General features: G+C 44.3%; 2 protein-coding genes across 2 annotated transcripts; both read right to left on the minus strand.

Moving 5' to 3' along the window:
• Positions 1-80,888: 80,888 nt before the first annotated feature.
• On the minus strand, positions 80,889-101,216 carry LOC136619338 (putative uncharacterized protein DDB_G0286901). The gene is made up of 20 exons (XM_066594400.1): positions 100,952-101,216; positions 100,522-100,558; positions 99,786-99,848; positions 98,854-98,936; positions 96,367-96,435; positions 94,618-94,910; positions 94,468-94,534; positions 92,019-92,081; positions 91,829-91,881; positions 91,289-91,395; positions 91,089-91,171; positions 88,475-88,491; positions 87,623-87,639; positions 85,561-85,721; positions 84,916-84,987; positions 83,033-83,071; positions 82,697-82,975; positions 82,475-82,588; positions 81,820-81,891; positions 80,889-81,283 (listed from the first exon to the last, which is right to left on the minus strand). Exons 1-20 carry the CDS (start codon positions 101,214-101,216, stop codon positions 80,889-80,891), a joined length of 2,349 nt encoding a protein of 782 aa, XP_066450497.1.
• Positions 101,217-135,743: 34,527 nt separating this feature from the next.
• Positions 135,744-214,207, minus strand: LOC136619492 (uncharacterized protein DDB_G0283357-like). The gene is made up of 29 exons (XM_066594414.1): positions 213,949-214,207; positions 213,434-213,505; positions 211,333-211,395; positions 210,847-210,906; positions 208,093-208,109; positions 207,040-207,056; positions 204,711-204,850; positions 203,467-203,505; positions 202,961-203,074; positions 202,641-202,700; positions 202,321-202,380; positions 201,985-202,056; positions 201,056-201,446; positions 185,002-185,183; positions 150,182-150,244; positions 149,459-149,554; positions 149,213-149,356; positions 144,191-144,628; positions 143,595-143,666; positions 142,887-143,117; positions 142,339-142,410; positions 139,833-139,895; positions 139,009-139,062; positions 138,891-138,944; positions 138,774-138,826; positions 137,835-137,863; positions 137,237-137,355; positions 136,689-136,761; positions 135,744-135,969 (listed from the first exon to the last, which is right to left on the minus strand). Exons 1-29 carry the CDS (start codon positions 214,205-214,207, stop codon positions 135,744-135,746), a joined length of 3,333 nt encoding a protein of 1,110 aa, XP_066450511.1.
• Positions 214,208-288,358: the final 74,151 nt, after the last annotated feature.

Raw genomic sequence — 288,358 nt, forward strand, 5'->3', positions numbered from 1 at the left:
GCCTCTGCCCCCTACAACTACTGGGTGTCGAAGCTGGACACGTGGCCTGAACTCGCGCTGTATGCCCTGGAGGTGCTTGCTTGTCCTGCGGCTAGCGTCTTGTCAGAGAGGGTGTTTAGTGCGGCTGGGGGAATCATCACGGATAAGCGTACCTGCCTGTCAACCGACAGTGCCGACAGGCTTACGCTCATCAAGATGAACAAAGCCTGGATTTCCCCAGACTTCACTTCTTCACCAGCGGACAGCAGCGATACCTAAGCAATACGTAGGCTGCACCCGCGGATGGAAGCATCGTTCTCTATCACCATCAAAAACGGGGACCTTTTTGCTTCATCAATCTGTGTATAATATTCCTCCTGCTCCTCCTCCTGAAACCTCACATAATCACGCCGAACGGGCAATTTTTCTTAGGCCCACAAGGCTCAGTCATATAATTTTTGTAAACAATTTTTATACGTTTCAATGCTCATTAAAGCGTTGAAACTTTCACCTCAACCAATTTTTATTTTAACTGGGCTGCCTCCAGGCCTAGTTACCAATTAAGCCACATTAACCAAAGCGATTAATGGGTTTCACCTGCCCTCTTGGTTGGCCATTTTTCTGAGGTACATTAGTACTGTTGGTACACCAATTTTTGGGGGCCCTCCCCTACAGTGTAATCCAATTAATTTTTAGCCCACCTGCATTACAGCTGACGTTACATCAGCTGTGTTGGGCACTGCAATGGGATATAATTATGTACCGCCGGTGGGTTCCAGGGAGCCACCTATGCCGTGGGTCCACACGGAGTTGTAACTGCATGTGTCCACTTCTAAAGAACCCCAGTCTGACTGGGGCATGCAGTGTGGGCCGAAGCCCACCTGCATTAACCACGACATTACCTCAGCTGTGATGGGCAATGCAATGGGATATATTTATGTACCGCCGGTGGCTTCCTGGCACCCACCCATGCTGTCGGTCCACACGGAGTTGTAACTGCATGTGTCCACTTCTAAAGAACCCCAGTCTGACTGGGGCATGCAGTGTGGGCCGAAGCCCACCTGCATTAAGCACGACATTACCTCAGCTGTGATGGGAAATGCAATGGGATATATTTATGTACCGCCGGTGGCTTCCTGGCACCCACCCATGCTGTCGGTCCACACGGAGTTGTAACTGCATGTGTCCACTTCTAAAGAACCCCAGTCTGACTGGGGCATGCAGTGTGGGCCGAAGCCCACCTGCATTTAATCGGACGTTACCTCAGCTGTGATGGGCACTGCAATGGGATACATTAATGTACAGCCGGTGGGTTCCAGGGAGCCACCCATGCTGTGGGTGCACACGGAATTCCCATTGCGGAGTTGTACCTGCCTGTGACTATTTATAAAAAAACGCGGTCTGACTGGGGCATGCAGACACCTTGACAGAATGAATAGTGTGTGGCACATAGGTTCCCCATTGCTATGCCCACGTGTGCAGCTCCAGATGGAGGTGGCACAGGATTGGATTTCTCATTGCTTCTGTACAGCATTGTGGGCTATCGCCCCGCCCCTTTTAAAGAGGGTCGCTGCCTAGCCGTGCCAACCCTCTGCAGTGTGTGCTTGCGGTTCCTCCTCATGGCAGACGCACTTATAAATAGACATGAGGGTGGTGTGGCATGAGGGCAGCAGAAGGCTGAGCAGGGACAGTTTGGTGTGCGCTGTGGACACTGGGTCGTGCGGGGGGGGGGGGGGGTTGGGCAGCATGTAACCCAGGAGAAGTGGCAGCGGAGTGTCATGCAGGCAGTGATTGTGCTTTGTTGGAGGTAGTGTAGTGCTTAGCTAAGGTATGCATTGCTAATGAGGGCTTTTCAGAAGTAAAAGTTGTTGGGGGGGGCCACTCTTGCCGGTATTGTGGCTTAATAGTGGGACCTGGGAACTTGAGATGCAGCCCAACATGTAGCCCCTCGCCTGCCCTATCCGTTGCTGTGTCGTTCCCATCACTTTCTTGAATTGCCCAGATTTTCACAAATGGAAACCTTAGCGAGCATCGGCGATATACAAAAATGCTCAAGTCGCCCATTGACTTCAATGGGGTTCGTTACTCGAAACAAACCCTCGAGCATCGCGATAATTTCGTCCCGAGTGACGAACACCCGAGCATTTTGGTGCTCGCTCATCTCTATTTATTATTCTTGACTGCCCTGTCTATGTATGTACATTATTATTAACACCATTATAGTACATCCGGGTATAAACTGCGCTCACTGCCTCAAATAGAGTTGTGTGCAGCAGGAGCACATACTGTATACTCTGTATACTCTCATCATCGATGCTGGACTCCGCCTTTCTAGAGATTATTTGGGGTCTGTCTGGTGTCCTATTCTTTTTAATATGTTCCTAAGTAATATAGGAGAAAGAAGTTCATACATGACCCTAGTCACTGACTGGTATCAGTGGTACTGATATACTGAAAGCACCCCAAACATTAGTGAGGAGATAGATGCCGACAGCATAGATATGAAGCTAAAACATTACACTACAGCTCCCCGACATGTCATATATGCACCAGTGCACATGGTCTTATTGGTTTCTATGGCTCACTGTACACAAGCCATTGTGTTGGAGGCAGTGGAATGAGCGCTTATATAAGCTTCGGCCTACAATTGTCTTTTTCCCTCATCTACGCACATTTGTGTTCACCTCAACCAAGCAGCCAAAGTTTACCCATACATTCCAGCGATTTGCAAGGCCTACCATTATGGCAGACCACCAGCCTACTGCATCTAGTGGCTGCGGTTCAGTACAAACAAGAGGTCTTCGAGCACTCCTGGATTTCCCATTAAGTGGTATAAAACACCATGAAATTCTTGGCCTCTAGGCTTCCTATACTTTACAAGTCTATCCTTTGGGAGGACATCATGCCGGACACCCTGCGAGAGGTTCTGATAGTCCCAATTCCAAAACCTGGAAAGGACCTGAAAGACTGTAGTTCCTATCATTCCATTTCCCTTCTTAATAACATTAAATTCCTTACCAAAACACTAGTAATTCATATCAATTTCATCCTTAAAGACATTATGCATGCTGACCAATTAGTCGTTATGCCTGGAAAGAGTGCGGATAGGAACCTTACATCTCTTTTACCAATCTTACAAATCTGCATCCAATAGTGGGAATTGGATTCCTGTATTTATTGACCAAGATAAAGCCTTTCCTTCAGTGAAGTGGAGGTAGACAATGTGCGGAATGCCTTCACAACTTGTTAACTACATCTCCCGGAATGTGGCTGCACACACACCAGATGTTTTCTATTTTCAAATAACATCGCCAACAGTGGAAGGTCCAAAGGTGATGCAATGTCCTGTACTGTTTGGCTGTTCAGGCCCATCACCATACCCAGTTGGAAAAAAAGTCAACTCTACACCTGGTGACATTCTGATGGCTTCTGTACTGGGATACACCTGTGTGATGTTCTACTTTATACCTAATGCTCACACTTTCGATTTGCCTATTCCCTTTCGTCTGACAGCAAAGAATTGGTTGGTATCCCAAATCTTTTGTCAACACAGTGTAGTTTGCAAAGCTGGAAAAAGGCATACATTCATCCATTTTAGCCTATTATTCTGCAGTATTGATCCAGAGTACGGTGTATGCGCTCCAAAGAGGGGTAGTTTGTCTTAAGCTCCAAGGGATGCTATGATAGGCTGTGGTAACAAGATGAGTAATGACTACATTTTATCTTGCCAGAGCTTTGGGTTTGGGTTAGTTTTCATGAAATGGCTTCAGATGTTCTATAGCTTCGCAGTGGCTAGTGGCAGAACTAATACTCATATCTCTGCGTGGTTCTCTCCGACAGAGGTATGTGACAGGGCGGTCCCCACCTCTGGCCCTTTTTGTTCTAGTTATTGAGCCTCTCACAATCCAAGTGCGTAAGTCCTCTGCAATTGTAATATACCAGCTAACTGCTACTTTAGGTATTACCAACTATAGCTTGCTGTTAGAGCCTAGTTCAATGCCCTGACAATCTTCCTTGATTCTTCTGGAGGCTTTGGCTTAAATGTACAACTTTTCTAACTGTACAACTTTCCTAACTACGTTCTAGTTTTTATACTCACTTAACATGCTAGATATCCCAGATGTGGACTGTGATGGGAGTGGGGATATCCTGGCTGGCCCTCTACTGGTCAGTGTTAGGCCATTGTCACATAGACATCTTTGTATGCGCAATGCACAGAGAATAGAATCCTTTGATTTCATTGGGTTTGTTCAAATGCGCAAGTTTTAGCGTGCACATTTCAGTCACAGGAAAAAAGATAGAACATGCTCTATCATACTGTGTATTTGTGCACCAAAGGTCCCCATAGAAGTCAATGGGGGTTGCGCAAGTGTGCGTGCAACATGCAGGGAGATGGATGAAACATTGCGTAATTCCGCTGGAAGAAGAACCATCTGGAACTCATTAGCTGAATCTCCTTATTTCAACCAGTGTGTGTAAAATGTGCCAACATGCGTGGGAAAAAAGCTTTCTTCATAGCGCAAAAAAGTTGCCCTAAGGCGTGCGCAATTGTGCATACACCCATGTGAAGCCGGCCTTAAGGATAAGGTTAATTTTATACCTAGAATTTACTATCTCCCGTCTAGATTACATACTCTGGGTCTGTCCGCTTCAGCGACTTGTTCATGATGTGTAACTAATGCAGCCCGTGTTCTGGGAGTATAACAACCAGTAGGAATACTGACGGGATGTTCTTTGAATTCATGGAGTCTCACTTAGGCCTCATGTCCACGGGCAAAATATGATTTTAAATCCGCAGCGGATCACCCGCATGCGGATCCGCATCCGATAGGGATGCATTGACCACCCGCGGGTAGATAAATACCCGCGGATGGTCAATAAAAGTGAATTAAAAAAAATATGGAGCATGAAAAAAAATGGACATGCTCCATTTTCATGCGGGTCTCCCAGGGGATGGCTCCAGCAGGCTTCTATTGAAGCCTATGGAAGCCGTCCGGATCCGCGGGAGACCTAAAATAATAATAACTTACCAGCAGCGGACCGGGCAGGTCTTCTCGTCTTCACGGCCGGATCTTCTTTCTTTGGCCGGCGGATGTGCTTGGCACGCCGGCAGCGTGCCGCGCGCATGCGCCGGGCACATCCGCCAGGCCGAAGAAAGAAGATCCGGACGTGAAGAAGAGAAGACCTGCCCGGTCCGCTGCGGGTAAGTTTATTCTTATTTTCAGCGCTCATGTCCGCAGGGCTGGAGGGACCCGCTATGGATTCTCCATGGAGAATCGTAGCGGGCCTGATTTTCTCCGTGGACATGAGGCCTTAGGGCCACCGTGGATCATGCATCCCAAGGTTTGTCTTTTCGGGCTTGTGGATGATATCTTGTTGATTATGGCGACCCGCACCTTATATAAGCTTTTTTTTTTAGGCCAAAAAAGTAATTTTACTCAATTGGAAGCATCCTAAGGGGCCGGAGCTGCATAGATCTGGGTGGGTCTGCCTAGACGAATTTAATAAAACCTAGGGATTTGGGTAACTTGCCCCTCAGCTGCAGTAGCGATTGCTGTGTAATTCTCTCCCTCTCCTCAGGGGTGTAGGACTCCCCGCTCTATGGGGTCCTGTTCTTCCTGTCCTCAGGGGTGTAGGACGCCCTGCTCTATGGGGTCCTGTTCTTCTTGTCCTCAAGGGTGTAGGACGCCTCGCTCTATGGGGTCCTGTTTTTCCTGTCCTCAGGGGTGTAGGATGCCCGGCTCTATGGGGTCCTGTTCTTCCTGTCCTCAGGGGTGTAGGATGCCCCGCTCTATGGGGCCCTGTTCTTCCTCTCCTCAGGGGTGTAGGACCCCCCGCTCTATGGGGTCCTGTTCTTCCTGTCCTCAGGGTTGTAGGACGCCCCGCTCTATGGGGTCCTGTTCTTCCTGTCTTGTTGGTCCTGCTGAGTGGACTTATTATATTTTCGCCCCCTCCCCTGTTTATCTCTGGTTCCCCAGTTGGAATCTATCTTCCTTGGTTTTAGTATACAGTTGTAAAAGTCTTAAGGACCCAGCGATTTTCACCATTGCATTGTAAGAGCCATGACTCGTTGACTGAGTCGTACAAGAGCTTGGTTTTTGGAATGAGGTGTATTTTTAATGGCAGCACTCTGGGGGTACATATAATGTAATCTATGTCCAGAAAACCCACCACTTTTTTTACAGCATTCACCATTCGGTAAAAATAACATGATAGCTTTCTTATGTTTGTACAATTTTTCTTAAGTTTTTTTTACTACTTTTGCACAATAAAAACACATTTTTTAAACATAAACAATTGATTCTGCATCGCTAAGACCCTTGAAATCCTTATTTTTCCAGGAATTGAGCTATATGAGGTCTTGTATTTTGCAGGAAGAGTTGTAGTTTTTATTGGTACTATTTTGAAGTACATGTGACTTGGATTGCTTTTTATAACTTTTTTTTTGGCGCTCACCAAGCTTATGTGATGCATTCTACTATGACAGCAGCGTATTACTGGAGGCAGGGTTTAATACGCCGAGTTACACGGTAAACGTGGAGGCCTTTGTCAAGCTTCCGGCTGCCATGGGAACACATTGGTATCTTGCAATCCCATTCCATGGTGTCGATGGGTGACAGAAGGAGCCCCCTCCACCTTTCATCTGCTTACATGCTGCAGTTGCTTTTGATTGTGGCATGTAAGGGGTTAAACTGCCTGGATCTGAGGTTTCTCCATTCCTACTGGTTAGAGTAGGAGCCCGGCAACTCAGTCAAGCCCCAGCTTTAAAAATAAACATGCATGTTGAGGTTTAAGGCCCTTTACTGGGGTCACACTGTTGTTGCCGCTGTTGGTGTTGTTGCCACCGCTGTTGTTTCCACGGCTGACACTGTTGTTGTCGCCGCTGTTGTTTCCACGGCTTACGCTGTTTTTGCCACCGCTGTTGGCGTTGTTGCCGCCGCTGTTCTTTCTACGGATGACGCTGTTGTTGCCGCTACTGTCGCTGTTGTTTCCACAGCTGACACTGTTTTTGCTGCCGCTGTTATTTCCATGGCTGACGCTGTTGTTGCCGCTGCTGTCGGTTTTGTGCCGCCGCTGTCGTTTTCACAGCTGACTCTGTTGTTGCCACTGCTGTTCTTTCCATGGCTGACACCATTTTTGACGTTGGTGTTGTTGCCGCTGCTGTTGTTTCCACAGCTGACACTGTTGTTTCTGCCAATGTTACTGTTGTTTCCACAGCTGTCACTGTTGTTGTCGCTGCTGCTGTTTCCATGGCTGACACTGCTGTTGCTGCTGCTGTTAGTTTTGTTGTCACCACTGTTGTTTTCATTGCTGACGCTGTTGTAAGCCGCCGTTGTCGGTATTTTTCCCACCACTGTCGTTGTTGCTTCCACGGCTGACACTGTTGTTTTCAACAGCAATCAAAGCAAAACTGTATAATCTATAGCGATGATCTGTGTGTATACTGCGTAGAGATGATACACATAATGTACAGGAACTAATAGATGGGAGAAGACTTTACCTTTACAGTATGGTTTTCGGATGGTTTTCAGGTTACGACCTGAGAAAAACAAGAATGATATATTCTTTACAAGTGCAAACAGAAATCAAAGCAAAACTCTTCCGCAGGATCCGCCGCAGCATCCGCATTGGGATCACGGGGGATTTACAGGGCAATATCTGTCATTTTAAAAAATTCTCTCTCCGTTTTCACAGTTAGGATAATTTTTAAGCACAAAGAAAATTCCTTTAAAGTTAATTCTTTAGTGACCAATCACATAAACGTGCATCAATGATCTGTAGGGTGAGTATGGAACAAGCTCGGTAGTCATGCTTGCTTCATACTGGGCTGCTACCAGCTAATTCCTACAGCTGACATCTGCTGACTATAGCCACAATCAGAGCTGGCTCTCATCATGGCCATTTATCTACTTAGATCCTGCAGTCTATATAATCTCTCTATATAAGCTCTAGCGCTGGTATAACTGCGTCCCTTCTCTACCTAACATGCGTCTATAGAAGAGTTCCCCTATAAGACACAGCCCGTCACTACTGCCCAGATTTATACTGTGTAGATGGTTGCTATGAGAATTCGCTAGGTGTCACCCCATAAGATCACCCCTTACAGCCTTTGTTAGCATCTCCCATGACACTTCTGAAAATAAGAAGAGATGTTTACGGTTTAGTTTTAAAACATGCTTTTTTATGGTAGAGGGTCCTTCTAAAAAGAGTTTCCTGTCCTGTTTTTCCTCTGATGACCTATCCTCCGATAGGCCATCATTAGTTGATGGACAGGGATTCGCTGCTCAGATACCCCATCCATCAGCTGATTGTCTGGCCCACTGCAGTGACAGCGGCATCAGCAGACATTGGAGGAAGTGGGAGCGCCGGCTTTACAACCCATGAAATAACTACTTACTTTTACTTTTGGCTTTCCGCATCCAAGGATACCTCTCCTCGGGTCATCCAGCAGCACTGCTGACAGATGTGGAAAGGAGAAGTCATTTATACAGTGTTGGATATTAAATGGTACTGGTGAAAAATACAACAATACGGTTATGGTTTTTGAAAATGGGGATGGAAAAATAAAAGTTTATGTTTCCATGACTGACAATGCTGTTGCCGCTTTTGGTGTTGTTACCACCACTGTTGTTTCCACGGCTGACGCTGTTGTTGCAGCCACTGTCACTGTTGTTTCCACGGCTGACTCTGTTGTTGGCGCCGCTGTTAGTTTTGTTGTCGCCACTGTTGTTTCCATGGCTCATGCTGTTGTTCCGGCTGTTGTTGGTATTGCTGACAGTTCTGGAAAGGAGCAGTCATTTATACAGTTAACCTGTAAGACATGTTTTATCTGTGGGGGTTCTTAGTCAGTCAGTATATGTGTATAATCTATAGGTGATCTGTGTGGATACTGTGTAGAGATGATACACATAACATCCAGGATCTAATAGATGGGAGAAGACCTTACCTTCACAGTACGGTTTCCATATGGTTATTCTGTTATGACCTGAGAAAAGCAAGAATGATATATTCTTTAGAAGTGCAAACAGAAATCAAAGCAAAACTCTCCTGCAGGATCCGCCGCAGCAGCCGCACTGGGATCGCGGGGATTTACAGGACAATATGTGTGTTTTTTTTTTAAATTCTCTCCCCTTTTTCACTGTTAGAATAATTTTTAAGCACACAGAGAATCCCCTTAAAGTTAACCCTTTAATGACCAATCACATAATCGTGCGTCTGTAGGGTGAGTATGGAACAAGCTCGGTAGCCATGCTTGCTTCATACCTGGCTGCTACCAGTTTAAGTGGAACCAGCTGTAAGTCACTTTAACCAGACTCACAGTTCAACACATTGTAACCGTTCTGAATACTTTTGTAATACACTTCATAACACTCAGTAACACGGACTGTGAAATCTGGGAACGCTGTATCGGCTTGCCAGTCTTTTCATTATCAAATCCCGTTCTCTAAATTGCTCAGATTAACGCAACCTTCTGGAACATCAATGGTTCTAGTGACACACTCTCAGATTTACCGCCCATACGGGATTCAACAGACACTTTGTATTCTTAATCTCTTTGTGTTTGCTGTCTCTTTACCTACTCATCCGGGCTGGTACACGCTCTCTACAGATCACATCAATCAGCACTCAGTGTCTGTACAGGTTAAGGCTCCGCATCTACAGCAGCTCATTAAAGCATCCGCGGGGGCCACAACAAAACTCTTTTCCATCCGCACGCTCACACACAGTCCCCAGTTATACAGTAAGGGCTCTTTCACATGAACATAAGTATGCAGTGTATTACACAGTGAATAAAACAGTGATTTCAGTGGGTTAATTCCCGTGTGTGTATTTCAGTCACGTATGAAAAAACTAAGCATTTCTTATTTTAGTGTATATTATGTACCAAAATAACCCATATTAAACTGGAATCACTGGGAACAGTCTTTAAGGGTTTTTTTTACATGCACAATACGCAGAAAGTATGCATATTTCAGTCACATAAATACGCTACATATTTACGCAACTGAAATACATATATGCCCATGTGAATGAGCCCTAACCCATAGACGTCCTCACGCTTTCCTAGTACACAAATGCATCTATGTCAGTAAGTCACATACAGTTATATACATGGGTAGATTCCCACATCTCCCCTTACAGTCTCTTATGTCTGCATCCTGTTAAATAAGTCTATATCCTCTATGGACAGACATATATATTACCTTCAGGATATGTAGTCGGGTGGTGGGCAGCAGGTCTTCTGCAGCTATATCTCCTGTAAGAAACAAGAACATACTGACTTCAATCACAAAGCACAGAGCAAACCAATATATAGAGGGGCGTCTCAAAAGTAAGGAAACACCCAGAGAAAATGAAAATGGTTTAGCGGATGATAATCCAACTCTAGACACAAACTGTAGAGGAAGGGAGGAACCCGCTAGGCCATGTAACCTAAGTATTGCAGGATATTCTACATGCAATCAAATGATCACTAATTCAAGTCCCCTATTAGGACTTGAATTGAAAAAAAAATCGAAATCAAAATTAGTTTAATAACCTTTTGTTGAAGTGAATGGAAGATGAACTGCAATTCCAAAAACAACCCACAAAGAATGGTGGCGCTGTTTTTAGAAAAAAAAACACCATGTTTTTCTAGCCCTGGACAACCCTAATACCCCCATTATGTCAATATATTGAGGTTGTCTGTATCTTTTATAAATTGGGCAATCGTTTCCTACAGTTATAAGTAATGACATAAAATAGAGGAATAAATAGTAATAGTATTGACCAAAGTACATAAAACAGGTTTTGCACCAGCAGCAGCAATAACTTCCCACACTGGGTCAGGCTGTTGTATGCAATAGGCAGTCAAGGAGTTTCAAACCGCACACTCCACAGAAGGTCCATATAGAAAAATTGTAGAACTGGCAGCATATGGGGATGCAGTAGAAAAGAATAATTTATTCTCCCTCACAACAGACAGCGAAGGTTCGGCCTGACAGCCTTCCTCATGCTTCCCTTGGATACAAGGCAGACTGCGTCGGGAGTGTACTAGTGGGGAACCAACTTGTGAAAAATTCGGTTTGGTGCAAATTAATGTGAACTGATCCACAAATTCACCAAAACCCCTAAAACTGCTGTATAACACTGTCTGAGGGCAGTGATAAAATAATGTTACATTACCAGGTAACGGGCAAGAAGTTGTCATGTTAAAAAAAACGCAATTATCAATCTAAAAATTAGATCTGTGCTCTGTAGTATCTCCATTGTATAAGAGACGGAATCATGGATAGTGGGATCATTTATCCCAGCCCTGCTTTATGATGAGAGCTTAAAGCTGTTGTAAAGTGTTAAAGAGATAAAGTTTGAATAACAATGATATGGGGTAAAAGAAAAAACTACTAAAAAAGAATAGAGTCTTGTGAGGAAACAAAACTAAGTGACTAAAAAAAGAATAAAGAGAAGGGCTCACCTGTCGTGGACAGCTATCCTGTGGGGAGGGGAAGCCACCACACCTGTAGTCCTGGTAAGCCGGACACTTCTTCTGCACCAGATGCCTCCATGGGACAGGAAGAGTTCAAAATCCAAGGCAGGGAATCAGGACAAAGACAACTATAGTTTAAAGAAAAAACAACAAGCGCTCATCAGTTAATGTAGGGACAAATTGGTAATATTCATTAGCGAGAAGAGAGGAGTCTGATTTGGGATCTAGAACCCTCCTCTTGTCGTACATCAAGATGCAATGTAGACACATATTAATAGAAAGCAGGTTTTTTAATGACAAAAAGGCAAACAAAAGAACTTCACAATTTTGCAACGCGTTTCGGTGCCCATATAGCAACTTTATCAAGCATGACTTAACAGACTTATATCACTGAATATATAACAAGTTCTAAAATATTGACAGGAAGTAAGATGGTGGGAGAGGAAGCGCGTTTTAGCTCCAAGGCTATCTTAGTTTGCGTTCTGTAGTCAGCTGGAGATGCCATAACTCAGGCAGGAGACGGGAGTGGAGCAGAGGAGGGAGGCCTTGTGTCACCGGGACGCGGCGCACAGTAAGACCTCTCAGATCATTGCACAGAGGACAACGGAGGAGCGTGCACCGTAGTGGCGAGAGGCAGGAGGTCTCTGTCACATCACCAGTAAGCGACACGCGTGTCCATCTACCGGGCCGTTACACAGATCATGGGTGTGTGCAAATTTATTACTTGTAGTCGTTGAAAAGTGGAACAGTGTGTCCGCCACGTATAGCCTTGCTGCAGCAGTGGCATGAGAACTTGGTCATCCTGGGCTTCTGGTATGGACAATATCCACAAATAAACAATTGGTGAAAAATTGTGAATTCTCTATGTGTCACCTCACAAGATCACCCCTTACGGGCTTTGTTGGGATTTTGTGGCAGCCAATTAATGAGCTGTTCCAGGAGGTCCAGCATCTCCCGTTACACTTCTGGAAGTAAGAAGGGAGGTATACAGTTTAGTTTTAAGACTTGCTTTCTTATGGTAGAGGGTCCTTCTAAAAAGGGTTTCCTGTCCTGTTTTTCCACTGATGACCTATCCTCCGATAGGCCATCAGTATTTGATGGACAGGGATTTGTTGCTCACAAACCCCATCCATTACCTGATCGTCTGGCCCACTGCAGTAACAGCGGCATCAGCGGACATTGGAGGAAGTAGGAGCGCCGGCTTCACAACCCATGAAATAACTACCTACTTTTACTTTTGTCTTTCTGCATCCAAGGATACCTCTCCTCTGGATCATCCGGCAGCACTGCTGACAGTTCTGGAAAAAAGTAGTTGGAAAATAAGGTTATGGTTTTTGAAAGTGGGGATGGAAAAATGAAAGTTTATGCTTCCATAGCTGACACTGTTGTTGCCGCTTTTGGTGTTGCTACCACCGCAGTTGTTTCCACGGCTGACGTTGTTACCACCATTGTCACTGTTGTTTCCACAGCTGACACTGTTGTTGGCACCGCTGTTACTGTTGTTGCCGCCACTATTGTTTCCCCAGCTGCCGCTGTTGGTGTTGTTGCCACTGCTATTGTTTTCAACAGAAATCTCCCGCAGGATCCGTCGCAGCATCCGCACTGGGATCACGGGGGATTTATAGGGCAATATCCATTATTTTTTAAAATTCTCTCTCCTTTTTCACAGTTAGGATAATTTTTAAGCACACAGAAAATCCCTTTAAAGTTAACCCTTGAATGACCAATCACATAAACGTATGTCATTGATCTGTAGGGCGAGTATGGAACAAGCTCGGTAGTCATGCTTGCTTCATACCTGGCTGCTACCAGCTAATTCCTACAGCTGACATCTGCTGACTATAGCCACAATCAGAGCTGGCTCCCATCCTGGCCATTTATCTACTTAGATGCCGCAGCCTATATAATCTCTCTTTATAAACTCTAGCGCTGGTATAACTGTGTCCCTTCTCTAACTAACATGAGTCTATAGAAGAGTTCCCCTATAAGACACAGCCCGTCACTACTGCCCAGTTTTATACTGTGTAGATGGCCACTATGAGAATTCTCTAGGTGTCACCTCATAAGATCACCCCTTACGGCCTTTGTTGGGATTTTGTGGCAGCCAATTAATGTGCTGTTCCAGGAGGTTCAGCATCTCCCGCGACACTTCTGAAAATAAGAAGAAATGTATACAGTTTAGTTTTAAGACTTGCTTTCTTATGGTAGAGGGACCTTCTAAAAAGAGTTTACTGTCCTGTTTTTCCTCTGATGACCTATCCTCCGTTAGGCCATCAGTATTTGATGGACAGGGGCCCGCTGCTCAGAAACCCCATCCATCAGCTGATCATCTGGCCCACTGCAGTGACAGCGAGCGGCATCAGCAGACATTGTAGGAAGTGGGAGCGCCGGCTTCACAACCCATGAAATAACTACCTACTTTTACTTTTGGCTTTCCGCATCCAAGGATACCTCTCCTCAGGGTCATCCGGCGGCACTGCTGACAGTTCTGGAAAAGAGAAGTCATTTATACAGTTTTGAATGTTAAATGGTACTGATGAAAAATACAACTGCATAAACAGCCCCCATGTAGCTTCACGTAGTCTGAAAAATGAGTTTATGTCTTTTGAAAGTCGGAATGAAAAAATAAAAGTTTATGTTTCCATGGCTGACACTATTGTTGCCGCTTTTTGTGTTGTTACCACCGCTGTTGTTTCCACGGCTGACGTTGTTGTTGCCGCCACTGTCACTGTTGTCTCCACAGCTGACACTTGTTGCTGTTGTTGTCGCCGCTGTTAGTTTTGTTGTTGCCACTGATGTTTCTATCGCTGATGCTGTTGTTGCTGCCGCTGTTGTATTCAACAGAAATCTCCTGCAGGGTCCGTTGCAGCATCAGCCCTGGGATCGCGGGGGATTAACAGGGCAATATCCGTTATTTTTTTAAATTCTCTCTCCTTTTTCACAGTTAGGATAATTTTTAACCCTTTCCAGTCCAATGTCGGGCCTGCCCCGACATCATCATTTTCCTCCACAGCTCCGATGTCGGGGCAGGCCCGACACTGCAGTGCAGGAGTGGATCTGCACCCGATCGTCAGGCACATCGGGTGCAGATGCACTCCTTTACTGGTCGTCATCGAGGACCCCCGAGGAGAAGGCAGAAAGGGTTTTTAACCCTTTCTGCCTTCTCCTTTACACATTACATAGCGCTCAATTAGCGCTATGCAATGCATAGATTCCGGCCGGCGATCATGTGACCGCCGGTGTTACCTGACCTCCGGCGGTCACATGAACGCCGAGCCGGGAGCCTGCACCGTGCAAGGACCTGCTTACCTGACCGGCGTCTTGCGCATTCTCCTATTGTCTCCCGCCCCTGCGATCATGTGACCGCCAGGTGTCACCTGACTCCAGCGGTCACATGATCGCCGAGCCGGGAGGCAGAAGGAGAATGCACAAGACGCCGGTCAGGTAAGCAGGTCCCTCCCTGCACCCTCCTGAACTCTGTCAGATCAGGAGGGTGCAGGGAAAATGTATTTTTTCTCACCCATTCTCCCAGCTCCAATTTATTTGGAGCTGGGGAGAATGGGTGAGAAAAAATAAATGGATTGGAAAGGGTTAAGCACACAGAAAATCCCTTTAAAGTTAACCCTTAAATTACCAATCACATAAACGTGTGTCATTGATCTGTAGGCTGAGATTACATGGTTTTATACTGTGTAGATGGCCACAATGAGAAGTCTCTAGGTGTCACCGCATAAGATCACTACTTACGGCTTTTGATGGGATTTTCTGGCAGCCAATTAATGAGCTGTTCCAGCAGGTCCAGCATCTCCCGCGACACTTCTGGAAATAAGAAGAGATTTATACATTTAGTTTTAAGACTTGCTTTCTCATGGTAGAGGATCCTTCTAAAAAGAGTTTACTGTCCTGTTTTTCCACTGATGACCTATCCTCTGATAGGCCATCAGTATTTGATGGACGGGGTCCGCTGCTCAGAAACCTAATTCATCAGCTCATCGTCTGGCCCACTTAAGTGACATAGGAATCAGCGGACATTGGAGGAAGTGGGAGCGCCGGCTTCACAACCCATGAAATAAGTACCTACTTTTACTTTTGGCTTTCCGCATCCAAGGATACCTCTCCTCGGGTCATCCGGCAGCACTGCTGACAGTTCTGGAAAAGAGAAGTCATTTATACACTATTGAATATTAAATGGTACAATTGAAAAATACAACAATAGCGTTATGTTTTTTGAAAATGGGGATGGAAAAATAAAACTTTGTTTCCATGGCTGACACTGTTGTTGCAGCCACCGTCACTGTTGTTTCCACAGCTGATACTGTTGTTGTCGCCGCTGTTAGTTTTGTTGTCGCCACTGTGGTTTCCATAGCTGACACTTTTGTTGGCGCTGCTGTTAGTTTTGTTGTCGGCACTGTTGTTTCCATGGCTGATGCTGTTGTTGCCGCTGTTGTCGGTATTGTTGCCGCTACTGTCACTGTTGTTTTCACGGCTGACACAGTTGTTGCTGCCACTGTTAGTGTTGTTGCCGCTGACGTTAGTGTTGTTGCTGCCGCTATTGTTGGTGTTCTAGCAACGCACTCTCAGATTTACCGCCCATATGGGATGCAGCAGACACTTTGTATTCCTAATCTCTTTGTGTTTGCCATCTCTTTACCTACTCATCCGGGCTGGTACACGCTCTCTACAGATCACACCGATCTGCACTCCGTGTCTCTACAGGTTAAGGCTCCGTATCTACAGCAGCTCATTAAAGCATCCACGGGGGCCACAACAGAAACTCTTTTCCATCCGTACGCTCACATACAGTCTCCAGTTATACAGTAAGGGCTCTTTCACATAAACATAAATATACAGCGTATTACACAGTAAATAAAACTGTGATTTCAATGAGTTGATTCCAGTGTGCGTATTTCAGTCACGTAAGAAAAATCGAAGCATGCCTTATTTTAGTGTATATTATGTACAAAAATAACCCATATTAAACTGAAAACACTGGGATCAGTCTTTCAGGGTTTTTTTTCTGTGCGCATACACTACATATTTACGCAACTGAAATACATATATGCCCATGTGAATGATCCCTAACCCATAGACGTCCTCATGCTTTCCTAGTACACAAATGCATCTATGTCAGTAAGTCACATTATATACTGGATTAGATTCCCACATTTCCCCTTACAGTCTCTTCTGTCCGCATCCTCTTATATAAGTCTATATCCTCCATGGACAGTCATGCTATATTACCTTCAGGATATGTAGTCAGGGTAGTGGGTAGCAGGTCTTCTGTAGCTATATCTCCTGTTAGGCCCCATGTCCGAGGGCTGTTGCGGAATATCGCCAGCGATATTCTGCCGCGGGGGAGGAGGAGGCCGCTATCAGTTCTTTGCGGTGAGTCTATCTGATAGATACATAGGCTCGCCGTGGAGAATCGGGGCACGCAGCGATTTAGATCCCGAGAGCGGAGAATCGCTATGATTCTTCACTCGTGGATGCCACTGCTGCGCTTTCCATAGCAATGCTATGAAAAAGTGTACACTGCGTTACCAGCGGCTGGTTATCACTGCGGGTAACACAATGAACAATCGCCCATGGACAGGCAGCCTAAGAAACAAGAACATAATCACTTCAATCACAAAGCACGGAGCAAACCAATATATACAGTGAGGTCTCAAAGTAAGGAAACACCCAGAGAAAATGAAAATGGTTTAGCGGATGATGATCCAACCTTAGACACAAACTGTAGAGGACAGGAGGAACCCGTTAGGCCATGTAACCTAAGTATTGCAGTATATTCTACATGCAATCAGACGATCATTAATTCAAGTCACCTGCTAGGACAAAAAAAGTTAAATAAAAGTTAGTTTAATAACCTTTTGTTGAAGTGAATGGAAACTGAACTGCAATTCCAGAAACAACCCACAAAGAAGGGTGGCACTGTGTTTGAAAAAAAACACGTTTTTTTTAACCCTCGACAACCCCATTAACCCCATTATGTCAACATATTGAGCTTGTCTATATCTTTAATAAATTGGGGAACGGTTTCCTACAGTTATAAGTAATGACATAAAATAGAGGAATAAATAGTAGTAGTAACAATGTCATTATACACTTATCATTCATACTGGGAAGAGTCAGAATAATAACAGTCCTAATTCTGACCTCCGGTCCAGATGTTCCTATAGGGAGACCATGGCATTAACTAGTTTCATATATTATCTACATTTGGGCTTCAATCCAAACCCGAGATTTATAGGATGCTTCTCTTATTACAGGAAGACTAGCCAATTCTAACTAATTTACTGTTAATGGCGCGGACTGCGGCGGCGCTCACTAGTGGGGAGACAACTTTTGAAAGAATCGGTTTGGTCCAAATTAAATTGAGCTTAACCATAAATTCAACAAAACCCCTGAGGCTGCCTTTCCATGGGTGAGTTTGCATTGCGAGATGACACACTTTCCATAGGCTTACTATGGAAAGCACAGCCCAACGTCCAGGAGCGGAGTATCATAGCGATTCTCCGCTGGCGAAATTCAAATCGCGGCATGCCGTGATTTGCCGCGATTCTCCGCAGTGAGCCTATCTATTATATAGATATATTATATTCCGTCACGGCCGTGGACAGGGGGCCTAAAACTGCTGTATAACACTGTCTAAGGGCAGCGATGAAATAATGTAATATTACCAGGTAACGGTCAAGAAGTCGCCGTGTCCAAAAAAACGATCAACAAGAAAATAAACGCTGTGCTTCGTAGTATCTCCATTGTAGCAGGAATAGTCAGCAAAATAACAGTCTTAATTCTGACCTCCGGTCCAGATGTTCCTATGGGGAGAACAAGGCATTCATTAGTGTCATACATCATCTATGTTTGGGCTCCAATCTGAACCAGAGATTTATAAGGCGTATTTCCTATTACAGGAAGACTAGCGGATACTAACTAACTAATCTCCTGTAAATGGCGCAGACTGTGGCGGCGCTCACTAGTGAGGAGACAACTTGTGAAAAATCAGTTCGGTCCAAATTAATTTGAACTGAACCATAAGTTCACCAAACCCCCTAAAACTGCTGTATAACACTGTCTAAGGGCAACGATGAAATAATGTAATTTACCAGGTAACGAGTGAGAGGTCGCCATGTCCAAAAAAATCACAAACACAATTCAAACCATAAGAGCTGTGCTCCGCAGTATCTCCATTGTAGCAGGAATAGTTAGAATAATAACGGTCCTAATTCTGACCTCCGGTCCAGATGTTCCTGTGGGGAGAACATGGCACTCATTAGCTTCATATATCATCTACATGTGGGCTCCAATCCCAACCCGAGATTCATAGGGTGTATCACTAGTGGGAAGCCAACTTTTGAATATGTAGATAAAGAGCAAAGTTCTTCTCATTTCTCCAGTTTTGACAGTCAGGTTCTCTCCAAGGGTCACTATGTTCTTATCTGACAATCCTGTAAACATAAAGAAATATACAGGTTATCATCATGTTAATCACATTAACCCCTTCTACCTCTTTAGTGTATGTGTATGTCTCAGAGGTGTGGGGTGGATACAAAGTGGGTCCGGGAGCCAAGCCCGCTGCATACCCGGAGGGTGACGGCTGTTCTGACATTTGACATCCGCCGCTAAAGGTCACAGTTGGAGCTGATTCTGATAGCAGCTATTTGACATCTTACATGCACTGTCTAACCTGACGGCGGCATGTAAACTGTCAGCATTGGGGGGGCTCTCCCTCCGACTCACCATCTAAGCCACCATGCGATTGTGGTGAGTCAGTGTTTGCCATGGCAGCCCTGGGTATAGTAAAGACTCTCAGGGCTGCCATGTATTTAAAAGGGTATTTTAAATTAGAATCAATAGATGATCGTTGGGACCAGCCATTCAAATTCCAATCAATCAGATGATTTCCGATGTGGTCAGCGCAGGAAGCAAAATGTGCCGACCATAGCGCAGCGACCCGGGTTGGAAATGCAGATGCAGCTCCTATTGAATACATTGGCAGAGACCAGCATACAACATCAAGTCCCCTATCATTTCACTGAGATATATATTAGATAGTAGGAGACTGTTTGTACCTTCAGCATCCGCTGGTCCAGGCGGTGTCTCGGGTGCTCCGTTATCCTCATTGGGTGCTGTTGCTTCAGCAAGCAAGAGAGAAAGAAAAAGAGAACATTATTCTTCCTGCTGCTGGAGACGTCTAGAAATGTATATGATTGGACAGAATGGAACAGAGAGATGAGAACTAAGTGATATGAGGATGAGATAAGTAACATTACCAGGTAAAGGCCGAGAAGTCGCCGTGTCCAAAAAAACACAAGTACAACCCAAAATATAAGAGCTGTGCTCTGTAAAGTCAACATTGTAGAAGAGGCAGAATCACGGAGAGCGTGATCACTTATCCCAAACTGCTTTATGATGATAACTTACAGCTGCCGTAAAGTGTTAAAGAGATAAAGCTTGACTAACAATATTATAGGGAAAAAGACAAGAAACACTAATCAGAAGAATAGCGCCTTGTGAGGAAACAAAAATAAGTGACTGAAAAAGAATAAGGAAAGGACTTACCTGGCGTGGACAGCTAGCCCGAGGGGAGGGGAGGCCGCCACACCTGTAGTCCTGGTAAGCCGGACACTTCTTCTGCACCAGATGCATCCATGGGACAGGAAGGCTCCAAAAGCCAAGGGATTTAGGACAAAGGATGAGAAGTCGCCGTATTCAAAAAGATAGCAAATCCAATCAAAAATATAAGACCTATGTTCAGTAAAGTCAACATTGTAGAAGAGGCAGAATCACGGAGAGCGTGATCACTTATCCCAGCCCTGATTTATGAGGTTATCGCCCTAATCATGCTGCCATTTTTTGATATGGCTGCACAAGAAGAATCGCTCATGTGAATTAACCCATTGTAAATAATGGGTTATTGCAACACATAAAATCTGTGTTTCCCGCAATCACAGAATGTGCGTGTTTTTTTCTTGTCCGTGTAAATATAGGCTTAGTGCTGAAACAGATGAATGCGTTTGCACATGTTTTTGGGCGCATGAAATCATGCCTGTAAAATGTGACAAAGCGAAGCCATTCATTTCAATGGGTTCGTTCTCCTGAGCGTATTTCTCATGCTCAGGACCTGCCCTATCTTTCTGCATATTATGCAGAAAGCTGCTATAGAAGTCAATGGCAGGTTTAAAATACCCAATGGGATGGGTGCGGCGTGGTGGGCAAGGCAGGGAGAAGAAAACAGCTGGCCCTTGTTAGGCTTTAAAAAGTATCACACGCGTGTGAACTGGCATTGCGTGGACAAAAATTACATTACTACGCGCCGCCACGCACGTATCAGCCTGAGTATTGCCATTCCACAACCTTGTTCATGTGCAAATACGCCCTGGCGGACATATTTGCGCACACGCTTGTCTGTCAAAGCCCTAGGTCAGCTTTACTTTGGAACCACTCTTGTTGACCCTGTACAAGCAATAGACAGTTCACACTTATAGGGTAAGGTCAGGCGTTCCCAAATGTGAGCTGTAACTTCCTGGGGATCACAAGAGGATTTGGGCCTTACAGGCAACTGCGATTTTGCTCAGTGAAAAACTGACTGATTTCTTACAAGGGTTTGCGCATTTTGCATCAGTTTTTGTATTTATTTATTTATTTTTTTAAATGTGCACAAGTGAATACACGCATTGGGGAAAATGTATTAAGACCCGCATTTTACACGCTGGTCTTCATAGGATTTCACCTCGGTGCACCACACATCTAATATATGCGCATGCCTCTTCATATATTTGGCGCATCTTGGCAGCTCCGTACATCTACAGTGATATGTACATGAGGTCCGGCCTCACATACACTTCTGGTATAATTCATGACAGTTTGTGGCATAAATTATAAATAAATGTGTCGGTCTGGGGTGACCACGCCTCCTCCTGACAAACCCTGCCTACTTTTTAGAAAAGCATCAAGAAAAGCGCAACAAGTTGCACATTTTTGTGTTAATCCCCTCCTTAAAAATAATGCGCAACTATTTTACACCGGAAACTTGGCGTGTTTGTTTTTTTTCCTACAGCGTTTGCCACATGGGATGATAATTTTGTAGAGACTGTAAGAATCAATTATACCAAATGTATGTAATATCCAGGATCTAATAGATGGGAGAAGACGTTACCTTCACGGAACGGTTTTCGGATGGTTTTCATGTTACGACTTGAGAAAAACAAGAATGACATATTCTTTAGAAGTGCAAAGAGAAATCCAAGCAAAACTCTCCCGCGGGATCCACCGCAGCATCCGCACTGGGATCGCGGGGGATTTACAGGGCAATATCCGTTATTTTTTAAAATATTATCACATTTTTCACTGTTAGGATCATTTTTAAGCACCCAGAAAATCCCTTTAACGTTAACCCTTTAATGACCAATAAACATACGTCATTGGTCTGTAATGAGAGTATGGAACAAGCTCAATATCCATGCTTGCTTCATACCTGGCTGCTACCAGCTGCTTCCTAAGGCCTCATGTCCACGGGGAAAATCAGATCCGCTGCAGATTCTACATGGAGAATCTGCAGCGGGTCCCTCCTGCCCCGCGGACATGAGCGCTGAAAATAGAAATTTAAAAGCATTTACCTTTCCGTAGCGGGCGGCGAAGGTCAGCTGTTCCTCACGGCCGGATCTTCATTTTCGGCCGGCGGATGAATTCCTGACGCCGGCGGCACGTCGCCGGCACGTCGTCGACGTGCCGTGCGCATGCGCCGGGCACATCCGCCGAGCCGAAGCAAGGGAGATGCGGCCGTGAGGAAGAGCAGAGCTTCGCGGCCCGCTGCGGGTGAGTAAATGCTTTTAATTCCTATTTTAGGTCTCCCGCGGATCCGGACGGCTTCCATAGGCTTCAATAGAAGCCCGCGGGAGCCGTCCCCGCGGGAGACCCGCATGAAAATGGAGCATGGTCCAGATTTTTTCATGCTCCATTTTTTTTTAAATGCCTTTTATTGACGATCCGCGGGTATTTATCTACCCGCGGGTGGTCAATGCATCCCTATGGGATGCGGATCCGCGCGCGGGAGATCCGCTGCGGATTTTAAATCACATTTTGCCCGTGGACATGAGCCCTAAGGCTGGATTCAGACGAACGTATATTGGCTGGGTTTTCACGCCGAGCCGATATACGTTGTCTCTCTCTAGAGGAGTGGATCCTGGAAGAGCCAGGAGCAGTGCTCTGAGCTCCCGCCCCCTCTCTGCCCCTCTGCACTATTTGCAATGAGGAGAGGTGGGACAGGGGCGGGGCTAATTTGTGGCCCTTAGCCCCACCTCCTTTCATTGCAAATAGTGCAGAGGGGTGGAGAGGAGGCAGAGAGGGGGCAGGAGCACAGTTTCTGCTCCTGGCTCTTTCATCCTCCCCCCCCCTGCAGATGAGGACACCGTATATCGGCTCGGCGTGAAAACCGAGCCGATATACGGTCGTCTGAATCCACCCTAAAGCTGACATAGGAGTCAGCTCCAATTGTGGCCTATCATGGCCATTTATCTACTTAGATTCTGCAACCTATATAATCTCTCTATATAAACTCTAGCGCTGGTATAACTGCCTCCCTTATCTAACTGACATGCGTCTATGGAAGTGTTCCCTTATAAGACACAGCCCGTCACTACTGCACAGTTTTATACTGTGCGGATGGCCGCTATGAGAATTATTTGTGTGTCACCCCAAAAGATAACCCCTTACGGCCAATTAATGTGCTGTTCCAGGTCATCCAGCATCTCCTGTGACAGTTCTGGAAATAAGAAGAGATGTATACAGTTTAGTTTTAAGACGTGCTTTCTTATGGTAGAGGGTCCTTCTAAAAAGGGTCTTCTGTCTTGTTTTTCAACTGATGACCTATCCTCTGATAGGCCATCATTAATTGATGGACAGGGGTCCGCTGTTTAGAAACCCTCCAATGTCCACTGATGCCGCTGTAACTGCAGTGGGCCAGACGATCAGCTGATGGATGGGAAGGGTTAGCCCTGGCAAAAGTGATATATTTTTTTAGGCGATGTATGTTGGCTGTCTTTTCTGCAATATGCAAAATTTAATAGAATGACAGTAAATTTACAAAATACTGCAATACCTAAATATTGCAATATATTCTACATGCGATCAGATGATCACTAATTCTGGTCCCCTATTAGGACAAAAATAAACTGAATCAGTTTAATAATGTTTTTTTTTAAGTGAATGGAAACTGAACTACAATTCCAGAAACAACCCACAAAGAAGGGTGGCGCTGTGTTTAGAAGCAAGCAACCAGGATTTTCTACCCTTGGACATCCCCATTAAACCCATCATGTCAACATATTGAGCTTGTCTGTATCTTTTATAACTTAAAAAACAGTTTCGGTTATAAGTAATGACATCAATTAGAGGAATAAATAGTAACAACGTCATTATACGCTTACCATTTATAGTAGTTGAGATGTTCCTATGTGAAGAACAGGACATCCATTAGTTTTATACATCATCTACATTTGGACTCCAATCCTAGCCCTAGATTTATAGGATGCATTTTTTTGTACAGGAAAACTAACAGATTCTAACTAACTAATCTCATGTAAATGGCGCGGACTGCGGCGGCGCTCAGTAGTGGGGAACCAACTTTTGAAAAATTTTGTTTGGTCCAAATTAATTTAATCTGAACCACAAGTTCACCAAAACCCCTAAAAATGGGTGTATAACACTGTTTAAGGGTGGCTTTACATGAGCGTATCGCAAATATGGTCACCACAGCGCTGCATTTTTGAGCATAAATGAGGTTTGAAGAGGACCATAATCAGCATGTTGCGCACATGTCTACACCCATTACTATAATTGTTGCGCATGCAAGGCCAGTTCGCACGCACGTGACACACCCTTTCCGTGGAGTTTATTGGCTATTTCAGCGTGTTGCGCACATGTCTACACCCATTACTATAATTGTTGCGCATGAAAGGCCAGTTCGCACGCATGTGACACACCCTTTCCGTGGAGTTTATTGGCTATTTCAGCCTAAGGGCAACCTCACATGAGAGTATGTGAAAAAACACTCGCCAAGCATCGAGGATTTTCATCATGAGCGATACACTTTTCCAAATATGTTTTCATTAAGTTTGGTATGAGATACTTTGTCAAATGCTTTACTAAAGCCAAGATATAATATGTCTACCATATTATACAGATCAACCCAGTCGGTTATTCTGTCATAGAAGAAAATTAGATTCGTCTGCCATGACTTGTTTGTTACAAACCCATGCTGGCTCTGTTTAATTACTCCATTTTCATCCAAGTACTTGAATACATGCTGTTTAATAATTTGTTCAAAGATCATTCTTAGTATAGAAGTCAGGCTCACAGGTCTGTAGTTTCATGGATCCACCTTCTTCTCTTTTTTGAAGAGAGGGACAACATTTGCCCTTTTCCAATCTTCTGGGACTTCTCCTGTTCTCTAGGAACTTTCAAAGATTACGGAGAATGGTTCAGCAATTACCTCCGCTGCTTCCTTTAGTATCCTAGGATGTAATCCATCTGGACCTTGAGACTTGAATTCATTTAAGTTAGCTATGTGGTCCCTCGACATCTCTCTGCTTATAGATAGCCTGCATTCTTGTATTCCTCCAACAGCACATGAAAAAAACAGATACAAAGTAGGAATTTAAAAGCACGGCCTTCTCAACATCATTTTTAACCAATTGACCATTTCAATCCTGTAAACATCTTATAGAATCTTTGAATTTTCTTTTGCTTTTGACATACCCCCCAAATCTTTTATTGCTTTTGGCCTCTATTGCAAGCCTCAATTCATTATTAGCGTTAGCTTTTCTGACACTTGCCCTACAGTTTCTGCAGACTTCTTTAGATATGCCCCCCCCCCCTTTCCCTTTGATACACACGTTAAAAAGGAAAAAAATATATGTTTTAAGTTTTGTGTTCATCCATCCTGGTCTCTTTAAATGCTTCCCATTCTTCCTTCTTTTAGGGATTGTTAACCGTTGTGCTTTAAGAATCTCATTTGGTATGTGAGGAGAGGGCTGTCTGGATGTCGAAAAATAGAATTTAACAGCGAACAGCGTGGCTGGTTACATGATAATGGTTATACTGATATGGGCAATAAGATGAGAAAAGTATCTGAGGAAGTGACCAGGAGGGGATACAAGGAGTATGAACTAAATGGATGTTTTATGTATGAATGCTTCAAGGACCACAGACTTAGTGACACAAATGGGCGAGACATATGACTGACTTATGACCGAGATCACCAAATAAAAGCTCCCAAGAGTAAAGAAGGTAGTGTTCCACCCATTCGCCGGCATGGACATGTGGCAGATGTGATGAACAGAATGCTTGGTGGCAAAAGATCTCTGTGGATTGTGGTGGAACTTACTTCATCGTAGAAGCTGATCAGATTGGTCTGACATGATCAACCCCTCATGAACCCATGCTTATGAGGAGTTAAACTGTTGTTTTCCTTGAGGTATTCTAGGATGGTGTCTCTCAGAAACCCCTCAAATATGTTTCCAACTGAAGTGAGACTTACCAGCCTGTAGTTACCAGGCTCTCTTCTTGACCCCTTTTTGTATATTGGAACCACATTGGCAATACGCCAATCCAGTGGTACAACCCCGGTCTTAATAGTGTCCCTAAACATAAGAAATAGCAGTCTGTCTATCACTTAGTTCCCTTAGGACCCTCTGGTGTATTCTGGCGATTTCTCGATTTTAATCTTTTTTTACCGACTCTGCACTTCCTCCTGAGTTAGGCAGGTGATATTTAGCAGGGGGGGGGGGGGGTTCGTTTTATCCCTTGGCATCTTGTGACATTTCTTTTTCCTTCGTGAACACGCTTGAGAAAAAAACTATTTAATAGATTTGTCTTTCCCCCATCATCTTCTATGATTTCTCCTACATTACTTGATAGAGGGCCAGTGCTTTCAGTGAAAATCATTTTACCATTTATATAATTGAAGAATAGTTTAGGTTTATTTTTGCTCTCTTTGGCAATCACTCTCTCTGCCTCCTCCTTGGCTGTTTAGATCTTTTCCTTCCATAACTTGTTTTTTCCCTTTATGTTTTTAGCGCTTCTTCACTGCCTTCCTCTTTTAATAATTTAAACGCTTTCTTTTTTTTTTTTGCTTATTGCCCCTCTTACAGTCTTGTTGACCCACACTGGTTTCCTTCTATTTATAGTTTTTTTTAACTTTTAAAGGGTATGAACTGCTCACATGAGCTAATTAGGATGTCTTAAGCTTCTCCCCTTTGTCCCAATTAATGTTGCTCATAGAAGTTCTGAGCTGATCAAAGTTTTGCTTTACTAAAGTTTAGTTTTTTTGTCGGTCCCTGATAAGGCTTCCTATTGAAAGACAAGTGGAAATAAATTATATTGTGATCACTATTTCCCAAGTGTTTCTCAACCTGCACCCCTGTGATTCCGGTGGGTTAATTAATAAGTCTACGATGGCCCTCCCTCTAGTTGGCTCCTGTAGACTAACAGTCAGCACTGAGAATTTAATAAAGGTTCCTGTTACTTGTCAAAATGTGTCCTTCATCACAAAAGTGTAAGCGGGTCAGCGCTTGGATATATAATATGCACACTTTTGTGTAAGAGCAGGAAAGAGACTTACCTGGAGCGTAATGGGGTTCCTATTGTAGGACGCCACCCACTAGCACCCTGAAGTCCTGGTTCGCGTTGATAATTATTATCCGGTTTCGCATACAACACCTTAAATCACATGATATTTCCATCCCAGTGATGAATAAATGCACCAGATTTAAGAGAATGGTCTGACACTTTATTGGGAGGTGTGGGCACTGGTATGGGTGTATTACATTCCATTGACAGTAATGAAGAACAAGGTATCTCATGCAGGTGAGGACTTGTCACAATTAATTCATCTACAGGCACAATGGATGCCATCCCTGTTTTTGCCCCGACACCTGATGTTGGGATATGATAAAGATATAATTACAATATGATATATTTTGAAATGTTAATGAATTTATTCAATGTACTCAATGTAGTTTACAATATCTATATATGCTTCATGAAAGGGATAAAATGCATTGAGGTCTGATGACAAATAATGAGCGATTACGGAGAAACATTTTTCGGAACATAATACCTGCTGCCGTCTGGATAGCCAGAGGGTTCCATGTCAAGAAACATTCTGCACCGGACAATTCAGCTTCTTTACAGTGAAGGTTTTTGATCTTACGTGTCAGTTTGTGGTACTACCTGTCATTTTCGGCCCACTTTTATATCACTATTAGAGATGAGTGAGCACCAAAATGCTCGGGTGCTCGTTACTCGGGACGAAATTATCGCGATGCTCGAGGGTTCGTTTCGAGTAACGAACCCCATTGAAGTCAATGGGCGACCCTAGCATTTTTGCATATCGCCGATGCTCGCTAAGGTTTCCATTTGTGAAAATCTGGACAATTCAAGAAAGTGATGGGAACGACACAGCAACGGATAGGGCAGGCGAGGGGCTACATGTTGGGCTGCATCTCAAGTTCCCAGGTCCCACTATTAAGCCACAATAGCGGAAAGAGTGGGCCCCCCCCCAACAACTTTAACATCTGAAAAGCCCTCATTAGCAATGCATACCTTAGCTAAGCACCACACTACCTCCAACAAAGCACAATCACTGCCTGCATGACACTCCGCTGCCACTTCTCCTGGGTTACATGCTGCCCAACCCCCCCCCCCCCTCACGACCCAGTGTCCACAGCGCACACCAAATTGTCCCTGCGCAGCCTTCAGCTGCACTCATGCCACGCCACACTCATGTCTATTTATAAGTGCGTCTGCCATGAGGAGGAACCGCAGGCACACACTGCAGAGGGTTGGCACGGCTAGGCAGCGACCCTCTTTAAAAGGGGCGGGGCGATAGCCCACAATGCTGTACAGAAGCAATGAGAAATATAATCCTGTGCCACCGCCATCAGGAGCTGCACATGTGGGCATAGCAATGGGGAACCTATGTGCCACACACTATTCATTCTGTCAAGGTGTCTGCATGCCCCAGTCAGACTGCGTTTTTTTATCAATAGTCACAGTCAACTCCGCAATGGGAATTCCGTGTGCACCCACAGCATGGGTGGCTCCCTGGAACCCACCGGCTGTACATTAATGTATCCCATTGCAGTGCCCATCACAGCTGAGGTAATGTCATGTTTAATGCAAGTGGGCTTTGGCCCACACTGCATGCCCCAGTCAGACTGGGGTTCTTTAGAAGTGGACACATGCAGTTACAACTCCGTGTGGACCCACGGCATGGGTGGCTCCCTGGAACCCACCGGCGGTACATAAATATATCCCATTGCAGTGCCCAACACAGCTGATGTAACGTCAGCTGTAATGCAGGTGGGCTAAAAATTAATTGGATTACACTGTAGGTGAGGGCCCCAAAAAATTGGTGTACGAACAGTACTAATGTACCTCAGAAAAATTGCCCATGCCCAACCAAGAGGGCAGGTGAAACCCATTAATCGCTTTGGTTAATGTGGCTTAATTGGTAACTAGGCCTGGAGGCAGCCCAGTTAAAATAAAAATTGGTTCAGGTGCAAGTTTCAACGCTTTAATGAGCATTGAAACGTATAAAAATTGTTTACAAAAATTATATGACTGAGCCTTGTGGGCCTAAGAAAAATTGCCCGTTCGGCGTGATTATGTGAGGTTTCAGGAGGAGGAGGAGGAATATTATACACAGATTGATGAAGCAAAAATGTCCCCGTTTTTGATGGTGATAGAGAACGATGCTTCCATCCGCGGGTGCAGCCTACCTATTGCTTAGGTATCGCTGCTGTCCGCTGGTGAAGAAGTGAAGTCTGGGGAAATCCAGGCTTTGTTCATCTTGATGAGTGTAAGCCTGTCGGCACTGTCGGTTGGCAGGCGGGTACGCTTATCCGTGATGATTCCCCCAGCCGCACTAAACACCCTCTCTGACAAGACGCTAGCCGCAGGACAAGCAAGCACCTCCAGGGCATACAGCACGAGTTCAGGCCACGTGTCCAGCTTCGACACCCAGTAGTTGTAGGGGGCAGAGGCGTCACCGAGGACGGTCGTGCGATCGGCTACGTACTCCCTCACCATCCTTTTACAGTGCTCCCACCAACTCAGCCTTGACTGGGGAGCGGTGACACAGTCTTGCTGGGGAGCCAGAAAGCTGGCAAAGGCCTTGGAGAATGTTCCCCTGCCTGCGCTGTACATGCTGCCTGATCTCTGCGACTCCCCTGCTACCTAGCCCTCAGAACTGCGCCTTCTGCCACTAGCACTGTCGGATGGGAAGTTTACCATCAGTTTGTCCACCAGCGCCCTGTGGTATAGCATTATTCTGGAACCCCTTTCCTCTTCGGGAATGAGAGTGGAAAGGTTCTCCTTATACCGTGGGTCGAGCAGTGTGTACACCCAGTAATCCGTAGTGGCCAGAATGCGTGTAACGCGAGGGTCACGAGAAAGGCATCTTAACATGAAGTCAGCCATGTGTGCCAGGGTACCTGTACGCAACACATGGCTGTCCTCACTAGGAAGATCCTCCTCCTCCGTCTCCTCCTCCTCCTCAACGCGCTGAGATATATACATGAGGGTGCTCTGACTATCCAGCGACATACTGTCTTCCCACGCCTCCGTTTCCGAGTGCAAAGCGTCTGCCTTTATGCTTTGCAGAGAACTTCTCAAGAGGCATAGCAGAGGAATGGTGACACTAATGATTGCAGCATCGCCGCTCACCATCTGGGTAGACTCCTCAAAGTTTCCAAGGACCTGGCAGATGTCTGCCATCCAGGCCCACTCTTCTGTAAAGAATTGAGGAGGCTGACTCCCACTGCGCCGCCCATGTTGGAGTTGGTATTCCACAATAGCTCTACGCTGCTCATAGAGCCTGGCCAACATGTGGAGCGTAGAGTTCCACCGTGTGGGCACGTCGCACAGCAATCGGTGCACTGGCAGATTAAACCGATGTTGCAGGGTCCGCAGGGTGGCAGCGTCCGTCTTGGAGTTGCGGAAATGTGCGCTGACTCGGCGCACCTTTCCGAGCAGGTATGACAAGTGTGGGTAGCTTTTCAGAAAGCGCTGAACCACCAAATTAAAGACATGGGCCAGGCATGGCACGTGCGTGAGGCTGCCAAGCTGCAGAGCCTCCACCAGGTTACGGCTATTGTCACACACGACCATGCCCGGTTGGAGGCTCAGCGGCGCAAGCCAGCGGTCGGTCTGCTCTGTCAGACCCTGCAGCAGTTCGTGGGCCGTGTGCCTCTTCTCTCCTAAGCTGAGTAGTTTCAGCACGCCCTGCTGACGCTTGCCCGCCGCTGTGCTGCCGTGCCGCGCGACACCAACTGCTGGCGACGTGCTGCTGCTGACACATCTTGATTGCGAGACAGAGGTTGCGTAGGAGGAGGGTGGTTTAGTGGAGGAAGCATACACCGCCGCAGATACCAGCACCGAGCTGGGGCCCGCAATTCTGGGGGGTGGGTAGGACGTGAGCGGTCCCAGGCTCTGACTCTGTCCCAGCCTCCACTAAATTCACCCAATGTGCCGTCAGGGAGATGTAGTGGCCCTGCCCGCCTGTGCTTGTCCACGTGTCTGTTGTTAAGTAGACCTTGGCAGTAACCGCGTTGGTGAGGGCGCGTACAATGTTGCGGGAGACGTGGTCGTGCAGGGCTGGGACGGCACATCGGGAAAAGTAGTGGCAACTGGGAACTGAGTAGCGCGGGGCCGCCGCCGCATCATGCTTTTGAAAGCCTCCGTTTCCACAAGCCTATACGGCAGCATCTCCAGGCTGATCAATTTGGCAATGTGCACGTTTAACGCTTGAGCGTGCGGGTGCGTGGTGGCGTACTTGCGCTTGCGCTCAAACAGTGGCGCTAGCGACGTCTGGACGCTGCGCTGAGAGACATTGCTGAATGGGGCAGAGGACAGTGGAGGTGAGGGTGTGGGTGCAGGCCAGGAGACGGTAGTGCCTGTGTCCTCAGAGGGGGGTTGGATCTCAGTGGCAGGTTGGGGCACAGGGGGAGAGGCAGTGGTGCAAACCGGAGGCGGTGAACGGCCTTCGTCCCACCTTGTGGGGTGCTTGGCCATCATATGCCTGCGCATGCTGGTGGTGGTGGCTCCCCAGCTGATCTTGGCGCGACAAAGGTTGCACACCACTGTTCATCGGTCGTCAGGCGTCTCTGTGAAAAACTGCCACACCGTAGAGCACCTTGACCTCTGCAGGGTGGCATGGCGCAAGGGGGCGCTTTGGGAAACAGTTGGTGGATTATTCGGTCTGGCCCTGCCTCTACCCCTGGCCACCGCACTGGCTCGGCCTGTGCCCACACCCTGACTTGGGCCTCCGCGTCCTCGCCCGCGTCCACGTCCTCTAGGCCTACCCCTACCCCTCAGCATGGTGTATTACCAGTAGTGCAGAAACAGAACGCTGTAATTAAATGTGCCGCTTATTGGCCTGTGGTTGGAGGCTGACTTCGCTTACGGAACGCCAGGAAATAATTTTGCGCAAGCCTGCTGTAACACTTAGCTGGCTGCGTATGAATTAGGAGGACAACTACACCCAGCACAGACCCAGAACACTGAGGACAGTCACAGGCAGCCCAAATAGATTTTTTTTCCCCAAATGTTTTTGCAAAGGCCCACTGCCTATATTCAATAAATATGTCTTCTGTCCCTGCGTCACCACTACTGGCCCTGGAGTATGTAAAATAACTGCAGAGTGTTGCACTGTGGACTGGAATACAGCGGTGATTTAACAGCCAACACAGAGCCAGGAAATAATTTTGCGCAAGCCTGCTTTAACACTTAGCTGGCTGCGTATGAATTAGGAGGACAACTACACCCAGCACAGACCCAGTACACTGAGGACAGTCACAGGCAGCCCAAATAGATTTTTTTCCACAAATGTTTTTGGAAAGGCCCACTGCCTATATACACTGTATATGTCTTCTGTCCCTGCGTCACCACTACTGGCCCTGGAGTATGTAAAATAACTGCAGACTGTTGCACTGTGGACTGGAATGTCATGTAACAGCCAACACAGAGCCAGGAAATAATTTTGCGCAAGCCTGCTGTAACACTTAGCTGGCTGCGTATGAATTAGGAGGACAACTACACCCAGCACAGACCCAGTACACTGAGGACAGTCACAGGCAGCCCAAATAGATTTTTTTTCCCAAATGTTTTTGGAAAGGCCCACTGCCTATATTCAATAAATATATGTCTTCTGTCCCTGCCTCACAATATATGTCTTCTGTCCCTGCCTCACAATATATGTCTTCTGTCCCTGCCTCACAATATATGTCTTCTGTCCCTTCCTCACCACCACTACTGGCCTGGAGTATGTATAATTACTGCAGGGCGCAATGCTCTGCACGGCCAATATACAAAAAAAAAAAAAGTGCAACACTGCAAAAAGCAGCCTCCACAGTACTGCACACGGTTAGATGTGGCCCTAAGAAGGACCGTTGGGGTTCTTGAAGCCAAAAATACTCCTAACACTCTCCCTATAGCAGCTCCGACACCAGCAGCACTGTCCCTGATCTCTGTCAGAACAAATCTGTGGCGAGCCGCGGGAGGGGCCGATTTTTATACTCGGGTGACACCTGATCTCGCCAGCCACTCACTGCAGGGGGGTGGTATAGGGCTTGAACGTCGCAGGGGGAAGTTGTAATGCCTTCCCTGTCTTTCTATTGGCCAGAAAAGCGCGCTAACGTCTCAGAGATGAAAGTGAAAGTAACCCGAACATCGCGTGGTACTCGCCTCTAGTAATGAGCATCTCGAACACGCTAATACTTGAACGAGTATCAAGCTCGGACGAGTACGTTCGCTCATCTCTAATAATTACCCATCCAGAAATACTTTGAGATCAAAAAGTTTAACAGTCTGATAATTCAAAAGAATGTTTGAGAAAATATAGAGAAGGGAATTACCATTCGTGAATCTGGGGCCTCCAGCAGATACCTCCATCTACTATAAATTACGCCATTTTAATTACACTAAATGACACAAGCCCCTAAAGGAATATCTCCCACTGAACACTTGTATTAGAAGGAGCTAAACTTTGTTTTTATACATATAAGAAGTAGTAAATTTCATGGTTTTACTTAGCATCCATCATTGAAGTTATCCTCCTATCTACTCTGGCCTTCTTTTGTCTTATTAGACTCTACGTTCACTGTTCCTGCCTTTAATAACATCATCAATCCACTATCATGTAAATTGAGATTTGTAAATCAGTCCCACTTGAGTTGAAAATTAATCAAAGATTATGCTAATTATTATTTTTTTTTTGCTTAAAATTGTGTGTAAAAAGTTCGATGGGTCTCAATATTTTAGAAAATCTTTGATTAAAGGAGATGTCCCGCGCCGAAACGGGTTTTTTTTTTTTTAAACCCCCCCCCCCGTTCGGCGCGAGACAACCCCGATGCAGGGGTTAAAAAAACCACCCGCACAGCGCTTACCTGAATCCCGGCGGTCCGGCGTCTTCATACTCACCTGCTGAAGATGGCCGCCGGGATCCTCTGTCTTCATGGACCGCAGGGCTTCTGTGCGGTCCATTGCCGATTCCAGCCTCCTGATTGGCTGGAATCGGCACGTGACGGGGCGGAGCTACACGGAGCTACACGGAGCCCCATAGAGAAGAGGAGAAGACCCGGACTGCGCAAGCGCGGCTAATTTGGCCATCAGAGGGCGAAAATTAGTCGGCACCATGGAGACGAGGACGCTAGCAACGGAGCAGGTAAGTATAAAACTTTTTATAACTTCTGTATGGCTCATAATTAATGCACAATGTATATTACAAAGTGCATTATTATGGCCATACAGAAGTGTATAGACCCACTTGCTGCCTCGGGACATCTCCTTTAAGAAGACGCCTGATCCCTGCAGCACCTCTTCTGACGGTGACTAGTCCTCCCCACCCCACCCCATGCTACCCCTCTGTTTCCTGCGGCATTGATGACGTCAACAACCAAGACCAGCAAAATTTGGGAAGTAGCCTAAAGCCTGTTTTGACCTCTCTAGGACAGCCTCTTAATGCCATCAATACTCCGGCCACTAGGGAATAGTCATGTAGTGCAAACAATATTTATTACAAAGACATATTATTTCTTCTCTAAAAGGAGAGGCACAATAGTTCTTACACAAGTTATATAGTATATTGCTCCTCAGGGTGATGTTTTAGTACAATCCTTTCCATCTGCTACAATACACTCAGATACCTAGCCAACTTCTGTCCCCCAATCCCTCAGACACATTACCCACCACCCAGGGACCATCCAAATGAATTTGGCTTTCTAACTGTTGCAGTTTCATGCTTGGTCATAGTTGGTCCTTGACTCAACTCTACTGCACAATGGCTCAGAGACCACCGATGGCTCAGACACCAGCTGAATGGCTCAGAGATGAAAGTGAAAGTAACTCGAACATCGCGTGGTACTCGTCACGAGTAACGAGCATCTCGAACACGCTAATACTCGAACGAGTATCAAGCTCGGACAAGTACGTTCGCTCATCTCTAATCATTATCAATATTGCTTGCCAAGTTTGAGGGTACACTGATAGATAGCGATAACCACACTCACAATGATGTAAATTGTGGAAGGACTTTGGCTGGTTTGGTGCGTGGAGGGAGTACAGCAATATACGTACCTTGCTTATTACAGCAGGCGGTAAACATGTGTGACTGGACGGTATCGCCACCTACTTCTGTTACGTTTACAGAGATCGGTCCACAGTACATCTGTATGGTACCTTACCAAGAAAGAACCGCACAAATGTATAATTTAACCCTTCCATGTAGAGGCTGCCTCTGGAACGTATCCTTAATGCATTGGTTTAACCCCCCTTGTTCCACCTCCTCCCTTTGTACCTTCTGTATCACCCCCAACCCCTTTGTTTCCAAATAGTTGAATACCACATGTAACGTTTGTAATTTCTGTAATGTTCGTATTGCATGTCTTCCCCATGTACCACAAAAGCGCTGCGGAATACATTAGCACTATACAAATAATTATACTTATTATTATTATTATATAACTTTTTGCCAGATGGTAAACAATCCACAACACTATATTGGCACCCAATATACTAACAATATCTCTAGCACGTGTTGTCCGTTTAATAAAGGACACTGAGCACCTGAAGAGGCATCTCGGAGTCATAAACAGTTCTATGATTGACGTGGAAAAACAAACCATAACATCAAATAGCTCATTAACAATAGCCACTAAGATACAAGAGGATCAGGTGGCCGCTGGTATGACATATTCACTGGTTGGTCGACTACGGCTACATGCGCTTTACATTGGTTTTTGCATCCCATGTTGGTTGTACTTATACTTTGTACTACCATGTTTCCCTAAAAATAAGACATAGCATGATTTTCCAGAATGTTTGTGGATGCAAAATGATTTTTCAGGCTTTTTGAGGATGCTTGATACATACGCCCTGCTCCAAAATTAAGCCCTGCTAACAGTTAATTAAAAAACTCAATTTAAATAGTGTCCAGGCAGCTATACATATAAAAAAGTTAAACCTTTTTGAACAAAAATTAATATAAGGGAAACACGGTAGTGATCTCCAACTGGAGTCCCTTCAGCTATTCTCTAACTACAACTCCCAGCATGCCCTGTTTAAGGAGCTATCCCTCCCTTTTCAGGAAAGTGGCATATAACAGTGCATATAACAATAAAATGCGGCGCTTCCATCAGATTTTGCACTTTTTTTTTTTTTACAACAAAGAGGTACGATGAATCTCCCTGCAGTTCCATCCTGGTTTCCATCTCTGCGCGTTTCTGCATAAAAGATGGAAACCTGAAACAGAGCCGCCGCTGAAGAGAAAATCACGTTGAGAAAGCAGCCATGGGGACATATACCATGTATCCCCGCCACTGGGTGGTAACAATTATCATGTGTATACACACAGGGCTGGGGATATACAGTATAATATGTGCATACACCCAGCGGTGGGGATATACAGTATAATATGTGTATACACAGCGGTGGAGATATACAGTATAATATGTGCATACACCCAGCGGTGGGGATATACAGTATACTATGTGTATACACAGCGGTGGGGATATACAGTATAATATGTGTATACACAGCAATGGGGATATACGGTATAATATGCGCATACACCCAGCGGTGTGGATATATAGTATACTATGTGTATACACAGCGGTGGGGATGTACAGTATAATATGTGTATACACAGCAATGGGGATATACGGTATAATATGCGCATACACCCAGCGGTGGGGATATATAGTATACTATGTGTATACACACCCAGCGGTGGGGATATACGGTATTATATGTGTATACACACAGTGGTGGGGGTATACGCTAAAATATGTGTATACATCCAGCATTGGGGATATATGGTATATGTGTATACACACAGGGCAAGGGACAAGATAGACTGATAAATTACATGTCGCTTCTCTCTGTCTACTTGTCTATCTATGGCTCTGCAATACGCAGACAAATAAGACAATCAAGAAGAGGCGCTTAAGACGTTTATGTTCAGCTCTTTCTATGAAAAACAGCACTTGCGCCTCATTTATCAAAACAGTCTCTAACAGTAAACCTCTCTCCGTTGCCCGTAGCAACCAATCACTGCGCAGCTTTCATTTCTTATACTGCTGAGGTAAAATAGAGCTGCGCTGTGATTGGTTGCTATGGGCAACGGAGACAATTTTACTGTTAGACAGTGATGATTAATCTGTCCCCCTGTTATCTGTAGTAATGAATCTCAGTACGGCTCACAGTTTAACCACTTCAGTACATCCGGACGACTATAAACATCCTGCAGTCTTGAAGTGTGTATGGAGACGGTTTGGAAGCCGTGTCCGCTGTATACTCGGCAGCTATCAGACACAGCCGCTTTTAATGGCCGCGATTACAGTTAGCTCTGATGGCGGCAGATAAATGTTTAGATGCCACTGTCAAAATTGAAAATGTACGAATCCTGGAAGATGGGGACGAAAAAGCAAAAATATAAAAGTGATGCTTCCCCGGCCCCGAGGGTCATTCACACGGGCGTATGCGTAAAACACTGTGTAAACATTGCAGCGTATGAATTGCGTATTGTTCAACTATCCCTGCGTATGATCGCGGATACGGTTTTTTTGCATGCCGATACCTGCATATGTACTGTGTATGTGACACGCGCAAAAAAAAAATGCAAGCAGGGAAGACGGCCTGGAGTGATATTCTTCCTGGTTATGTTTAAATTCATTAGCTTGTTTCCAGCAACATGTGTAATACACGACAAAATAGAGCATGCTGCGATTTTCCTTACGCACGTAACATACGCAATGACCATATGCAAGTCATACTTTCATTGAGCCTATTACCGCGCATTACGCACGCAATATAAGCTGTATTTTGCACTGCCTTGTGGTATCTGGCGGTGTTATTTTGCTCTGCCTTGTGGTATCTGGCAGTGTTATTTTGCTCTGCCTTGTGGTATCTGGCGGTGTTATTTTGCACTGCCTTGTGGTACATGGCGGTGTTATTTTGCGCTGCCTTGTGGTATCTGGCGGTGATATTTTGCACTGCCTTGTGGTACGTAGCAGTGTTATTTTGCGCTGCCTTGTGGTATCTGGCGGTGTTATTTTGCACTGCCTTGTGGTACGTAGCAGTGTTATTTTGCTCTGCCTTGTGGTATCTGGCGGTGTTATTTTGCACTGCCTTGTGGTACGTAGCAGTGTTATTTTGCGCTGCCTTGTGGTATCTGGCGGTGATATTTTGCGCTGCCTTGCTGTATCTGGCAGTGTTATTTTGCGCTGCCTTGTAGTACGTGATACAGCCAGGGGCCAGCAGTATGTGCGCTGCATGGTGACATTTGTTTGGCTCTGCTGGGGGTAATATGGCTGCCATATGGTGATATTTGGCGCTGTGTGGCAGTACTTGCTCCCCGGTGAGGTCCTGTGTCACCAAGGATTGGCTGCTGAGACCCATATAGACAATATTCTGCAGTATGGAGGGGATACTATTGTATGTGGGCTGCTGGGGCCGGTGGGCTGCTGTATAACCCCGGCCCTGATCCTCCATCTTCTTCCCTCACGCTGGGACTGCGGCCCCTCAGTGTGTATACTGTATATACGCTCTCACAGCGAGAGGGGAGGAGTCTATATACACAGCGGGGCTGAGGGGCGCAGCGTGAGGGAAGAAGTCAGTCAGACGGAGGATGGCGTTCTACTGTATGACTGAGGAGGTGGGGGAGCAGGCAATGGTGGATTATAATAGGGGTGACGGCCCCCGGCTCCAGCCCCCGGCCACCAATACTGCCCCTATTATAACCCACTCTTCCCTCCCACAGACAGCTGAGCCCCGCCGCCCCTGAAGCTTCAGCTCCATCTAGAATGGAGTTTCTTCACTCTAGACATGTCACTAATAAGCTGACTAGAATGGAGCTGCTGGAGGTTGTGAAGCCCCGCCCTATCCTGTGATGTCACACCTGCCAGGAGCAACTACACTCTAGCCTCCACCCTGTGGGGGGAGTCCTTCTTCTCACCCCACAGACCCCAGCTGAGGCGGCAGCACTTGAAGGGCCCCTCTTACACCTGCCCCTTAGTTGTCTGCCATCAGCTGGGAGAAGCCCTATCAGATCAGGTCATAGTAAAGGCGGCCATGAGTAACTGCAGGAGAGAATCCTGGACTTGTCACTCGAAGAGATAGTTGATTCCTCGCCCTCATCACTAGCGCACATTCACACCACCATATTTACCCCATGTGTTACGCAGTAAATAGAGCCCATTGATGTAAATGGGTTCTTTCACATATGTGTATTTCTCACGTGACTTTCTGTCAAGTGAAAACATACGCGGCACGTTCTGTTTTTGTGCGCATTACACACCAAAATAGGCCATAGAAGTGAATGGGCCAGCGCAAAAATGCAGCGGTGTATTTGCACATTTAGGTCCCTCTGCGTGCCTAAATACTCTGCGTAATTACACGCACTAAGGGCTCCTCAAGACGAGTGTTTTTGCGCACGGTTTTGCATGCGCAAAATGGCCGACACAAACCGCAGACAATAGAACCCGTTGTTTTTAATGGCCTGCCTCCCATTCTGCCTTTTTGCTCTCAATTTTCTCATGTGAAAACATACCTGCATGCTCTATATTTGCGCACCCAAGGTACCACAGGAGTCTAAGGGGTGTGCAGATGCGCCCCCTGTCCACACAAAATAGCCCACTGAACTGCGCAATTTCAAATCACAGCACAGCGCAAAAAAGTACAGTAAACAGTGCTGCTAGTGATAGCGCTCCCTTCACAGCGCAATCACGTCGCACTCACAAGCGTATATACGCCTACACTCATCAGTGTTTTCTGCCCAGATAATACGCTGAGTATTACACAATGGAAATACGTATACGGCCGTGTGACCGAGCCCTTATACAAAGTTCCCTATATCCTTCCGTAAACACACGTTACTCCGTCCTTCCGTGTAAACGCAGTGACTGAACAACACGCCATAATTCCTTCATCGTCCCGTTTCTGCAGGTTTAACAATCCAGCGATGATCAGCCGATGTAAACAGGGTCACCAATGAACGACGACCTGCTTACTGTGAATGGAGACGGGCGGCCGGAGCGATCTCCTGCGCACTTTACCTCCATTCGCTGAGTGATCATCGTCCGTTTGTGAAACCTAAATCCTGATTGGAGCATTTAAATGGCGCTGTCAGAATTGACAGTGGCAATTGAAGGGTTAACAGCCACAATTGGCATGAATGTTGATCATTGCTGTTGCCAGCGGAGGACAACTATCAAATATGGCTGACATCCACTCGGCTTCTGAGCCCGCTGCATACAGACACCTGATATGTGCCACGTCAGAAAAGAGTTAATATATCTTTATACTACGAGGGACCCAGCTGTATATCATCTGTAGGCGGTATTTGATGGCTGATTTTCACTGGTAGCAGCGATATTGAGCTAAAGCTACATGGCAACTCTTGGCCACAACCGCGGTTACATGACCAAAAAAAAAAAGCAAATTGTAGCCGCGCGTCCTCACACAGTTACTGAAATAGATGCTTCATGGTGCAACTCGCAAGTTTTCGCAACTTACAGGTCATAAAAAATCCACCAAGGTTGGAGGTAACTGGTGAGTTGCACCGTGACCCCATTGATCAGCGAGAGAGCGAGACCGCAGGGCAGCACCGCAATCTATAGTCGGTAAAATGCCGGACAGCTGAGCCGGAACCGAAAGGACCCCATTATAGTCAATGAGTCCAACCGGCACTGTTCGATTCAGTCATAAGATGGATCCGATCCACCAGGGATTCCCCTTCACCGCTCCCCGAACAGAACCCCTGCCGCTGGTGTGAAACCCCCCAATACTATCTGCACTAACCCAGATTTATGAATATTACCCACTGCAAGCGATAATATAACAGCCATATACAGGTCACATGGTACAATACGGTATATATTCCTTCTGAAAGTGGTTGTCACATCTCTGCTAAGGATTCCGTTAGGCTGGGTTCTCACATGTCGGATTCCCGGCTGAAATCTCGCGGTTTGGCTGCAGCGAAAAACCACAAGATTTCTGCCGGGAAAAGCGATGCTTCAAAACCTGCGGCACTTAGCCGTGGGTTTTGAAGCGGTCTGGCCGCTCGCTCTTCTGCTGCGGCCGGCGTTCCCATAGAGGAGAGCGCGGGCGCAGCGGAAGAAGAAAAAAAATTTACATGCTGCGGTCGGGGAATCCGCTTCGCTGCGCCAGCTTCTGAGAAATCTCGTCCACATGGCTGTATAATCCCGGGATTAGCGGCCGCAGGCAGATTTGCCGTGGTGAAATTCGGGACGGAATTTTCGCGGCAAATCCGCCCAGTGTGAACCCAGCCTTATGGGAGCAGGAAAACGAGATTCCCAGGATGAATAGATCCGTCTCATAATAGAACCAAATGCTGAATGGATCCCATTGCCTACAGTGGGTCGTTCGGTTCCTGCACTTGTCCAGCCTCCTGCATGCACAACCTTTTTCATCTGGCATCTCATGCTGTATCTGTACTGGAGGAGACACTGATGCAGATATGAATACGGCCTTAGTTTACTTTTTAGCCATAAGTTTGAAATGCAAGGTTTTTTACAAAGCCACCTCATTCTTTATTTTGGATGAATTAGAACAATATAACAACGGTTACACAGGGGGGCATTGAGGCACTTTTATTAAGACTGTCATTTCATATGCAGCCTTAGTAATGTGCCTGCTGGAGTAAGAGGTTAGAAATTTATCAAGAGGCACATCTTATGATAAATCTATGCCAGCAATGGGCTCAACAGTCCGTGACAAGCGACTCAAGCACTGAAGCCTTGGCATTAGTACAATGTCCTCCGGACAGACTATTTCTCCTGCAGCAGGCCTGCTGACTCCTCCTGGTCCTGATGGTGTGCACACCCAAACTCTTGGATGAGGCTTAGCCTCACTTATGGTTCGTTGTGCAGGCGTTGTCACTTCAACCGACTCTCAACAATATGTCTGCATGCTACAAGTTAGGGAAGCTGCTCTCCACTCCTTTCTCAGGCTTCTTGTTGGGTCCTCCATTTGTCCTGGATAATTAGGACCCCTCTTTCTCTCTCCTCCAGCAGCGCTGGCGACAGTTCTCCAGACCTTTTCTAGCAGCAGTTGGCACTTCTGCAGCTCACTACACAGAAGTAATTGCCTTTTTTATGTGAAGGTATCAACCAATCACAGCCAGTACAATGAGCATGCTCAGTTCCATTGTGCAAAATTTTGTACAAATTTTGTTACATGGCGCTTTTGGTGCAATACTTAGTGTATTCTTCCATTTGATCTCCATGACAACCTTAACTGCTTCGGGTGAATCCTTTATGATTCCACCCCTTCAACTTGTGCAAAAAGTTGCAACTTTTTTAGGCCTGAAATCTGGGCCAAGCGTCTTTGTTCATATGTGTACCATCAGGGGTCACAACTGTGACCCGGGCCCCTGCTCTGAGAGGGCGCAGTGGCCCCCCGCTATATATAGACTGCACATTGAGTGTTTTACCAGCCGGTCACATTGCTGGTCGCTTGTTGTGGGAAGAAGAAAGTGTAGGAGAAGGGGTCAGAGGGAGGCAGGCATTGTGTACAGAGCGAAGCCAGATAATGACATCATCATCCTGCTCCTGCTCTAGAGTTTGTGCTGCCTGCTCTCCTCAAACCAGGGCTGTCTGCTGGTCCGTTTCCGTAGCTTGGATACAAGATATTATTCAGGCAGGCATATAGGCTCCAGTACCCTATTGTCCCACCTTTAGCTTGCAGCCAAGATGTGATAAAGTTAGGCATGGAGGCTCTAGTACCCTGTTGTAACACTTCCAGCTTGGATAGAAGATGTGATGTGTGGATATGGAGGTTCTAGTAGCCAGTGGTACCGCCTCTAGCTCTGATACAAGATGTGATACGGGTGGGCATGGAGGCTCTAGTACTCTGTTGTACTGCCTCTAACTTGGATACAAGATGTTATGCACATGGGCAGGGAGGCTCCAGTACCCTGTTGTATCGCATCTAGCTTGGAAACAAGATGCAAAATATGGAGGCTGTAGTATCCTGCTGTAACGTCTCTAGCTTGGATACAAGATATGATACACGTGGGCATGGAGGCTTTAGTACCCTGTTGGGCTATCTAGCTTTGATAGAAGAAATCATACAGAAGGGCATGGAGGCTTAAGTACTTTGTTATATTGCATCTAGATTGGATACAAGATGAAATACGTGTGGACATGGAGGCTCTAGTAGCCAGTTGTACCGCCTTTAGCTTGGATACAAGATGTGATACGGGCAGGCAAGGAGGCTCTAGTACCCTATTGTACTGTCTCTAACTTAGATACAAGATGTGATATGTGTGAGCATGAAGGGTCTAGTACTCTGTTGTACCGCCTCTGGCTTTGATAAAAGATGTGATACGTGTGGACATGGAGACTTTTGTACCCGATTATACCACCTCTAGCTTGGATAAATCATTTAATATGTGTGGACATTGTAGTCAGTTGTATGGCCTCTAGATTGGATAGAATATATAATACGTGCGGGCATTGAGGCTCTAATACCCTGTTGTACCGCCTCTAGATTGGATACAAGATGTGATACATGTGGACATGGAGGCTCTCGTAGCCAATTGTCCCACCTCTCGCTTGGATACAAGATATGATATGTGCTGGCATGGAGGCTCTAGTAACCTGTTATACCACCTCTAGCTTAGATACAAGATGTGATACATGTGGATATGTAGGCTCTAGACCAGTTGTACTGCCTCTAGCTTGAATACAAGATGTGATACGTGTCGACATTGAGGCTGCAGTACCCTGTTACACCGACTTTAGCTTGGAAACAAGATTTGATACAGGCAGCATGGAGGCTTTAGTAATGTGTGGTACCACTTCTAAGTTGGATACAAGATGTGATATGGGCGGGCATTGAGGCTCTAGTTCCCTGTTGTACCGCCTCTAGCTTGGATATAAAATGTGATACAGGCAGGCATGGAGGTATGCAGGCTCCGTCTGGTATCTTGCGGCATATCACTCCACATTTTTTTAACTGAGCCTCTAGATCGTCCAAACTCGTTGGTAATGTAATGGCGGCTTCCTGTGACCCCCCTGTTGTGTAAGGCTGAGCTGTATCCTGCTTGAAAATGTACAGGAGATGTATAATTTATACCAGCTATATATATATATATATATATATATATATATATATATATATATATATATATATATATTCTCTATATATTTGTCAATGTTTGTCTGTTGGCTCATCACGCACAAACTGTATGACCGATTGACATGCCATTTTGCACATAGTAAAATCTCAACCTGGAGAAGGTTATAGGCTAAAAAAATTGAAATGTTGTCTTGGCAGCCTTATTTGTCTTATTTGTCTTTGCGTGAAATTTAATACAGCAACCCCCAAATTTACTTTCACCCATGGATTCTACAGACTCGATTTAGTATCCTAGTTATTTCCAACAAGCGACGGCGGATTTTGGTCGATGTTTAAAGTCCAAGGGCAGATTTATCATTGTGTTGGTTCACCACTACCTGAATCATATGAGGAACACAAGTTCATGCAGATCTACTTTATGGGGGGCGAACAGCAGCGAGCCGACCGACGCTGCAAGAACATCCCAGCAACTAGCGAAAATATTGTCTTATCGCTGCAGCGGAATATCAGCTATGTTCGCAGTTTTAAATCAGCGATACAGCGAATGCCCCGTGATGCATTAAAAGTAGTTATTCGGGCAGACAAAACATTAACATAGCATTAATCAGCATCGGTGTTCTTCCACGTATTTATGCCTACGTTCTGATATCTTTTTTTACTTAGAATGTCACATTTTGTATTGTCCATGTTCTGTATTGGGTACCCGGGCTACTACCCTGTTTCCCTGAAAATAAGACATACCCTAAAAATAAGACATAGCATGATTTTCTAGAATTTTTGAGGATGCTAAATGATTTTTCAGGCTTTTTGAGGATGCTTGAAATATAAGTCCTACTCCAAAATTAAGCCCTGCTAACAGTTAATTAAAAAAGTCAATTTAAATAGTGTCCAGGCAGCTATACATGTAAAAAGTTAAACCTTTTTGAACAAAAATTAATATAAGACACTGTCTTATTTTCGGGGAAACACGGTATCAGTATAATGTAGCTGACAAATGTGTGTTTTAGTCCCACTAACAACAGTTATATTTGACTTTATTATTCTTTACTGCCCCGTGCATGTATGTATTTGGAATCTTATGCTTTATTAAAACCTTACCAAACTCTTATAAATAACAGACACCAATATTGGATAAAAAGGCCGCAGTGTTTATTTACCGAGGTTACAAATAATAACCAATAATAACCATAACACTTTCTGTAAGCTTGTGTCTCTTAGGGCTCCGACCCATTCGCGTTTTTTTAATGCTGCAATATCGCAGCATGTTTTAACATGATTGTCAAAGGGTCTTTCTAATGTTAAAAACTATAGATGAGCGAGCATTGCCTTTAGCGAGTATCTCCCCCGCTCCAGACTGAAGGTTCGGGTGCCGGCAGCGGGCACGGAGCTGCGGGGGAGAGCGGGGCGGAACGAAGGGGAGATCTCTCTCTCCCTCCTGCTGACAGCCGCTACTCACCGCTCCCCCGCGCCGGCACCCGAACCTTCAGTCTCCAGCGGGGAGATACTCGCTAAAGGCAATGCTCGCTCATCCTTATTAAAAACGCATCACACAAAAATTGCAAAGCACGAACTTGTGATACGTTTTTGACTTAGAAAATCCCATTGACATTCACTAAAAAAATGCAGCGATATCGCAGCGTTAAAAAACCCAAGTGGGTAGGAGCCCTTACAGACACGAGTTTACCTAATGCAGACGACAACCCCCAAATCCAAAGCAACTAAATTAGGGAGGGAGGGATGTAGTTTCCTTTTAAGATGATGATGGCCCACATCTCTGCACCTCCATATCTCACTGCTGCTTCTAACAGCCAGTACCTCTAGACCAATCACCAGCCACTGTCAGGCCACCTGACTCTGCCTGACAACCACAGGCATTTCCCGCCATTTTTCTACAGCCAATCATTAGCTGCTGCCAACCACTCCATCACTGGGCAGAACTCTGCCATCTCATCTGACCCAGTAATGACCTTTGTAACATATCATGGTTAACCAGAAAACCTCCTCCATAGAAGGTGACATATCATCCATCCATCATGTACATAAAGCTCCCAGATCCCATGAGGCTCCATAGAGGGTGATATATCATCCATCCATCATGTACATAAAGCTCCCAGATCCCATGAGGCTCCATAGAGAGTGATATATCATCCATCCATCATGTACATAAAGCTCCCAGATCCCATGAGGCTCCATAGAGGGTGACATATCATCCACCCATCATGTACATAAAGCTCCCAGATCCCATGAGGCTCCATAGAAGGTGATATATCATCCATCCATCATGTACATAAAGCTCCCAGATCCCATGAGGCTCCATAGAGGGTGATATATCATCCATCCATCATGTACATAAAGCTCCCAGATCCCATGAGGCTCCATAGAGAGTGACATATCATCCATCCATCATGTACATAAAGCTCCCAGATCCCATGAGGCTTCATAGAAGGTGACATATCATCCATCCATCATGTACATAAAGCTCCCAGATCCCATGAGGCTCCATAGAGGGTGACATATCATCCATCCATCATGTACATAAAGCTCCCAGATCCCATGAGGCTCCATAGAGGGTGATATATCATCCATCCATCATGTACATAAAGCTCCCAGATCCCATGAGGCTCCATAGAGAGTGATATATCATCCATCCATCATGTACATAAAGCTCCCAGATCCCATGAGGCTCCATAGAGAGTGACATATCATCCATCCATCATGTACATAAAGCTCCCAGATCCCACGAGGCTCCATAGAGGGTGACATATCATCCATCCATCATGTACATAAAGCTCCCAGATCCCATGAGGCTCCATAGAGGGTGACATATCATCCATCCATCATGTACATAAAGCTCCCAGATCCCATGAGGCTCCATAGAGGGTGATATATCATCCATCCATTATGTACATAAAGCTCCCAGATCCCATGAGGCTCCATAGAGAGTGATATATCATCCATCCATCATGTACATAAAGCTCCCAGATCCCATGAGGCTCCATAGAGGGTGACATATCATCCATCCATCATGTACATAAAGCTCCCAGATCTCATGAGGCTCCATAGAGGGTGACATATCATCCATCCATCATGTACATAAAGCTCCCAGATCTCATGAGGCTCCATAGAGGGTGACATATCATCCATCCATCCATCATGTACATAAAGATCCCAGATCCCATGAGGCTCCATAGAGGGTGGCATATCATCCATCCATCATGTACATAAAGCTCCCAGATCTCATGAGGCTCCATAGAAGGTGACATATCATCCATCCATCATGTACATAAAGCTCCCAGATCCCATGAGGCTTTCCCTCCTAACTGTCCCTCAAGCCTTACATTATTATTAACACAATTAAAGTACATCCGGATATAAACTGCCTCCAATAGAGTTGTGTGTAGCAGGAGCACATGTGTGGCCACATCTGTATAAACTCATCATCGATGCTGGACTCCCCCTTTCTAGAGATTATTTAGGGTCTGTCCGGGGTCCTATTCTTTTTAATATGTTCCTAAGTAATATAGGAGAAAGGAGTTCATACATGACCCTAGTCACTGACTGGTATCAGTGGTACTAATATACTGAAAGCACCCCAATCATTAGTGAGGAGATAGATGCCTGCAGCATGGATCTGAAGCTATCATATCACACTAGAGCTCCAACATGTCATATCTGCACTAGTCACTGACTGGTATCAGTGGTACTAATATACTGAAAGCATTCCAATTATTAGTGAGGAGATAGATGCCTGCAGCATGGATCTGAACCTAAAATATTACACTAGAAACCCTGACATGTCATATATGCTTTAGTCACTGACTGGTATCAGTGGTACTAATATACTCAAAGCACCCCAATCATGAGTGAGGAGATAGATGCCTGCAGCATGGATCTAAAGCTATCAAATCACACTGGAGCTCCCCGACAAGACATATCTGCACTAGTCACTGACTGGTATCAGTGGTACTGATATACTGAAAGCACCCCAATCATTAGTGAGGAGACAGATGCCTACAGCATGGATCTGAACCTAAAATATTACACTAGAGCCCCCGACATGTAATATATGCATCAGTCACTGACTGGTATCAGTGGTACTAATATACTGAAAGCACCCCAATCATTAGTGAGGAGATAGAGGCCTGCAGCATGGATCTGAAGCTATCACATCACACAAGAGCTCCAACATGTCATATCTGCTCTAGTCACTGACTGGTATTAGTGGTACTAATATACTGAAAGCACCCCAATCATTAGTGAGGAGATAGAGGCCTGCAGCATGGATCTGAACCTAAAATATGACACTAGAACCCCGACATGTCATATATGCACTAGTCACTGACTGGTATCAGTGGTACTGATATACTGAAAGCACCCCAATCAGTAGTGAGGAGATAGATGCCTACAGCATAGATCTGAACCTAAAATATTACACTAGAACCCCAGACATGTCATATCTGCACTAGTCACTGACTGGTATCAGTGGTACTAATATACTGAAAGCACCCCAATCATTAGTGAGGAGATAGAGGCCTGCAGCATGGATCTGAACCTAAAATATGACACTAGAACCCCGACATGTCATATATGCACTAGTCACTGACTGGTATCAGTAGTACTGATATACTGAAAGTACCCCAATCAGTAGTGAGGAGATAGATGCCTGCAGCATGGATCTGAAGCTATCAAATCACACTGGAGCTCCCCGACATGTCATATATTCACTAGTCACTGACTGGTATCAGTGGTACTAATATACTGAAAGCACCCCAATCATTAGTGAGGAGATAGATACCTGCAGCATGGATCTGAAGCTATCAAATCACACTGGAGCTCCAACATGTCATATCTGCACTAGTCACTGACTGGTATCAGTGGTACTAATATACTGAAAGCACCCCAATCATTAGTGAGGAGATAGAGGCCTGCAGCATGGATCTGAACCTAAAATATGACACTAGAACCCCGACATGTCATATATGCACTAGTCACTGACTGGTATCAGTGGTACTGATATACTGAAAGCACCCCAATCAGTAGTGAGGAGATAGATGCCTGCAGCATGGATCTGAAGCTATCAAATCACACTGGAGCTCCCCGACATGTCATATATTCACTAGTCACTGACTGGTATCAGTGCTACTAATATACTGAAAGCACCCCAATCATTAGTGAGGAGATAGATACCTGCAGCATGGATCTGAAGCTATCAAATCACACTGGAGCTCCAACATGTCATATATGCACTAGTCACTGACTGGTATCAGTGGTACTGATATACTGAAAGCACCCCAATCATTAGTGAGGAGATAGATGCCTGCAGCATAGATCTGAACCTAAAATATTACACTAGAAGCCCGGACATGTCATATATGCACTAGTCACTGACTGGTATCAGTGGTACTAATATACTGAAAGCACCCCAATCAGTAGTGAGGAGATAGATACCTGCAGCATGGATCTGAAGCTATCAAATCACACTGGAGCTCCAACATGTCACATATGCACTAGTCACTGACTGGTATCAGTGGTACTAATATACTGAAAGCACCCCAATCATTAGTGAGGCGACAGATGCCTGCAGCATGGATCTGAACCTAAAATATTACACTAGAACCCCCGACATGTCATATATGCACTAGTCACTGACTGGTATCAGTGGTACTAATATGCTGAAAGCACCCCAAACATTAGTGAGGAGATAGATGCCTGCAGCATGGATCTGAAGCTATCAAATCACACTGGAGCTCCAACATGTCATATCTGCACTAGTCAATGACTGGTATCAGTGGTACTGATATACTGAAAGCACCCCAATCATTAGTGAGGAGATAGATGCCTACAGCATAGATCTGAAGCTAAAATATTACACTAGAATTCCCGACATGTCATATCTGCACTAGTCACTGACTGGTATCAGTGGTACTGATAAAGTGAAAGCATTCCAATCATTAGTGAGGAGATAGATGCCTACAGCATGGATCTGAAGCTATCAAATCACACTAGAGCTCCAACATGTCATATCTGCACTAATCACTGACTGGTATCAGTGGTACTAATATACTGAAAGCATTCCAATTATTAGTGAGGAGATAGATGCCTGCCGCATGGATCTGAACCTAAAACATCACAGTAGAGCTCCAACATGTCATATATGTACTAGTCACTGACTTGTATCAGTGGTACTAATATACTGAAAGCACCCCAATCATTAATGAGGTGATAGATGCCTGCAGCATGGATCTGAAGCTATCAAATCACACTGGAGCTCCAACATGTCATATATGCACTAGTCACTGACTGGTATCAGTGGTACTGATATACTGAAAGCACCCCAATCATTAGTGAGGCGACAGATGCCTGCAGCATGGATCTGAACCTAAAATATTACACTAGAACCCCCGACATGTCATATATGCACTAGTCACTGACTGGTATCAGTGGTACTAATATACTGAAAGCACCCCAATCATTAGTGAGGAGATAGATGCCTACAGCATAGATCTGAAGCTATCACATCACACTGGAGCTCCAACATGTCATATCTGCACTAGTCACTGACTGGTATCAGTGGTACTGATATACTGAAAGCACCCCAATCATTAGTGAGGAGATAGATGCCTGCAGCATGGATCTGAAGCTATCACATCACACTGAAGCTCCCCGACAAGTCATAAATGCACTAGTCACTGACTGGTATCAGTGGTACTAATATACTGAAAGCACCCCAAACATTAGTGAGGAGATAGATGCCTACAGCATAGATCTGAACCTAAAATATTACACTAGAACCCCCGACATGTCATATCTGCACTAGTCACTGACTGGTATCAGTGGTACTGATATACTGAAAGCATTCGAATCATTAGTGAGGAGATAGATGCCTACAGCATGGATCTGAAGCTATCAAATCACACTGGAGCTCCAACATGTCATATATACATTAGTCACTGACTGGTATCAGTGGTACTAATATAATGAAAGCACCCCAATCATTAGTGAGGAGATAGATGCCTGCAGCATGGATCTGAAGCTATCTCGTCAAACTGGAGCTCCCCAACAAGTCATATATGACTCTAGTCACTGACTGGTATCAGTGATACTGATATACTGAAAGCACCCCAATCATTAGTGAGGAGATAGATGCCTACAGCATAGATCTGAAGCTATCACATCACACTGGAGCTCCAACATGTCATATCTGCACTAGTCACTGACTGGTATCAGTGGTACTAATATACTGAAAGCACCCCAATCATTAGTGAGGAGATAGCTTCAGATCCATGATGTAGGCATCTATCACATCACACTGAAGCTGCCCGACAAGTCATATCTGCACTAGTCACTGACTGGTCTTAGTGGTACTAATATACTGAAAGCATTCCAATCATTAGTGAGGAGATAGATGCCTACAGCATGGATCTGAACCTAAAACATTACACTACAGCTCCCCGACATGTTATACACTCAATTTACACTAGAGCCCCCTAGCATTGAACCCTCTGTGGTGACATGTCTGCACATCAGCAGGGGGGGCCCCGTCAGTTCTCTGCGGTGAGCCTATCTGGCATGCCGCGATTTAGATCCTGCGAGTGGAGAAACGCTATGATTCTCCGCTCATGGACGCCACGGCTACGCTTTCCATAGCAACGCTATGGAAAGTGTTTATTGCGTTACCCGCGGCCGGTTATTGCAATGAACAATCACCCGTGGACAAGCAGCGTTAGGCCAAATGCACATGGGCGGAAATTCCGCAGTGGGATTTCCCGCAGAATTTCCGCCTGTGCACGCTGCCAAAGGATTGCATTAGATAAAGCGATCCTATGCAGTCGGCCGTGAGTTGTCCGCGTGAAAAGGCAGAGGCGCCAACAGAAATGGCACGGCTGACGCACCGGCTTCGCTCCGTGCATGCACCGGTAGCCGGCACATAGCAGAGCGGGGAGACGCCGGGAGCAGCGGGATCCCACCCGCCCGTCTGCAGGAGGCCTTAATTTGGGAACAAAGGAATATATTTGGAGCGCTCATTTGCGCTAACACCGGCATTGCAGTGAGCCTCCATCTGTAAGTCACAGTCGACCACTGCTGCGTGTGATGTGGGCTCAGCTCATGGAGTACATTTTTTTGTGGCATAATTAATGACATTTTATGTAAAACTCAAAATCTGTTTGTTTGTGTCGTGTACAAATCCAGAGTTCTGATCCGATTTGAGTAAAGTTTTGCATGAGCGTTCTTCAGCCCCAGGCGACAAATACTGGCGTAGCTAAAAATGAAAAACCGACAGACTTCCCCTGTAATTCTTGTATCCAACAGAAACCAATCACAGCTCACCTTTCATGTCTAATACTGCTGAGGTAAAATGAAAGCTGCGCTGTGATTGGCTGCTATGGGCAACACAAACTTTCTTTTGGACAGCTCCCATAACAGTGCGGTGCTGGGCTCATTTTCGTGGCTTAGTTCGTATATTCCAGGACTGTTATCCATAAAATTGCTCTGCAGCATGCGGGTTAATCTCCTAGTTATACACTAATGGGTTGGGCCGGGGCCGCCACACCCCGTAAGAGAAGCTATCCCCCCCCATTTCAGGAAAGAGCCATATAACAATGTACATGACAAAAAAATAGAATTAAAAAATAAAATGCCAAATTTTCGCACAAGCATCAAATTTTCAACTTTTTTCTTTTTACAACAAAGAGGTACGATGAATCCCCCTGCAGTTCCATCCTGGTTTCCGTCTCTGCGCGTTTCTGCATAAAAGATGGAAACCTGAGACAGAGCCACCGCTGAAGAGAAAATCATGTTGAGAAAGTAGCCATGGGGACATATATCATGTATCCCCGCCACCGGGTGATAATTATCATGTGTATACACACAGGCCTGGGGATATACAGTATAATATGTGCATACACACAGCGGTGGGGATATATAGTATACTATGTGTATACACAGCGGTGGGGATATACAGTATAATATGTGCATACACAGCAGTGGGGATATACAGTATACTATGTGTATACACAGCGGTGCGTATATACGGTATAATATATGTATACACAACGGTGGGGATATATGGTATAAAATGTGCATACACACGGAGGTGAGGATATATAGTGTAATATGCGCATACACCCAGCGGTGGGGGTATACAGTATACTATGTGTATACACAGCGTTGGGGATATACAGTATACTATGTGTATACACCCAGCGGTGGGGATATATAGTATACTATGTGTATACACAGCAGTGGGGATATACAGTATAATATGCGCATACACCAAGCGGTGAGGATACACGGTATAAAATGTGCATACACACGGAGTTGGGGATATACGGTGTTAGCGTTAAATTCGCTATTATAGATATACCATGTGTTCCAAATTAAATAATATGTGTACAGGCCTGGAGAGCCTTTCAAAGATCACAAGCCTACATCATGTGTTCCCCAAAGAGTCTGTCTTTATTATGCGCGCGTAAAACCTTAAATAAAGTTTCAACACAGGAAGTCAGGCAATTTAGCAGTTACAGTGAGCTTATAGGCCATTTCTCAGAGGAAAGTATTTGTGAGGTAGCTTGTGATGTCATCCATCTGGGAGGAACTTCAGTGAGCACGCTCAGTTCATTCTTGAATTTGGCTTCATGAGAGAAGCATCCTGTTTCTCCTCTCTGCTGTCCAAGACAAAGCACTCCTAAAAAGGTTTGGCCAGTTAGAACTGGTTTTACCAGTTCTTGAGCTCCTCCAATTCTTGTGGAGGTGGGGGGGGGGGTGATGTTCCCTTCCTCCAGAAGTTCAGACCATTATAGACAAAATACAGTATATTCACAGTTGATAACAGCAAATACATACAAAATGGTGAACATATAGGATATCTCCCACAATTCCCTCCTTTGTTGTGCGTATTTTCATTCTCCTGGATAGTTTTTCCTTCCTATTTGTGTTCTCGGGCCTTTCCCTACCGCCTACAGGGAACCCTAGCTGTCACCTTCCTTATCCCTGCCTACTGCTGGGTGATATCCAGGATAAGGAAAATACCTCACAACACGTTACAGTTTCCCAACGGTATTCTAGGTAGATGGCTCCTGAAAGATTGATCTTTATTTCACGTTTTCTGCATAAGCCACCTTGTTCATAGTTTAGATGACATACAACATGTTGAATGTGACTGGCTTTCCAAGTGTAATCTCAGGTTATATTGTTTGTTACATGTTAACATTGGTCTGATTACACAATATGGCTGAAACATTGGTACACTTACTGCTACCTTATTGTATCTGTTGACATTTTTGTACTATTGCGGATTTTCTTAAACAGCGACATTTTCACACTATGCCAGATTATCACAAGAAATTCTTCAAATATGAGTTTATCACAATTTTCCTTTTAAAACAAACTAGTATATTACTCTCTGCGTAATCCTGTTCACAGCGCCATTTATGTATTGCTGCAAGGAGCAAGACTTAGTTCAAATTACGCTTTTAAGAGAGTAAGACACTATAAAAGGTTTAACAATAAGAATTTATTAAAACCAAATGATAATTGAGCATAGTGGTGACTAATTGTCCTACGTTTGTAAACTATTGGATCTATATACAAAGGATAATATCTATATACAAAACATAACGGTTGCAGATGTCACATCACAAAGTATAAAGATAGCAAGTTACATTATTACCTAAAAGATTACAGATCACATATTACCATCACCAAAGGTTCCCTCACTTCTAGGGGTTCAGCAGATGACATACTCATCTACTACTCAAAGCTTCTCATCCTTCCATCAAAAATTCCAAGAGCTTCTCCTCCTAGATTCCAACAGCTACTACCCCTCCTAACTCTCTCCTGTCCTTTTATACTAGTATAACTTGCTGAGCCATAGGCCATATTCTCCAAGCTTTGCAAACCAAGATGTTATCAGTCTGAGACCCCCCCACCATCTGAAGGAGCCAGTTTCATTGATCAAAGGTTCAGAATCAGCAACTCAATTCCCTAGACAATGATGATAGTATCACAGGATTAACAAGACAACAGATTCCTGGCCATACAATGTATATGGACAGAGCTCAAACAAACCTATACAAATGGAACTGTAGTTAATGCAGTTAGCATTGTTCTGTCACATTTCACAGTTACATCAAAGCTTCCTACACCAAACAGGTTTGAAGTCCACGTGAATGTTCATAGCTATTCGTATGTAAGATACAAAAATGGAGAATAAAAGGAAAATACAAAATGGAGGATGAAGGACAAAATGGAGGGCTTCAAATAGCCAATTATATTTGTACCACAATCCACCCTTTGGCTATTTGTAGCCATCATACAACTATTTCATAATATGATCAAGATACATAAAATTAGCATACAGTTTAGGGCTGGAATATATACTTTGACATATCATGGTTTGATCTTCAAGTTCTATTAATCAACTTCTGAAATATATTACATAAACAACCAAATATCTGTTCCCTATATATATCCATTTGCTATCAACATAAAACCAATCTTGTCAAATCTGGGCTCGAGAAAATAACGAAAAACAAAAAATTCAAAAACCGTTAGATGTTGAATACAAATGTCTCTTCCTGTAAAATTGTTTCTTCTTCTCTTGATCTTCTTTAGATCCCAAACCTATAGGATCTCCGATGCAGGGAAGCAGGGGGATTATTGTGCCCTCACTGCTTTCCCTGGTTAGCCAAAGAACAGACCCTAAGTAGGAATCTGTCCCGCCCATTACATTGGTATCAAACAATCTTCTCCATTCTCCATATCCAGAAGTATCCACAGCTGACTATAGAGCCCCTTTATTCCAATGTAGCAGATGCCTCTGTACAGCATTTTGTTGCCCAAGGTTTTCAGGGAGGAGCTGTGATGCTTCACCCTCCTTTGACGTCATCTGCTGGCGGTTATTATGCAGAGTATGAGGATCACCCCAGTGGCAATTTAGCAGCATGTTAAGAAAATTGTAGATCAATGTATCAGTTAATTATTCTATATTGCATTGTAGAGCATGATACTGGTATAAGTAGTGAAAGGGTTAAATATAACCCTTCTTTAGGCCTCCATGTCTTCTCAGGAAAGATGATAGTCTACTAGAACCCCCATGTATGCATATCTATAGACAGGAAGCTATACACTACAGGGGGTAAGTCTGTAAAGTATTACATGCATTCCTTTCTCCTGAATTCATAATGGTCTCATTGTATGTAATAGATACACCCTAGAAGGTGTAACTTATGTTAATCATTTTTTGTCTTAGCCAATTATAAATCTTATTCATCTTGAAGGTATATACTTTTTGCTATGATGTCATTTAGGGTATATATGCTTTGTCCACCTCAGAATAAAGCAGAAAATCACTTGATACCACAAAAGTTGGTTTGATTTGAATTTCTCCTGGGCCCAGACTTCTGCACGGGATCTGGGATCGTCTTCTCTTTGATAAACACATAAATTCTCCTTACATTTTTGGTCCTTCGAGCCGGAATCACTCACTGCAGAGGGAGAGGACAGCCTGGCTGTGAAAAGGTGGGTCTGAAGTACTCTCCGATCAGTAAAAGACCTCCGTCTTGCTTAGACGTAATTAGAGGCCAGTCGGGCATCCTGTCTGAAACAGTGACGTTTTTCAGAACTAGCCGGAGAATTTAGAAGCCTCCCAGATAACGTGTAGTAAGTATAACAATGGTTAAACTTCTCTTCTCTCTTCTTCTTCTTCTGTATACTTTAGTGTTAGTAGAATTTACAATGTGTATTGTAAATGAGAGGCAATCATAGACGAAGGGACAATAGCAGTAGTCTATGTGAAATGTGTAAGGTAAATGAGAAGTATAGACGAATGGGTTGCCAAAGGGGCAATAGCAGTAGTCTATGTGAGACCATAGCCATTGTGAGAAGGCTACAGGAAAGAATTAACTCCGTGCGACACGTAAAAAGTGGTTAGATGACGTCATGGGACACAGGGGTGTCCAGGAACTTTACTTCTTATCTTTCTATTACTTTCTCTTTGATATTATGTTATAGAGTAATTAAGAATATAAAGAGGGCGGCCGCCTACTAACATAATGTACTATTTGTATTGTTGTCTTATATTGCATGAAGCGAATGTGTGAGGAGGAGATGGTAGATCCCTTCTATAGTATAATCAGAAAGGAATAGGAGGTTATATAATGAGGTACATGGTTACCCTGAGGATGGGATCCTTGCAGGATGTTTTGCAATATGCAAAACATGCAGAAAAGTGTTACAAAGAAAAGGGTGAGAAAGTGAGGTTTTTTATATGGGGAGAAGAATATGATATGATGGTTCAAGAAAGTCAGAGAGGTTATTGGATAGCAAGAGGATGTGAAAGTAGAGACAGAGGAAGAAGCAGATGTGGGATGCAGCTCGGGGATTTAAATGTGTGTTGGAATTATGGGAAGTCTAGTGATTTTGTCTGAGAGTGCCCTGAGAAACAATGTTCTCAGCCACCTTGGGGAAAAATGACTAGGAGGGGTCGATGTACAACACTTGGAGGATCTCATGGCAATTTCCACTGCCTGAGATAGCTCTCCAGGTGAATGGGCGGATGATTACTTTCCTGGTGGGCTCAGGAGCGACCAGGACATTAATACATCCCAATATGTAGCCAATGTTAAATGTAGTAATAGTCATATCCTGGTCAGAGGGGTTAATGGCCGGACCCACAGGGAATCCCTCTCTGAACCAGTTATAACAGACCTAGAGACAAATAAGCCTGTGAAATGTCAGATTATGTAGTCTTGAATATGTCCAGTAAATGTGTTGTAATGAGATATTATGATAAAATTAGGTATACCTTCACCAGAGTACCTCAGGGCTGCTGTGAACCTCCAACAATGTTCTCCCAGGCTATGTCAGCACACTTAGCCCAGTTCCAGCCTCTTAGAGGTAGTCAGCTACTACTGTATGTTGGTAGCCAGCAGCAGACAGTGGAGAGAATTGTGGAGGGACACAGTCGCACTTTTGAGGTTTATTTATGAGCAAGGCCATAAAGTAAACAGGTAGAAACTCCAATACGGTCAGCAAACGGTTAAATATTTGGGGTATAACCTGTCAGATGAAGGTAGGCAAGCAACTCTGGAGGTCCCAAAACTATGAGCAAATGATGTCCTCTTTGGGAATGACAATGTTACGTGTGCTGCTGGAATTTGTTGTTCTATTGTGTTTCCAGCAGCACAGCACTCACAGGGTTAATGATTGAGCTGGCTGGGTGTGGTACTGTCTGCTAGCCAATCCCCTGGTCAGTCACTGCATGGCCCCTCAGGCGAGCAGTCATGAATGCTTGTCTGGTGAGGTTTGCAGTGTGATCAGGTTCATGTCCGTTTGTACGTTTATATTCTGTCAGTTTTGTGTTAGCTTGCTGTGTGTCCTGCTATCTGTGTCCTGTCCTGTTGCAGCGTGCGGTGTGAACGCTGTCTGGTTCTGCTAGACTCCTGGTTAGTGTAGGGACTAGCAGTATAACCAGGAGCTATGAAGTGGCCTGCTAGCTTTCAACATCTTGTACAACATGTCAACTAATACCTGGTATTTATATTCAGCTTCCAATCTGTTACTAGTGGTTGTATGTTGTATGCAGTGTATTCTGGGTCTGTCATGTGGCATGTGAATGCATGCTGTTCTGGTGTGTGGCTCCTAGGATCAGCTAGGGCCCAGATCCGAAGACCGCTGGGCTGCCCTTATTAGGGCAATGTCCCCGCTTAGGTAGGGCCACTGTCATCCTCCCTTGTAGCACAGGGTCAGTTGCCTGAAACCGGTGTGAGTCCCGTGTGACCCTGATAGTACCAGTGTGTGTCCCCTTTGGTCATGATCATGTGGGTTCCGTGCTTTGCCTGCCCACACGATCGTAACAGACAAACTTCTGCAGCTCCTGGATCCCAAATTCTGCATCTCTGACAGCGCTTCTTACCAGACTCATCTGTGATGAACCTCTGGCTGCAGCTGATAAGATCCAGTGGGATGGATCCTCTGAAGAAGCCTTTGTTACATTAAAACAGACTCTGGTGGGCACATCTGTCTTGGGCCTCCCAAATTACAGCAAGCCCTTTGTGCTAACTGTTGACTCAGGAGAAGGATATATCACCTCTGTGTTAACTCAGGAACACGGTGGGAAGCAGACTAGATCCAGTGGCCGAGCGCTCCCAGCCTGTGTACAAGTGGTAGTCAGACCTTCTGCCACTATAGTGCTGTCCCCCCACACACTGAGTACCGCACGCAGTTAGTTATACTCATATCTTAGTCCTTCTAGACATCCCCCTGCATGACACTACTGCTCACAGCCACACCTGACAACCTCGGGATGTACTACGCTCCATCCATTTACCTTACTGCCTATTTCTTCAGACGGTCCTCCATACAACTGTCTAGGAGAGATGGCACATGAGGTGTTACTCAGACCAGATCTGCAGGAGGTATCTCTTGTGGATGCTGAATACACTCTTTGTAGATGGGCTGTACATCTCCGTTAAAAAAAAAAAAAAAAAAAAGCTATCTTACCTAAATTGTTCTTCAGATGTGCAGCAGTTTTGAGCCATGGCCTGTGTCATGTCTCAACAGGGGGGTGGTAGCACTCATATGGACAGTGTTCACAGCCTAGGGGTTTACAAATTACTCTAAAAAAAAAATTTTTTGTCTTGTATTATTTGTGCTAAACAATGCAGAAGGGAGTATAAGACCAGGAGGGGGCGCCGTCCTACACATGGGGGATGCTGGGAGAGCTCTGGGTGTAACTTCTATAGAAGGAGTGACGAGTGCCATACTGGTAGATCTGCTCCCTGACCTATTGACTGCAATCCCTGCTAGCCATCATAAACCGCTCCTGCAGTCACACCGTTTCTGCCGTCACACGGCTAAATGTCTGACCATTTGTCTATGTGTATAGCATCCCTCACTCTCCACCCCGCCATACCGCGCACATCTCCACCCCGCCATACCGTGCACATCTCCAGCCCTTTACCTTCTGTATCACCCCATTACCTGTAGTGTGTAAGCTCGTTGGAGCAGGACCCTCACCCCTATTGTTCGCATCGCCTGATTACTATGTAACCGTGGTTCTGTGATGTTTGTCCTTCTGTCTTTCTGTATTCCCCCTGTCTATGTAAGCGCTGCGGGATATGTTGGCGCTATACACAAAGATTATTATAGATGTGTGTCAGATGAGGGACTTGTTGGCATTGCACACAAAGGGGTAAGGCGTGGCTAGATGCTTGCCTGGCTTGATAGTACTCCTAGTCAGGCCACGTCCCTGGCGGCCATCTTAGTGCTAGTCATGGCCTGCGGCCATTTTAGTATCTGCTGTAAGACCTTCAGCCGCCGCCCAGGTGCCATCTTGGCTCCTTACATCCCATAGCTGTACCTTCTACCTGGCATCCCAATGCTTGCACTAGTAGTACACAACACCAGTGATTAGAGCCTTCTCTGAATTGCATAGGAATAGTCAGCAGCCTCCATCACTGTCTTCTGTGTGTTGATGATATGTTGTCTACCTTATTAAGTGTGTGCTATAAGATAGGGTCAGTATGATACTGCGGGATATTTAGTCATAGCAGAGGAATATGTAAGGTCTCCTTCAGATAAGTGTCAGGTAGTGAGGGGACAGGTTGCTATGGGTGACGGTGTTGCTGACAAGGACCAGGGATAGTAGGCAGCAGGACAGAAGGGATGATTACATGATGCAGACAGTCCTGGGATCACACAGTGAGGGAATGGAAGTTTACAGTAGTATTAGATGAAGATGACAACGGCCTGAGTGCTGCTCTGTGCGGTGGGGTCAGCTCACAAATGGTTAAATCGTCTGTTACATGGGAATGCTTGTTTCACCCTCACCCCCACCTTTCAGCTTTAGAGTTCAGTGAGAAAAAGGGAGGGGGGAGTGTGACTGACTAGCCATGCTCTGCTTGCTTGATATGAATAGACCTGTAATGAAGATGATCAGGAATGAAGTTTAGTATAAACCTGTGTGAATAGGGAACATACATTCTTGCTGTTATTTGTGTACATGTCCGTTCTGTGATTGGTTTGCAGTGATTTTGATTGTTAAATGGTGTTTTCAATGTGATAATGTCATGTAAGATATAATAATAATGAAGTTGTTGATAATGTGAGAGCTGAGTGTCCCTATTAAGGGGAGGATATCACAAGGATGCTGCAGTTATCTGTAGGAGTCCAGCCACAGCTAAAGCTTTGTTCATCTTACTCCATCACCTCTCCCTGATAAGAGAAATTCCTGAGGGGGGTTGTTAAGGTTGGAGGATCAAGCGACTGCAGATGATTGGAGTAGTAGTAGTTGTGTGAATCTTAATGTTATGCAGTAAATATTGTGTATAGAGAATGTTAATAATTATATGAAATAGGAAGACTTGACCCCACGATAGATAAAAGTTAATGACAAGTCCTCACGCTGTGATGAACGTAAAATGTGTGATTAAGCTTCTTCACTGTACCTACCCCCACAGATAAGTGATCCATGTTATACATTGAGTTTGCTGCTTCCACCTGTGAGCAGGGACCAAATACCTGCTGTTGCCTCTGATCCTGGGGTCATGCTTGCTTCGCGCTACCTGGTAATGGGACCAAGGCAGACTACAGGAGACTGCCTGAGGGATGCTGTGCGGAGAGGAGAACCGTAAGGGCACGCTGTCTCTGGGATATGCCCTGAGTTACAGAGAGCACGTGCAGACGTGTGGTGGTTGTGTGGGGACAGGCGTTTAAAACAGGTGCCAGGTACAGCCCATAACGGGATTGTGCTTGGTACAACTGATAATGCCTGTGTACCTCATGGCCTCCGAGGGCAACAGCAAGGGCCGTGTCTGGAGAACTAGGAACACCTCTCCCAAAGGTTCCTCTGACCCATCGGGGTCCCAAGGGGGGTACCGGACGAGTATGGGACGAGAAATCGGATAGCTGCAGGGGGTTTTGAGTCTCTTCTCGTATGGTGGGTAACAGTGAATAAAGATGTAGACTGGATTAATTACACATACTATAACCAACAGAGATTTGTTAATTGTACAAGAGATGCAATCAAGGGCCTAGAGGAACAACTAGGACCTACCTCACTCATTGCATGGCAAAATAGAATGGCTCTTGATATGTTACTAGCAGAAAAAGGAGGAGTTTGTAAAATGATTGGAGGATATTGTTGTACTATCATTCCTAATAACACTGCACCAGATGATACCTGAGCACTGGAAGGGTTAAATGCATAATAAAATGAACTAGCTGATAACTCTGGAATAGACGATCCATTCACAGACTGGTTGGAAAACTTGTTCGGACACTGGTCACAAGTCATATACTCCACATTAGTCTGTGTCAGTATTTGCCTCCATTCTAGTACTCTGCGGTTGCTGCTGTATCCGAGGACTGTTACAAAACCTTATTATTAACACTTCCATCACCAAAACTATGTTCCAAAATATACAAGATGACGAAGAACAAGATGGCTTACTGGGTCAGGTGACCACCTCTGTCTGACAAGTGATGGGTAAAAGTTCTACGAAGAAAGCGCTATTTTACTTTGATGATTTTGAAGTGTGACATTTTGATTCCAGTGTGTCCTGATTGTACCGGAGGATCGCTCTAATAACTGATGGACACTTCGATAAGTAAGATTTTATATCATGATGGACAATCATTTATATATGAAGAAAGGAGCATCAATCTCATAATAAATCAAGGCCAAGCTTCTCTTGGAGGCGGGCCTAATTGTGGGTACAATTGGTGGAATGACTTTATATATATATATATATATATATATATCAATGTAATGCTTTTATATGAAATAATTATATACTTAGTCTTGAAGTGTGAACCCAGGCGTCCTGGTAATAAAGCTTCGGGCCTCAGCCAGGGGGTCTGTGGTAGAGTCATTATATATGTGTATTTACTATTATACTGTGTTGATGTATTGATCTAAAGTGGGGAATGTTAAGAAAATTGTAGATCAATGTATCAGTTAATTATTCTATATTGCATTGTAGAGCATGATACTGGTATAAGTAGTGAAAGGGTTAAATATAACCCTTCTTTAGGCCTCCATGTAGAGATGAGCGAACATGTCCGTTACGGACACATCCGCACCCGGACACCGGCTTTGCCGAACACTGCAGTGTTCGCGCGTAAAGGTCCGGGTGCCGCCGGGGAGATGCGCGGCGGCGCGGGCGGCAGTAGCGGGGAACAGGGGGGAGCCCTCTCTCTCTCCCTCTCCCCCCCACTCCCCGCCGCACCCCCCCCCCCGCGCTGCCACGGCGGCCCCCGAACTTTTTTCGCCCGAACACTGAAGTGTTCGCAAAGTTCGGTGTTCGGGCGAAAAAGGGGCGGGGCCGAACGTGTTCGCTCATCTCTACCTCCATGTCTTCTCAGGAAAGATGATAGTCTACTAGACCCCCCATGTATGCATATCTATAGACAGGAAGCTATACACTACAGGGGGTAGGTCTGTAAAGTATTACATGCATTCCTTTCTCATGAATTCATAATGGTCTCATTGTATGTAATAGATACACCCTAGAAGGTGTAACTTATGTTAATCATTTTTTGTCTTAGCCAATTATAAATCTTATTCATCTTGAAGGTATATACTTTTTGCTATGATGTCATTTAGGGTATATATGCTTTGTCCACCTCAGAATAAAGCAGAAAATCACTTGATACCACAAAAGATGGTTTGATTTGAATTTCTCCTGGGCCCAGACTTCTGCACGGGATCTGGGATCGTCTTCTCTTTGATAAACACATAAATTCTCCTTACACAGCAGTCGGGCACACTTGTCAGTTCTTCAGGCTCAGTTGAATAGTCATAGCGTGTGGATAGGTGCAGCATGCACTTAGAGAAGATGAAATTTCAAATCACACTTAGAAAGTTCCAATGTCCTGGTGGAAATAACTCAGTTCATAAATTTTCTCAGTCCCAAATAAATTTGATGCAGAATAAATCAGTCCATGGCAAATCAAACAAAACAAAAACAAAATCACAATCTGGGGTCTTGTGTGCTTTTCTTCACCCCTTCAAAACAAAAATCTGTAGTTCAAATTTATCCATCCAACAATCTCTGCCCAGAGAGACTTGATAAGTTTTCTGCTGTAGCAAATGAATATTTTTAATATTCCTAATCTTCCTACATTACGGCACAAATACCTTCTACATACAGTAGACATATAACTCAAGAATTCTTACTATGTAAACAAACAATATAATATCAAACATTGCAAATCAATCAAGTTTTCAATACAATAATCTTAGATTTATCAATATCATCATCAGTGCAGTTACTTATTTTTCACGTTATCAAACACTGCGGACCAAGTTAAGCAAATTTTATAACGCAACATTCCTAGATTTGTCATGATCATCTTCATTGGTAGTTACATATTTACCACATCCCTTATGAGGAAGAAGAGAAATGACAGCCCAATGACCGCAGGGGTCCTACATATGACAAAGGATTATGGGCCACATTTGTCTCCTTCCTTGATTATCTTTATTCAATGTCTGACATGAACCCAAATTAGCTTTTCTTGAGGTTTCACTGTGACCGTAGTGGTTAACAGCACTTGAAAGGATTCTTTGCATTTTGATCTGGAAACACGGAGAATACACATTTATGAGTGACAGATGATATAACTCCTGATATAAGGCACTCACATGGGAGGTAAGGCCCTCCTTTTTGGCCTGGAATAGGCATAGGCCTAATACAGCAGCATTACCAAACAAAACCTTCATAGGGACTCAACTTAGTCTTATATTTAGGCGTGGTTCTAACCAAGTAGATGACTAATAAAATGTTTACCTTTATTATTTATTATTACTTCTGGTGTACCTAAATATTTAAAATTACTTTCATAAAACATATTTTTAGGTCATATTTTAAGCGTGTTAAAATTATTTTTATTTTATTTATTTTTATTTCTCAAGCCACGCCTCCAAATAACATGAAAAGAGGTCTATGCAAACCAACAACTCCAAACACCTACCTGTGGTAGCTGTATGCTATCATCCTGCAGTCACTGATATTTGGAAGTCTGGCTCGCACCGAGAAGGTACCTTGACCAATTGGCCTGGATTGTAACGGGCTCATATCGTGCATCCCGTGTACAAACCCTATTGCAGCAGTGTTGAACCCTGGGGTAAGCCAAGCAGAAGACACTATACCACACGTTACCTCCTTAGATGAATGGGTTAGCTCATAGATCAGGTGTGACATCATGGAGTACAGCATGCAGGGGAGGCACAGGCATTTACCTTTCTGCCAGACCCCAGTAGCATTCCGTTCGCTTTTCCACTCCTCCTTTTTCTTCTTTTGAGGCCTGTTCCTGTAATTCAAGCAACAGAGAAATATCTACACCTGTTTCAGGTGCAAGCAGGTTACCAGCCGTTACCTCATTCAAGGGAAGTCAGGCTGCTGCGGTGCCTGCTCTCTGGTTCCTTCCAGCCTCAGTGGTTGTCTCTTTGGCATAAGCCTGGACTCTGATGATAAGTCACCTGTGCGGAAAGAGCTAAAACCTTGTAGAACAAAGACACTGCTTCTGCGTTCTGGATTGGCTTACTCAAGGACCCCATGAAACTTCCACTGTGCCACAAAGGATGTGAAATCGTGTACGATTCCCAATGTGTACCTTAAGTCGGTGCAGACACAAACAGTCTTACCTGCAGCCAGCTTACATATTTCAGTGAGCGCCATCACCTCTATTTCCTGAGTAACTGAGTCTCTCAGGGGGAAAAGAGTGGTTTTTGTACAATTACCTCTTTCTGTCGGTTACCATTGCATAGCCTGTTTTGCTTGTCCATTTCACTGATATTTGGAACCATCTATGTGTAAAACTCAAGATTTACATTAATCATGGCAGTTACAACATTATTGTTAGGACACCCAGTTTTCTGTTTTCATTAATCTTCCGACAATCATACAATCATGTGCTTGCTATTGAATGTCATGGTCTGCGCCTGCTGCCCCTCCTCTCAACCTTCTGAATTCAGTAAAAGATATGAAACAGCATTTGGAACTATACCCCTCTTGATTGCGATATGTGAGGGTGCTAGCAGGGCAGTCTCATACATAGCCTGGAAGCTGAAAGATGTTTAGTTTGCACTCTATACAGTATTTTATGACCCCTTGAGGAAGCATGACATTAAGGGGCCCCACACCATCTCTGGTACCTGTACGAAAACATACTGCAAACAGGAGATGAAATATTGTTATTACAATCTGCAACCATAACAACTGCACCAATGATGGTTAACTACTGGTTTACTAAGGGACTCGTATCCCTAATACCATTCGGGATATACTCAATTACTAGCATCAAAAATGTACTTATTTTTCAAATGTAACTATTTTAACGTAAAATACTGTTGTTAACTGAAAATGAGATACTCTCTAAAATAGAACTTTTGTTATTAATTTGACTAAAGTACTTATCAGGTGTCTCAAGTACACAATTATCTCATTTTCGTATCTTAATTCAATGATATTCAATATAAATACAACTCAATATTTTTAAATTCTTCACATACTCCAAGAACCTATATGTATATATATGTATATATATATTGTGACAATCCTGGACTATTATCTCACACAACTACCCTCAGGAATAAAATTAGATGCCCCTCCTTTGGTCACCTACATTTGTTCAAGTGAGAGACTTAACATGGAGTCTAAGAGTGACCTTCCCTCTATACATTACCACAATATACATATATATATACCAACATCCACTTAAATGGAGACACACTTCTCTCCTAGGCTGGTCTGTGTGGAGGGTGGAGCAAAAACCTCTTCCTATTGTTCTTACTTCCCATCTCCTTACATCACCTAGCTCCACCCCCTGTGGTCTGGCTCAGCATTTGGTCTTACTTGCCTCATTTTATTTCTAGCCACCGAACAGTATATACCATATAACACAATCTAACTCTCATACGGGCCCTTCATTTATACACACAAATTCACACTCACTGGGGTTTTCACTCACTCATATATACAGACTGATAAGTATCTCATGTGAAGTAGAAACTGGGATTGTATTTACTGTTCATAGAACTTCCCATATTGAACAAAGTATATATATAAGAAAACTCTTATGTACCGCGGTTTTTACATATTTTGTTCAGAATAGGCTATCCAATGACAAACACAATACAACTTATGCCCATTTCCACCCACATGCTTATATTCACCACTCCAGATAGCAGCCATTATCACCGTTCATTGTTAAACCTTCTACCTTTCCTTAACTCATTGACTTGCTTTTTTCCTTCACCCATTTTTGTGTGTCCAGTTATGTTTTTACAAACAAAACATCATCTCATTGAATTTGCTTGCGAGTCTTTGATTTTTCTCACACCTCACGACGCAGGTTTGGTTTATCTCACTAATAAGCACTTACAGTTTCGACCCTGCTCTTTTATGTCGTAATTAGAAAAATCCTATTATTTTTGAGATTCTCTCATCCCACAACTCGTAGCACAAACTTTTACTTTTGGCACTAGTCCTCAAAAAATTTGTTGGGCCCACTACAATTGGATAGGTATCTCGGCCGGCTCACTCTTCCATCAGACAGGCCTCTCTGCTGTCTGGTATCAATTACTCCAAGCCAAAATCCTTTGAGTTGATGTATGCCAACATGGCAAATGCAAGCACTCCATGTGCACCCCTCCCCCCACATAACAAAGGGAGACCTCTTCAGCCACATGTTGCACAATGGACACTCTCTGACCGCATGGACACACGACTCTGTTTTTAATCACTACTATAACCTTCAGCTAAAATTGCTTATATCAACTTTCCTTTTTGCTTTCTTTTAACAAGTTATACTACACATTCTTTGTTCCTTATTAACCTGCACAGTCTGTTCACACCATTCACGACTACAGAGAATATATAAACCCCCATAGCTCACACCTTCTTTCACTCAGGACATTTTCTTCACAGACAACATAAAAACAACACAGTATATCTATTTCATAGTTCTTTTGATACAGACTTATCATATTTCAACTCACCCGGCCTGGGGCGGATCATAGCAGAGAGGGAGAGATGGGACAGGTACAAGAATAACTTATTACCTTGTTTGAGCTCATTATCTGTCCGTCTCTGCTTCGAAGTCCCCTTGTGTCCGGATAACGATGAAATATCTTCATATCTCTGTATCTTCATTATCTCAGCAGTGCCTCCAAATTTGTTAGCGTTAAATTCGCTATTATAGATATACCATGTGTTCCAAATTAAATAATATGTGTACGGGCCTGGAGAGCCTTTCAAAGATCACAAGCCTACATCATGTGTTCCCCAAAGAGTCTGTCTTTATTATGCGCGCGTAAAACCTTAAATAAAGTTTCAACACAGGAAGTCAGGCAATTTAGCAGTTACAGTGAGCTTATAGGCCATTTCTCAGAGGAAAGTATTTGTGAGGTAGCTTGTGATGTCATCCATCTGGGAGGAACTTCAGTGAGCACGCTCAGTTCATTCTTGAATTTGGCTTCATGAGAGAAGCATCCTGTTTCTCCTCTCTGCTGTCCAAGACAAAGCACTCCTAAAAAGGTTTGGCCAGTTAGAACTGGTTTTACCAGTTCTTGAGCTCCTCCAATTCTTCTGGGGGGAGGTGATGTTCCCTTCCTCCAGAAGTTCAGACCATTATAGACAAAATACAGTATATTCACAGTTGATAACAGCAAATACATACAAAATGGTGAACATATAGGATATCTCCCACAACGGTATTATATGTGTATACACACAGTGGTGGGGGTATACACTAAAATATGTGTATACATCCAGCAATGGGGATGTATACACCATTTCTTGGTCTCCAAGAAAAACAGCACTTGCGCCTCATTTATCAAAACAGTCTCTAACAGTAAACCTCTCTCCGTTGCTCGTAGCAACCAATCACTGCGCAGCTTTCATTTCTTATACTGCTGAGGTAAAATAGAGCTGCGCTGTGATTGGTTGCTATGGGCAACGGAGACAATTTTACTGTTAGACAGTGATGATGCTGGGGCCGGTGGGCCGCTGTATAACCCCGCCCCTGATCCTCCATCTTCTCCCCTCACGCTTGGACTGCGGCCCCTCAGAGTGTATATACTGTGTATACATTCTCACAGCGAGAGGGGCGGAGTCTATATACACAGCGGGGCTGATGGGCGCAGCGTGAGGGAAGAAGTCAGTCAGACGGAGGATGGCGTTCTACTGTTTGACTGAGGAGGTGGGGAAGCAAGAAATGGCGGATTATAATAGGGGTGACGGCCCCCGGCTCCAGCCCACGGCCACCAATACTGGCCCTATTATAACCCGCTCTTCCCTCCCACAGACAGCTGAGCCCCCGCCGCCCCTGAAGCTTCAGCTCCATCTAGAATGGAGTTTCTCCTCACAGGCCTCTCTTTAGCCACTACACTCTGGGTAGCCCCGCCCATCCTGTGATGTCACACCTGCCAGGAGCAACTACACTCTAGCCTCCTCCCTGGAGGCGGAGTCCTTCTTCCCACCCCACAGGCCCCAGCTGAGGCAGCAGCACTTGAAGGGCCTCACGTCTCCCTCCCTCTTAGTTGTCCGCCATCAGCTGGGAGAAGCCCTATCAGATCAGGTCGTAGTAAAGGCGGCCATGAGTAACTGCAGGAGAGAATCCTAGACTAGTCATCCGTAGAGATAGCTGCTTCCTTGCCCTCATCTTAGGTCATCACTATTAGCGCACATTCACCCCACCGTATTTACCACATGTGTTACACAGTCAATGGAACGCATTGATTTGAATAGGTTAATTCACATATGTGTATTTCTCACGTGACTTTCCATCGCGTGAAAACATACGCGGCACGTTCTATTTTTGTGCGAATTACACACCGAAAGAGGCCATAGAAGCATGCGCAAAATGTCCGACACAAACCGCAGACAATAGAAGCCATTGTTTTTAATGGCCTGCCTCCCATTCTGCCTTTTTGCTCTTAATCTTCACATGTAAAAAAACATACCTGCATGTTCTATATTTGCGCACCCAAGGTACCATAGGAGTCTAAGGGGTGTGCAGATGCGCCCCATGTCCACACAAAATAGCCCACTGAACTGCGCAATTTCAAATCACAGCACGGGACAGCGCAAAATAGTACAATAAACCGCTGCTACGTGCGTGAAAGCATGTGATAGCGCTCCCTTCACAGCGCAATCACGTCGCACTCACAAGCGTATATACGCCTACACTCATTAGTGTTTTCTGCCCAGATAATACGCTGAGTATTACACAACGGAAATACGTATACAGCCGTGTGACCGAGCCCTTATTCAAAGTCCCCTATATCCTTCCGTAAACACACGTTACTCCGTCCTTCCGTGTAAACGCAGTGACTGAACAACACGCCATAATTCCTTCATCGTTACATTTCTGCAGGTTTAACAATCCAGTGACGATCGGCCGATGTAAACAGGGTCGCGAATGAACGACGACCTGCTTACTGTGAATGGAGGCGGGCGGCCGGAGCGATCTCCTGCGCACTTTACCTCCATTCGCTGAGTGATCATCGTCCGTTTGGGAAATTTAAATCCTGATCGGGGCATTCAAATGCCGCTGTGGTAATTGAAGGGTTAACAGCCACAATTGGCATGAATGTTAATCATTGCTGTTGCCAGCAGAGGATAGTTGTCAAAGATGGCTGAGATCCACTCGGCTTCTGAGCCTGCTGCATACAGACACCTGATATGTCCCACGTCAGGAAAGAGTTAATATATCTTTATACTATGAGGGACCCAGCTGTATATCATCTGTAGGCGATATTTGATGGCTGATTTTCACTGGTAGCAGAGATATTGAGCTAAAGCTACATGGCAGCTCTTGGCCTCAATTGAGGTCACATGACCAAAAATCACGTTGTAGGCCCTAGTCCTCACACGGTCACTGAAATAGATGCTTCACGGTGCAACTTGCAAGTTGTCGCAACCCGCAGGTCACAAGTAAAATCCACCAGGGTTGGAGGTAACTGGTGAGTTGCATCGTGACCCCATTGATCAGTGAGAGGGCGAGACCGCAGGGCAGCACCGCAATCTATAGTCGGTAAAATGCCGGACAGCTGAGCCGGAACCGAACGGATCCCATTATAGTCAATGGAGTCCGTCCGGCGCTGTTCAGTTCAGTCATACGATGGATCTGATCAGCCAGCGGATTCCCCTTCACCGCTCCCCGAACAGAACCCCCACCGCTGGTGTGAAACCCCCCAATACTATCTTCACTAACCCAGATTTATGAATAATACCCACTGCAAGCGATAATATAACAGCCATTAAACGATACTAAGCAAACGTTAGTCCTATAACACTGAGATACAGGTCACATGGTACAATATACAGTCCTTCTGAAAGTGGTTGTCACTTCACGACTATTACGACGACTTAACCAAACATGGTGTCTCTACCCCAAGGGCTTGTACCCCAGTTCATATACTGTGAGCGCTGTTTCTTTAATTACTGATTGCTGCAGCGTCTCTCTATATAACAGTGTGATTTATCTCGTCTCTATTACTATGCAGACTTATTACTCGTCTCAGGGGCGCCCACTTACAGTCTGTCGCTTGGAATGGGAATAGTCATGGGTTTCCCTTTGTCGGTGTCTGGTAGCTCAGTCCTATAAAGTGAGGTCCTCTTGTAACATCTACAGTCTCTGCCCTTTCTGCAGAAGGTGGCCCCCTCACTGTCCCGCACCACTGGAGGCTCAACACAGCATCTGATGCCCATCTCTCCCGGGAACTGGGTTCGGCCTCCTGCTGGCAATTGGGCCTTTACTACTTCACATGTGCTGCTGCAGTCTCTTATAAAAGGGTTCTGACACAGCCTTTTATAATGTTCTGGTCCCAAGATGAGTGCCCGCTCTTCGTTCAACCTCTCCAAAGATGGCCACTGCCCCACTTCCTTTTTAAGGCAAAGCTACAGTCTCCATATAATTGTAATAGTTCCACTGATTTCTATTAATAACAGTAATTGGAGCGCCAACTGTAATGCAGTCTGTCAATTACCTTTAATGAGGCTTAATATTTGGGACATTCGTTCTCAGAACCATAGTGGCCACTGGCAAGCTCAGTAATGCGGTGAGGGCTACTACCATCTCCTTACATTCACACCAAGCCGTTCTACTGAGGCCAGCCTCACTTATGGTTTGTTGTTTGGGACATGCTAGTGGACCAGGCTTGTCCTGGTTCAGGAGTACAGCTCTATAATGGCTCTCCTCAGTCTTTGTTACAGTCCAGACTGCAACATGGCTGAGCTCTCTCTCTTGGATCCAGGCAATAGACACAGCAGGCTTTTTAGCCCCTCTCTGGTTCAGGCTCCGTTCAGTGATATAACATGTAATACTGTATCACTGAAGAAAGGCATCCAGGCCCCTCTTACTCTCCTCTAGTGAGTTTACCATCACCACATCCTGAGGCAGAGAGTTTCATTGCCTCACTACTCTTACAGTAAAGAACCCCCTTCTATGTCAGAGTGGAAACCTTTTTCCCTCTAGATGTTAGACTAAATTCACATCTGCGCTAGGGATTCCGTATGGGAGCAGGAAAACGTGATCCTCAGGATGAACAGATCCATCTCATAATGGAACCAAATGGTGAATGGATCCTATTGACTATAATGGGTCCGTCTGGTTCCTGCACTTGTCCAGCCTCCTGCATGCACAACTTTTTCATCTGGCATCTCATGCTGTATCTCTACTAGAGGAGCCACTGATGCAGATGTGAATAGAGCCTTAGTTTACTTTTTAGCCATAAATATGAAATGTGACTTTTTTTAACAAGCCCCTCCATTCTTTGTTAGATGAATTATTACAATATAACAACCGTTACATGGGGGGGGGGGGGGCATAGAGGCGCTTTCATTAAGACCGTCATTTCATATGCAGCCTTAGGGCTTTTACCCACTAGCGTTTTTTTTTTAATGCTGTGATATCGCTGCGTTTCTTTCAATAGGACTTTCTAATGTTAAAATCGCATCTCACAAATATCGCAAAAGCACAAACTTGCGATTTTTGTGCGATGTGATTTTAACATTAGAAAGTCCTATTTAAAAAAAATAGCGATATTGCAGCATTAAAAAAACGCTAGTGGGTAAAAGCCCTTAGTAATGTGCCTGCTGGAGTAAGATGTGAGACATGTATTAAGAGGCACATACATCTTATACTAAATTTACGCCAGCAATGGGCTGAACAGTCCGTGGCAAGAAGCTCAAGCACTGGAGCCTTGACATTAGTGTAATGTCCTCAGGACAGGCTATTTCTCCTGCAGCAGGCCTGCTGATTCCCCCTGGTCCTGACGGTGTTCACACCTAAAGTCTTGGATGAGGCTAGCCTCACTCATGAGGTCACAAAGAGTTGGAAGCAACTGAACGAAGCATATACAGAATGCACATTGAGTGCATTACCAGCTAATCACACTGTCGGCGGCCTGTTGTCGGAGGAAGATAGAGGAGGAGAAGGGGTCAGAGGGAAGGCAGGCGTAGTGTATGGAGAAGGCCGGATAATGACGTCATCATCCTGCTCCTGCTCCCGGGTCTGCACTCCCTGCTCTCCACACACTGCAGCTGTCTGCTGGTTCGTTTCCCAAGTCACAGCTGCTATTTCAGGTGTGCTGGTCCCATGTGACTGTCCTAGTGTGACTGCCCTATGTTTATGTTGTGAGGGAAAAAAAGTCACCCATTCCCCATGGCTAATATTCAGAGAGTTGTAGTTTTACTACAGGTAATCTCGTACACACACACTTAGCTCTGCTACACTCTGCTGCACACACTCAACTTGGATGCAAGATGTGATACAGGGGGGCATGGAGGCTCTAGTACTCTGTTGTATCACCTCTAGCTTGGATACAAGATGTGATACGGGCGGGCATGGCGCAACAGCCGCGCCAAAGTGAGGGAGACCACGAGGTTTTGCAAAAGGGTTGTCACGGATGGCTCTATGTTCTCACCTGATAGTGGCGCTAAAAGTGCTCTGGTCGGGGGTTTTGCAGCGACCCAGGGGACGTACTGTGGTACTGTTAGCAGGAAGGCCTGTTTTTGTCACGTGTGACACCAGCACTTCAATTGGACCCTTTGGATGGAATGCCAATTAAATAATTGAGACAAATCCAATAGTTTGGGATAATAATTTGGGAGTACACGGATTTACTTAGGATGATATTTTGCAAAACAGTTGAATACACAATTTTCCACAACGGTACTTGAAATGGTACAAGAAGGTGCAGCAGTATGCAGTAGATTAAACACGGTGTAAAACACAGCAATATTGTCTTGCTTAAGATCTGACCTCAACGCTCTCTCCTTACTTTTACTTGAAACTTATTCTGCAGGACAATTTTTCCCCCCCAGTTATTCTCACTGAAGGGATGATTAGAATTTAGTGAAGTGTAGGTGAAACAGAGTTTAAAGTGGCTGAGAGACTAATCCTGGCTTTGAGTTTACCGGGTAGTTTTAGACTCACTGTTTAGTGGAAGACCAACCTCGGAAAGGCGCTTCTCCTCTCTACTCTGAAACCTCAAGGGACCGGAATAAAACCTTGCTCGACCCTGGGAAAACAATGTGCTATAACTGTCTGCTCTTGCTTGTACGCGTGCCTCCTCCTCTCTCCGACACGACCTGACTGCAACCTCTCTTCTCTCCCTCCTGGCTGAGTCTGCCTAACTGCTCACCGACTCCTTTTATTACCTCTCTTTTTTTTCCTGCACTTTCTCGACTCCTCCCTTCTTGCATAGGGACTTGTGTTGTTGCTTTCCCACCCTTGGACTTTGCACCAGTGAGATTATAGCTGACTATCAGCCAATAGGACACCAGCTGACATCACAGCTAAGCTCTAAGCCATGGATGTCACATAGAGAGGTGGGACAGGGCAAGTGTTGGTGTGAGTGTTCTGTAGGAGCCACTACGCCACTACAATGGAGGCTCCAGTACCCCTTTGAATCACATCGAGCTTGGATACAAGATGTGAAACAGGTGGGCATGCAGGCTCTAGCACCCTGTTGTATCGCCCCTAACTTGGATAAAAGATGTGATATGGGTGGGCATGGAAGCTCTAGTACCCTGTTGTACCACTTCTAGCTCTGATACAACATGTAATACGGGTGAGCATGGAGGATCTAGTACCCTGTCGTACTACCTCTAGCTTGGATGCAAGATGTGATAAAGTTGGGCATTGACGATCTTGTATCCTGCTGTACCATTTCTAGCTTTGATACAAGATGTGATAGGGGCAGCATGGAGGCTCCAGTAGTCTGTTGTACCACCTCTAGCTTGGATACAAGATGTGATACTGGTGGGCATGGAGACTGTAGTACCTTGCTGTATCGCCTCTAGCTTGGATACAAAATGTGATACGAGTGGGCATGGAGGCTCCAGTGCCCTGTTGTGTACAGGATGTGATACATGTAGGTTTTGAGGCTCCAGTACCCTTTTGTACCGCATCTAGCTTGGATACAAGATGTTATACAGGCGGGCATGGAGGCTATAGTACCCTATTATACTGCCTCTAGCTTGGATATAAGATGTAATATGGGCTGCATGGAGGCTGCAGTACTCAGCTGTACCACCTCTAGCTTGGATACAAGATGTGATACTGGTGGGCATGGAGACTGTAGTACCTTGCTGTATCGCCTCTAGCTTGGATACAAAATGTGATACGAGTGGGCATGGAGGCTCCAGTGCCCTGTTGTGTACAGGATGTGATACATGTAGGTTTTGAGGCTCCAGTACCCTTTTGTACCGCATCTAGCTTGGATACAAGATGTTATACAGGCGGGCATGGAGGCTATAGTACCCTATTATACTGCCTCTAGCTTGGATATAAGATGTAATATGGGCTGCATGGAGGCTGCAGTACTCAGCTGTACCACCTCTAGCTTGGATACAAGATGTGATACTGGTGGGCATGGAGACTGTAGTACCTTGCTGTATCGCCTCTAGCTTGGATACAAAATGTGATACGAGTGGGCATGGAGGCTCCAGTGCTCTGTTGTGTACAGGATGTGATACATGTAGGTTTTGAGGCTCCAGTACCCTTTTGTACCGCATCTAGCTTGGATACAAGATGTTATACAGGCGGGCATGGAGGCTATAGTACCCTATTATACTGCCTCTAGCTTGGATATAAGATGTAATATGGGCTGCATGGAGGCTGCAGTACTCAGCTGTACTGCCTCTGGCATGGATACAAGATGTCATACGGATGAGCATGGAGGCTCTAGTCCCCTATTGCACTGCCTCTAGCTTGGATTCAAGATGTGATACTGGTGGGCATGGAGGCTCCAGTACCCTGTTGTATTGCATCTAGCTTGGATAGAAGATGAGATATCAGTGGACCTGGAGGCTCTAGTACCCTGCTGTATCGCCTCTAACTTGAATACAACATGTGATAAAGTTTGCATAGAGCCTCTATTACCCTGCTGTACTGCCTTACTTATGTCACGGCAAACCATACAGCGGATATTCTGATGTCCTTTAAGGAAATACATACATAAAGAAGTGCAAATACGGTATGTACATTATTATTAACAACATTAAAGTACATGCGGGTATAAACTGCCTCCAATAGAGTTGTGTGTAGCAGGAGCGCATGTGTGGCCACATCTGTATAATCTCATTATCAATGCTGGAATCCTCCCTTTCTAGAGATTAGTTGGGGTCTGTCCGGGGTCCTATTCTTTTTAATATGTTCCTAAGTAATATAGGAGAAAGGAGTTCATATATGCACCAGTTACTGACTGGTATCAGTGGTACTAATATACTGAAAGCACCCCAATCAGTACTGAAGAGACAGATGCCAACAGCATAGATATGAAGCTAAAACATTACACTACAGTTCCCCGACATGTCATATATGCACCAGTGCACATGGTCTTATTGGTTTCTATGGCTCACTGTACACAAGCCATTGGGTTGGAGTCAGTGGAATGAGCGCTTATATAAGCTTCGGCCTACAATTGTCTTTTTCCCCATCTCCGCACATTTGTGTTCACCTCAACCAAGCCATCGAAGTTTACCAATAAATTCTAGCAATTTGTAAGGCCTACCACTATGGCGGACCACCAGCCTACTGCATCTAGTGGCTGCGGTTCAGTACAAACAAGAGATCTTCGAGCACTGCTGGATTTCCCATTGAGTGGTATAAAACACCATGAAATTCTTGGCCTCTAGGCTTCCTATACTTTACAATTCTATCCTTTGGGAGGACATCATGCCGGACACCCTGCGAGAGGTTCTGATAGTCCCAATTCCCAAACCTGGGAAGGACCTGAAAGACTGTGGTTCCTATCATTCCATTTCTCTTCTTAATAACATTAAATTCCTTACCAAAACACTAGTAATTCATATCAATTTTATCCTTAAAGACGTTATACATGCTGACTAATTAGTCGTTATGCCTGGAAAGAGTGCGGATAGGAACCTTACATCTCTTTTACCAATCTCACAAATCTGCATCCAATAGTGGGTATTGGATTCCTGTATTTATTGACCAAGAAAAAGCCTTTGGTTCAGTCAAGTGGAGGTAGACAATGTGTGGAATACCTTCACAACTTGTTAACTACATCTCCCGGAATGTGGCTGCACACACCAGATGTTTTCTATTTCCAAATAACATCGCCAACAGTGGAAGGTCCAAAGTGCTGCAATGTCCTGCACTGATTGGCTGTTCAGGCCCATCACCATACCCGGTTGGAAAAAAAGTCAACTCTACACTTGGTGACATTCTGATGGCTTCTGTACTGGGATACACCTGTGTGATGTTCTACTTTATACCTAATGCTCACACTTTCAATTTGCCTATCCTCTTTCGTCTGACAGCAAAGAATTGGTCGGTATCCCAATTCTTTTGTCAACACAGTGTAGTTTGCAAAGCTGGAAAAAGACATACATTCATCCATTTTAGCCTATTATTCTGCAGCATTGATCCAGAGTACGGTGTATGCGCTCCAAAGAGGGGTAGTTTGTCTTAAGCTCCAAGAGATGCTATGATAGGCTGTGGTAACAAGATGAGTAATGACTACATTTTATCTTGCCAGAGCTTTGGGTTTGGGTTAGTTTTCATGAAATGGCTGCAGATGTTCTATAGCTCCCCAGCGGCTAGTGGCAGAACTAATACTCATATCTCTGCGTGGTTCTCTCCGACAGAGGTATGTGACTCGGTGGTCCCAACCTCTGGCCCTTTTTGTTCTAGTTATTGAACCTCTCACAATCCAAGTGCGTAAGTCCTCTGCAATTGTAATATACCAGCTAACTGCTACTTTAGGTATAACCAACTATAGCTTGCTGTTAAAGCCTAGTTCAATGCCCTGACAATCTTCCTTGACTCTTCTGGAGGCTTTGGCTTACATGTACAACTTTCCTAACTACGTTCTAATTTTTATATTCATTTAACATGCTAGATATCCCAGATGTGGACTGTGATGAGAGCGGGGATATCCTGGCTGGCCCTCGCCATCTACTGGTCAGTGTTAGGCCGTTGTCACATAGACATCTTTGTATGCGCAATGCACAGAGAATAGAACCCTTTGATTTCATTGGGTTTGTTCACATGCACAAGTTTTAGCGTGCACATTTCGGTTACACAAAAAAAGATAGAACATGCTCTATCATACTGTGTATTTGTGCACCAAAGGTCCCCATAGAAGTCAATGGGGGTTGCGCAAGTGTGCGTGCAACATGCAGGGAGATGCATGAAACATTGCGTAATTCCGCTGGAATAAGAACCATCTGGAACTCATTAGCTGAATCACCTATTTCAACCAGTGTGTGTAAAATGTGCCAACATGCGCGGGAAAAAAGCTTTCTTCATAGCGCAAAAAAGTTGCCCTAAGGCGTGCGCAATTGTGCATACGCCCATGTGAAGCCGGCCTTAACGATAAGATTAATTTTATACCTAGAATTACTATCTCCCGTCTAGATTACATACTCCGGGTCTGTCCGCTTCAGCGACTTGTTCATGATGTGTAACTAATGCAGCCCGTGTTCTGGGAGTATAACAACTAGTAGGACTACTGACGGGATGCATAGGGATGCATTGACCACCCGCGGGTAGATAAATACCCGCGGATGGTCAATAAAAGGGAATTTAAAAAAATATGGAGCATGAAAAAAAATGGACATGCTCCATTTTCATGCGGGTCTCCCAGGGGATGGCTCCAGCAGGCTTCTATTGAAGCCTATGGAAGCCGTCCGGATCCGCGGGAGATCTAAAATAAGAATAACTTACCCACAGCGGACCGGGCAGGTCTTCTCTTCTTCACGGCCGGATCTTCTTTCTTCGGCCTTGTGGATGTGCCCGGCGCATGCGCGCGGCGCGCTGCCGGCGTGCCGAGCACATCCGCCGGCCGAAGAAAGAAGATCCGGACGTGAAGAAGAGAAGACCTGCCCGGTCCGCTGCGGGTAAGTTTATTCTTATTTTCTGCGCTCATGTCCGCGGGGCAGGAGGGACACGCTATGGATTCTCCATGGAGAATCCGTAGCGGGCCTGATTTTCCCCGTGGACATGAGGCCTTAGGGCCACCGTGGATCATGCATCCCAAGGTTTGTCTTTTCGGGCTTGTGGATGATATCTTGTTGATTATGGCGACTCGCACCTTATATAAGCTTTTTTTTAGGCCAAAAAAGTTATTTTACTCAATTGGAAGCATCCTAAGGGGCCGGAGCTGCATAGATCTGGATGGGTCTGCCTAGACAAATTTAATAAAACCTAGGGATTTGGGTAACTTGCCCCTCAGCTGCAGTAGCGATGGCTGCGTAATTCTCTCCCTCTCCTCAGGGGTGTAGGACGCCCGGCTCTATGGAGTTCTGTTCTTCCTGTCTTGTTGGTCCTGCTGAGTGGACTTATTGTATATTCGCCCCCTCCCCTCTTTATCTCTGGCTCCCCAGTTGGAATCTTTCTTCCTTGGTTTTAGTATGCAGTTGTAAAAGTCTTAAGGACCCAGCGATTTTCACCATTGCATTGTAAGAGCCATGACTCGTTGACTGAGTCGTACGAGGGCTTGGTTTTTGGGATGAGGTGTATTTTTAATGGCAGAACTCTGGGGGTAGATATAATGTAATCTATGTCCAGAAAACCCACCACTTGTTTTACAGCATTCACCATTCGGTAAAAATAACATGATAGCTTTCTTTTGTTTGTACAATTTATTTAAAATTTTTTCCTACTTTTGCACAATAAAAACACATTTTTTAAAGATAATTGATTCTGCATCGCTAAGACCCATGACATCTTTATTTTTCCAGGAATCGAGCTATATGAGATCTTGTATTTTGCAGGAAGATTTGTAGTTTTTATTGGTACTATTTTGAAGTACATGTGACTTGGATTGCTTTTTATTAGGGTTTTTTTGGCGCTCACCAAGCTTATGTGATGCATTATACTATGACAACAGCGTATTACTGGAGGCAGGGTTTAATACGCCGAGTTACACGGTAAACGTGGAGGCCTTTGTCAATCTTCCGGCTGCCATGGGAACACATTGGTATCTTGCAATCCCATTCCATGGTGTCGATTGGTGACAGAAGGAGCCCCCTCCACCTTTCATCTGCTTACATGCTGCAGTTACTTTTGATTGTGGCATGTAAGGGGTTAAACTGCCAAGATCTGAGGTTTCTCCATTCCTACTGGTTAGAGTAGGAGCCGGCCACTCAGTCAAGCCCCAGCTTTAAAAGTAAACATGCATGTTGAGGTTTAAGGCCCTTTACTGGGGTCACACTGTTGTTGCCGCTGTTGGTATTGTTGCCACCGCTGTTGTTTCCACGGCTGACACTGTTGTTGTCACCGCTGTTGTTTCCACGGCTTACACTGTTTTTGCCACCGCTGTTGGCGTTGTTGCCGCCGCTGTTCTTTCTACGGATGATGCTGTTGTTTCCACAGCTGACACTGTTTTTGCCGCCGCTGCTATTTCCACGGCTGACGCTGTTGTTGCCGCCGCTGTCGGTTTTGTGCCGCCGCTGTCGTTTTCACGGCTGACACTGTTGTTGCCGCTGCTGTTCTTTCTATGGCTGACACCATTTTTGACGTTGGTGTTGTTGCCGCTGCTGTTGTTTCCACAGCTGACACTGTTGTTGCCACCGCTGTTGTTTCCACGGCTGACACTGTTATTTCTGCCAATGTCACTGTTGTTTCCACAGCTGTCACTGTTGTTGTTGCTGCCTTCAAGGAACGGCTTCCTGATGTTCATTCTGCTACGACCTGAGACAAACAAGAATGATATATTCTTTAGAAGTGCAAACAGAAATCAAAGCAAAACTCTTCCCCAGCATCCGCACTGGGATCGCGGGGGATTTACAGGGCGATATCTGTCATTTTTAAAAATTCTCTCTCCTTTTTCACAGTTAGGATAATTTTTAAGCACAAAGAAAATTCCTTTAAAGTTAATTCTTTAGTGACCAATCACATAAACGTGCATCAATGATCTGTAGGGTGAGTATGGAACAAGCTTGGTAGTCATGCTTGCTTCATACTTGGCTGCTACTAGCTAATTCCTATGGCTGACATCTGCTGACTATAGCCACAATCAGTGCTGGCTCCTATCATGGCCATTTATCTACTTAGATGCCGCAGCCTATATAATCTCTCTATATAAGCTCTAGCGCTGGTATAACTCCGTCCCTTCTCTAACTAACATGCGTCTATAGAAGTATTCACTAATAAGACATAGCCCGTCACTACTGTGTAGATGGTTGCTATGAGAATTCTCTAGGTGTCACCCCATAAGATCCCCTTACGGCCTTTGTTGGGATTTTCTGTCAGCCAATTAATGAGCTGTTCTAGGAGGTCCAGCATCTCCTGCGACACTTCTGAAAATAAGAAGAGATGTATACAGCTTAGTTTTAAGACTTGCTTTCTTATGGTAAAGGGTCTTTCTAAAAAGAGTTTCCTGTCCTGTTTTTCCTCTGATGACCTATCCTCCGATAGGCCATCAGTATTTGATGGACAGGGGTCTGCTGCTCAGAAACCCCATCCATCAGCTGATCATCTGGCCCACTGCAGTGACAGCGACATCAGCAGACATTGCATGAAGTGGGAGCGCCGGCTTCACAACCCATGAAATAACTACCTACTTTTACTCCTGGCTTTCCGCATCCAAGGATACCTCTCCTCGGGTCATCCGGCGGTGCTGCTGACAGATGTGGAAAGGAGAAGTCATTTATACAGTGTTGAATGTTAAATAATGTTAGGATAATTTTTAATCACAAAGAAAATCCCTTTAAATTAACCCTTAAATGACCAATCACATAAATGTATTTGATGGACAGGGGTCCGCTGCTCAGAAACCCCATTCATCAGCTGATCGTCTGGCCCACTGCAGTGACAACGGCATCAGCGGACATTGCATGAAGTAGGAGCGCCAGATTCACAACCCATGAAATAACTACTTACTTTTACTTTTGGCTTTCCGCATCCAAGGATACTTCTCCTCGGGGTCATCCGGCGGCACTGCTGACAGATTTGGAAAGGAGAAGTCATTTATACAGTGTTGAGTGTTAAATGGTACTGTTGAAAAATACAACTGCAAAAACAGCCCCATGTAGCTTCACATAGTCGGAAAAATAAGGCTATGTTTTTTGAAAGTAGGGATGGAAAAATGAAAGTTTATGCTACCATGGCTGACACGGTTGTTGCCGCTTTTTGTGTTGTTACCACCGCTGTTGTTTCCACGGCTGACGTTGTTGCTGCCACTGTTAGTGTTGTTTGCACAGCTGTCACTGTTGTAGCCGTCGGTGTTGGTTTTGTTGTCACCACTGTTGTTTCCACGGCTGACGCTGTTGTATCCGCGGCTGTTAGTTTTGTTATCACCACTGTTGTTTCTACTGCTGACGCTGTAGTTTTCAACAGAAATCAAACCAAAACTGTATAATCTATAGGTGATCTGTGTGTATACTGTGTAGAGATGATACACATAATATACAGGAACTAATAGATGGGAGAAGACTTTACCTTCAGAGTACGGTTTTCGGATGGTTTTCATGTTACGACCTGAGAAAAACAAGAATGATATATTCTTTAGAAGTGCAAATAGAAATCAAAGCAAAACTCTTCCGCAGGATCCGTCGCAGCATCCGCACTGGGATCGCGGGGATTTACAGGGCAATATCTGTCATTTTTAAAAATTCTCTCTCCTTTTTCACAGTTAGGATAATTTTTAAGCACAAAGAAAATCCCTTTAACCCCTTCATGACAAGGCCTATTTTGGCGTTGAGGACCAAGCGATTTTTTGGTATTTTTCCATCTCCATTTTTCAAAAGCCATAACTTTTTTATTTTTCCGTGGACGCGGCCGTATAAGGGCTTGTTTTTTGCGTGGCGAACTGTAGTTTTTATCGATGCCAATTTTGGTTATATAGACTATATTGTAAATTTTTTTTTTTTTTTTTAATGATAGCAGAGAGAGAAAACGCATCAATTCTGCCATAGATTTTTTTATTTTTTTTTTACACTGTTAATCATGTAGCATAAATGAGACTTTCCATTTTTTCTGCAGCCCGGTACGGTTACAACGATACCAAAATTCTAACATTTTTTTTAGGTTTTCCCACTTTTCTGCAATAAAAACCCTTTTTTTTGGAAATCTTTTTTCTATTCTAAATTGCTGCATTCAAAGTCACGTAACTTTTTTATTTTTTGATGTACAGAGCTCTATGAGGGCTTATTTTTTGCGAGACGAGCTGTAGATTTTATTGGTACCATACAACTTTTTTGATCACTTTTATTGCGTTTTTAGTGAGGCAAAATGCTAAAAATGAGCATTTTGCCTCAGTTTTTTAGCTTTTTTTTTAGTGTTTTTTTCGGTGCACAGTCAAAAGCATGTGCAACTTATTGTACGCATCGTTACGGACGCGACAATACCAAATATGTGGGGTTTTATTTTTTTTTTACCTTTTTTTATGCTAATCTGAGAAAAAGCATAAAAAATGGTTTTTTTACTCTTTTTTTTACATTTTTTTTAATTCATTTTTTAAATCTTTCTTTTTTTTATACTGTTTGTGTCCCTCTGAGGGACTTTAATCACTGCCCTGATGATCGCTGTCATAAGGCATGGCAGAGCTACTGCTCTCCCATGCCTTATCGCTCATACAGCGATCTCAGGCATAGGCAATACAGGACGCCAGTGTCTGGCGTCCTGTTGCCATGGTGACAGGCCGGGCTCTCGCGATGACATCGCGAGTTCCGACCGGAGACACAGAGGGAGCTGCGCTCCCGCTGTGAACTCTTCCCCTGCCGCGATCTACTTAGATCGCGGCAGGGAAGGGGTTAAAAGTGGCGGGCGCATCTCCGATGTCCCCCCGCTGCTGCAGCGAGACGCCGGCTGTGACTGACAGCCAGCTCCCGCTGTGGGATAGCGCTGGATCACATATGATCCAGCGCTATCTCCAGGACGTAAGTTTACGCCCTGTTGCGGGAAGTACCCCGCTCCCAGGACGTAAACTTACGCCCTGCAGCGGGAATGGGTTAAAGTTAATTCTTTAGTGACCAATCACATAAACGTACATCATTGATCTGTAGGGTATGGAACAAGCTTGGTATCCATGCTTGCTTCATACTTAGCTGCTACTAGCTAATTCCTACAGCTGACATCTGCTGACTATAGCCACAATCAGTGCTGGCTCCTATCATGACCATTTATCTACTTAGATACTGCAGCCTATATAATCTCTCTATATATACTCTAGCGCTGGTATAACTGCGTTCCTTCTCTAACTAACATGCGTCTATAGAAGAGTTGCCCTATAAGACACAGCCCGTCACTACTGCCCAGTTTATACTATGTAGATGGCCGCTATGAGAATTATCTGTGTGTCACCCCATAAAATCACTACTTACGGCCTTTGTTGGGATTCTCTGGCAGCCAATTAGGGTGTTGTTCCAGGAAGTCCAGCATCTCCTGTGACAGCTCTGGAAATAAGAAGAGATTTATACAGATTAGTTTTAAAACATGCTTTCTTATGGAGGAGGGTCTCTAGATGGCCGCTATAAGAATTATCTTTATCACCCCATAAGATCACCCCTTACGGCCTTTGTTGGGATTCTTATGGTAGAGGGTCCTTCTAAAAAGAGTTTCCTGTCCTGTTTTTCCACTGATGACCTATCCTCCGATAGGCCATCATTAGTTGATGGACAGTGGTCCGCTGCTCAGAAACCCCATCCATCAGCTAATCGCCTGGCCCACTGCAGTGACAGCAGCATCAGCGGACATTGGAGGAAGTGGGAGCACCGGATTCACAACCCATGAAATAACTACCTACTTTTACTTTTGGCTTTCCGCATCCAAGGATACCTCTCCTCGGGGTCATCCAGCAGCGCTGCTGACAGTTCTGGAAAAGAGAAGTCATTTATACAGTGTTGAATGTTAAATGGTACTGGTGAAAAATAAAACAATAGGGTTATGGTTTTTGAAAATGGGGATGAAAAAATAAAAGTTTATGTTTCCATGGCTGACAATGCTGTTGCCGCTTTTGGTGTTGTTACCACCGCTGTTGTTTCCACGGCTGACACTGTTGTTGCAGCCACTGTCACTGTTGTTTCCACAGTTGACACTGTTGTTGGCGCCGCTGTTAGTTTCGTTGTCGCCACTGTTGTTTCCATGGCTGATGCTGTTGTTGCGGCTGTTGTCGGTATTGCTGACAGTTCTGGAAAGGAGAAGTCATTTATACAGTTTACCTTTAAGACATGTTTTATCTGTGGGGGTTCTTAGTCAGTCACTATATGTGTATAATCTATAGGTGATCTGTGTGTATACTGTGTAGATATAATACACATAATATGCAGGATTTATTAGATGGGAGAAGACCTTACCTTCACAGTACGGTTTCCAGATGGTTATTCTGCTCTGACCTGAGAAAAACAAGAATGATATATTCTTTAGAAGTGCAAACAGAAATCAAAGCAAAACTCTCCCACAGGATCCGCTGCAGCATCCGCACTGGGATCGCGGGGATTTACAGGACAATATGTGTGTTTTTTTTTTTATTCTCTCTCCTTTTTCACTGTTAGAATAATTTTTAAGCATACAGAAAATCCCTTTAAAGTTAACCCTTTAATGACCAGTCACATAAACGTGCACGACTGTAGGGTGAGTATGGAACAAGCTCGGTAGCCATGCTTCCTTCATACCTGGCTGCTACCAGTTTAAGTGGAACCAGCTGTAAGTCACTTTATCAGACTCACAGTTCAACTCTCAGATTTACCGCCCATACGGGATTCAACAGACACTTTGTATTCCTAATCTCTTTGTGTTTGCTGTCCCTTTACCTACTCATCCGGGCTGGTACACGCTCTCTACAGATCACACCGATCAGCACTCAGTGTCTCTACAGGTTAAGGCTCCGCATCCACAGCAGCTCATTAAAGAGTCCGCAGGGGCCACAACAAAACTCTTTTCCATCCGCACGCTCACACACAGTCCCCAGTTATACAGTGAGGGCTCTTTCATATGGACATAAATATACAGCGTATTACACAGTGAATAAAACAGTGATTTCAGTGGATTTATTCCCGTGTGCGTATTTCAGTTGTGTAAGAAAAAACTAAGCATTTCTTATTTTAGTGTATATTATGTACCAAAATAACCCATATTAAACTGAAATCACTGGGAACAGTCTTTCAGGGTTTTTTTTGTGCACAATAAGCAGAAAGTATGCATATTTCAGTCACATAAATACGCTGCATATTTACGTAACTGAAATACATATATGCCCATGTGAATGAGCCCTAACCCGTAGACGTCCTCACGCTTTCCTAGTACACAAATGCATCTATGTCAGTAAGTCACATACAGTTATATACCTGGGTAGATTCCCACATCTTCCCTTACAGTCTCTTATGTCTGCATCCTGTTATATACGTCTATATCCTCTATGGACAGACATGCTATATTACCTTCAGGATATGTAGTCGGGTGGTCGGCAGCAGCTTAATAACCTTTTGTTGAAGTGAAGGGAAGATGAACTGCAATTCCAAAAACAGCACACAAAGAATGGTGGCGCTGTTTTTGGGGAAAAAAAACACCATGTTTTTCTAGCCCTGGACAACCCTAATACCCCCATTATGTCAATATATTGAGGTTGTCTGTATCTTTTATAAATTGGGGAACAGTTTCCTACAGTTATAAGTAATGACATAAACTACAGGAATAAATAGTAATAGTAATGGCCAAAGTACATATAACAGGTTTTGCACCAGCAGCACTAAACTTCCCACACTGGGTCAGGCCATTGTATGCAATAGCTAGTCAAGGTGTTTCAAACTGCACACTCCATAGAAAGTCCATATAGAAAAATTGTAGAACTGGCAGCATATGGGGATGCAGTAAAAATTAGTAATTTATTCTCCCATCACAACAGACAAGCATGAGGAAGGCTGTCAGGCCGAACCTTCGCTGTCTGTTGTGATGGGAGAATAAATTACTCTTTTCTACTACATCCCCATATGCTGCCAGTTCTACATTTTTTCTAGTTATAGTAGTGACATCATTATACACTTACCGTTTATACTAGGAATAGTCTAAATAATAACGGATCCTAATTCTGACCTCCGGTCTAGATGTTCCTATGGGGAGAAAATGGCATTCATTAGTTTCATACATCATCTACTTTTGGGCTCCAATCCCAACCCGAGATTTATAGGGCGTATCTCCTATTACAAGAAGACTAGCGAATTCTAACTAATATCCTGTAAATGGCGCGGACTGCGGCGGTGCTCACTAGTGGGGAGACAACTTGTGAAAAATCAGTTTGGTGCAAATTAATTTGAACTGAACCACAAGTTCACCAAAACCCCTAAAACTGCTGTATAACACTGTCTAAGAGTGGTGATAAAATAATGTAACATTACCAGGTAACAGGCGAGAAGCTGCCGTGTCCAAAAAAAAAGAATCAAGAAAATAGACGCTGTGCTCCGCAGTATCTCCATTGTAGCAGGAATAGTCAGGATAATAACGGTCCTAATTCTGATCTCCGGTCCAGATGTTCCTATGGGGAGAACAAGGCATTCTTTAGCTTCATATCATCTACATTTGGGCTCTAATCATAACCCGAGATTTATAGGGCGTATCTCCTATTACAGGAAGACTAGAAGATTCTAACTAAATAATCTCCTGTAAATGGTGCGAACTGCGGCGGCGCTCAGTAGTGGGGAGACAACTTGTGAAAAACCAGTTTGGTCCAAATTAATTTGAACTGAACCACAAATTCACCAAAACCCGTAAAACTGCTGTATAATACTGTCTAAGGGCAGCCATCAAATAATGTAACTTACCAGGTAACGGACAAGTAGTCATGATGTTGAAAAAAGCCACAAATACAGTCTAAACCATAAGAGCTGTGCTCCGTAGTATCTCCATTGTAGCAGGAATAGTCAGAATAATAACGGTCCTAATTCTGACCTCCGGTCCAGATGTTCCTAAGGGGAGAACAAGGCATTCATTAGCTTCATATATCATCTACATTTGGGCTGCAATCCCAACCCGAGATTTAGAGGGTGCATCTCTTATAAGTGTCGCCTCACACTTTAGTATGTGAAAAGATGCTTGTCAAGTGCCACGCAGTTACATCATTAACGACACGCTTTTGCGTTAGTTTTTACACATATTATCGTACAATCTGTGCTCGCTTAGCCATGTTACATGGGTGCAGGAATATAACCCCTTCCCGCTATAGGACGTACAGTTTTTGGCTGGGCCCAGGAGGTGGCCACCACTGGGACTTCCTCCTCTTTACCTTAGTAGGCTGCATAAATTTATTGAAAATTAAACTATTGTCTAAATTTGTGTATGTCAGCTATAACTCCCCAAAATTGCCCTAGTTTCCCCCAAAGTTTCTGATACTCTCCACCTAATAGTACTAGTACGCAGCATGTTATGTAGAGGCTGCCTTCCAAGCTTTAAATTAGAAGCCCTTTGCCTTCCGATTGATTGGTGGGTGGGCGGGGGTGCCCTTCTTTAGCTAGCCAATTGGTTTATTCAGGCTGGTGGTTGTCCTCATCTAATTACAATCAAGCAGTGGGCTTGGATCAGAGGGCTGGTACTGAGGGGCCGTATTTCCATGGGGATTGTTTTGCCACCCCTATGATGCTGAGCCTTAAAGTGTGGCATTCTGTCCCGAGGAGGCGGCTAAATGTCCCCTGAATACTTCCCTGTGGGGTAATCCACATTTGCCCCATCTGCACCACTTTACTGAATCCTCATTCTGAGGGCTTTATGCAGTGACCATCCTTACTGATATAGTAAGTGAGGGCAGCTTTTTAGTTCATGCAGTTTAATGTTACTATACCCGCTAACTGCTACTTTAGGTATGCCAACTACGGCTTGCTGTTAGAGCCTGGTACAATGGCCTGACATTCTCACGTTCCTTGATTCTTCTGGAGGCTTTGGCTTAAATGTGTAACTTTTGGAACTACATTCTAGTTTTTATACTCATTTAACACGCTAGATATCCTACATGTGGACGGTGATAAGAGTGGGGATATCCTGGCTGGCCATAGCTCTCTACTGGTCAGTGTTAGGCCGTCATCACATGGACGCATAGAGAATAGAACCCATTGATTTCATTGGGCTTGTTCACATGCGCATATTTTGGTGTGCGTATTTTGGTCGCACAAAAAGACGCTAGAACATGCTTTACCTTTCTGTGTCCCCATTAGAGATGAGTGAGCGTACTAACTAAGGCAAATTACTTGAGCGAGTATTGCCCTTTTCGAGTCTCAAAAGATTTGGGGGCCAGCAGGGGGGCGGGGGAGAGCGGGGAGGAACGGGGGGGAGATCTCTCTCTCACTCTCTCCTTCCCACCCCCCCATGCTCACTCCCGCAACTCACCGCTCACCCACACCGGCCGCCGAATCTTTTGAGACGAGCAGGCATGTACTCGAAAATGGCAATACTCGCTCGAGTATTTTGCCTTAACCAGTATGCTCGCTCATCTCTAGTCCCCATAGAAGTCAATGGGGGTTTGGAGTAAGAACAACTGCGAACAGGCTTTTTTGTATTCAGCTCTCAGGACTGGATTGCTGACCAATAGCAGGGCAGTGCTTAGCAGGACATACACAAGAAGAAAGTACGGAGCAGGGAATTGTGATAAATGTAGGTTCAAGCTGCATATCCGCAGGGATGCGGCGGCCATCTTGAAAAATAGCGATGTGGAGAAGTATCAGAAATGAGGAATAACATAAGATGGCAATGTTGCCCAATTTATACACACAACCAGCTGTGCATAAACATCTGGAATTTTTGAAGATTCACAACCAAAATACTACTTTAAAAAAAAAAAACTTTATTAAACGTAATCAATAGCAAATAAAAAAAATAGTAAAAGTTTACTTTTACCTGTTGATGTATCAAAATTAAATTAATTAAAACTAAGTATTGCCGCATCTGTAAAAGTCCGATTTAACTTAAAAAAAAAACACATTTATCCCACATCGTGAAGGCCATCAAAAATTATAGATATATTTATATTTATATATATATATATATATATATATATATATATATATATATATATATATATATATATATATATATATATATATATATATATATTCACACAATGCCAATACTGTGCTTTTTTTGGTCAATCCATCTCTACAAACAATTAAATAAAAAGTGACCAAAAATTCACAGCACAAAAAATAGAAATTTGATATCGCCGTCATCATACTGACCCACAAAATACAGACAACACATCATTCCTGCTGCACGCTGAGGGCCATAAAAACGACCCCTCCTCCCAAAGGTTATAAGATTTCCTAGCTTCCATTTCATCCCACTTGATTTTAAAAGTTTTCTGATACATTATACAATACTGTATATTAAATGGCACCACTGAAAATACAACTTGTCCCACAAAGACCGCCCTCATGTAGCCGTCGCCGGAAAAATAGAAAAAGTTATGATTTTTTGAAAGTAAGGATGGAAATATGAAAACAAAAGTGAGAAAGGGTTGTGGCAGGAAGGGGTTAAGTAGTGTTTTCTCCATATGTAACCCAATCAAATAACTACTTACGTTTACTGATTATATCATGGATCCAAGGATACCTTTCCTCGGGGTCATCCTGGGGCGCTGGGACAATGTCATCATTCACATTGCTGGCACAAAATAAAAATCACTGCTTTAACAAGAGAATGAATAACATTATAGTAAATGACGCACAACATTGTTTCTCTGGTGAGAGTCTCTACCAGATTGATGTGCCACACACTTACCTTCCTATTAGAAAAACTGAAGTTGAAGCCAAGATGGTGGTATTCAAAATGGCCGTCATGCTGATGACATGGCCTAACAGGCTTCTTCTTTCCTCCACAACTTGTATCTAAAATTGGATGATAATCCGCCAAACCATTTTCCTTTTATATGGGCGTTTCCTCTTGTGGGTCAGTCCAATGCTAAAGGGATGAGGGTCATCAACATGACTCTGCTGACGCCAACTACTCCATGTTAGAGTTCATACCTTTAAATACCTTCAGGGTATGTTAGTGTTATTGTAGGCGATGTTTTTCCTATCACGCTGGCCGACTTTTCTGCAATATGCAAAATTCATAATAATTTAATTGAAAGGCAAAACAGAGATTTTCTATCAACAGCAGATTTCAGTCAGCGGAAACACAATAGACATTGGTAGCTTCCATGGGGTAAATTTTTTTTCTATTCTTTGGATAAATTAACCCCTTCTGGCAGCCACCATACATGTGAGGTGGAGGCGGTGTGTCACCGTATGGTGAAAAACAATCGAGTCTGCTAAATACGTGGCTGTCTTTGATAGCTGCCACCTGGCCGCAGTGTCCAGGATCAAAGAGAACTGAGATACCGGACATTTAATCATTTTATCATATAATTACCCTGACAGAAGAGACCCCCCCATCATCCCCTCTGGCCTGCCATGGATTTCTTATAGAGGAATAAATAGCAATAGTAACAACGTCATTATACACTTACCATTTCTACTGGGAAGGGTCAGAATAATAACCGGTCTCAGATGGACCTCCGGTCCAGATGTTCCTATGGGGAGAATAACATTGATTAGTTTTATACATTTCCTACAACTGGGATTCAATCCTAACCCTAGATTTGTAGGGCACATCTCTTAGAACAGGAAAGCTAGAACAAAACAAAAAACTAACAGGAACTTTTATTATCATGATAATATGTAATGAGATATCGTGACTCTGTAGTCACCATTAAGGGGTTAACCTCCCTCTGGTTTACAGGAAAATTGTAGAAATCAGAGAAATATAAGGTGGACATTATATGTAGATAAAGAGGAAAGTTCTTCTCATCTCTCCAGTTTTGGCTGTCAGTTTCTCTCCGGGGGTCACGGTGTTCTCATCTGACAGCCCTGTAAATAACATAGAAATACACAGGTTATCAGCATGCTTATAGCATTAACCCCTTCTATCTCCGTGGCATACATGTAGGTCACTGAGGTGTGGGTTGGATACAAGGCGGACTGCGGCGGCGCTCACTAGTGGGGAACCAACTTGTGAAAAATTTGTTTTGGTCCAAATTAATTTGAACTGAACCACAAGTTCACCAAAACCCCTAAAACTGCTGTATAATACTGTCTGAGGGCAGAGATGAAATAATGTTACATTACCAGGTAACAGGCAAGATGTTGTCATGTTAAAAAAAACGCAATTATCATCCTAAAAATCAGATCTGTGCTCTGTAGTATCTCCATTGTAGAAGAGACGGAATCATGGATAGTGGGATAATTTATCCCAGCCCTGCATTATGATGAGAGCTTAAAGTTGTTGTAAAGTGTTAAAGAGATAAAGTTTGATTAACAATGATATGGGGTAAAAGAAAAAAAACTACTAAAAAAGAATAGAGTCTTGTGAGGAAACAAAAAGAAGTGACTAAAAAAAGAATAAAGAGAAGGGCTCACCTGGCGTGGACAGCTAGCCTGTGGGGAGGGGAGGCCACCACACCTGTAGTCCTGGTAAGCCGGACACTTCTTCTGCACCAGATGCATCCATGGGACAGGAAGACTCCAAAATCCAAGGCAGGGAATCAGGACAAAGACAACTATAGTTTAAAGAAAAAACAACAAGCGCTCATCAGTTAATGCAGGAAAAAAATTGGTAATACTCATTAGCGAGAAGAGAGGGGTTCTTATGTGGGAATTAGAACCCTCCTCTTCTTGTACATCAAGATGCAATGTAGACACATATTAATAGAAAGCAGGTTTTTTAATGATAAAAAGGTAAACAAAAGAACTTCACAATTTTGCAACGCGTTTCGGTGCCCATATAGCAACTTTATCAAGCATGACTTAACAGACCAATATCACTGAATATATAACAAGTTCTAAAATATTAACAGGAAGTAAGATGGTGGGAGAGGAAGAGCGTTTTAGCTCCAAGGCTACCTTAGTTTGCGTTCCGTAGTCAGCTGGAGATGCAAGGGACGCCATATCTCAGGCAGGAGACGGGAGTGGAGCAGGGGAGGGAGGCCTTGTGTCACCGGGACGCAGCGCACAGTAAGATCTCTCAGATCATTGCACAGAGGATGATGGAGGAGCGTGCACCATAGTGGCGAGAGGCAGGAGGTCTCTGTCACATCACCAGTAAGCGACACGCGTGTCCATCTACCGGGCCGTTACACAGATCATGGGTGTGAGCACCACCGTAGCAGGGGGCAGGGAAAGCTGATGCCCTCCCCCATCGTGACAACGTGCCCACAACTGAACAAGGAAAACATTATTAACCCTAAATCACTAAACATATTTTCAAGTTACCCTTTCACTACATATTAGTCTCACAGACTAACAAAATTAAACGTTAATATTTTATTTATCATATTTATTAGTGAAAAAGTAACTTATATGAAAGGAGATTTATTAAATGTAACTAAAAACTATTAAACTAAATAAATGTATTACTTACAGTCGTTGAAAAGTGGAGCAGTGTGTCCGCCATGTATAGCCTTGCTGCAGCAGTGGCATGAGAACTTGGTCATCCTGGGCTTCTGGTATGGACAATATCCACAAATAAACAATTGGTGAAAAAGTGTGAATTCTCTATGTGTCACCTCACAAGATCACTCCTTTTGGGCTTTGTTGGGATTTTGTGGCAGCCAATTAATGAGCTGTTCTAGGAGGTCCAGCATCTCCCGTGACACTTCTGGAAATAAGAAGAGAGGTATAAGATTAGTTTTAAGACTTGCTTTCTTATGCTAGAAGGTCCTTCTAAAAAGAGTTTCCTGTCCTGTTTTTCCACTAATGACCTATCCTCCGATAGGCCATCAGTATTTGATGGACAGGGGTCCGCTGCTCAGAAACCCCATCCATTAGCTAATCGTCTGGCCCACTGCAGTGACAGCGGCATCAGCGAACATTGGAGGAAGTAGGAGCGCCGGCTTCACAACCCATGAAATAACTACCTACTTTTATTGTGGCTTTCCACATCCAAGGATACCTCTCCTCGGGTCATCCGGCAGCACTGCTGACAGTTCTGGAAAAGAGTAGTTGGAAAATAAAGTTATGGTTTTTGAAAGTGGGGATGGAAAAATGAAAGTTTATGCTTCCATAGCTGACACTGTTGTTGCCGCTTTTGGTGTTGCTACCACCGCTGTTGTTTCCACGGCTGACGTTGTTACCACTATTGTCACTGTTGTTTCCACAGCTGACACTGTTGTTGCCGCCGCTGTTGGTGTTCTTGTCACCACTGTTGTTTCCACGGCTGACACTGTTGTTGGCGCCACAGTTAGTGTTTTTGCCGCCACTATTGTTTCCACAGCTGCCGCTACTGTTGCTGCCGCTGTTGGTGTTGTTGCCACTACTGTTGTTTTCAACAGAAATCTCCCGCAGGATCTGCCGCAGCATCCGCACTGGGATCGCGGGGGATTTACTGGGCAATATCCGTTATTTTTTAAAATTCTCTCTCCTTTTTCACAGTTAAGATTATTTTAAAATTTTAAAATCCCTTTAAAGTTAACCCTTAAATTACCAATCACATAAACGTATGTCATTGAGCTGTAGGGTGAGTATGGAACAAGCTCGGTAGTCATGCTTGCTTTATACCTGGCTGCTACCAGCTAATTCCTATAGCTGACATCTGCTGACTATAGCCACAATCAGAGCTGGCTCCCATCATGGCCATTTATCTACTTAGATGCTGCAGTCTATATAATCTCTCTATATAAGCTCTAGCGCTGGTATAACTGCTTCCCTTCTCTAACTAACATGCGTCTATAGAAGTGTTCCCCTATACGACACAGCCCGTCACTACTGCCCAGTTTTATACTGTGTAGATGGCCGCTATGAGAATTCTCTATGTGTTCCCTCACAAGATTACCCCTTATGCCCTTGGTTGGGATTTTCTGTCAGCCAATTAATGAGCTGTTCTAGGAGGTCCAGCATCTCCCGCGACACCTATGGAAATAAGAAGAGAGGTATACAGTTTGGTTTTAAGACTTACTTTCTTATGGTAGAGGGTCCTTCTAAAAAGAGTTTCCTGTCCTGTTTTTCCACTGATGACCTATCCTCCAATAGGCCATCAGTATTTGATGGACAGGTATTCGCTGCTCATAAACCCCATCCATTAGCTAATCGTCTGGCCCACTGCAGTGACAGCGGCATCAGAGGACATTGGTTGAAGTGGGAGCGCCGGCTTTACAACCCATGAAATAACTACCGTATATACCGGCGTATAAGACGACTTTTGAACCCCGAAAAATCTGCTCTGAAGTCGGGGGTCGTCTTATACGCCGGTAATACCAAAAAAAAAGTGTAAAAAAAAATCATTACTCACCTCCCCCGGCGTTCTGTCGCGCTCCGGCAGGATGTCGCTCGCTCCTCGTCCCCGGCGCAGCATTGCTTTCTGAATGCGGGACTTGGAATCCCCGCCTCCAGAAAGCTAATACACACGCCGTCAGCCAGTTACAGCCATTCAATGACAGCATTGAATGGCTGTGATTGGCTGAAGGCGCACGTGGCTTCAGCCAATCACACCCATTCAATGATGTCATTGAATAGTGTGATTGGCTGAAGCCACGTGCGCCTTCAGCCAATCACAGCCATTCAATGCTGTCATTGAATGGCTGTAACTGGCTGACGGCGTGTGTATTAGCTTTCTGGAGGCGGGGATTCCAAGCCCCGCATTCAGAAAGCAATGCTGCGCCGGGGACGAGGAGCGAGCGACATCCTGCCGGAGCGCGACAGGACGCCGGGGGAGGTGAGTAATGATTTTTTTTTTTTACACTATATTACCGGCGTATAAGGTGAAAGTTGGGGGGTCGTCTTATACGCCCCGTCACCTTATACGCCGGTATATACAGTACCTACTTTTACTTTTGGCTTTCCGCATCCAAGGATACCTCTCCCCGGGGTCATCCGGCGGCGCTGCTGACATTTCTGGAAAAGAGAGGTAATTTATACAGTGTTGAATATTAAATGGTACTGGTGAAAAATACAACTGCAAAAACAGCCCCCATGTAGCTTCACGTAGTCAGAAAATAAGGTTATGGTTTTTGAAAGTGGGGATGGAAAAATGAAAGTTAATGTTTCCATGGCTGACACTATTGTTGCCGCTTTTTGTGTTGTTACCACCGCTGTTGTTTCCACGGCTGACGTTGTTGTTGCAGCCACTGTCCCTGTTGTTTCCACAGCTGATACTGTTGTTGCTGCCGCTGTTGTTGTCGCCACTGTTGTTTCCACAGCTGACACTGTTGTTGCTGCCGCTGTTGTTGTCGCCACTGTTGTTTCCACAGCTGACACTGTTGTTGTCGCCACTGTTGTTTCCACAGCTGACACTGTTGTTGCTGCCGCTGTTTTTGTCGCTGCTGTTGTTTCCACAGCTGACACTCTTGTTGTCCTCATCTAATTACAATCAAGCAGTGGGCTTGGATCAGAGGGCTGGTACTGAGGGGCCGTATTTCCATGGGGATTGTTTTGCCACCCCTATGATGGTGAGCCTTAAAGTGTGGCATTCTGTCCCGAGGAGGCGGCTAAATGTCCCCTGAATACTTCCCTGTGGGGTAATCCACATTTTCCCCATCTGCACCACTTTACTGAATCCTCATTCTAAGGGCTTTATGGAGTGACCATCCTTACTGATATAGTAAGTGAGGGCAGCTTTTTAGTTCATGCAGTTTAATGTTACTATACCCGCTAACTGCTACTTTAGGTATGCTAACTATGGCTTAGTGTTAGAGCCTGGTACAATGGCCTGACATTCTCACGTTCCTTGATTCTTCTGGAGGCTTTGGCTTAAATGTGTAACTTTTGGAACTACCTTCTAGTTTTTAGACTAATTTAACATGCTATATATCCCAGATGTGGACTGTGATGAGAGTGGGGATATCCTGGCTGGCCATAGCTCTCTACTGGTCAGTGTTAGGCCGTCATCACATGGACGCACAGAGAATAGAACCCATTGATTTCATTAGGTTTGTTCACATGCGCAAATTTTGGTCGCACAAAAAGAAGCTAGAACATGCTTTACCTTTCTGTGTCCCCATTAGAGATGAGTGAGCGTACTAACTAAGGCAAATTACTTGAGCGAGTATTGCCCTTTTCGAGTCTCAAAAGATTTGGGGGCCAGCAGGGGGGCGGCGGAGAGTGGGGAGGAACGGGGGGGGGGGGATCTCTCTCTCACTCTCTCCTTCCCACCCCCCCATGCTCACTCCCACAACTCACCGCTCACCCACACCGGCCGCCGAATCTTTTGAGACGAGCAGGCATGTACTCGAAAATGGCAATACTCGCTCGAGTATTTTGCCTTAACCAGTATGCTCGCTCATCTCTAGTCCCCATAGAAGTCAATGGGGGTTCGGAGTAAGAACAACTGCGAACAGGCTTTTTTGTATTCAGCTCTCAGGACTGGATTGCTGACCAATAGCAGGGCAGTGCTTAGCAGGACATACACAAGAAGAAAGTACGGAGCAGGGAATTGTGATAAATGTAGGTTCAAGCTGCATATCCGCAGGGATGCGGCGGCCATCTTGAAAAATAGCGATGTGGAGAAGTATAAGAAATGAGGAATAGCATAAGATGGCAATGTTGCCCAATTTATACACACAACCAGCTGTGCATAAACATCTGGAATTTTTGAAGATTCACAACCAAAATACTACTTTAAAAAAAAAAACTTTATTAAACGTAATCAATAGCAAATAAAAAAAATAGTAAAAGTTTACTTTTACCTGTTGATGTATCAAAATTAAATTAATTAAAACTAAGTATTGCCGCATCTGTAAAAGTCCGATTTAACTTAAAAAAAAACAAAAAGAAACACATTTATCCCACATCGTGAAGGCCATCAAAAATTATATATATATTTATATTTATATATATATATATATATTCACACAATGCCAATATTGTGCTTTTTTTGGTCAATCCGTCTCTACAAACAATTAAATAAAAAGTGACCAAAGATTCACAGCACAAAAAATATAAATTTGATATCGCCGTCATCATACTGACCCACAAAATACAGACAACACATCATTCCTGTTGCACGCTGAGGGCCATGAAAACGACCCCTCCTCCCAAAAGTTATAAGATTTCCTAGTTTTCATTTCATCCCACTAAAAAGATTTTAAAAGTTTTCTGATACATTATACAGTGCTGTATATTAAATGGCACCACTGAAAATACAACTTGTCCCACAAAGACAGCCCTCATGTAGCCGTCGCCGGAAAAATAGAAAAAGTTATGATTTTTTGAAAGTGAGGATGGAAATATGAAAAAAAAAGTGAGAAAGGGTTGTGGCAGGAAGGGGTTAAGTAGTGTTTTCTCCATATGTAACCGAATCAAATAACTACTTACTTTTACTGATTATATCATGGATCCAAGGATACCTTTCCTCGGGGTCATCCTGGGGCGCTGGGACAAGGTCATCATTCACATTGCTGGTACAAAATAAAAATCACTGCTTTAACAAGAGGATGAATAACAATATAGGAAATGACGTACAACATTGTTTCTCTGGTGAGAGTCTCTACTAGATTGATGTGTCACACACTTACCTTCCTATTAGAAAAACTGAAGTTGAAGCCAAGATGGTGGTATTCAAAATGGCCTTCATGCTCATGACATGGCCTAACAGGCTTCTTCTTTCCTCCACAACTTGTATCTAAAATTGGATGATAATCCGCCAAACCATTTTCCTTTTATATGGGCGTTTCCTCTTGTGGGTCAGTCCAACGCTAAAGGGATGAGGGTCATCAAAATGACTCTGCTGACGCCAACTACTCCATGTTAGAGCTCCTACCTTTAAATACCTTCAGGGTATGCTGGTGTTATTGTAGGCAATGTCTTTATTATCACGCTGGCCGACTTTTCTGCAATATGCAAAATTCATAATAAATTAATTGAAAGGCAAAACAGAGATTTTCTATCAACAGCAGATTTCAGTCATCAGGAAACACAATAGACATTGGTAGCTTCCATGGGGTAAATTTTTTTTCTAGTCTTTGGATAAATTAACCGCTTCCTGGCAGCCACCATACATGTGAGGTGGAGGCGGTGTGTCACCGTATAGTGAAAAAAAATCGAGTCTGCTAAATACGTGGTTGTCTTTGATAGCTGCCACCTGGCCGCAGTGTCCAGGAACAGAGAGAACTGAGATACTGGACAATTAATCATTTTATCATATAATTACCCTGTCAGAAGAGACCCCCCCATCATCCCCTCTGGCGTGCCATGGATTTGTTATAGAGGAATAAATAGTAATAGTAACAACGTCATTATACACTTACCATTCATACTGGGAAGGGTCAGAATAATAACCGTTCTCAGATGGACCTCCGCTCCAGATGTTCCTATGGGGAGAATAACATTAGTTTTATACATTACCTACAACTGGGATCCAATCCAAACCCTAGATTTGTAGGGCGCATCTCTTAGAACAGGAAAACTAGAACAAAAAACTAACAAGAACTTTTATTATCATGATTATATGTAATGAGATATTGTGACTCTGTAGTCACCATTAAGGGGTTAACCTCCCTCTAGTTTACAGGTAAATGGTAGAAATCAGAGAAATAGAAGGTGGACATTATATGTAGATAAAGAGGAAAGTTCTTCTCATCTCTCCAGTTTTGACTGTCAGTTTCTCTCCGGGGGTCACGGTGTTCTCATCTGACAGCCCTGTAAATAACATATAAATACACAGGTTATCAGCATGCTTATAGCATTAACCCCTTCTATCTCTGTGGGATACATGTAGGTGACTGAGGTGTGGGTTGGATACAAGGCGGACTGCGGCGGCGCTCACTAGTGGGGAACCAACTTGTGAAAAATTCAGTTTGGTCCAAATTAATTTGAACTGAACCACAAGTTCACCAAAACCCCTAAAACTGCTGTATAACACTGTCTGAGGGCAGCGATGAAATAATGTTACATTACCAGGTAACGGGCAAGAAGTTGTCATGTTAAAAAAAAGAGCAATTATCCTAAAAATCAGATCTGTGCTCCGTAGTATACCAAGGATACCTCTCCTCGGGGTCATCCGGCGGCGCTGCTGACAGTTCTGGAAAAGAGAAGTCATTTATACAGTGTTGAATAATAAATGGTACTGGTGAAAAATACAACTACAAAAACAGCCCCCATGTAGCTTCACGTCGTCAGAAAATAAGGTTATGGTTTTTGAAAGTGGGGATGGAAAAATGAAAGTTAATGTTTCCATGGCTGACACTATTGTTGCCGCTTTTTGTGTTGTTACCACCGCTGTTTCCACGGCTGACGTTGTTGTTGCAGCCACTGTCCCTGTTGTTTCCACAGCTGATACTGTTGTTGCTGCCGCTGTTGTTGTCGCCACTGTTGTTTCCACAGCTGACACTGTTGTTGTCGCCACTGTTGTTTCCACAGCTGACACTGTTGTTGTCGCCACTGTTGTTTCCACAGCTGACACTGTTGTTGCTACCGCTGTTTTTGTCGCCGCTGTTGTTTCCACAGCTGACACTCTTGTTAGCGCCGCTTTTAGTTTTGTTGTCGGCACTGATGTTTCTATGGCTGACGCTGTTGTTGCCACGGTTGTTGGTATTGTGGCCGCCACTGTCGCTGTTGTTTTCACGGCTGACACTTTTGTTGCCGCCGCTGTTGTTTCCACTACTGCTGCTATTGTTGCTGTTGGTGTTATTGCCACTGCTGTTGTTTTCAACAGAAATCTCCCACAGGATCCGTCGCATCATCCGCACTGGGATTGCGGGGGATTTACAGGGCAATATCCTTTATTATTTTTTAAGATTCTCTCTGCTTTTTCACAGTTAGGGCGCCCACCCACTGGCGATTTTTTTTTCTTTGCGTTTTGCGTGTTTTCTGCAGAGCAATTAGAATTGAATGTACTCCTGTCCACTGGCGTTTTGCGTTGCGTTGCGTTTTTTAACATAGGAACTGTCAGTTGCATATGTGTCCTTATTTTTCTCCTAATGCACCCATGAAAGTCAATGGAAATTAATGGAAAAGCCGCGAAAACGCCGCGAAAACGCGGCAAAAATTTTCACGCACGAAAATCGCAAACGCCAGTGGGTGGGCGCCCTCAAGATAACTTTTAAGCACACAGAAAATCCCTTAAAAGTTAACCCTTAAATAACCAATCACATAAAGGTGTGTCATTGATCTGTAGGGTTAGATTACATTGTTTTATACTGTGTAGATGGCCACTATGAGAAGTCTTAAGGTGTCACCCCATAAGATCACTACTTAAGGCTTTTAATTGGATTTTCTGGCAGCCAATTAGGGTGCTGTTCTAGGAAGTCCAGCATCTCCAGTGACACTTCTGGAAATAAGAAGAGATGTATACAGTTTAGTTTTAAGACATGCTTTCTTATAGTAGAGGGACCTTCTATAAAGAGTTTCCTGCCCTGTTTTTCCACTGATGACCTATACTCCGATAGGTCATCAGTATTTGATGGACGGGGTCCGCTGCTCAGAAACCCCTTTCATCAGCTGATCGTCTGGCCCACTGCAGTGACAGCAACATCAGCGGACATTGGGGGAAGTAGGAGCGCCGGCTTCACAACCCATGAAATAACTACCTACTTTTACTTTTGGCTTTCCGCATCCAAGGATACCTCTCCTCGGGTCATCCGGCGGTGCTGTTGACAGATGTGGAAAAGAGAGGTAATTTATACAGTGTTGAATATTAAATGGTACTGGTGAAAAATACAACAATAAGGTTATGGTTTTTGAAAGTGGGGATGGAAAAATAAAAGTTTATGTTTCCATGACTGACACTGCTGTTGCCACTTTTGGTGTTGTTACCACCGCTGTTGTTTCCACGCTGACACTGTTGTTGGTTAGTTGTTACTTTTGTTGCCGCCACTGTCACTGTTGTTTCCACAGCTGACACTGTTGTTGGCGCCGCTGGTAGGTTTGTTGGCGCCACTGTTGTTTCCATGGCTAATGCTTTTGTTGCCGCTGTTGTCGGTATTGTTGCCACTACTGTCACTGTTTTCACGGCTGACACTGTTGTTGCTGCCACTGTTAGTGTTGTTGCCGCCGACCTTAGTGTTGTTGCTGCTGCTATTGTTGGTGTTGCTGCGAATGCCGTTGTTTTCAAAAGAAATCTCCAACAGGATCCGCCGCAGCATGCGCACTGGGATCGCGGGGGATTTACAGGGCAATATCCGTTTTTTTTTTTTAATTCTCTATCCTTTTTCAGTTAGGATAATTTTTAGGCACACAGAGAATCCCCTTAAAGTTAACCCTTTAATGACCTTTAACCCTCTAATGTTGCGGCTGTTGTCGGTATTGCTGACAGTTCTGGAAAGGAGCAGTCATTTATACAGTTAACCTGTAAGACATGTTTTATCTGTGGGGGTTCTTAGTCAGTCAGCATATGTGTATAATCTATAGGTGATCTGTGTGTATACTGTGCAGAGATGATACCCATAATATGCAGGATTTATTAGATGGGAGAATATTTTACCTTCACAGTACGGTTTCCAGATGGTTATTCTGTTATGACCTGAGAAAAGCAAGAATGATATATTCTTTAGAAGTGCAAACAGAAATCAAAGCAAAACTCTCCCGCAGGATCCGCCGCAGCATCCGCACTGGATTTACAGGACAATATGTGTGTGTTTTTTTTAATTCTCTCCCCTTTTTCACTGTTAGCATAATTTTTAAGCACACAGAAAATCCCTTTAAAGTTAACCCTTTAATGACCAATCACATAAACGTGCGACTGTAGGGTGAGTATGGAACAAGCTCGGTAGCCATGCTTGTTTCATACCTGGCTGCTATCAGTTTAAGTGGAACCAGCTGTAAGTCACTTTAACCAGACTCACAGTTCAACACATTGTAACCGTTCTGAATACTTTGGTAATACATTTCATAACACTCAGTAACACGGACTGTGATATCTGGGAACGCTGTATCGGCTAACCAGTCTTTTCATTATCAAATCCGTTCTCTAAACTGCTCAGATTAACACAACCTTCTGGAACATCAATGGTTCTAGCGACACACTCTCAGATTTACCGCCCATACGGGATTCAACAGACACTTTGTATTCCTAATCTCTTTGTGTTTGCTGTCCCTTTACCTACTCATCCGGGCTGGTACACGCTCTCTACAGATCACACCGATCAGCACTCAGTGTCTGTACAGGTTAAGGCTCCGTACCTACAGCAGCTCATTAAAGCGTCCGCAGGGGCCACAACAAAACTCTTTTCCATCCGTACGCTCACATACAGTCCCCAGTTATACAGTAAGGGCTCTTTCACATAAATATACAGCGTATTACACAATAAATAAAAGTGTGATTTCAATGGGTTAATTCCAGTGTGCGTATTTCAGTCACGTAAGAAAAAACGTAGCATTTCTTATTTTAGTGTATAATATGTACCAAAATAACGCATATTAAACTGAAATCATTGGGAACAGTCTTTCAGGTTTTTTTTCTGTGCGCATACACTACATATTTACACAACTGAAATACATATATGCCCATGTGAATGAGCCCTAACCCATAGACGTCCTCATGCTTTCCTAGTACACAAATGCATCTATATCAGTAAGTCACATTATATACTGGATTAGATTCCCACATCTCCCCTTACAGTCTTTTACATCTGCATCCTGTTATATAAGTCTATATTACCTTCAGGATATGTAGTCAGGGTAGTGGGTAGCAGGTCTTCTGTAGCTATATCTCCTGTTAGGCCCCCTGTCCACGGCTGTTGCCGAATATTGCCAGCGATATTCTGCCGTGGGGGAGGAGGGGGGCTGCTGTCAGTTCTTTGCGGTGAGTCTATCTGATAGATACATAGGCTCGGCGCGGAGAATCGGGGCACGCAGCGATTTAGATCCCGCGAGCGGAGAATCGCTATGATTCTTCACTCGTGGATGCCACTGCTGCGCTTTCCATAGCAATGCTATGAAAAAGTGTACACTGCGTTACCAGCGGCTGGTTATCACCGCGGGTAACACAATGAAAAATCGCCCATGGACAGGCAGCCTAAGAAACAAGAACATAATCACTTCAATCACAAAGCAAACCAATATATACAGTGGGGTCTCAAAGTAAGGAAACACCCAGAGAAAATGAAAATGGTTTAGCGGATGATGATCCAACTTTAGACACAAACTGTAGAGGAAGCGAGGAACCCTCTAGGCCATGTAACCTAAGTATTGCAGTATATTCTACATGCAATCAGACGATCACTAATTCGGGTCACCTGCTAGGACAAAAAAAGTAAAATAAAAGTCAGTTTAATAACCTTTTGTTGAAGTGAATGGAAACTGAGCTGCAATTCCAGAAACAACCCACAAAGAAGGGTGGCGCTGTGTTTGAAAAAAAACACGTTTTTTAACCCTGGACAACCCCATTAACCCCATCATGTCAACATATTGAGCTTGTCTATATCTTTAATAAATTGGGGAATGGTTTCCTACAGTTATAAGTAATGACATAAAATAGAGGAATAAATAGTGTCTCTACAGGTTAAGGCTCCGCATCTACAGCAGCTCATTAAAGCGTCCGCAGGGGCCACAACAAAACTCTTTTCCATCCGCACGCTCACACAGTCCCCGGTTGTACAGTGAGGGCTCTTTCACATGAACATAAGTATGCAGCATATTACACAGTGAATAAAACAGTGATTTCAGTGGGTTTATTCCCGTGTGCGTATTTCAGTCACGTAAGAAAAATCGAAGCATTTCTTATTTTAGTGTATATTATGTACCAAAATAACCCATATTAAACTGAAATCACTGGGAATATTCTTTCAGGGTTTTTTTTAACATGCACAATACGCAGAAAATATGCACATTTCAGTCACATAACTACGCTACCTATTTACACAACTGAAATACATATATGCCCATGTGAATGAGCCCTAACCCATAGACGTCCTCACGCTTTCCTAGTACACAAATGCATCTATGTCAGTAAGTCACATTATATACATTAGGTTAGATTCCCACATTTCCCCTTACAGTCTCTTCTGTCCGCATCCTGTTATATAAGTCTATATCCTCCATGGACAGTCATGCTATATTACCTTCAGGATATGTAGTCAGGGTGGTGGGCAGCAGGTCTTCTGTAGCTATATCTCCTGTAAGGCCCCCTGTCCATGGCCGTTGCGGAATATCGCCAGCGATATTCTGCCGCGGGGGAGGAGCGTGACCGCTATCAGTTCTTTGCGGTGAGTCTATCTGATAGATAAGCTCACAGCAGAGAATCGCGGCACACCGCAATTTAGATCCCGCGAGCGGAGAATCGCTATGATTCTCCTCTCGTGGATGCCACTGCTGAACTTTCCATAGCAATGCTATGAAAAAGCGCTCACTGCGTTACCAGCGGCTGGTTATCACCGCGGGTAACACAATGAACAATCGCCCATGGACAGGCAGCCTAAGAAACAAGAACATAATCACTTCAATCACAAAGCAAACCAATATATACAGGGGGTTTCAAAAGTAAGGAAACACCCAGAGAAAATTAAAATGGTTTAGCGGATGATGATCCAACTTTAGACACAAACTGTAGAGGAAGGGACCCGTTAGGCCATGTAACCTAAGTATTGCAGTATATTCTACATGCAATCAGACGATCACTAATTCAAGTCACCTATTAGCACAAAAAAAAGTAAAATAAAAGTCAGTTTAATAACCTTTTGTTGAAGTGAATGGAAACTGAGCTGCAATTCCAGAAACAACCCACAAAGAAGGGTGGCGCTGTGTTTGAAAAAAACAACACGTTTTTCTAACCCTGGACAACCCCATTAACCCTTATTATGTCAACATATTGGGCTTGTCTGTATCTTTAATAAATTGGGGAACAGTTTCCTACAGTTATAAGTAATGACATAAAATAGAGGAATAAATAGTAGTAGTAACAATGTCGTTATACACTTATCATTCATACTGGGAAGAGTCAGAATAATAACAGTCCTAATTCTGACCTCCGGTCCAGATGTTCCTATAGGGAGACCATGGCATTAACTAGTTTCATATATTATCTACATTTGGGCTCCAATCCAAACCCGAGATTTATAGGATGCTTCTCTTATTACAGGAAGACTAGCCAATTCTAACTAATTTCCTGTTAATGGCGCGGACAGCGGTGGCGCTCACTAGTGGGGAGACAACTTGTGAAAAATCAGTTTGGTCCAAATTAAATTGAACTGAACCACAAGTTCAACAAAACCCCTGAGGCTGCCTTTCCACGGGCGAGTTTGTATTGCGAGATGACACGCTTTCCATAGGCTTACTATGGAAAGCACAGCCCAACGTCCAGGAGCGGAGTTAATAGCGATTCTCCGCTGGCAAAATTCAAATCACTGCATGTCGTGATTTGCCGCGATTCTCCGCAGTGAGCCTATCTATTATATAGGCTCACCGCGGAGACCCGTCAGTGCTTCGCCCTCCTCCCTGTGGTGGAATATCGCTAGCGATATCTGGTCACGGCCGTGGACAAGGGGCCTAAAACTGCTGTATAACAATGTCTAAGGGCAGCAATGAAATATTACCAGGTAAAGGTCAAGAAGTCGCCGTGTCCAAAAAAACGATCAACAAGAAAATAAACGCTGTGCTTCGTAGTATCTCCATTGTAGCAGGAATAGTCAGGAAAATAACAGTCCTAATTCTGACCTCCGGTCCAGATGTTCCTATGGGGAGAACAAGGCACTCATTAGTTTCTTACATCATCTATGTTTGGGCTCCAATCTGAACCCGAGATTTATAGGGCATATTTCCTATTACAGGAAGACTAGCGGATCCTAACTAAATAATCTCAGTAAATGGCGCGGACAGCGGGGGCGCTCACTAGTGGGGAACCAACTTGTGAAAAATCAGTTTGGTCCAAATTAATTTGAACTGAACCACAAGTTCACCAAAACCCCTAAAACTGCTGTATAATACTGTTTAAGGACAGCGATGAAATAATGTAACTTACTACATAAAGGTCAAGAAGTCGCCATGTCCTAAAAAAACACAAATGCAATCTAAACCATAAGAGCTGTGCTCTGTAATATCTCCATTGTAGCAGGAATAGTCAGGATAATAACAGTCCTAATTCTGACCTCCGATCCAGATGTTCCTATGGGGAGAACATGGCATTCATTAGCTTCATACATCATCTATGTTTGGGCTCCAATCTGAACCAGAGATTTATAGGGCGTATTTCCTATTACAGGAAGACTAGCGGATCCTAACTAAATAATCTCCTGTAAATGGCGCAGACTGCGGCGGCGCTCACTAGTGGGGAACCAACTTGTGAAAGATCAGTTCGGTCCAAATTAATTTGAACTGAACCATAAGTTCACCAAACCCCCTAAAACTGCTGTATAACACTGTCTAAGGGCAACGATGAAATAATGTAATTTACCAGGTAACGAGTGAGAGGTCGCCATGTCCAAAAAAACCACAAACACAATCCAAACCATAAGAGCTGTGCTCCGTAGTATCTCCATTGTAGCAGGAATAGTCAGAATAATAACGGTCCTAATTCTGACCTCCGGTCCAGATGTTCCTATGGGGAGAACAAGGCACTCATTAGTGTCATACATCATCTACATGTGGGCTCCAATCCAAACCCGAGATTCATAGGGTGCATCACTAGTGGGAAGCCAACTTTTGAATATGTAGATAAAGAGCAAAGTTCTTCTCATTTCTCCAGTTTTGACCGTCAGGTTCTCCCCAGGGGGTCACTATGTTCTTATCTGACAATCCTGTAAACATAAAGAAATATACAGGTTATCATCATGTTAATCACATTAACCCCTTCTACCTCTTTAGCGTATCTGTATGTCTCAGAGGTGTGGGGTGGATACAAAGTGGGTCCGGGAGCCAAGCTAGCTGCATACCTGGAGGGTGACGGCTGTTCTGACAGTTGACATCCGCCGCTAAAGGTCACAGTTGGAGCTAATTCTGATAGCAGCTATTTGACATCTTACATGCACTGTCTAACGTGACGGCGGCATGTAAACTGTCAGCATTGGGGGGGCTCTCCCTCCGACTCACCATCTAAGCCACCATGCGATTGCCATGAGTCAGTGTTTGCCATGGCAGCCCTGGGTCTAGTAAAGACTCTCAGGGCTGCCATGTATTTAAAATGGTATTTTAAATTGACAAGCCATCAATAAATGATCGTTGGGACCAGCCATTCAAATTCCAAACAATCAGATGATTTCCGATGTGGTCAGCGCAGGAAGCAAAATGTACCGACCATGGCGCAGCGACCTGGGTTGGAAATGCAGATGCAGCTCCTATTGAATACAATGGCAGAGACCAGCATACAACATCAAGTCCCCTCATTTCACTGAGATATATATTAGATAGTAGGAGACTGTTTTTACCTTCAGCATCCGCTGGTCCAGGCGGTGTCTCGGGTGCTCCGTTATCCTCATTGGGTGCTGCTGCTTCAGCAAGCAAGAGAGAAAGAAAAAGAGAACATTATTATTCCTGCTACTAGAGACGTCTAGAAATGTATATGATTGGACAGAATGGAACAGAGAGATGAGAACTAAGTGATATGAGGATGAGATAAGTAACATTACCAGGTAAAGGCCGAGAAGTCGCCGTGTCCAAAAAAACACAAGTACAACCCGAAATATAAGAGCTGTGCTCTGTAAAGTCAACATTGTAGAAGAGGCAGAATCACGGAGAGCGTGATCACTTATCCCAAACTGCTTATGATGATTACCTAACCCCTTAGTGACCAAGCCTGTTTGCGCCTTAGTGACGGAGCCAAATTTTGGAAATCTGACGTGTGTCACTTAACATATCATAACTCCATAAAGGCTTTGCATATCCAAGTTATTCTGACATTGTTTTTTTCACCATATGTTGTACTTCATTTAGGTTGTAAAAATAGACCGATAGAACCTGTGTATATTTATTAAAAGTGCCAATATTGGGAAAAAGAATTAAAAAATTGACATTTTTTCACATTTTCAACTGTAATATCTCAAATATCTGCAAACATACTGTACAAATTTTTGCTAAGATACATATTTCCATCTGTTCACTTTATTCTGAATGCACATTTGAAAAACTTTCTTTTTTTTTAAACCATTTAGAAGTTGTACAAATTTAACATTAATTATCAACATTTTGAGGAACACTTTGTTTTCCAGCACTAAGCCAAGATTGCAAAGGCTCATAGGTTCAGAATTATAGATAACCCCACAAATGACCCCATTTTAAAAACTACACCCCTTAGTGTATTCACTGAGGGGGGTCATGAGTATTTTGTCCCCACAGTTTCTTTTCAGGAATTAATGCAATTTAGAGTAGAAAAAATTAAATTTCATATTTTTGCAAATACATAATTTTAAAGACAGGATTTTTTCTATAGTGCACATGAAAATGAGGATTTACACCTCAAAATGCATACCCCTGTTTGTCCTGTGTTCAGAAACATACCCATTGTGGCCCTATTCTTCTGTCCGTATGTACAACGGGGCCAAAACCGAAAGGAGCAGCCGGTGGCTTTCAGATCAGACATTTTGCTTGAAGGCGTTTTAGGCCCCATTGCTCACTTGTAGACCCCTTGAGCGGCCAAAATGTGGAGGACGCCCACAAATGACCTCATTTTGGAAACTATACCTCTTAGCGCATTAATCTAGGGGTGTACTGCGTATTTTGACCCAACAGTTTTTGAATGAATCAAAGCAAAGCAGAAGTAAAAAATTGTACGGGTAGAAATTTAAAAAATTATGATTTTAGTTTTTTTTTAATCAATTATGTGATTTCAAAAACAATTTTTATTGGACAGCAGACATATGAATGGAGGCTTTCACCCAAAAATGGATACCCGCGTTTGTCCGGTGTTCAGAAACATACCCATTGTGGCCCTAATCTTCTGTCCGTATGCACAACGGGGCCCTATCTGAAAGTAGCAGCGGGTGGTTTTCAGAACAGACATTTTGCTTGAAGGTGATTTAGGCCCCATTGCCCACTTGTAGAGCCCTTGAGCGATAGAGAACCCCCACAAATGACCCTATTTTAAAAACTAGACCCCTTAACGCATTCATCTAGGGGTGTACTGCGTATTTTGATTCCACCATTTTTAAATGAATCGAAGCAAAGCAGAAGAAAAAAGTTACGATTTTTGTTTTTTTGGCAATTACGTCATTTTAAAAATAGGTTTTTTTGTACAGCATACATAAGAATAAAGACTTTCACCCCAAAATGTATACCCCCATTTGTCCCGTGTTCAGAAACATACCCATTGTGGCCCTAATCTTCTATCTGGATGCACAACAGGGCCCAAACTGAACGGAGCATCAAACTTTAACTGTCTTTTAACTTTTACGTGATCGCCATTATCCATTGGATAATGGTGATCACATGACCGAAGACCGCTCACCGTGGCCCCCATGACATCTCTAAGCTCTTGGCTACCTTTAGTAGCCAGGAGCAAGGAGATTTTAAATTTCCTCTTGCCCTCCCCAGCTTCTGTGCCTGTGTCCACCATTTTGGCTACAGGTGCATGCGCTAAAACTGGGGAAAGGTCCGCAGATAAGGATCCCATCAGGGGACATTGCCAATGGACTTATTTAAGTAATTTCACCTCCCCTCACGGATCCGATCCGTGACGGGAGGTGAAAATTGAGCTTTTTTTACTTTTACGTGATCGCCGTTATCCATTGGATAACGGTGATCACATGACTGGGAAACGCGTACCATGGCACCCCATGAAATCTCCAGGCTCTTGGCTACATTTAGTAGCCAGGTGCAGGGAGATTTTAAATTACCCCGTCAATCTGCGACTTTTGTGCCTCCGTTCGCCATTTTGGCGATGGACGTGTGCAATCAAAAATATAATTAACAACTGTGTTCAGTAAAGTCAACATTGTAGAAGAGGCAGAATCACGGAGAGCGTGATCACTTATCCCAGCCCTGATTTATGAGGTTATCGCCCTAATCATGCTGTGATTTTTTGATATGGCTGCACAAGAAAAATCGCTCATGTGAATTAACCCATTGTAAGTAATGGGTTATTATAACACATACATCCTGTGTGTCCCGCAATCACAGAATTGGCGTGGTTTTTCTTGTCTGTGAAAATACAGGTTTAGAGCTGAAACAGATGAATGCGTTTGCACATGTTTTTGCGCGCATGAAATCACGGCTGTAAAATGTGACAAAGCGAAGCCATTCATTTCAATGGGTTCGTTCTCCTGAGCGTATTTCTCATGCTCAGGACCTGCCCTATCTTCGTGCATATTATGCAGAAAGCTGCTATAGAAGTCAATGGCAGGTTTAAAAAACCCAAGGGGAAGGGTGCGGCTTGGCGGGCGACGCAGGGAGAAGAAGACAGCTGGTCCTTATTAGGCTTTAAATAGTATCACACGCGTGTGAACTGGCATTGCGAGAACAAAAATTAAATTACTACGCGCCGATACGCACGTATCAGCCTGAGTATTGCCATCTCACAACTTTCTTCATGTGTAAATACGCCCCCGGCGGACATATTTGCGCACACGCTTGTCTGTCAAAGCCCTAGGTCAGCGTTACTTTGGAACCACTCTTGTTGACCCTGTACAAGCAATAGTTCACATTTATAAGTTAAAACAGCAGGGGTTCCCAAATGTGAGCTGTGACTTCATGGGGATCACAAGAGGATTTGGGCCTTACAGGCAACTGCGATTTCACGGTAAATTGTGATTTTGCGCGACCGCGATTTTAACATTACAAGTCCCATAGACCCCTGCAGAAAAAAAAATGCTGCGAATTTCGCAGGGAAAAAAAAACTCCAGTGGGTAGTCACCCTTAAAGCTGACATAGGAGTCAGCTCCAATTGTGGCCTATCATGGCCATTTAACTACTTAGATCCTGCAACCTATATAATATCTCTATATAAACTCTAGCGCTGGTATAACTGCCTCCCTTATCTAACTGACATGCGTCTATAGAAGAGTTCCCCTATAAGACATAGCCCGTCACTACTGCCCAGTTTTATACTGTGTGGATGGCCGCTATGAGAATTATCTGTGTGTCACCCCATAAGATAACCCCTTACAGCCAATTAAGGTGCTGTTCCAGGTCATCCAGCATCTCCTGTGACAGTTCTGGAAATAAGAAGAGATGTATACAGTTTAGTTTTAAGATGTGCTTTCTTATGGTAGAGGTTCTGTAGATGGCCGCTATGAGAGTTCTCTATGTGTCACCCTACAAGATAACCCCTTATAGCGTTTGATGGGTTTTTCGGCAGCCAATTAAGGTGCTCTTCCAGGTAATTCAGCTCCTCCCATGACAGTTCCGTAAATAGAGATTCATACGGTTTAGTTTCAAGACATGCTTTCTTATGGTAGAGGGTCCTTCTAAAAAGGGTCTCCTGTCTTGTTTTTCAACTGATGACCTATCCTCCGATAGGCCATCATTAATTGATGGACAGGGGTCCGCTATTTAGAAACCCTCCAATGTCCACTGATGCCGCTGTGACTGCAGTGGGCCAAACGATCAGCTGATGGATGGGAAGGGGTAGTCCTGGCAAAAGTGATATACTTTTTTAGGCGATGTATGTTGGCTGTCTTTTCTGCAATATGCAAAATTTAATAGAATGACAGTAAATTTACAACATACTGCAATACCTAAGTATTGCAGTATATTCTACATGCGATCAGATGATCACTAATTCTGGTCCCCTATTAGGACAACAATAAACTGAATCAGTTTAATAATGTTTTTTTTTAAGTGAATGGAAACTGAACTACAATTCCAGAAACAACCCACAAAGAAGGGTGGCGCTGTGTTTAGAAGCAAGCAACCATGATTTTCTACCCTTGGACATCCCCATTAAACCCATCATGTCAACATATTGAGCTTGTCTGTATCTTTTATAACTTAAAAAACAGTTTCAGTTATAAATAATGACATCAAATAGAGGAATAAATAGTAACAACGTCATTATACGCTCACCATTTATAGTAGTTGAGATGTTCCTATGTGAAGAACAGGACATTCATTAGTTTTATACATCATCTACATTTGGACTCCAATCTTAGCCCTAGATTTATAGGATGTATCCTTTAGTACAGGAAAACTAACAGATTCTAACTAACTAATCTCATGGAAATGGCGCGGACTGTGGCGGAGCTCAGTAGTGGGGAACCAACTTTTGAAAAATTTGGTTTGGTCCAAATTAATTTAATCTGAACCACAAGTTCACCAAAACCCCTAAAAATGGGTGTATAACACTGTTTAAGGGTGGCTTTACATGAGCGTATCCGCAAATATGCTCACCACAGCGCTGCATTTTTGAGCATGAATGAGGTTTGAAGAGGACCATAATCAGCGTGTTGCGCACATGTCTACACCCATTACTATAATTGTTGCGCATGAAAGGCCAGTTCACACGCACGTGACACTCCCTTTCTGTGGAGTTTATTGGCTATTGCAGCCTAAGGGCAACCTCACATGAGATTATGTGAAAAAACACTCGCCAAGCACCACACATTTTCATCATGAACGATACACTTTTCCAAATATGTTTTCATTAAGTTTGGTATGAGATACTTTGTCAAATGCTTTACTAAAGCCAAGATATAGTATATCTACCATATTATACAGATCAACCCAGTCGGTTATTCTGTCATAGAAGAAAATTAGATTAGTCTTGCATGACTTGTTTGTTACAAACCTATGCTGGCTCTAGTTAATTACTCCTTTTTTTCCAAGTACTTGAATACATGCTGTTTAATAATTTGTTCAAAGATCTTTCCCAGTATAGAAGTCAGGCTCACAGGCCTGTAGTTTCATGGATCCACCTTCTTCCCTTTTTTGAAGAGAGGGACAACATTTGCCATTTTCCAATCTTCTGGGACTTCTCCTGTTCTCTAGGAACTTTCAAAGATTACGGAGAATGGTTCAGCAATTACCTCCGCTGCTTCCTTTAGTATCCTAGGATGTAATTCATCTGGACATTGAAACTTGAATTCATTTAAGTTAGCTATGTGTTCCCTCACCATCTCTCTGCTTATAGATAGCCTGCATTCTTGCATTCCTCCGAAAGCATAGGGAAGAAAACAGATACAAAGTAGGAATTTAAAAGCTCGGCCTTCTAAACATCATTTTTAACCAATTGACCATTTTAATCCTGTAAACATCTTATAGTATCTTTGAATTTTTTTTTGCTTTTGACATACCCCCAAAATCCTTTATTGCTTTTGGCCTCTATTGCAAGCCTTAATTCATTATTAGCTTTTCTGACACTTGCCCTACAGTTTCTGCAGACTTCTTTAGATTGGTCCCCCCATTTCCCTTTGATACACACGTTAAAAAGGAAAAAAATATATGTGTTAAGTTTTGTGTTCAACCATCCTGGTCTCTTTAAATGCTTCCCATTCTTCCTTCTTTTGGGGATTGTTAACCGTTGTGCTTTAAGAATCTCATTTGGTATGTGAGGAGAGAGAGGGCTGTCTGGATGTCGAAAAATAGAATGAATTTAACAGCGAACAGCGCGGCTGGTTACGTTATAATCGTTATACTGATATGGGCAATAAGATGGGAAAAGTGTCTGAGGAAGTGATCAGGAGGGGAAAAAAGGAGTATGAACTAAATGGATGTTTTATGTATGAATGCTTCAAGGACCACAGACTTAGTGACACAAATGGGCGAGACATCCAAATGACTTATGACCGAGATCACCAAATAAAGGCTCCCAAGATTAACCCCTTAAGAACATGGCCTATTTTGGGCTTAAGGACGCAACAATTTTTGGCGGATTTTCTTCTCCGTTTATCAAAAGCCATAACTTTTTTATTTTTCCGTCGACGCGGCCATAAAAGAGCTTGTTTTTTGCGTGGCGAACTGTAGTTTTTATCGGCGTCATTTTTGGGTACATTAACTATATTGTAAAACTTTTATTTTTTTTTTATGATAGCAGGGAGAGAAAACGCATCAATTCTGCCATAGATTTTTTTTTTTTTTTTTTTTTACAGCGTTAATCATGCAGCATAAATGAGACATTCCATTTTTTCTGCGGACCGGTACGGTTACAACGATACCAAAATTCTAACATTTTTTTTATTTTTTTCCACTTTTCTGCAATAAAACCCCTTTTTTTGGAAATCTTTTTTTTTTTCTAAATCGCTGCATTCAAAGTCCTGTAACTTTTTTATTTTTTGATGTGCGGAGCTCTGTGAGGGCTTATTTTTTGCAAGACGAGCTGTAGTTTGTACTGGTACCATTTCGGGGTACATACGGCTTTTTTGATCACTTTTATTGCATTTTTAGCGAGGCAAAATGCTAAAAATTAGCATTTTGCCTGTTTTTTTGCGGTTTTTTTTTTTCCGTGCAGTCAAAAGCATGTGCATCTTATTGTACGTGTCGTTACGGACGCGACAATACCAAGTATGTGGGGTTTTATTTTTTTTTTATGCTAATCTGAGAATAAGCATAAAAATTTTTATTAATTTATTTTTTTTACATTTTTTTTCCTTTTTTTAATCTTTGTTTTTTTTACAACATTTGTGTCCCCCTGGGGGACTTTGACCACTGCCCTGATGATCGCTGTCATGCCTTATCGCTTATACAGCGATCTCAGGCACTGGTAACACAGGACGCCAGTATCTGGCATCCTGTTACCATGGCGGCAGGCCAGGCTCTCGCAATAACATCGCGTGAGCCGGCTGGAGACACAGAGGGAGCGCGCTCAACAGGTAGAGCTGCTGCCTGGAGGACATGAGCTCCTGGGTTCAAATCCTAGCAGATAACATTTTCCCCTATGAAATCAGAGATGACTTTATCACCTGAACTGGAGTGGATGGCAATCCCAATGGCACTCCAATAACCATGCCTCTAGCTACAGATATTGACTAGGGTCACAAAACTGTCTACCCCACAGAAAGGATTCTAACACGATTCCTAGTCAGTGACACTGCATCGGTAAACCTGCTTGGGGTCGATGAGCTACAAGCCTTGTAAACCACTATCCACTTCTCACCCAACGTTACTGTTACCCTTGGCTCTGAGGTGGATGAACAGTTAATCTGCTTGTTACATGTTTTTTTTTTCTTTGAAACAGCAAACAAGTGCACGTTCTCTGCAGATATAGCCCAGCTTAGTCAGGTTCCACAGACACTATGGGCAACTAGCAGGGCAGATATTGGGAAGCTTCTGGTCCATCCTATCTTAGTCAAGGTGAATGAAGGGCTGTGCTTTCTTCACACCTTAGTACCACTTGAGGCCTGCACAATAGGTAGCCATTGGAATAACACTTCACATCTTATTACAGGCCAGAGCCATAAAAGAAACCACTTGTTGTAACACTCCACTGTATCCAATGATAAAAAATGGAGAAAAAGGCCATCCCCACCTTCAACAAATTGATAGCACCCACTGTTCCAAATCCTCACACCTTACTGGCTCAATAGCCCCCGAATGCCACTCATTTCATGGTTGTGGATCTGGTTATTGCTTATTTTGGCATTGCCCTGTAGAAATCATGTCATTACTTGTTTGCCACCACCTTTAAGGGGAAACAATATACCTGTGTGGTCCTCCCACAGGGTGCACAAAATTCTCCCACACAGAATTAAACTACTCTAGCCTCCATCCTCCAAAATTGGATCCCTCTAGATCCTCCCATGGTGCTCCTGCAGTACATAGAAGAGCTACTTCTCTGCTCTCCTTGCGCCTGGCTCTTGCCCCCCCCCCCCCCCCCTGCAGATGAGGACGACGTATATCGGCTTGGCGTGAAAACCGAGCCGATATAAGTTCGTGGGAATGCAGCCCAAGTAAAATATAGGCAATATAGCATACAAACGCGTTCTATATCTCTAGCACAATATATATAGATGCAATAGAAATAAATATATTGTTATCCTAATAATCCCAGTAACCCTGTAAGTCTTGTTGAATGAGCACGAAGGCAGATTTTCGCATTCAGTACCTTAAATCACATGATATTTCCATCCCAGTGATGAATAAATGCACCAGAATTAACAGAGAATGGTCTGACACTTTATTGGGAGGAGTGGGCACCGGTATGGGTGTATTACATTCCATTGACAGTAATGAAGAACAAGGTAGCACATGCAGGTGAGGATGTGTCACAATTAATTCATCTACAGGCACAATGGATGCCATCCCTATTTTTGCCCCGACACCTGATGTTGGGATACGATGAAGATGTACTTACGTTATTCAACCTAAGCTTTACAATATGATATATTTTGAAATGTTAATGAATTTATTCAATGTAGTCAATGTAGTTTACAATATCCATATATGCTTCATGAAAGGGATAAAATGCATTGAGGTCTGATGACAGATAATGAGCGATTACGGAGAAACATTTTTCGGAACATAATACCTGCTGACGTCTGGATAGCCAGTGGGTTCCATGTCAAGAAACATTCAGCACCGGACAATTCAGCTTCTTTACAGTGAAGGTTTTTGATCTCACGTGTCAGTTTGTGGTACTGCCTGTCATTTTCGGCCCACCTTTATATCACTATCAATATTGCTTGCCAAGTTTGAGGGTACACTGATAGATAGCGATAACCACACTCACAATGATGTAAATTGTGGAAGGACTTTGGCTGGTTTGGTGCGTGGGGGGAGTACAGCAGTATACGTACCTTGCCTATTACAGCACTCGGTAAGCATGTGTGACTGGACGGTATCGCCACCTACTTCTGTTATGTTTACAGAGATCGGTCCACAGTACATCTGTATGGTAACTTACCAAGAAAGAACCGCACAAATGTATAATTTAACCCTTGCATGTTGAGGCTGCCTCTGGAACGTATCCTTAATGCATTAGTTTAACCCCCCTTGTTCCACCTCCTGCCTTTGTACCTTCTGTATCACCCCCAACCCCTTTGTATAGTATAATATGTGCATACACCCAGCGGTGGGGATATACGGTATAATGTGTATACACAGCGGTGGGTATATACGGTATAAAATGTGCATACACACGGAGGTCGGGATATATAGTATTATATGTGTATACACAGCGGTGGGTATATACGGTATAAAATGTGCATACACACAGATGTGGGAATATACGGTATTATATGTGTATACACACAGGGCAAGCGACAAGATAGACAGACTGATAAATTACATGCCGCATCTCTCTGTCTACTTGTATATTTATGGCTCTGCAATGCGCAGATGGATCAGACAATCACAGAGAAGAGGCGCTTAAGACGTTTATGTTCAGCTCTCTTTATGAAAAACTGGACTTGTGCCTCATTTATCAAAACCGTCTCTAACAGTAAACCTCTGTTGCCCGTAGCAACCAATCACTGCGCAGCTTTCATTTCTTATACTCCTGAGGTAAAATAAAGCTGTGATTGGTTGCTATGGGTAACGGAGACCATTTTACTGTTAGACAGTGATGATAAATCTGTCCCCCTGTTATCTGTGGTAATGAGTCTCAGTACGGCTCGCAGTTTAACCACTCAGGACCGCCAGACGACTATAAACATCCTGCAGTCTTGAAGTGTGTATGGAGACGGTTTGGAAGCCGCGTCCGCTGTATACTCGGCAGCTATCAGACACAACCGCTTGTGACGGCCGCGATTACAGTTAGCTCTGATGGCGGTAGATAAATGTTTAGATGCCACCGTCATAATTGAAAATGTACAAATCCTGGAAGATGGGGACAAACAAAAGCGAAAATATAAAAGTGATAATTCCCCGGCCCCGAGGGTCATTCACACGGGCGTATGCGTAAAACACTGTGTAAACATCGCAGCGTATGAATTGCGTATTGTTCAACTATCCCTGCGTATGATCGCGGATACGGTTTATTTTTCATGCCTATACCGGCATGTGTACTGCGTATGTCACACGAGCAAAAAAAAAAAAAAATGCAAGCAGGGAAGACGGCCTGGAATAATATTCTTCCCGGTTATGTTTAAATTCATTAGCTTGTTTCCAGCAAAATACGTAATACACGACAAAATAGAGCATGCTGCGATTTTTCTTACGCACGTAACATACGCAATGACCGTATGCAAGTCATACTTTCATTGAGCCTATAACCGCGCATTACGCACGCAATATAAGCTGTATTTTGCACTGCCTTGTGGTATCTGGCAGAGTTATTTTGCGCTGCCTTGTGGTATCTGGCGGTGTTATTTTGTGCTACCTTGTGGTATCTGGCGCTTGTATGTTGCGCTGTCTTGTGTTATCTGGCGGTGTTATTTTGTGCTGCCTTGTAGTACGTGGTGGTGTTATATTGTGCTGCCTTGTGATACGTGGGGGTGTTATATTGCGCTGCCTTGTGGTACGTGGCGGTGTTATTTTGCGCTGCCTTGTGGTATCAGGCAGTATTATTTTGCGCTGCCTTGTGGTACGTGATGCAGCCTGGGGCCAGTAGTATGTGCGCTGCATGGTGACATTTGTTTGGCTCTGCTGGGGGTAATATGGCTGCCATATGGTGATATTTGGCGCTGTGTGGCAGTACTTGCTCCCCGGTGAGGTCCTGTGTCACCAAGGATTGGCTGCTGAGACCCGCATGGACAATATTCTGCAGTATGGAGGGGATACTATTGTATGTGGGCTGCTGGGGCCGGTGGGCCGCTGTATAACCCCGGCCCTGATCCTCCATCTTCTTCCCTCACACTGGGACTGCGGCCCCTCAGTGTGTATATACTGTATATACGTTCTCACAGCGAGAGGGGCGGAGTCTATATACACAGCGGGGCTGAGGGGCGCAGCATGAGGGAAGAAGTTAGTTAGATGGAGGATGGCGTTCTACTGTATGACTGAGGAGGTGGGGTAGCAGGCAATGGTGGATTCTAATAGGGGTGACGGCCCCCGGCTCCAGCCCATGGCCACCAATACTGGCCCTATTATAACCCGCTCTTCCCTCCCACAGACAGCTGAGCCCCCGCCGCCCCTGAAGCTTCAGCTCCATCTAGAATGGAGTTTCTTCACTCTAGACACATCACTAATAAGCTGACTAGAATGGAGCTGCTGGAGGCTGTGAAGCCCCGCCCATCCTGTGATGTCACACCTGCCAGGAGCAACTACACTCTAGCCTCCTCCCTGGGGGCGGAGTCCTTCTTCTCACCCCACAGGCCCCAGCTGAGGCGGCAGCACTTGAAGGGCCCCTTTTCCACCTGCCCGTTAGGGCTTCTCCCAGCTGATGGCGGACAACTATCAGATCAGGTCATAGTAAAGGCGGCCATAAGTATCTGCAGGAGAGGATCCTGGACTCGTCATTCGAAGAGATAGCCGCTTCCTCGCCCTCATCACTAGCGCACATTCACATCACCGTATTTACCCCACGTGTTACACAGTGAATAGAGCCCATTGATGTCAATGGGTTCTTTCACATATGTGTATTTCTCACGTGACTTTCCATCGAGTGAAAACATACGCGGCATGTTCTATTTTTGTGCAAATTACACACCAAAATAGGCCATAGAAGTGAATGGGCCAGCGCAAAAATACAGCGATATATTTGCGCATCAAAACAATGGGCCCCTCTGCGTGCCTAAATACACTGCGTAATTACACGCACTAAGGGCTCCTCAAGACGAGTGTTTTTGCATACGGTTCAGCATGCGCAAAATGGCCGACACAAACCGCAGACAGTAGAACCCATTGTTTTTAATGGCCTGCCTCCCATTCTGCCTTTTTGCACTCAATCTTCACATGTGAAAACATACCTGCATGCTCTATATTTGCGCCCCCAAGGTACCATAGGAGTCTAAGGGGTTGTGCAGATGCGCCCCCTGTCCACACAAAATAGCCCACTGAACTGCGCAATTTCAAATCACAGCACAGCGCAAGATAGTACAGTAAACAGAGCTGCTAGTGATAGCGTTCCCTTCACAGCGCAATCACATCGCACTCACAAGCGTATATATGTCTACACTCATCAGTGTTTTCTGCCCAGATAATACGCTGAGTATTACACAATGGAAATACGTATACGGCCGTGTGACCGAGCCCTTAGTCAAAGTCCCCTATATCCTTCCGTAAACACACGTTACTCCGTCCTTCCGTGTAAACGCAGTGACTGAACAACACGCCATAATTCCTTCATCGTTCCGTTTCTGCAGGTTTAACAATCCAGTGATGATCGGCCGATGTAAACAGGGTCACCAATGAACGACAACCTGCTTACTGTGAATGGAGGCGGGCGGCCGGAGCGATCTCCTGCGCACTTCACCTCCATTCGCTGAGTGATCATCGTCCGTTTGGGAAATTTAAATCCTGATTGGAGCATTCAAATGTTGCTGTCAGAATTGACATTGGCAATTGAAGGGTTAACAGCCACAATTGGCATGAATGTTAATCATTGCTGTTGTCAGCGGAGGACAGCTATCAAATATGGCTGAGATCCACTCGGCTTCTGAGCCTGCTGCATACAGACACCTGATATGTGCCACGTCAGGAAAGAGTTAATATAGCTTTTATACTACGGCGGATACAGCTGTATATCATCTGTAGGCGGTATTTGATGGATGATTTTCACTGCTAGCAGAGATATAGAGCTAAAGCTACATGGCAGCTCTTGGCCACAACCGCGGTCACATGACCCAAAAAAAAATATTTATAGCCGCGCGTCCTCACACGGTCACCGAAATAGATGCTTCAAGGTGCAACTCGCAAGTTGTCACAACCCGCAGGTTATAAAAAATCCACCAAGGTTGGAGGTAACTGGTGAGTTGCACTGTGACCCCATTGATCAGCAAGAGGGCGAGACCGCAGGGCAGCACCGCAATCTATAGCTGAAACCGAACGGATCCCATTGTAATCAATGGAGTCCAACCGGCACTGTTCGGTTCAGTCATAAGATGGATCCTGCCCTAACTTGTGGTATCTGGCGGTGTTATTTTGCATTGCTTTTGTGATATCTGGCGTGTTATTTTGCGTTGCCTTGTGGTATCTGGCGGTGTTATTTTGCGCTGACTTGTGGTATCTGGCGGTTTTATTTTGCCCTCACTTGTGGTATCTGGCGCTGGTATTTTGCGCTGCCTTCTGGTATCTGGAGCTCGTATTTTGCGCTACCTTGTGGTACGTGGCAGTGTTTTTTCCGCTGCCTTGTAATATCTGGCTCTGGTATTTTGTGCTGCCTTTTGGTATCTGGCAGTGTTATTTTGCTCTGCCTTGTGTTATGTGGCGGTGTTATTTTGCGCTGTGTTGTGGTACGTGTCGGTGTTATTTTGCGCTGATTTTTGGTATCTGGCGGTGTTATTTTGTGCTGTCTTGTGGTACGTGGCAGCGTTATTCTGCGCTGCATTGTCGTATCTGGCGCTGGTATTTTGCGCTGCCTTCTGGTATCTGGCGCTTGTATTTTCCGCTACCTTGTGGCATCTGGCAGTGTTTTTTGCGCTGCCTTGTGGTATCTGCCGCTGGTGTTTTTCGCTGGCTTGTGGTACGTGGCAGAGTTATTTTGTCGCTGACTTTTGGTATCTGGCGGTGTTATTTTGCGCTGCCTTGTGGTACGTAGCAGTGTTATTTTGTGCTGCCTTGTGGTATCTGGCGGTGTTATTTTGTGCTGCCTTGTGGTACATGATACAACCAGGGGCCAGCAGTATGTGCGCTGCATGGTGACATTTGTTTGGCTCTGCTGGGGGTAATATGGCTGCTACATGGTGATATTTGGCACTCTCTGGCAGTACTTGCTCCCCGGTGAGGTCCTGTGTCACCAAGGATTGGCTGCTGAGACCCATATGGACAATATTCTGCAGTATGGAGAGGATACTATTGTATGTGGGCTGCTGGGGCCGGTGGGCCGCTGTATAACCCCGCCCCTGATCCTCCATTCCCTCACGCTGGGACTGCGGCCCCTCAGTGTGTATACGTTGTGTATACGTTCTCACAGCGAGAGGGGAGGAGTCTATATACACAGCGGGGCTGAGGGACGCAGCGTGAGGGAAGAAGTCAGTCAGATGGAGGATGGCGTTCTACTGTATGGCTGAGGAGGTGGGGGAGCAGGCAATGGCAGATTATAATAGGGGTGACGGCCCCCGGCTCCAGCCCACGGCCACCAATACTGGCCCTATTATAACCCGCTCTTCCCTCCCACAGACAGCTGAGCCCCGCCGCCCCTGAAGCTTCAGCTCCATCTAGAATGGAGTTTCTCCTCACAGGCCTCTCTTTAGCCACTACGCTCTGGGAAGCCCCGCCCATCCTGTGATGTCACATCTGCCAGGAGCAACTACACTCTAGCCTGGAGGCGGAGTCCCTCTTCCCACCCCACAGGCCCCAGCTGAGGCGGCAGCACTTGAAGGGCCCCTCTTCCTCCTCCCTGTTAGTTGTCTGCATCAGCTGGGAGAAGCCCTATCAGATCAGGTCGTAGTAAAGGCGGCCATGAGTAACTGCAGGAGAGGATCCTGGACTCATCATCCGAAGAGATAGCGATTCCTCGCCCTCATCACTAGCGCACGTTCACACCACCATATTTACCACGTGTGTTACACAGTCAATAGAACGCATTGATTTGAATAGGTTAATTCACATATGTGTATTTCTCATGCGACTTTCTGTCGAATTAAAACATACGCGGCACGTTCTATTTTTGTGGGAATTACACACCGAAATAGGCCATAGAAGTGAATGGGCCAGCATTTGTATGGGGTGTATTTGCGCATCAAAACAATGGGCCCCTCTGCGTGCCTAAAAACGTTGCGTGATTACACGGACAAACAGTTGAAACGTGCATGTAAGAGCTCCTGAAGACGAGTGTTTTTGCGCACGGTTTTGCATGCGCAAAATGGCCGACACAAACCGCAGACAACAGAACCCATTGTTTTTAATGGCCGGCCTCCCATTCTGCCTTTTTGCTCTCAATCTTCACATGTGAAAACATACCTGCATGCTCTATATTTGCGCCCCCAAGGTACCATAGGAGTCTAAGGGGGTGTGCAGATGCGCCCCATGTCCACACAAAATAGCACACTGAACTGCGCAATTTCAAATCACAGCACAGCGCAAAATAGTACAGGAAACAGTGCTGCTAGTGATAGCGCTCCCTTCACAGCGCAATCACGTCGCACTCACAAGCGTATATACGCCTACACTCATCAGTGTTTTCTGCCCAGATAATACGCTGAGTATTACACAATGGAAATACGTATACGGCCGTGTGACCGAGCCCTTAGTCAGATGTCCCCTATATCCTTCCGTAAACACACGTTACTCCGTCCTTCCGTGTAAACGCAGTGACTGAACAACACGCCATAATTCCTTCATCGTTCCCTTTCTGCAGGCTTAACAATCCAGTGACGATCGGCCGATGTAAACAGGGTCACCAATGAACGACGGCCTGCTTACTGTGAATGGAGGCGGGCGGCCGGAGCGATCTCCTGCGCACTTTACCTCCATTCGCTGAGTGATCATCGTCCGTTTGGGAAATTTCAATCCTGATTGAAGCATTCAAATGCCGCTGTGGTAATTGAAGGGTTAACAGCCACAATTGGCATGAATGTTAATCATTGCTGTTGCCAGCGGAGGATAGCTGTCATAGATGGTTGACATCCACTCGGCTTCTGAGCCTGCTGCATACAGACACCTGATATGTGCCACGTCAGGAAAGAGTTAATATAGCTTTATACTACGGCGGACCCAGCTGTATATCATCTGTAGGCGGTATTTGATGGCTGATTTTCACTGGTAGCAGAGACATTGAGCTAAAGCTACATGGCAGCTCTTGGCCACAACGCGGTCACATGACCAAAAATCACAGTGTAGCCCCTAGTCCTCACACGGTCACTGAAATAGATGCTTCACAGTGCAGCTCGCAAGTTGTCGCAACCCGCAGGTCACAAGTAAAATCCACCAAGGTTGGAGGTAACTGGTGAGTTGCACCGTGACCCCATTGATCAGTGAGAGGACGAGACCGCAGGGCAGCACCGCAATCTGTAGTCGGTAAAATGCCGGACAGCTGAGCCGGAACCGAACGAAGTCAATGGAGTCCGTCCGGCGCTGTTCAGTTCAGTCATACGATGGATCTGATCCGCCAGGGGATTCCCCTTTACTGCTCCCCGAACAGAGCCCCCGCCGCTGGTGTGAAACCCCCTAATACTATCTGCACTAACCCAGATTTATGAATATTACCCACTGCAAGCGATAATATAACAGCCATTAAACGATACTAAGCAAACGTTAGTCCTATAACACTGAGATACAGGTCACAATGTACAACATACAGTCCTTCTGAAAGTGGTTGTCACTTCACGACTATTACGACGACTTAACCAAACATGGCATCTCTACCCCAAGGGCTTGTGTATTGCTTTAGCCTCAGTCCATATACTGTGAGAGCTGTCCCTGTAATTACTGATTGCTGCAGCGTCTCTCTATATAACAGGCCTGCTGTGATTTATCTCGTCTCTATTACTATGCGGACTTATTACTCGTCTCGGGGGCGCCCACTTACAGTCTGTCGCTTGGAATGGGAATAGTCAGTGGTTTCCCTTTGTCAGTGTCTGGTAGTTCAGTCTTATAATGTGAGGTCCTTTTGTAACATCTACAGTCTCTGCCATTTCTGCAGAAGGTGGCCCCTTCACTGTCCCGTGCCACTGGAGGCCCAACACAGCATCTGATGCCCATCTCTCCTGGGAACTGGGTTCTGCCTCCTGCTGGCAATTGGGCCTTTACTACTTCACATGTGCTGCTGCAGTCTCTTATAAAAGGGTTCTGACACAGCCTTTTATGATGTTCTGGTCCCAAGATGAGTACCAGCTCTTCGTTTAACCTCTCCAAAGATGGCCACTGCCCCACTTCCTTTTTAAGGCAAAGCTACAGTCTCCATATAATTGTAATAGTTCCACTGATTTCTATTAATAACAGTAATTGCAGCGCCAACTGTAATGAAGTCGGTCAATTACCTTTAATGAGGCTTAATATTTGGGACATTCGTTCTCAGAACCATAGAGGCCACTGGCAAGCTCAGTAATGTGGTGAGGGCTGCTACCATCTCCTTACATTCACACCAAGCCGTTTTACTGAGGCCAGCCTCACTTATGGTTTGTTGTTTGGGACCTGCTAGTGGACCAGGCTTGTCCTTGGTCAGGAGTACAGCTCTATCATGGCTCCAGACTGTAACATGGCTGAGCTCTCCCTCTTGGATCCAGGCAATGCACACAGCAGGCTTTTCAGCCCCTCTCTGGTTCAGGCTCCATTCAGTGATATAGCATGTAATACTGTATCACTGAAGAAACGCATCCAGGCCCCTCTTACTCTCCTCTAGTGAGTTTACCATCACCACATCCTGAGGCAGAGAGTAGCATTGTCCCACTACTCTTACAGAGGCGAAACCTTTTTCCCTCCAGATGTTAGACTAAATTTACATCTGCGCTAGGGATTCCATTATGGGAGCAGGAAAATGAGATCCTCAGGATGAACAGATCCGTCTCATAATGGAACCAAATGGTGAATGGATCCCATTGACTATAATGGGTCCGTTCGGTTCCTGCACTTGTCCAGCCCCCTGCATGCACAACCTTTTCATCCGGCATCTCATGTTGTATCTCTACTAGAGGAGACACTGATGCAGATGTGAATACAGCCTTAGTTTACTTTTTAGCCATAAATATGAAATGTGACTTTTTTTAGAAAGCCCCTTCATTCTTTATTAGATGAATTATAACAATATAACAACGGTTACATGGGGGGGGGGGGGCATAGAGGCACTTTCGTTAAGACCGTCATTTCATATGCAGCCTTAGGGCTTTTACCCACTAGCGGTTTTTTTAATGCTGTGATATCGCTGCGTTTCTTTCAATAGGACTTTCTAATGTTAAAATCGCATCGCAGAAAAATTGCAAAAGCACAAACTTGCGATTTTTGTGCAATGCGATTTTAACATTAGAAAGTCCCATTGATAAAAACACAGCGATATCGCAGTGTTAAAAAAAACGCTAGTGGGTAAAAGCCCTTAGTAATGTGTTTGCTGGAGTAAGATGTGAGAAATGTATTAAGAGGCACATACATCTTATGATAAATCTACACCAGCATTGGGCTGAACAGTCCGTGGCAAGAAGCTCAAGTACTGGAGCCTTGGCATTAGTGTAATGTCCTCAGGACAGGCTATTTCTCCTACAGCAGGCCTGCTGATTCCCCCTGGTCCTGATGGTGTGCACACCTAAAGTCTTGGATGAGGCTAGCCTCACTCACGAGGTTACAAAGTGTTGGAAGCAACTGAATGAATAAACTACAATCAACCAATCACAACCAGTACAATGAGTATGCTCAGTTCCGTTGTGCCAAAATTTGGTACAAATTTTGTTACATGTGGAGATTTTGGTGCAATATTTGGTACATTCTTCCATTTCATCTCCATGGCAGCCTTAACTGCTTCGGGTGAGTCCTTTATGATTCCACCCCTTTAACTTGTGTAAAGAGTTGCAACTTTTTTATGCCAGAAATCTGGCAGAAGTGTCTTTCTTTATCAGGGTCGCAATTGTGACCCGACCCCTGCACTTAGAGAGCCCAGAGGCCCCCCGCCATATACAGAATGCACATTGAGTGCATTACCAGCCAATCACACTGCCGGCGGCCTGTTGTTGGAGGAAGAGAGAGGAGGAGAAGGGGTCAGAGGTAAGGCAGGCGTAGTGTATAGAGAAGGCCGGATAATGATGTCATCATCCTGCTCATGCTGCCGAGTCTGCTCTCCCTGCTCTCCTCACACTGCAGCTGTCTGCTGGTTCGTTTCCCAAGTCACAGCTGTTATTTCTGGTGTGCTGGGCCCATGTGACTGTCCTAGTGTGACTGTCCTATGCTTATGTTGTGAGGGGAAAAAACTTATTCATTCCCCATGGCTAATATTCAGAGAAGTGTAGTTTTACTACAGATAATCTCGTACACACACACTTAGCTCTGCTACACTCTGCTACACACACTCAGCTTGGATACAAGATGTGATACGGGTAGCATGGACACTTTTGTACCCTGTTGTACTGCCTCTAGCTTGGATACAAGATGTGATACACGGGGGCATGGAGGCTCTAGTACTCTGTTGTATCGTCTCTAGCTTGGATACAAGATGTGATACAGGGGGGCATGGAGGCTCTAGTACTCTGTTGTATCGTCTCTAGCTTGGATACAAGATGTGATACAGGGGGGCATGGAGGCTCTAGTACTCTGTTGTATCGCCTCTAGCTTGGATACAAGATGTGATACGGACGGGCATGGTGCATCAGCCGCGCCAAAGCGCGCCAAAGTGAGGGAGACACAAGGTTTTGCAAAAGGGTTGTAACGGATGGCTCTATGTTGTCACCGAACAGTGGTGCCAAAACTGCTCTGGTCAGGGGTTGTGCAGCGATGTACTGTGGTACTGTTAGCACGAAGGCCTGTTTTTGTCATGTGTGACGCCAGCACTCCAATTGGACCCTTTGGATGGAATGCCAATGAAATAATTGAGACAAGACCAATAGCTTGGGATAGTAGTCTGGGAGTAGACAGATTTACTTAAGATGATATTTTGCAAAACAGTTGAATACACAATTTTCCACAACGGTACTTGAAATGGTTATTCTCACTTAAGGGATGATTAGAGTTTAGTGAAGTGTAGGTGAAGCAGAGTTTAAAGTGACTGAGAGACTAATCCTGGCTTTGAGTTCACCGGGTAGTTTTAGACTCACTGTTTAGTAGAAGACTGACCTCGGAAAGGCGCTTCTCCTCTCTACTCTGGAACCTCAAGGGACCAGAATAAAACCTTGCTCGACTCTGGGAAAACAATGTGCTATAACTGTCTGCTCTTGCATGTATGCGTGCCTCCTCCTCTCTCCGACACAACCTGACTGCAACCTCTCTTCTCTCCCTCCTGGCTGAGTCTGCCTAACTGCTCACTGACTCCTTTTATTACCTTTCTTTTTTTCCTGCATTTTCTCGACTCCTCCCTTCTTGCATAGAGACTTGTGTTGTTGCTTTCCCACCCTTGGACTTTGCACTAGTGAGATTGAAGCTGACTATCAGCCAATAGGACACCAGCTGACATCACTGCTAAGCTCTAAGCCATGGACGTCACATAGAGAGGTGGGACAGGGCAAGTGTTGGTGTGAGTGTTCTGTAGGAGCCACTATGCCACTACAATGGAGGCTCTAGTACCCCTTTGAATCGCATCTAGCTTGGATACAAGATGTGAAACTGGTGGGCATGGAGGCTCTAGCACCCTGTTGTATCACCTCTAAATTAGATAAAAGATGTGATATGGGTGGGCATAGAGGCTCTAGTACCCTGTTGTACCGCCTCTAGCTTGGATACAAGATGTGATATGGGCAAGCATGGAGGCTCTAGTACCCTGTTGTACCACCTCTAGCTTGGATACAAAATGTGATACGAGTGGGCATGGAGGCTCCAGTACTCTGTTGTGTACAGGATGTGATACATGTAGGTCTTGAGGCTCCAGTACCCTTTTGTACCGTATCTAGCTTGGATACAAGATGTTATACAGGCGGGCATGGAGGCTCTAGTACCCTATTATACTGCCTCTAGCTTGGATATAAGATGTAATATGGGCTGCGTGGAGGCTCCAGTACTCAGCTGTACTGCCTCTGGCTTGGATACAAGATGCCATATGGATGAGCATGAAGGCTCTAGTACCCTATTGCACTGCCTCCAGCTTGAATACAAGATGTGATACTGGTAGGCATGGAGGCTCCAGTACCCTGTTGTATCACATCTAGCTTGGATACAAGATGAGATATGTATGGACATGGAGGCTCTAGTACCCTGCTGTACTGCCTCTAACTTGAATACAAGATGTCATACCAGCGGGCATGGAGGCTATTGTATCCTATTGTGCCGCCTCTAGTTTGGATACAACATGTGATAAAGTTTGCATAGAGGCTCTATTACCCTGCTGTACTGCCTCTAGCCTGGATACTAGATGTGATATGGGCGGGTAGGCAGGCTGTTGCAACCTGTTATGCAGGGTGTAATACAGGGGGCATGGAGGTATACAGGCTTCATTTGGTATATTGCCGCAGATCGCTCCACATTTGCTGTTAATGAGCCTCTAGATCATCCAAACTTGTTGGCTGTGGAAGTTGATGTACCTGATGGTCCCATAAATTAATCCTGTGACCCGCTGGTGTGTGCGGCCGAGCTTTATTCTGCTTGAAAATATATCGGAGATGTATAACTTATACCAGCTATATATATATATCTTCTATATATTTGTCAATGTCCGTTTGTTTGTTGGAGCATTGGCACAAACTGTATAACTGTGTTTCACATAGTATAATCCCGACCCAGAGAAGGTTAAAAAAAATTCTGAAACTTTGTTGCCTTGGCAACCTTATTTGCATTTTTTGTCCTTGCTTGAATTTTAATGCAGCAACCCCCAAATTTGCTTACTCCAATGTAATCTATGTACACAATTTAGTACTCCTGGTTATTTCCAACAAGTAATTCCCACTAGAAGAGTCAGACGGAGCGTTGAATACATGGAGCACATTTATGAACACCGGCCTTCATTTATCAAAACTGTCCAACAGTCAATCAACAAACAGTAAAAAACTGTTTTTGGTGCCGATAGCAACCAATCACAGAGCAGCTTTCATTTTACCTCAGCACTGAGGATTGAAAACTGTTGCCCATAGCAACCCATCATAGCACAGTTTTCATTTTACCTCAGCACTAAGAAGATTACAGCGCAGCTTTTATTTTACCTCCGCAGTATAATGTATAGCAACCAATGACGGTGCAGCTTTCATTTTACCTCAGCAGAGTTTTCAAAGGACATCATTGGGCGCAACAAAGGAATTGAGCAACAGCGGATTTTGGTCAACATTTAAAGTCCAAGGGCAAATTTATCATTGTGTTGGTTCACTACTACCTGAATCATATGAGGAACACAAGTTCTTGCAGATCTACGTTATGGGGGGCGAACAGCAGCGAGACGACCGATGCTGCAAGAACATCTCAGCCACTAGGGAAGATATTGCTTTATCGCTGCAGCCAATGGTGCACCAGAATTACAGCTATGTTCGTCCCTCCACGTATTTATGCGTATGTTCTGATATCATCTTTTCTTACCTAAAATGTCACGTCTTGTATTGTCCGCATTCTGTATCGGGTACCCGGGCTACTATCAATATAATGTAGCTGACAAATGTGTGTTTTTTAGTTCCACCAGCAACAGTTACATTTGACTTTATTATTCTTTACTGCCCTCTCTATGTATATACATTATTATTAACACCATTATAGTACATCCGGGTATAAACTGCCTCCAATAGAGTTGTGTGTAGCAGGAGCGCATGTGTGGCGACATCTGTATAATCTCATCATCAATGCTGGACTTCCCCCTTTCTAGAGATTAGTGGGGGTCTGTCTGGGGTCCTATTCTTTTTAATATGTTCCTAAGTAATATAGGAGAAAGGAGTTCATATATGACCCTAGTTACTGACTGGTATCAGTGGTACTAATATACTGAAAGCACCCCAATCACTAGTGAGGAGATAGATGCCTACAGAATAGATCTGAGACCAAAACATTACACTAGAGCTCCCCAACATGTCATATATGCACCAGTGCACATGGTCTTATTGGTTTCTATGGCTCAGTGTACACAAGCCATTGTGTTAGAGGCAGTGGAATGAGCGCTTATATAAGCTTCGGCCTACAATTGTCTTTTTCCCCCATCTCCACACATTTGTGTTCACCTCAACCAAGCAGCCGAAGTTTACCATTAAATTCCAGCGATTTGCAAGGCCTACCATTATGGTGGACCATTATGGTGGACCACCAACCTACTGCATCTAGTGACTGCAGTTCAGTCCTTCACAAACAAGAAGTCTTCGAGCACTGATGGATTGCCTATTGAGTGGTATAAAACACCATGAAATTCTTGGCCTCTAGGCTTCCTATACTTTACAATTCTAGGGGAGGACATCATGCCGGACACCCTGCAAGAGGCTCTGATAGTCCCAATTCCAAAACCTGGGAAGGACCTGAAAGACTGTAGTTCCTATCATTCCATTTTCCTTCTTAATAACATTAAATTCCTTACCAAAACACTAGTAATTCATATCAATTCCATCCTTAAAGACATTATACATGCTGACTAATTAGTCGTTATGCCTGGAAAGAGTGCAGATAGGAACCTAGGATCTCTTTTACCAATCTCACAAATCTGCATCCAATAGTGGGAATTGGATTCCTGTATTTATTGACCAAGATAAAGCCTGTGGTTCAGTGAAGTGGAGGTAGACATTGTGTGGAATGCCTTCACAACTTGTTAACTACATCTCCCGGAATGTGGCTGCACACACACCAGATGTTTTCTATTTCCAAATAACATTGCCAACAGTGGAAGGTCCAAAAATGCTGCAATGTCCTGTACTGATTGGCTGTTCAGGCCCATCACCATACCCGATTGGAAAAAAAAGTCAACTCTACACCTGGTGACATTCTGATGGCTTCTGTACTGGGATACACCTGTGTGATGTTCAGCTTTATACCTAATGCTCACACTTTCAATTTGCCTATCCTCTTTCGTCTGACAGCAAAGAATTGTCTGGTATCCCAATTCTTTTGTCAACACAGTGTAGTTTGCAAAGCTGGAAAAAGACATACATTCATCCATTTTAGCCTATTATTCTGCAGTATTGATCCAGAGTACAGTGTATGTGCTTCAAAGAGGGGTAGTTTGTCTTAAGCTCCAAGAGATGCTATGATAGGCTGCGGTAACAAGATGAGTAATGACTACATTTTATCTTGCCAGAGCTTTGGGTTTGGGTTAGTTTTCATGAAATGGCTGCAGATGTTCTATAGCTCCCCAGTGGCTAGTGGCAGAACTAATACTCATATCTCTGCGTGGTTCTCTCCAACAGAGGTATGTGACTGGGCGGTCTCCATCTCTGGCCCTTTTTGTTCTAGTTATTGAGCCTCTCACAATCCAAGTGCGTAAGTCCTTTGCAATTGTAATATACCAGCTAACTGCTACTTTAGGTATAACCAACTATAGCTTGCTGTTAGAGCCTAGTTCAATGCCCTGACAATCTTCCTTGATTCTTCTGGAGGCTTTGGCTTAAATGTACAACTTTTTTAACTACGTTCTAGTTTTTATACTCACTTAACATGCTAGATATCCCAGATGTGGACTGTGATGAGAGCGGGGATATCCTGGCTGGCCCTGGCCCCCTACTGGTCAGTGTTAGGCCGTTGTCACATGGACATCTTTGTATGCGCAATGCACAGAGAATAGAACCCTTTGATTTCATTGGGTTTGTTCACATGCGCAAGTTTTAGCGTGCACATTTCAGTAACACAAAGAAAAAGATGATAAAAAAAGATAGAACATGCTCTATCATACTGTGTATTTGTGCACCAAAGGTCCCCATAGAAGTCAATGGGGGTTGCGCAAGTGTGTGTGCAACATGCAGGGAGATGCATGAAACATTGCGTAATTCCGCTGGAAGAAGAACTATCTAGAACTCATTAGATGAATCACCTATTTCAACCAGTGTATTTTACACACACTAGTTGAAATAGGTGATTCATCTAATGAGTGCCAACATGCACGGGAAAAACGCTTTCTTCATAGCGCACAAAAGTTGCCCTAAGGCGTGCGCAATTGTGCATACGCCCATGTGAAGCCGGCTTTAAGGATAAGGTTAATTTTATACCTAGAGTTTACTATCCCCGTCTAGATTACATACTCTGGGTCTGTCCGCTTCAGCGACTTGTTCATGATGTGTTACTAATGCAGCCCGTGTTCTGGGAGTATAACAACCAGTAAGACTACTGACGGGATGTTCCCGAATTCATGGAGTCTCACTTAGGGCCACTGTGGATCATGCATCCCAAGGTTTGTCTTTTCGGGCTTGTGGATGATATCTTGGTGATTATGGCGACCCGCACCTTATAGAAGTGGTTTTTTTTAGGCCAAAAAAGTCATTTTACTCAATTGGAAGCATCCTAAGGGGCCGACCGGAGCTGCATAGATCTGGGTGGATCTGCCTAGACAAATTTAATAAAACCTAGGTATTTGGGTAACTTGCCCCTCAGCTGCAGTAGCGATGGCTGTGTAATTCTCTCCCTCTCCTCAGGGGTGCAGGACGCCCCGCTCAATGGGTCCTGTTCTTCCTGTCCTCAGGGGTGTAGGACGCCCGGCTCTATGGGGTCCTGTTGGTCCGGCTGAGTGGTCCAGAAAACCCACCACTTGTTTTACAGCATTCACCATTCGGTAAAAATAACATGATAGCTTTCTTATGTTTGTACATTTTTTTTTATTTTTTACAACTTTTGCACAATAAAAACACGTTTTTAAAGATAATTGATTCTGCATCGCTAAGACCCATGACATCTTTATTTTTCCAGGAATCGAGCTATATGAGGTCTTGTATTTTGCAGGAAGAGTTGTAGTTTTTATTGGTACTATTTTGAAGTACATGTGACTTGGATTGCTTTTTATTACATTTTTTTGGCATTCACCAAGCTTATGTAATGCATTCTACTATGACAGCAGCGTATTACTGGAGGCAGGGTTTAATACGCCGAGTTACACGGTAAACATGGAGGCCTTTGTCAAGCTTCCGGCTGTCATGGGAACACATTGGTATCTTGCAATCCTATTCCATGGTGCCGATGGGTGACAGAAGGAGCCCCCTCCACCTTTCATCTGCTTACATGCTGCAGTTGCTTTTGATTGTGGCATGTAAGGGGTTAAACTGCCTGGATCTGAGGTTTCTCCATTCCTACTGGTTAGAGTAGGAGCCCGGCAACTCAGTCAAGCCCCAGCTTTAAAAGTAAACATGCATGTTCGGGTTTAAGGCCCATTACTGGGATCACACTGTTGTTACCGACACTGTTGGTGTTGTTTCCACCGCTGTTGTTTCCACGACTGACACTGTGGTGGTCGCCGCTGTTGTTTCCATGGCTTACACTGTTTTTGCCACCGCTGTTGGCGTTGTTGTGGCCACTGTTCTTTCCACTGCTGATGCTGTTGTTGCCACTACTGTCGCTGTTGTTTCCACAGCTGACACTGTTGTTGCCGCCGCTGTTGTTTCCATGGCTGACACTGTTGTTGCTATTCCTTTTGGTGTTGTTACCGCCACTGTTGTTTCCACGGCTGACGCTGTTGTTGCCGCCACTGTTGGTTTTGTGCCGTCGCTGTCGTTTCCAGAGCCGACACTGTTGTTGCCACCACTGTTGTTTCCACGTCTGACACTGTTGTTTCTGCCACTGCCACAGTTGTTTCCACAGCTGTCACTGTTGTTTCTTCCGCAGTTGGTGTTGTGCCGTCGCTGTCGTTTTCACGGCTGACACTGTTGTTGTCGCTGCTGTTGTTTCCATGGCTGACACTGTTGTTGGCACCGCTGTTAGTTTTGTTGTCACCACGGTTCTTTCCATGGCTGATGCTGTTGTAAGCCGCCGTTGTCGGTATTTTTCCCACCACTGTCGCTGTTGTTTCCACGGCTAACACTGTTGTTTCCACAGTTGTCACTGTTGTAGCCGTCGCTGTTGGTGCTGTTGTCGCTGCTGTTGTTTCCATGGCTGACACTGCTGTTTCCGTTGCTGTTAGTTTTGTTGTCACCACTGTTGTTTCCACGGCTGACACTGTTGTTTTCAACAGAAATCAAAGCAAAACTGTATAATCTATAGCGATGATCTGTGTGTATACTGCGTAGAGATGATACACATAATGTACAGGATCTAATAGATGGATGAAGACTTGACCTTCACGGAACGGTTTTCAGATGGTTTTCATGTTACGACCTGAGAAAAACAAGAATGATATATGCTTTAGAAGTGCAAACAGAAATCAAAGCAAAACTCTCCCGCAGGATCCGTCGCAGCAACTGCACTGGGATCGCGGGGGATTTACAGGACAATGTCTATCATTTTTAAAAATTCTCTCTCCTTTTTCACAGTTAGGATAATTTTTAAGCACAAAGAAAATCCCTTTAAAGTTAATTCTTTAGTGACCAATCACATAAACGTTCATTAATGATCTGTAGGGTATGGAACAAGCTTGGTAGCCATGCTTGCTTCATACTTGGCTGCTACCAGCTAATTCCTACAGCTGACATCTGCTGACTATAGCCACAATCAGAACTGGCTCCCATCATGGCCATTTATCTACTTAGATGCTGCAACCTATATAATCTCTCTATATATACTCTAGCGCTGGTATAACTGCGTTCCTTCTCTAACTAACATGCATCTATAGAAGAGTTCCCCTATTAGACACAGCCCGTCACTACTGCCCAGTTTATACTGTGTAGATGGCCGCTATGAGAATTCTCTAGGTGTCACCCCATAAAATCACTACTTACGGCCTTTGTTGGGATTTTTTAGGGAGCCAATTAGGGTTCTGTTCCAGAAGGTCCAGCATCTCCCGTGACACTTCTGGAAATAAGAAGAGATATATACAGTTTAGTTTTAAGACTTGCTTTCTTATGGTAGCGGTCCTTCTAAAAAGAGTTTCCTGTCCTGTTTTTCCACTGATGACCTATCTTCGGATAGGCCATCAGTATTTGATGGACAGGGGTCTGCTGCTCAGAAACCCCATCCATCAGCTGATCGTCTGGCCCCCTGCAGTGACAGCGGCATCAGCAGACATTGTAGGAAGTGGAAGCGCCGGCTTTACAACCCATGAAATAAGTACTTACTTTTACTTTTGGCTTTCCGTATACAAGGATACCTCTCCTCGGGTCATCCGGCAGCACTGCTGACAGTTCTGGAAAGAAGTCATTTATACGGTATTAAATATTAAATGGTACTGGTGAAAAATACAACAATAGGGTTTTGAAAGTGGGGATGGAAAAATAAAAGATTATATTTCCATGGCTGACATTGCTGTCGCCGCTTTTGGTGTTGTTACCACCACTGTTGTTTCCACGGCTGACACTGTTGTTGGCGCCGCTGTTAGTTTTGTTTTCGCCACTGTTGTTTCCATGGCTGATGCTGTTGTTGCCGCTGTTGTTGGTATTGCTGACAGTTCTGGAAAGGAGCAGTCATTTATACAGTTAACCTGTAAGACATGTTTTATCTGTGGGGGTTCTTAGTCAGTCAGTATATGTGTATAATCTATAGGTGATCTGTGTGGATACTGTGTAGATATAATACACATAATATGCAGGATTTATTAGATGGGAGAAGACCTTACCTTCACAGTACGGTTTCCAGATGGTTATTCTGTTATGACCTGAGAAAAACAAGAATGATATATTCTTTGGAAGTGCAAACAGAAATCAAAGCAAAACTCACCGCAGGATCCGCCGCAGCATCCGCACTGGGATCGCGGGGATTTACAGGACAATGTGTTGGTTTTTTTTAATTCTCTTTCCTTTTTCACTGTTAGAATAATTTTTAAGCATACAGAAAATCCCTTTAAAGTTAACCCTTTAATCACCAATCACATAAACGTGCGTCTATAGGGTGAGTATGGAACAAGCTCGGTAGCCATGCTTGCTTCATACCTGGCTTGAACCAGTTTAAGTGGAACCAGCTGTAAGTCACTTTAACTAGACTCACAGTTCAACACATTGTAACCGTTCTGAATACTTTGGTAATACACTTCATAACACTCAGTAACACGGACTGTGATATCTGATAACGCTGTATCGGCTTGCCAGTCTTTTCATTATCAAATACTGTTCTCTAAACTGCTCCGCTTAACACAAGCTTCTGGAACATCAATGGTTCTAGCGACATACTTTCAGATTTACCGCCCATACGGGACTCAACAGACACTTTGTATTCCTAATCTCTTTGTGTTTGCTGTCTCTTTACCTACTCATCCGGGCTGGTACACGCTCTCTACAGATCACATCAATCAGCACTCAGTGTCTCTACAGGTTAAGGCTCCGCATCTACAGCATCTCATTAAAGTGTCCGCAGGGGCCACAACAGAAACCCTTTTCCATCCGCACGCTCACGCACAGTCCCCAGTTATACAATAAGGGCTCTTTCACATGAATATAAATATGCAGCGTATTACACAGTGAATAAAACAGTGATTTCAATGGGTTAATTCCCGTGTGCGTATTTCAGTCATGTAATAAAAAACTTAGCATTTCTTATTTTAGTGTATATTATGTACCAAAATAACCCATATTAAACTGAAATCATTGGGAACAGTCTTTCAGGTTTTTTTTTAGCACAATAAGTAGAAAGTATGCACATTTCAGTCACATAAATACGCTACCTATTTACACAACTGAAATACATATATGCCCATGTGAATGTGCCCTAACCCGTAGACGTCCTCACGCTTTCCTAGTACACAAATGCATCTATGTCAGTAAGTCACATACAGTTATATACATGGGTAGATTCCCACATCTCCCCTTATAGTCTCTTATGTCTGCATCCTGTTAAATAAGTCTATATCCTCTATGGACAGACATATATATTACCTTCAGGATATGTAGTCGGGTGGTGGGCAGCAGGTCTTCTGCAGCTGTATCTCCTGTAAGAAACAAGAACATACTGACTTCATTCATAAAGATTTAGAAACAGTCATGCTATATTACCTTCAGGATATATGATCCTTGTGGTGGGCAGCAGGTCTTCTGTAGCTGTATCTCCTGTAAGAAACAAGAACATACTGACTTCATTCATAAAGATTTAGAAACAGTCATGCTATATTACCTTCAGGATATATGATCCTTGTGGTGGGTAGCAGGTCTTCTGTAGCTGTATCTCCTGTAAGAAACAAGAGCATACTGACTTCAATTACAAAGCACGGAGCAAATCAATATATAGAGGGGCGTCTCAAAGTAAGGAAACACCCAGAGAAAATGAAAATGGTTTAGCGGATGATGATCCAACTTTAGACACAAATTGTAGAGGAAGCGAGGAACCCGCTAGGCCATGTAACCTAAGTATTGCAGTATATTCTACATGCGATCAGATGATCACTAATTCAAGTCTCCTATTAGGACTTCAATTGAAAAAAAAAAATCGAAATCAAAATTAGTTTAATAACCTTTTGTTGAAGTGAATGGAAGATGAACTGCAATTCCAAAAAACAACCCACAAAGAAGGGTGGCGCTGTTTTTGGAAAAAAAAACACCATGTATTTCTAGCCCTGGACAACCCTAATAACCCCATTATGTCAATATATTGAGGTTGTCTGTATCTTTTATAAATTGGGGAATGGTTTCCTACAGTGATTACTAATGACATAAAATAGAGAAATAAATAGTAATCGTATTGATCAAAGTACATAAAGCAGGTTTTGCACCAGCAGCAGCAATAACTTCCCACACTGGGTCAGGCTGTTGTATGAAATAGGCAGTCAAGGAGTTTCAAACCGCACACTCCATAGAAAGTCCATATAGAAAAATTGTAGAACTGGCAGCATATGGGGATGCAGTAGAAAAGAATAATTTATTCTCCCATCACAACAGACAGCGAAGGTTCGGCCTGACAGCCTTCCTCTAGTTATAGTAGTGACGTCAGTATACACTTACCGTTTATACTGGGAATAGTCGGTATAATAACAGTCCTAATTCTGACCTCCAGTCCAGATATCCCTATGAGGAGAAAATGGCATTCATTAGTTTCATATATCATCTACATGTGGGCTTCAATCCCAACCCGAGATTTATAGAGCGTATCTCCTATTACAGGAAGAATAGCAGATACTAACTAACTAATCTCCTGTAAATGGTGCAGACTGCGGCGACGCTCACTAGTGGGGAGACAACTTGTGAAAAATCAGTTTGGACCAAATTAATTTGAACTGAACCACAAGTTCACCAAAACCCCTAAAACTGCTGTATAACACTGTCTAAGGGCAGCGATGAAATAATGTTATATTACCAGGTAACAGGCGAGAAGTTGTTAAAAAAAAAGCAATTATCCTAAAAATCAGATCTGTGCTCCGTAGTATCTCCATTGTAGAAAAGACGGAATCATGGTTAGTGGGATCATTTATCCCAGCCCTGCTTTATGATGAGAGCTTAAAGCTGTTGTAAAGTGTTAAAGAGATAAAGTTTGATTAACAATGATATGGGGTAAGAGAAAAAAACTACTACCGTATATACCGGCGTATAAGGCGACGGGGCGTATAAGACGACCCCCCAACTTTCACCTTATACGCCGGTATTACAATGGAAAAAAAAAAATCATTACTCACCTCCCCCGGCGTTCTGTCGCGCTCCGGCAGGATGTCGCTCGCTCCTCGTCCCCGGCGCAGCATTGCTTTCTGAATGCGGGGCTTGAAATCCCCGCCTCCAGAAAGCTAATACACACGCCGTCAGCCAGTTACATCCATTCAATGACATCATTGAATGGCTGTGATTGGCTAAAACACACGTGGCTTCAGCCAATCACACTATTCAATGACATCATTGAATGGGTGTGATTGCTAACACACGTGCGCCTTCAGCCAATCACAGCCATTCAATGATATCATTGAATAGTGTGATTGACTGAAGCCACGTGTGTTTTAGCCAATCACAGCCATTCAATGCTGTCATTGAATAGCTGTACCGGCTGACGGCGTGTGTATTAGCTTTCTGGAAGCGGGGATTTCAAGCCCCGCATTCAGAAAGCAATGCTCTCCGGGGACGAGGAGCGAGCGACATCCTGCCGGAGCGCGACAGGACGCCGGGGGAGGTGAGTAATGATTTTTTTTTTTTACACTTTTTTTTTTTGTATTACCGGCGCATAAGACGACCCTCGACTGCAGAGCAGATTTTTCGGGGTTCAAAAGTCGTCTTATACGCCGGTATATACGGTAAAAAAGAATAGAGTCTTGTGAGGAAACAAAACTAAGTGACTATAAAAAGAATAAAGATAAGGGCTCACCTGGCGTGGACAGCTAGCCTGTGGGGAGGGGAGGCCGCCACACCTGTAGTCCTGGTAAGCCGGACACTTCTTCTGCACCAGGTGCATCCATGGGACAGGAAGAGTTCAAAATCCAAGGCAGGGAATCAGGACAAAGACAACTATAGTTTAAAGAAAAAAACAACAAGCGCTCATCAGTTAATGTAGGGACAAATTGGTAATATTCATTAGCGAGAAAAGAGGGGTCTGATGTGGGAATTGAAACCCTCCTCTTGTCGTACATCAAGATGCAATGTAGACGCCTATTAATAGAAAGCAGGTTGTTTTTTAATGACAAAAAGGTAAACAAAAGAACTTCACAATTTTGCAACGCGTTTCGGTGCCCATATAACACCCTTTTCAAGCATGACTTAACAGACTTATATCACTGAATATATAACAAGTTCTGAAACATTAACAGGAAGTAAGACGGTGGGAGAGGAAGAGTGTTTTAGCTCCAAGGCTATCTTAGTTTGCGTTCCGTAGTCAGCTGGAGATGCAAGGGACGCCATATCTCAGGCAGGAGACGGGAGTGCAGCAGGGGAGGGAGGCCTTGTGTCACCGGGTCGCGGCGCACAGTAAGACCTCTCAGATCATTGCACTGAGGACGACGGAGGAGCGTGCACCGTAGTGGCGAGGGGCAGGAGGTATCTGTCACATCACCAGTAAGCGACACGCGTGTCTATCTACTGGGCCGTTACACAGATCATGGGTGTGAGCACCACCATAGCAGGGGGCAGGGAAAGCTGATGCCATCCCCCATTGTGACGACGTACCCACAACTGAACAAGGAAAACATTAACCCTAAATCACTAAACAAATTTTCAAGTTACCCTTTCACTACATATTAGTCTCACAGAGTAACAAAATTAAACGTTAATATTTTATTTATCATATTTATTAGTGAAAAAGTAACTTATATGAAAGGAGATTTATTAAATTTAACTAAAAACTATCAAACGAAATAAATTTATTACTTACAGTCGTTGAAAAGTGGAATAGTGTGTCCGCCACTTATAGCCTTGCTGCAGCAGTGGCAGGAGAACTTGGTCATCCTGGGCTTCTGGTATGGACAATATCCACAAATAAACAATTGGTGAAAAATTGTGAATTCTCTATGTGTCACCTCACAAGATCACCCCTTACGGGCTTTGTTGGGATTTTGTGGCAGCCAATTAATGAGCTGTTCTAGGAGGTCCAGCATCTCCCGTGACACTTCTGGAAATAAGAAGAGAGGTATAAGATTAGTTTTAAGACTTGCTTTCCTATGCTAGAAGGTCCTTCTAAAATGGGTTTCCTGTCTTGTTTTTCCTCTGATGACCTCTCCTCCGATAGGCCATCAGTATTTGATGGACAGGGGCCCGCTGCTCAGAAACCCCTTTCATCAGCTGATCGTCTGGCCCACTGCAGTGACAGCAGCATCAACGGACATTGGAGGAAGTGGGAGCGCCGGCTTCACAACCCATGAAATAACTACCTACTTTTACTTTTGGCTTTCTGCATCCAAGGATACCTCTCCTCGGGTCATCCGGCAGCACTGCTGACAGTTCTGGAAAAGAGTAGTTGGAAAATAAAGTTATGGTTTTTGAAAGTGGGAGTGGAAAAATGAAAGTTTATGCTTCCATGGCTGACACTGTTGTTGCCGCTTTTGGTATTGCTACCACCGCTGTTGTTTCCATGGCTGACGTTGTTACCACTATTGTCACTGTTGTTTCCACAGCTGACACTGTTGTTGCCGCCGCTGTTGGTGTTCTTGTCACCACTGTTGTTTCCACGGCTGACACTGTTGTTGGCGCCACTGTTAGTGTTGTTGCCGCCACTATTGTTTCCACAGCTGCCGCTATTGTTGCTGCCGCTGTTGGTGTTGTTGCCACTACTGTTGTTTTCAACAGAAAACTCCCGCAGGATCTGCCGCAGCATCCGCACTGGGATCGCGGGGGATTTACTGGGCAATATCCGTTATTTTTTAAAATTCTCTCTCCTTTTTCACAGTTAGGATAATTTTTAACAACACAGAAAATCCCTTTAAAGTTAACCCTTAAATGACCAATCACATAAACGTATGTCATTGAGCTGTAGGGCGAGTATGGAACAAGCTCGGTAGTCATGCTTGCTTTATACCTGGCTGCTACCAGCTAATTCCTATAGCTGACATCTGCTGACTATAGCCACAATCAGAGCTGGCCCCCATCATGGCCATTTATCTACTTAGATGCTGCAGTCTATATAATCTCTCTATATAAGCTCTAGCGCTGGTATAACTGCGTCCCTTCTCTAACTGACATGCGTCTATAGAAGAGTTCCCCTATAAGACACAGCCCGTCACTACTGCCCAGTTTTATACTGTGTAGATGGCCGCTATGAGAATTCTCTATGTGTTTCCTCACAAGATCACCCCTTACGGCTTTTGTTGGGATTTTCTGTCAGCGAATTAATGAGCTGTTCTAGGAGGTCCAGCATCTCCTGCGACACTTCTGAAAATAAGAAGAGAGGTATACAGTTTAGTTTTAGGACTTGCTTTCTTATGGTAGAGGGTCCTTCTAAAAAGAGTTTCCTGTCCTGTTTTTCCTCTGATGACCTATCCTCCGATAGGCCATCAGTATTTGATGGACAGGTATTCGCTGCTCATAAACCCCATCCATCAGCTAATTGTCTGGCCCACTGCAGTGACAGCGGCATCAGCGGACATTGCGTGAAGTGGGAGCGCCGGCTTCACAACCCATGAAATAACTACCTACTTTTACTTTTGGCTTTCCGCTCCAAGGGTACCTCTCCCCGGGGTCATCTGGCGGCGCTGCTGACACTTCTGGAAAAGAGAAGTCATTTATACAGTGTTGAATAATAAATGGTACTGGTGAAAAATACAACTGCAAAAACAGCCCCCATGTAGCTTCACGTAGTCGGAAAATAAGGTTATGGTTTTTGAAAGTGGGGATGGAAAAATGAATGTTTATGTTTCCATGGCTGACACTATTGTTGCCGCTTTTTGTGTTGTTACCACCGCTGTTGTTTCCATGGCTGACGTTGTTGTTGCAGCCACTGTCCCTGTTGTTTCCACAGCTGATACTGTTGTTGCTGCCGCTGTTGTTGTCGCCACTGTTGTTTCCACAGCTGACACTGTTGTTGTCGCCACTGTTGTTTCCACAGCTGACACTGTTGTTGCTGCTGCTGTTGTTGTTGCCGCTATTGTTTCCACAGCTGACACTTTTGTTAGCGCCGCTTTTAGTTTTGTTGTCGGCACTGATGTTTCTATGGCTGACGCTGTTGTTGCCACAGTTGTTGGTATTGTGGCCGCCACTGTCGCTGTTTTCACGGCTGACACTTTTGTTGCCGCCGCTGTTGTTTCCACTACTGCTGCTATTGTTGCTGTTGGTGTTGTTGCCACTGCTGTTGTTTTTAACAGAAATCTCCCGCAGGATCCGTCGCATCATCCGCACTGGGATTGCGGGAGATTTACAGGGCAATATCCGTTATTATTTTTTAAGATTCTCTCTGCTTTTTCACAGTTAGGATAACTTTTAAGCACACAGAAAATCCCTTTAAAGCTAACCCTTAAATAACCAATCACATAAAGGTGTGTCATTGATCTGTAGGGTGAGATTACATTGTTTTATACTGTGTAGATGGCCACTATGAGAAGTCTCAAGGTGTCACCCCATAAGATCACTACTTATGGCTTTTGATTGGATTTTCTGGCAGCCAATTAGGGTGCTGTTCTAGGAGGTCCAGCATCTCCCGTGACACTTCTGGAAATAAGAAGAGATGTATACAGTTTAGTTTTAAGACATGCTTTCTTATAGTAGAGGGACCTTCTATAAAGAGTTTCCTGCCCTGTTTTTCCACTGATGACCTAAACTCCGATAGGCCATCAGTATTTGATGGACGGGGTCTGCTGCTCAGAAACCCCTTTCATCAGCTGATCGTCTGGCCCACTGCAGTGACAGCAGCATCAGCGGACATTGGAGGAAGTGGGAGCGCCGGCTTCACAACCCACAAAATAACTACCTACTTTTACTTTTGGCTTTCCGCTCCAAGGATACCTCTCCCCGGGTCATCCGGCGGTGCTGCTGACAGATGTGGAAAAGAGAGGTAATTTATACAGTGTTGAATATTAAATGGTACTGGTGAAAAATACAACAATAGGGTTATGGTTTTTGAAAGTGGGGATGGAAAAATAAAAGTTTATCTTTCCATGACTGACACTGCTGTTGCCACTTTTGGTGTTGTTACCACCGCTGTTGTTTCCACGGCTGACACTGTTGTTGGTTAGTTGTTAGTTTTGTTGCCGCCACTGTCACTGTTGTTTCCACAGCTGACACTGTTGTTGGCGTCGCTGGTAGGTTTGTTGGCGCCACTGTTGTTTCCATGGCTGATGCTTTTTTTGCGGCTGTTGTCGGTATTGTTGCCACTACTGTCACTGTTTTCACGGCTGACACTGTTGTTACTGCCACTGTTAGTGTTGCTGCCGCTGACCTTAGTATTGTTGCTGCCGCTATTGTTGGTGTTGCTGCGAATGCCGTTGTTTTAAAAAAAAATCTCCAACAGGATCCGCCGCAGCATGCGCACTGGGATCGCGGGGGATTTACAGGGCAATATCCGTTATTTTTTAAAATTCTCTCTCCTTTTTCACAGTTAGGATAATTTTTAAGCACACAGAGAATCCCCTTAAAGTTAACCCCTTAATGACCAATCACATAAACGTGCGACTGTAGGGTGAGTATGGAACAAGCTCGGTAGCCATGCTTGCTTCATACCTGGCTTGAACCAGTTTAAGTGGAACCAGCTGTAAGTCACTTTAACCAGACTCACAGTTCAACACATTGTAACCATTCTGAATACTTTGGTAATACATTTCATAACACTCAGTAACACGGACTGTGATATCTGGGAACGCTGTACCGGCTTGCCAGTCTTTTCATTATCAAATCCGTTCTCTAAACTGCTCAGATTAACACAACCTTCTGGAACATCAATGTTTCTAGCGACATACTCTCAGATTTACCGCCCATACGGGATTCAACAGACACTTTGTATTCCTAATCTCTTTGTGTTTGCCGTCTCTTTACCTACTCATCCGGGCTGGTACACGCTCTCTACAGATCACACCGATCAGCACTCAGTGTCTCTACAGGTGAAGGCTCCGCATCTACAGCAGCTCATTAAAGCGTCCGCAAGGGCCACAACAAAACTCTTTTCCATCCGCACACTCACACACAGTCCCCAGTTATACAGTAAGGGCTCTTTCACATGAACATAAGTATACAGCGTATTACACAGTGAATAAAACAGTGATTTCAATGGGTTGATTCCCGTGTGCGTATTTCAGTCACGTAAGAAAAAACTAAGCATTTCTTATTTTAGTGTATATTATGTACCAAAATAACCCATTTTAAACTGAAATCACTGGGAATTTTCTTTCAGGGTTTTTTTTACATGCACAATACGCAGAAAGTATGCACATTTCAGTCACATAAATATGCTACCTATTTACACAACTGAAATACATATATGCCCATGTGAATGAGCCCTAACCCATAGACGTCCTCACGCTTTCCTAGTACACAAATGCATCTATGTTAGTAAGTCACATTATATACATTAGGTTAGATTCCCACATTTGCCCTTACAGTCTCTTCTGTCCGCATCCTGTTATATAAGTCTATATCCTCCATGGACAGTCATGCTATATTACCTTCAGGATATGTAGTCAGGGTGGTGGGCAGCAGGTCTTCTGTAGCTATATCTCCTGTAAGGCCCCCTGTCCATGGCCGTTGCGGAATATCGCCAGCGATATTCTGCCGCGGGGGAGGAGCGTGACCGCTATCAGTTCTTTGCGGTGAGTCTATCTGATAGATAAGCTCACAGCAGAGAATCGCGGCACACCGCAATTTAGATCCCGCGAGCGGAGAATCGCTATGATTCTCCACTCGTGGATGCCACTGCTGCACTTTCCATAGCAATGCTATGAAAAAGTGCTCACTGCGTTACCAGCGGCTGGTTATCACCGCGGGTAACACAATGACCAATTACCCATGGACAGGCAGCCTAAGAAACAAGAACATAATCACTTCAATCACAAAGCAAACCAATATATACAGTGGTGTCTCAAAAGTAAGGAAACACCCAGAGAAAATGAAAATGGTTTAGCGGATGATGATCCAACTTTAGACACAAACTGTAGAGGAAGGGAGGAACCCTCTAGGCCATGTAACCTAAGTATTGCAGTATATTCTACATGCAATCAGACGATCACTAATTCAAGTCACCTATTAGGACAAAAAAAAGTAAAATAAAAGTCAGTTTAATAACCTTTTGTTGAAGTGAATGGAAACAGCTGCAATTCCAGAAACAACCCACAAAGAAGGGTGGCGCTGTGTTTGAAAAAAAACACATTTTTCTAACCCTGGACAACCCCATTAACCCTTATTATGTCAACATATTGGGCTTGTCTGTATCTTTAATAAATTGGGGAACAGTTTCCTACAGTTATAAGTAATGACATAAAATAGAGGAATAAATAGTAATAGTAACAATGTCATTATACACTTATCATTCATACTGGGAAGAGTCAGAATAATAACAGTCCTAATTCTGACCTCCAGTCCAGATGTTCCTATAGGGAGACCATGGCATTAACTAGTTTCATATATTATCTACATTTGGGCTTCAATCTGAACCCGAGATTTATAGGATGCATCTCTTATTACAGGAAGACTAGCCAATTCTAACTAATTTCCTGTTAATGGCGCAGACTGCGGCGATGCTCACTAGTGGGGAGACAACTTGTGAAAAATCAGTTTGGTCCAAATTAAATTGAACTGAACCACAAGTTCAACAAAACCCCTAAGGCTGCCTGTCCACGGGCGAGTTTGCATTGCGAGATGACACGCTTCCCATAGGCTTACTATGGAAAGCACAGCCCAACGTCCAGGAGCGGAGTTAATAGCGATTCTCCGCTGGCAAAATTCAAATCGCTGCATGTCGTGATTTGCCGCGATTCTCCGCAGTGAGCCTATCCATTATATAGGCTCACCGCGGAGACCCGTCAGTGCTTCCCCCTCCTCCCTGTGGTGGAATATCGCTAGCGATATCCGGTCACGGCCGTGGACAAGGGACCTAAAACTGCTGTATAACACAGTCAAAGGGCAGCGATGAAATATTACCAGGTAAAGGTCAAGAAGTCGCCGTGTCCAAAAAAACGATCAACAAGAAAATAAACGCTGTGCTTCGTAGTATCTCCATTGTAGCAGGAATAGTCAGGATAATAATAGTCCTAATTCTGACCTCCGGTCCAGATGTTCCTATGGGGAGAACATGGCACTCATTAGCCTCATATATCATCTATGTTTGGGCTCCAATCTGAACCCGAGATTTATAGGGCATATTTCCTATTACAGGAAGACTAGCGGATCCTAACTAAATAATCTCAGTTAATGGCGCGGACAGCGGGGGCGCTCACTAGTGGGGAACCAACTTGTGAAAAATCAGTTTGGTCCAAATTAATTTGAACTGAACCACAAGTTCACCAAAACCCCTAAAACTGCTGTATAATATTGTTTAAGGACAACAATGAAATAATGTAACTTACTACGTAAAGGTCAAGAAGTCGCCATGTCCTAAAAAAACACAAATACAATCTAAACCACAAGAGCTGTGCTCTGTAATATCTCCATTGTAGCAGGACTAGTCAGCATAATAACAGTCTTAATTCTGACCTCCGGTCCAGATGTTCCTAATGGGAGACCATGGCATTCATTAGCTTCATACATCATCTATGTTTGGGCTCCAATCTGAACCAGAGATTTATAGGGCGTATTTCCTATTACAGGAAGACTAGCGGATCCTAACTAAATAATCTCCTGTAAATGGCGCAGACTGCGGCGGCGCTCACTAGTGGGGAGACAACTTGTGAAAAATCAGTTCGGTCCAAATTAATTTGAACTGAACCACAAGGTCACCAAAACCCCTAAAACTGCTGTATAACACTGTCTAAGGGCAACGATGAAATAATGTAATTTACCAGGTAACGAGTGAGAGGTCGCCATGTCCAAAAAAACCACAAACACAATCCAAACCATAAGAGCTGTGCTCCGCAGTATCTCCATTGTAGCAGGAATAGTCAGAATAATAACGGTCCTAGTTCTGACCTCCGGTCCAGATGTTCCTGTGGGGAGAACATGGCACTCATTAGTGTCATACATCATCTACATGTGGGCTCCAATCCCAACCCGTGATTCATAGGGCGCATCACTAGTGGGAAGCCAACTTTTGACTATGTAGATAAAGAGCAAATTTCTTCTCATTTCTCCAGTTTTGACCATCAGGTTCTCTCCAAGGGTCACTATGTTCTTATCTGACAATCCTGTAAACATAAAGAAATATACAGGTTATCATCATGTTAATCACATTAACCCCTTCTACCTCTTTAGCGTATGTGTATGTCTCAGAGGTGTGGGGTGGATACAAAGTGGGTCCGGGAGCCAAGCTAGCTGCATACCCGGAGGGTGACGGCTGTTCTGACAGTTGACATCCGCTGCTAAAGGTCACAGTTGGAGCTAATTCTGATAGCAGCTATTTGACATCTTACATGCACTGTCTAACCTGACGGTGGCATGTAAACTGTCAGCATTGGGGGGGCACTCCCTCCGACTCACCATCTAAGCCACCATGTGATTGCGGTGAGTCAGTGTTTGCCATGGCAGCCCTGGGTCTAGTAAAGACTCTCAGGGCTGCCATGTATTTAAAATGGTATTTTAAATTGACAAGCCATCAATAGATGATCGTTGGGACCAGCCTTTCAAATTCCAATCAATCAGATGATTTCCGATGGGGTCAGCGCAGGAAGTAAAATGTGCCGACCATAGCGCAGCAACCCGGGTTGGAAATGCAGATGCAGCTCCTATTGAATACAATGGCAGAGACCAGCATACAACATCAAGTCCCCTCATTTCACTGAGATATATATTAGATAGTAGGAGACTGTTTTTACCTTCAGCATCCGCTGGTCCAGGCGGTGTCTCTGGTGCTCCGTTATCCTCATTGGGTGCTGCTGCTTCAGCAAGCAAGAGAGAAAGAAAAAGAGGAGAACATTATTCTTCCTGCTGCTAGAGACGTCTAGAAATGTATATGATTGGACAGAATGGAACAGAGAGATGAGAACTAAGTGATATGAGGATGAGATAAGTAACATTACCAGGTAAAGGCCGAGAAGTCGCCGTGTCCAAAAAAACACAAGTACAACCCGAAATATAAGAGCTGTGCTCTGTAAAGTCAGCATTGTAGAAGAGGCAGAATCACGGAGAGCGTGATCACTTATCCCAAACTGCTTATGATGATTACCTAACCCCTTAGTGACCAAGCCTGTTTGCGCCTTTTTTTGGAAATCTGACGTGTGTCACTTAACATATCATAACTCCATAAAGGCTTTGCATATCCAAGTTATTCTGACATTGTTTTTTTCACCACATGTTGTACTTCATTTAGGTTGTAAAAATAGACCGATAGAACCTGTGTATATTTATTAAAAGTGCCAATATTGGGAAAAAGAATTAAAAAATTGACATTTTTTCACATTTTCAACTGTTATATCTTAAATATCTGCAAACATACTGTACAAATTTTTGCTAAGATATATTTCCATCTGTTCACTTTATTCTGAATGCACATTTGAAAAACTTTCTTTTTTTTTTTTAACCATTTAGAAGTTGTACAAATTTAACATTAATTATCAACATTTTGAGGAACACTTTGTTTTCCAGCACCAAGCCAACATTGCAAAGGCTCATCGGTGTCAGAATTATAGATAACCCCACAAATGACCCCATTTTAAAAACAACAACCCTTAATATCTTCACTAAGGGGGGTCAAGAGTATTTTGTCACCACAGTTTCTTTTCAGGAATCAATGCAATTTAGAGTAGAAAAAATAAAATTTCATATTTTTGCAAATACATAATTTTAAAGACAGGATTTTTTTCTATAGTGCACATGAAAATGAGGATTTACACCTCAAAATGCATACCCCTGTTTGTCCTGTGTTCAGAAACATACCCATTGTGGCCCTATTCTTCTGTCCGTATGTACAACGGGGCCAAAACCGAAAGGAGCAGCCGGTGGCTTTCAGATCAGACATTTTGCTTGAAGGCGTTTTAGGCCCCATTGCTCACTTGTAGACCCCTTGAGCGGCCAAAATGTGGAGGACGCCCACAAATGACCTCATTTTGGAAACTATACCTCTTAGCGCATTAATCTAGGGGTGTACTGCGTATTTTGACCCAACAGTTTTTGAATGAATCAAAGCAAAGCAGAAGTAAAAAATTGTACGGGTAGAAATTTAAAAAATTATGATTTTAGTTTTTTTTTAATCAATTATGTGATTTCAAAAACAATTTTTATTGGAAAGCAGACATATGAATGGAGGCTTTCACCCAAAAATTGATGCCCCCGTTTGTCCCGTGTTCAGAAACATACCCATTGTGGCCCTAATCTTCTGTCCGTATGCACAACGGGGCCCTATCTGAAAGTAGCAGCGGGTGGTTTTCAGAACAGACATTTTGCTTGAAGGTGATTTAGGCCCCATTGCCCACTTGTAGAGCCCTTGAGCGGCCAAAACGATAGAGAACCCCCACAAATGACCCCATTTTAAAAACTAGACCCCTTAACGCATTCATCTAGGGGTGTACTGCATATTTTGATTCCACCATTTTTAAATGAATCGAAGCAAAGCAGAAGGAAAAAGTTACGATTTTTGTTTTTTTGGCAATTACGTCATTTTAAAAATAGGTTTTTTTGTACAGCATACATAGGAATAAAGACTTTCACCCCAAAATGTATACCCCCATTTGTCCCGTGTTCAGAAACATACCCATTGTGGCCCTAATCTTCTATCTGGATGCACAACAGGGCCCAAACTGAACGGAGCATCAAACTTTAACTGTCTTTTAACTTTTACGTGATCGCCATTATCCATTGGATAATGGTGATCACATGACCGAAGACCACTCACCGTGGCCCCCCATGACATCTCTAAGCTCTTGGCTACCTTTAGTAGCCAGGAGCAAGGAGATTTTAAATTTCCTCTTGCCCTCCCCAGCTTCTGCGCCTGTGTCCACCATTTTGGCTGCAGGTGCATGTGCTAAAACTGGGGAAAGGTCCGCAGATAAGGATCCCATCAGGGGACATTGCCAGTGGACTTATTTAAGTAATTTCACCTCCCCTCACGGATCCGATCCGTGACGGGAGATGAAAATTGAGCTTTTTTTACTTTTACGTGATCGCCGTTATCCATTGGATAACGATGATCACATGACTGGGAAACGCGTACCATGGCACCCCATGAAATATCCAGGCTCTTGGCTACATTTAGTAGCCAGGTGCAGGGAGATTTTAAATTACCCCGTCAATCTGCGACTTTTGAGCCTGCGTTCGCCATTTTGGCGATGGACGTGTGCAATCAAAAATATAATTAACAACTGTGTTCAGTAAAGTCAACATTGTAGAAGAGGCAGAATCACGGAGAGCGTGATCACTTATCCCAGCCCTGATTTATGAGGTTATCGCCCTAATCATGCTGTGATTTTTTGATATGGCTGCACAAGAAAAATCGCTCATGTGAATTAACCCATTGTAAGTAATGGGTTATTATACACATACATCCCGTTTGTCCCGCAATCACAGAATTGGCGTGTTTTTTCTTGTCTGTGAAAATACAGGTTTAGAGCTGAAACAGATGAATGCGTTTGCACATGTTTTTGCGCGCATGAAATCGCGGCTATAAAATGTGACGAAGCGAAGCCATTCATTTCAATGGGTTCGTTCTCCTGAGCGTATTTCTCGCGTTCTCGACCTGCCCTATCTTCCTGCATATTATGCAGAAAGCTGCTATAGAAGTCAATGGCAGGTTTAAAAAACCCAAGGGGAAGGGTGCGGCTTGGCGGGCGACGCAGGGAGAAGACAGCTGGTCCTTATTAGGCTTTAAATAGTATCACACGCGTGTGAACTGGCATTGCGAGGACAAAAATTAAATTACTACGCGCCGATATGCACGTATCAGCCTGAGTATTGCCATCTCACAACTTTCTTCATGTGTAAATACGCCCCCGGCGGACATATTTGCGCACATGCTTGTCTGTCAAAGCCCTAGGTCAGCGTTACTTTGGAACCACTCTTGTTGACCCTGTACAAGCAATAGTTCACATTTATAAGTTAAAACAGCAGGGGTTCCCAAATGTGAGCTGTGACTTCCTGGGGATCACAAGAGGATTTGGGCCTTACAGGCAACTGCGATTTCGCGGTAAATTGCGATTTGCACGATCGCGATTTTAACATTACAAGTCCCATAGGCCCCTGCAGAAAAAAAAATGCTGCGAATTTCGCAGGGAAAAAAAAACTCCAGTGGGTAGTTAGATCCTGCAACCTATATAATCTCTCTATATAAACTCTAGTGCTGGTATAACTGCCTCCCTTATCTAACTGACATGCGTCTATAGAAGAGTTCCCCTATAAGACATAGCCCGTCACTACTGCCCAGTTTTATACTGTGTAGATGGCCGCTATGAGAATTATCTGTGTGTCACCCCAAAAGATAACCTCTTACGGCCAATTAATGTGCTGTTCCAGGTCATCCAGCATCTCCTGTGACAGTTCTGGAAATAAGAAGAGATGTATACAGTTTAGTTTTAAGATGTGCTTTCTTATGGTAGAGGTTCTGTAGATGGCCGCTATGAAGGTTCTCTATGTGTCACCCTACAAGATAACCCCTTACAGCGTTTGATGGGTTTTTCGGCAGCCAATTAAGGTGCTCTTCCAGGTAATTCAGCTCCTCCCATGACAGTTCCGTAAATAGAGATTCATACGGTTTAGTTTCAAGATATGCTTTCTTATGGTAGAGGGTCCTTCTAAAAAGGGTTTCCTGTCTTGTTTTTCAACTGATGACCTATCCTCCGATAGGCCATCATTAATTGATGGACAGAGGTCCGCTATTTAGAAACCCTCCAATGTCCACTGATGCTGCTGTCACTGCAGTGGGCCAAACGATCAGCTGATGGATGGGAAGGGGTAGCCCTGGCAAAAGTGATATATTTTTTTAGGCGATGTATGTTGGCTGTCTTTTCTGCAATATGCAAAATTTAATAGAATGACAGTAAATTTACAAAATACTGCAATACCTAAGTATTGCAGTATATTCTACATGCGATCAGATGATCACTAATTCTGGTCCCCTATTAGGACAAAAATAAACTGAATCAGTTTAATAATGTTTTTTTTTAGTGAATGGAAACTGAACTACAATTCCAGAAACAACCCACAAAGAAGGGTGGCGCTGTGTTTAGAAGCAAGCAACCATAATTTTCTAACATGGGACATCCCCATTAAACCCATCATGTCAACATATTGAGCTTGCCTGTATCTTTTAGAACTTAAAAAACAGTTTCAGTTATAAATAATGACATCAAATAGAGGAATAAATAGTAACAACGTCATTATACGCTTACCATTTATAGTAGTTGAGATGTTCCTATGTGAAGAACAGGACATTCATTAGTTTTATACATCATCTACATTTGGACTCCAATCCTAGCCCTAGATTTATAGGATGTATCCTTTAGTACAGGAAAACTAACAGATTCTAACTAACTAATCTCATGGAAATGGCGCGGACTGTGGCGGCGCTCAGTAGTGTGGAACCAACTTTTGAAAAATTTTAATTTTAATCGAAGTACTTGCGTACATGCTGTTTAATAATTTCTTCAAAGCTCTTTCCCAGTATAGAAGTCAGGCTCACAGGCCTGTAGTTTCATGGATCCACCTTCTTCCCTTTTTTGAAGAGAGGGACAACATTTGCCGTTTTCCAATCTTCTGGGACTTCTCCTGTTCTCTAGGAACTTTCAAAGATTACGGAGAATGGTTCAGCAATTACCTCCGCTGCTTCCTTTAGTATCCTAGGATGTAATTCATCTGGACCTTGAGACTTGAATTCATTTAAGTTAGCTATGTGTTCCCTCACCATCTCTCTGTTTACAGATAGCCTGCATTCTTGCATTCCTCCAATAGCACAGGGAAGAAAACAGATACAAAGTAGGAATTTAAAAGCTCACCCTTCTCAACATCATTTTTAACCAATTGACCATTTTATTCCTGTGAACATCTTATACTATCTTTGAATTTTCTTTTGCTTTTGACATACCCCCCAAATCTTTTATTGCTTTTGGCCTCTATTGCAAGCCTCAATTCATTATTAGCTTTAGCTTTTCTGACACTTGACCTACAGTTTCTGCAGAACTCTTTAGATATGTCCCCCCCCCCCCCCCTTCCCTTTGATAGACACGTTAAAAAGGAAAAAAATATATGTTTTAAGTTTTGTGTTCAACCATCCTGGTCTCTTTAAATGCTTCCCATTCTTCCTTCTTTTAGGGATTGTTAACGATTGTGCTTTAAGAATCTCATTTGGTATGTGAGCAGAGGGCTGTCTGGATGTCGAAAAATAGAATGAATTTAACAGCGAACAGCATGGCTGGTTACGTTATAATGGTCATACTGTTATGGGCAATAAGATGAGAAAAGTGTCTGAGGAAGTGACCAGGAGGGGATAAAAGGAGTATGAACTAAATGGATGTTTTATGTATGAATGCTTCAAGGACCACAGACTTAGTGACACAAATGGGCGAGACATCCGACTGACTTATGACCGAGATCACCAAATAAAGGCTCCCAAGATTAAAGAAGGTAGTGTTCCACCCATTCGCCGGCGTGGACGTGTGGCAGATGCGATGAACAGAATGCTTGGTGGCAAAAGATCTCTGTGGATTGTGGTGGAACACGCTCTCGACCCCCAAACCCCAGGTTGTATCCCATAATGCCCGTTGTAAAAGGCACCTTGCCAGGGCACAGTGAGCTTGATTTTTTGATAGATACTGGGACAGCCAAGTCTGTAATACACTCAGTGTCACAATTCCAGAGCTGGATCGGAGTCTCCTGTTTGTTACCGCCACTGAAGGGTAGTCAAGTCAGAGATGACGATGCAGCACAGAAGGTTTAAGCAGGAACATAGAAAGGGAGGCAGGCGGGGTTTGGTACACAAAAATGATGGTCCACTTATAAGAAAGACAGATATGCAGAGAGAGAGCTTGGGTAAAGGCTCAGGGCACAATAAATACGTAATGAGGGAGGAACGGGGCCAGGTTTATATAGAAAATGCAATTTGTGCAGGTTGAAGCTAAATGGGAAACAGGAACCAGATTTGCAGAAACAAGATCCAAGGACCAGTTCAGCAAAGGAGCTGTCTAGAGGGCTGAATTGCTCAACAGGTAGAGCTCCTGCCTGGATGACATGAGCTCCTGGGTTCAAATCCTGGCAGATAACATTTTCCCCTATGAGATCACAGATGACTTTATCACCTGAACTGGAGTGGATGGCAATCCCAATGGCACTCCAGTAACCATGCCTCTAGCTGCAGATATTGACTAGGGTCACAAAACTGTCTACCCCACAGAAAGGATTCTAACACGATTCCTAGTCAGTGACACTGCATCGGTAAATCTGCTTGGGGCCGATGTGCTACAATCCAAGCAAACCACTATCCACTTCTCACCCAACGTTACTGTCACCCTTGGCTCTGAGGTGGATGAACAGTTAATTTGCTTGTCACATGTTTTTTTTTTTCTTTGAAACAGCAAACAAGTGCACGTTCTGTGCAGATATAGCCCAGCTTATTCAGGTCCCACAGACACTATGGGCAAGCAGCAAGACAGATATTGGGAAGCTTCTGGTCCATCCTATCTTAGTCAAGGTGAATGAAGGGGCTGTGCTTTCTTCACACCTTAGTACCCCTTAAGGCCCGCACAATAGGCAGCCATCGGAATAACACTTCACATCTTATTACAGGCCAGAGCCATAAAAGAAACAACTTCTTGTAACACTCCACTGTATCCAATGATAAAAAATGGAGAAAAAGTCCATCCCCACCTTCAACAAATTGATAGCACCCGCTGTTCCAAATCCTCACACCTTACTGGCTCGATAGCCCCTGACTACCACTCATTTCATGGTTGTGGATCTGGTTATTGCTTATTTTGGCATTGCCCTGTAGAAATCATGTCAGTACTTGTTTGCCACCACCTTTAAGGGGAAACAATATACCTGTCTGGTCCTCCCACAGGGTGCACAAAATTCTCCCACACAGAATTAAACTACTGTAGCCTCCATCCTCCAAAATTGGATCCCTCTAGATCCTCCCATGGTGCTCCTGCAGTACATAGAAGAGCTACTTCTCTGCTCTCCTTGCGCCTGGCTCTTGCCCCCCCCCCCCCCCCCTGCAGATGAGGACGACGTATATCGGCTTGGCGTGAAAACCGAGCCGATATAAGTTCATGGGAATGCAGCCCAAGTAAAATATAGGCAATATAGCATACAAACGCGTTCTATATCTCTAGCACAATATATATAGATGCAATAGAAATAAATATTTTGTTATCCTAATAATCTCGGTAACCCTGTAAGTCTTGTTAAACGAGCACAAAGGCAGATTTTCGCATACAGTACCTTAAATCACATGATATTTCCATCCCAGTGATGAATAAATGCACCAGAATTAACAGAGAATGGTCTGACACTTTATTGGGAGGAGTGGGCACCGGTATGGGTGAATTACATTCCATTGACAGTAATGAAGAACAAGGTAGCTCATGCAGGTGAGGAGGTGTCACAATTAATTCATCTACAGGCACAATGGATGCCATCCCTGTTTTTCCCCCGACACCTGATGTTGGGATATGATAAAGATATAATTACAATATGATATATTTCGAAATGTTAATGAATTTATTAAATGTACTCAATGTAGTTTACAATATCCATATATGCTTCATGAAAGGGATAAAATGCATTGAGGTCTGATGACAAATAATGAGCGATTACGGAGAAACATTTTTCGGAACATAATACCTGCTGCCGTCTGGATAGCCAGAGTGTTCCATGTCAAGAAACATTGTGCAGCGGACAATTCAGCTTCTTTACAGTGAAGGTTTTTGATCTCACGTGTCAGTTTGTGGTACTAATTGTCATTTTCGGCCCACTTTTATATCACTATCAATATTGCTTGCCAAGTTTGAGGTTACACTGATAGATAGCGATAACCACACTCACAATGATGTAAATTGTGGAAGGACTTTGGCTGGTTTGGTGCGTGGGGGGAGTACAGCAATATACGTACCTTGCCTATTACAACACTCGGTAAGCATGTGTGACTGGACAGTATCGCCACCTACTTCTGTTATGTTTACAGAGATCGGTCCACAGTACATCTGTATGGTAACTTACCAAGAAAGAACCGCACAAATGTATAATTTAACCCTTCCATGTTGAGGCTGCCTCTGGAATGTATCCTTAATGCATTGGTTTAATCCCCCTTGTTCCACCTCCTGCCTTTGTACCTTCTGTATCACCCCCAACCCCTTTGTTTCCAAATAGTTGAATACCACATGTAACGTTTGTAATTTCTGTAATGTTCGTATTGCGTGTCTTCCTCATGTGCCACAAAAGCGCTGCGGAATAAATTAGCACTATACAAATAATTATACCGATTATTATATAACTTTTTGCCAGATGGTAAACAATCCACAACACTATATTGGCACCCAATATACTAACAATATCTCTAGCGCGTGTTGTCCGTTTAATAAAGGACACTGAGCACCTGAAGAGGGAGTCATAAACAGTTCTATGATTGACGTGGAAAAACAAACCATAACATCAAATGTCTTATTAACAATAGCCACTAAGACACAAGAGGATCAGGTGGCCGCTGGTATGACATATTCACTGGTTGGTTGACTACGGCTACATGCGCTTTACATTGGTTTTTGCATCCCATGTTGGTTGTACTTATACTTTGTACTAGTGATCTCCAACTGGAGTCCCTTCAGCTATTCTCTAACTACATCTCCCAGCATGCCCTGTTTAAGAAGCTATTCCTCCCTTTTCAGGAAAGTGGCATATAACAGTGTACATAACAATAAAATGCGCCTCCATCAAATTTTGCAACTTTTTTTTTTTTTTTTACAACAAAGAGGTACGATGATTCCCCCTGCAGTTCCATCCTGGTTTCCGTCTCTGCGCATTTCTGCATAAAAGATGGAAACCTGAGACAGAGCCACCGCTGAAGAGAAAATCACGTTGAGAAAGTAGCCATGGGGACATATATCATGTATCCCCGCCACTGGGTGGTAACAATTATCATGTGTATACACACAGGGCTGGGGATATACAGTATAATATATGCATACACCCAGCGGTGGGGATATATAGTATACTATGTGTATACACAGCGGTGGGGATATACAGTATAATATGTGTATACACAGCAATGGGGATATACGGTATACTATGTGTATACCCACAGGCCTGGGGATATATAATATACTATGTGTATACCCAGCAATGGAGATATACAATTTTATATGTGTATGCACAGCGGTGGGGATATACTGTATAATATACGTATACACAGCGATATGGATATATGGTATATATAATATGTGCATACACATGGAGGTGAAGAGTTTCAGGAAAACAAAAAGTTTCTTTCCGCGCTCGTTTTGTGGATCTTCTTGTGTGGAAAAAATATACTGTCACAGAGGACAGTTTTTATAATAGTATATTTATTCCCAAAATACAAAATAAAAAACGTTACATGCAAGAAACAACTTGCTGTAATAAATAAACAACGCGTTTCGGCGTTCTCAGACGCCTTTCTCAAGTGTATCAATGCATTAAAAATCAACATTTAAATAGTCGGTCTTACCTTCTGGAGGTGGCAGTTACAAGTGCTCGGTGTGCGTTCTCGTGGTATGTCGCTCTGGCGCAATGAATGAGCGTCATGTCTCTGTAATGGAGAGGGTGTTCCAGCGCAAGTTTGCGCTACTATTGAACGTAGAATCCGTAGTGTAGAACGGTAACTGCGTATCCAAGCTCCATGTAATTATATTTGTGCAAAACCGGAATTTGTCATTTGCAGAAAACGGGAAACTACAAGGTTCCCGTTGTATCGCTCCATTAAGGATCGCTCCGACCTCCAGAGGAAGCTAAGTCATAATATTTTTTCAAATATAGAATGAACTATACTATACAAATATATATTTAAAACAGATATGTATTTAAACAACTATGTATCTATTTATAACATCGCTACTGTACATCTAAAAATTGGTTATATGTAGAGATGAGCGAGCACCAAAATGCTCGGGTGCTCGTTACTCGGGACGAAATTATCGCGATGCTCGAGGGTTCGTTTCGAGTAACGAACCCCATTGAAGTCAATGGGCGACCTGAGCATTTTTGTATTTCACCGATGCTCGCTAAGGTTTTCATGTGTGAAAATCTGGGCAATTCAAGAAAGTGATGGGAACGACACAGCAACGGATAGGGCAGGCGAGGGGCTACATGTTGGGCTGCATCTCAAGTTCACAGGTCCCACTATTAAGCCACAATACCGGCAAGAGTGGGCCCTCCCCCCCTCCCAACAACTTTTACTTCTGAAAAGCCCTCATTAGCATGGCATACCTTAGCTAAGCACCACACTACCTCCAACAAAGCACAATCACTGCCTGCATGACACTCCGCTGCCACTTCTCCTGGGTTACATGCTGCCCAACACCCCCCCCCCCCCCCCTGCACGACGCAGTGTCCACAGCGCACACCAAACTGTCCCTGCGCAGCCTTCAGCTGCCCTCATGCCACGGCACACTCATGTCTATTTATAAGTGCGTCTGCCAGAGGAACCGCAGGCACACACTGCAGAGGGTTGGCACGGCTAGGCAGCGACCCTCTTTAAAAGGGGCGGGACGATAGCCCACAATGCTGTACAGAAGCAATGGGAAATATAATACTGTGCCACCGCCATCAGGAGCTGCACACGTGGGCATAGCAATGGGGAACCTATGTGCCACACACTATTCATTCTGTCAAGGTGTCTGCATGCCCCAGTCAGACCGCGTTTTTTTATAAATAGTCACAGGCAGGTACAACTCCGCAATGGGAATTCCGTGTGCACCCACAGCATGGGTGGCTCCCTGGAACCCACTGGCTGTACATAAATATATCCCATTGCATTGCCCAACACAGCTGAGGTAGTAATGTCGTGCTTAATGCAGGTGGGCTTCGGTCCACACTGGATGCCCCAGTCAGACTGGGGTTCTTTAGAAAGGGAAACAGATGCATTTACAACTCCCTGTGCACCCACAGCATGGGTGGGTGCCAGGAAGCCACCGGCGGTACATAAAAATATCCCATTGCATTGCCCAACACAGCTGAGGTAGTAATGTCGTGCTTAATGCAGGTGGGCTTCGGCCCACACTGCATGCCCCAGTCAGACTGGGGTTCTTTAGAAGGGGAAACAGATGCATTTACAACTCCCTGTGCACCCACAGCATGGGTGGCTCCCTGGAACCCACCGGCGGTACATAAAAATATCCCATTGCATTGCCCAACACAGCTGAGGTAGTAATGTCGTGCTTAATGCAGGTGGGCTTCGGCCCACACTGCATGCCCCAGTCAGACTGGGGTTCTTTACAAGTGGACAGATGTAGTAACAACTCCCTGTGGACCCACAGCATGGGTGGGTACCAGGAAGCCACCGGCGGTACATAAATAAATCCCATTGCATTGCCCATCACAGCTGAGGTAATGTCGTGGTTAATGCAGGTGGGCTTCGGCCCACACTGCATGCCCCAGTCAGACTGGGGTTCTTTACAAGTGGACAGATGCAGTTACAACTTCGTGTGCACCTACAGCATGGGTGGCTCCCTGGAACCCACCGGTGGTACATAAATATATCCCATTGCAGTGCCCTACTTAGCAGAGCTAACGTCAGATACAATACAGGTGGGCTTCGGCCCACACTGCATGCCCCAGTCAGACTGGTAATATGTAGCTTAACAGTAACCTCGTTGGTGGTAATGTGGTGGTGACTGCGGACCTGTTAGCGCGGTTTTATGTAGTTGGTTTTCGGAATGTGGCCAGGATTAAGTGGGCCGTGGCGGGGGGATGGTGGTGGTGCTCTCTTGTTGTGTCGTTAAAGGTGAAATTCTTGGACTGCCACCAGACGGACCAATGCAAAGGTATTTGCCAAGAATGTTTTCATTGTTGGAGGAGGAGGGGGATGTTTTGGAGGCACTATGTGTCCTCTACACGTGTCCGTGGTTATATGCACCTTAACAGTAACAGCGTTGGCGGGAAATGGCCTCGCCGCCATCATGTCTTTGTGAAGCCTCTGTTTCCACACCCCAGTGACATACCATTAGCAGCGGTATAGGCAGAGCCCAGAATTATTAACATTTCAGCGGTAGCATTAGGGACAGGCCCCACTAACATATCACTAGCAGCAGTATAGGGGGAGCGCAGTCTTAGTTCCATTTCAGTAATAGTAGCACTCAAGACAGGCCCCAGTAACATTCCCATTGCAGCAGTTTAGGGAAATAACAGTCTCTTTCACATTTCAGTAGCTGCAGTATAGACAAGGCCCCAGTTACATTTATGTAGCTAAAGTGTAGGCCAACCCCACACACCTTTCTGTACCATGAGTGCAGGCGAAGAACATAGAAATTACTATGATTACACTGTAGGTGAGGGCCCCAAAAAATTGGTGTACCAACAGTACTAATATACCTCAGAAAAAATTGGCCATGCCCAACCAAGATGGCAGGTGAAACCCATTAATCGCTTTGGTTAATGTGGCTTAAGCGGTAACTAGGCCTGGAGGCAGCCCAGTTTAACGAAAAATTGGTTCAAGTTAAAGTTTCAACACTTTTAAGAGCATTGAAACGTATAAAAATTGTTTAGAAAAATTATATGAGTGAGCCTTGTGGCCCTAAGAAAAATTGCCCGTTCGGCGTGATTACGTGAGGTTTCAGGAGGAGGAGCAGGAGGAGGAGGAGGAATATTATACACAGATTGATGAAGCAGAAATGTCCCCGTTTTGGATGGTGAGAGAGAACGATGCTTCCATCCGCGGGTGCAGCCTACGTATTGCTTAGGTATCACTGCTGTCCGCTGGTGGAGAAGAGAAGTCTGGGGAAATCCAGGCTTTGTTCATCTTGATGAGTGTAAGCCTGTCGGCACTGTCGGTTGACAGGTGAGTACGCTTATCTGTGATGATTCCCCCAGCCGCACTAAACACCCTCTCTGACAGGACGCTAGCTGCAGGACAAGCAAGCACCTCCAGGGCATACAGCGCGAGTTCAGGTCACGTGTCCAGCTTCGACACCCAGTAGTTGTAGGTGGCAGAGGTGTCACGGAGGACGGCCGTGCGATCGGCTACGTACTCCCTCACCATCCTTTTACAGTGCTCCCGCCGACTCAGCCTTTACTGGGGAGCGGTGACACAGTCTTGGTGGGGAGCCATAAAGCTGTCCAGGGCCTTAAAGAGTGTTGCACTGCCTGTGCTGTACATACTGCTCGATCTCCGCACCTCCCCTGCTACCTGGCCCTCGGAACTGCGCCTTCTGCCACTAGCGCTGTCGGATGGGAATTTTACCATCAGCTTGTCCGCCAGGGTCCTGTGGTATAGCAACACTCTCAAACCCCTTTCCTCTTCGGGAATGAGAGTGGAAAGGTTCTCCTTATACTGTGGGTCGAGCAGTGTGTACACCCAGTAATCCGTAGTGGCCAGAATGCGTGCAACGCGAGGGTCACGAGAAAGGCATCCTAACATGAAGTCAGCCATGTGTGCCAGGGTCCCTGTACGCAACACATGGCTGTCTTCACTAGGAAGATCACTTTCAGGATCCTCCTCCTCCTCAGGCCATACACGCTGAAAGGATGACAGGCAAGCAGCATGGGTACCGTCAGCAGTGGGCCAAGCTGTCTCTTCCCCCTCCTCCTCATCCTCCTCATGCTCCTCCTCCTCCTCCTCAACGCGCTGAGATATAGACAGGAGGGTGCTCTGACTATCCAGCGACATACTGTCTTCCCCCGCCTCCGTTTCCGAGCGCAAAGCATCTGCCTTTATGCTTTGCAGGGAACTTCTAAAGAGGCATAGCAGAGGAATTGTGACGCTAATGATTGCAGCATCGCCGCTCACCACCTGGGTAGACTCCTCAAACTTTCCAAGGACCTGGCAGATGTCTGCCAACCAGGCCCACTCTTCTGAAAATAATTGAGGAGGCTGACTCCCACTGCGCCGCCCATGTTGGAGTTGGTATTCGACTATAGCTCTACACTGTTCATAGAGCCTGGCCAACATGTGGAGCGTAGAGTTCCACCGTGTGGGCACGTCGCACAGCAGTCGGTGCACTGGCAGCTTAAAGTGATGTTGCAGGGTGCGCAGGGTGGCAGCGTCCGTGTGGGACTTGCGGAAATGTGCGCAGAGCCGGCACGCCTTTACGAGCAGGTCTGACAAGCGTGGGTAGCTTTTCAGAAAGCGCTGAACCACCAAATTAAAGACGTGGGCCAGGCATGGCACGTGCGTGAGGCTGCCGAGCTGCAGAGCCGCCACCAGGTTACGGCCGTTGTCACACACGACCATGCCCGGTTGGAGGCTCAGCGGCGCAAGCCAGCGGTCGGTCTGCTGTGTCAGACCCTGCAGCAGTTCGTGGGCCGTGTGCCTCTTATCTCCTAAGCTGAGTAGTTTCAGCACGGCCTGCTGACGCTTGCCCACCGCTGTGCTGCCACACCGCGCGACACCGACTGCTGGCGACATGCTGCTGCTAACACATCTTGATTGCGAGACAGAGGTTGCGGAGGAGGAGGAGGAGGGTGCTTTAGTGGAGGAAGCATACACCTCCGCAGATACCACCACCGAGCTGGGGCCCGCAATTCTGGGGGTGGGTAGGACGTGAGCGGTCCCAGGCTCTGACTCTGTCCCAGCCTCCACTAAATTCACCCAATGTGCCGTCAGGGAGATGTAGTGGCCCTGCCCGCCTGTGCTTGTCCACGTGTCCGTTGTTAAGTGGACCGTGGCAGTAACCGCGTTGGTGAGGGCGCGTACAATGTTGCGGGAGACGTGGTCGTGCAGGGCTGGGACGGCACATCGGGAAAAGTAGTGGCGACTGGGAACTGAGTAGCGCGGGGCCGCCGCCTCCATGATACTTTTGAAGGACTCCGTTTCCACAACCCTATACGGCAGCATCTCAAGGCTGATGAATTTTGCTATGCGGACGGTTAACGTTTGAGCGTGCGGGTGCGTGGCGGCGTACTTGCGCTCCAACAGTTGCGCAAGCGACGGCTGGACGGTGAGCTGAACTACACTGGTGGATGGGGCCGAGGACAGCGGAGGTGAGGGTGTGGGTGCAGGCCATGAGGCGGTAGTGCCCGTGTCCTGAGAGGGGGGTTGCATCTCAGTGGCAGGTTGGGGCACAGGGGGAGAGGCAGGGGTGCAAACCGGAGGCGGTGAACGGCCTTCGTCCCACCTTGTGGGGTGCTTGGCCATCATATGTCTGCGCATGCTGGTGGTGGTGAGGCTGTTGGTGTTGGCTCCCCGGCTGAGCTTTGCGCGACAAAGGTTGCACACCACTGTTCGTCGGTCGTCAGGCGTCTCTGTGAAAAACTGCCAGACCTTAGAGCACCTCGGCCTCTGCAGGGTGGCATGGCGCGAGGGTGCGCTTTGGGAAACAGTTGGTGGATTATTCGGTCTGGCCCTGCCTCTACCCCTGGCCACCGCACTGCCTCTTGCAACCTGCCCTGCTGCTGCCCGTGCCTCCCCCTCTGAAGACCTGTCCTGTGTAGGCGTTGCACACCAGGTGGGGTCAGTCACCTCATCGTCCTGCTGCTCTTCCTCCGAATCCTCTGTGCGCTGCTCCCTCGGACTTACTGCCCTTACTACTACCTCACTGCAAGACAACTGTGTCTCATCGTCATCGTCCTCCTCACACACAGAAAGTTCTTGAGACAGTTGGCGGAAGTCCCCAGCCTCTTCCCCCGGACCCCGGGAACTTTCGAATGGTTGGGCATCAGTGACGATAAACTCCTCTGGTGGGAGAGGAACCACTCCTGCCCAATCTAAGCAGGGGCCCGAGAACAGTTCCTGGGAGTGTTCCCGCTCCTGAGCAGGTGTCATTGTAGTGGAGTGAGGAGGATGGGAGGAAGGAGGAGCAGCAGACAGAGGATTCTGATTTGCAGCAGTGGACGGCGCAGAACTGCGGGTGGACGATAGGTTGCTCGAAGCACTTTCTGCCATCCAGGACAGGACCTGCTCACACTGCTCATTTTCTAATAACCGTCTCCCGCGTGGACCCATTAATTGGGCGATGAATGTGGGGACGCCAGAAACGTGCCTCTCTCCTAATCGCGCAGCAGTCGGCTGCGACACACCTGGATCAGGAGCTCGGCCTGTGCCCACACCCTGACTTGGCCCTCCGCGTCCTCGGCCGCGTCCACGTCCTCTAGGCCTACCCCTACCCCTCAGCATGCTGTATTACCAGTGATTTGATTTCACAGGCAGGAAATAAATTGGCGCAAGACTGCAGGCCAAATATAATTTTTTCCCTTTTTTGAAAACGAAAGGCCCCACTGCCTCTATTGAATGAATAATCTAAGTTTAATAACTGTGCTGTGTCCCTGCTAATGTGTCACAGAACTTGAGGGTAGCAGAGTTATTAACTCTGGCAGAGCAGGTATTTTTTTCCCAATTAAGGAAAGCAAATGGCGAAGCCAGCAGTAAACCGTAGCTGGGTGCGTCTGATTTTTTAACGTTGTACACGCAGCTCACACGTGTCCACAGCCCTTAGGACGGACAGAGGCAGGACAAATAGATTTCGTTTTCACTTTTTTTACACCAAAAGGACCCACTGCGTATATTCAATGAACATGAGAAGTTTAATAACTGTGCTGTGTCCCTGCTAATGTGTCACAGAACTTGAGGGTAGCAGAGTTATTAACTCTGGCAGAGCAGGTATTTTTTTCCCAATTAAGGAAAGCAAATGGCGAAGCCAGCAGTAAACCGTAGCTGGGTGCGTCTGATTTTTTAACGTTGTACACACAGCTCACACGTGTCCACAGCCCTTAGGACGGACAGAGGCAGGACAAATAGATTTCGTTTCCCTTTTTTTACACCAAAAGGACCCACTGCGTATATTCAATGAATAACACGGTTAAATATGGCCCTAGAAAGGACCGTTGAGGTTCTTGAAGGCTACACTCACTCCTAACACTCTCCCTGCCTATCCAACACTTCTGTCCCTAATGCCGGGTGCAACGCTCTGGAGAGGCGATTTTGAGAAAGAAAAAAAAAGGCACTGCTAACAGCAGCCAACACACAGGTATTACTGGCCCTAATAAGGACCTTTGGGGTTCTTGAAGCCTACACTAACTGCTATTTCTCTCCCTACAGCAGCTCCGGTACAAACAGCACTGTCCCTCATCTAACTCACAAGGCATCTGAGGCGAGCCGCGGGAGGGGCCGACTTTTATATTCGGGTGACATCTGATCTTCCCAGCCACTCACAGCAGGGGGGTGGTATAGGGCTTGAACGTCACAGGGGGAAGTTGTAATGCCTTCCCTGTCTTTCAATTGGCCAGAAAAGCGCGCTAACGTCTCAGGGAAGGAAGTGAAAGTAACCGGAACACCGCATGGTGTTCGTTACGAATAACGAACATCCCGAACACCCTAATATTCGCACGAATATCAAGCTCGGACGAATACGTTCGCTCATCTCTAATATCTACCATATTATACAGATCAACCCAGTCGGTTATTCTGTCATAGAAGAAAATTAGATTAGTCTGGCATGACTTGTTTGTTACAAACCCATGCTGGCTCTGTTTAATTACTCCATTTTCATCCAAGTACTTGCATACATGCTGTTTAATAATTTGTTCAAAGATCATTCTTAGTATAGAAGTCAGGCTCACAGGTCTGTAGTTTCCTGGATCCACCTTCTTCTCTTTTTTGAAGAGAGGGACAACATTTGCCATTTTCCAATCTTCTGGGACTTCTCCTGTTCTCTAGGAACTTTCAAAGATTACGGAGAATGGTTTAGCAATTACCTCCGCTGCTTCCTTTAGTATCCTAGGATGTAATCCATCTGGACCTTGAGACTTGAATTCATTTAAGTTAGCTATGTGTTCCCTCAACATCTCTCTGCTTACAGATAGCCTGCATTCTTGTATTCCTCCAATAGCGCAGGGAAGAAAACAGATGCAAAGTAGGAATTTAAAAGCTCGGCCTTCTCAACATCATTTTTAACCAATTGACCATTTTAATCCTGTAAACATCTTATAGTATCTTTGAATGTTCTTTTGCTTTTGACATACCCCCAAAATCCTTTATTGCTTTTGACCTCTATTGCAAGCCTCAATTCATTATTAGTTTTAGCTTTTCTGACACTTGCCCTACAGTTTCTGCAGACTTCTTTAGATATGTCCCCCCCCCCCCTTTCCCTTTGACACACACGTTAAAAAGAAAAAAAATATATGTTTTAAGTTTTTTGTGTTCATCCATCCTGGTCTCTTTAAATGCTTCCCATTCTTCCTTCTTTTAGGTATTGTTAACGATTTGTGCTTTAAGAATCTCATTTGGTATGTGAGGAGAGGGCTATCTGGATGTCGAAAAATAGAATTTAACAGTGAACAGCGTGGCTGGTTACATGATAATGGTTATACTAAAATAATGCAAATAAGGGAGATGGAATAAATCCTCCACAGTGCCACCTACTGAAAGGCAGCATTCCTTCGAGTCAAAGTGGGACTTTTTATACAAGTCTTGCTACAATGACTGGGAATCAAAAGCAAAGCCAGACCCCATGTACATACAGCTGTTTCCGGGTTATTGCCCATCATCAGTGTACAGTGGGAGTCTGGCTTTTGCTAGTGAGAGGCCAGGGACAGGGGTCAGAAACGCTCTTTTCTCCTTAGGGAGAGCAACTATATACTATAAATAAGTGAGGAGACTCAAATGGCCACGCACGCTCCTCTGGGTAATATGCAAATAAGGGAGATGGAATAAATCCTCCACAGTGCCACCTACTGAAAGGCAGCATTCCTTCGAGTCAAAGTGGGACTTTTTATACAAGTCTTGCTACAATGACTGGGAATCAAAAGCAAAGCCAGACCCCATGTACATACAGCTGTTTCCGGGTTATTGCCCATCATCAGTGTACAGTGATGGGCAATAACCCGGAAACAGCTGTATGTACATGGGGTCTGGCTTTGCTTTTGATTCCCAGTCATTGTAGCAAGACTTGTATAAAAAGTCCCACTTTGACTCTAAGGAATGCTGCCTTTCAGTAGGTGGCACTGTGGAGGATTTATTCCATCTCCCTTATTTGCATATTACCCAGAGGAGCGTGCGTGGCCATTTGAGTCTCCTCACTTATTTATAGTATATAGTTGCTCTCCCTAAGGAGAAAAGAGCGTTTCTGACCAATGGTTATACTGATATGGGCCAAAAGATGAGAAAAGTGTCTGAGGAAGTGACCAGGAGGGGATACAAGGAGTATGAACTAAATGGATGTTTTATGTATGAATGCTTCAAGGACCACAGACTTAGTGACACAAATGGGCGAGACATCCGCCTGACTTATGACCGAGATCACCAAATAAAAGCTCCCAAGAGTAAAGAAGGTAGTGTTCCACCCATTCGCCGGCATGGACATGTGGCAGATGTGATGAACAGAATGCTTGGTGGCAAAAGATCTCTGTGGATTGTGGTGGAACTTACTTCATCGTAGAAGCTGATCAGATTGGTCTGACATGATCAACCCCCCATGAACCCATGCTTATGAGGAGTTAAACCGTTGTTTTCCTTGAGGTATTCTAGGATGGTGTCTCTCAGAAACCCCTCAAATATGTTTCCAACTGAAGTGAGACTTACCGGCCTGTAGTTACCAGGCTCTCTTCTTGACCCCTTTTTGTATATTGGAACCACATTGGCAATACGCCAATCCAGTGGTACAACCCCGGTCTTAATAGTGTCCCTAAACATAAAAAATAGTGGTCTGTCTATCACTTAGTTCCCTTAGGACCCTCTGGTGTATTCTAGCGATTTCTCGATTTTATTCTTTTTTTACCGACTCTGTACTTCCTCCTGAGTTAGGCAGGTGATATTTAGCGGGGGGTCGTTGTATCCCTTGGCATCTTGTGACATTTTTTTTTCCTTTGTGAACAAGATTGAGAAAAAAACTATTTAATAGATTTGTCTTTCCCCCATCATCTTCTATGATTTCTCCTGCATTACGTGATAGAGGGCCAGTGCTTTCAGTAAAAATCATTTTACCATTTATATAATTGAAGAATAGTTTAGGTTTATTTTTGCTCTTTTTGGTAATCACTCTCTCTGCCTCCTCCTTGGCAGTTTAGATCTTTTCCTTCCATAACTTGTTTTTTCCCTTTATGTTTTTAGCGCTTCTTCACTGCCTTCCTCTTTTAATAATTTAAACGCTTTCTTTTTTTTGCTTATTGCCCCTCTTACAGTCTTGTTGACTCACACTGGTTTCCTTCTTTTTGTAGTTCTTTTACTTTTAAAGGGTATGATCTGCTCACATGAGCTAATTAGGATGTTTTAAGCTTCTCCCCTTTGTCACCTATACAGTGATTTTTACGTAAATTGTCCCAATTAATGTTGCTCATAGTACTTCTAAGCTGATCAAGTTTTGCTTTACTAAAGTTTAGTTTTTTTGTCGCTCCCTGATAAGGCTTCCTATTGAAAGACAACTGGAAATAAATTATATTGTGATCACTATTTCCCAAGTGTTTCTCAACCTGCACCCCCGTGATTCCGGTGGGTTAATTAATAAGTCTAGGATGGCCCTCCCTCTAGTTGGCTCCTGTAGACTAACAGTCAGCACTGAGAATCCAATAAAGGTTCCTGTTACTTGTCAAAATGTGTCCTTCATCTCAAAAGTGTAAGCAGGTCAGCGCCTGGATATATAATATGCAGACTTTTGTGTAAGAGCAGGAAAGAGACTTACCTGGTGCGTAGTGGGGTTCCTATTGTAGGGCGCCACCCACTAGCACCCTGAAGTCCTAGTTCGCGTTGATAATTATTATCCGGTTTCGCATACAACACCTTAAATCACATGATATTTCCATCCCAGTGATGAATAAATGCACCAGATTTAAAAGAGAATGGTCTGACACTTTATTGGGAGGAGTGGGCACCGGTATGGGTGAATTACATTTCATTGACAGTAATGAAGAACAAGGTAGCTCATGCAGGTGAGGACTTGTCACAATTAATTCATCTACAGGCACAATGGATGCCATCCCTGTTTTTGCCCCGACACCTGATGTTGGGATATGATAAAGATATAATTACAACATGATATATTTTGAAATGTTAATGAATTTATTCAATGTACTCAATGTAGTTTAAAATATCTATATATGCTTCATGAAAGGGATAAAATGCATTGAGGTCTGATGAAAAATAATGAGCGATTACGGAGAAACATTTTTCGGAACATAATACCTGCTGACGTCTGGATAGCCAGAGGGTTCCATGTCAAGAAACATTCTGCACCGGACTATTCAGCTTCTTTACCGTGAAGGTTTTTGATCTTACGTGTCAGTTTGTGGTACTGCCTGTCATTTTCGGCCCACCTTTATATCACTATCAATATTGCTTGCCAAGTTTGAGGGTACACTGATAGATAGCGATAACCACACTCACAATGATGTAAATTGTGGAAGGACTTTGGCTGGTTTGGTGCGTGGGGGGAGTACAGCAATGTACGTACCTTGCCTATTACAACACTCGGTAAACATGTGTGACTGGACGGTATCGCCACCTACTTCTGTTATGTTTACAGAGATCGGTCCACAGTACATCTGTATGGTAACTTACCAAGAAAGAACCGCACAAATGTATAATTTAACCCTTCCATGTTGAGGCTGCCTCTGGAATGTATCCTTAATGCATTGGTTTATCCCCCTTGTTCCACCTCCTGCCTCTGTACCTTCTGTATCACCCCCAACCCCTTTGTTTCCAAATAGTTGAATACCACATGTAACGTTTGTAATTTCTGTAATGTTCGTATTGCGTGTCTTCCTCATGTGCCACAAAAGCGCTGCGGAATAAATTAGCACTATACAAATAATTATACCGATTATTATATAACTTTTTGCCAGATGGTGAACAATCCACAACACTATATTGGCACCCAATATACTAACAATATCCTCTAGCACGTGTTGTCCGTTTAATAAAGGACACTGAGCACCTGAAGAGGCATCTGGGAGTCATAAACAGTTCTATGATTGACGTGGAAAAACAAACTATAACATCAAATGTCTTATTAACAATAGCCACTAAGATACAAGAGGATCAGGTCCCCGCTGGTATGACATATTCACTGGTTGGTCGACTACAGCTACATGCGCTTTAAATTGGTTTTTGCATCCCATGTTGGTTGTACTTATACTTTGTATTGCCATGTTTCCCTAAAAATAAGACATAGCATGATTTTCCAGAATGTTTGTGGATGCAAAATGATTTTTCAGGCTTTTTGAGGATGCTTGAAACATAAGCCCTACTCCAAAATTAAGCCCTGCTAACAGTTAATTATAAAAGTCTATTTAAATAGTGTTCAGGCAGCTATACATATAAAAAAGTTAAACCTTTTTGAACAAAAATTAATATCAGACACTGTCTTATTTTCGGGGAAACACGGTAGTGATCTCCAACTGGAGTCCCTTCAGCTATTCTCTAACTACATCTCCCAGCATGCTCTGTTTGAGAAGCTATCCCTCCCTTTTCAGGAAAGTGGCATATAACAGTGTACATATGGTAACAATAAAGTGTGGCGCTTCCATCAAATTTTGCAACTTTTTATTTTTACAACAAAGAAGTACGATTAATCTCCCTGCAGATCCATCCTGGTTTCCGTCTCAGCGCGTTTCTGCATAAAAGATGCAAACCTGAGACAGAGCCACCGCTGAAGTGAAAATCAGGTTGAGAAAGTAGCCATGGGGACATATATCATGTATCCCCACCACTGGGTGGTAACAATTATCATGTGTATACACAGAGGGCTGGGGATATACAGTATAATGTGTGCATACACACAGCGATGGGGATATACAGTATAATATGTGTATACAGAGCAATGGGGATATACGGTATAATATGCGCATACACAGCAATGGGGATATACGGTATTATATGTGTATACACCCAGCAGTGGGGATATACAGTATAATATGTGCATACACCCAGCGGTGGGGATATACAGTATACTATGTGCATACACAGCAGTGGGGATATACAGTATAATATGTGTATACACCAAGCGGTGGGATATATAGTATACTGTGTGTATACACAGCAGTGGGGATATACAGTATAATATGTGTATACACAGCAATGGGTATATGCGGTATAATATGCGCATACACCCAACGGTGGGGATATACAGTATACTATGTGCATATACCCAGCGGTGGGGATATACGGTATAAAATGTGCATACACACGGAGTTGGGGATATACGGTATTATATGTGTATACACACAGTGGTGGGGGTATACGCTAAAATATGTGTATACATCCAGCATTGCTGATATATGGTATATGTGTATACACACAGGGCAAGGGACAAGATAGACAGACTGATAAATTACATGCCGCTTCTCTCTGTCTACTTGTCTATCTATGGCTCTGCAATACGCAGACGAATCAGACAATCAGAGGGAAGAGCCACTTAAGACGTTTATGCTCAGCTCTCTCTATGAAAAACAGCACTTGCGCCTCATTTATCAAAACCGTGTCTAACAGTAAACCTCTCTCCGTTGCCCGTAGCAACCAATCACTGCGCAGCTTTCATTTCTTATACTGCTGAGGTAAAATAGAGCTGCGCTGTGATTGGTTGCTATGGGCAACGGAGACGATTTTACTGTTAGACAGTGATGATTAATCTGTCCCCCTGTTATCTGTGGTAATGAGTCTCAGTACGGCTGGCAGTTTAACCCCTTCAGGACCGCCGGACAACTATAAACATCCTGTAGTCTTGAAGTGTGTATGGAGACGGTTTGGAAGCTGCATCCGCTCTATACTCCGCAGACACAACCGCTTGTAACGGCCGCGATTACAGTTAGCTCTGATGGCGGCAGATAAATGTTTAGATGCCACCGTCATAATTGAAAATGTACGACTCCTGGAAGATGGGGACGAAAAAACTAAAATATGAAAGTGATAATTCCCCGGCCCCGAGGGTCATTCACACGGGCGTATGCGTAAAACACTGTATAAACATCGCAGCGTTTGAATTGCGTATTGTTCAACTATCCCTGCGTATGATCGCGGATACGGTTTATTTGCATGCCTATACCTGCATATGTACTTGTATGTGACACGCGCAAAAAAAAAGATGCAAGCAGGGAAGACGGCCTGGAGTGATATTCTTTCTGTATGTTTAAATTCATTCAAGCAAAATGCGTAATACACGACAAAATAGAGCATGCTGCGATTTTCCTTACGCACGTAACATACGCAATGACCATATGCAAGTCATACTTTCATTGAGCCTATAACCGCGCATTACGCACGCAATATAAGCTGTATTTTGCTCTGCCTTGTGGTATGTGATACAACCAGGGTCCAGCAGTATGTGCGCTGCATGGTGACATTTGTTTGGCTCTGCTGGGGGTAATATGGCTGCTACATGGTGATATTTGGCGCTGTGTTGCAGTACTTGCTCCCCGGTGAGGTCCTGTGTCACCAAGGATTGGCTGCTGAGACCTGCATGGACAATATTCTGCAGTATGGAGGGGATAATATTGTATGTGGGCTGCTGGGGCCGGTGGGCTGCTGTATAACCCCGGCCCTGATCCTCCATCTTCTTCCCTCACGCTGGGACTGCGGCCCCTCAGTGTGTATACTCTGTGTATACGTTCTCACAGCGAGAGGGGGGAGGAGTCTATATACGCAGCGGGGCTGAGGGGCGCAGTGTGAGGGAAGAAGTCAGTCAGACGGAGGATGGCGTTCTACTGTATGGCTGAGAAGGTGGGGGAGCAGGCAATGGTGTATTATAATAGGGGTGACGGCCCCCGGCTCCAGCCCACGGCCACCAATACTGGCCCTATTATAACCCACTCTTCCCTCCCACAGACAGCTGAGCCCCCGCCGCCCCTGAAGCTTCAGTTCTATCTAGAATGGAGTTTCTTCACTCTAGACAGGTCACTAGTAAGCTGACTAGAATGGAGCTGCTGGAGGTTGTGAAGCCCCGCCCATCTTGTGATGTCACACCTGCCAGGAGCAACTACACTCTAGCCTCCTCCCTGGAGGCGGAGTCCTTCTTCTCACCCCACAGGCCCCAGCTGAGGCGGCAGCACTTGAAGGGCCCCTCTTCCACCTCCCCGTTAGTTGTCCGCCATCAGCTGGGAGAAGCCCTATCAGATCAGGTCATAGTAAAGGCGGCCATAAGTAACTGCAGGAGAGGATCCTGGACTCGTCACTCGAAGAGATAGCTGATTCCTCGCCCTCATCACTAGCGCACATTCACACCACCGTATTTACCCCGCGTGTTACACAGTGAATAGAGCCCATTGATGTCAACAGGTTCTTTCACATATGTGTATTTCTCACGTGACTTTCTGTTGAGTGAAAACATACGCGGCACGTTCTATTTTTGTGCGAATTACACACCGAAATAGGCCATAGAAGTGAATGGGCCAGCGCAAAAATGCAGCGGTGTATTTGCGCATTTAGGCCCCTCTGCGTGCCTAAATACTCTGCGTAATTACACGCACTAAGGGCTCCTCAAGACGAGTGTTTTTGCGCACGGTTTTGCATGCGCAAAGTGGCCGACACAAACCGCAGACAACAGAAGCCATTGTTTTTAATGGCCTGCCTCCCATTCTGCCTTTTTGCACTCAATTTTCGCATGTGTAAACATACCTGCATGCTCTATATTTGCGCACCCAAGGTACCATAGGAGTCTAAGGGGGTGTGCAGATGCGCCCCCTGTCCGCACAAAATAGCCCACTGAATTGCGCAATTTCAAATCACAGCGTAAAATAGTACAGTAAACAGTGCTGCTAGTGATAGCGCTCCCTTCACAGCGCAATCACGTCGCACTCACAAGCGTATATACGCCTACACTCATCACTGTTTTCTGCCCAGATAATACGCTGAGTATTACACAATGGAAAAACGTATACGGCCGTGTGAGCGAGCCCTTAGTCAAAGTCCCCTATATCCTTCCGTAAACGCACGTTACTCCGTCCTTCCGTGTAAACAACACGCCATAATTCCTTCATCGTTCCGTTTCTGCAGGCTTAACAATCCAGTGATGATCGGCCGGTGTAAACAGGGTCACGAATGAACGACGACCTGCTTACTGTGAATGGAGGCGGACGGCCGGAGCGATCTCCTGCGCACTTTACCTCCATTCGCTGAGTGACCATCGTCCGTTTGGGAAATTTAAATCCTGATTGGAGCATTCAAATGCCGCTGTCAGAATTGACAGCGGCAATTGAAGGGTTAACAGCCACAATTGGCATGAATGTTGATCATTGCTGTTGCCAGCGGAGGACAGCTAACAAATATGGCTGAGACCCACTCGGCTTCTGAGCCCACTGCGTACAGACACCTGATATGTGCCACGTCAGGAAAGAGTTAATATAGCTTTATACTAAGAGGGACCCAGCTGTATATCATCTGTAGGCGGTATTTGATGGCTGATTTTCACTGGTAGCAGAGATATTGAGCTAAAGCTACATGGCGGCTCTTGGCCACAACCGCGGTCACATGACCAAAAAAAAAAATTTGTAGCCGCACGTCCTCACACGGTCACTGAAATAGATGCTTCACGGTGCAACTCACAAGTTGTCGCAACCCACAGGTCATAAAAAATCCGCCAAGGTTGAAGGTAACTGGTGAGTTGCACCGTGACCCCATTGATCAGCGTGAGGGCGAGACCGCAGTGCAGCACCGCAATCTATAGCCGAAACCGAACGGATCCCATTATAATCAATGGAGTCCAACCGGCACTGTTCGGTTCAGTCATAAGATGGATCCGATCCGCCAGGGGATTCCCCTTTACTGCTCCACGAACAAAACCCCCACCGCTGGTGTGAAACCCCCCAATACTATCTGCACTAACCCAGATTTATGAATATTACCCACTGCTAGCGATAATATAACAGCCATATACAGGTCACATGGTACAATACGGTATATATTCTTTCTGAAAGTGGTTGTCACATCTCTGCTAAGGATTCCGTTAGGCTGGGTTCTCACATGCCGGATTCCTGGCGGAAATCTCGCGGTTTGGCCGCAGCGAAAAACCGCAACATTTCTGCTGGGAAAAGCGCTGCTTCAAAACCCGCGGCACTTAGCTGTAGGTTTTGAAGCGGCCTGGCCGCTCGCTATTCCATTGCGGCCGGCGTTCCCATAGAGGAGAGCGCGGCCGCAGCGGAAGAAGTAAAGAAATTTACATGCTGCAGCCGGGGAATCCGCGCTGCAGCGCCGACTTCTGAGAAATCTCGTCCACATGGCTGGCTAACCCCGGGATTAGCGGCCGCAGGCAGATCTGCCGTCGAGAAATTCCAGACGGAATTTTCGCGGCAAAGCCGCCCAGTGTGAACCCAGCCTTATAGGAGCAGGAAAACGAGATCCCCAGGATGAATAGATCCGTCTCATAATGGAACCAAATGCTGAATGGATCCCATTGACTATAATGGGTCCGTTCGGTTCCTGCACTTGTCCAGCCTCCTGCATACACTACTTTTTCATCCAGCATCTCATGTTGTATCTGTACTGGAGGAGACACTGATGCAGATGTGAATACGGCCTTAGTTTACTTTTTAGCCATAAATATGAAATGCAACGTTTTTTACAAAGCCACCTCACTCTTTATTTTGGATGAATTAGAACAATATAAGAACGGTTACACAGGGGGCATAGAGGCACTTTTATTAAAAGCATCATTTCATATGCAGCCTTAGTAATGTGCCTGCTGGAGTAAGAGGTTAGAAATTTATCAAGAGGGACATCTTATGATAAATCTACGCAAGCAATGAGCTCAACTGTCCGTGACAAGCGACTCAAGCACTGAAACCTTGGCATTAGTTCAATGTCCTCACTACAGGCTATTTCTCCTGCAGCAGGCCTGCTGACTCCTCCTGGTCCCGATGATGTGCACACCTAAACTCTTGGATGAGGCTAGCCTCACTTATGGTTCGTTGTGCCAGCGTTGTCACTTTAACCGACTCTAAACAATATGTCTGCATGCTACAGGTTAGGGAAGCTGCTCTCCACTCCTTTCTCAGGCTTCTTGTCGGGTCCTCCGTTTGTCCTGGATAATTAGGACCCCTCTTTCTCTCTCCTCCAGCAGCGCTGGTGACTGTTCTCCAGCCCTTTTCTAGCAGCAGTTGCCACTTCTGCAGCTCACTACACAGAAGTAATTGTCTTTTTTATGTGAAGGTATCGACTAATCACAGCCATTACAATGAGCATGCTCAGTTCCATTGTGCAAAATTTTGTACAAATTTTGTTACATGGCGCTTTTGGTGCAATACTTAGTGTATTCTTCCATTTGATCTCCATGACAACCTTAACTGCTTCGGGTGAATCCTTTATGATTCCACCCCTTCAACTTGTGCAAAAAGTTGCAACTTTTTTAGGCTAGAAATCTGGCACAAGTGTCTTTGTTCATATGTGTACCATCAGGGGTCACAACTGCAACCCGGGCCCCTGCTCTGAGAGGGCTGCAGTGGCCCCCCGCTATATATAGACTGCACATTGGGTGTTTTACCAGCCAGTCACACTGCTGGTCGCTTGTTGTGGAAAGAAGAAAGTGGAGGAGAAGGGATCAGAGGGAGGCAGGCATTGTGTACAGAGCGAAGCCAGATAATGACATCATCATCCTGCTCCAGAGTTTGTGCTGCCTGCTCTCCTCAAACCAGGGCTGTCTGCTGGTCCGTTTCCGTAGCTTGGATACAAGATATTATTTGGGCAGGCATATAGGCTCTAGTACCCTGTTGTCCCACCTTTAGCTTGCAGCCAAGATGTGATAAAGTTAGGCATAGAGGCTCTAGTTCCCTGTTGTAACACTTCCAGCTTGGATAGAAGAAATGATGTGTGGATATGGAGGCTCTAGTAGCCAGTGGTACCGCCTCTAGCTCTGATACAAGATGTGATTCGGGTGGGCATGGAGGCTCTAGTACTCTGTTGTACCGCCTCTAACTTGGATACAATATGCTATGCACATGGGCATGGAGGCTCCAGTACCCTGTTGTATCGCATCTAGCTTGGAAACAAGATGAGAAGCATGGAGGCTGTAGTATCCTGCTGTAACGTCTCTAGCTTGGATACAAGATATGATACGTGTGGGCATGGAGGCTCTAGTACCCTGCTGTACCGCCTCTAGCTTTGATAGAAGAAATCATACAGAAGGGCATGGAGGCTTAAGTACTTTGTTATATTGCATCTAGATTGGATAGAAGATGTGATACGTGTGGACATGGATACTCTTGTAGCCAATTGTATGGCCTCTAGATTGGATATAATATACGATACGTGTGGGCATTGAGGCTCTAATACCCTGTTGTACCTCCTGTAGGTTGGATACAAGATGTGATACATGTGGACATGGAGGCTCTCGTAGTCAATTGTCCCGCCTCTCGCTTGGATACAAGATATGATATGTGCTGGTGTGAGGGTATATGTATATATTGCCATATGTTTTTTATGCTTTATACCTATATGCAAGTTCTATTCAATTCCAAATAAGAAAAAACTTAATCTGTCGCCTTAACATCAGATATTCCAAGGCTTTGCAAGGCTGAGAGAGACGTTTCTAGAAATTCAGAGATGATACCGAACCAGACACGAAGGCCGCGTGTACTTGGCTGTTTTCCCAGAGGAGCCAGTATCAAGATAATGACTGTTATATGATTTTCATTGTCTCAGGCTGGAAATCCGGACTTCCCATATATGGAGAATGCATGCTTGGCCGTTTTCTTAGAATTGAGTGGGTGATTCTTTGCACTGGAGTTAATTGAATACGTGATTTTCTGTACATAAGCCAGAGGCGCCGTAGCAAGATAACGACTGTTTTCACTGTCTCAGGCCGCAAATCCGGACTTCCCATATATGGTTATGAGCCCATCACCCCTTGCTGGTGATGAGACAAAGGGTATAAGATCTCATGTAATCTGTAATAAAGGAGAGCCATGTCCCGTGTGAGAAACTATACCAGACCTCCGTGTGGTGTTTTCTTCTCTCCGCCGGCAGCGGGGCAAGTGGGGTGGGCCTGATTGGTGCTGTACTTAGAATTTTACCCTGACACTGGCATGGAGGCTCTAGTAGCCTGTTATACCATCTCTAGCTTAGATACAAGATGTGATACATGTAGATATGTAGGCTCTAGAGCCAGTTGTACTGCCTCTAGCTTGAATACAAGATGTGATACGTGTCGACATTGAGGCTGCAGTACCCTGTTACACCGACTTTAGCTTGGATACAAGATTTGATACGGGCAGCATGAAGGCTTTAGTACCCTGTTGTACCGCCTCTAGCTTGGATACAAGATGTAATATGCGCAGCATTGAGGCTCTAGTTCCCTGTTATACCACCTCTGGCCTGGATGCAAGAGGTGTTACAGGTCGGCATGAAAGCTCTAGTTCCCTGTTTTATTATCTGTGGACATGGAGGCTTTAGTAATGTGCGGTACCACTTCTAACATGGATACAAGATGTGATATGGGCAGGCATGGAGGCTGTTGTACCCTGTTGTACTGCCTCTAGCTTGGATACAAGATGTGATATGGGTGGGCATTGAGGCTCTAGTTCCCTGTTGTACCGCCTCTATCTTGGATATAAAATGTGATACAGGCTGGCATGGAGTTATGCAGGCTCCGTCTGGTATCTTGCGGCATATCATGCCACATTTTTTTAACTGAGCCTCTAGATCGTCCAAACTCATTGGTAATGTAATGGCGGCTTCCTGTGACCCCCCTGTTGTGTAAGGCTGAGCTGTATCCTGCTTGAAAATGTACAGGAGATGTATAATTTATACCAGCTATATATATATTCTCTATATATTTGTCAATGTTTGTCTGTTGGCTCATCACGCACAAACTGTATGACCGATTGACATCCCATTTTGCACATAGTAAAATCTCAACCTGGAGAAGGTTATAGGCTAAAAAAATTGAAATGTTGTTGTCTTGGCAGCCTTATTTGTCTTATTTGTCTTTGCGTGAAATTTAATACACCACCCCCAAATTTACTCTCACCCATGGATTCTTCTGACTCGATTTAGTATCCTAGTTATTTCCAACAAACGACAGCGGATTTTGGTCGACTTTTAAAGTCCAAGGGCAAATTTATCATTGTGTTGGTTCACTACTACCTGAATCATATGAGGAACACAAGTCCCTGCAGATCTACTTTATGGGGGGCGGCAGCGAGCCGACCGACGCTGCAAGAATGTCCCAGCCATTAGGGAAGATATTGTCTTATCGCTGCACCTGAATTACAGCTATGTTCGTAGTTTTAAATCAGCGGTACAGCGAATGCCCCGTGATGCATTCCAAGTAGTTATTCAGGCGGACAAAACATTAACAAAGCATTAATCAGCATCAGTGTCCTTCCATGTGTTCGGATACGTATACATATCCATGTCTACGTTCGGATATCTTTTCTTACTTAGAATGTCACATTTTGTATTGTCCATGTTCTGTATCGGGTACCCGGGCTACTACCCTGTTTCCCTGAAAATAAGACTTACCCTGAAAATAAGACATAGCATGGTTTTCTAGAATTTTTGAGGATGCAATATGATTTTTCAGGCTTTTTGAGGATGCTTGAAATATAAGCCCTACTCCAAAATTAGGCCCTGCTAACAGTTAATTTAAAAAGTCAATTTAAATAGTGTCCAGGCAGCTATACATGTAAAAAAGTTAAACCTTTTTGAACAAAAATTAATATAAGACACTGTCTTATTTTTGGGGAAACACGCTATCAGTATAATGTAGCTGACAAATGTGTTTTTAGTCCCACTAACAACAGTTATATTTGACTTTATTATTCTTTACTGCCCCGTGCATGTATGTATTTGGAATCTTATGCTTTATTAAAACCTTACCAAACTCTTATAAATAACAGACACCAATATTGGATAAAAAGGCCGCAGTGTTTATTTAAAGAAGTTACCAATAATAACCAATAATAACCATAACACTTTCTGTAAACTTGTGTCTCTTAGGGCTCTGACCCATTTGCGTTTTTTTATGCTGCGATATCGCTGCATTTTTTAACATGATTGTCAATGGGTCTTTCTTATGGTAAAAACTATAGATGAGCGAGCATTGCCTTTAGCGAGTATCTCCCCACTCGAGACTGAAGGTTCGGGTGCCGGCAGCGGGCAGGGAGCTGCGGGGGAGAGTGGGGCGGAACGGAGGGGAGGGAGATATCTCTCTCCCTCTCTCCCCCCCCCCCCCCCGCTCCCTCCTGCTGGAGAGAGATCTCCCCTCCGTTCCTCCCTGCTCTCCCCCGCCGATCCCCGCCCCCTGCCGGCCCCCGAATCTTTAGAGGCTCGCTCGAGTAATGTACCTTAGCGAGTATGCTCGCTCATCTGTAATTCCAATCATTAATGAGGTGATAGATGCCTGCAGAATGGATCTGAAGCTATAACATCACACTGGAGCTCCAACATGTCATATCTGCACTAGTCACTGACTGGTATCAGTGGTACTGATATACTGAAAGCACCCCAATCATTAGTGATGAGATAGATGCCTGCAGCATGGATCTGAACCTAAAACATTACACTACAGCTCCCCGACATGTTATACACTCAATTTACACTAGAGCCCCCCAGCATTGAACCCTCTGTGGTGACATGTCTGCACATCAGCAGGGGGGGCCCCGTCAGTTCTCTGCGGTGAGCCTATCTGGCATGCCACGATTTAGATCCTGCGAGTGGAGAAATGCTATGATTCTCCGCTCGTGGACGCCACGGCTGCGCTTTCCATAGCAACGTTATGGAAAGCGTTCATTGCGTTACCCGCGGCCGGTTATTGCAATGAACAATCACCCGTGGACAAGCAGCGTTAGGCCAAATGCACATGGGCGGAAGTTCCGTAGCAGGATTTTGCGCAGAATTTCCGCCTGTGCACGCTGCCATAGGATGGCATTAGATAAAGCAATCCTATGCAGACGGCCGCGAGTTGTCCGCGTGAAAAGGCAGGGGCCCCCACAGAAACGGCGCAGCTGACGCCCCGGCTTCACTCCGTGCATGCACCGACAGCCGGCACATAGCAGAGCGGGGAGCAGCGGGATCCAACCCGGCCGTCTGCAGGAGGCCTTAATTTGGGAACAAAGGAATATATTTGGAGCGCTCATTTGCGCTAACACCGGCATTGCAGTGAGCCTCCATCTGTAAGTCACAGCCGACCACTGCTGCGTGTGATGTGGGCTCAGCTCATGGCGTACATTTTTGGTATAATTAATGACATTTTATGTAAAACTCAAAATTTGTTTGTTTGCGTCGTTTACAAATCCAGAGTTCTGATCCGATTTGAGTAAAGCTTTGCATGAGCGTTCTTCAGCCCCAGGCGACAAATACTGGCGTAGCTAAAAATGAAAAACCGACAGACTTTCCCTGTAATTTTTGTTTCCAACAGAAACCAATCACAGCTCACCTTTCATTTCTAATACTGCTGAGGTAATATGAAAGCTGCGCTGTGATTGGTTGCTATGAGCAACACAAACTTTCTTTTGGACAGCTTCCATAACAGTGCGGTGCTGGGCTCATTTTTGTGGCTTAAGTTGTATATTCCAGGACTGCTAGTCATAAAATTGCTCTGCAGCATGCGGGTTAATCTCCTAGTTATAGACAAATGGGTTGGGCCGGGGCCGCCACACCCCGTAAGAGAAGCTATCCCTCCCATTTCAGGAAAGTGGCATATAACAATGTAGATAACAAAAAAATAGAATAAAAAAATAAAATGCCAAATTTTTGCGCAAGCATCACATTTTCAATTTTTTTTTTACACAAAGAGGTACGATGAATCCCCCTGCAGTTCTATCCTGGTTTCCATCTCTGCGCGTTTCTGCATAAAAGATGGAAACCTGAGACAGAGCCACCGCTGAAGAGAAAATCATGTTGAGAAAGTAGCCATGGGGACATATATCATGTATATCCCCGCCACTGGGTGGTAACAATTATCATGTGCATACCCACAGGGCTGCGGATATACAGTATAATATGTGCATACACCCAGCGGTGAGGATATATAGTATGTGTATACACAGCGTTGGGGATATACAGTATACTATGTGCATACACCAAGCGGTGGGGATATATAGTATACTATGTGTATACACAGCAGTGGGGATATACAGTATAATATGTGTATACACAGCAATGGGGATATACGGTATAATATGTGCATACACCCAGCGGTGGAGATATACAGTATACTATGTGTATACACAGCGGAGGTGGGGATATCCGGTATTATATGTGTATACACAGCGGAGGTGGGGATATCCGGTATTATATGTGTATACACAGCGGAGGTGGGGATATCCGGTATTATATGTGTATACACACAGCGGTGGGGGTATACGCTAAAATGTGTGTATACATCCAGCATAGGGGATGTATACACCATTTCTTGGTCTCCAAGAAAAACAGTACTTGCGCCTCATTTATCAAAGCAGTCTCTAACAGTAAACCTCTCCGTTGCCCGTAGCAACCAATCACTGCGCAGCTTTCATTTCTTATACTGCTGAGGTAAAATAAAGCTGCACTGTGATTGGTTGCTATGGGCAACGGAGACGATTTTACTGTTAGACAGTGATGATAAATCTGTCCCCCTGTTATCTGTGGCAATGAGTCTCAGTACGGCTCGCAGTTTAACCCCTTCAGTACATCCGACGACTATAAACATCCTGCAGTCTTGAAGTGTGTATGGAGACGGTTTGGAAGCCGCGTCCGCTGTATACTCGGCAGCTATCAGACACAGCCGCTTGTGACGGCCACGATTACAGTTAGCTCTGATGGCGGCAGATAAATGTTTAGATGCCACCGTCATAATTGAAAATGTACGACTCCTGGAAGATGGGGACGAAAAAGCGAAAATATAAAAGTGATAATTCCCCAGCCCCGAGGGTCATTCACACGGGCGTATGCGTAAAACACTGCGTAAACATCACAGCGTTTGAACTGCGTATTGTTCAACTATCCCTGCGTATGATCGCGGATACGGTTTATTTGCATGCCTATACCAGCATATGTACTGTGTATGTGACACGCGCCAAAAAAAATGCAAGCAGGGAAGACGGCCTGGAGTGATATTCTTCCTGTATGTTTAAATTCATTCCAGCAAAATGCGTAATACACGACAAAATAGAGCATGCTGCGATTTTTCTTAGGCGCGTAACATACACAATGACCGTATGCAAGTGTGAATGGATCAATGAAAATCCATCTACTTTCATTGAGTCTATTATTGCATATTACGCACGCAACATACGCGTATGTAATACGTGGTGAAAATACGCATGTGTGAATGAGGCCTAAGATGGTTAGCCAGTTATTTTGTGCTGCACCGTGGTATTTGATGCTGTTTCGGTTTTATTTGGTGCTGCGCCATCATATTTGCCACTGTCGGGGTGATATTTGGTTCTGCCCCGTGGTATTTGGCGCTGTTGCGGTGTTATCTCGTGTAGCACAGTGGTATGTGGCACTGTTGCACTGTTTTGCGCTGACTTGTGGTATCTGGCGGTTTTATTTTGCGTTGCCTTGTTGTATCTGGCGCTGGTATTTTGCGCTGCCATGTGGTATCTGGCGGTGTTATTTTGCGTTGCTTTGTGGTATCTGGCGTGTTATTTTGCGTTGCCTTGTGGTATCTGGCAGTGTTATTTTGAATTGCTTTGTGGTATCTTGCGTGTTAATTTGCGCTGCCTTGTGGTATCTGGCGGTGTTATTTTGCGCTGACTTGTGGTATCTGGCGGTTTTATTTTGCGTTGCCTTGTCGTATCTGGCCCTGGTATTTTGTGCTGCCTTCTGGCATCTGGAGCTCGTATTTTGCGCTACCTTGTGGTATCTGGCGGTGTTTTTTTGCGCTGCCTCGTAATATTTGTCTCTGGTATTTTGTGCTGCCTTCTAATGTCTGGCGGTGTTATTTTGCGCTGCATTGCGATATCTGCTGCTGGTATTTTGTGCTGCCTTGTGTTATCTGGCAGTATTATTTTGCGCTTCCTTGTGGTACATGGCAGAGTTATTTTGCGCTGACTTTTGGTATCTGCCGGTGTTATTTTGCGCTGCCTTGTGGTACGTGGCAGTTATTCTGCGCTTCATTGTCGTATCTGGTGCTGGTATTTTGCGCTGCCTTCTGGTATGTGTCGCTCATATTTTGCGCTACCTTGTGGCATCTGGCAGTGTTTTTATGTGCTGCCTTGTAATATCTGACTCTGGTATTTTGTGCTGCCTTGTGATATCCGGCAGTGTTCTTTTGCGCTGCCTTGTAATATCTGCCGCTGGTATTTTGTGCTGCCTTTTGGTATCCGGCAGCGTTATTTTGCGCTGCCTTGTGGTATCTGCCGCTGGTGTTTTGCGCTGCCTTTTGGTATCTGGCAGTGTTATTTTTTCGTTGCCTTGTGGTATCTGGCGGTGTTATTTTGCGCTGCCTTGTGGTACGTGGCAGAGTTATTTTGTGCTGACTTTTGGTATCTGGCGGTGTTATTTTATGCTGCCTTGTGGTATCTGGCGGTGATACAGCTAGGGTCCAGCAGTATGTGCGCTGCATGGTGACATTTGTTTGGCTCTGCTGGGGGTAATATGGCTGCTACATGGTGATATTTGGCGCTGTGTGGCAGTACTTGCTCCCCGGTGAGGTCCTGTGTCACCAAGGATTGGCTACTGAGACCCACATGGACAATATTCTTCAGTATGGAGGGGATAATATTGTATGTGGGCTGCTGGGGCCGGTGGGCTGCTGTATAACCCTGATCCTCCATCTTCTTCCCTCACGCTTGGACTGCGGCCCCTCAGTGTGTATACGTTCTCACAGCGAGAGGGGAGGAGTCTATATACACAGCGGGGCTGAGAGGCGCAGCGTGAGGGAAGAAGTCAGTCAGACGGAGGATGGCGTTCTACTGTATGGCCGCCTGCACACGAGCGTTCCGGATTCCGCTAGCGGATTTTCACGCGCGTATGGTACCTAAATGTGCTTGCGGATAGGTGCGGATGCGTGAAAAATCACGTGCGGATATACGCGGATGTGTTGCGGAAAAAAACGCGCAGAAAAATCCGGAAGACACCCTTATTGTAAACCCAACCCCTAGAGAACTGCCCTTTCCCTGGAAAACAGCTTAAAAACCAACACCCAGACTCCGTTTTGTCCCTCTTGCTTGTGCGAGCACCGTTAAATTATTCTGGCAACATGCTTTCACCCGGTGAGCAGATGTCTTTGTGGGCATGGTTGATCCATGTAACTTTTTTCGGACGTACTATAAAAATACTATATAAGTGTGGTAACGTAGTAATCGTACTGACCCATAGAATAAAAATATCAGGTCGTTTTTGTTGCACTTTGCGCGCTGCAGAAACAGGACGCACCGAAAGATGGTGGAAAGTCTTTTTTTTCTCTCCGATTACAATTTTTAAAGGTTTTTCAGTAAATTATATGGTACAATAAATAGTGCCATTGCAAAATACAACTCGTCCCGCAAAAAAATAACAAGCCCTTATACAGTGACGTCGATGGATAAATAAAGGAACTACGATTTTTTAGGGAGTAGGGGGAAAAAAAGGAAAAAAGGAAAAAAGCTCCGTCACTAAGGGGTTAAAAGTGGGGATGGAAAAAAGCACAATAAAAACAAAAGTAAAACTGCTTGGCCAATAAGGGGTTAAAATGAAAAAAAAGTACATTTGACGCAATAGCGAATACTACTCACGCAAGTTCTTCTGTTCTGCTTCTACTGCGTTCGTCCACGCATCCCCATAAACCTGCACGGACAGTAGACGCCAGGATTGTTCCTTTCTGTTCTTGTCGAGGTATTCTGGGGAGTTACTGTCCCATAGGCTGGGGAAGTCCTGCATGATTGCCACAAGTTTCCCCATGTCGATCATTATGGCTTGTGGCAGGCTGGTGTCTGCTGGCTGCTCTCTGGTAGATGAGGGGACTGAAAGGACAGATCTGCAGTTGAAATGTGCCTGTGAAGCTCTGTGCTGTGTGTTGGGACGCCTCCTACCACGCCTACTTCCTGTAGTCATAGCAACCAGTGACTCCATCCGCAGCTGCACTCCGGATGTACTACGTGAAAAAACGCACCCATTGGCCGCCTGCAGACGAGCGGAAATCCCGCCGCGGGATTTCCGCCGCTGAAAGTCTGCATAGGAGTGCATTACAATACGCACTCCTATGCAGACGGCCGCAGTTTGGCCGCGCGAAATCTTGCGCGGCAAACAAACCGCGGCATGTTCTAATTTTCTGCGGGGCACGCACTCACCTGGCCGCCGGCTCCGGTCTGCGCATGCGCCGGCTGCGCGGCAGCCGGCACATCAAAGAGCCGGGGCCGCCAGGCGCGGGTGAGTACGCGCTCGTCCCTGCAGGCTCTGGGGTCGGATCGCGCGGCGAGATTTCTCGCTGCCGGATCCGACCCGCTCGTCTGCAGGCGGCCATTCACTTGTATTGGAGGCTTCACGCGCATGATCCGACCAAAATTAGAACAGGTCGCAGATTTTTTCACGCGCGTGAAAAAACGCGATACACATCCGTCCGTCTGGGGACAACTGCGGATCCTCATAGGAGTATATTGGCTGCGGTCTGGGGCGGATTATGTGCCTAAAATCACGCGCTTGAAATTCTGCTCGTGTGCAGGCACCCTATGGCCGCCTGCAGACGAGCGGAAATCCCGCCGCGGGATTTCCCGCGGGATTTCCGCCGCTGAAAGTCTGCATAGGAGTGCATTACAATACGCACTCCTATGCAGACGGCCGCGGTTTGGCCGCGCGAAATATCGCGCGGCAAACAAACTGCGGCATGTTCTAATTTTCTGCGGGGCACGCACTCACCTGGCCGCCGGCTCCGGTCTGCGCATGCGCCGGCTGCGCGGCAGCCGGCACATCAAAGAGCCGGGGCCGCCAGGCGCGGGTGAGTACGCGCTCGTCCCTGCAGGCTCTGGGGTCGGATCGCGCGGCGAGATTTCTCGCTGCCGGATCCGACCCGCTCGTCTGCAGGCGGCCTAAGACTGAGGAACTGGGGGAGCAGGCAATGGCGGATTATAATAGGGGTGACTGCCCCCGGCTCCAGCCCACGGCCACCAATACTGGCCCTATTATAACCCGCTCTTCCCTCCCACAGACAGCTGAGCCCCCGCCGCCCCTGAAGCTTTAGTTTTATCTAGAATGGAGTTTCTCCTCACAGGCCTCTCTTTAGCCACTACGCTCTGGGAAGCCCCGCCCATCCTGTGATGTCACATCTGCCAGTAGCAACTACACTCTAGCCTGGAGGCGGAGTCCTTCTTCCCACCCCACAGGCCCCAGCTGAGGCGGCAGCACTTGAAGGGCCCCACGTCTCCCTCCCTCTTAGTTGTCCGCCATTAGCTGGGAGAAGCCCTATCAGAGCAGGTCGTAGTAAAGGCGGCCATAAGTAACTGCAGGAGAGAATCCTAGACTAGTCATCCAAAGAGATAGCTGATTCCTCGCCCTCATCACTAGCGCACATTCACACCACCGTATTTACCACGTGTGTTACACAGTCAATAGAGCCCATTGATTTGAATAGGTTAATTCACATATGTGTATTTCTCAAGTGACTTTCCGTCGAGTGAAAACATACGCGGCACGTTCTATTTTTGTGCGAATTACACACCGAAATAGGCCATAGAAGTGAATGGGCCAGCGCAAAGATGCAGCGGTGTATTTGCGCATCAAAACAATGGGCCCCTCTGCGTGCCTAAATACGCTTCGTAATTACACGGACAAACAGTTGAAACGTGCATGTAAGAGCTCCAGAAGACGAGTGTTTTTGCGCACGGTTCAGCATGCGCAAAATGGCCGACACAAACCGCAGACAATAGAACCCATTGTTTTTAATGGCCGGCCTCCCATTCTGCCTTTTTGCACTCAAGTTTCACCTGTAAAAACATACCTGCATGCTCTATATTTGCGCCCCCAAGGTACCATAGGAGTCTAAGGGGGTGTGCAGATGCGCCCCCTGTCCGCACAAAGTAGCCCACTGAACTGCGCAATTTCAAATCACAGCACAGCGCAAAATAGTACAGTAAACAGAGCTGCTAGTGATAGCGTTCCCTTCACAGCGCAATCACGTCACACTCACAAGCGTATATACGCCTACACTCATCAGTGTTTTCTGCCCAGATAATACGCTGAGTATTACACAATGGAAATACGTATACGGCCGTGTGACCGAGCCCTTAGTCAAAGTCCCCTATATCCTTCCGTAAACACACGTTACTCCGTCCTTCCGTGTAAACGCAGTGACTGAACAACACGCCATAATTCCTTCATCGTTCCGTTTCTGCAGGTTTAACAATCCAGCGACGATCAGCCGATGTAAACAGGGTCACCAATGAGTGACGACCTGCTTACTGTGAATGGAGGCGGGCGGCCGGAGCGATCTACTGCGCGCTTTACCTCCATTCGCTGAGTGATCATCGTCCGTTTGGGAAGATTAAATCCTGATCGGGGCATTCAAATGCCGCTGTCAGAATTGACAGTGGCATTTGAAGGGTTAACAGCCACAATTGGCATGGATGTTGATCATTGCTGTTGCCAGCGGAGGACAGCTATCAAATATGGCTGAGATCCACTCGGCTTCTGAGCCCGCTGCATACAGACACCTGATATGTGCCACGTCAGGAAAGGGTTAATATATCTTTATACTACGACGGACCCAGCTGTATATCATCTGAAGGCGGTATTTGATGGCTGATTTTCACTGGTAGCAGAGATATTGAGCTAAAGCTACATGGCAGCTCTTGGCCACAACCGCGGTCACATGACCAAAAATCACATTATAGCCCCTAGTCCTCACACGGTCACTGAAATAGATGCTTCACGGTGCAACTCGCAAGTTGTTGCAACCCGCAGGTCACAAGTAAAATCCACCAAGGTTGGAGATAACTGGTGAGTTGCATCGTGACCCCATTGATCAGTGAGAGGGCGAGACCGCAGGGCAGCACCGCAATCTATAGCCGGTAACATACCGGACAGCCGAGCCGGAACCGAACGGATCCCATTGTAGTCAATGGAGTCCGTCCGGCGCTGTTCAGTTCAGTCATACGATGGATCCGGTCCGCCAGGGGATTCCCCTTCACTGCTTCCCTGAACAGAACCCCCACCGCTGGTGTGAAACCCCCCAATACTATCTGCACTAACCCAGATTCATAAATATTACCCACTGCTAGCGATAATATAACAGCCATTAAACGATACTAAGCAAACGTTAGTCCTATAACACTGAGATGCAGGTCACAATGTACAATATACAGTCCTTCTGAAAGTGGTTGTCACTTCAAGGCCTTGTGAATTGCTTTAGCCGCAGTTCATATACTGTGAGCGCTGTTTCTTTAATTACTGATTGCTGCAGCGTCTCTCTATATAACAGTGTGATTTATCTCGTCTCTATTACTATGCAGATTTATTACTCGTCTTGGGGGCGCCCACTTCCAGTTTGTCGCTTGGAATGGGAATAGTCAGGGGTTTCCCTTTGCCTGTGTCTGGTAACATCTACAGCCTCTGCCATTTCTGCAGAAGGTGGCCCCTTCAGTGTCCCGCACCACTGGAGGCTCAACACAGCATCCGATGCCCATCTCTCCTGGGAACTGGGTTCTGCCTTCTGCTGGCAATTGGGCCTTTACTACTTCACATGTGCTGCTGCAGTCTCTTATAAAAGGGTTCTGACACAGCTTTTTATGATGTTCTGGTCCCAAGATGAGTGCCAGCTCTTTGTTCAACCTCTCCAAAGATGGCCACTGCCCCACTTCCTTTTTAAGGCAAAGCTACAGTCCTCATATAATTGTAATAGTTCCACTGATTTCTATTAATAACAGTAATTGGAGCACCAACTGTAATGCAGTCTGTCAATTACCTTTAATGAGGCTTAATATTTGGGACATTCGTTTTCAGAACCATAGTGGCCACTGGCAAGCTCAGTAATGCGGTGAGGGCTACTACCATCTCCTTACATTCACACCAAGCCGTTTTACTGAGGCCAGCCTCACTTATGGTTTGTTGTTTGGGACATGCTAGTGGACCAGGCTTGTCCTGGTTCCGGAGTACAGCTCTATCATGGCTCTCCTCAGTCTTTCTTACAGTCCAGACTGTAACATGGCTGAGGTCTCCCTCTTGGATCCAGGCAATGCGCACAGCAGGATTTTCAGCCCCTCTTTGGTTCAGGCTCTATTCAGTGATATAACATGTAATACTGTATCACTGAAGAAAGGCATCCAGGCCCCTCTTACTCTCTTCTAGTGAGTTTACCATCACCACATCCTGAGGCAGAGAGTTTCATTGCCTTACTACTCTTACAGTAAAGAACCCCCTTCTATGTCAGAGTAGAAACCTTTGTCCCTCTAGACGTTAGACTAAATTCACATCTGTGCTAGGGATTCCATTATGGGAGCAGGAAAACGAGATCCTCAGGATGAACAGATCCGTCTCATAATGGAACCAAATGCTGAATGGATCCCATTGACTATAATGGGTCTGTTCGGTTCCTGCACCTGTCCAGCCTCCTGCATGCACAACTTTTTCATCCAGCATCTCATGTTGTATCTCTACTAGAGGAGCCACTGATGCAGATGTGAATAGAGCCTTAGTTTGCTTTTTAGCCATAAATATAAAAAGTGCCTTTTTTTAACAAGCCCCTTCATTCTTTGTTAGATGAATTATAACAATATAACAACGGTTACATGGGGGGGGGGGGGCATAGAGGCACTTTTATTAAGACCGTCATTTCATATGCAGCCTTAGGGCTTTTACCCACTAGCGTTTTTTTTTAATGCTGTGATATCGCTGCGTTTCTTTCAATAGGACTTTCTAATGTTAAAATCGCATCTCACAAAAATCGCAAAAGCACAAACTTGCGATTTTTGTGCGATGTGATTTTAACATTAGAAAGTCCTATTTAAAAAAAATAGCGATATTGCAGCATTAAAAAAACGCTAGTGGGTAAAAGCCCTTAGTAATGTGCCTGCTGGAGTAAGATGTGAGACATGTATTAAGAGGCACATACATCTTATACTAAATCTACGCCAGCAATGGGCTGAACAGTCCGTGGCAAGAAGCTCAAGCACTGGAGCCTTGGCATTAGTACAATGTCCTCAGGACAGGCTATTTCTCCTGCAGCAGGCCTGCTGATTCCCCCTGGTCCTGACGGTGTGCACACCTAAAGTCTTGGATGAGGCTAGTCTCACTCACGAGGTCACAAAGAGTTGGAAGCGCCTGAACGAATAAACTACAATCAAACAATCACAACCAGTACAATGCGCATGCTCAGTTCCGTTGTGCCAAAATTTGGTACAAATTTTGTTACAGATATAGATTTTGGTGCAATATTTGGTGCATTCTTCCATTTCATCTCCATGACAACCTTAACTGCTTCGGGTGAATCCTTTATGATTCCACCCCTTTAACTTGTGTAAAGAGTTGCAACTTTTTTATGCCAGAAATCTGGCACAAGTGTCTTTGTTCATCAGGGTCGCAATTGTGACCCGACCCATGCACTTAGAGGGCCCAGAGGCCCCCCGCCATATACAGAATGCACATTGAGTACATTACCAACCAATCACACTGTCGGCGGCCTGTTGTCGGAGGAAGATAGAGGAGGAGAAGGGGTCAGAGGGAAGGCAGGCGTAGTGTATGGAGAAGGCCGGATAATGACATCATCATCCTGCTCCTGCTCCCGAGTCTGCACTCCCTGCTCTCCTCACACTGCAGCTGTCTGCTGGTTCGTTTCCCAGGTCACAGCTGCTATTTCAGGTGTGCTGGTCCCATGTGACTGCCCTATGCTTATGTTGTGAGGGGAAAAAAAGTCACCCATTCCCCATGGCTAATATTCAGAGAGTTGTAGTTTTACTACAGGTAATCTCGTACACACACACTTAGCTCTGCTACACTCTGCTGCACACACTCAACTTGGATGCAAGATGTGATACACGGGGGCATGGAGGCTCTAGTACTCTGTTGTATCACCTCTAGCTTGGATACAAGATGTGATATGGGCGGGCATGGCGCAACAGCCGCGCCAAAGTGAGGGAGACCACGAGGTTTTGCAAAAGGGTTGTCACGGATGGCCCTATGTTCTCACCCGATAGTGGCGCTAAAAGTGCTCTGGTCGGGGGTTTTGCAGCGACCCAGGGGACGTACTGTGGTACTGTTAGCAGGAAGGCCTGTTTTTGTCACGTGTGACACCAGCACTTCAATTGGACCCTTTGGATGGAATGCCAATTAAATAATTGAGACAAATCCAATAGTTTGGTATAATAATCTGGGAGTAGACAGATTTACTTAGGATGATATTTTGCAAAACAGTTGAATACACAATTTTCCACAACGGTACATAAAATGGTACAAGAAGGTGCAGCAGTATGCAGTAGATTAAACACGGTGTAAAACGCAGCAATATTGTCTTGCTTAAGATCTGACCTCAACGCTCTCTCCTTACTTTTACTTGAAACTTATTCTGAAGGACAATTTTTTCCCCCCAGTTATTCTCACTGAAGGGATGATTAGAATTAGTGAAGTGTAGGTGAAGCAGAGTTTAAAGTGGCTGAGAGACTAATCCTGGCTTTGAGTTTACCGGGTAGTTTTAGACTCACTGTTTAGTGGAAGACCAACCTCGGAAAGGCGCTTCTCCTCTCTACTCTGAAACCTCAAGGGACCGGAATAAAACCTTGCTCGACCCTGGGAAAACAATGTGCTATAACTGTCTGCTCTTGCTTGTACGAGTGCCTCCTCCTCTCTCTGACACGACCTGACTGCAACCTCTCTTCTCTCCCTCCTGGCTGAGTCTGCCTAACTGCTCACTGACTCCTTTTATTACCTCTCTTTTTTTTCCTGCACTTTCTCGACTCCTCCCTTCTTGTATAGGGACTTGTGTTGTTGCTTTCCCACCCTTGGACTTTGCACCAGTGAGATTAAGCTGACTATCAGCCAATAGGACACCAGCTGACATCACTGCTAAGCTCTAAGCCATGGATGTCCCATAGAGAGGTGGGGCAGGGCAAGTGTTGGTGTGAGTGTTCTGTAGGAGCCACTACGCCACTACAATGGAGGCTCCAGTACCCTTTTGAATCACATCGAGCTTGGATACAAGATGTGAAACAGGTGGGCATGCAGGCTCTAGCACCCTGTTGTATCGCCCCTAACTTGGATAAAAGATGTGATATGGGTGGGCATGGAAGCTCTAGTACCCTGTTGTACCACTTCTAGCTCTGATACAAGATGTAATACGGGTGAGCATGGAGGGTCTAGTACCCTGTCGTACTACCTCTAGCTTGGATACAAGATGTGATAAAGTTGGGCATTGACGATCTTGTATCCTGCTGTACCATCTCTAGCTTTGATACAAGATGTGATAGGGGCAGCATGGAGGCTCCAGTAGTCTGTTCTACCACCTCTTGCTTGGATACAAGATGTGATACTGGTGGGCATGGAGACTGTAGTACCTTGCTGTATCGCCTCTAGCTTGGATACAAAATGTGATACGAGTGGGCATGGAGGCTCCAGTACTCTGTTGTGTACAGGATATGATACATGTAGGTTTTGAGGCTCCAGTACCCTTTTGTACCGCATCTAGCTTGGATACAAGATGTTATACAGGTGGGCATGGAGGCTCTAGTACCCTATTATACTGCCTCTAGCTTGGATATAAGATGTATTATGGGCTGCATGGAGGCTCCAGTACTCAGCTGTACTGCCTCTGGCTTGGATACAAGATGTCGTACGGATGAGCATGGAGGCTCTAGTACTCTATTGCACTGCCTCTAGCTTGGATTCAAGATGTGATACTGGTGGGCATGGAGGCTCCGGTACCTTGTTGTATCGCATCTAGCTTGGATAGAAGATGAGATATGTGTGGACATGGAGGCTCCAGTACCCTGTTGTATCGCATCTAGCTTGGATAGAAGATGAGATATGTGTGGACATGGAGGCTCTACTACCCTGCTGTATCGCCTCTAACTTGAATACAAAATGTCATACCAGCGGGCATGGAGGCTATTGTATCCTATTGTACCGCCTCTAGTTTGGATACAACATGTGATAAAGTTTGCATAGAGGCTCTATTACCCTGCTGTACTGCCTTACTTATGTCACGGCATAACATACAGCGGATATTCTGATGTCCTTTAAGGAAATACATACATAAAGAAGTGCAAATACGGTATGTACATTATTATTAACAACATTAAATTACATGCTGGTATAAACTGCCTCCAATAGAGTTGTGTGTAGCAGGAGCGCATGTGTGGCCACATCTGTATAATCTCACCATCAATGCTGGAATCCCCCCTTTCTAGAGATTAGTTGGGGTCTGTCCGGGGTCCTATTCTTTTTAATATGTTCCAAAGTAATATAGGAGAAAGGAGTTCATATATGCACCAGTTACTGACTGGTATCAGTGGTACTAATATACCGAAAGCACCCCAATCAGTAGTGAAGAGACAGATGCCAACAGCATAGATATGAAGCTAAAACATTACACTACAGCTCCCCGACATGTCATATATGCACCAGTGTACATGGTCTTATTGGTTTCTATGGCTCAGTGTGCACAAGCCATTGTGTTGGAGTCAGTGGAATGAGCGATTATATAAGCTTCGGCCTACAATTGTCTTTTCCCCCCATCTCTGCACATTTGTGTATATGCACCAGTTACTGACTGGTATCAGTGGTACTAATATACTGAAAGCACCCCAATCAGTAGTGAGGAGATAGATGCCGCCAGCATAGATCTGAAGCTAAAACATTACACTCCGACATGTCATATATGCACCAGTGCACATGGTCTTATTGGTTTCTATGGCTCAGTGTGCACAAGCCATTGTGTCGGAGTCAGTGGAATGAGCGCTTATATAAGCTTCGGCCTACAATTGTCTTTTTCCCCATCTCCGCACATTTATGTTCACCTCAACCAAGCCATCGAAGTTTACCAATAAATTCTAGCAATTTGCAAGGCCTACCATTATGGCGGACCACCAGCCTACTGCATCTAGTGGCTGCGGTTCAGTACAAACAAGAGCTCTTCAAGCACTGCTGGATTTCCCATTGAGTGGTATAAAACATCATGAAATTCTTGGCCTCTAGGCTTCCTATACTTTACAAGTCTATCCTTTGGGAGGACATCATGCCGGGCACCCTGCGAGAGGCTCTGATAGTCCCAATTCCCAAACCTGGGAAGGACCTGAAAGACTGTAGTTCTTATCATTCCATTTCTCTTCTTAATAACATTAAATTCCTTACCAAAACACTAGCCATTCATATCAATTCCATCCATAAAGACATTATACATGCTGACTAATTAGTCGTTATGCCTGGAAAGAGTGCGGATAGGAACCTTACATCTCTTTTACCAATCTCACAAATCTGCATCCAATAGTGGGAATTGGATTCCTCTATTTATTGACCAAGATAAAGCCTGTGGTTCAGTGAAGTGGAGGTAGACAATGTGCGGAATGCCTTCACAACTTGTTAACTACATCTCAGTTAACTACATCTCCCGAATGTGGCTGCACACACACCAGATGTTTTCTATTTCCAAATAACATCGCCAACAGTGGAAGGTCCAAAGGTGATGCAATGTCCTGTACTGATTGGCTGTTCAGGCCCATCACCATACCCGGTTGGAAAAAAAGTCAACTCTACACCTGGTGACATTCTGATGGCTTCTGTACTGGGATACACCTGTGTGATGTTCTACTTTATACCTGATGCTCACACTTTTGATTTGCCTATCCTCTTTCGTCTGACAGCAAAGAATTGGTTGGTATCCAAATTCTTTTGTCAACACAGTGTAGTTTGCAAAGCTGGAAAAAGACATACATTAATCCATTTTAGCCTATTATTCTGCAGCATTGATCCAGAGTACAGTGTATGTGCTTCAAAGAGGGGTAGTTTGTCTTATGCTCCAAGAGATGCTATGATAGGCTGTGGTAACAAGATGAGTAATGACTACATTTTATCTTGCCAGAGCTTTGGGTTTGGGTTAGTTTTCATGAAATGGCTGCAGATGTTCTATAGCTCCCCAGTGGCTAGTGGCAGAACTAATACTCATATCTCTGCGTGGTTCTCTCTGACAGAGGTATGTGACTGGGCGGTCTCCACCTCTGGCCCTTTTTGTTCTAGTTATTGAGCCTCTCACAATCCAAGTGTGTAAGTCCTCTGCAATTGTAATATACCAGCTAACTGCTACTTTAGGTATTACCAACCATAGTTTGCTGTTAGAGCCTAGTTCAATGCCCTGACCATCTTCCTTGATTCTTCTGGAGGCTTTGGCTTAAATGTACAACTTTTCTAACTACGTTCTAATTTTTATATTCATTTAACATGCTAGATATCCCAGATGTGGACTGTGATGAGAGCGGGGATATCCTGGCTGGCTCTCGCCCTCTACTGGTCAGTGTTAGGCCGTTGTCAAATAGACATCTTTGTATGCACAATGCACAGAGAATAGAACCCTTTGATTTCATTGGGTTTGTTCACATGCACAAGTTTTAGCGTGCACATTTCGGTTACACAAAAAAACATAACATGCTCTATCATACTGTGTATTTGTGCACCAAAGGTCCCCATAGAAGTCAATGGGGGTTGCGCAAGTGTGCGTGCAACATGCAGGGAGATGCATGAAACATTGCGTAATTCCGCTGGAATAAGAACCATCTGGAACTCATTAGCTGAATCACCTATTTCAACCAGTGTGTGTAAAATGTGCCAACATGCGTGGGGAAAAAGCTTTCTTCATAGCGCAAAAAAGTTGCCCTAAGGCGTGCGCAATTGTGCATACGCCCATGTGAAGCCGGCCTTAACGATAAGATTAATTTTATACCTAGAATTACTATCTCCCGTCTAGATTATATACTCCGGGTCTGTCCGCTTCAGCGACTTGTTCATGATGTGTAACTAATGCAGCCCGTGTTCTGGGAGTATAACAACCAGTAGGACTACTGACGGGATGCATTGACCACCCGCGGGTAGATAAATACCCGCGGATGCTCAATAAAAGGGAATTTAAAAAAATATGGAGCATGAAAAAAAATGGACATGCTCCATTTTCATGCGGGTCGCCCACGGGGAAGGCTCCCGCAGGCTTCTATTGAAGCCTATGGAAGCCGTCCGGATCCGCGGGAGATCTAAAATAAGAATAACTTACCCACAACGGACCGGGCAGGTCTTCTCTTCTTCACGGCCGGATCTTCTTTCTTCGGCCTTGCGGATGTGCCCGGCGCATGTGCGCGGCGCGCTGCCGGCGTGCTGAGCACATCTGCCGGCCGAAGAAAGAAGATCCGGCCATGAAGAAGAGAAGACCTGCCCGGTCCGCTGCAGGTAAGTTTATTCTTATTTTCAGCACTCATGTCCGCGGGGCAGGAGGGACCCGCTATGGATTCTCCATGGAGAATCCGTAGCGGGCCTAATTTTCCCCGTGGACATGAGGCCTTAGGGCCACCGTGGATCATGCATCCCAAGGTTTGTCTTTTCGGGCTTGTGGATGATATCTTGTTGATTATGGCGACCCGCACCTTATATAAGCTTTTTTTTTAGGCCAAAAAAGTCATTTTACTCAATTGGAAGCATCCTAAGGGGCCGACCGGGGCTGCATAGATCTCGGTGGATCTGCCTAGACAAATTTAATAAAACCTAGGGATTTGGGTAACTTGCCCCTCAGCTGCAGTAGCGATGGCTGCGTAATTCTCTCCCTCTCCTCAGGGGTGTAGGACGCCTCGCTCTATGGAGTTCTGTTCTTCCTGTCTTGTTGGTCCTGCTGAGTGGACTTATTGTATATTCGCCCCCTCCCCTGTTTATCTCTGGTTCCCCAGTTGGAATCTTTCTTCCTTGGTTTTAGTATGCAGTTGTAAAAGTCTTAAGGACCCAGCGATTTTCACCATTGCATTGTAAGAGCCATGACTCATTGACTGAGTCGTAGGAGGGCTTGGTTTTTGGGATGAGGTGTATTTTTAATGGCAGCACTCTGGGGGTAGATATAATGTAATCTATGTCCAGAAAACCCACCACTTGTTTTACAGCATTCACCATTCGGTAAAAATAACATAAAAGCATTCTTATGTTTGTACAATTTTTTTTTTATTTTTTCCTACTTTTGCACAATAAAAACACATTTTTTAAAGATAATTGATTTTGCATCGCTAAGACCCTTGACATCTTTATATTTCCAGGAATCGAGCTATATGAGGTCTTGTATTTTGCAGGAAGAGTTGTAGTTTTTATTGGTACTATTTTGAAGTACATGTGACTTGGATTGCTTTTTATTAGGGTTTTTTTTGGCATTCACCAAGCTTATGTGATGCATTCTACTATGACAGCAGCGTATTACTGGAGGCAGGGTTTAATACGCCGAGTTACACGGTAAATGTGGAGGCCTTTGTCAAGCTTCCGGCTGCCATGGGAACACATTGGTATCTTGCAATCCCATTCCATGGTGTCGATGGGTGACAGAAGGAGCCCCCTCCACCTTTCATCTGCTTACATGCTGCAGTTGCTTTTGATTGTGGCATGTAAGGGGTTAAACTGCCTGGATCTGAGGTTTCTCCATTCCTACTGGTTAGAGTAGGAGCCCGGCAACTCAGTCAAGCCCCAGCTTTAAAAGTAAACATGCATGTTGAGGTTTAAGGCCCTTTACTGGGGTCACACTGTTGTTGCCGCTGTTGGTATTGTTGCCACCGCTGTTGTTTCCACGACTGACACTGTTGTTGTCACCGCTGTTGTTTCCACGGCTTACACTGTTTTTGCCACCGCTGTTGGTGTTGTTGCCGCCGCTGTTCTTTCTACGGATGACGCTGTTGTTTCCACAGCTGACACTGTTTTTGCCGCCGCTGCTATTTCCACGGCTGACGCTGTTGTTGCCGCCGCTGTCGGTTTTGTGCCGCCGCTGTCGTTTTCACGGCTGACACTGTTGTTGCCGCTGCTGTTCTTTCTATGGCTGACACCATTTTTGACGTTGGTGTTGTTGCCGCTGCTGTTGTTTTCACAGCTGACACTGTTGTTGCCACCGCTGTTGTTTCCACGGCTGACACTGTTATTTCTGCCAATGTCACTGTTGTTTCCACAGCTGTCACTGTTGCTGTTGCTGCCTTCAAGGAACGGCTTCCTGATGTTCATTCTGCTACGACCTGAGACAAACAAGAATGATATATTCTTTAGAAGTGCAAACAGAAATCAAAGCAAAACTCTTCCCCAGCATCCGCACTGGGATCGCGGGGGATTTACAGGGCGATATCTGTCATTTTTAAAAATTCTCTCTCCTTTTTCACAGTTAGGATAATTTTTAAGCATAAAGAAAATTCCTTTAAAGTTAATTCTTTAGTGACCAATCACATAAACGTGCGGCATTGATCTGTAGGGTGAGTATGGAACAAGCTCGGTAGTCATGCTTGCTTCATACTTGGCTGCTACTAGCTAATTCCTACAGCTGACATCTGCTGACTATAGCCACAATCAGAGCTGGCTCCCATCATGGCCATTTATCTACTTAGATGCCGCAGCCTATATAATCTCTCTATATAAGCTCTAGCGCTGGTATAACTGCGTCCCTTCTCTAACTAACATGCGTCTATAAAAGTATTCCCTAATAAGACACAGCCTGTCACTACTGTGTAGATGGTTGCTATGAGAATTCTCTAGGTGTCACCCCATAAGATCACCCCTTACGGCCTTTGTTGGGATTTTCTGGCAGCCAATTAATGAGCTGTTCTAGGAGGTCCAGCATCTCCTGCGACACTTCTGAAAATAAGAAGAGATGTATACAGCTTAGTTTTAAGACTTGCTTTCTTATGGTAGAGGGTATTTCTAAAAAGAGTTTACTGTCCTGTTTTTCCTCTGATGACCTATCCTCCGATAGGCCATCAGTATTTGATGGACAGGGGTCTGCTGCTCAGAAACCCCATCCATCAGCTGATCATCTGGCCCACTGCAGTGACAGCGGCATCAGCAGACATTGCATGAAGTGGGAGCGCCGGCTTCACAACCCATGAAATAACTACTTACTTTTACTTTTGGCTTTCCGCATCCAAGGATACCTCTCCTCGGGGTCATCCGGCAGCACTGCTGACAGATGTGGAAAGGAGAAGTCATTTATACAGTGTTGAATGTTAAATAATGTTAGGATAATTTTTAAGCACAAAGAAAATCCCTTTAAATTAACCCTTAAATGACCAATCACATAAATGTATTTGATGGACAGGGGTCCGCTGCTCAGAAACCCCATCCATCAGCTGATCGTCTGGCCCACTGCAGTGACAGCGGCATCAGCAGACATTGCATGAAGTGGGAGCGCCGGCTTCACAACCCATGAAATAACTACTTACTTTTACTTTTGGCTTTCCGCATCCAAGGATACCTCTCCTCGGGGTCATCCGGCAGCACTGCTGACAGATGTGGAAAGGAGAAGTCATTTATACAGTGTTGAATGTTAAATAATGTTAGGATAATTTTTAAGCACAAAGAAAATCCCTTTAAATTAACCCTTAAATGACCAATCACATAAATGTATTTGATGGACAGGGGTCCGCTGCTCAGAAACCCCATCCATCAGCTGATCGTCTGGCCCACTGCAGTGACAGCGGCATCAGCAGACATTGCATGAAGTGGGAGCGCCGGCTTCACAACCCATGAAATAACTACTTACTTTTACTTTTGGCTTTCCGCATCCAAGGATACTTCTCCTCGGGGTCATCCGGCAGCACTGCTGACAGATTTGGAAAGGAGAAGTCATTAATACAGTGCTGAATGTTAAATGGTACTGTTGAAAAATACAACTGCAAAAACAGCCCCATGTAGCTTCATGTAGTCGGAAAAATAAGGTTATGTTTTTTGAAAGTAGGGATGGAAAAATAAAAGTTTATGTTTCCACGGCTGACGTTGTTGCTGCCACTGTTAGTGTTGTTTCCACAGCTGTCACTGTTGTAGCCATCGCTGTTGGTTTTGTTGTCACAACTGTTGTTTCCACGGCTGACGCTGTTGTATCCGCGGCTGTTAGTTTTGTTATCACCACTGTTGTTTCCACTGCTGACGCTGTAGTTTTCAACAGAAATCAAAGCAAAACTGTATAATCTATAGCGATGATCTGTGTGTATGCTGTGTAGAGATGATACACATAATATACAGGCACTAATAGATGGGAGAAGACTTTACCTTCAGAGTACGGTTTTCGGATGGTTTTCATGTTACGACCTGAGAAAACCAAGAATTATATATTCTTTAGAAGTTCAAATAGAAATCAAAGCAAAACTCTTCCGCAGGATCCGCCGCAGCATCCGCACTGGGATCGCGGGGGATTTACAGGGCGATATCTGTCATTTTTAAAAATTCTCTCTCCTTTTTCACAGTTAGGATAATTTTTAAGCACAAAGAAAATCCCTTTAAAGTTAATTCTTTAGTGACCAATCACATAAACGTACATCATTGATCTGTAGGGTATGGAACAAGCTTGGTAGCCATGCTTGCTTCATACCTGGCTGCTACCAGCTAATTCCTACAGCTGACATCTGCTGACTATAGCCACAATCAGAGCTGGCTCCCATCATGGCCATTTATCTACTTAGATGCTGCAGCCTATATAATCTCTCTATATAAGCTCTAGCGCTGGTATAACTGCGTCCCTTCTCTAACTAACATGCGTCTATAGAAGAGTTCCCCTATAAGACACAGCCCGTCACTACTGCCCAGTTTATACTATGTAGATGGCTGCTATGAGAATTATCTGTGTATCACCCCATAAAATCACTACTTACGGCCTTTGTTGGGATTCTCTGGCAGTCAATTAAGGTGCTGTTCCAGGAAGTCCAGCATCTCCTGTGACAGCTCTGGAAATAAGAAGAGATTTATACAGATTAGTTTTAAAACATGCTTTCTTATGGAGGAGAGCATATAGATGGCCGCTCTAAGAATTATCTTTATCACCCCATAAGATCACCCCTTACGGCCTTTGTTGGGATTCTTATGGTAGAGGGTCCTTCTAGAAAGAGTTTCCTGTCCTGTTTTTCCTCTGATGACCTATCCTCCGATAGGCCATCATTAGTTGATGGACAGGGGTCCGCTGCTCAGAAACCCCATCCATCAGCTGATCGTCTGGCCCACTGCAGTGACAGCAGCATCAGCGGACATTGGAGGAAGTGGGAGCAACGGATTCACAACCCATGAAATAACTGCCTACTTTTACTCCTGGCTTTCCGCATCCAAGGATACCTCTCCTCATGGTCATCCGGCAGCACTGCTGACAGATGTGGAAAAGAGAAGTCATTTATACAGTGTTGAATGTTAAATGGTACTGGTGAAAAATAAAACAATAGGGTTATGGTTTTTGAAAATGGGGATGAAAAAATAAAAGTTTATGTTTCCATGGCTGACAATGCTGTTGCCGCTTTTGGTGTTGTTACCTCCACTGTTGTTTCCACGGCTGACGCTGTTGTTGCAGCCACTGTCACTGTTGTTTCCACAGTTGACACTGTTGTTATCGCCACTGTTGTTTCCATGGCTGATGCTGTTGTTGCGGCTGTTGTCAGTATTGCTGACAGTTCTGGAAAGGAGCAGTCCTTTATACAGTTAACCTGTAAGACATGTTTTATCTGTGGGGGTTCTTAGTCAGTCACTATATGTGTATAATCTATAGGTGATCTGTGTGTATACTGTGCAGAGATGATACCCATAATATGCAGGATTTATTAGATGGGAGAATATTTTACCTTCACAGTACGGTTTCCAGATGGTTATTCTGTTATGACCTGAGAAAAACAAGAATGATATATTCTTTAGAAGTGCAAACAGAAATCAAAGCAAAACTCTCCCGCAGGATCCGCCACAGCATCCGCACTGGGATCGCGGGGATTTACAGGACAATATGTGTGGTTTTTTTTAAATTCTCTCTCCTTTTTCACTGTTAGAATAATTTTTAAGCATACAGAAAATCCCTTTAAAGTTAACCCTTTAATGACCAATCACATAAACGTGCGACTGTAGGGTGAGTATGGAACAAGCTCGGTAGCCATGCTTGCTTCATACCTGGCTGCTACCAGTTTAAGTGGAACCAGCTGTAAGTCACTTTATCAGACTTACAGTTCAACTCTCAGATTAACCGCCCATACGGGATTCAACAGACACTTTGTATTCCTAATCTCTTTGTGTTTGCTGTCCCTTTACCTACTCATCCGGGCTGGTACACGCTCTCCACAGATCACACCGATCAGCACTCAGTGTCTCTACAGGTTAAGGCTCCGCATCTACAGCAGCTTATTAAAGCGTCCGCGGGGGCCACAACAAAACTCTTTTCCATCCGCACGCTCACACACAGTCCCCAGTTATACAGTGAGGGCTTTTTCACATGAACATAAATATACAGCGTATTACACAGTGAATAAAACAGTGAGTTCAATGGGTTAATTCCCGTGTGCGTATTTCAGTCACGTAAGAAAAAATAAGCATTTCTTATTTTAGTGTATATTATGTACCAAAATAACCCATATTAAACTGAAATCATTGGGAACAGCCTTTCAGGGGTTTTTTTGTGCACAATAAGCAGAAAGTATGCACATTTCAGTCACATAAATACGCTGCATATTTATGTAACTGAAATACATATATGCCCATGTGAATGAGCCCTAACCCATAGACGTCCTCACGCTTTCCTAGTACACAAATGCATCTATGTCAGTAAGTCACATACAGTTATATACCTGGGTAGATTCCCACATCTCCCCTTACAGTCTCTTATGTCTGCATCCTGTTAAATAAGTCTATATCCTCTATGGACAGACATGCTATATTACCTTCAGTATATGTAGCCGGGTGGTGGGCAGCAGGTCTTCTGTAGCTGTATCTCCTGTAAGAAACAAGAACATACTGACTTCAATCACAAAGCACGGAGCAAACCAATATATATAGTGGGGTCTCAAAGCAAGGAAACACCCAGAGAAAATGAAAATGGTTTAGCGGATGATGATCCAACGTTAGACACAAACTGTAGAGGAAGGGAGGAACCGGCTAGGCCATGTAACCTAAGTATTGCAGTATATTCTACATGCAATCAAACGATCACTAATTCAAGTCCCCTATTAGGACTTGAATTGAAAAAAAATCTAAATTAAAATTAGCTTAATAACCTTTTGTTGAAGTGAATGGAAGATGAACTGCAATTCCAAAAACAACACACAAAGAAGGGTGGCGCTGTTTTGGGGGAAAAAAAACACCATGTTTTTCTAGCCCTGGACAACCCTAATACCCCCATTATGTCAATATATTGAGGTTGTCTGTATCTTTTATAAATTGGGGAACAGTTTCCTACAGTTATAAGTAATGACATAAACTAGAGGAAGTAATAGTAATAGTAATGGCCAAAGTACATAAAACAGGTTTTGCACCAGCAGCACTAAACTTCCCACACTGGGTCAGGCCATTGTATGCAATAGCTAGTCAAGGTGTTTCAAACTGCACACTCCATAGAAAGTCCATATAGAAAAATTGTAGAACTGGTAGCATATGGGGATGCAGTAAAAAAGACTAATTTATTCTCCCATCACAACAGACAAGCATGAGGAAGGCTGTCAGGCCGAAACGTCGCTGTCTGTTGTGATGGGAGAATAAATTACTCTTTTCTACTACATACCCATATGCTGCCAGTTCTACATTTTTTCTAGTTATAGTAGTGACATCATTATACACTTACCGTTTATACTAGGAATAGTCTAAATAATAACGGATCCTAATTCTGACCTCCGGTCTAGATGTTCCTATGGGGAGAAAATGGCATTCATTAGTTTCATCCATCATCTACTTTTGGGCTCCAATCCCAACCCGAGATTTATAGGGCGCATCTCCTATTACAGGAAGACTAGCGAATTCTAACTAATATCCTGTAAATGGCGCGGACTGCGGGGACGCTCACTAGTGGGGAGACAACTTGTGAAAAATCAGTTTGGTGCAAATTAATTTGAACTTAACCACAAGTTCACCAAAACCCCTAAAACTGCTGTATTAGGGCGCCCACCCACTAGCGTTTTTTTACTGTGAAATTCGCAGCGTTTTTTTTTTTCTGCAGGCGTCTTTGGGCTATGGGACATGCAAAGCTAAAATCGCGGTCGCGATTTTTACATTACAAGTCCCATAGACCCCCTGCAGAAAAAAAAAACCTGCGAATTTCGCAGTGAAAAAAAACGCCAGTGGGTGGGCGCCCTAACACTGTCTAAAAGTGGTGATAAAATAATGTAACATTACCAGGTAACAGGCGAGAAGCTGCCGTGTCCAAAAAAAAAGAATCAAGAAAATAAACGCTGTGCTTCGTAGTATCTCCATTGTAGCAGGAATAGTCAGGATAATAACGGTCCTAATTCTGATCTCCGGTCCAGATGTTCCTATGGGGAGAACAAGGCATTCATTAGCTTCATACATCATCTACTTTTGGGCTCCAATCTGAACCTGAGATTTATAGGGCATATCTCCTATTACAGGAAGACTAGAAGATTCTAACAAAATAATCTCCTGTAAATGGCACGGACTGCGGCGGCGCCCACTAGTGGGGAACCAACTTGTGAAAAATCAGTTTGGTCCAAATTAATTTGAACTGAACCACAAATTCACCAAAACCCCTAAAACTGCTGTATAATACTATCTAAAGGCAGCCATGAAATAATGTAACTTACCAGGTAACGGACAAGAAGTCATGATGTTGAAAAAAGCCACAAACACAATCCAAACCATAAGATCTGTGCTTCATAGTATCTCCATTGTAGCAGGAATAGTCAGAATAATAGCGGTCCTAATTCTGACCTCCGCTCCAGATGTTCCTGTGGGGAGAACATGGCATTCATTAGCTTCATATATCATCTACATTTGGGCTGCAATCCCAACCCGAGATTTAGAGGGCGCTTCTCTTATAAGTGTTACCTCATACTTTAGTATGTGAAAAGATGCTTGTCAAGTGCCACGCAGTTACATCATTAACGACACGCTTTTGCGTTAGTTTAAACACATATTATTGTACAATCTCTGCTCGCTTAGCCATGTTACATGGGTGCAGGAATATAACCCGTTCCCGCTATAGGATGTACAGTTTTTGGCTGGGCCCAGGAGTTGGCCACCACTGGGACTACCTCCCCTTTACCTTAGTAGGCTGCATAAATTTATTGAAAATTAAACTATTGTCTAAATTTGTGTATGTCAGCTATAACTCCCCAAAATTCCCCTAGTTTCCCCCAAATTTTCTGATACTCTCCACCTAATAGTACTAGTACGCAGCATGTTATGTAGAGCCTGCCTTCCAAGCTTTAAATAAGAAGCCCTTTGCCTTCCGATTGATTGGTGGGTGGGCGGGGGTGCCCTTCTTTAGCTAACCAACTGGTTTATTCAGGCTGGTGGTTGTCCTCATCTAATTACAATCAAGCAGTGGGCTTGGATCAGAGGGCTGGTACTGAGGGGCCGTATTTCCATGGGGATTGTTTTGCCACCCCTATGATGCTGAGCCTTAAAGTGTGGCATTCTGTCCCGAGGAGGCGGCTAAATGTCCTCTGAATACTTCCCTGTGGGGTAATCCACATTTGCCCCATCTGCACCACTTTACTGAATCCTCATTCTGAGGGCTTTATGCAGTGACCATCCTTACTGATATAGTAAGTGAGGGCAGCTTTTTAGTTCATGCAGTTTAATGTTACTATACCCGCAAACTGCTACTTTAGGTATGCCAACTACGGCTTACTGTTAGAGCCCGGTACAATGGCCTGACAATCTCACGTTCCTTGATTCTTCTGGAGGCTTTGGCTTAAATGTGTAACTTTTGGAACTACGTTCTAGTTTTTATACTCATTTAACATGCTATATATCCCAGATGTGGACTGTGATGAGAGTGGGGATATCCTGGCTGGCCCTGGCTCTCTACTGGTCAGTGTTAGGCCGTCATCACATGGACGCACAGAGAATAGAACCCATTGATTTCATTGGGTTTGTTCACATGCGCAAATTTTGGTGTGCGTATTTTGGTCGCACAAAAAGACGCTAGAACATGCTTTACCTTTCTGTGTCCCCATTAGAGATGAGCGAGCGTACTAACTAAGGCAAATTACTTGAGCGAGTATTGCCCTTTTCGAGTCTCAAAAGATTTGGGGGCCAGCAGGGGGGCGGGGGAGAGGGGAGATCTCTCTCACACTCTCTCCTTCCCACCCCCCCATGCTCACTCCCGCAACTCACTGCTCACCCCCACCGGCCGCTGCATCTTTTGAGACGAGCATGTACTTGAAAATGGCAATACTCGCTCGAGTATTTTGCCTTAACCAGTATGCTCGCTCATCTCTAGTCCCCATAGAAGTCAATGGGGGTTCGGAGTAAGAACAACTGCGAACAGGCTTTTTTGTATTCAGCTCTCAGGACTGGATTGCTGACCAATAGCAGGGCAGTGCTTAGCAGGACATACACAAGAAGAAAGTACGGAGCAGGGAATTGTGATAAATGTAGGTTCAAGCTGCATATCCGCAGGGATGCGGCGGCCATCTTGAAAAATAGCGATGTGGAGAAGTATCAGAAATGAGGAATAGCATAAGATGACAATGTTGCCCAATTTATACACACAACCAGCTGTGCATAAATATCTGGAATATCAAAAATTATATATATTCACACAATGCCAATACTGTGCTTTTTTTGGTCAATCCATCTCTACAAACAATTAAATAAAAAGTGACCAAAAATTCACAGCACAAAAAATATAAATTTGATATCACCATCATCATACTGACCCACAAAATACAGACAACACATCATTCCTGCTGCACGCTGAGGGCCATGAAAACGACCCCTCCTCCCAAAAGTTATAAGATTTCCTAGTTTTCATTTCATCCCACTTGATTTTAAAAGTTTTCTGATACATTATACAGTGCTGTATATTAAATGGCACCACTGAAAATACAACTTGTCCCACAAAGACCGCCCTCATGTAGCCGTCGCCGGAAAAATAGAAAAAGTTATGATTTTTTGAAAGTAAGGATGGAAATATGAAAACAAAAGTGAGAAAGGGTTGTGGCAGGAAGGGGTTAAGTAGTGTTTTCTCCATATGTAACCCAATCAAATAACTACTTACGTTTACTGATTATATCATGGATCCAAGGATACCTTTCCTCGGGGTCATCCTGCGGCGCTGGGACAACGTCATCATTCACATTGCTGGTACAAAATAAAAATCACTGCTTTAACAAGAGGATGAATAACAATATAGGAAATGACGCACAACATTGTTTCTCTGGTGAGAGTCTCTACCAGATTGATGTACCACACACTTATCTTCCTATTAGAAAAACTGAAGTTGAAGCCAAGATGGTGGTATTCAAAATGGCCTTCATGCTGATGACATGGCCTAACAGGCTTCTTCTTTCCTCCACAACTTGTATCTAAAATTGGATGATAATCCGCCAAACCATTTTCCTTTTATATGGGTGTTTCCTCTTGTGGGTCAGTCCAACGCTAAAGGGATGAGGGTCATCAACATGACTCCGCTGACGCCAACTACTCCATGTTAGAGCTCGTACCTTTAAATACCTTCAGGGTATGTTGGTGTTATTGTAGGCGATGTTTTTCCTATCATGCTGGCCGGCTTTTCTGCAATATGCAAAATTCATAATAAATTAATTGAAAGGCAAAACAGAGATGTTCTATCAACAGCAGATTTCAGTCATTGGAAACACAATAGACATTGGTAGCTTCTTCTATGGCGTAAATTTTTTTCTATTCTTTGGATAAATTAACCCCTTCTGGCAGCCACCATACATGTGAGGTGGAGGCGGTGTGTCACCGTATGGTGAAATAAAATCGAGTCTGCTAAATACGTGGCTGTCTTTGATAGCTGCCACCTGGCCGCAGTGTCCAAGATCAGAGAGAACTGAGATACCGGACATTTAATCATTTTATCATATAATTACCCTGACAGAAGAGCCCCCCCCCCCCCCCCCATCATCCCCTCTGGCGTGCCATGGATTTGTTATAGAGGAATAAATAGTAATAGTAACAACGTCATTATACACTTACCATTTATACCGGGAAGGGTCAGAATAATAACCGGTCTCAGATGGACCTCCGGTCCAGATGTTCCTATGGGGAGAATAACATTGATTAGTTTTATACATTACCTACAACTGGGATCCAATCCTAACCCTAGATTTGTAGGGCACATCTCTTAGAACAGGAAAGCTAGAACAAAACAAAAAACTAACAGGAACTTTTATTATCATGATAATATGTAATGAGATATCGTGACTCTGTAGTCACCATTAAGGGGTTAACCTCCCTCTAGTTTACAGGTAAATGGTAGAAATCAGAGAAATAGAAGGTGGACATTATATGTAGATAAAGAGGAAAGTTCTTCTCATCTCTTCAGTTTTGACAGTCAGGTTCTCTCCGGGGGTCACGGTGTTCTCATCTGACAGCCCTGTAAATAACATAGAAATACACAGGTTATCAGCATGCTTATAGCATTAACCCCTTCTATCTCCGTGGGATACATGTAGGTGACTGAGGTGTGGGTTGGATACAAGGCGGACTGCGGCGGCGCTCACTAGTGGGGAACCAACTTGTGAAAAATTCAGTTTGGTCCAAATTAATTTGAACTGAACCACAAGTTCACCAAAACCCCTAAAACTGCTGTATAACACTGTCTGAGGGCAGTGATAAAATAATGTTACATTACCAGGTAACGGGCAAGAAGTTGTCATGTTAAAAAAAACGCAATTATCATCCTAAAAATCAGATCTGTGCTCTGTAGTATCTCCATTGTAGAAGAGACGGAATCATGGATAGTGGGATCATTTATCGCAGCTCTGATTTATAATGGGAGCTTAAAGTTGTTAAAGAGATAAAGTTTGAATAACAATGATATGGGGTAAGAGAAAAAAACTACTAAAAAAAGAATAGAGTCTTGTGAGGAAACAAAACTAAGTGACTATGAAAAGAATAAAGAGAAGGGCTCACCTGGCGTGGACAGCTAGCTTGTGGGGAGGGGAGGCTGCCACACCTGTAGTCCTGGTAAGCCGGACACTTCTTCTGCACCAGATGCATCCATGGGACAGGAAGATTCCAAAACCCAAGGCAGGGAATCAGGACAAAGACAACTATAGTTTAAAGAAAAAACAACAGGCGCTCATCAGTTAATGTAGGGGCAAATTGGTAATACTCATTAGCGAGAAGAGATGTGTTTGATGTGGGAATTAGAACCCTCCTTTTGTCGTACATCAAGATGCAATGTAGACACATATTACTAGAAAGCAGGTTTTTTAATGATAAAAAGGTAAACACAAGAGCTTCACAATGTTCCAACGCGTTTCGGTGCCCATATAGCAACTTTATCAAGCATGACTTAACAGACCAATATCACTGAATATATAACAAGTTCTAAAATATTAACAGGAAGTAAGACGGTGGGAGAAGAAGAGCGTTTTAGCTCCAAGGCTACCTTAGTTTGCGTTCCGTAGTCAGCTGGAGATGCAAGGGATGCCATATCTCAGGCAGGAGACGGGAGTGGAGCAGGGGAGGGAGGCCTTGTGTCACCGGAACGCGGCGCACAGTAAGACCTCTCAGATCATTGCACTGAGGACGATGGAGGAGTGCGCACCGTAGTGGTGAGGGGCAGGAGGTCTCTGTCACATCACCAGTAAGCGACACGCGTGTCCATCTACTGGGCCATTACACAGATCATGGGTGTGAGCACCACCGTAGCAGGGGGCAGGGAAAGCTGATGCCCTCCCCCATCGTGACAACGTGCCCACAACTGAACAAGGAAAACATTAGTAACCCTAAATCACTAAACAAATTTTCAAGTTACCCTTTCACTACATATTAGTCTCACAGACTAACAAAATTAAACGACAATATTTTATTTATCATATTTATTAGTGAAAAAGTAACTTATATGAAAGGAGATTTATTAAATTTAACTAAAAACTATCAAACTAAATAAATGTATTACTTACAGTCATTGAAAAGTGGAACAGTGTGTCCGCCACTTATAGCCTGCAGCAGCAGTGGCATGAGAACTTGGTCATCCTGGGCTTCTGGTATGGACAATATCCACAAATAAACAATTGGTGAAAAATTGTGAAGTCTCTATGTGTCACCTCACAAGATCACCCCTTACGGGCTTTGTTGGGATTTTGTGGCAGCCAATTAATGAGCTGTTCTAGGAGGTCCAGCATCTCCCGTGACACTTCTGGAAATAAGAAGAGAGGTATAAGATTAGTTTTGAGACTTGCTTTCCTATGCTAGAAGGTCCTTCTAAAATGGGTTTCCTGTCTTGTTTTTCCTCTGTTGACCTATCCTCCGATAGGCCATCAGTATTTGATGGACGGGGTCCGCTGCTCAGAAACCCCTTTCATCAGCTGATCATCTGGCCCACTGCAGTGACAGCAGCATCAGCGGACATTGGAGGAAGGGGGAGCGCCGGCTTCACAACCCATGAAATAACTACCTACTTTTACTTTTGTCTTTCCGCATCCAAGGATACCTCTCCTCGGGGTCATCCGGCAGCACTGCTGACAGTTCTGGAAAAGAGTAGTTGGAAAATAAAGTTATGGTTTTTGAAAGTGGGGGTGGAAAAATGAAAGTTTATGCTTCCATAGCTGACACTGTTGTTGCCGCTTTTGGTGTTGCTACCACCGTTGTTGTTTCCTCGGCTGACGTTGTTACCACTATTGTCACTGTTGTTTCCACAGCTGACACTGTTGTTGCCGCCGCTGTTGGTGTTCTTGTCACCACTGTTGTTTCCACGGCTGACACTGTTGTTGGCGCCACTGTTAGTGTTGTTGCCGCCACTATTGTTTCCACAGCTGCCGCTATTGTTGCTGCCGCTGTTGGTGTTGTTGCCACTACTGTTGTTTTCAACAGAAATCTCCCGCAGGATCTGCTGCAGCATCCGCACTGGGATCGCGGGGGATTTACTGGGCAATATCTGTTATTTTTTAAAATTCTCTCTCCTTTTTCACAGTTAACATAATTTTTAAGCACACAGAAAATCCCTTTAAAGTTAACCCTTAAATGACCAATCACATAAACGTATGTCATTGAGCTGTAGGGCGAGTATGGAACAAGCTCGGTAGTCATGCTTGCTTTATACCTGGCTGCTACCAGCTAATTCCTATAGCTGACTGTATCTGCTGACTATAGCCACAATCAGAGCTGGCCCCCATCATGGCCATCAGTGTTTCTCAACTCCAGTCCTCAGGACCCCCAACAGGTCATGTTTTCAAGATGGCCTATAGTAAGATCACTGGTAGCAATGTCTGAGGCACTGACAATAATTACATCATCTGTGCAATACTAAGGAAATCCTGAAGACATGGCCTGTTTTGGGGTCCTGAGGACTGGAGTTGAGAAACACTGATTAGATGCTGCAGCCTATATAATCTCTCTATATAAGCTCTAGCGCTGGTATAACTGCTTCCCTTCTCTAACTAATATGCGTCTATAGAAGTGTTCCCCTATAAGACACAGCCCGTCACTACTGCCCAGTTTTATACTGTGTAGATGGCCGCTATGAGAATTTTCTAGGTGTCACCCCATAAAATCACTACTTACGGCCTTTGTTGGGATTCTCTGGCAGTCAATTAAGGTGCTGTTCCAGGAGGTCCAGCATCTCCAGCGACACTTCTGGAAATAAGAAGAGAGGTATACAGTTTAGTTTTAAGACTTGCTTTCTTATGGTAGAGGGTCCTTCTAAAAAGAGTTTCCTGTCCTATTTTTCCTCTGATGACCTATCCTCCGATAGGCCATCAGTATTTGATGGACAGGTATTCGCTGCTCATAAACCCCATCCATCAGCTAATCGTCTGGCCCACTGCAGTGACAGCGGCATCAGCGGACATTGCGTGAAGTGGGAGCGCCGGCTTTACACCCCATGAAATAACTACCTACTTTTACTTCTGGCTTTCCGCATCCAAGGATACCTCTCCCTGGGGTCATCCGGCGGCGCTGCTGACACTTCTGGAAAAGAGAAGTCATTTATACAGTGTTGATTAATAAATGGTACTGGTGAAAAATACAACTGCAAAAACAGCCCCCATGTAGCTTCACGTAGTCGGAAAATAAGGTTATGGTTTTTGAAAGTGGGGATGGAAAAATGAATGTTTATGTTTCCATGGCTGACACTATTGTTGCCGCTTTTTGTGTTGTTACCACCGCTGTTGTTTCCACGGCTGACGTTGTTGCAGCCACTGTCCCTGTTGTTTCCACAGCTGATACTGTTGTTGCTGCTGCTGTTGTTGTCGCCACTGTTGTTTCCACAGCTGACACTGTTGTTGCTGCTGCTGTTGTTGTCGCCGCTATTGTTTCCACAGCTGACACTCTTGTTAGCGCCGCTTTTAGTTTTGTTGTCGGCACTGATTTTTCTAAGGCTGACGCTGTTGTTGCCACAGTTGTTGGTATTGTGGCCGCCACTGTCGCTGTTTTCACGGCTGACACTTTTGTTGCCGCCGCTGTTGTTTCCACTACTGCTGCTATTGTTGCTGTTGGTATTGTTGCCACTGCTGTTGTTTTCAACAGAAATCTCCCGCAGGATCCGTCGCATCATCCGCACTGGAATTGCGGGGGATTTACAGGGCAGTATCCGTTATTATTTTTTAAGATTCTCTCTGCTTTTTCACAGTTAGGATAACTTTTAAGCACACAGAAAATCCCTTTAAAGTTAACCCTTAAATAACCAATCACATAAAGGTGTGTCATTGATCTGTAGGGTGAGATTACATTGTTTTATACTGTGTAGATGGCCACTATGAGAAGTCTCAAGGTGTCACCCCATAAGATCACTACTTATGGCTTTTGATTGGATTTTCTGGCAGCCAATTAGGGTGCTGTTCTAGGAAGTTCAGCATCTCCAGTGACACTTCTGGAAATAAGAAGAGATGTATACAGTTTAGTTTTAAGACATGCTTTTTTATAGTAGAGGGACCTTCTATAAAAAGTTTCCTGCCCTGTTTTTCCACTGATGACCTATACTGACCAAGGGTCAGAATAATAACCAATCTCAGATGGACCTCCGGTCCAGATGTTCCTATGGGGAGAATAACATTAGTTTTATACATTACCTACAACTGGGATCCAATCCTAACCCTAGATTTGTAGGGCACATCTCTTAGAACAGGAAAGCTAGAACAAAACAAAAAACTAACAGGAACTTTTATTATCATGATAATATGTAATGAGATATCGTGACTCTGTAGTCACCATTAAGGGGTTAACCTCCCTCTAGTTTACAGGTAAATGGTAGAAATCAGAGAAATAGAAGGTGGACATTATATGTAGATAAAGAGGAAAGTTCTTCTCATCTCTTCAGTTTTGACAGTCAGGTTCTCTCCGGGGGTCACGGTGTTCTCATCTGACAGCCCTGTAAATAACATAGAAATACACAGGTTATCAGCATGCTTATAGCATTAACCCCTTCTATCTCCGTGGGATACATGTAGGTGACTGAGGTGTGGGTTGGATACAAGGCGGACTGCGGCGGCGCTCACTAGTGGGGAACCAACTTGTGAAAAATTCAGTTTGGTCCAAATTAATTTGAACTGAACCACAAGTTCACCAAAACCCCTAAAACTGCTGTATAACACTGTCTGAGGGCAGTGATAAAATAATGTTACATTACCAGGTAACGGGCAAGAAGTTGTCATGTTAAAAAAAACGCAATTATCATCCTAAAAATCAGATCTGTGCTCTGTAGTATCTCCATTGTAGAAGAGACGGAATCATGGATAGTGGGATCATTTATCGCAGCTCTGATTTATAATGGGAGCTTAAAGTTGTTAAAGAGATAAAGTTTGAATAACAATGATATGGGGTAAGAGAAAAAAACTACTAAAAAAAGAATAGAGTCTTGTGAGTAAACAAAACTAAGTGACTATGAAAAGAATAAAGAGAAGGGCTCACCTGGCGTGGACAGCTAGCCTGTGGGGAGGGGAGGCTGCCACACCTGTAGTCCTGGTAAGCCGGACACTTCTTCTGCACCAGATGCATCCATGGGACAGGAAGATTCCAAAACCCAAGGCAGGGAATCAGGACAAAGACAACTATAGTTTAAAGAAAAAACAACAGGCGCTCATCAGTTAATGTAGGGGCAAATTGGTAATACTCATTAGCGAGAAGAGATGTGTTTGATGTGGGAATTAGAACCCTCCTTTTGTCGTACATCAAGATGCAATGTAGACACATATTACTAGAAAGCAGGTTTTTTAATGATAAAAAGGTAAACACAAGAGCTTCACAATGTTCCAACGCGTTTCGGTGCCCATATAGCAACTTTATCAAGCATGACTTAACAAACCAATATCACTGAATATATAACAAGTTCTAAAATATTAACAGGAAGTAAGACGGTGGGAGAGGAAGAGCGTTTTAGCTCCAAGGCTACCTTAGTTTGCGTTCCGTAGTCAGCTGGAGATGCAAGGGATGCCATATCTCAGGCAGGAGACGGGAGTGGAGCAGGGGAGGGAGGCCTTGTGTCACCGCAACGCGGCGCACAGTAAGACCTCTCAGATCATTGCACAGAGGACGATGGAGGAGTGCGCACCGTAGTGGTGAGGGGCAGGAGGTCTCTGTCACATCACCAGTAAGCGACACGCGTGTCCATCTACTGGGCCATTACACAGATCATGGGTGTGAGCACCACCGTAGCAGGGGGCAGGGAAAGCTGATGCCATCCCTCATCGTGACAACGTGCCCACAACTGAACAAGGAAAACATTAGTAACCCTAAATCACTAAACAAATTTTCAAGTTCCACTGTCACTACATATTAGTCTCACAGACTAACAAAATTAAACGACAATATTTTATTTATCATATTTATTAGTGAAAAAGTAACTTATATGAAAGGAGATTTATTAAATTTAACTAAAAACTATCAAACTAAATAAATGTATTACTTACAGTCGTTGAAAAGTGGAACAGTGTGTCCGCCACTTATAGCCTGCAGCAGCAGTGGCATGAGAACTTGGTCATCCTGGGCTTCTGGTATGGACAATATCCACAAATAAACAATTGGTGAAAAATTGTGAAGTCTCTATGTGTCACCTCACAAGATCACCCCTTACGGGCTTTGTTGGGATTTTGTGGCAGCCAATTAATGAGCTGTTCTAGGAGGTCCAGCATCTCCCGTGACACTTCTGGAAATAAGAAGAGAGGTATAAGATTAGTTTTGAGACTTGCTTTCCTATGCTAGAAGGTCCTTCTAAAATGGGTTTCCTGTCTTGTTTTTCCTCTGTTGACCTATCCTCCGATAGGCCATCAGTATTTGATGGACGGGGTCCGCTGCTCAGAAACCCCTTTCATCAGCTGATCATCTGGCCCACTGCAGTGACAGCAGCATCAGCGGACATTGGAGGAAGGGGGAGCGCCGGCTTCACAACCCATGAAATAACTACCTACTTTTACTTTTGTCTTTCCGCATCCAAGGATACCTCTCCTCGGGGTCATCCGGCAGCACTGCTGACAGTTCTGGAAAAGAGTAGTTGGAAAATAAAGTTATGGTTTTTGAAAGTGGGGGTGGAAAAATGAAAGTTTATGCTTCCATAGCTGACACTGTTGTTGCCGCTTTTGGTGTTGCTACCACCGTTGTTGTTTCCTCGGCTGACGTTGTTACCACTATTGTCACTGTTGTTTCCACAGCTGACACTGTTGTTGCCGCCGCTGTTGGTGTTCTTGTCACCACTGTTGTTTCCACGGCTGACACTGTTGTTGGCGCCACTGTTAGTGTTGTTGCCGCCACTATTGTTTCCACAGCTGCCGCTATTGTTGCTGCCGCTGTTGGTGTTGTTGCCACTACTGTTGTTTTCAACAGAAATCTCCCGCAGGATCTGCTGCAGCATCCGCACTGGGATCGCGGGGGATTTACTGGGCAATATCTGTTATTTTTTAAAATTCTCTCTCCTTTTTCACAGTTAACATAATTTTTAAGCACACAGAAAATCCCTTTAAAGTTAACCCTTAAATGACCAATCACATAAACGTATGTCATTGAGCTGTAGGGCGAGTATGGAACAAGCTCGGTAGTCATGCTTGCTTTATACCTGGCTGCTACCAGCTAATTCCTATAGCTGACTGTATCTGCTGACTATAGCCACAATCAGAGCTGGCCCCCATCATGGCCATCAGTGTTTCTCAACTCCAGTCCTCAGGACCCCCAACAGGTCATGTTTTCAAGATGGCCTATAGTAAGATCACTGGTAGCAATGTCTGAGGCACTGACAATAATTACATCATCTGTGCAATACTAAGGAAATCCTGAAGACATGGCCTGTTTTGGGGTCCTGAGGACTGGAGTTGAGAAACACTGATTAGATGCTGCAGCCTATATAATCTCTCTATATAAGCTCTAGCGCTGGTATAACTGCTTCCCTTCTCTAACTAATATGCGTCTATAGAAGTGTTCCCCTATAAGACACAGCCCGTCACTACTGCCCAGTTTTATACTGTGTAGATGGCCGCTATGAGAATTTTCTAGGTGTCACCCCATAAAATCACTACTTACGGCCTTTGTTGGGATTCTCTGGCAGTCAATTAAGGTGCTGTTCCAGGAGGTCCAGCATCTCCAGCGACACTTCTGGAAATAAGAAGAGAGGTATACAGTTTAGTTTTAAGACTTGCTTTCTTATGGTAGAGGGTCCTTCTAAAAAGAGTTTCCTGTCCTATTTTTCCTCTGATGACCTATCCTCCGATAGGCCATCAGTATTTGATGGACAGGTATTCGCTGCTCATAAACCCCATCCATCAGCTAATCGTCTGGCCCACTGCAGTGACAGCGGCATCAGCGGACATTGCGTGAAGTGGGAGCGCCGGCTTTACACCCCATGAAATAACTACCTACTTTTACTTCTGGCTTTCCGCATCCAAGGATACCTCTCCCTGGGGTCATCCGGCGGCGCTGCTGACACTTCTGGAAAAGAGAAGTCATTTATACAGTGTTGATTAATAAATGGTACTGGTGAAAAATACAACTGCAAAAACAGCCCCCATGTAGCTTCACGTAGTCGGAAAATAAGGTTATGGTTTTTGAAAGTGGGGATGGAAAAATGAATGTTTATGTTTCCATGGCTGACACTATTGTTGCCGCTTTTTGTGTTGTTACCACCGCTGTTGTTTCCACGGCTGACGTTGTTGCAGCCACTGTCCCTGTTGTTTCCACAGCTGATACTGTTGTTGCTGCTGCTGTTGTTGTCGCCACTGTTGTTTCCACAGCTGACACTGTTGTTGCTGCTGCTGTTGTTGTCGCCGCTATTGTTTCCACAGCTGACACTCTTGTTAGCGCCGCTTTTAGTTTTGTTGTCGGCACTGATTTTTCTATGGCTGACGCTGTTGTTGCCACAGTTGTTGGTATTGTGGCCGCCACTGTCGCTGTTTTCACGGCTGACACTTTTGTTGCCGCCGCTGTTGTTTCCACTACTGCTGCTATTGTTGCTGTTGGTATTGTTGCCACTGCTGTTGTTTTCAACAGAAATCTCCCGCAGGATCCGTCGCATCATCCGCACTGGAATTGCGGGGGATTTACAGGGCAGTATCCGTTATTATTTTTTAAGATTCTCTCTGCTTTTTCACAGTTAGGATAACTTTTAAGCACACAGAAAATCCCTTTAAAGTTAACCCTTAAATAACCAATCACATAAAGGTGTGTCATTGATCTGTAGGGTGAGATTACATTGTTTTATACTGTGTAGATGGCCACTATGAGAAGTCTCAAGGTGTCACCCCATAAGATCACTACTTATGGCTTTTGATTGGATTTTCTGGCAGCCAATTAGGGTGCTGTTCTAGGAAGTTCAGCATCTCCAGTGACACTTCTGGAAATAAGAAGAGATGTATACAGTTTAGTTTTAAGACATGCTTTTTTATAGTAGAGGGACCTTCTATAAAAAGTTTCCTGCCCTGTTTTTCCACTGATGACCTATACTGACCAAGGGTCAGAATAATAACCAATCTCAGATGGACCTCCGGTCCAGATGTTCCTATGGGGAGAATAACATTAGTTTTATACATTACCTACAACTGGGATCCAATCCTAACCCTAGATTTGTAGGGCACATCTCTTAGAACAGGAAAGCTAGAACAAAACAAAAAACTAACAGGAACTTTTATTATCATGATAATATGTAATGAGATATCGTGACTCTGTAGTCACCATTAAGGGGTTAACCTCCCTCTAGTTTACAGGTAAATGGTAGAAATCAGAGAAATAGAAGGTGGACATTATATGTAGATAAAGAGGAAAGTTCTTCTCATCTCTTCAGTTTTGACAGTCAGGTTCTCTCCGGGGGTCACGGTGTTCTCATCTGACAGCCCTGTAAATAACATAGAAATACACAGGTTATCAGCATGCTTATAGCATTAACCCCTTCTATCTCCGTGGGATACATGTAGGTGACTGAGGTGTGGGTTGGATACAAGGCGGACTGCGGCGGCGCTCACTAGTGGGGAACCAACTTGTGAAAAATTCAGTTTGGTCCAAATTAATTTGAACTGAACCACAAGTTCACCAAAACCCCTAAAACTGCTGTATAACACTGTCTGAGGGCAGTGATAAAATAATGTTACATTACCAGGTAACGGGCAAGAAGTTGTCATGTTAAAAAAAACGCAATTATCATCCTAAAAATCAGATCTGTGCTCTGTAGTATCTCCATTGTAGAAGAGACGGAATCATGGATAGTGGGATCATTTATCGCAGCTCTGATTTATAATGGGAGCTTAAAGTTGTTAAAGAGATAAAGTTTGAATAACAATGATATGGGGTAAGAGAAAAAAACTACTAAAAAAAGAATAGAGTCTTGTGAGTAAACAAAACTAAGTGACTATGAAAAGAATAAAGAGAAGGGCTCACCTGGCGTGGACAGCTAGCCTGTGGGGAGGGGAGGCTGCCACACCTGTAGTCCTGGTAAGCCGGACACTTCTTCTGCACCAGATGCATCCATGGGACAGGAAGATTCCAAAACCCAAGGCAGGGAATCAGGACAAAGACAACTATAGTTTAAAGAAAAAACAACAGGCGCTCATCAGTTAATGTAGGGGCAAATTGGTAATACTCATTAGCGAGAAGAGATGTGTTTGATGTGGGAATTAGAACCCTCCTTTTGTCGTACATCAAGATGCAATGTAGACACATATTACTAGAAAGCAGGTTTTTTAATGATAAAAAGGTAAACACAAGAGCTTCACAATGTTCCAACGCGTTTCGGTGCCCATATAGCAACTTTATCAAGCATGACTTAACAGACCAATATCACTGAATATATAACAAGTTCTAAAATATTAACAGGAAGTAAGACGGTGGGAGAGGAAGAGCGTTTTAGCTCCAAGGCTACCTTAGTTTGCGTTCCGTAGTCAGCTGGAGATGCAAGGGATGCCATATCTCAGGCAGGAGACGGGAGTGGAGCAGGGGAGGGAGGCCTTGTGTCACCGGAACGCGGCGCACAGTAAGACCTCTCAGATCATTGCACAGAGGACGATGGAGGAGTGCGCACCGTAGTGGTGAGGGGCAGGAGGTCTCTGTCACATCACCAGTAAGCGACACGCGTGTCCATCTACTGGGCCATTACACAGATCATGGGTGTGAGCACCACCGTAGCAGGGGGCAGGGAAAGCTGATGCCATCCCTCATCGTGACAACGTGCCCACAACTGAACAAGGAAAACATTAGTAACCCTAAATCACTAAACAAATTTTCAAGTTCCACTGTCACTACATATTAGTCTCACAGACTAACAAAATTAAACGACAATATTTTATTTATCATATTTATTAGTGAAAAAGTAACTTATATGAAAGGAGATTTATTAAATTTAACTAAAAACTATCAAACTAAATAAATGTATTACTTACAGTCGTTGAAAAGTGGAACAGTGTGTCCGCCACTTATAGCCTGCAGCAGCAGTGGCATGAGAACTTGGTCATCCTGGGCTTCTGGTATGGACAATATCCACAAATAAACAATTGGTGAAAAATTGTGAAGTCTCTATGTGTCACCTCACAAGATCACCCCTTACGGGCTTTGTTGGGATTTTGTGGCAGCCAATTAATGAGCTGTTCTAGGAGGTCCAGCATCTCCCGTGACACTTCTGGAAATAAGAAGAGAGGTATAAGATTAGTTTTGAGACTTGCTTTCCTATGCTAGAAGGTCCTTCTAAAATGGGTTTCCTGTCTTGTTTTTCCTCTGTTGACCTATCCTCCGATAGGCCATCAGTATTTGATGGACGGGGTCCGCTGCTCAGAAACCCCTTTCATCAGCTGATCATCTGGCCCACTGCAGTGACAGCAGCATCAGCGGACATTGGAGGAAGGGGGAGCGCCGGCTTCACAACCCATGAAATAACTACCTACTTTTACTTTTGTCTTTCCGCATCCAAGGATACCTCTCCTCGGGGTCATCCGGCAGCACTGCTGACAGTTCTGGAAAAGAGTAGTTGGAAAATAAAGTTATGGTTTTTGAAAGTGGGGGTGGAAAAATGAAAGTTTATGCTTCCATAGCTGACACTGTTGTTGCCGCTTTTGGTGTTGCTACCACCGTTGTTGTTTCCATGGCTGACGTTGTTACCACTATTGTCACTGTTGTTTCCACAGCTGACACTGTTGTTGCCGCCGCTGTTGGTGTTCTTGTCACCACTGTTGTTTCCACGGCTGACACTGTTGTTGGCGCCACTGTTAGTGTTGTTGCCGCCACTATTGTTTCCACAGCTGCCGCTATTGTTGCTGCCGCTGTTGGTGTTGTTGCCACTACTGTTGTTTTCAACAGAAATCTCCCGCAGGATCTGCTGCAGCATCCGCACTGGGATCGCGGGGGATTTACTGGGCAATATCCATTATTTTTTAAAATTCTCTCTCCTTTTTCACAGTTAACATAATTTTTAAGCACACAGAAAATCCCTTTAAAGTTAACCCTTAAATGACCAATCACATAAACGTATGTCATTGAGCTGTAGGGCGAGTATGGAACAAGCTCGGTAGTCATGCTTGCTTTATACCTGGCTGCTACCAGCTAATTCCTATAGCTGACTGTATCTGCTGACTATAGCCACAATCAGAGCTGGCCCCCATCATGGCCATCAGTGTTTCTCAACTCCAGTCCTCAGGACCCCCAACAGGTCATGTTTTCAAGATGGCCTATAGTAAGATCACTGGTAGCAATGTCTGAGGCACTGACAATAATTACATCATCTGTGCAATACTAAGGAAATCCTGAAGACATGGCCTGTTTTGGGGTCCTGAGGACTGGAGTTGAGAAACACTGATTAGATGCTGCAGCCTATATAATCTCTCTATATAAGCTCTAGCGCTGGTATAACTGCTTCCCTTCTCTAACTAATATGCGTCTATAGAAATGTTCCCCTATAAGACACAGCCCGTCACTACTGCCCAGTTTTATACTGTGTAGATGGCCGCTATGAGAATTTTCTAGGTGTCACCCCATAAAATCACTACTTACGGCCTTTGTTGGGATTCTCTGGCAGTCAATTAAGGTGCTGTTCCAGGAGGTCCAGCATCTCCAGCGACACTTCTGGAAATAAGAAGAGAGGTATACAGTTTAGTTTTAAGACTTGCTTTCTTATGGTAGAGGGTCCTTCTAAAAAGAGTTTCCTGTCCTATTTTTCCTCTGATGACCTATCCTCCGATAGGCCATCAGTATTTGATGGACAGGTATTCGCTGCTCATAAACCCCATCCATCAGCTAATCGTCTGGCCCACTGCAGTGACAGCGGCATCAGCGGACATTGCGTGAAGTGGGAGCGCCGGCTTTACACCCCATGAAATAACTACCTACTTTTACTTCTGGCTTTCCACATCCAAGGATACCTCTCCCCGGGGTCATCCGGCGGCGCTGCTGACACTTCTGGAAAAGAGAAGTCATTTATACAGTGTTGATTAATAAATGGTACTGGTGAAAAATACAACTGCAAAAACAGCCCCCATGTAGCTTCACGTAGTCGGAAAATAAGGTTATGGTTTTTGAAAGTGGGGATGGAAAAATGAATGTTTATGTTTCCATGGCTGACACTATTGTTGCCGCTTTTTGTGTTGTTACCACCGCTGTTGTTTCCACGGCTGACGTTGTTGCAGCCACTGTCCCTGTTGTTTCCACAGCTGATACTGTTGTTGCTGCTGCTGTTGTTGTCGCCACTGTTGTTTCCACAGCTGACACTGTTGTTGCTGCTGCTGTTGTTGTCGCCGCTATTGTTTCCACAGCTGACACTCTTGTTAGCGCCGCTTTTAGTTTTGTTGTCAGCACTGATTTTTCTATGGCTGACGCTGTTGTTGCCACAGTTGTTGGTATTGTGGCCGCCACTGTCGCTGTTTTCACGGCTGACACTTTTGTTGCCGCCGCTGTTGTTTCCACTACTGCTGCTATTGTTGCTGTTGGTATTGTTGCCACTGCTGTTGTTTTCAACAGAAATCTCCCGCAGGATCCGTCGCATCATCCGCACTGGAATTGCGGGGGATTTACAGGGCAGTATCCGTTATTATTTTTTAAGATTCTCTCTGCTTTTTCACAGTTAGGATAACTTTTAAGCACACAGAAAATCCCTTTAAAGTTAACCCTTAAATAACCAATCACATAAAGGTGTGTCATTGATCTGTAGGGTGAGATTACATTGTTTTATACTGTGTAGATGGCCACTATGAGAAGTCTCAAGGTGTCACCCCATAAGATCACTACTTATGGCTTTTGATTGGATTTTCTGGCAGCCAATTAGGGTGCTGTTCTAGGAAGTTCAGCATCTCCAGTGACACTTCTGGAAATAAGAAGAGATGTATACAGTTTAGTTTTAAGACATGCTTTTTTATAGTAGAGGGACCTTCTATAAAAAGTTTCCTGCCCTGTTTTTCCACTGATGACCTATACTGACCAAGGGTCAGAATAATAACCAATCTCAGATGGACCTCCGGTCCAGATGTTCCTATGGGGAGAATAACATTAGTTTTATACATTACCTACAACTGGGATCCAATCCTAACCCTAGATTTGTAGGGCACATCTCTTAGAACAGGAAAGCTAGAACAAAACAAAAAACTAACAGGAACTTTTATTATCATGATAATATGTAATGAGATATCGTGACTCTGTAGTCACCATTAAGGGGTTAACCTCCCTCTAGTTTACAGGTAAATGGTAGAAATCAGAGAAATAGAAGGTGGACATTATATGTAGATAAAGAGGAAAGTTCTTCTCATCTCTTCAGTTTTGACAGTCAGGTTCTCTCCGGGGGTCACGGTGTTCTCATCTGACAGCCCTGTAAATAACATAGAAATACACAGGTTATCAGCATGCTTATAGCATTAACCCCTTCTATCTCCGTGGGATACATGTAGGTGACTGAGGTGTGGGTTGGATACAAGGCGGACTGCGGCGGCGCTCACTAGTGGGGAACCAACTTGTGAAAAATTCAGTTTGGTCCAAATTAATTTGAACTGAACCACAAGTTCACCAAAACCCCTAAAACTGCTGTATAACACTGTCTGAGGGCAGTGATAAAATAATGTTACATTACCAGGTAACGGGCAAGAAGTTGTCATGTTAAAAAAAACGCAATTATCATCCTAAAAATCAGATCTGTGCTCTGTAGTATCTCCATTGTAGAAGAGACGGAATCATGGATAGTGGGATCATTTATCGCAGCTCTGATTTATAATGGGAGCTTAAAGTTGTTAAAGAGATAAAGTTTGAATAACAATGATATGGGGTAAGAGAAAAAAACTACTAAAAAAAGAATAGAGTCTTGTGAGTAAACAAAACTAAGTGACTATGAAAAGAATAAAGAGAAGGGCTCACCTGGCGTGGACAGCTAGCCTGTGGGGAGGGGAGGCTGCCACACCTGTAGTCCTGGTAAGCCGGACACTTCTTCTGCACCAGATGCATCCATGGGACAGGAAGATTCCAAAACCCAAGGCAGGGAATCAGGACAAAGACAACTATAGTTTAAAGAAAAAACAACAGGCGCTCATCAGTTAATGTAGGGGCAAATTGGTAATACTCATTAGCGAGAAGAGATGTGTTTGATGTGGGAATTAGAACCCTCCTTTTGTCGTACATCAAGATGCAATGTAGACACATATTACTAGAAAGCAGGTTTTTTAATGATAAAAAGGTAAACACAAGAGCTTCACAATGTTCCAACGCGTTTCGGTGCCCATATAGCAACTTTATCAAGCATGACTTAACAAACCAATATCACTGAATATATAACAAGTTCTAAAATATTAACAGGAAGTAAGACGGTGGGAGAGGAAGAGCGTTTTAGCTCCAAGGCTACCTTAGTTTGCGTTCCGTAGTCAGCTGGAGATGCAAGGGATGCCATATCTCAGGCAGGAGACGGGAGTGGAGCAGGGGAGGGAGGCCTTGTGTCACCGGAACGCGGCGCACAGTAAGACCTCTCAGATCATTGCACAGAGGACGATGGAGGAGTGCGCACCGTAGTGGTGAGGGGCAGGAGGTCTCTGTCACATCACCAGTAAGCGACACGCGTGTCCATCTACTGGGCCATTACACAGATCATGGGTGTGAGCACCACCGTAGCAGGGGGCAGGGAAAGCTGATGCCATCCCTCATCGTGACAACGTGCCCACAACTGAACAAGGAAAACATTAGTAACCCTAAATCACTAAACAAATTTTCAAGTTCCACTGTCACTACATATTAGTCTCACAGACTAACAAAATTAAACGACAATATTTTATTTATCATATTTATTAGTGAAAAAGTAACTTATATGAAAGGAGATTTATTAAATTTAACTAAAAACTATCAAACTAAATAAATGTATTACTTACAGTCGTTGAAAAGTGGAACAGTGTGTCCGCCACTTATAGCCTGCAGCAGCAGTGGCATGAGAACTTGGTCATCCTGGGCTTCTGGTATGGACAATATCCACAAATAAACAATTGGTGAAAAATTGTGAAGTCTCTATGTGTCACCTCACAAGATCACCCCTTACGGGCTTTGTTGGGATTTTGTGGCAGCCAATTAATGAGCTGTTCTAGGAGGTCCAGCATCTCCCGTGACACTTCTGGAAATAAGAAGAGAGGTATAAGATTAGTTTTGAGACTTGCTTTCCTATGCTAGAAGGTCCTTCTAAAATGGGTTTCCTGTCTTGTTTTTCCTCTGTTGACCTATCCTCCGATAGGCCATCAGTATTTGATGGACGGGGTCCGCTGCTCAGAAACCCCTTTCATCAGCTGATCATCTGGCCCACTGCAGTGACAGCAGCATCAGCGGACATTGGAGGAAGGGGGAGCGCCGGCTTCACAACCCATGAAATAACTACCTACTTTTACTTTTGTCTTTCCGCATCCAAGGATACCTCTCCTCGGGGTCATCCGGCAGCACTGCTGACAGTTCTGGAAAAGAGTAGTTGGAAAATAAAGTTATGGTTTTTGAAAGTGGGGGTGGAAAAATGAAAGTTTATGCTTCCATAGCTGACACTGTTGTTGCCGCTTTTGGTGTTGCTACCACCGTTGTTGTTTCCTCGGCTGACGTTGTTACCACTATTGTCACTGTTGTTTCCACAGCTGACACTGTTGTTGCCGCCGCTGTTGGTGTTCTTGTCACCACTGTTGTTTCCACGGCTGACACTGTTGTTGGCGCCACTGTTAGTGTTGTTGCCGCCACTATTGTTTCCACAGCTGCCGCTATTGTTGCTGCCGCTGTTGGTGTTGTTGCCACTACTGTTGTTTTCAACAGAAATCTCCCGCAGGATCTGCTGCAGCATCCGCACTGGGATCGCGGGGGATTTACTGGGCAATATCTGTTATTTTTTAAAATTCTCTCTCCTTTTTCACAGTTAACATAATTTTTAAGCACACAGAAAATCCCTTTAAAGTTAACCCTTAAATGACCAATCACATAAACGTATGTCATTGAGCTGTAGGGCGAGTATGGAACAAGCTCGGTAGTCATGCTTGCTTTATACCTGGCTGCTACCAGCTAATTCCTATAGCTGACTGTATCTGCTGACTATAGCCACAATCAGAGCTGGCCCCCATCATGGCCATCAGTGTTTCTCAACTCCAGTCCTCAGGACCCCCAACAGGTCATGTTTTCAAGATGGCCTATAGTAAGATCACTGGTAGCAATGTCTGAGGCACTGACAATAATTACATCATCTGTGCAATACTAAGGAAATCCTGAAGACATGGCCTGTTTTGGGGTCCTGAGGACTGGAGTTGAGAAACACTGATTAGATGCTGCAGCCTATATAATCTCTCTATATAAGCTCTAGCGCTGGTATAACTGCTTCCCTTCTCTAACTAATATGCGTCTATAGAAGTGTTCCCCTATAAGACACAGCCCGTCACTACTGCCCAGTTTTATACTGTGTAGATGGCCGCTATGAGAATTTTCTAGGTGTCACCCCATAAAATCACTACTTACGGCCTTTGTTGGGATTCTCTGGCAGTCAATTAAGGTGCTGTTCCAGGAGGTCCAGCATCTCCAGCGACACTTCTGGAAATAAGAAGAGAGGTATACAGTTTAGTTTTAAGACTTGCTTTCTTATGGTAGAGGGTCCTTCTAAAAAGAGTTTCCTGTCCTATTTTTCCTCTGATGACCTATCCTCCGATAGGCCATCAGTATTTGATGGACAGGTATTCGCTGCTCATAAACCCCATCCATCAGCTAATCGTCTGGCCCACTGCAGTGACAGCGGCATCAGCGGACATTGCGTGAAGTGGGAGCGCCGGCTTTACACCCCATGAAATAACTACCTACTTTTACTTCTGGCTTTCCGCATCCAAGGATACCTCTCCCTGGGGTCATCCGGCGGCGCTGCTGACACTTCTGGAAAAGAGAAGTCATTTATACAGTGTTGATTAATAAATGGTACTGGTGAAAAATACAACTGCAAAAACAGCCCCCATGTAGCTTCACGTAGTCGGAAAATAAGGTTATGGTTTTTGAAAGTGGGGATGGAAAAATGAATGTTTATGTTTCCATGGCTGACACTATTGTTGCCGCTTTTTGTGTTGTTACCACCGCTGTTGTTTCCACGGCTGACGTTGTTGCAGCCACTGTCCCTGTTGTTTCCACAGCTGATACTGTTGTTGCTGCTGCTGTTGTTGTCGCCACTGTTGTTTCCACAGCTGACACTGTTGTTGCTGCTGCTGTTGTTGTCGCCGCTATTGTTTCCACAGCTGACACTCTTGTTAGCGCCGCTTTTAGTTTTGTTGTCGGCACTGATTTTTCTATGGCTGACGCTGTTGTTGCCACAGTTGTTGGTATTGTGGCCGCCACTGTCGCTGTTTTCACGGCTGACACTTTTGTTGCCGCCGCTGTTGTTTCCACTACTGCTGCTATTGTTGCTGTTGGTATTGTTGCCACTGCTGTTGTTTTCAACAGAAATCTCCCGCAGGATCCGTCGCATCATCCGCACTGGAATTGCGGGGGATTTACAGGGCAGTATCCGTTATTATTTTTTAAGATTCTCTCTGCTTTTTCACAGTTAGGATAACTTTTAAGCACACAGAAAATCCCTTTAAAGTTAACCCTTAAATAACCAATCACATAAAGGTGTGTCATTGATCTGTAGGGTGAGATTACATTGTTTTATACTGTGTAGATGGCCACTATGAGAAGTCTCAAGGTGTCACCCCATAAGATCACTACTTATGGCTTTTGATTGGATTTTCTGGCAGCCAATTAGGGTGCTGTTCTAGGAAGTTCAGCATCTCCAGTGACACTTCTGGAAATAAGAAGAGATGTATACAGTTTAGTTTTAAGACATGCTTTTTTATAGTAGAGGGACCTTCTATAAAAAGTTTCCTGCCCTGTTTTTCCACTGATGACCTATACTGACCAAGGGTCAGAATAATAACCAATCTCAGATGGACCTCCGGTCCAGATGTTCCTATGGGGAGAATAACATTAGTTTTATACATTACCTACAACTGGGATCCAATCCTAACCCTAGATTTGTAGGGCACATCTCTTAGAACAGGAAAGCTAGAACAAAACAAAAAACTAACAGGAACTTTTATTATCATGATAATATGTAATGAGATATCGTGACTCTGTAGTCACCATTAAGGGGTTAACCTCCCTCTAGTTTACAGGTAAATGGTAGAAATCAGAGAAATAGAAGGTGGACATTATATGTAGATAAAGAGGAAAGTTCTTCTCATCTCTTCAGTTTTGACAGTCAGGTTCTCTCCGGGGGTCACGGTGTTCTCATCTGACAGCCCTGTAAATAACATAGAAATACACAGGTTATCAGCATGCTTATAGCATTAACCCCTTCTATCTCCGTGGGATACATGTAGGTGACTGAGGTGTGGGTTGGATACAAGGCGGACTGCGGCGGCGCTCACTAGTGGGGAACCAACTTGTGAAAAATTCAGTTTGGTCCAAATTAATTTGAACTGAACCACAAGTTCACCAAAACCCCTAAAACTGCTGTATAACACTGTCTGAGGGCAGTGATAAAATAATGTTACATTACCAGGTAACGGGCAAGAAGTTGTCATGTTAAAAAAAACGCAATTATCATCCTAAAAATCAGATCTGTGCTCTGTAGTATCTCCATTGTAGAAGAGACGGAATCATGGATAGTGGGATCATTTATCGCAGCTCTGATTTATAATGGGAGCTTAAAGTTGTTAAAGAGATAAAGTTTGAATAACAATGATATGGGGTAAGAGAAAAAAACTACTAAAAAAAGAATAGAGTCTTGTGAGTAAACAAAACTAAGTGACTATGAAAAGAATAAAGAGAAGGGCTCACCTGGCGTGGACAGCTAGCCTGTGGGGAGGGGAGGCTGCCACACCTGTAGTCCTGGTAAGCCGGACACTTCTTCTGCACCAGATGCATCCATGGGACAGGAAGATTCCAAAACCCAAGGCAGGGAATCAGGACAAAGACAACTATAGTTTAAAGAAAAAACAACAGGCGCTCATCAGTTAATGTAGGGGCAAATTGGTAATACTCATTAGCGAGAAGAGATGTGTTTGATGTGGGAATTAGAACCCTCCTTTTGTCGTACATCAAGATGCAATGTAGACACATATTACTAGAAAGCAGGTTTTTTAATGATAAAAAGGTAAACACAAGAGCTTCACAATGTTCCAACGCGTTTCGGTGCCCATATAGCAACTTTATCAAGCATGACTTAACAGACCAATATCACTGAATATATAACAAGTTCTAAAATATTAACAGGAAGTAAGACGGTGGGAGAGGAAGAGCGTTTTAGCTCCAAGGCTACCTTAGTTTGCGTTCCGTAGTCAGCTGGAGATGCAAGGGATGCCATATCTCAGGCAGGAGACGGGAGTGGAGCAGGGGAGGGAGGCCTTGTGTCACCGGAACGCGGCGCACAGTAAGACCTCTCAGATCATTGCACAGAGGACGATGGAGGAGTGCGCACCGTAGTGGTGAGGGGCAGGAGGTCTCTGTCACATCACCAGTAAGCGACACGCGTGTCCATCTACTGGGCCATTACACAGATCATGGGTGTGAGCACCACCGTAGCAGGGGGCAGGGAAAGCTGATGCCATCCCTCATCGTGACAACGTGCCCACAACTGAACAAGGAAAACATTAGTAACCCTAAATCACTAAACAAATTTTCAAGTTCCACTGTCACTACATATTAGTCTCACAGACTAACAAAATTAAACGACAATATTTTATTTATCATATTTATTAGTGAAAAAGTAACTTATATGAAAGGAGATTTATTAAATTTAACTAAAAACTATCAAACTAAATAAATGTATTACTTACAGTCGTTGAAAAGTGGAACAGTGTGTCCGCCACTTATAGCCTGCAGCAGCAGTGGCATGAGAACTTGGTCATCCTGGGCTTCTGGTATGGACAATATCCACAAATAAACAATTGGTGAAAAATTGTGAAGTCTCTATGTGTCACCTCACAAGATCACCCCTTACGGGCTTTGTTGGGATTTTGTGGCAGCCAATTAATGAGCTGTTCTAGGAGGTCCAGCATCTCCCGTGACACTTCTGGAAATAAGAAGAGAGGTATAAGATTAGTTTTGAGACTTGCTTTCCTATGCTAGAAGGTCCTTCTAAAATGGGTTTCCTGTCTTGTTTTTCCTCTGTTGACCTATCCTCCGATAGGCCATCAGTATTTGATGGACGGGGTCCGCTGCTCAGAAACCCCTTTCATCAGCTGATCATCTGGCCCACTGCAGTGACAGCAGCATCAGCGGACATTGGAGGAAGGGGGAGCGCCGGCTTCACAACCCATGAAATAACTACCTACTTTTACTTTTGTCTTTCCGCATCCAAGGATACCTCTCCTCGGGGTCATCCGGCAGCACTGCTGACAGTTCTGGAAAAGAGTAGTTGGAAAATAAAGTTATGGTTTTTGAAAGTGGGGGTGGAAAAATGAAAGTTTATGCTTCCATAGCTGACACTGTTGTTGCCGCTTTTGGTGTTGCTACCACCGTTGTTGTTTCCATGGCTGACGTTGTTACCACTATTGTCACTGTTGTTTCCACAGCTGACACTGTTGTTGCCGCCGCTGTTGGTGTTCTTGTCACCACTGTTGTTTCCACGGCTGACACTGTTGTTGGCGCCACTGTTAGTGTTGTTGCCGCCACTATTGTTTCCACAGCTGCCGCTATTGTTGCTGCCGCTGTTGGTGTTGTTGCCACTACTGTTGTTTTCAACAGAAATCTCCCGCAGGATCTGCTGCAGCATCCGCACTGGGATCGCGGGGGATTTACTGGGCAATATCCATTATTTTTTAAAATTCTCTCTCCTTTTTCACAGTTAACATAATTTTTAAGCACACAGAAAATCCCTTTAAAGTTAACCCTTAAATGACCAATCACATAAACGTATGTCATTGAGCTGTAGGGCGAGTATGGAACAAGCTCGGTAGTCATGCTTGCTTTATACCTGGCTGCTACCAGCTAATTCCTATAGCTGACTGTATCTGCTGACTATAGCCACAATCAGAGCTGGCCCCCATCATGGCCATCAGTGTTTCTCAACTCCAGTCCTCAGGACCCCCAACAGGTCATGTTTTCAAGATGGCCTATAGTAAGATCACTGGTAGCAATGTCTGAGGCACTGACAATAATTACATCATCTGTGCAATACTAAGGAAATCCTGAAGACATGGCCTGTTTTGGGGTCCTGAGGACTGGAGTTGAGAAACACTGATTAGATGCTGCAGCCTATATAATCTCTCTATATAAGCTCTAGCGCTGGTATAACTGCTTCCCTTCTCTAACTAATATGCGTCTATAGAAATGTTCCCCTATAAGACACAGCCCGTCACTACTGCCCAGTTTTATACTGTGTAGATGGCCGCTATGAGAATTTTCTAGGTGTCACCCCATAAAATCACTACTTACGGCCTTTGTTGGGATTCTCTGGCAGTCAATTAAGGTGCTGTTCCAGGAGGTCCAGCATCTCCAGCGACACTTCTGGAAATAAGAAGAGAGGTATACAGTTTAGTTTTAAGACTTGCTTTCTTATGGTAGAGGGTCCTTCTAAAAAGAGTTTCCTGTCCTATTTTTCCTCTGATGACCTATCCTCCGATAGGCCATCAGTATTTGATGGACAGGTATTCGCTGCTCATAAACCCCATCCATCAGCTAATCGTCTGGCCCACTGCAGTGACAGCGGCATCAGCGGACATTGCGTGAAGTGGGAGCGCCGGCTTTACACCCCATGAAATAACTACCTACTTTTACTTCTGGCTTTCCACATCCAAGGATACCTCTCCCCGGGGTCATCCGGCGGCGCTGCTGACACTTCTGGAAAAGAGAAGTCATTTATACAGTGTTGATTAATAAATGGTACTGGTGAAAAATACAACTGCAAAAACAGCCCCCATGTAGCTTCACGTAGTCGGAAAATAAGGTTATGGTTTTTGAAAGTGGGGATGGAAAAATGAATGTTTATGTTTCCATGGCTGACACTATTGTTGCCGCTTTTTGTGTTGTTACCACCGCTGTTGTTTCCACGGCTGACGTTGTTGCAGCCACTGTCCCTGTTGTTTCCACAGCTGATACTGTTGTTGCTGCTGCTGTTGTTGTCGCCACTGTTGTTTCCACAGCTGACACTGTTGTTGCTGCTGCTGTTGTTGTCGCCGCTATTGTTTCCACAGCTGACACTCTTGTTAGCGCCGCTTTTAGTTTTGTTGTCAGCACTGATTTTTCTATGGCTGACGCTGTTGTTGCCACAGTTGTTGGTATTGTGGCCGCCACTGTCGCTGTTTTCACGGCTGACACTTTTGTTGCCGCCGCTGTTGTTTCCACTACTGCTGCTATTGTTGCTGTTGGTATTGTTGCCACTGCTGTTGTTTTCAACAGAAATCTCCCGCAGGATCCGTCGCATCATCCGCACTGGAATTGCGGGGGATTTACAGGGCAGTATCCGTTATTATTTTTTAAGATTCTCTCTGCTTTTTCACAGTTAGGATAACTTTTAAGCACACAGAAAATCCCTTTAAAGTTAACCCTTAAATAACCAATCACATAAAGGTGTGTCATTGATCTGTAGGGTGAGATTACATTGTTTTATACTGTGTAGATGGCCACTATGAGAAGTCTCAAGGTGTCACCCCATAAGATCACTACTTATGGCTTTTGATTGGATTTTCTGGCAGCCAATTAGGGTGCTGTTCTAGGAAGTTCAGCATCTCCAGTGACACTTCTGGAAATAAGAAGAGATGTATACAGTTTAGTTTTAAGACATGCTTTTTTATAGTAGAGGGACCTTCTATAAAAAGTTTCCTGCCCTGTTTTTCCACTGATGACCTATACTGACCAAGGGTCAGAATAATAACCAATCTCAGATGGACCTCCGGTCCAGATGTTCCTATGGGGAGAATAACATTAGTTTTATACATTACCTACAACTGGGATCCAATCCTAACCCTAGATTTGTAGGGCACATCTCTTAGAACAGGAAAGCTAGAACAAAACAAAAAACTAACAGGAACTTTTATTATCATGATAATATGTAATGAGATATCGTGACTCTGTAGTCACCATTAAGGGGTTAACCTCCCTCTAGTTTACAGGTAAATGGTAGAAATCAGAGAAATAGAAGGTGGACATTATATGTAGATAAAGAGGAAAGTTCTTCTCATCTCTTCAGTTTTGACAGTCAGGTTCTCTCCGGGGGTCACGGTGTTCTCATCTGACAGCCCTGTAAATAACATAGAAATACACAGGTTATCAGCATGCTTATAGCATTAACCCCTTCTATCTCCGTGGGATACATGTAGGTGACTGAGGTGTGGGTTGGATACAAGGCGGACTGCGGCGGCGCTCACTAGTGGGGAACCAACTTGTGAAAAATTCAGTTTGGTCCAAATTAATTTGAACTGAACCACAAGTTCACCAAAACCCCTAAAACTGCTGTATAACACTGTCTGAGGGCAGTGATAAAATAATGTTACATTACCAGGTAACGGGCAAGAAGTTGTCATGTTAAAAAAAACGCAATTATCATCCTAAAAATCAGATCTGTGCTCTGTAGTATCTCCATTGTAGAAGAGACGGAATCATGGATAGTGGGATCATTTATCGCAGCTCTGATTTATAATGGGAGCTTAAAGTTGTTAAAGAGATAAAGTTTGAATAACAATGATATGGGGTAAGAGAAAAAAACTACTAAAAAAAGAATAGAGTCTTGTGAGTAAACAAAACTAAGTGACTATGAAAAGAATAAAGAGAAGGGCTCACCTGGCGTGGACAGCTAGCCTGTGGGGAGGGGAGGCTGCCACACCTGTAGTCCTGGTAAGCCGGACACTTCTTCTGCACCAGATGCATCCATGGGACAGGAAGATTCCAAAACCCAAGGCAGGGAATCAGGACAAAGACAACTATAGTTTAAAGAAAAAACAACAGGCGCTCATCAGTTAATGTAGGGGCAAATTGGTAATACTCATTAGCGAGAAGAGATGTGTTTGATGTGGGAATTAGAACCCTCCTTTTGTCGTACATCAAGATGCAATGTAGACACATATTACTAGAAAGCAGGTTTTTTAATGATAAAAAGGTAAACACAAGAGCTTCACAATGTTCCAACGCGTTTCGGTGCCCATATAGCAACTTTATCAAGCATGACTTAACAAACCAATATCACTGAATATATAACAAGTTCTAAAATATTAACAGGAAGTAAGACGGTGGGAGAGGAAGAGCGTTTTAGCTCCAAGGCTACCTTAGTTTGCGTTCCGTAGTCAGCTGGAGATGCAAGGGATGCCATATCTCAGGCAGGAGACGGGAGTGGAGCAGGGGAGGGAGGCCTTGTGTCACCGGAACGCGGCGCACAGTAAGACCTCTCAGATCATTGCACAGAGGACGATGGAGGAGTGCGCACCGTAGTGGTGAGGGGCAGGAGGTCTCTGTCACATCACCAGTAAGCGACACGCGTGTCCATCTACTGGGCCATTACACAGATCATGGGTGTGAGCACCACCGTAGCAGGGGGCAGGGAAAGCTGATGCCATCCCTCATCGTGACAACGTGCCCACAACTGAACAAGGAAAACATTAGTAACCCTAAATCACTAAACAAATTTTCAAGTTCCACTGTCACTACATATTAGTCTCACAGACTAACAAAATTAAACGACAATATTTTATTTATCATATTTATTAGTGAAAAAGTAACTTATATGAAAGGAGATTTATTAAATTTAACTAAAAACTATCAAACTAAATAAATGTATTACTTACAGTCGTTGAAAAGTGGAACAGTGTGTCCGCCACTTATAGCCTGCAGCAGCAGTGGCATGAGAACTTGGTCATCCTGGGCTTCTGGTATGGACAATATCCACAAATAAACAATTGGTGAAAAATTGTGAAGTCTCTATGTGTCACCTCACAAGATCACCCCTTACGGGCTTTGTTGGGATTTTGTGGCAGCCAATTAATGAGCTGTTCTAGGAGGTCCAGCATCTCCCGTGACACTTCTGGAAATAAGAAGAGAGGTATAAGATTAGTTTTGAGACTTGCTTTCCTATGCTAGAAGGTCCTTCTAAAATGGGTTTCCTGTCTTGTTTTTCCTCTGTTGACCTATCCTCCGATAGGCCATCAGTATTTGATGGACGGGGTCCGCTGCTCAGAAACCCCTTTCATCAGCTGATCATCTGGCCCACTGCAGTGACAGCAGCATCAGCGGACATTGGAGGAAGGGGGAGCGCCGGCTTCACAACCCATGAAATAACTACCTACTTTTACTTTTGTCTTTCCGCATCCAAGGATACCTCTCCTCGGGGTCATCCGGCAGCACTGCTGACAGTTCTGGAAAAGAGTAGTTGGAAAATAAAGTTATGGTTTTTGAAAGTGGGGGTGGAAAAATGAAAGTTTATGCTTCCATAGCTGACACTGTTGTTGCCGCTTTTGGTGTTGCTACCACCGTTGTTGTTTCCTCGGCTGACGTTGTTACCACTATTGTCACTGTTGTTTCCACAGCTGACACTGTTGTTGCCGCCGCTGTTGGTGTTCTTGTCACCACTGTTGTTTCCACGGCTGACACTGTTGTTGGCGCCACTGTTAGTGTTGTTGCCGCCACTATTGTTTCCACAGCTGCCGCTATTGTTGCTGCCGCTGTTGGTGTTGTTGCCACTACTGTTGTTTTCAACAGAAATCTCCCGCAGGATCTGCTGCAGCATCCGCACTGGGATCGCGGGGGATTTACTGGGCAATATCTGTTATTTTTTAAAATTCTCTCTCCTTTTTCACAGTTAACATAATTTTTAAGCACACAGAAAATCCCTTTAAAGTTAACCCTTAAATGACCAATCACATAAACGTATGTCATTGAGCTGTAGGGCGAGTATGGAACAAGCTCGGTAGTCATGCTTGCTTTATACCTGGCTGCTACCAGCTAATTCCTATAGCTGACTGTATCTGCTGACTATAGCCACAATCAGAGCTGGCCCCCATCATGGCCATCAGTGTTTCTCAACTCCAGTCCTCAGGACCCCCAACAGGTCATGTTTTCAAGATGGCCTATAGTAAGATCACTGGTAGCAATGTCTGAGGCACTGACAATAATTACATCATCTGTGCAATACTAAGGAAATCCTGAAGACATGGCCTGTTTTGGGGTCCTGAGGACTGGAGTTGAGAAACACTGATTAGATGCTGCAGCCTATATAATCTCTCTATATAAGCTCTAGCGCTGGTATAACTGCTTCCCTTCTCTAACTAATATGCGTCTATAGAAGTGTTCCCCTATAAGACACAGCCCGTCACTACTGCCCAGTTTTATACTGTGTAGATGGCCGCTATGAGAATTTTCTAGGTGTCACCCCATAAAATCACTACTTACGGCCTTTGTTGGGATTCTCTGGCAGTCAATTAAGGTGCTGTTCCAGGAGGTCCAGCATCTCCAGCGACACTTCTGGAAATAAGAAGAGAGGTATACAGTTTAGTTTTAAGACTTGCTTTCTTATGGTAGAGGGTCCTTCTAAAAAGAGTTTCCTGTCCTATTTTTCCTCTGATGACCTATCCTCCGATAGGCCATCAGTATTTGATGGACAGGTATTCGCTGCTCATAAACCCCATCCATCAGCTAATCGTCTGGCCCACTGCAGTGACAGCGGCATCAGCGGACATTGCGTGAAGTGGGAGCGCCGGCTTTACACCCCATGAAATAACTACCTACTTTTACTTCTGGCTTTCCGCATCCAAGGATACCTCTCCCTGGGGTCATCCGGCGGCGCTGCTGACACTTCTGGAAAAGAGAAGTCATTTATACAGTGTTGATTAATAAATGGTACTGGTGAAAAATACAACTGCAAAAACAGCCCCCATGTAGCTTCACGTAGTCGGAAAATAAGGTTATGGTTTTTGAAAGTGGGGATGGAAAAATGAATGTTTATGTTTCCATGGCTGACACTATTGTTGCCGCTTTTTGTGTTGTTACCACCGCTGTTGTTTCCACGGCTGACGTTGTTGCAGCCACTGTCCCTGTTGTTTCCACAGCTGATACTGTTGTTGCTGCTGCTGTTGTTGTCGCCACTGTTGTTTCCACAGCTGACACTGTTGTTGCTGCTGCTGTTGTTGTCGCCGCTATTGTTTCCACAGCTGACACTCTTGTTAGCGCCGCTTTTAGTTTTGTTGTCGGCACTGATTTTTCTATGGCTGACGCTGTTGTTGCCACAGTTGTTGGTATTGTGGCCGCCACTGTCGCTGTTTTCACGGCTGACACTTTTGTTGCCGCCGCTGTTGTTTCCACTACTGCTGCTATTGTTGCTGTTGGTATTGTTGCCACTGCTGTTGTTTTCAACAGAAATCTCCCGCAGGATCCGTCGCATCATCCGCACTGGAATTGCGGGGGATTTACAGGGCAGTATCCGTTATTATTTTTTAAGATTCTCTCTGCTTTTTCACAGTTAGGATAACTTTTAAGCACACAGAAAATCCCTTTAAAGTTAACCCTTAAATAACCAATCACATAAAGGTGTGTCATTGATCTGTAGGGTGAGATTACATTGTTTTATACTGTGTAGATGGCCACTATGAGAAGTCTCAAGGTGTCACCCCATAAGATCACTACTTATGGCTTTTGATTGGATTTTCTGGCAGCCAATTAGGGTGCTGTTCTAGGAAGTTCAGCATCTCCAGTGACACTTCTGGAAATAAGAAGAGATGTATACAGTTTAGTTTTAAGACATGCTTTTTTATAGTAGAGGGACCTTCTATAAAAAGTTTCCTGCCCTGTTTTTCCACTGATGACCTATACTGACCAAGGGTCAGAATAATAACCAATCTCAGATGGACCTCCGGTCCAGATGTTCCTATGGGGAGAATAACATTAGTTTTATACATTACCTACAACTGGGATCCAATCCTAACCCTAGATTTGTAGGGCACATCTCTTAGAACAGGAAAGCTAGAACAAAACAAAAAACTAACAGGAACTTTTATTATCATGATAATATGTAATGAGATATCGTGACTCTGTAGTCACCATTAAGGGGTTAACCTCCCTCTAGTTTACAGGTAAATGGTAGAAATCAGAGAAATAGAAGGTGGACATTATATGTAGATAAAGAGGAAAGTTCTTCTCATCTCTTCAGTTTTGACAGTCAGGTTCTCTCCGGGGGTCACGGTGTTCTCATCTGACAGCCCTGTAAATAACATAGAAATACACAGGTTATCAGCATGCTTATAGCATTAACCCCTTCTATCTCCGTGGGATACATGTAGGTGACTGAGGTGTGGGTTGGATACAAGGCGGACTGCGGCGGCGCTCACTAGTGGGGAACCAACTTGTGAAAAATTCAGTTTGGTCCAAATTAATTTGAACTGAACCACAAGTTCACCAAAACCCCTAAAACTGCTGTATAACACTGTCTGAGGGCAGTGATAAAATAATGTTACATTACCAGGTAACGGGCAAGAAGTTGTCATGTTAAAAAAAACGCAATTATCATCCTAAAAATCAGATCTGTGCTCTGTAGTATCTCCATTGTAGAAGAGACGGAATCATGGATAGTGGGATCATTTATCGCAGCTCTGATTTATAATGGGAGCTTAAAGTTGTTAAAGAGATAAAGTTTGAATAACAATGATATGGGGTAAGAGAAAAAAACTACTAAAAAAAGAATAGAGTCTTGTGAGTAAACAAAACTAAGTGACTATGAAAAGAATAAAGAGAAGGGCTCACCTGGCGTGGACAGCTAGCCTGTGGGGAGGGGAGGCTGCCACACCTGTAGTCCTGGTAAGCCGGACACTTCTTCTGCACCAGATGCATCCATGGGACAGGAAGATTCCAAAACCCAAGGCAGGGAATCAGGACAAAGACAACTATAGTTTAAAGAAAAAACAACAGGCGCTCATCAGTTAATGTAGGGGCAAATTGGTAATACTCATTAGCGAGAAGAGATGTGTTTGATGTGGGAATTAGAACCCTCCTTTTGTCGTACATCAAGATGCAATGTAGACACATATTACTAGAAAGCAGGTTTTTTAATGATAAAAAGGTAAACACAAGAGCTTCACAATGTTCCAACGCGTTTCGGTGCCCATATAGCAACTTTATCAAGCATGACTTAACAGACCAATATCACTGAATATATAACAAGTTCTAAAATATTAACAGGAAGTAAGACGGTGGGAGAGGAAGAGCGTTTTAGCTCCAAGGCTACCTTAGTTTGCGTTCCGTAGTCAGCTGGAGATGCAAGGGATGCCATATCTCAGGCAGGAGACGGGAGTGGAGCAGGGGAGGGAGGCCTTGTGTCACCGGAACGCGGCGCACAGTAAGACCTCTCAGATCATTGCACAGAGGACGATGGAGGAGTGCGCACCGTAGTGGTGAGGGGCAGGAGGTCTCTGTCACATCACCAGTAAGCGACACGCGTGTCCATCTACTGGGCCATTACACAGATCATGGGTGTGAGCACCACCGTAGCAGGGGGCAGGGAAAGCTGATGCCATCCCTCATCGTGACAACGTGCCCACAACTGAACAAGGAAAACATTAGTAACCCTAAATCACTAAACAAATTTTCAAGTTCCACTGTCACTACATATTAGTCTCACAGACTAACAAAATTAAACGACAATATTTTATTTATCATATTTATTAGTGAAAAAGTAACTTATATGAAAGGAGATTTATTAAATTTAACTAAAAACTATCAAACTAAATAAATGTATTACTTACAGTCGTTGAAAAGTGGAACAGTGTGTCCGCCACTTATAGCCTGCAGCAGCAGTGGCATGAGAACTTGGTCATCCTGGGCTTCTGGTATGGACAATATCCACAAATAAACAATTGGTGAAAAATTGTGAAGTCTCTATGTGTCACCTCACAAGATCACCCCTTACGGGCTTTGTTGGGATTTTGTGGCAGCCAATTAATGAGCTGTTCTAGGAGGTCCAGCATCTCCCGTGACACTTCTGGAAATAAGAAGAGAGGTATAAGATTAGTTTTGAGACTTGCTTTCCTATGCTAGAAGGTCCTTCTAAAATGGGTTTCCTGTCTTGTTTTTCCTCTGTTGACCTATCCTCCGATAGGCCATCAGTATTTGATGGACGGGGTCCGCTGCTCAGAAACCCCTTTCATCAGCTGATCATCTGGCCCACTGCAGTGACAGCAGCATCAGCGGACATTGGAGGAAGGGGGAGCGCCGGCTTCACAACCCATGAAATAACTACCTACTTTTACTTTTGTCTTTCCGCATCCAAGGATACCTCTCCTCGGGGTCATCCGGCAGCACTGCTGACAGTTCTGGAAAAGAGTAGTTGGAAAATAAAGTTATGGTTTTTGAAAGTGGGGGTGGAAAAATGAAAGTTTATGCTTCCATAGCTGACACTGTTGTTGCCGCTTTTGGTGTTGCTACCACCGTTGTTGTTTCCATGGCTGACGTTGTTACCACTATTGTCACTGTTGTTTCCACAGCTGACACTGTTGTTGCCGCCGCTGTTGGTGTTCTTGTCACCACTGTTGTTTCCACGGCTGACACTGTTGTTGGCGCCACTGTTAGTGTTGTTGCCGCCACTATTGTTTCCACAGCTGCCGCTATTGTTGCTGCCGCTGTTGGTGTTGTTGCCACTACTGTTGTTTTCAACAGAAATCTCCCGCAGGATCTGCTGCAGCATCCGCACTGGGATCGCGGGGGATTTACTGGGCAATATCCATTATTTTTTAAAATTCTCTCTCCTTTTTCACAGTTAACATAATTTTTAAGCACACAGAAAATCCCTTTAAAGTTAACCCTTAAATGACCAATCACATAAACGTATGTCATTGAGCTGTAGGGCGAGTATGGAACAAGCTCGGTAGTCATGCTTGCTTTATACCTGGCTGCTACCAGCTAATTCCTATAGCTGACTGTATCTGCTGACTATAGCCACAATCAGAGCTGGCCCCCATCATGGCCATCAGTGTTTCTCAACTCCAGTCCTCAGGACCCCCAACAGGTCATGTTTTCAAGATGGCCTATAGTAAGATCACTGGTAGCAATGTCTGAGGCACTGACAATAATTACATCATCTGTGCAATACTAAGGAAATCCTGAAGACATGGCCTGTTTTGGGGTCCTGAGGACTGGAGTTGAGAAACACTGATTAGATGCTGCAGCCTATATAATCTCTCTATATAAGCTCTAGCGCTGGTATAACTGCTTCCCTTCTCTAACTAATATGCGTCTATAGAAATGTTCCCCTATAAGACACAGCCCGTCACTACTGCCCAGTTTTATACTGTGTAGATGGCCGCTATGAGAATTTTCTAGGTGTCACCCCATAAAATCACTACTTACGGCCTTTGTTGGGATTCTCTGGCAGTCAATTAAGGTGCTGTTCCAGGAGGTCCAGCATCTCCAGCGACACTTCTGGAAATAAGAAGAGAGGTATACAGTTTAGTTTTAAGACTTGCTTTCTTATGGTAGAGGGTCCTTCTAAAAAGAGTTTCCTGTCCTATTTTTCCTCTGATGACCTATCCTCCGATAGGCCATCAGTATTTGATGGACAGGTATTCGCTGCTCATAAACCCCATCCATCAGCTAATCGTCTGGCCCACTGCAGTGACAGCGGCATCAGCGGACATTGCGTGAAGTGGGAGCGCCGGCTTTACACCCCATGAAATAACTACCTACTTTTACTTCTGGCTTTCCACATCCAAGGATACCTCTCCCCGGGGTCATCCGGCGGCGCTGCTGACACTTCTGGAAAAGAGAAGTCATTTATACAGTGTTGATTAATAAATGGTACTGGTGAAAAATACAACTGCAAAAACAGCCCCCATGTAGCTTCACGTAGTCGGAAAATAAGGTTATGGTTTTTGAAAGTGGGGATGGAAAAATGAATGTTTATGTTTCCATGGCTGACACTATTGTTGCCGCTTTTTGTGTTGTTACCACCGCTGTTGTTTCCACGGCTGACGTTGTTGCAGCCACTGTCCCTGTTGTTTCCACAGCTGATACTGTTGTTGCTGCTGCTGTTGTTGTCGCCACTGTTGTTTCCACAGCTGACACTGTTGTTGCTGCTGCTGTTGTTGTCGCCGCTATTGTTTCCACAGCTGACACTCTTGTTAGCGCCGCTTTTAGTTTTGTTGTCAGCACTGATTTTTCTATGGCTGACGCTGTTGTTGCCACAGTTGTTGGTATTGTGGCCGCCACTGTCGCTGTTTTCACGGCTGACACTTTTGTTGCCGCCGCTGTTGTTTCCACTACTGCTGCTATTGTTGCTGTTGGTATTGTTGCCACTGCTGTTGTTTTCAACAGAAATCTCCCGCAGGATCCGTCGCATCATCCGCACTGGAATTGCGGGGGATTTACAGGGCAGTATCCGTTATTATTTTTTAAGATTCTCTCTGCTTTTTCACAGTTAGGATAACTTTTAAGCACACAGAAAATCCCTTTAAAGTTAACCCTTAAATAACCAATCACATAAAGGTGTGTCATTGATCTGTAGGGTGAGATTACATTGTTTTATACTGTGTAGATGGCCACTATGAGAAGTCTCAAGGTGTCACCCCATAAGATCACTACTTATGGCTTTTGATTGGATTTTCTGGCAGCCAATTAGGGTGCTGTTCTAGGAAGTTCAGCATCTCCAGTGACACTTCTGGAAATAAGAAGAGATGTATACAGTTTAGTTTTAAGACATGCTTTTTTATAGTAGAGGGACCTTCTATAAAAAGTTTCCTGCCCTGTTTTTCCACTGATGACCTATACTGACCAAGGGTCAGAATAATAACCAATCTCAGATGGACCTCCGGTCCAGATGTTCCTATGGGGAGAATAACATTAGTTTTATACATTACCTACAACTGGGATCCAATCCTAACCCTAGATTTGTAGGGCACATCTCTTAGAACAGGAAAGCTAGAACAAAACAAAAAACTAACAGGAACTTTTATTATCATGATAATATGTAATGAGATATCGTGACTCTGTAGTCACCATTAAGGGGTTAACCTCCCTCTAGTTTACAGGTAAATGGTAGAAATCAGAGAAATAGAAGGTGGACATTATATGTAGATAAAGAGGAAAGTTCTTCTCATCTCTTCAGTTTTGACAGTCAGGTTCTCTCCGGGGGTCACGGTGTTCTCATCTGACAGCCCTGTAAATAACATAGAAATACACAGGTTATCAGCATGCTTATAGCATTAACCCCTTCTATCTCCGTGGGATACATGTAGGTGACTGAGGTGTGGGTTGGATACAAGGCGGACTGCGGCGGCGCTCACTAGTGGGGAACCAACTTGTGAAAAATTCAGTTTGGTCCAAATTAATTTGAACTGAACCACAAGTTCACCAAAACCCCTAAAACTGCTGTATAACACTGTCTGAGGGCAGTGATAAAATAATGTTACATTACCAGGTAACGGGCAAGAAGTTGTCATGTTAAAAAAAACGCAATTATCATCCTAAAAATCAGATCTGTGCTCTGTAGTATCTCCATTGTAGAAGAGACGGAATCATGGATAGTGGGATCATTTATCGCAGCTCTGATTTATAATGGGAGCTTAAAGTTGTTAAAGAGATAAAGTTTGAATAACAATGATATGGGGTAAGAGAAAAAAACTACTAAAAAAAGAATAGAGTCTTGTGAGTAAACAAAACTAAGTGACTATGAAAAGAATAAAGAGAAGGGCTCACCTGGCGTGGACAGCTAGCCTGTGGGGAGGGGAGGCTGCCACACCTGTAGTCCTGGTAAGCCGGACACTTCTTCTGCACCAGATGCATCCATGGGACAGGAAGATTCCAAAACCCAAGGCAGGGAATCAGGACAAAGACAACTATAGTTTAAAGAAAAAACAACAGGCGCTCATCAGTTAATGTAGGGGCAAATTGGTAATACTCATTAGCGAGAAGAGATGTGTTTGATGTGGGAATTAGAACCCTCCTTTTGTCGTACATCAAGATGCAATGTAGACACATATTACTAGAAAGCAGGTTTTTTAATGATAAAAAGGTAAACACAAGAGCTTCACAATGTTCCAACGCGTTTCGGTGCCCATATAGCAACTTTATCAAGCATGACTTAACAAACCAATATCACTGAATATATAACAAGTTCTAAAATATTAACAGGAAGTAAGACGGTGGGAGAGGAAGAGCGTTTTAGCTCCAAGGCTACCTTAGTTTGCGTTCCGTAGTCAGCTGGAGATGCAAGGGATGCCATATCTCAGGCAGGAGACGGGAGTGGAGCAGGGGAGGGAGGCCTTGTGTCACCGGAACGCGGCGCACAGTAAGACCTCTCAGATCATTGCACAGAGGACGATGGAGGAGTGCGCACCGTAGTGGTGAGGGGCAGGAGGTCTCTGTCACATCACCAGTAAGCGACACGCGTGTCCATCTACTGGGCCATTACACAGATCATGGGTGTGAGCACCACCGTAGCAGGGGGCAGGGAAAGCTGATGCCATCCCTCATCGTGACAACGTGCCCACAACTGAACAAGGAAAACATTAGTAACCCTAAATCACTAAACAAATTTTCAAGTTCCACTGTCACTACATATTAGTCTCACAGACTAACAAAATTAAACGACAATATTTTATTTATCATATTTATTAGTGAAAAAGTAACTTATATGAAAGGAGATTTATTAAATTTAACTAAAAACTATCAAACTAAATAAATGTATTACTTACAGTCGTTGAAAAGTGGAACAGTGTGTCCGCCACTTATAGCCTGCAGCAGCAGTGGCATGAGAACTTGGTCATCCTGGGCTTCTGGTATGGACAATATCCACAAATAAACAATTGGTGAAAAATTGTGAAGTCTCTATGTGTCACCTCACAAGATCACCCCTTACGGGCTTTGTTGGGATTTTGTGGCAGCCAATTAATGAGCTGTTCTAGGAGGTCCAGCATCTCCCGTGACACTTCTGGAAATAAGAAGAGAGGTATAAGATTAGTTTTGAGACTTGCTTTCCTATGCTAGAAGGTCCTTCTAAAATGGGTTTCCTGTCTTGTTTTTCCTCTGTTGACCTATCCTCCGATAGGCCATCAGTATTTGATGGACGGGGTCCGCTGCTCAGAAACCCCTTTCATCAGCTGATCATCTGGCCCACTGCAGTGACAGCAGCATCAGCGGACATTGGAGGAAGGGGGAGCGCCGGCTTCACAACCCATGAAATAACTACCTACTTTTACTTTTGTCTTTCCGCATCCAAGGATACCTCTCCTCGGGGTCATCCGGCAGCACTGCTGACAGTTCTGGAAAAGAGTAGTTGGAAAATAAAGTTATGGTTTTTGAAAGTGGGGGTGGAAAAATGAAAGTTTATGCTTCCATAGCTGACACTGTTGTTGCCGCTTTTGGTGTTGCTACCACCGTTGTTGTTTCCTCGGCTGACGTTGTTACCACTATTGTCACTGTTGTTTCCACAGCTGACACTGTTGTTGCCGCCGCTGTTGGTGTTCTTGTCACCACTGTTGTTTCCACGGCTGACACTGTTGTTGGCGCCACTGTTAGTGTTGTTGCCGCCACTATTGTTTCCACAGCTGCCGCTATTGTTGCTGCCGCTGTTGGTGTTGTTGCCACTACTGTTGTTTTCAACAGAAATCTCCCGCAGGATCTGCTGCAGCATCCGCACTGGGATCGCGGGGGATTTACTGGGCAATATCTGTTATTTTTTAAAATTCTCTCTCCTTTTTCACAGTTAACATAATTTTTAAGCACACAGAAAATCCCTTTAAAGTTAACCCTTAAATGACCAATCACATAAACGTATGTCATTGAGCTGTAGGGCGAGTATGGAACAAGCTCGGTAGTCATGCTTGCTTTATACCTGGCTGCTACCAGCTAATTCCTATAGCTGACTGTATCTGCTGACTATAGCCACAATCAGAGCTGGCCCCCATCATGGCCATCAGTGTTTCTCAACTCCAGTCCTCAGGACCCCCAACAGGTCATGTTTTCAAGATGGCCTATAGTAAGATCACTGGTAGCAATGTCTGAGGCACTGACAATAATTACATCATCTGTGCAATACTAAGGAAATCCTGAAGACATGGCCTGTTTTGGGGTCCTGAGGACTGGAGTTGAGAAACACTGATTAGATGCTGCAGCCTATATAATCTCTCTATATAAGCTCTAGCGCTGGTATAACTGCTTCCCTTCTCTAACTAATATGCGTCTATAGAAGTGTTCCCCTATAAGACACAGCCCGTCACTACTGCCCAGTTTTATACTGTGTAGATGGCCGCTATGAGAATTTTCTAGGTGTCACCCCATAAAATCACTACTTACGGCCTTTGTTGGGATTCTCTGGCAGTCAATTAAGGTGCTGTTCCAGGAGGTCCAGCATCTCCAGCGACACTTCTGGAAATAAGAAGAGAGGTATACAGTTTAGTTTTAAGACTTGCTTTCTTATGGTAGAGGGTCCTTCTAAAAAGAGTTTCCTGTCCTATTTTTCCTCTGATGACCTATCCTCCGATAGGCCATCAGTATTTGATGGACAGGTATTCGCTGCTCATAAACCCCATCCATCAGCTAATCGTCTGGCCCACTGCAGTGACAGCGGCATCAGCGGACATTGCGTGAAGTGGGAGCGCCGGCTTTACACCCCATGAAATAACTACCTACTTTTACTTCTGGCTTTCCGCATCCAAGGATACCTCTCCCTGGGGTCATCCGGCGGCGCTGCTGACACTTCTGGAAAAGAGAAGTCATTTATACAGTGTTGATTAATAAATGGTACTGGTGAAAAATACAACTGCAAAAACAGCCCCCATGTAGCTTCACGTAGTCGGAAAATAAGGTTATGGTTTTTGAAAGTGGGGATGGAAAAATGAATGTTTATGTTTCCATGGCTGACACTATTGTTGCCGCTTTTTGTGTTGTTACCACCGCTGTTGTTTCCACGGCTGACGTTGTTGCAGCCACTGTCCCTGTTGTTTCCACAGCTGATACTGTTGTTGCTGCTGCTGTTGTTGTCGCCACTGTTGTTTCCACAGCTGACACTGTTGTTGCTGCTGCTGTTGTTGTCGCCGCTATTGTTTCCACAGCTGACACTCTTGTTAGCGCCGCTTTTAGTTTTGTTGTCGGCACTGATTTTTCTATGGCTGACGCTGTTGTTGCCACAGTTGTTGGTATTGTGGCCGCCACTGTCGCTGTTTTCACGGCTGACACTTTTGTTGCCGCCGCTGTTGTTTCCACTACTGCTGCTATTGTTGCTGTTGGTATTGTTGCCACTGCTGTTGTTTTCAACAGAAATCTCCCGCAGGATCCGTCGCATCATCCGCACTGGAATTGCGGGGGATTTACAGGGCAGTATCCGTTATTATTTTTTAAGATTCTCTCTGCTTTTTCACAGTTAGGATAACTTTTAAGCACACAGAAAATCCCTTTAAAGTTAACCCTTAAATAACCAATCACATAAAGGTGTGTCATTGATCTGTAGGGTGAGATTACATTGTTTTATACTGTGTAGATGGCCACTATGAGAAGTCTCAAGGTGTCACCCCATAAGATCACTACTTATGGCTTTTGATTGGATTTTCTGGCAGCCAATTAGGGTGCTGTTCTAGGAAGTTCAGCATCTCCAGTGACACTTCTGGAAATAAGAAGAGATGTATACAGTTTAGTTTTAAGACATGCTTTTTTATAGTAGAGGGACCTTCTATAAAAAGTTTCCTGCCCTGTTTTTCCACTGATGACCTATACTGACCAAGGGTCAGAATAATAACCAATCTCAGATGGACCTCCGGTCCAGATGTTCCTATGGGGAGAATAACATTAGTTTTATACATTACCTACAACTGGGATCCAATCCTAACCCTAGATTTGTAGGGCACATCTCTTAGAACAGGAAAGCTAGAACAAAACAAAAAACTAACAGGAACTTTTATTATCATGATAATATGTAATGAGATATCGTGACTCTGTAGTCACCATTAAGGGGTTAACCTCCCTCTAGTTTACAGGTAAATGGTAGAAATCAGAGAAATAGAAGGTGGACATTATATGTAGATAAAGAGGAAAGTTCTTCTCATCTCTTCAGTTTTGACAGTCAGGTTCTCTCCGGGGGTCACGGTGTTCTCATCTGACAGCCCTGTAAATAACATAGAAATACACAGGTTATCAGCATGCTTATAGCATTAACCCCTTCTATCTCCGTGGGATACATGTAGGTGACTGAGGTGTGGGTTGGATACAAGGCGGACTGCGGCGGCGCTCACTAGTGGGGAACCAACTTGTGAAAAATTCAGTTTGGTCCAAATTAATTTGAACTGAACCACAAGTTCACCAAAACCCCTAAAACTGCTGTATAACACTGTCTGAGGGCAGTGATAAAATAATGTTACATTACCAGGTAACGGGCAAGAAGTTGTCATGTTAAAAAAAACGCAATTATCATCCTAAAAATCAGATCTGTGCTCTGTAGTATCTCCATTGTAGAAGAGACGGAATCATGGATAGTGGGATCATTTATCGCAGCTCTGATTTATAATGGGAGCTTAAAGTTGTTAAAGAGATAAAGTTTGAATAACAATGATATGGGGTAAGAGAAAAAAACTACTAAAAAAAGAATAGAGTCTTGTGAGTAAACAAAACTAAGTGACTATGAAAAGAATAAAGAGAAGGGCTCACCTGGCGTGGACAGCTAGCCTGTGGGGAGGGGAGGCTGCCACACCTGTAGTCCTGGTAAGCCGGACACTTCTTCTGCACCAGATGCATCCATGGGACAGGAAGATTCCAAAACCCAAGGCAGGGAATCAGGACAAAGACAACTATAGTTTAAAGAAAAAACAACAGGCGCTCATCAGTTAATGTAGGGGCAAATTGGTAATACTCATTAGCGAGAAGAGATGTGTTTGATGTGGGAATTAGAACCCTCCTTTTGTCGTACATCAAGATGCAATGTAGACACATATTACTAGAAAGCAGGTTTTTTAATGATAAAAAGGTAAACACAAGAGCTTCACAATGTTCCAACGCGTTTCGGTGCCCATATAGCAACTTTATCAAGCATGACTTAACAAACCAATATCACTGAATATATAACAAGTTCTAAAATATTAACAGGAAGTAAGACGGTGGGAGAGGAAGAGCGTTTTAGCTCCAAGGCTACCTTAGTTTGCGTTCCGTAGTCAGCTGGAGATGCAAGGGATGCCATATCTCAGGCAGGAGACGGGAGTGGAGCAGGGGAGGGAGGCCTTGTGTCACCGGAACGCGGCGCACAGTAAGACCTCTCAGATCATTGCACAGAGGACGATGGAGGAGTGCGCACCGTAGTGGTGAGGGGCAGGAGGTCTCTGTCACATCACCAGTAAGCGACACGCGTGTCCATCTACTGGGCCATTACACAGATCATGGGTGTGAGCACCACCGTAGCAGGGGGCAGGGAAAGCTGATGCCATCCCTCATCGTGACAACGTGCCCACAACTGAACAAGGAAAACATTAGTAACCCTAAATCACTAAACAAATTTTCAAGTTCCACTGTCACTACATATTAGTCTCACAGACTAACAAAATTAAACGACAATATTTTATTTATCATATTTATTAGTGAAAAAGTAACTTATATGAAAGGAGATTTATTAAATTTAACTAAAAACTATCAAACTAAATAAATGTATTACTTACAGTCGTTGAAAAGTGGAACAGTGTGTCCGCCACTTATAGCCTGCAGCAGCAGTGGCATGAGAACTTGGTCATCCTGGGCTTCTGGTATGGACAATATCCACAAATAAACAATTGGTGAAAAATTGTGAAGTCTCTATGTGTCACCTCACAAGATCACCCCTTACGGGCTTTGTTGGGATTTTGTGGCAGCCAATTAATGAGCTGTTCTAGGAGGTCCAGCATCTCCCGTGACACTTCTGGAAATAAGAAGAGAGGTATAAGATTAGTTTTGAGACTTGCTTTCCTATGCTAGAAGGTCCTTCTAAAATGGGTTTCCTGTCTTGTTTTTCCTCTGTTGACCTATCCTCCGATAGGCCATCAGTATTTGATGGACGGGGTCCGCTGCTCAGAAACCCCTTTCATCAGCTGATCATCTGGCCCACTGCAGTGACAGCAGCATCAGCGGACATTGGAGGAAGGGGGAGCGCCGGCTTCACAACCCATGAAATAACTACCTACTTTTACTTTTGTCTTTCCGCATCCAAGGATACCTCTCCTCGGGGTCATCCGGCAGCACTGCTGACAGTTCTGGAAAAGAGTAGTTGGAAAATAAAGTTATGGTTTTTGAAAGTGGGGGTGGAAAAATGAAAGTTTATGCTTCCATAGCTGACACTGTTGTTGCCGCTTTTGGTGTTGCTACCACCGTTGTTGTTTCCTCGGCTGACGTTGTTACCACTATTGTCACTGTTGTTTCCACAGCTGACACTGTTGTTGCCGCCGCTGTTGGTGTTCTTGTCACCACTGTTGTTTCCACGGCTGACACTGTTGTTGGCGCCACTGTTAGTGTTGTTGCCGCCACTATTGTTTCCACAGCTGCCGCTATTGTTGCTGCCGCTGTTGGTGTTGTTGCCACTACTGTTGTTTTCAACAGAAATCTCCCGCAGGATCTGCTGCAGCATCCGCACTGGGATCGCGGGGGATTTACTGGGCAATATCTGTTATTTTTTAAAATTCTCTCTCCTTTTTCACAGTTAACATAATTTTTAAGCACACAGAAAATCCCTTTAAAGTTAACCCTTAAATGACCAATCACATAAACGTATGTCATTGAGCTGTAGGGCGAGTATGGAACAAGCTCGGTAGTCATGCTTGCTTTATACCTGGCTGCTACCAGCTAATTCCTATAGCTGACTGTATCTGCTGACTATAGCCACAATCAGAGCTGGCCCCCATCATGGCCATCAGTGTTTCTCAACTCCAGTCCTCAGGACCCCCAACAGGTCATGTTTTCAAGATGGCCTATAGTAAGATCACTGGTAGCAATGTCTGAGGCACTGACAATAATTACATCATCTGTGCAATACTAAGGAAATCCTGAAGACATGGCCTGTTTTGGGGTCCTGAGGACTGGAGTTGAGAAACACTGATTAGATGCTGCAGCCTATATAATCTCTCTATATAAGCTCTAGCGCTGGTATAACTGCTTCCCTTCTCTAACTAATATGCGTCTATAGAAGTGTTCCCCTATAAGACACAGCCCGTCACTACTGCCCAGTTTTATACTGTGTAGATGGCCGCTATGAGAATTTTCTAGGTGTCACCCCATAAAATCACTACTTACGGCCTTTGTTGGGATTCTCTGGCAGTCAATTAAGGTGCTGTTCCAGGAGGTCCAGCATCTCCAGCGACACTTCTGGAAATAAGAAGAGAGGTATACAGTTTAGTTTTAAGACTTGCTTTCTTATGGTAGAGGGTCCTTCTAAAAAGAGTTTCCTGTCCTATTTTTCCTCTGATGACCTATCCTCCGATAGGCCATCAGTATTTGATGGACAGGTATTCGCTGCTCATAAACCCCATCCATCAGCTAATCGTCTGGCCCACTGCAGTGACAGCGGCATCAGCGGACATTGCGTGAAGTGGGAGCGCCGGCTTTACACCCCATGAAATAACTACCTACTTTTACTTCTGGCTTTCCGCATCCAAGGATACCTCTCCCTGGGGTCATCCGGCGGCGCTGCTGACACTTCTGGAAAAGAGAAGTCATTTATACAGTGTTGATTAATAAATGGTACTGGTGAAAAATACAACTGCAAAAACAGCCCCCATGTAGCTTCACGTAGTCGGAAAATAAGGTTATGGTTTTTGAAAGTGGGGATGGAAAAATGAATGTTTATGTTTCCATGGCTGACACTATTGTTGCCGCTTTTTGTGTTGTTACCACCGCTGTTGTTTCCACGGCTGACGTTGTTGCAGCCACTGTCCCTGTTGTTTCCACAGCTGATACTGTTGTTGCTGCTGCTGTTGTTGTCGCCACTGTTGTTTCCACAGCTGACACTGTTGTTGCTGCTGCTGTTGTTGTCGCCGCTATTGTTTCCACAGCTGACACTCTTGTTAGCGCCGCTTTTAGTTTTGTTGTCGGCACTGATTTTTCTATGGCTGACGCTGTTGTTGCCACAGTTGTTGGTATTGTGGCCGCCACTGTCGCTGTTTTCACGGCTGACACTTTTGTTGCCGCCGCTGTTGTTTCCACTACTGCTGCTATTGTTGCTGTTGGTATTGTTGCCACTGCTGTTGTTTTCAACAGAAATCTCCCGCAGGATCCGTCGCATCATCCGCACTGGAATTGCGGGGGATTTACAGGGCAGTATCCGTTATTATTTTTTAAGATTCTCTCTGCTTTTTCACAGTTAGGATAACTTTTAAGCACACAGAAAATCCCTTTAAAGTTAACCCTTAAATAACCAATCACATAAAGGTGTGTCATTGATCTGTAGGGTGAGATTACATTGTTTTATACTGTGTAGATGGCCACTATGAGAAGTCTCAAGGTGTCACCCCATAAGATCACTACTTATGGCTTTTGATTGGATTTTCTGGCAGCCAATTAGGGTGCTGTTCTAGGAAGTTCAGCATCTCCAGTGACACTTCTGGAAATAAGAAGAGATGTATACAGTTTAGTTTTAAGACATGCTTTTTTATAGTAGAGGGACCTTCTATAAAAAGTTTCCTGCCCTGTTTTTCCACTGATGACCTATACTGACCAAGGGTCAGAATAATAACCAATCTCAGATGGACCTCCGGTCCAGATGTTCCTATGGGGAGAATAACATTAGTTTTATACATTACCTACAACTGGGATCCAATCCTAACCCTAGATTTGTAGGGCACATCTCTTAGAACAGGAAAGCTAGAACAAAACAAAAAACTAACAGGAACTTTTATTATCATGATAATATGTAATGAGATATCGTGACTCTGTAGTCACCATTAAGGGGTTAACCTCCCTCTAGTTTACAGGTAAATGGTAGAAATCAGAGAAATAGAAGGTGGACATTATATGTAGATAAAGAGGAAAGTTCTTCTCATCTCTTCAGTTTTGACAGTCAGGTTCTCTCCGGGGGTCACGGTGTTCTCATCTGACAGCCCTGTAAATAACATAGAAATACACAGGTTATCAGCATGCTTATAGCATTAACCCCTTCTATCTCCGTGGGATACATGTAGGTGACTGAGGTGTGGGTTGGATACAAGGCGGACTGCGGCGGCGCTCACTAGTGGGGAACCAACTTGTGAAAAATTCAGTTTGGTCCAAATTAATTTGAACTGAACCACAAGTTCACCAAAACCCCTAAAACTGCTGTATAACACTGTCTGAGGGCAGTGATAAAATAATGTTACATTACCAGGTAACGGGCAAGAAGTTGTCATGTTAAAAAAAACGCAATTATCATCCTAAAAATCAGATCTGTGCTCTGTAGTATCTCCATTGTAGAAGAGACGGAATCATGGATAGTGGGATCATTTATCGCAGCTCTGATTTATAATGGGAGCTTAAAGTTGTTAAAGAGATAAAGTTTGAATAACAATGATATGGGGTAAGAGAAAAAAACTACTAAAAAAAGAATAGAGTCTTGTGAGTAAACAAAACTAAGTGACTATGAAAAGAATAAAGAGAAGGGCTCACCTGGCGTGGACAGCTAGCCTGTGGGGAGGGGAGGCTGCCACACCTGTAGTCCTGGTAAGCCGGACACTTCTTCTGCACCAGATGCATCCATGGGACAGGAAGATTCCAAAACCCAAGGCAGGGAATCAGGACAAAGACAACTATAGTTTAAAGAAAAAACAACAGGCGCTCATCAGTTAATGTAGGGGCAAATTGGTAATACTCATTAGCGAGAAGAGATGTGTTTGATGTGGGAATTAGAACCCTCCTTTTGTCGTACATCAAGATGCAATGTAGACACATATTACTAGAAAGCAGGTTTTTTAATGATAAAAAGGTAAACACAAGAGCTTCACAATGTTCCAACGCGTTTCGGTGCCCATATAGCAACTTTATCAAGCATGACTTAACAAACCAATATCACTGAATATATAACAAGTTCTAAAATATTAACAGGAAGTAAGACGGTGGGAGAGGAAGAGCGTTTTAGCTCCAAGGCTACCTTAGTTTGCGTTCCGTAGTCAGCTGGAGATGCAAGGGATGCCATATCTCAGGCAGGAGACGGGAGTGGAGCAGGGGAGGGAGGCCTTGTGTCACCGGAACGCGGCGCACAGTAAGACCTCTCAGATCATTGCACAGAGGACGATGGAGGAGTGCGCACCGTAGTGGTGAGGGGCAGGAGGTCTCTGTCACATCACCAGTAAGCGACACGCGTGTCCATCTACTGGGCCATTACACAGATCATGGGTGTGAGCACCACCGTAGCAGGGGGCAGGGAAAGCTGATGCCATCCCTCATCGTGACAACGTGCCCACAACTGAACAAGGAAAACATTAGTAACCCTAAATCACTAAACAAATTTTCAAGTTCCACTGTCACTACATATTAGTCTCACAGACTAACAAAATTAAACGACAATATTTTATTTATCATATTTATTAGTGAAAAAGTAACTTATATGAAAGGAGATTTATTAAATTTAACTAAAAACTATCAAACTAAATAAATGTATTACTTACAGTCGTTGAAAAGTGGAACAGTGTGTCCGCCACTTATAGCCTGCAGCAGCAGTGGCATGAGAACTTGGTCATCCTGGGCTTCTGGTATGGACAATATCCACAAATAAACAATTGGTGAAAAATTGTGAAGTCTCTATGTGTCACCTCACAAGATCACCCCTTACGGGCTTTGTTGGGATTTTGTGGCAGCCAATTAATGAGCTGTTCTAGGAGGTCCAGCATCTCCCGTGACACTTCTGGAAATAAGAAGAGAGGTATAAGATTAGTTTTGAGACTTGCTTTCCTATGCTAGAAGGTCCTTCTAAAATGGGTTTCCTGTCTTGTTTTTCCTCTGTTGACCTATCCTCCGATAGGCCATCAGTATTTGATGGACGGGGTCCGCTGCTCAGAAACCCCTTTCATCAGCTGATCATCTGGCCCACTGCAGTGACAGCAGCATCAGCGGACATTGGAGGAAGGGGGAGCGCCGGCTTCACAACCCATGAAATAACTACCTACTTTTACTTTTGTCTTTCCGCATCCAAGGATACCTCTCCTCGGGGTCATCCGGCAGCACTGCTGACAGTTCTGGAAAAGAGTAGTTGGAAAATAAAGTTATGGTTTTTGAAAGTGGGGGTGGAAAAATGAAAGTTTATGCTTCCATAGCTGACACTGTTGTTGCCGCTTTTGGTGTTGCTACCACCGTTGTTGTTTCCTCGGCTGACGTTGTTACCACTATTGTCACTGTTGTTTCCACAGCTGACACTGTTGTTGCCGCCGCTGTTGGTGTTCTTGTCACCACTGTTGTTTCCACGGCTGACACTGTTGTTGGCGCCACTGTTAGTGTTGTTGCCGCCACTATTGTTTCCACAGCTGCCGCTATTGTTGCTGCCGCTGTTGGTGTTGTTGCCACTACTGTTGTTTTCAACAGAAATCTCCCGCAGGATCTGCTGCAGCATCCGCACTGGGATCGCGGGGGATTTACTGGGCAATATCTGTTATTTTTTAAAATTCTCTCTCCTTTTTCACAGTTAACATAATTTTTAAGCACACAGAAAATCCCTTTAAAGTTAACCCTTAAATGACCAATCACATAAACGTATGTCATTGAGCTGTAGGGCGAGTATGGAACAAGCTCGGTAGTCATGCTTGCTTTATACCTGGCTGCTACCAGCTAATTCCTATAGCTGACTGTATCTGCTGACTATAGCCACAATCAGAGCTGGCCCCCATCATGGCCATCAGTGTTTCTCAACTCCAGTCCTCAGGACCCCCAACAGGTCATGTTTTCAAGATGGCCTATAGTAAGATCACTGGTAGCAATGTCTGAGGCACTGACAATAATTACATCATCTGTGCAATACTAAGGAAATCCTGAAGACATGGCCTGTTTTGGGGTCCTGAGGACTGGAGTTGAGAAACACTGATTAGATGCTGCAGCCTATATAATCTCTCTATATAAGCTCTAGCGCTGGTATAACTGCTTCCCTTCTCTAACTAATATGCGTCTATAGAAGTGTTCCCCTATAAGACACAGCCCGTCACTACTGCCCAGTTTTATACTGTGTAGATGGCCGCTATGAGAATTTTCTAGGTGTCACCCCATAAAATCACTACTTACGGCCTTTGTTGGGATTCTCTGGCAGTCAATTAAGGTGCTGTTCCAGGAGGTCCAGCATCTCCAGCGACACTTCTGGAAATAAGAAGAGAGGTATACAGTTTAGTTTTAAGACTTGCTTTCTTATGGTAGAGGGTCCTTCTAAAAAGAGTTTCCTGTCCTATTTTTCCTCTGATGACCTATCCTCCGATAGGCCATCAGTATTTGATGGACAGGTATTCGCTGCTCATAAACCCCATCCATCAGCTAATCGTCTGGCCCACTGCAGTGACAGCGGCATCAGCGGACATTGCGTGAAGTGGGAGCGCCGGCTTTACACCCCATGAAATAACTACCTACTTTTACTTCTGGCTTTCCGCATCCAAGGATACCTCTCCCTGGGGTCATCCGGCGGCGCTGCTGACACTTCTGGAAAAGAGAAGTCATTTATACAGTGTTGATTAATAAATGGTACTGGTGAAAAATACAACTGCAAAAACAGCCCCCATGTAGCTTCACGTAGTCGGAAAATAAGGTTATGGTTTTTGAAAGTGGGGATGGAAAAATGAATGTTTATGTTTCCATGGCTGACACTATTGTTGCCGCTTTTTGTGTTGTTACCACCGCTGTTGTTTCCACGGCTGACGTTGTTGCAGCCACTGTCCCTGTTGTTTCCACAGCTGATACTGTTGTTGCTGCTGCTGTTGTTGTCGCCACTGTTGTTTCCACAGCTGACACTGTTGTTGCTGCTGCTGTTGTTGTCGCCGCTATTGTTTCCACAGCTGACACTCTTGTTAGCGCCGCTTTTAGTTTTGTTGTCGGCACTGATTTTTCTATGGCTGACGCTGTTGTTGCCACAGTTGTTGGTATTGTGGCCGCCACTGTCGCTGTTTTCACGGCTGACACTTTTGTTGCCGCCGCTGTTGTTTCCACTACTGCTGCTATTGTTGCTGTTGGTATTGTTGCCACTGCTGTTGTTTTCAACAGAAATCTCCCGCAGGATCCGTCGCATCATCCGCACTGGAATTGCGGGGGATTTACAGGGCAGTATCCGTTATTATTTTTTAAGATTCTCTCTGCTTTTTCACAGTTAGGATAACTTTTAAGCACACAGAAAATCCCTTTAAAGTTAACCCTTAAATAACCAATCACATAAAGGTGTGTCATTGATCTGTAGGGTGAGATTACATTGTTTTATACTGTGTAGATGGCCACTATGAGAAGTCTCAAGGTGTCACCCCATAAGATCACTACTTATGGCTTTTGATTGGATTTTCTGGCAGCCAATTAGGGTGCTGTTCTAGGAAGTTCAGCATCTCCAGTGACACTTCTGGAAATAAGAAGAGATGTATACAGTTTAGTTTTAAGACATGCTTTTTTATAGTAGAGGGACCTTCTATAAAAAGTTTCCTGCCCTGTTTTTCCACTGATGACCTATACTGACCAAGGGTCAGAATAATAACCAATCTCAGATGGACCTCCGGTCCAGATGTTCCTATGGGGAGAATAACATTAGTTTTATACATTACCTACAACTGGGATCCAATCCTAACCCTAGATTTGTAGGGCACATCTCTTAGAACAGGAAAGCTAGAACAAAACAAAAAACTAACAGGAACTTTTATTATCATGATAATATGTAATGAGATATCGTGACTCTGTAGTCACCATTAAGGGGTTAACCTCCCTCTAGTTTACAGGTAAATGGTAGAAATCAGAGAAATAGAAGGTGGACATTATATGTAGATAAAGAGGAAAGTTCTTCTCATCTCTTCAGTTTTGACAGTCAGGTTCTCTCCGGGGGTCACGGTGTTCTCATCTGACAGCCCTGTAAATAACATAGAAATACACAGGTTATCAGCATGCTTATAGCATTAACCCCTTCTATCTCCGTGGGATACATGTAGGTGACTGAGGTGTGGGTTGGATACAAGGCGGACTGCGGCGGCGCTCACTAGTGGGGAACCAACTTGTGAAAAATTCAGTTTGGTCCAAATTAATTTGAACTGAACCACAAGTTCACCAAAACCCCTAAAACTGCTGTATAACACTGTCTGAGGGCAGTGATAAAATAATGTTACATTACCAGGTAACGGGCAAGAAGTTGTCATGTTAAAAAAAACGCAATTATCATCCTAAAAATCAGATCTGTGCTCTGTAGTATCTCCATTGTAGAAGAGACGGAATCATGGATAGTGGGATCATTTATCGCAGCTCTGATTTATAATGGGAGCTTAAAGTTGTTAAAGAGATAAAGTTTGAATAACAATGATATGGGGTAAGAGAAAAAAACTACTAAAAAAAGAATAGAGTCTTGTGAGTAAACAAAACTAAGTGACTATGAAAAGAATAAAGAGAAGGGCTCACCTGGCGTGGACAGCTAGCCTGTGGGGAGGGGAGGCTGCCACACCTGTAGTCCTGGTAAGCCGGACACTTCTTCTGCACCAGATGCATCCATGGGACAGGAAGATTCCAAAACCCAAGGCAGGGAATCAGGACAAAGACAACTATAGTTTAAAGAAAAAACAACAGGCGCTCATCAGTTAATGTAGGGGCAAATTGGTAATACTCATTAGCGAGAAGAGATGTGTTTGATGTGGGAATTAGAACCCTCCTTTTGTCGTACATCAAGATGCAATGTAGACACATATTACTAGAAAGCAGGTTTTTTAATGATAAAAAGGTAAACACAAGAGCTTCACAATGTTCCAACGCGTTTCGGTGCCCATATAGCAACTTTATCAAGCATGACTTAACAAACCAATATCACTGAATATATAACAAGTTCTAAAATATTAACAGGAAGTAAGACGGTGGGAGAGGAAGAGCGTTTTAGCTCCAAGGCTACCTTAGTTTGCGTTCCGTAGTCAGCTGGAGATGCAAGGGATGCCATATCTCAGGCAGGAGACGGGAGTGGAGCAGGGGAGGGAGGCCTTGTGTCACCGGAACGCGGCGCACAGTAAGACCTCTCAGATCATTGCACAGAGGACGATGGAGGAGTGCGCACCGTAGTGGTGAGGGGCAGGAGGTCTCTGTCACATCACCAGTAAGCGACACGCGTGTCCATCTACTGGGCCATTACACAGATCATGGGTGTGAGCACCACCGTAGCAGGGGGCAGGGAAAGCTGATGCCATCCCTCATCGTGACAACGTGCCCACAACTGAACAAGGAAAACATTAGTAACCCTAAATCACTAAACAAATTTTCAAGTTCCACTGTCACTACATATTAGTCTCACAGACTAACAAAATTAAACGACAATATTTTATTTATCATATTTATTAGTGAAAAAGTAACTTATATGAAAGGAGATTTATTAAATTTAACTAAAAACTATCAAACTAAATAAATGTATTACTTACAGTCGTTGAAAAGTGGAACAGTGTGTCCGCCACTTATAGCCTGCAGCAGCAGTGGCATGAGAACTTGGTCATCCTGGGCTTCTGGTATGGACAATATCCACAAATAAACAATTGGTGAAAAATTGTGAAGTCTCTATGTGTCACCTCACAAGATCACCCCTTACGGGCTTTGTTGGGATTTTGTGGCAGCCAATTAATGAGCTGTTCTAGGAGGTCCAGCATCTCCCGTGACACTTCTGGAAATAAGAAGAGAGGTATAAGATTAGTTTTGAGACTTGCTTTCCTATGCTAGAAGGTCCTTCTAAAATGGGTTTCCTGTCTTGTTTTTCCTCTGTTGACCTATCCTCCGATAGGCCATCAGTATTTGATGGACGGGGTCCGCTGCTCAGAAACCCCTTTCATCAGCTGATCATCTGGCCCACTGCAGTGACAGCAGCATCAGCGGACATTGGAGGAAGGGGGAGCGCCGGCTTCACAACCCATGAAATAACTACCTACTTTTACTTTTGTCTTTCCGCATCCAAGGATACCTCTCCTCGGGGTCATCCGGCAGCACTGCTGACAGTTCTGGAAAAGAGTAGTTGGAAAATAAAGTTATGGTTTTTGAAAGTGGGGGTGGAAAAATGAAAGTTTATGCTTCCATAGCTGACACTGTTGTTGCCGCTTTTGGTGTTGCTACCACCGTTGTTGTTTCCTCGGCTGACGTTGTTACCACTATTGTCACTGTTGTTTCCACAGCTGACACTGTTGTTGCCGCCGCTGTTGGTGTTCTTGTCACCACTGTTGTTTCCACGGCTGACACTGTTGTTGGCGCCACTGTTAGTGTTGTTGCCGCCACTATTGTTTCCACAGCTGCCGCTATTGTTGCTGCCGCTGTTGGTGTTGTTGCCACTACTGTTGTTTTCAACAGAAATCTCCCGCAGGATCTGCTGCAGCATCCGCACTGGGATCGCGGGGGATTTACTGGGCAATATCTGTTATTTTTTAAAATTCTCTCTCCTTTTTCACAGTTAACATAATTTTTAAGCACACAGAAAATCCCTTTAAAGTTAACCCTTAAATGACCAATCACATAAACGTATGTCATTGAGCTGTAGGGCGAGTATGGAACAAGCTCGGTAGTCATGCTTGCTTTATACCTGGCTGCTACCAGCTAATTCCTATAGCTGACTGTATCTGCTGACTATAGCCACAATCAGAGCTGGCCCCCATCATGGCCATCAGTGTTTCTCAACTCCAGTCCTCAGGACCCCCAACAGGTCATGTTTTCAAGATGGCCTATAGTAAGATCACTGGTAGCAATGTCTGAGGCACTGACAATAATTACATCATCTGTGCAATACTAAGGAAATCCTGAAGACATGGCCTGTTTTGGGGTCCTGAGGACTGGAGTTGAGAAACACTGATTAGATGCTGCAGCCTATATAATCTCTCTATATAAGCTCTAGCGCTGGTATAACTGCTTCCCTTCTCTAACTAATATGCGTCTATAGAAGTGTTCCCCTATAAGACACAGCCCGTCACTACTGCCCAGTTTTATACTGTGTAGATGGCCGCTATGAGAATTTTCTAGGTGTCACCCCATAAAATCACTACTTACGGCCTTTGTTGGGATTCTCTGGCAGTCAATTAAGGTGCTGTTCCAGGAGGTCCAGCATCTCCAGCGACACTTCTGGAAATAAGAAGAGAGGTATACAGTTTAGTTTTAAGACTTGCTTTCTTATGGTAGAGGGTCCTTCTAAAAAGAGTTTCCTGTCCTATTTTTCCTCTGATGACCTATCCTCCGATAGGCCATCAGTATTTGATGGACAGGTATTCGCTGCTCATAAACCCCATCCATCAGCTAATCGTCTGGCCCACTGCAGTGACAGCGGCATCAGCGGACATTGCGTGAAGTGGGAGCGCCGGCTTTACACCCCATGAAATAACTACCTACTTTTACTTCTGGCTTTCCGCATCCAAGGATACCTCTCCCTGGGGTCATCCGGCGGCGCTGCTGACACTTCTGGAAAAGAGAAGTCATTTATACAGTGTTGATTAATAAATGGTACTGGTGAAAAATACAACTGCAAAAACAGCCCCCATGTAGCTTCACGTAGTCGGAAAATAAGGTTATGGTTTTTGAAAGTGGGGATGGAAAAATGAATGTTTATGTTTCCATGGCTGACACTATTGTTGCCGCTTTTTGTGTTGTTACCACCGCTGTTGTTTCCACGGCTGACGTTGTTGCAGCCACTGTCCCTGTTGTTTCCACAGCTGATACTGTTGTTGCTGCTGCTGTTGTTGTCGCCACTGTTGTTTCCACAGCTGACACTGTTGTTGCTGCTGCTGTTGTTGTCGCCGCTATTGTTTCCACAGCTGACACTCTTGTTAGCGCCGCTTTTAGTTTTGTTGTCGGCACTGATTTTTCTATGGCTGACGCTGTTGTTGCCACAGTTGTTGGTATTGTGGCCGCCACTGTCGCTGTTTTCACGGCTGACACTTTTGTTGCCGCCGCTGTTGTTTCCACTACTGCTGCTATTGTTGCTGTTGGTATTGTTGCCACTGCTGTTGTTTTCAACAGAAATCTCCCGCAGGATCCGTCGCATCATCCGCACTGGAATTGCGGGGGATTTACAGGGCAGTATCCGTTATTATTTTTTAAGATTCTCTCTGCTTTTTCACAGTTAGGATAACTTTTAAGCACACAGAAAATCCCTTTAAAGTTAACCCTTAAATAACCAATCACATAAAGGTGTGTCATTGATCTGTAGGGTGAGATTACATTGTTTTATACTGTGTAGATGGCCACTATGAGAAGTCTCAAGGTGTCACCCCATAAGATCACTACTTATGGCTTTTGATTGGATTTTCTGGCAGCCAATTAGGGTGCTGTTCTAGGAAGTTCAGCATCTCCAGTGACACTTCTGGAAATAAGAAGAGATGTATACAGTTTAGTTTTAAGACATGCTTTTTTATAGTAGAGGGACCTTCTATAAAAAGTTTCCTGCCCTGTTTTTCCACTGATGACCTATACTGACCAAGGGTCAGAATAATAACCAATCTCAGATGGACCTCCGGTCCAGATGTTCCTATGGGGAGAATAACATTAGTTTTATACATTACCTACAACTGGGATCCAATCCTAACCCTAGATTTGTAGGGCACATCTCTTAGAACAGGAAAGCTAGAACAAAACAAAAAACTAACAGGAACTTTTATTATCATGATAATATGTAATGAGATATCGTGACTCTGTAGTCACCATTAAGGGGTTAACCTCCCTCTAGTTTACAGGTAAATGGTAGAAATCAGAGAAATAGAAGGTGGACATTATATGTAGATAAAGAGGAAAGTTCTTCTCATCTCTTCAGTTTTGACAGTCAGGTTCTCTCCGGGGGTCACGGTGTTCTCATCTGACAGCCCTGTAAATAACATAGAAATACACAGGTTATCAGCATGCTTATAGCATTAACCCCTTCTATCTCCGTGGGATACATGTAGGTGACTGAGGTGTGGGTTGGATACAAGGCGGACTGCGGCGGCGCTCACTAGTGGGGAACCAACTTGTGAAAAATTCAGTTTGGTCCAAATTAATTTGAACTGAACCACAAGTTCACCAAAACCCCTAAAACTGCTGTATAACACTGTCTGAGGGCAGTGATAAAATAATGTTACATTACCAGGTAACGGGCAAGAAGTTGTCATGTTAAAAAAAACGCAATTATCATCCTAAAAATCAGATCTGTGCTCTGTAGTATCTCCATTGTAGAAGAGACGGAATCATGGATAGTGGGATCATTTATCGCAGCTCTGATTTATAATGGGAGCTTAAAGTTGTTAAAGAGATAAAGTTTGAATAACAATGATATGGGGTAAGAGAAAAAAACTACTAAAAAAAGAATAGAGTCTTGTGAGTAAACAAAACTAAGTGACTATGAAAAGAATAAAGAGAAGGGCTCACCTGGCGTGGACAGCTAGCCTGTGGGGAGGGGAGGCTGCCACACCTGTAGTCCTGGTAAGCCGGACACTTCTTCTGCACCAGATGCATCCATGGGACAGGAAGATTCCAAAACCCAAGGCAGGGAATCAGGACAAAGACAACTATAGTTTAAAGAAAAAACAACAGGCGCTCATCAGTTAATGTAGGGGCAAATTGGTAATACTCATTAGCGAGAAGAGATGTGTTTGATGTGGGAATTAGAACCCTCCTTTTGTCGTACATCAAGATGCAATGTAGACACATATTACTAGAAAGCAGGTTTTTTAATGATAAAAAGGTAAACACAAGAGCTTCACAATGTTCCAACGCGTTTCGGTGCCCATATAGCAACTTTATCAAGCATGACTTAACAAACCAATATCACTGAATATATAACAAGTTCTAAAATATTAACAGGAAGTAAGACGGTGGGAGAGGAAGAGCGTTTTAGCTCCAAGGCTACCTTAGTTTGCGTTCCGTAGTCAGCTGGAGATGCAAGGGATGCCATATCTCAGGCAGGAGACGGGAGTGGAGCAGGGGAGGGAGGCCTTGTGTCACCGGAACGCGGCGCACAGTAAGACCTCTCAGATCATTGCACAGAGGACGATGGAGGAGTGCGCACCGTAGTGGTGAGGGGCAGGAGGTCTCTGTCACATCACCAGTAAGCGACACGCGTGTCCATCTACTGGGCCATTACACAGATCATGGGTGTGAGCACCACCGTAGCAGGGGGCAGGGAAAGCTGATGCCATCCCTCATCGTGACAACGTGCCCACAACTGAACAAGGAAAACATTAGTAACCCTAAATCACTAAACAAATTTTCAAGTTCCACTGTCACTACATATTAGTCTCACAGACTAACAAAATTAAACGACAATATTTTATTTATCATATTTATTAGTGAAAAAGTAACTTATATGAAAGGAGATTTATTAAATTTAACTAAAAACTATCAAACTAAATAAATGTATTACTTACAGTCGTTGAAAAGTGGAACAGTGTGTCCGCCACTTATAGCCTGCAGCAGCAGTGGCATGAGAACTTGGTCATCCTGGGCTTCTGGTATGGACAATATCCACAAATAAACAATTGGTGAAAAATTGTGAAGTCTCTATGTGTCACCTCACAAGATCACCCCTTACGGGCTTTGTTGGGATTTTGTGGCAGCCAATTAATGAGCTGTTCTAGGAGGTCCAGCATCTCCCGTGACACTTCTGGAAATAAGAAGAGAGGTATAAGATTAGTTTTGAGACTTGCTTTCCTATGCTAGAAGGTCCTTCTAAAATGGGTTTCCTGTCTTGTTTTTCCTCTGTTGACCTATCCTCCGATAGGCCATCAGTATTTGATGGACGGGGTCCGCTGCTCAGAAACCCCTTTCATCAGCTGATCATCTGGCCCACTGCAGTGACAGCAGCATCAGCGGACATTGGAGGAAGGGGGAGCGCCGGCTTCACAACCCATGAAATAACTACCTACTTTTACTTTTGTCTTTCCGCATCCAAGGATACCTCTCCTCGGGGTCATCCGGCAGCACTGCTGACAGTTCTGGAAAAGAGTAGTTGGAAAATAAAGTTATGGTTTTTGAAAGTGGGGGTGGAAAAATGAAAGTTTATGCTTCCATAGCTGACACTGTTGTTGCCGCTTTTGGTGTTGCTACCACCGTTGTTGTTTCCATGGCTGACGTTGTTACCACTATTGTCACTGTTGTTTCCACAGCTGACACTGTTGTTGCCGCCGCTGTTGGTGTTCTTGTCACCACTGTTGTTTCCACGGCTGACACTGTTGTTGGCGCCACTGTTAGTGTTGTTGCCGCCACTATTGTTTCCACAGCTGCCGCTATTGTTGCTGCCGCTGTTGGTGTTGTTGCCACTACTGTTGTTTTCAACAGAAATCTCCCGCAGGATCTGCTGCAGCATCCGCACTGGGATCGCGGGGGATTTACTGGGCAATATCCATTATTTTTTAAAATTCTCTCTCCTTTTTCACAGTTAACATAATTTTTAAGCACACAGAAAATCCCTTTAAAGTTAACCCTTAAATGACCAATCACATAAACGTATGTCATTGAGCTGTAGGGCGAGTATGGAACAAGCTCGGTAGTCATGCTTGCTTTATACCTGGCTGCTACCAGCTAATTCCTATAGCTGACTGTATCTGCTGACTATAGCCACAATCAGAGCTGGCCCCCATCATGGCCATCAGTGTTTCTCAACTCCAGTCCTCAGGACCCCCAACAGGTCATGTTTTCAAGATGGCCTATAGTAAGATCACTGGTAGCAATGTCTGAGGCACTGACAATAATTACATCATCTGTGCAATACTAAGGAAATCCTGAAGACATGGCCTGTTTTGGGGTCCTGAGGACTGGAGTTGAGAAACACTGATTAGATGCTGCAGCCTATATAATCTCTCTATATAAGCTCTAGCGCTGGTATAACTGCTTCCCTTCTCTAACTAATATGCGTCTATAGAAGTGTTCCCCTATAAGACACAGCCCGTCACTACTGCCCAGTTTTATACTGTGTAGATGGCCGCTATGAGAATTTTCTAGGTGTCACCCCATAAAATCACTACTTACGGCCTTTGTTGGGATTCTCTGGCAGTCAATTAAGGTGCTGTTCCAGGAGGTCCAGCATCTCCAGCGACACTTCTGGAAATAAGAAGAGAGGTATACAGTTTAGTTTTAAGACTTGCTTTCTTATGGTAGAGGGTCCTTCTAAAAAGAGTTTCCTGTCCTATTTTTCCTCTGATGACCTATCCTCCGATAGGCCATCAGTATTTGATGGACAGGTATTCGCTGCTCATAAACCCCATCCATCAGCTAATCGTCTGGCCCACTGCAGTGACAGCGGCATCAGCGGACATTGCGTGAAGTGGGAGCGCCGGCTTTACACCCCATGAAATAACTACCTACTTTTACTTCTGGCTTTCCACATCCAAGGATACCTCTCCCCGGGGTCATCCGGCGGCGCTGCTGACACTTCTGGAAAAGAGAAGTCATTTATACAGTGTTGATTAATAAATGGTACTGGTGAAAAATACAACTGCAAAAACAGCCCCCATGTAGCTTCACGTAGTCGGAAAATAAGGTTATGGTTTTTGAAAGTGGGGATGGAAAAATGAATGTTTATGTTTCCATGGCTGACACTATTGTTGCCGCTTTTTGTGTTGTTACCACCGCTGTTGTTTCCACGGCTGACGTTGTTGCAGCCACTGTCCCTGTTGTTTCCACAGCTGATACTGTTGTTGCTGCTGCTGTTGTTGTCGCCACTGTTGTTTCCACAGCTGACACTGTTGTTGCTGCTGCTGTTGTTGTCGCCGCTATTGTTTCCACAGCTGACACTCTTGTTAGCGCCGCTTTTAGTTTTGTTGTCAGCACTGATTTTTCTATGGCTGACGCTGTTGTTGCCACAGTTGTTGGTATTGTGGCCGCCACTGTCGCTGTTTTCACGGCTGACACTTTTGTTGCCGCCGCTGTTGTTTCCACTACTGCTGCTATTGTTGCTGTTGGTATTGTTGCCACTGCTGTTGTTTTCAACAGAAATCTCCCGCAGGATCCGTCGCATCATCCGCACTGGAATTGCGGGGGATTTACAGGGCAGTATCCGTTATTATTTTTTAAGATTCTCTCTGCTTTTTCACAGTTAGGATAACTTTTAAGCACACAGAAAATCCCTTTAAAGTTAACCCTTAAATAACCAATCACATAAAGGTGTGTCATTGATCTGTAGGGTGAGATTACATTGTTTTATACTGTGTAGATGGCCACTATGAGAAGTCTCAAGGTGTCACCCCATAAGATCACTACTTATGGCTTTTGATTGGATTTTCTGGCAGCCAATTAGGGTGCTGTTCTAGGAAGTTCAGCATCTCCAGTGACACTTCTGGAAATAAGAAGAGATGTATACAGTTTAGTTTTAAGACATGCTTTTTTATAGTAGAGGGACCTTCTATAAAAAGTTTCCTGCCCTGTTTTTCCACTGATGACCTATACTGACCAAGGGTCAGAATAATAACCAATCTCAGATGGACCTCCGGTCCAGATGTTCCTATGGGGAGAATAACATTAGTTTTATACATTACCTACAACTGGGATCCAATCCTAACCCTAGATTTGTAGGGCACATCTCTTAGAACAGGAAAGCTAGAACAAAACAAAAAACTAACAGGAACTTTTATTATCATGATAATATGTAATGAGATATCGTGACTCTGTAGTCACCATTAAGGGGTTAACCTCCCTCTAGTTTACAGGTAAATGGTAGAAATCAGAGAAATAGAAGGTGGACATTATATGTAGATAAAGAGGAAAGTTCTTCTCATCTCTCCAGTTTTGACTGTCAGGTTCTCTCCGGGGGTCACGGTGTTCTCATCTGACAGCCCTGTAAATAACATAGAAATACACAGGTTATCAGCATGCTTATAGCATTAACCCCTTCTATCTCCGTGGGATACATGTAGGTGACTGAGGTGTGGGTTGGATACAAGGCGGACTGCGGCGGCGCTCACTAGTGGGGAACCAACTTGTGAAAAATTCAGTTTGGTCCAAATTAATTTGAACTGAACCACAAGTTCACCAAAACCCCTAAAACTGCTGTATAACACTGTCTGAGGGCAGCGATAAAATAATGTTACATTACCAGGTAACGGGCAAGAAGTTGTCATGTTAAAAAAAAAACGCAATTATCATCCTAAAAATCAGATCTGTGCTCTGTAGTATCTCCATTGTAGAAGAGACGGAATCATGGATAGTGGGATCATTTATCGCAGCTCTGATTTATAATGGGAGCTTAAAGTTGTTAAAGAGATAAAGTTTGAATAACAATGATATGGGGTAAGAGAAAAAAACTACTAAAAAAAGAATAGAGTCTTGTGAGTAAACAAAACTAAGTGACTATGAAAAGAATAAAGAGAAGGGCTCACCTGGCGTGGACAGCTAGCCTGTGGGGAGGGGAGGCCGCCACACCTGTAGTCCTGGTAAGCTGGACACTTCTTCTGCACCAGATGCATCCATGGGACAGGAAGATTCCAAAACCCAAGGCAGGGAATCAGGACAAAGACAACTATAGTTTAAAGAAAAAACAACAGGCGCTCATCAGTTAATGTAGGGGCAAATTGGTAATACTCATTAGCGAGAAGAGATGTGTTTGATGTGGGAATTAGAACCCTCCTTTTGTCGTACATCAAGATGCAATGTAGACACATATTACTAGAAAGCAGGTTTTTTAATGATAAAAAGGTAAACACAAGAGCTTCACAATGTTGAAACGCGTTTCGGTGCCCATATAGCAACTTTATCAAGCATGACTTAACAGACCAATATCACTGAATATATAACAAGTTCTAAAATATTAACAGGAAGTAAGACGGTGGGAGAGGAAGAGCGTTTTAGCTCCAAGGCTACCTTAGTTTGCGTTCCGTAGTCAGCTGGAGATGCAAGGGATGCCATATCTCAGGCAGGAGACGGGAGTGGAGCAGGGGAGGGAGGCCTTGTGTCACCGGGACGCGGCGCACAGTAAGACCTCTCAGATCATTGCACAGAGGACGATGGAGGAGTGCGCACCGTAGTGGTGAGGGGCAGGAGGTCTCTGTCACATCACCAGTAAGCGACACGCGTGTCCATCTACTGGGCCATTACACAGATCATGGGTGTGAGCACCACCGTAGCAGGGGGCAGGGAAAGCTGATGCCATCCCTCATCGTGACAACGTGCCCACAACTGAACAAGGAAAACATTATTAACCCTAAATCACTAAACAAATTTTCAAGTTACCCTTTCACTACATATTAGTCTCACAGACTAACAAAATTAAACGACAATATTTTATTTATCATATTTATTAGTGAAAAAGTAACTTATATGAAAGGAGATTTATTAAATTTAACTAAAAACTATCAAACTAAATAAATTTATTACTTACAGTCATTGAAAAGTGGAACAGTGTGTCCGCCACTTATAGCCTGCAGCAGTGGCAGGAGAAATTGGTCATCCTGGGCTTCTGGTATGGACAATATCCACAAATAAACAATTGGTGAAAAATTGTGAAGTCTCTATGTGTCACCTCACAAGATCACCCCTTACGGGCTTTGTTGGGATTTTGTGGCAGCCAATTAATGAGCTGTTCTAGGAGGTCCAGCATCTCCCGTGACACTTCTGGAAATAAGAAGAGAGGTATAAGATTAGTTTTGAGACTTGCTTTCCTATGCTAGAAGGTCCTTCTAAAATGGGTTTCCTGTCTTGTTTTTCCTCTGTTGACCTATCCTCCGATAGGCCATCAGTATTTGATGGACGGGGTCCGCTGCTCAGAAACCCCTTTCATCAGCTGATCATCTGGCCCACTGCAGTGACAGCAGCATCAGCGGACATTGGAGGAAGGGGGAGCGCCGGCTTCACAACCCATGAAATAACTACCTACTTTTACTTTTGTCTTTCCGCATCCAAGGATACCTCTCCTCGGGGTCATCCGGCAGCACTGCTGACAGTTCTGGAAAAGAGTAGTTGGAAAATAAAGTTATGGTTTTTGAAAGTGGGGGTGGAAAAATGAAAGTTTATGCTTCCATAGCTGACACTGTTGTTGCCGCTTTTGGTGTTGCTACCACCGTTGTTGTTTCCTCGGCTGACGTTGTTACCACTATTGTCACTGTTGTTTCCACAGCTGACACTGTTGTTGCCGCCGCTGTTGGTGTTCTTGTCACCACTGTTGTTTCCACGGCTGACACTGTTGTTGGCGCCACTGTTAGTGTTGTTGCCGCCACTATTGTTTCCACAGCTGCCGCTATTGTTGCTGCCGCTGTTGGTGTTGTTGCCACTACTGTTGTTTTCAACAGAAATCTCCCGCAGGATCTGCTGCAGCATCCGCACTGGCATCGCGGGGGATTTACTGGGCAATATCCGTTATTTTTTAAAATTCTCTCTCCTTTTTCACAGTTAACATAATTTTTAAGCACACAGAAAATCCCTTTAAAGTTAACCCTTAAATGACCAATCACATAAACGTATGTCATTGAGCTGTAGGGCGAGTATGGAACAAGCTCGGTAGTCATGCTTGCTTTATACCTGGCTGCTACCAGCTAATTCCTATAGCTGACTGTATCTGCTGACTATAGCCACAATCAGAGCTGGCCCCCATCATGGCCATCAGTGTTTCTCAACTCCAGTCCTCAGGACCCCCAACAGGTCATGTTTTCAAGATGGCCTATAGTAAGATCACTGGTAGCAATGTCTGAGGCACTGACAATAATTACATCATCTGTGCAATACTAAGGAAATCCTGAAGACATGGCCTGTTTTGGGGTCCTGAGGACTGGAGTTGAGAAACACTGATTAGATGCTGCAGCCTATATAATCTCTCTATATAAGCTCTAGCGCTGGTATAACTGCTTCCCTTCTCTAACTAATATGAGTCTATAGAAGTGTTCCCCTATAAGACACAGCCCGTCACTACTGCCCAGTTTTATACTGTGTAGATGGCCGCTATGAGAATTTTCTAGGTGTCACCCCATAAAATCACTACTTACGGCCTTTGTTGGGATTCTCTGGCAGTCAATTAAGGTGCTGTTCCAGGAAGTCCAGCATCTCCAGCGACACTTCTGGAAATAAGAAGAGAGGTATACAGTTTAGTTTTAAGACTTGCTTTCTTATGGTAGAGGGTCCTTCTAAAAAGAGTTTCCTGTCCTATTTTTCCTCTGATGACCTATCCTCCGATAGGCCATCAGTATTTGATGGACAGGTATTCGCTGCTCATAAACCCCATCCATCAGCTAATCGTCTGGCCCACTGCAGTGACAGCGGCATCAGCGGACATTGCGTGAAGTGGGAGCGCCGGCTTTACACCCCATGAAATAACTACCTACTTTTACTTCTGGCTTTCCGCATCCAAGGATACCTCTCCTCGGGTCATCCGGCGGCGCTGCTGACAGTTCTGGAAAAGAGAAGTCATTTATACAGTGTTGAATAATAAATGGTACTGGTGAAAAATACAACTGCAAAAACAGCCCCCATGTAGCTTCACGTAGTCGGAAAATAAGGTTATGGTTTTTGAAAGTGGGGATGGAAAAATGAATGTTTATGTTTCCATGGCTGACACTATTGTTGCCGCTTTTTGTGTTGTTACCACCGCTGTTGTTTCCACGGCTGACGTTGTTGTTGCAGCCACTGTCCCTGTTGTTTCCACAGCTGATACTGTTGTTGCTGCTGCTGTTGTTGTCGCCACTGTTGTTTCCACAGCTGACACTGTTGTTGCTGCTGCTGTTGTTGTCGCCGCTATTGTTTCCACAGCTGACACTCTTGTTAGCGCCGCTTTTAGTTTTGTTGTCGGCACTGATTTTTCTATGGCTGACGCTGTTGTTGCCACAGTTGTTGGTATTGTGGCCGCCACTGTCGCTGTTTTCACGGCTGACACTTTTGTTGCCGCCGCTGTTGTTTCCACTACTGCTGCTATTGTTGCTGTTGGTATTGTTGCCACTGCTGTTGTTTTCAACAGAAATCTCCCGCAGGATCCGTCGCATCATCCGCACTGGAATTGCGGGGGATTTACAGGGCAATATCCGTTATTATTTTTTAAGATTCTCTCTGCTTTTTCACAGTTAGGATAACTTTTAAGCACACAGAAAATCCCTTTAAAGTTAACCCTTAAATAACCAATCACATAAAGGTGTGTCATTGATCTGTAGGGTGAGATTACATTGTTTTATACTGTGTAGATGGCCACTATGAGAAGTCTCAAGGTGTCACCCCATAAGATCACTACTTATGGCTTTTGATTGGATTTTCTGGCAGCCAATTAGGGTGCTGTTCTAGGAAGTTCAGCATCTCCAGTGACACTTCTGGAAATAAGAAGAGATGTATACAGTTTAGTTTTAAGACATGCTTTTTTATAGTAGAGGGACCTTCTATAAAAAGTTTCCTGCCCTGTTTTTCCACTGATGACCTATCCTTCGATAGGCCATCAGTATTTGATGGACGGGGTCCGCTGCTCAGAAATCCCTTTCATCAGCTGATCGTCTGGCCCACTGCAGTGACAGCAGCATCAGCGGACATTGGAGGAAGTGGGAGCGCCGGCTTCACAACCCATGAAATAACTGCCTACTTTTACTTTTGGCTCTCCGCATCCAAGGATACCTTTCCTCGGGTCATCTGGCGGTGCTGCTGACAGATGTGGAAAAGAGAGGTAATTTATACAGTGTTGAATATTAAATGGTACTGGTGAAAAAAAACAATAGGGTTATGGTTTTTGAAAGTGGGGATGGAAAAATAAAAGTTTGTTTCCATGACTGACACTGCTGTTGCCACTTTTGGTGTTGTTACCACCGCTGTTGTTTCCACGGCTGACACTGTTGTTGGTTAGTTGTTAGTTTTGTTGCCGCCACTGTCACTGTTGTTTCCACAGCTGACACTGTTGTTGGCGCCGCTGGTAGGTTTGTTGGCGCCACTGTTGTTTCCATGGCTGATGCTTTTGTTGCCGCTGTTGTCTGTATTGTTGCCACTACTGTCACTGTTTTCACGGCTGACACTGTTGTTGCTGCCACTGTTAGTGTTGTTGCCGCTGACCTTAGTGTTGTTGCTGCTGCTATTGTTGGTGTTGCTGCGAATGCCGTTGTTTTCAAAAGAAATCTCCAACAGGATCCGCCGCAGCATCCGCACTGGGATCGCGGGGGATTTACAGGGCAATATCCGTTATTTTTTAAAATTCTTTCTCCTTTTTCACAGTTAGGATAATTTTTAAGCACACAGAGAATCCCCTTAAAGTTAACCCCTTAATGACCAATCACATAAACGTGCGACTGTAGGGTGAGTATGGAACAAATTCGGTAGCCATGCTTGCTTCATACCTGGCTTGAACCAGTTTAAGTGGAACCAGCTGTAAGTCACTTTAACCAGACTCACAGTTCAACACATTGTAACCGTTCTGAATACTTTGGTAATACACTTCATAACACTCAGTAACACGGACTGTGAAATCTGGGAACGCTGTATCGGCTTGCCAGTCTTTTCATTATCAAATCCGTTCTCTAAACTGCTCAGATTAACGCAACCTTCTGAAACATCAATGGTTCTAGCGATACATTTTCAGATTTACCGCCCATACGAGATTCAACAGACACTTTGTATTCCTCATTTCTTTGTGTTTGCTGTCTCTTTACCTACTCATCCGGGCTGGTACACGCTCTCTACAGATCACACCGATCAGCACTCAGTGTCTCTACAGGTTAAGGCTCCGCATCTACAGCAGCTCATTAAAGCGTCCGCAGGGGCCACAACAAAACTCTTTTCCATCCGCACGCTCACATACAGTCCCCAGTTATACAGTGAGGGCTCTTTCACATGAACATAAATATACAGCGTATTACACAGTGAATAAAACTGTGATTTCAGTGGGTTTATTCCCGTGTGCGTATTTCAGTCACGTAAGAAAAATCGAAGCATTTCTTATTTTAGTGTATATTATGTACCAAAATAACCCATATTAAACTGAAATCACTGGGAATATTCTTTCAGGGTTTTTTTTACATGCACAATACGCAGAAAATATGCACATTTCAGTCACATAACTACGCTACCTATTTACACAACTGAAATACATATATGCCCATGTGAATGAGCCCTAACCCATAGACGTCCTCACGCTTTCCTAGTACACAAATGCATCTATGTCAGTAAGTCACATTATATACATTAGGTTAGATTCCCACATTTCTCCTTACAGTCTCTTCTGTCCGCATCCTGTTATATAAGTCTATATCCTCCATGGACAGTCATGCTATATTACCTTCAGGATATGTAGTCAGGGTGGTCGGCAGCAGGTCTTCTGCAGCTATATCTCCTGTAAGGCCCCCTGTCCACGGCCGTTACAGAATATCGCCAGCGATATTCTGCCGCGGGGGAGGAGGGGGACCGCTATCAGTTCTTTGCGGTGAGTCTATCTGATACATAGATAGGCTCACAGCAGAGAATCGCAGCACACCGCAATTTAGATCCCACGAGCAGAGAATCGCTATGATTCTCCACTCGTGGATGCCCCTGCTGCACTTTCCATAGCAATGCTATGAAAAAGCGTTCACTGCATTACCAGTGGCTGGTTATCACTGCGGGTAACACAATGAACAATCGCCCATGGACAGGCAGCCTAAGAAACAAGAACATAATCACTTCAATCACAAAGCAAAGCAATATATACAGTGGTGTCTCAAAAGTAAGGAAACACCCAGAGAAAATTAAAATGGTTTAGCGGATGATGATCCAACTTTAGACACAAACTGTAGAGGAAGGGACCCGCTAGGCCATGTAACCTAAGTATTGCAGTATATTCTACATGCAATCAGACGATCACTAATTCAAGTCACCTATTAGGACAAAAAAAAGTAAAATAAAAGTCAGTTTAATGACCTTTTGTTGAAGTGAATGGAAACTGAGCTGCAATTCCAGAAACAACCCACAAAGAAAGGTGGCGCTGTGTTTGAAAAAAAACACGTTTTTCTAACCCTGGACATCCCCGTTAACCCTTATTATGTCAACATATTGAGCTTGTCTATATCTTTAATAAATTGGGGAACGGTTTCCTACAGTTATAAGTAATGACATAAAATAGAGGAATAAATAGTAGTAGTAACAATGTCATTATACACTTATCATTCATACTGGGAAGAGTCAGAATAATAACAGTCCTAATTCTGACCTCCGGTCCAGATGTTCCTATGGGGAGACCATGGCATTAACTAGTTTCATATATTATCTACATTTGGGCTCCAATCTGAGCCCGAGATTTATAGGGCGCATCTCTTATTACAGGAAGACTAGCCAATTCTAACTAATTTCCTGTTAATGGCGCAGACTGCGGCGGCGCTCACTAGTGGGGAGACAACTTGTGAAAAATCAGTTTGGTCCAAATTAAATTGAACTGAACCACAAGTTCAACAAAACCCCTGAGGCTGCCTGTCCACGGGCGAGTTTGCATTGCGAGATGACATGCTTTTCATAGGCTTACTATGGAAATCACAGCCCAACGTCCAGGAGCGGAGTTAATAGCGATTCTCCGCTGGCAAAATTCAAATCGCTGCATGTCGTGATTTGCCGCGATTCTCCGCAGTGAGCCTATCCATTATATAGGCTCACCGCGGAGACCCGTCAGTGCTTCCCCCTCCTCCCTGTGGTGGAATTTCGCTAGCGATATCTGGTCACGGCCGTGGACAAGGGACCTAAAACTGCTGTATAACACTGTCTGAGGGCAGCGATGAAATATTACCAGGTAAAGGTCAAGAAGTCGCCGTGTCCAAAAAAACGATCAACAAGAAAATAAACGCTGTGCTTCGTAGTATCTCCATTGTAGCAGGAATAGTCAGGATAATAATAGTCCTAATTCTGACCTCCGGTCCAGATGTTCCTATGGGGAGAACAAGGCACTCATTAGCCTCATATATCATCTATGTTTGGGCTCCAATCTGAACCCGAGATTTATAGGGCATATTTCCTATTACAGGAAGACTAGCGGATCCTAACTAAATAATCTCAGTAAATGGCGCTGACAGCGGCGGCGCTCACTAGTGGGGAGACAACTTGTGAAAAATCAGTTTGGTCCAAATTAATTTGAACTGAACCACAAGTTCACCAAAACCCCTAAAACTGCTGTATAATACTATCTAAGGGCAGCAATGAAATAATGTAATTTACTACGTAAAGGTCAAGAAGTCGCCATGTCCAAAAAAACCACAAATACAATCTAAACCATAAGAGCTGTGCTCTGTAATATCTCCATTGTAGCAGGACTAGTCAGCATAATAACAGTCTTAATTCTGACCTCCAACCCAGATGTCCCTATGGGGAGAACATGGCATTCATTAGTGTCATACATCATCTATGTTTGGGCTCCACTCTGAACCCGAGATTTATAGGGCGTATTTCCTATTACAGGAAGACTAGCGGATCCTAGCTAAATAATCTCCTGTAAATGGCGCAGACTGTGGCGGCGCTCACTAGTGGGGAGACAACTTGTGAAAAATCAGTTCGGTCCAAATTAATTTGAACTGAACCACAAGTTCACCAAACCCCCTAAAACTGCTGTATAACACTGTCTAAGGGCAACGATGAAATAATGTAATTTACCAGGTAACGAGTGAGAGGTCGCCATGTCCAAAAAAAACACAAACACAATCCAAACCATAAGAGCTGTGCTCCGTAGTATCTCCATTGTAGCAGGAATAGTCAGAATAATAACGGTCCTAATTCTGACCTCCGGTACAGATGTTCCTGTGGGGAGAACATGGCACTCATTAGTGTCATACATCATCTACATGTGGGCTCCAATCCCAACCCGTGATTCATAGGGCGCATCACTAGTGGGAAGCCAACTTTTGAATATGTAGATAAAGAGCAAATTTCTTCTCATTTCTCCAGTTTTGACCATCAGGTTCTCTCCAGGGGTCACTATGTTCTTATCTGACAATCCTGTAAACATAAAGAAATATACAGGTTATCATCATGTTAATCACATTAACCCTTTCTACCTCTTTAGCGTATGTGTATGTCTCAGAGGTGTGGGGTGGATACAAAGCGGGTCCGGGAGCCAAGCTAGCTGCATACCCGGAGGGTGACGGCTGTTCTGACAGTTGACATCCGCCGCTAAAGGCCACAGTTGGAGCTAATTCTGATAGCAGCTATTTGACATCTTACATGCACTGTCTAACCTGACGGCGGCATGTAAACTGTCAGCATTGGAGGGGCTCTCCCTCCGACTCACCATCTAAGCCACCATGTGATTGCGGTGAGTCAGTGTTTGCCATGGCAGCCCTGGCTCTAGTAAAGACTCTCAGGGCTGCCATGTATTTAAAATGGTATTTTAAATTGACAAGCCATCAATAGATGATCGTTGGGACCAGCCATTCAAATTCCAATCAATCAGATGATTTCCGATGGGGTCAGCGCAGGAAGCAAAATGTGCCGACCATGGCGCAGCGACCCGGGTTGGAAATGCAGATGCAGCTCCTATTGAATACAATGGCAGAGACCAGCATACAACATCAAGTCCCCTCATTTCACTGAGATGTATATTAGGTAGTAGGAGACTGTTTTTACCTTCAGCATTCGCTGGTCCAAGCGGTGTCTCTGGTGCTCCGTTATCCTCATTGGGTGCTGTTGCTTCAGCAAGCAAGAGAGAAAGAAATAAGAGAACATTATTCTTCCTGCTACTAGAGACGTCTAGAAATGTATATGATTGGACAGAATGGAACAGAGAGATGAGAACCAAGTGATATGAGGATGAGATAAGTAACATTACCAGGTAAAGGCCGAGAAGTCGCCGTGTCCAAAAAAACACAAGTACAACCCGAAATATAAGAGCTGTGCTCTGTAAAGTCAACATTGTAGAAGAGGCAGAATCACGGAGAGCGTGATCACTTATCCCAAACTGCTTTATGATGATAACCTAACCCCTTAGTGACCAAGCCTGTTTGCGCCTTAGTGACGGAGCCAAATTTTGGAAATCTGACGTGTGTCACTTAACATATCATAACTCCATAAAGGCTTTGCATATCCAAGTTATTCTGACATAGTTTTTTTCACCATGCATGTTGTACTTCATTTAGGTAGTAAAAATAGACCGATAAAACCTGTGTATATTTATTAAAAGTGCCAATATTGGGGAAAAAAATTAAAAAATTGCAATTTTTTCACATTTTCAACTGTAATATTTCAAATATCTGCAAACATACTGTACAAATTTTTGCTAAGATATATATTTCCATCTGTTCACTTTATTCTGAATGCACATTTGAAAAACTTTCTTTTTTTTTTTAACCATTTAGAAGTTGTACAAATTTAACATTAATTATCAACATTTTGAGGAACACTTTGTTTTCCAGCACTAAGCCAAGATTGCAAAGGCTCATAGGTTCAGAATTATAACCCCACAAATGACCCCATTTTAAAAACTACACCCCTTAGTGTATTCACTGAGGGGGGTCAGAAGTATTTTGTCCCCACAGTTTCTTTTCAGGAATAAATGCAATTTAGAGTAGAAAAAATTAAATTTCATATTTTTGCAAATACATAATTTTAAAGACAGGATTTTTTCTATAGTGCACATGAAAATGAGGATTTACACCTCAAAATGCATACCCCTGTTTGTCCTGTGTTCAGAAACATACCCATTGTGGCCCTATTCTTCTGTCCATATGTACAACGGGGCCAAAACCGAAAGGAGCAGCCGGTGGCTTTCAGATCAGACATTTTGCTTGAAGGCGTTTTAGGCCCCATTGCTCACTTGTAGACCCCTTGAGCGGCCAAAATGTGGAGGACGCCCACAAATGACCTCATTTTGGAAACTATACCTCTTAGCTCATTAATCTAGGGGTGTACTGCATATTTTGACCCAACAGTTTTTGAATGAATCAAAGCAAAGCAGAAGTAAAAAATTGTACGGGTAGAAATTTAAAAAATTATGATTTTAGTTTTTTTTTAATCAATTATGTGATTTCAAAAACAATTTTTATTGGACAGCAGACATACGAATGGAGGCTTTCACCCAAAAATGGATACCCCCGTTTGTCCCGTGTTCAGAAACATACCCATTGTGGCCCTAATCTTCTGTCCGTATGCACAACGGGGCCCTATCTGAAAGTAGCAGCGGGTGGTTTTCAGAACAGACATTTTGCTTGAAGGTGATTTAGGCCCCATTGCCCACTTGTAGAGCCCTTGAGCGGCCAAAACGATAGAGAACCCCCACAAATGACCCTATTTTAAAAACTAAACCCCTTAACGCATTTATCTAGGGGTGTACTGCGTATTTTGATTCCACCATTTTTAAATGAATCAAAGCAAAGCAGAAGGAAAAAGTTACGATATTTTTTTTTTTGGCAATTACGTCATTTTAAAAATAGGTTTTTTTGTACAGCATACATAGGAATAAAGACTTTCACCCCAAAATGTATACCCCCATTTGTCCCGTGTTCAGAAACATACCCATTGTGGCCCTAATCTTCTATCTGGATGCACAACAGGGCCCAAACTGAACGGAGCATCAAACTTTAACTGTCTTTTAACTTTTACGTGATCGCCATTATCCATTGGATAATAGTGATCACATGACCGAAGACCGCTCACCGTGGCCCCCCATGACATCTCTAAGCTCTTGGCTACCTTTAGTAGCCAGGAGCAAGGAGATTTTAAATTTCCTCTTGCCCTCCCCAGCTTCTGCGCCTGTGTCCACCATTTTGGCTACAGGTGCATGCGCTAAAACTGGGGAAAGGTCCGCAGATAAGGATCCCATCAGGGGACATTGCCAGTGGACTTATTTAAGTAATTTCACCTCCCCTCACGGATCCGATCCGTGACGGGAGGTGAAAATTGAGCTTTTTTTACTTTTACGTGATCGCCGTTATCCATTGGATAACGGTGATCACGTGACTGGGAAATGCGTACCATGGCACCCCATGAAATCTCCAGGCTCTTGGCTACATTTAGTAGCCAGGTGCAGGGAGATTTTAAATTACCCCGTCAATCTGCGACTTTTGTGCCTGCGTTCGCCATTTTGGCGATGGACGTGTGCAATCAAAAATATAATTAACAACTGTGTTCAGTAAAGTCAACATTGTAGAAGAGGCAGAATCACGGAGAGCGTGATCACTTATCCCAGCCCTGATTTATGAGGTTATCGCCCTAATCATGCTGTGATTTTTTGATATGGCTGCACAAGAAAAATCGCTCATGTGAATTAACCCATTGTAAGTAATGGGTTATTATAACACATACATCCTGTGTGTCCCGCAATCACAGAATTGGCGTGTTTTTTCTTGTCTGTGAAAATACAGGCTTAGAGCTGAAATAGATGAATGCGTTTGCACATGTTTTTGCGCGCATGAAATCGCGGCTGTAAAATGTGACAAAGCGAAGCCATTCATTTCAATGGGTTCGTTCTCCTGAGCGTATTTCTCATGCTCAGGACCTGCCCTATCTTCCTGCGTATTATGCAGAAAGCTGCTATAGAAGTCAATGGCAGGTTTAAAAAACCCAAGGGGAAGGGTGCGGCCTGGCGGGCGACGCAGGGAGAAGACAGCTGGTCCTTATTAGGCTTTAAATAGTATCACACGCGTGTGAACTGGCATTGCGAGGACAAAAATTAAATTACTACGCGCCGATACGCACGTATCAGCCTGAGTATTGCCATCTCACAACTTTCTTCAAGTGTAAATACGCCCCCGGCGGACATATTTGCGCACACGTTTGTCTGTCAAAGCCCTAGGTCAGCGTTACTTTGGAACCACTCTTGTTGACCCTGTACAAGCAATAGTTCACATTTATAAGTTAAAACAGCAGTGGTTCCCAAATGTGAGCTGTGACTTCCTGGGGATCACAAGAGGATTTGGGCCTTACAGGCAACTGCGATTTTGCGGTAAATTGCGATTTTGCGCGATCGCGATTTTAACATTACAAGTCCCATAGACCCCTGCAGAAAAAAAAATGCTGCGAATTTCGCAGGGAAAAAAAAACTCCAGTGGGTAGTCACCCTAAAGCTGACATAGAAGTCAGCTCCAATTGTGGCCTATCATGGCCATTTAACTACTTAGATCCTGCAACCTATATAATCTCTCTATATAAACTCTAGCGCTGGTATAACTGCCTCCCTTACCTAACTGACATGCGTCTATAGAAGAGTTCCCCTATAAGACACAGCCCGTCACTTCTGCCCAGTTCTATACTGTGTGGAAGGCCGCTATGAGAATTATCTGTGTGGCACCCCAAAAGATAACCTCTTTCGGCCAATTAATGTGCTGTTCCAGGTCATCCAGCATCTCCTGTGACAGTTCTGGAAATAAGAAGAGAGGTATACAGTTTAGTTTTAAGACGTGCTTTCTTATGGTAGAGGTTCTGTAGATGGCCGCTATGAGAGTTCTCTATGTGTCACCCTACAAGATAACCCCTTACAGCGTTTGATGGGTTTTTCGGCAGCCAATTAAGGTGCTCTTCCAGGTAATTCAGCTCCTCCCATGACAGTCTCGTAAATAGAGATTCATACGGTTTAGTTTCAAGACATGCTTTCTTATGGTAGAGGGTCCTTCTATAAAGGGTTTCCTGTCTTGTTTTTCAACTGATGACCTATCCTCCGATAGGCCATCATTAATTGATGGACAGAGGTCCGCTATTTAGAAACCCTCCAATGTCCACTGATGCCGCTGTCACTGCAGTGGGCCAAACGATCAGCTGATGGATGGGAAGGGGTAGCCCTGGCAAAAGTGATATATTTTTTTAGGCGATGTATGTTGGCTGTCTTTTCTGCAATATGAAAAATTTAATAGAATGACAGTAAATTTACAAAATACTGCAATACCTAGGTATTGCAATATATTCTACATGCGATCAGATGATCACTAATTCTGGTCCCCTATTAGGACAAAAATAAACTGAATCAGTTTAATTATGTTTTTTTTAAGTGAATGGAAACTGAACTACAATTCCAGAAACAACCCACAAAGAAGGGTGGCGCTGTGTTTAGAAGCAAGCAACCATGATTTTCTAACCATGGACATCCCCATTAAACCTATCATGTCAACATATTGAGCTTGTCTGTATCTTTTATAACTTAAAAAACAGTTTCAGTTATAAGTAATGACATCAAATAGAGGAATAAATAGTAACAGCGTTATTATACGCTTACCATTTATAGTAGTTGAGATATTCCTATGTGAAGAACAGAACATTCATTAGTTTTATACATCATCTACATTTGGACTCCAATCCTAGCCCTAGATTTATAGGATGTATCCTTTAGTACAGGAAAACTAACAGATTCTAACTAACTAATCTCATGGAAATGGCGCGGACTGTGGCGGCGCTCAGTAGTGTGGAACCAACTTTTGAAAAATTTGGTTTGGTCCAAATTAATTTAATCTGATCCTCAAGTTCACCAAAACCCCTAAAAATGGGTGTATAACACTGTTTAAGGGTGGCTTTACATGAGCATATCCGCAAATATGCTCACCACAGCGCTGCATTTTTGAGCATGAATGAGGTTTGAAGAGGACCATAATCAGCATGTTGCGCACATGTCTACACCCATTACTATAATTGTTGCGCATGCAAGGCCAGTTCACACGCACATGACACACCCTTTCTGTGGAGTTTATTGGCTATTTCAGCCTAAGGGCAACCTCACATGAGAGTATGTGAAAAAACACTCGCCAAGTACCACGCATTTTCATCATGAACGATACACTTTTCCAAATATGTTTTCATTAATTTTGGTATGAGATACTTTGTCAAATGCTTTACTAAAGCCAAGATATAGTATATCTACCATATTATACAGATCAACCCAGTCGGTGATTCTGTCATAGAAGAAAATTAGATTAGTCTTGCATGACTTGTTTGTTACAAACCTATGCTGGCTCTAGTTAATTACTCCTTTTTTTCCAAGTACTTGAATACATGCTGTTTAATAATTTCTTCAAAGATCTTTCCCAGTATAGAAGTCAGGCTCACAGGCCTGTAGTTTCATGGATCCACCTTCTTCCCTTTTTTGAAGAGAGGGACAACATTTGCCATTTTCCAATCTTCTGGGACTTCTCCTGATCTCTAGGAACTTTCAAAGATTACGGAGAATGGTTCAGCAATTACCTCCGCTGCTTCCTTTAGTATCCTAGGATGTAATTCATCTGGACCTTGAGACTTGAATTCATTTAAGTTAGCTATGTGTTCCCTCACCATCTCTCTGCTTATTGATAGCCTGCATTCTTGCATTCCTCCAATAGCACAGGGAAGAAAACAGATACAAAGTAGGAATTTAAAAGCTCGGCCTTCTCAACATCATTTTTAACCAATTGACCATTTTAATCCTGTAAACATCTTATAGTATCTTTGAATTTTCTTTTGCTTTTGACATACCCCCCAAATCTTTTATTGCTTTTGGCCTCTATTGCAAGCCTCAATTCATTATTAGCTTTAGCTTTTCTGACACTTGCCCTACAGTTTCTGCAGAATTCTTTAGATATGTCCCCCCCCCCTTTCCCTTTGATACACACGTTAAAAAGGAAAAAAATATATGTTTTAAGTTTTGTGTTCAACCATCCTGGTCTCTTTAAATGCTTCCCATTCTTCCTTCTTTTAGGGATTGTTAACGATTGTGCTTTAAGAATCTCATTTGGTATGTGAGGAGAGGGCTATCTGGATGTCAAAAAATAGAATGAATTTAACAGCGAACAGCGTGCCTGGTTACGTTATAATGGTTATACTGATATGGCCAATAAGATGAGAAAAGTGTCTGAGGAAGTGACCAGGAGGGGATAAAAGGAGTATGAACTAAATGGATGTTTTATGTATGAAAGCTTCAAGGACCACAGACTTAGTGACACAAATGGGCGAGACATCCGACTGACTTATGACCGAGATCACCAAATAAAGGCTCCCAAGATTAAAGAAGGTAGTGTTCCACCCATTTGCCGGCGTGGACGTGTGGCAGATGCGATGAACAGAATGCTTGGTGGCAAAAGATCTCTGTGGATTGTGGTGGAACACGCTCTCGACCCCCAAACCCCAGGTTGTATCCCATAATGCCCGTTGTAAAAGGCACCTTGCCAGGGCACAGTGAGCTTGATTTTTTGATAGATACTGGGACAGCCAAGTCTGTAATACACTCAGTGTCACAATTCCAGTGCAGGATCAGAGTCTCCTGTTTGTTACCGCCACTGAAGGGTAGTCAAGTCAGAGATGACGATGCAGCACAGAAGGTTTAAGCAGGAACATAGAAAGGGAGGCAGGCGGGGTTTGGTACACAAAAATGATGGTCCACTTATAAGAAAGACAGATATGCAGAGAGAGAGCTTGGGTAAAGGCTCAGGGCACAATAAATACGTAATGAGGGAGGAACAGGGCCAGGTTTATATAGAAAATCCAATTTGTGCAGGTTGAAGCTAAATGGGAAACAGGAACCAGATTTGCAGAAACAAGACCCAAGGACCAGTTCAGCAAAGGAGCTGTCTAGAGGGCTGAATTGCTCAACAGGTAGAGCTCCTGCCTGGACGACATGAGCTCCTGGGTTCAAATCCTCGCAGATAACATTTTCCCCTATGAGATCACAGATGACTTTATCACCTGAACTGGAGTGGATGGCAATCCCAATGGGACTCCAATAAATATGCCTCTAGCTGCAGGTATTGACTAGGGTCACAAAACTGTCTACCCCACAGAAAGGATTCTAACACGATTCCTAGTCAGTGACACTGCATCGGTAAACCTGCTTGGGGCCGATGTGCTACAATCCAAGCAAACCACTATCCACTTCTCACCCAACGTTACTGTCACCCTTGGCTCTGAGGTGGATGAACAGTTAATTTGCTTGTCACATGTTTTTTTTTTCTTTGAAACAGCAAACAAGTGCACGTTTTTGTGCAGATATAGCCCAGCTTATTCAGGTTCCACAGACACTATGGGCAAGCAGCAAGACAGATATTGGGAAGCTTCTGGTCCATCCTATCTTAGTCAAGGTGAATGAAGGGGCTGTGCTTTCTTCACACCTTAGTACCCCTTAAGGCCCGCACAATAGGCAGCCATTGGAATAACACTTCACATCTTATTACAGGCCAGAGCCATAAAAGAAACCACTTCTTGTAACACTCCACTGTATCCAATGATAAAAAATGGAGAAAAAGGCCATCCCCACCTTCAACAAATTGATAGCACCCACTGTTCCAAATCCTCACACCTTACTGGCTCGATAGCCCCCGACTGCCAC

The sequence above is a fragment of the Eleutherodactylus coqui genome, chromosome 1, assembly GCF_035609145.1.
Source record: "Eleutherodactylus coqui strain aEleCoq1 chromosome 1, aEleCoq1.hap1, whole genome shotgun sequence".
Taxonomy (NCBI): domain Eukaryota; kingdom Metazoa; phylum Chordata; class Amphibia; order Anura; family Eleutherodactylidae; genus Eleutherodactylus; species Eleutherodactylus coqui.

Coding starts and splice junctions, on each gene's coding strand:
- LOC136619338 (XM_066594400.1), bottom strand. CDS start 101,216: ATGCGACGGATCCTGTGGGAGATTTCTGTTGAAAACAACAGCAGTGGC. Junction 96,436..98,853: donor CCATGATATAATCAGTAAAA/GTAAGTAGTTAT, acceptor TCTCTTTTCCAG/AAATGTCAGCAGCGCCGCCG. Junction 82,589..82,696: donor CAACAACCGTGTCAGCCATG/GTAGCATAAACT, acceptor ATTTTTCAACAG/TACCATTTAACACTCAACAC.
- LOC136619492 (XM_066594414.1), bottom strand. CDS start 214,207: ATGCTGCAGCAGATCCTGCGGGAGATTTCTGTTGAAAACAACAGTAGT. Junction 143,118..143,594: donor AGAAAATCCCAACAAAAGCC/GTAAGGGGTGAT, acceptor CCGCGATCCCAG/TGCGGATGCTGCGGCAGATC. Junction 135,970..136,688: donor AAAAAATCCCAACAAAGGCC/GTAAGTAGTGAT, acceptor TGAAAACAACAG/TGTCAGCCGTGGAAACAACA.